Genomic DNA, 235,380 nt, shown 5'->3' on the forward strand with positions numbered 1-235,380 from the left:
AAAGAAACAATTTAGGGAGAAAAGTCTGCAGAAAGCATCCTGCCCACCCTGCTCTCTGCTCCTGCTCAGTCCGAAGGCATGGAGCCAGGACATCCTGGAAGGAGAAAGAGAAATGGAAGCCCACTCTGCCAGAGGTCCCCCAAGGAGCGGGCCAGGCAAGACACCACCAAAGTCAGGCCCAGGAGAGCCTGGGGTTACCCACAGGGGATTGGGAAGCAGTTCCAGTCGGCTGGGCACAGGAGAGACAGCTTACAGAGCAATGGTTCCTGGGAAACCCTGGGGAAGGAAGAACAGAGTGAGCAGGTCCCTTGATGCTTGAACACGGTGGGTTTTTTTGTTTTTCTGTGCAACTGGGTCCCCAGAATAGAGATTTTTTTCAGATGTGAACTGGAGTTGGAGAAGAAAAGAATCAAAGAAACAGCATGTTTCCCCTCCAGAAGTGGATGATCAGGGCTTATTGATAGAAAGAAGGGAAGTAGGAAGGAAAGAAAGAAGGAAGAAAGGATGGAAGGAACCCGCCTGAAACCCCTAGCCAAGAGCCAGGACACTCTTCACTCATCGCCCTCTGCAGCTCCACATGTAGCAATCCCGCCAACCCCTGGTCCATTCCAAGGTCTTCTCTGGACAACCTGATCCCCACCTTTGGTGGGACATTTTCCCTGCCTTTGTGGTGTCAAAAGAAGCAAGTAAGGCCCTGGGGACTAGGATTCGGGAGATCTGACTTCTAATTCTGGTTCTGCTACTAGTTGCATCGACAAGTGTTTACTGGGGGCTTTCTAAGTACTGGGCCCTGTGCCAGACACTGCTGGGGGACAAGAGGGATAAGCCAGGATCCCTCCTCCAGGGATTCACAGTCTAGTGAGTTTTGAGGGAGACGGTGGGCAGACAGAAACTGCAGTCTGCAGTCAGTGCTGTGGGATTACGAGGAGGTGTTGGTTAATTTCAACCGGAGGAGTCTTGGAGGGCCTTGCCAGGGAAGGAGATTTCAGAGCAGGTCCTTGAAGGTTGGAGGTGGGGCAGGGCAGAAGCATTGCAGATAGAAGAGACAACATAAGGATATATAAAGAAAGGAGAATGGAGATTGGGTCTGAGGACAAAATAATTTGATGTGGTGGCAGTGGAGCAGCAGGCTGGCACCATTTGCAGAGGGATGAGGACTATGAATTTTATTATCTCTGCAAGGGGGACACAGTAGTGGCAGGAAACAGTAAGGAAACAGTAGTGGCAGCTGAATGCAGAATCCATGAATGTAAATATTCTGTCTGTCTTTGTACAGACCCTGGCAAAGAGTAGGTATCCAAGAAAGGTTTGTTGATTGAATGAAACGTGTATAATAGTTTGGAGAAAATGAGGTGGATATGAGGTTTTTCCATTACCTATTGCTGCATAACAGCCATCCCAAGATCCAGTGGTTTAGTTGGATATATTTTGCTCATGGATTTGCAACTGGGGTAGTTTCCACCAGGACCACTTTTCTCTGCTTTACTCCAAACTAGAGACTGGAAGGTTCATCTACTTAGGTTTGGTGGTTGGTGCTGGCTGTTGGCTGGGACCTCAGCTAGGACTGGGGCCAGACAGCTACACGACGCCCTTCTGTGTGGCCACTTGGCTCCCTCACAGCATGGTGGCTGTGTTCCAAGGGCCAGTGTCCCAAGAGAAGACCAGTCAGCAGCTGTATCTCCTTGAATAACTTAGCCTTAAAAAATCACATAAAACAACTTCTGCTGTAATCGTGACCCATCAGATGCAAGGAGAACAAACACAGACCCCCACCTCTCAGTGGAGGGGTGTTGCTGTCACACTGGAAGAAAAGCATATGTATTGGCACGACCACCTTGGGAAAATATCATCTGCCACATAGAGCAATACAATAGTCCAAGGGAGAGATGCCCAACACTTGAACCAGGTCAGAGGTGATGGAAAAGGGCCCATTTGTTGTGTAACTTTAGGAGTACCACTAAATCTCATTTTCCTTACCTGTAAAATGAGGAGACCAAACAAGCTGATCTCTGAGATCCCGTCCAGCTCTAGCAGTGAGTGATTCCTTAATTCCACACAGCAACACACCCACCCATGAGTGGTTCCTCTGTTTCTCCTCAATAGCCATCTTCACCTCCACCTCCTGCCTCTGCTCTCTCATCCTGGGTGCACTTGGAGCCAATGGTTACTCCACAAATAGCACCATGATCCATCCTGCATATTTATGTCAGACTAAAAATAAGTGGTGCAGGAGACCCCTTAGGACAAGATAGAAGCCCCCAAGACTGATCAATCTCCCATTTTATCTGCTGTGTTTGCACCACAGTAGCATCTACTGGAAACCACAAACACAGGGAATTCATTATCTAACCGGGAAAAGAACCAATAGGCATGAAAAAACTTGGATATGAAATGTCAGAAGAACAATCTGGTGATGTTGAGGATACGTGGAGGGGTGTTCAGAAGAAGGAGGGCTCTGAGTGGGCTGGGGCAGCTCAGAAAATTTCCTGGGTGATTTTGGTCCTTCTGCATGGTAAGGGCTTTCTCAGGTACAAAGGAAGGTGGTGAACATCTTCATAAAGCAAGATCCCAAGAGGAGTCAGGTGTGGGTTTCCCCACCAATCTATACTTACCCCCAGATGAGAAAGAGAAGGGGCCAGTTTCAGTTTCCTCTGCCTGAAAACTTAATAGTCATCTGTTCCTTTGATTTAAAGACTGGGATTTTTAGACACAAGAAGGGGCTTCAAGTGAGGCTGCAAAACTTAGCAAGTACTAGAAGCTCCAGAATTAGTATACAGGAGGGACTGATGGGGAGAAAGAATCCTATTATAAGGAGGCTGGGACATTTGTCTGAAGGTTGAATTTGCATGTATTCCTTTTTAAATGTATTTACTAAGCACCTAATGTGTACCTAACACTATTCTAGAAAATAGGTTGGTTTTGTTTTTAAAAATGCCCTGACAGTTTGCAGAACTAGTGCACTGTTTTGACATATATTAGGGGGTTTATTTTTGAGTGCCTTCAAAGGATTAAAAAATATGAAGAACCAAGACATGCTTTGGGCAACCTTGCCAGGAAAGCTGGCCCTGGAGGAGATCCCAAGCTCTCTTGGCTACTCAATGCCTCCAGCCAGGTTGGAGCTTTGTCTCTGTCCAAGGTGCTGAAAATACTTTACGGCAGGCTCAGCAGAAAACCAGGGAGGGCAGCCCAGGTGACAAGACTGAGGCACTCTTCAGGACACAGTGCATTAGATGGTCACCCCAAATCCTGAAAATGCCTCTGGAGCTGGACAGTAGCTCCTGGAGGCAGCACGGGGTGAAGCAAGAGCTGGGTTTGCCAGTCAATGCTGAGAAAACCATATCTCATGGCTTTCAGAGTGTGCCTTCCTCTCTCACTCCTCTGACAGCCATCAGGAAAAGATATGAATAAACCCCTGAACTTTACACTTGCAACTCTTGGGGTTTCCTTTGGGAGTTTCTGTTGCTTTATGAAATATTAGAGCCAGAAGCAAACACTTTCATATATTAGACAATAAAACAGAGATTCACAGTGACAAGGACTCTGCCTCAAGGTTGTGCCACAAGTTAGAAATGGAGCTGGACATAAAATAGTGTCTCCTGGTTCTTAGTTAAGTGATTTTTCCACCACACCAGGCCAGGTGGGAGATTACATACCACATATAACAAGAGCTAAAGAAATTTGAGATATGTGTGTGTGAGAGAGAGAGAGACCAGAGAACTCTAGATACAGAGGTTGCTCTGTCAGCTCTCCAGAACTTTTGCTGTTCATTCTGCTGATATCAGGCAGAATTAAGAGCCTACCCCAGCTTGGAATAAAAATGCTAACCCAACACTAGCTTCATATCCTAGCCCATCCCAAGGATCATCAGATGCTGAGCCAGCCAACACCAAGGACCTGAGAAGAGAACTCAGGTTCAAATAGGTCTTGCATGGTCAGGAACGGTGGCTTACACCTGTAATCCCAGCACTTTGGGAGGCTGAGGCGGGAGGATGGCTTGAGCCCAGGTGTTCAAGACCAGCCTAGGCAACATAGCGAGACCTCATCTCTACAAAAAGAAAAAATTAGTTGGGTGTGATGGCACACACCTGTAGTCCCAGCTATTCATCAAGATGAAGCAAGAGGATCGCTTGAGCCAGGTAAGTCAAGGCTGCAGCTACCTGTTAACTTTTCTTTTTCTGAGATGGGGTCTCACCCTGTCTCCCAGGCTGGGGTGCAGTGACACAATCATGGCCCACTGCAGCCTTGACCTCCCGGGCTCAAGTGATCCTCCCACTTCAGCCTCCCAAGCAGCTGGGACTACAGGTGTGTGCCATCATGCCTGGCTAATTTTTGCATTTTTTTTCAGAGACAGGGTCTCACTATGTTGCCCAGTCTGGTTTTGACCTCCTGGGCTCAAGTGATCCACCCTCCTCAGCCTCCTAAAGTACTGGGATTACCGGCATGAGCCACCATGCCCAGGTGCAGTGAGCCGTGATAGCACCACTGCACTCCAGCCTGGGCAACACAGTGAGACCCTGTCTCAAAAAACAAAAACAATAAACAAACAGGTCTCCCACTCCATCTTCTCCCTGATATACCCACAAACAATTATCCAGAGCTTTCTATGTGCCCCCCACTGAGAAGTGTTCCTAAGGAAATATATGATATACAATACAGTCCCTGGCCTTACAAAATTTGCAATTCGTTGAGAAGACAATATTTTCACCCATGATTAGACAATATTACAGGAGCCAAATACAAATAATGGCGGCTGACAAGAGAAGTTACACAGTCCTAGATCCCAAGTCTAAGAAGTGGTGCAGACCATGAATGCTTTTTCTTTTTCTAAAAATGTTATTCGTTTTTGTAAAATAGAGACAGGATCTCCCCATGTTGCCCAAGCTGGTCTCAAACTCCTGGGCTCACGCGATCCTCCCACCTGGGCCTCCCAAGGTGCTGGGATTACAGGTGTGAGCCACGGCGCCCGGACAGACCATGAATGCTTTGACTTCAGGGTCTGAAGGAATCGTTTTAAGGCCAGAAGGATAAGGGAAGGCTTCGCAAGGGAGGAAGGCTTAGGGAGAATTTGGCTGAGCTGAGAATTGTGGTCAGGACCTCATCTCTGTCCCTCTGGGGGACCAGCAGTCCAGTGCAGGGCCAGATAGAGCCAGTGAGGGTGTGAAGGTGACGGCAGAGGCCTATTGCAATGCTGGGGCGCTAAATGTCCAGGAAGAGCGCATTTGATCTTTCCCTGCTGAAGAAGAACAGGCCCTGAGAGCTCCCCCTTCTGGATCCGCGCAGCAGAACAACATCTCCTCTAGGAAGTGGGCTCAGCAGTGACCGGCTCAGCAGTGCCCAGCGCAGACGGGGCTGGTGCTTAGGAAACCAGACGACAGACTGGCAACCCCATTTCCTGGGAGCCCCTCGGAAGCCTCAGGTCATCATCAACAGCAAATATGTCAGGGACGCCTCTGGGAGGTCACTGGGAGTCAGGGGCATGTAATCCATTTGGGGAGAGCAGGAAAAAAGACAAGTCACCAATGACTGAAGGTTCTCCAGGGCTTGGAGTCAGGATTTCCACATCTCACAAATCAGCAGGGGGCTCTAAAGCCTGCTCCTCCCACCCTGGTCTGGAGAGAGGGCCCAGCCCCTCCTGGGGGCACCTGAGAGGGTTCTGTCCAGACGATCCCAGTGACAGTTGCTGTGGAATTTCCATGCTGGGCACACTTGAGGCCCAAAGCTCCGATTCCCAAGAGATGCCACAGCAACCATGCCAGGAAACTGGGCCAGGCTGAGGGTGGCAGGAGAGGGAGACAGGAGGAGGCAGGAAGGGGGCAGGGCCTGTCAGATGGATCCCTGACAACCATCCGTCTCAAGTCCGAGGTAACCTTATATCTTTGCCTCAGCAGATAGGATGACTTTGTATGTAGGGCCTTCAGAGCCCAAGACAGGGCACCTATGGTGAGCATTCAGGAGGCCTCAGCCTGCCCCTGAAACCCCCTCGTTCTCACTCTGGATCCCCGGAATAAAGGACAATTTCGGCCAGGCGCTGTGGCTTACGCCTGTAATCCCAGCACTTTGGGAGGCCGAGGCAGGCGGATCATGAGGTCAGGAAATCGAGACCATCCTGGCTAACACGGTGAAACCCCATCTCTACTAAAAATACAAAAAAATTAGCTGGGCTTGATGGCGGGAGCCTGTAGTCCCAGCTACTCGGGAGGCTGAGGCAGGAGAATGATGTGAACCCGGGAGGCGGAGCTCGCAGCGAGCTGAGATCACGCCACTGCACTCCAGCCTGGGCAACAGAGCGAGACTCCATCTCAAAAAAAAAAAAAAAAAAAGGAGGAAATTTCAAGTTCCCACGGATGGGAAAGCCTTCATATCCACACAGATGCTCTTGGCCCAAATTAGCTTTGGAGGGGCAGGGCCCAGATGAGGAGGCTGGTCAGTGAGGGAGCCCAGGATGCACAACCCATGGGCAACTGCAAAACTGTGAGGGGGGGAGCTCCCCAGCTGGGGAGCAGGGAGGGGGCACAGGGAGATGCTGCCCCGCCCTCAGGTGGGCTCCCTGGGGCAGAGCCTGGTGAACCTCTTCCACAGACGCTTCTGCTTCCTGGCTGACAGACTCAGTGACCTGGAAACCCAAGACCTTACCCTGGCAGTGGCAGGGGTCTGCCAGCCTCTGGGGGCTCTTGGGAGTCTGGACCAACTTCCACCTTCCCAAGGGAAATGCAAGAATCTCCAGGCCTTGATCAACCTTCAGGTTTAGATTCTTCCTTCAACACCACTGCCCTGAGAGAGTGTGTGTGTGTGTGTGTGTGTGTGAGAGAGTGCACATATGCATGGATGTATGTGTGTGTGTCCGTTTGTTCAGGCTGCTGTAAGAAAACACCAAGGACCGGGTGGCCTAAAGACAACATAAATTTATTTCTCACAGTTCTGGATGCCGCAGTCTAAGATCAAGGTGCTGGCAGATTCCATGTCTGGTGAGGACCCACAGTTCATACACAGTGCCTTCTCACTGTGTCCTCACATGATGGAAAGGTCTGGTGAGGACCCATGTTCATAGACAGCGCCTTCTCACTTTGTCCTCACATGATGGAAAGGTGAGGGATCTCTCTGGGGTTTTTTTCTTAAGGGCACGCATCCTATTCAGGAAGGTTCCTCCCTCACGGTCTCAACACCTCACAAACACTCCGCCTCCTAACACCATCACCTTGGGGGCTAGGATCTCAACTTATGAATTTGTGGGGAAATCAAACGTTCCCCGAAACATTTGTGTGTGTAAGAGAGTATGCATGGATGTATGTGTGTGTGAGTGTGCATGCATGCATGTATGTATGTATATATGTGTATGTGTGTGCATGCATGCATGGATATATGTGTAAGAAAGTGTGCATGCATGCATGGATGTATGTGTGTGGGTGTACGTGTGTATGTGAAGTTACCTCCTGAGCCTTCGGTTTGACACACCCCATGTGGTCTGTGCAGGAAGCAGGGAGGCGCAGATTTGTCCCAATCTGCTCCTCTGGGGGTGGGCCCAAATGAGCCACCTTGGGACCCCAGATGGCTGGTGTAGACCTACCACCCGATGCCGTTGGCTCCTTTCCTATCCCCTGGGTCTCCCCCTCCCTTCGTGGTGTCTGATCCCCCGATTGTGCTGAAATCGCTCCTCCTCGGCTCTCTGCTGCCCTCATGTGGCTGTCTCAAGAAGGGCTGGGGCTACCAGGGGGCGCCCAGGATCAACACAGGAGCCCCTTCAGATCGGCAACCGCGTCCACAGCCCGGAACCCTCAGCATCCCAGAAGCCACCCCAACGCCCTCACCAAAGGCTCAGCACCAATTCTGCAATCTGGAAGCTGAGCAAATCTCTCCGCCCCCCAGCACTCAGCATGAGTTACATCCTCGGGAGGGGGAGGCCTGGCGGCAGCTGCTCCCCGCCCCTCTCCCGCTGCTCCCGCCTCCCTTCCCTCCTTTCCCCGCTCCCCACCCGTCCTTGCCAGCAGGCAGGAAGGAAGCTGCTCATAGTGCAAGGGTGGGGTACTTCCAGCTCACACTGAACAGCCCCGGGCTGGGCTATAAAGAGTCAGGGACTTCCGCTCAGTCACCCCTGCCCTCACCACCCAGGCCCCCATGCACACACCCCAGGCCCAAGGCCTTCCCTTCCCAGCACAGCCCTCCAAGGTCAAGGCGTCCCCCGCCCAGCCCTGCAGAGCACTCTGGTCTGAGAGGCAAGGCAGGGGCAAGATTTGCCGCCTCTTTGGCGTTATGGAGGGGGCAGGGGGCACAGGGCACAGCCCTCCCCAGGGAGGGATCCCTACTCACCCACAGAAGGCTGTCACCTTACCCCTGGGGTCTGGGCCGGCCCTCCCCAAGGCGGGAACACAGCCACTGTCAGGGACAAGGGGGCTCAGTTCCCAACCAGATCATCTCCAAAGCCCATTCAGCTTCAGATCTCATGATTGAAGATGGAAATTCTTTCAGCCAAACACCAAATCTCCAACCTTGAAAACTGTTTTTTTGGAAAGTCCTCTTTAAAACATGGTTACCAATATGAGCAGTCAGCCACTAAGACGCATGGGCATCATTCTTGGCAGGGCTGCAGGCATAGAGAAGGCCAGCACCAGGCAGAGCCCTGGGGACGGCAGGCCTCCTCCGACAGGCGGGGGAATCAACTGTTCTCATCAGAGCACCCTGATGGAAGGCAGGACACTCCGGACAACACTGGCCACCGCCCAAGAAAGGGGAAGCAGGGAATCCCCTGTCCAGAGAGCATTCATCTCTGACTTTTTCTGTCTGTTTGACTTTTTTTTTTTTCCTCCTTTTCTTAAGACCCTGCCATGGCACCCTCTGCCCCAATTCAAACCCAATCCAGGCCTACTCTGACCCTCAGCTTTCAGCGCTGACTGTACTGAACTGGACCCCATCCTCCCTGTGACCCTCAGCCTTCAGTGCTGGCTGTACTGAACTGTAACCCATCCTCCCTGTGGCCACAGAGTGGTCCTTCTTGCACTCCTCCCCTTCACCTAGACTGACTTCTTTCTGCCCACCCAGACCCATCTAGCCTCAGCCAATTCCCTTCTCAGTGGACCCTCTCCGTTGCCTCCAGAGCACAGCTTCCAGTCCCCAGGCGGCTGCACACATTTGCAACAAAACAAGCCAATGTATGAAGCAATCCCACTCAGTGCAGGAGCTCAACCCAGCAGAGGATCCCCACAGAGAGGAACTGACCTGTGTCTTCCAGAGCACACAGGTTCATTTAAGTGAGAACCCACACTCACAGAGCAAGCTGCCCAAAAACCACGACCAGGAGGGCCCAGAGAAAGAGCTGTCCCCGGGGCCTTGGGGACAGAGTGACAGCCACCCGGAGAGCATGGAGAAGGGGACATAAGGAAGACCTCACAGAGGAGTCATCCTGCGACTGTGTTGGTTGGGTCCTTCAGGAAGCAAAGTCCCAGGAGTTGGAAGCATAAGAGGAATACTGGGGGCAATGCCTGAGAAAGATAACAGGGACCGGGAGCAGGAGTGAGTTGGGCAGGGGAAGGATCAGGCCCACAATGCCGGGCTCACACCTGCAGAGGAGGGAGGAAGAAGAAGGGCCTCACATCAGCCCAGCGGGGGATGGTACGCCCACAGACGCCCCGGGGCTCAGTTACTGTCTAAGTGTTAGAAATAAATTTTCGGTGCCACAAAAGAAATAGCACTCAGATATAAATGTTCTCAGCAAGGCAATTTTACTTCTATAGAAGGGTGCATCTCACAGATGGAGCAATGGCAAGAGCACACCTGAACAAGGGAAGGGAAGGGGTTTTTATCCCTAAGGCAGGTAGCCCCTACAGCTGTGTCGTTCCCCTATTGGCTAGGGTTGAACCACACCGTCTGAGCTAATTGTTACTGGCTATTTTAAAGAGAGCAGGGGTAAGAGCCGGATTGGCAGGGTAAGTAGTTTGGCAGGAAGGACAGTCACAGAACAGGTGACTCAGGATGACTCAGGTCAGAGCAGGTGACCAGTGGTGACTCAGTTCGGAGCAGGTGATAGAAGCTAGGAGGGGGTTGTTTACTGAAACTAGGGGCAAGGAGACGAAGAGAACATGAAAGTTAAACTTTAAAATGAAGAACAAAGCTGAACATACTGATGCATTGGTTCTTTGGAGAGGATCTCAGAACTCATTGTACTTAATTTACAGGCTAAAACCTTAGAAGAGGAATTTATTATATCCTACACAAGACTCCAGGGAAGCACGTGGCCTTGGACTGAAGGCTGGCATCTGGAAGCTGTCAGCCACCAGCACCTTCTGCAGCAGGTACCTGCTCTCTAAGAGGGAGGCCTGGGTGGTGCACCTCCAGAGCTGCCCGGGCTGGGCCTCAAGGAAGAAAAAGATTTTCATTTGTCAAAGGCGGAAGGGAGAGGTGGAGGGAACAGCACAGCAGCGGCCCAGGGGCAGGGAAGCACAGGACCATTAGGGAGACACGAGAAAGCCCATTTGTCTAGAACAGAGGATTCAAGCAGTGCACCAAGGAAAATGAGGGCCAGGCCAATGTGCTGGAGTGGCTTTGTTCTTGGCTGAGGGTTTTGGGTAGTGCCAAAGCGTAAGGTAAGCCCTGCTTTCCAGAAGAATCTAGCAGAGTGTGGAGCCCAGATGGGACTGGAAGGCCTGGGAGGGGTCAGGTGGCCACAGGGACGGGCCACAGCCAGTGGTGCAGGCAAGAAGACAATGGCCATCCATGGTGGCTCACACCTGCAATCCCAGCCCATTGGGAGGTCGAGGCAGGTGGATCACCTGAGGTCAGGAGTTCGAGACCAGCCTGGTCAACATGGTGAAACCCTGTCTCTAATAAAATTATAAAAATTAGCTGGGCATGGTGGTGGGTGCCTGTAATCTCAGCTACTCAGGAGGCTGGGTCAGGAGAATCGCTTGAACCCAGGAGGCGGAGGTTACAGTGAGCTGAGATAGCACCATTGCATTCCAGCCTGGACGACAAAAGTGAGACTCTGTCTCAAAAAAAAAAAAAAATTAGCCAGGCGTGGTGGTGGGTGCCTGTCGTCCTCGGGAGGCTGAGGCATGAGAATCACTCTGGGAGGCAGAGGTTGCAATGAACCAAGATCACACCACTGCACTCCAGCCTGGGTGACAGAGCAAGACTCTGTCTAAAAAAAAAAAAAAAGACAGAAGGATGTCAGCATCTGATGCTGCCTGTCACCTTGACCCTGAGGATGCCAGTCACAGCTCCATTAACTGGGACCTAGGAAAATGAGTCATCCTTGGTCATGCACATTTCAAATGGTGGCTGAATATGGAAGCCAGACTTGGGATCTGTTGTCTCCTCCAACATGGTGGAAGATGCCTGAAAAGTAGGGGCTGGATCCCATCCCCTGCCTCACCGGGAAGGCGAGGTGGTGGGGTGGGGTGGGGCCTCAGGCTTGGGGTCATGGGACAAAGCCCAGGCTGAATGCCGCCCTTCCATCTCCCTCCTCCTGAGACAGGGGCAGCAGGGCACACTAGTGTCCAGGAGCAGCTTATGAGGCCCCTTCACCCTCCACCCTCCAAAACTGGCAGACCCCACCTTCTTGGTGTGACCCCAGAGCTCTGAGCACAGCCCGTTCCTTCCGCCTGCCGGCCCCCCACCCAGGCCCACCCCAACCTTATCCTCCACTGCTTCTCAGAGGAGTCTGGCCAACACAAATCCTCTTGTTTGTTTGTCTGTCTGTCTGCTGCTCCTAGTCTCTGCCTCTCCCAGTCTCTCAGCTTCCGTTTCTTTCTTAAACTTTCTCTCAGTCTCTGAGGTCTCGAAATCACGAGGCTTCGACCCCTGTGGACCAGATGCCCAGCTAGTGGCCTTTCTCCAGCCCCTCAGATGGCACAGAACTACAAACCCCAGCATGCACTCTGGCCTGAAGTGCCTGGAGAGTGCTGGTGTACCCCACCTGCATTCTGGGAACTGTAGTTTCCCTAGTCCCCCATGCTCCCACCAGGGCATCAAGCTCTTCCCTGGCCGGCTGACCCTGCCTCAGCCCTAGTCTCTCTGCTGACCTGCGGCCCCTGGAAGCATGCGTCACTGAATGACAGGGTGGGGGTGGAGGCACTGGAAGGCAGCTTCCTGCTCTTTTGTGTCCCCCACTTGAGTCATGGGGGTGTGGGGGTTCCAGGAAATTGGGGCTGGGAGGGGAAGGGATACCCTAATGTCAGACTCAAGGACAAAAAGTCACTACATCCTTGCTGGGCTTCTATCCCCAAGAACCCAAAAGGACTCAAGGGTGGGGATCCAGGAGCTCTTGTATGTATGGGGGGAGGTGAAGGAGAGAACCTGCATGACCCTAGAGGTCCCTGTGGTCACTGAGAGTGTGGGCTGCCATCCCCTGCTACAGAAACGGTGCTCACCTTCTGCCCAACCCTCCAGGGAAAGGCACACAGGGGTGAGGCCGAAGGCCCTTCCGTCTGGTGCCACATCACAGAAGGACCTTTATGACCCCCTGGTGGCTCTACCCTGCCACTCCCCAATGCCCCAGCCCCCACGCTGCAGCCCCAGGGCTCTGCTGGACACCTGGGCTCCCACTTATCAGCCTCAGTCCTCACAGCGGAACCCAGGCGTCCGGCCCCCCACCCTTCAGGCCAGCGGGCGTGGAGCTGAGGCTTTAGAGCCTCCCAGCCGGGCTTGTTCCTGTCCCATTGTGTATGGGACAGGGGCGGGGCGAGGGCCAGCACTGGAGAGCCCCCTCCCACTGCCCCCTCCTCTCGGTCCCCTCCCTCTTCCTAAGGAAAAGGCCAGGGCTCTGCTGGAGCAGGCAGCAGAGTGGACGCACAGTAACATGGGCAACTTGAAGAGCGTGGCCCAGGAGTCTGGGCCACCCTGCGGCCTGGGGCTGGGGCTGGGCCTTGGGCTGTGCGGCAAGCAGGGCCCAGCCACCCCGGCCCCTGAGCCCAGCCGGGCCCCAGCATCCCTACTCCCGCCAGCGCCAGAACACAGGTAAGGGCCAGGCAGCTAGGAGCAGGTGGGCAACAAGGGTGGTGTCAAGGCCTGAAGCCTGGGGCTGGGAAGGTCTGGAACTTGTAGCTGAGCCGGGAGGGCCAGGTCACAAATGCAAAAGGGCTATTGATGTGCATAGAACAGGACAGTCTGGGAGGCTCAGAAAGGAGACCAGGATCAGAGTCGGCAGGTGAAAGCTGGGAGTAAGGGTGCCAGCTATAGAATCTGGCCAGGGTTTGAATGCTGCTCTGCCGCCAGGAGCTGTTTGACTTTGAGCAAGTTACTTAATCTCTCTGAACCTCCATTTATATAAAACGAGATATGGCAATACTTACTCCATGGGGAAGTAAGTTTCTAGCTCACAGCAAGCCTTCAACAGCAGCGATGATTATTTAGCTGGAGAAGAAAGGAGCTGACAGCAGTGGTTACAGGAGAGTGAGAAAGTGGGGTCTCCCAGAAGAGGGAGAGAGTTGGGCAGGAAACTCAGGCCCTTGGGGTAAGCAGGCTGAGAAGACAGAGCCACCAGGCTTTTTTCCCCTGCTCCAGCCCCCTCTCCTCGTGGCTGTCACCCGAAAACTGGACCATGCAGTTCCCACAAGAGTCCTCCCGGGGGTAGAGGTCCCAGGAGGGAGGAAAGACCCGGAGGCCTGGTGGGGTGCCAGGCCGGGGGCAGGCTGGGGCTGCAGGCAGCTATGCAGGGAAGGCTGAGGGCCGGGGCCCTGCTGCTCAGGCGCACCCTTGGCCTGAGTCCCTCCCTTCCTCCCTGCCGCTGGTGGCTCTGGGAGGAAGTGATAAGGCCTGCGAGGCTTCCCTTCACACATGGGGCTGCTGTCAGGAGGGGTTGTGAGTGCGGAGGGAAATCAGAGCTGAGGAATCCCTGCAGGGCTTCCCTCCACTCAAGCACCAGGCTCTGTCCCCCTCAGGGTAGGGCTTATAGCAGCTTTGCGGGGGGTGGACACCCCATCCCCAGAAGAGGTGAGGTGGGCGCTGCAGATGGGATGCGAACTCAGCCTCGGGTCAGGGGCTCAGGAGCTCAGCACCAGCAGCCCCTGCAGCCCAGGACCCTGGTCTATAAACGGAGGCACAGCTCGCCTCTAGCTCCTAAGGCATGGGGAAAGCCAGAAGGCATGCGGCAGGTGGGCTGTGAGATCGCCAGTGCTGTAACAGGGGCCTCCGGGTGACATCTGGGGAGGCTGAAAGGAAACAAACCCTTCCTGATGACCCTATCCCTGGCTCCCAACAGCCCCCCGAGCTCCCCGCTAACCCAGCCCCCAGAGGGGCCCAAGTTCCCTCGTGTGAAGAACTGGGAGGTGGGGAGCATCACCTATGACACCCTCAGCGCCCAGGCGCAGCAGGTAAGGCCGGCATGCCCTGTCCCCATCGTCTCCAGGGAAAGGGTGGGTAAGGCCTGGCCTCAGATGGGGCCGGAGAGGGAAGCTCAACCCTTCTTTGAATTGGTCCCTTGTTTCCAAAAAGAGGAGAGGACTGGGAAGAACCAGAGGAGTTGAGGGACATGCACGGGACTTGGGTGACCCTCAGCCTCCAGCCTTACCCCCAACCCTGGCTCAAACTCTCCCCCATCCCACCCCTGCACCCCTCTCCCCCTCCCACCCCTGCACCCCTCCCATCCCACCTCTAAACCCCTCCTCCCTCTCCCCCGTCCCACCCCTAAACCCCTCCTCCCTGTCCCCCTCTAAACCCCTCCTCCCTCTCCCCATCCCACCCCTGCACCCTTCCTCCCTCTGCCCCCATCCCACGCCTGTACTCCTCCTCCCTCTCCCCCGTCACACCCCTGCACCCCTCCTCCCTCTCCCCATCCCATCCCTGCACCCCTCCTCCCTCTGCCCCATCCCACCCCTGCACCCCTCCTCCCTCTGCCCCCGTCCCACCCCTAAACCCCACCTCCCTCTGCCCCATCCAGCCCCTGCACCCCTCCTCCCTCTGTTCCTGTCCCACGCCTCCACCCCTCCTCCCTCTGCCCCGTCCCACCCTTGCACCCCTCCTCCCTCTTCCCCCGTCCCCTGCCTGCATTCCTCCTCCCTCTCCCTATCTCACCCCTGCACCCCTCCTCCCTCTCCCCATCCCACCCTGCACTCCCTCCCTCTCCAGCGTCCCAACCCTACACCCCTCCTCCCTCTGCCCCATTCCACCCCTGCACCCCCTCCTCCCTCTGCCCCGACCCACCCCTGCACCCCTCCTCCCTCTCCCCCATCCCACCCCTGCATCCCTCCTCCCTCTGCCCCGTCCCACCCCTGCACCCCTCCTCCCTCTCCCCCATCCCACCCCTAAACCCCTCCTCCCTCTCCCCTGTCCCATCCCTGCACCCTTCCTCCCTCTCCCCGTCCCATCCCTGCACTCCTACTCCCTCTCCCCCGTCCCATCCCTGCACCCCTCCTCCCTCTGCTCCCATCCCACCCCTGCACCCCTCCTCCCTCTGCCCCTACCCCACCCCTGCACCCCTCCTCCTCCCCATCCCACCTCTGCACCCCTCCTCCCTCTCCCCTCTCCCACCCCTGTACCCTTCCTCCTTCTCCCCGTCCCACCCCTGCACTTCTCCTCCCTCTCCCGCATCCCACCCCTGCACCCTTCCTCCCTCTCACCCATCCCACCCCTGCACCCTTCCTCCCTCTCCCCCATCCCACCGCTGCACCCCTCCTCCCTCTCCCCCTGTTCCACCCCTGCACCCCTCCTCCCTGCCCCCAACTCCCATCCCACCCCTGCACCCTGGCCTGTCCTGACCTTTGCACTCCCTCGACCCAGGATGGGCCCTGCACCCCAAGACGCTGCCTGGGCTCCCTGGTATTTCCACGGAAACTACAGGGCCGGCCCTCCCCCGGCCCCCCGGCCCCTGAGCAGCTGCTGAGTCAGGCCCGGGACTTCATCAACCAGTACTACAGCTCCATTAAGAGGTGACAGCTTCCCGGACGCCACAGCCTCCCTTGTCCCACTGAGGCCCCAGAAACCCCGTGACGACCTTCCCATGACCCACTCCCTTCCCAGATCCTAACACCACGTGGGCCCCTCCCGCCCTCCCCCAGCGCTTGCACAAAGCCTGGAGGAGGGCCTCCCTGTCCCACACAACTTCCTGCTTGTCCCCTTCCCACCCCTCTCCTCCCCAGGAGCGGCTCCCAGGCCCACGAACAGCGGCTTCAAGAGGTGGAAGCCGAGGTGGCAGCCACAGGCACCTACCAGCTTAGGGAGAGCGAGCTGGTGTTCGGGGCCAAGCAGGCCTGGCGCAACGCTCCCCGCTGCGTGGGCCGGATCCAGTGGGGGAAGCTGCAGGTGCGGCTGGCCAGCGACTGAGAGACCCGGGCGCTACCAAAAGGGGAGCAGGGTGGCGGGGCAGTTCCTAAGGCTTCCCGGGGGCTGGGAGGTCCCAAACTATGGGGGAGATCCTTGCCTTTTCCCTTAGAGACTGGAAAGGTAGGGGGACTGCCCCACCCTCAGCACCCAGGGGAACCTCAGCCCAGTAGTGAAGACCTGGTTATCAGGCCCTATGGTAGTGCCTTGGCTGGAGGAGGGGAAAGAAGTCTAGACCTGCTGCAGGGGTGAGGAAGTCTAGACCTGCTGCAGGGGTGAGGAAGTCTAGACCTGCTGCAGGGGTGAGGAAGTCTAGACCTGCTGCGGGGGTGAGGACAGCTGAGCAGAGCTTCCCTGGGCGGTGCTGTCAGTAGCAGGAGCAGCCTCCTGGAAAAGCCCTGGCTGCTGCTTCTCCCCCAAGAGAGAAGGCTTCTCCCGCCAGGCCAGTCCAGTGCAGCCCCTCACCCACACCCACTGCTACCCCAGTTCCCCTGCTTCGGCCCGCACCCTCCCTCACACCCCAGCCCACAGACTCGGGGCTGGCCTTGGTTACTGGAACGCCTGTGACCACAGCACTAAGAGAAGCAAGCTGCCCCATGGGGGACTTGGTCCCATGGCCTTGGCCTCCTTCACCATCACTGGCCGCCAAAGAGTTTGAAATAAAGCCACGTGCCCAGTGAATCCCAAAGGAACCTCAAATAAAATAAAAACAATCCTATCTGACACTTGCCTGACCCTCTAAGTCATTCAAAGCTTTAGCTCAACTTCGATCCATCTGAGCTGCCATAGTGGACCCCACTCAGAGCTGCGTCCCTCCCTTGACCCCAGGTTGGTCCCTGCCACTCCCCTGCCCCTGTCACTGACACATGTTTCCTCCTCCCTCAGGCAGGAGTGGGACCTCCCAGCCTCCTCCTGGGGCCTCCACTCAGAATGTCGGGATGAGCAGGGTCCTAGGAGGCCTCTGGTGCAGCCTTCCCTTCCCACCATCCATGTGCTCAAAGAGAATCACCCGTCCTTTCTTGAATGCCATGGATCATGGGGGATTTGCTGCCCACACTCCTAGGCGGCCTCTTAGACATCCGTTGGTGCCTAACCCAAGCATCAGTTTGGCAGAGGCTGAGTCCCTCCTCTGTACTGGATACCACGTCAGCTTCCGTAGGGATGGGGAGACACCTGGCCCAGGGAGGAGATGAGAAGCAGCCCGGATGGTGCTACATATGTCAGACAGCAGGGCAGGAAGGGATCAGTGTGGCTGCCAATGGTCAGGAGGGCGCCATGGAGTGAACCATGGCCCCTGCCTCCTCACCAGCAGCTCCTCTGGGGCTGATACTCAAGACCCCCCGTCTCTCTCCTCACCCTCCTCTCCCGCTGCCTCGGCTGGCTCAGGTGTTCGATGCCCGGGACTGCAGGTCTGCACAGGAAATGTTCACCTACATCTGCAACCACATCAAGTATGCCACCAACCGGGGCAACCTTCGGTGAGTGCCCCCCACCACGCCAGGCCCCAGCCTTCTTCCCCAAGGCAGGGAAGGCGGGGCTCTGACCAGCTCTTTCCCCATGCGTGCCAGCTCGGCCATCACAGTGTTCCCGCAGCGCTGCCCTGGCCGAGGAGACTTCCGAATCTGGAACAGCCAGCTGGTGCGCTACGCGGGCTACCGGCAGCAGGACGGCTCTGTGCGGGGGGACCCAGCCAACGTGGAGATCACCGAGGTGGGCACCGAGGGCCACCCATGAGGGTGTCCCCAAGGTGGAGAATGAGGAAACCAGTGGGAGAAGGCTCGGGGGATCCAGGCAGGAAGAGGGGAGCCTCGGTGAGATAAAGGATGAAAAACACCAAAGGAGGGGTGCCTGGGTGGTCACGGAGACCCAGCCAATGAGGGACCCTGGAGATGAAGGCAGGAGACAGTGGATGGAGGGGTCCCTGAGGAGGGCATGAGGCTCAGCCCCAGGCCCCCCTCTGGCCCACTCCCCACAGCTCTGCATTCAGCACGGCTGGACCCCAGGAAACGGTCGCTTCGACGTGCTGCCCCTGCTGCTGCAGGCCCCAGATGAGCCCCCAGAACTCTTCCTTCTGCCCCCCGAGCTGGTCCTTGAAGTGCCCCTGGAGCACCCCACGTGAGCACCAAAGGGATTGACTGGGTGGGATGGAGGGGGCCATCCCTGAGCCTCTCAAGAAGGGCCTGCAAGGGGGTGCTGATCCCACACCCCAACACCCCCAGGCTGGAGTGGTTTGCAGCCCTGGGCCTGCGCTGGTACGCCCTCCCAGCAGTGTCCAACATGCTGCTGGAAATTGGGGGCCTGGAGTTCCCCGCAGCCCCCTTCAGTGGCTGGTACATGAGCACTGAGATCGGCACGAGGAACCTGTGTGACCCTCACCGCTACAACATCCTGGAGGTGAGGTGCGGGATGGGGCTCGGGCACCGAACGCACCTGTCCAAGGCAGGAGTCTGGCTCTCACTCTATCCCCAAAATGCCAGCCACAGGGCCAATCAGAGCAGGTCCAGGGTTGCCTCCTAAATGGGAACTGAGGACAAGCTCTAGAACCACTGAAGCAAAGGGGTAGGGGGTGGCAGGGGTGTGTGTGGGGGTGTGAGTGGGTGAGTGTGAGAGTGTGGGTTTGTGGGGCGTGTGCAGTGGGTGAGTGTGAGTGTGGGCTTGTGGGGTGTGTAGTGGGTGTGAGACTGTGGGTTTGTAGGGGTGGGTGAGTGTGGGTGTGTGGGGGTAGGTGGGTGTGGGTTTGTGGGTGTGTATAGGCAGTGACTGTGAGACTGTGGGTTTGTGGGGGTAGGTGACTGTGGGTTTGTGGGGTGTGTAGGGGTGAGTGTGTGTGAGTTTGTAGGGGTAGGTGAGTGTGGGTTTGTGGGGTGTGTAGGGGGTGTGTGTGGGTTTGTAGGGGTAGGCGAGTATGGGTTTGTGGGGTGTGTAGGGGGTGTGTGTGGGTTTGTAGGGGTAGGCGAGTGTGGGTTTGTGGGGTGTGTAGGGAGTGTGTGTGGGTTTGTAGGGGTAGGCGAGTGTGGGTTTGTGGGGTGTGTAGGGGCGAGTGTGAGAGTGTGGGTGTGTGGGTGTGAGTGTGGATGTGTGTAGGCGGTGAGTGTGAAATTGTGGGTTTGTGGGGGTGGGTGGGTGTGAGTGTGTGGGTTTGTGGGTGGGTGTGGGTGTGAGTGGGTGGGTTTGTGGGTGGGTGGGTGTGAGTGGGTGGGTTTGTGGGTGGGTGTGGGTGTGAGTGTGTGGGTTTGTGGGTGGGTGTGGGTGTGAGTGTGTGGGTTTGTGGGTGGGTGTGGGTGTGAGTGGGTGGGTTTGTGGGTGGGTGGGTGTGAGTGGGTGGGTTTGTGGGTGGGTGTGGGTGTGAGTGGGTGGGTTTGTGGGTGGGTGTGGGTGTGAGTGTGTGGGTTTGTGGGGGTGGGTGGGTGTGAGTGTGTGGGTTTGTGGGTGGGTGTGGGTGTGAGTGTGTGGGTTTGTGGGGGTGGGTGGGTGTGAGTGTGTGGGTTTGTGGGTGGGTGGGTGTGAGTGTGTGGGTTTGTGGGTGGGTGTGGGTGTGAGTGTCTGGGTTTGTGGGGGTGGGTGTGGGTGTGAGTGTGTGGGTTTGTGGGTGGGTGTGGGTGTGAGTGTGTGGGTTTGTGGGTGGGTGGGTGTGAGTGTGTGGGTTTGTGGGTGGGTGTGGGTGTGAGTGTGTGGGTTTGTGGGTGGGTGTGGGTGTGAGTGTGTGGGTTTGTGGGTGGGTGGGTGTGAGTGTGTGGGTTTGTGGGTGGGTGTGGGTGTGAGTGGGTGGGTTTGTGGGTGGGTGGGTGTGAGTGGGTGGGTTTGTGGGTGGGTGTAGGTGTGAGTGGGTGGGTTTGTGGGTGGGTGGGTGTGAGTGGGTGGGTTTGTGGGTGGGTGGGTGTGAGTGGGTGGGTTTGTGGGTGGGTGGGTGTGAGTGTGTGGGTTTGTGGGTGGGTGGGTGTGAGTGGGTGGGTTTGTGGGTGGGTGGGTGTGAGTGTGTGGGTTTGTGGGTGTGGGTGTGAGTGTGTGGGTTTGTGGGTGGGTGGGTGTGAGTGTGTGGGTTTGTGGGTGGGTGTGGGTGTGAGTGTGTGGGTTTGTGGGTGGGTGGGTGTGAGTGTGTGGGTTTGTGGGTGGGTGTGGGTGTGAGTGTGTGGGTTTGTGGGTGGGTGTGGGTGTGAGTGGGTGGGTTTGTGGGTGGGTGGGTGTGAGTGTGTGGGTTTGTGGGTGGGTGTGGGTGTGAGTGTGTGGGTTTGTGGGTGGGTGTGGGTGTGAGTGGGTGGGTTTGTGGGTGGGTGGGTGTGAGTGGGTGGGTTTGTGGGTGGGTGGGTGTGAGTGTGTGGGTTTGTGGGTGGGTGGGTGTGAGTGTGTGGGTTTGTGGGTGTGGGTGTGAGTGTGTGGGTTTGTGGGTGGGTGGGTGTGAGTGTGTGGGTTTGTGGGTGTGGGTGTGAGTGTGTGGGTTTGTGGGTGGGTGGGTGTGAGTGTGTGGGTTTGTGGGTGGGTGTGGGTGTGAGTGTGTGGGTTTGTGGGTGGGTGGGTGTGAGTGTGTGGGTTTGTGGGTGGGTGTGGGTGTGAGTGTGTGGGTTTGTGGGTGGGTGTGGGTGTGAGTGTGTGGGTTTGTGGGTGGGTGGGTGTGAGTGGGTGGGTTTGTGGGTGGGTGTGGTGTGAGTGTGTGGGTTTGTGGGTGGGTGTGGGTGTGAGTGTGTGGGTTTGTGGGTGGGTGTGGGTGTGAGTGGGTGGGTTTGTGGCTGGGTGTGGGTGTGTGTGGGTTTGTGGGTGGGTGTGGGTGTGAGTGTGTGGGTTTGTGGGTGGGTGTGGGTGTGAGTGTGTGGGTTTGTGGGTGGGTGTGGGTGTGAGTGGGTGGGTTTGTGGGTTGGTGTAGGTGTGAGTGGGTGGGTTTGTGGGTGGGTGGGTGTGAGTGTGTGGGTTTGTGGGTGGGTGGGTGTGAGTGTGTGGGTTTGTGGGTGGGTGTGGGTGTGAGTGGGTGGGTTTGTGGGTGGGTGGGTGTGAGTGTGTGGGTTTGTGGGTGGGTGGGTGTGAGTGGGTGGGTTTGTGGGTGGGTGGGAGTGTGTGGGTTTGTGGGTGGGTGTGGGTGTGAGTGGGTGGGTTTGTGGGTGGGTGGGTGTGAGTGTGTGGGTTTGTGGGTGGGTGTGGGTGTGAGTGGGTGGGTGTGGGTGTGAGTGTGTGGGTTTGTGGGTGGGTGTGGGTGTGAGTGGGTGGGTGTGGGTGTGAGTGGGTGTGAGTGGGTGGGTGTGGGTGTGAGTGGGTGTGAGTGGGTGGGTGTGGGTGTGAGTGGGTGTGAGTGGGTGGGTGTGGGTGTGAGTGGGTGGGTGTGGGTGGGTGTGGGTGGGTGTGGGTGTGAGTGTGTGGGTTTGTGGGTGGGTGGGTGTGAGTGTGTGGGTTTGTGGGTGGGTGGGTGTGAGTGGGTGGGTTTGTGGGTGGGTGGGAGTGTGTGGGTTTGTGGGTGGGTGTGGGTGTGAGTGGGTGGGTTTGTGGGTGGGTGGGTGTGAGTGTGTGGGTTTGTGGGTGGGTGTGGGTGTGAGTGGGTGGGTGTGGGTGTGAGTGTGTGGGTTTGTGGGTGGGTGTGGGTGTGAGTGGGTGGGTGTGGGTGTGAGTGGGTGTGAGTGGGTGGGTGTGGGTGTGAGTGGGTGTGAGTGGGTGTGAGTGGGTGGGTGTGGGTGTGAGTGGGTGGGTGTGGGTGTGAGTGGGTGGGTGTGGGTGGGTGTGGGTGGGTGTGGGTGTGAGTGTGTGGGTTTGTGGGTGGGTGGGTGTGAGTGGGTGGGTTTGTGGGTGGGTGTGGGTGTGAGTGTGTGGGTTTGTGGGTGTGAGTGGGTGGGTGTGGGTGTGAGTGGGTGGGTGTGGGTTTGTGGGTGGGTGTGGGTGGGTGTGGGTGTGAGTGGGTGTGAGTGGGTGGGTGTGGGTGTGAGTGGGTGTGAGTGGGTGGGTGTGGGTGGGTGTGAGTGGGTGTGAGTGGGTGGGTGTGGGTGTGAGTGGGTGGGTTTGTGGGTGGGTGGGTGTGAGTGGGTGGGTTTGTGGGTGGGTGTGGGTGTGAGTGTGTGGGTTTGTGGGTGTGAGTGGGTGGGTTTGTGGGTGGGTGTGGGTGTGAGTGTGTGGGTTTGTGGGTGTGAGTGGGTGTGAGTGGGTGGGTGTGGGTGTGAGTGGGTGGGTGTGGGTGTGAGTGGGTGTGAGTGGGTGTGAGTGGGTGGGTGTGGGTGTGAGTGTGTGGGTTTGTGGGTGTGAGTGGGTGGGTGTGGGTGTGAGTGGGTGGGTGTGGGTTTGTGGGTGGGTGTGGGTGGGTGTGGGTGTGAGTGGGTGTGAGTGGGTGGGTGTGGGTGTGAGTGGGTGGGTGTGGGTGTGAGTGGGTGTGAGTGGGTGTGAGTGGGTGGGTGTGGGTGTGAGTGGGTGGGTGTGGGTGTGAGTGTGTAGGTGAGGGGGGCATGGGGATGGGTGTGAACGTGTAGTTGTTCTTTCAGGCATAGGACCCATAGCTCTAGAGCTTTCATCAGATTCTCAAAGGGGACCTTGACTGGGAAAAGGTTAAGACCATTTTAGAGATGAGAAATTAAAGCCTGGAGCTGAGGAGCGACTGGCCCAAAGTCCCTCTCTGCTCTGAGGTGCCTTCGCAGGCAAAAACCTGAACCAGCCCCCTAGGCAGCCAGGCCTCCCAATGGACACCACTCACCTCACTCCTTCCAGCCATGCACGGGAAACAGAGATAGTCTCCCCACCCCACCCCCGTGATCACCTCTGTCCCTACCGATGCCACACACCCTTCTGCCCCAGGATGTGGCTGTCTGCATGGACCTGGATACCCGGACAACCTCGTCCCTGTGGAAAGACAAGGCAGCAGTGGAAATCAACGTGGCCGTGCTGCACAGTTACCAGGTGCACAGGCCCAGACTGGCCAGGAAGGCAAAGGGTTTGCGTACGGGGGCAGCAGGGGCGGGGGATGGAGGAGAGGCAGCCATTTAGAAACTAGGGCACGATTTGGACAGGCAGAAGAAGTTCCGTAGTCCCAGTGCCATGGCGCACACTGGCCTGCAGTTCGGGGACAGGGCAGGTACTATTCCAGGCGCTGTCATCTGGTGGCTTACTGTGTGCCAGGGACCTTGCTGTTTACTGCATGCCCAGTCATGCTGATTCTCAGGGCATATTGGGTATTGCAGTTTGTGGGACCCGCTGGATCCTGGAAACAAATACCAGGATCAAGGGCACACCAGGAGTCGTAGTTTGAGGAAGCCGGGGCCTGCTGAGAATTTCTGTGGGCTATTTGGTTTGGGGACCAGGCATGCAGATGCTGGAGATTAGAGCTGCTGTTGCATGTTGAACCTGCAGCATGACCACGCGTGATGTGGTTTGGGGTGAGGGTGACATTGTGGTTTAAGGGGACACAGGGTGTGTTAGATATGGGGTAATCGAGGGCACATGTGGTTTGGGGTGACCGGAGTGGTGGAGGAAGAATGGGCGAGGTCTGTGGGTCTGGTTTGAGCCTCTCCCCCTCTCTCTCCCTTCCAGCTGGCCAAAGTCACCATCGTGGACCACCACGCCGCCACGGCCTCTTTCATGAAGCACCTGGAGAATGAGCAGAAGGCCAGGGGGGGCTGCCCTGCAGACTGGGCCTGGATCGTGCCCCCCATCTCGGGCAGCCTCACTCCTGTTTTCCATCAGGAGATGGTCAACTATTTCCTGTCCCCGGCCTTCCGCTACCAGGTGCCCACCCTAACTGGCTCTGCCAGCCTGGGCCCAGCTCTAATTCTAAGCAGCCCCTGGGGACCTCTAACCTTTCCTTTTCTTTACCTCCCCTCCCAACCCCATCATCTCTCTGCAGCCAGACCCCTGGAAGGGGAGTGCCGCCAAGGGCACCGGCATCACCAGGAAGAAGACCTTTAAAGAAGTGGCCAAGTGGGTCCCCTGGGGGCCCCGCTCTCCCCCACACACCCCGGGGGCCCCGCTCTCCCCCACACACCCGGGGGGCCCCGCTCTCCCCCACACACCCGGGGGGCCCCGCTCTCCCCCACACACCCCGGGGGCCCCGCTCTCCCCCACACACCCCGGGGGCCCCGCTCTCCCCCACACACCCCGGGGGCCCCGCTCTCCCCCACACACCCTGGGGGCCCCGCTCTCCCCCACACACCCTGGGGGACCCTGCCCCAGCAGTGTTCTGGGCCTACCACTCAGTATCCCAAAACCCTGTTGTGAGGGGGTTGGACCCTTGCCTGGGGAGGCCCTGCCTCTGTGCACCCGGGACACCCTCACACCTTCCTCTCCCGCAGCGCCGTGAAGATCTCCGCCTCGCTCATGGGCACGGTGATGGCGAAGCGAGTGAAGGCGACAATCTTGTATGGCTCCGAGACCGGCCGGGCCCAGAGCTACGCACAGCAGCTGGGGAGACTCTTCCGGAAGGCTTTTGATCCCCGGGTAGGGCTGAGCCCAGGGGAGCAGGGAGCTAGAAAGAGGGGGCTCTATCAGCATCTTCAGGGGTGCCCTGGAGGACAGGAAGTGTTACAAGTCAGGACTCATGAGGAACCCAGAACCACAGGTGTTCAGAGATCAAGTTGGGGCCTGAATCTTGCACTGCCAGGGAGGCCAGAGTGAGGAGGGCAGGGCCTCCGGGGGCCACAGCACCCAGGACATCTGTCTTCCCACCCACAGGTCCTGTGTATGGATGAGTATGACGTGGTGTCCCTCGAACACGAGACGCTGGTGCTGGTGGTAACCAGCACATTTGGGAATGGGGATCCCCCGGAGAATGGAGAGGTGAGAACTTCCAGGAAAGGGGCTGCTGGGAATGAGGAGAGACTCAGAATTGGAGTGACTGGGCAGGAACCTCTGCCCAACACACACACCCACACACACACACACATGCCAGGATGGAAAGGGAGATGCTAAGAGACCCCTGGAGCCTGAAACCCCACACAAGCTACACTCCCAGCCCACCCATGTGGCTGCCTCCCTGCAAGCACATTTGCTTAACTGCATCCCCAAGTCATTTCCATTATCAGTGCAAGTTTTTAATACAAGGAAGGCACATCCTGGCTGACCAAGAAGTTAGACTGTGCTCGGGCACTGACAAGAAAAACAGGGATACGTCACTGAGGGCGGCTTCTAGGATGCGGGTGATGTTTCTTAATGGGATACTGGTTACACAGGTGTGTTCAGTTTGTAAAAATCCACAGAGCTGTACATTTACAACATGTACAACACTATTCCAGCATTTTATTTTCTTTGTTTTATTTATTTTGAGAACCTATTTATGTTGCCCAGGCTGGCCTTGAACTCCTAGCCTCAAGAGATCCTCCTGCCGCAGGCTCTTTTTTCAAAAGAAGAAATTGAGCGCTGTTTAGATGCCAACATAGATTAAATAACTTCACTTTTTAAAAAGAAACACAAAGCTAGAGTACCATCATTGAATTCCTTCTCTTGCAAGCTTAGGTATCTCTGAGGTGCCCCAGGCTAGGCTCATTTCTGAGTCTTACCTGCTCCAGCTTCTAGGTGTTAAAGGCCTTATTAGCACTAAGTACTTCCTCAGTACTCTTTTTTCTTTTTTCCTTTGAGACAGGGTCTCACTTTGTGGCCCAGGCTGGAGTGCAGTAGTACAATCACGGCTCACTGCAGCCTCAACCTCCTAGACTCAAGCAATCCTCCCACTTCAACCTCCCAAGTAGTTGGGACCACAGGCGCATGCCATGATGCCTAGCTAATTTTTGTATTTTTTATAGAGATGGGGTTTCGCCATGTTGCCCAGGCTGGTCTCTAACTCCTGGGTTCAAGCAATCCACCTGCCTCGGCCTCCCAAAGTGCTGGGATTAGAGACGTGAGCCACTGCACCTGGCCCTCAGTATCTTAAGCAAGTTTGAATCTCGTGAAACCCTTTTTGCTGCCTTAGTGTCCGTTTCAGCCCTCATTCTGACCTAACTTTTAAAGAAAAATAGCACCAGCAATTGACTTTTTTTTAGCATAAAGGTGTATAGACACCCATATAACCTACAGCCTTCACAAGGCATAGCACATTTTCACCACCCTGGAAAGTTCCCTCATCAGTTCCTCACATGAATCCCTTCCCAGTCTGTCTCCCTGCCGGAAGTCTCTGTCACCACAGATTAGTTTCGCTTGCTCTAGAACGGCACCTAGATGGAAGCACGCGGTGTTGCGGCGTCTCCTGCTGAGGCTGTTTTTGAGGCGCACTCGTGTTGCTGCGTGACTCAGTATTGCACTCATTCTGCTGCTGAGTGCCGTTCATTGTGTGAATATCCCCAGTTTGTTTACCCATTCTCTTGTTGGTGACACTTGGGCTGTTTCCAGGTCGGGGCTATTATGAATAAACCTGTTATGAACATTCTTGTACCCGGCTTTTGTGGGCTTATGTTTTTATTTCTCTTGGGTAAATACCTAGGAGTAGAATTGGTAGGTCATAGGGTAGATGCATGTTTAATCTTTCACTTTTTAAAAAAATAAAACTGCCAGGCCAGGCACGGTGGCTCACGCCTGTGATCCCAGCACTTTGGGAGGCCCAGGTGGGTGGATCACTTGAGGTCAGAAGCTCAAGACCAGCCTGGCCAACATGGCAAAACCCTGTCTCTACTAAAAATACAAAAAGTAGCTGGGCATGGTGGTGCACGCCTATAGTCCTAGCTACTCAGGAGGCTAGGCGGGAGAATTGCTTGAACCTGGGAGGTGGAGGTTGCAGTGAGCCGAGATCACGCCACTGCACTCCAGCCTGGGTGACAGAGCAAGAATTCTACTCAAAATAAAATACAAATAAATAAAATAAAACTGTCAAACAGCAAAGCAAATTAAACTGCCCTTTAACATCTGTGCAGTTCAATGTATGTTAATTTTATCCCAAATTTTTAACAAATCTAGGAATACAGCTCACAGGAAGTGGGGTATATTCACTAAAAATAAGGAATATTTATAGCAAATTTGTTTGTAATACCCCACACTGGAAACAATTCAAATGACCATCGACAAATACTGATAAATTGTGGTATATTCAAGTGCCATATCACACTAAGTGTGAACGAAACACAACCACACACAACAGTGCAGGTGAATCTCAAAAAATGTGAAGAGAAAAAAAAGCCAGACCAAAGAATACATACTGTACTACAGGGTTCACTTTATATAAAGTTCAGAAACAGGCAGAACTAATCCACGGAGTTAGAAATTAGGAGAGGAGTTAGTCACTGGGATAGGGGTGGCAGTGACAGGAAGAAGGCACGAAGTTGGCTTCTAGGATGCGGGTAATGTTTCTTTGTTTGTTTTTGTTTTTGAGCTGGAGTCTCACTCTGTTGCCCAGGCTGGAGTGCAATGGCGTGATCTCGGCTCACTGCAACCTCCGCCTCCCCGGTTCAAGCGATTCTCCTGCCTCAGCCTCCCGAGTAGCTGGGATTACAGGTGCCCGCCACCATGGCCAGCTAATTTTTGTATTTTTAGTAGAGACGGGGTTTCACCATGTTGGCCAGGCTGGTCTTGAATCCCTGACCTCAGCCTCCCAAAGTGCTGGGATTACAGGTGTGAGCCACCACGCCCAGCCACGGGTAATGTTTCTCGATGGGATGCTGGTTGCACAGGTGTGTTCAGTTTGTGAAAACTTACAGAGTTGTACATTTACAACATGTGTGCACCTCTGGACTTGTGTTGCACGTTGACAAAACATTCAAAAATGAAATTCAAATCGTTCTTGCTAACTCTGGCGCACTTGGGAACCAGCACCCAGAGGCATCTGCAGTTGAGCACCAGATGCAGTTCCTTCCAGCTTCCTTCCCCCTGGGAGGTCCGCTTGATGCCGCTTCTTCATGGCAGCACAAACAAGGCCATGGTCTTCTGAGGAGGGCGACCTGCACAATGTCTGCTAGTGACCAGGGCACTGCTGAAGGAACTGAGAGTTTGTCCACCCATGAAATCCACTAAAACAGGAAAGATTTGCTCTAGCCGTTGTTAGCCAGGAGTGAGGAAAGAGCTGTGCCCTCCCCTGCAGCTGCGAGGACGATCTACCTGCCCCAACAAGTGGGGATTCAGCAACTCCACTTCTAAGGATTACCCAGCTGAAGCATTTAAAAGTGGGAGCAAGGCACACGTACAAGGGCGTTTGAGGGAGCACCTGTTCCCAGACCACCGAGCTGCCCTTCAGTCTCAGTGAAGTACAATGTAGCCACTAAAAAGACTGAGGTCATGTTTTGGAAAGTCCAGGCCGGAGGATCGCTTGAGCCCAGGAGTTCAAGGCCAGACTGAACAACACAGTGAGACTCCATCTCTTCAGAAAATTTAAAAATTAACCACGAGTGGTGGCACGCACCTATAGATCTAGCTACTAGGAAGGCAGAAAAATCCCTTAAGCCCAGGAGTTTGAGGTTACAGTGAATGATGATGGAGCCACTGCACCCCAACCTGGGCGACAGAGCAAGACCCATATCTAAAAACAATACTACTACTTACGTCAATATTGTTGTATTGACCTGGAGGGATGTCTGCAATAAATTATTGATTAAAACCAAGGAAGTACAGTATGGTACCACTTTTACTTAAAAAAAAACTATAAATATGCACATGCACGTAAGTTCAAGGAAAAAGGGCTGGAAGGTTAACACCTGTCAATGGCGCATATGCCCGGAGGGAAGATGGGGTGGTCTTTTGTCTTATCACTTTACACATTTCTGTAATGTCATTTTTCAAAAACATCAGATCGCTTTTGAGATTTTCAAAACAAATAAAAATTAAGTTACAAATCAATAATAATGAGGATCAGCTGGTACAGTTTTAAACTTCTATGTAGTTTGAAATGAAACAAAACTAACCCTGATGCAAACACTCCCCTCGCCAGAGCTTTGCAGCTGCCCTGATGGAGATGTCCGGCCCCTACAACAGCTCCCCTCGGCCGGAACAGCACAAGTGAGTTGGGTGAGAGTTTGGGGGAGCTGGGGGAGCTGATGCATTTGGAGACACAAACAGAAAGGGGGTCTGAAAAGCTCTCCCTCTGTGCCTCAAGTCGTTTTCCCACCAAAAGCCAGGGCTCCAGGATGCCCTCCATTCCAGGCTGGAATGGCAGTCCAGACCTGCCTGCTTCTGAGAGCCGGGACAGTCCTGAGGTCTTCAGAGATGGGGGTGTGGTGTGTCAGGGCCCCAGGCTCGGAACCCCAGGGATGCTGGCCCTCAGCCCCTCCCAAGGGCAGGGCCTTTCCTGTCCCAGAGGCAGAGACCCTGAAGCCGTCCCTGGGGCTGGGGCTGGGCCTAGCCTGTATCCCCAGGGCCCTGTGACAACCTTGTCTTTGTCCTCTCTTGCCAGGAGTTATAAGATCCGCTTCAACAGCATCTCCTGCTCAGACCCACTGGTGTCCTCTTGGCGGCGGAAGAGGAAGGAGTCCAGTAACACAGACAGTGCAGGGGCCCTGGGCACCCTCAGGTCAGGGCCTCACCAAGAGGGGTGCAACGGGTGGGCAAGCTGCCTGGGCAAACGTGGCCTGCAAAGGGAGCTCCAGTGACGACCCCTGCACCCCAGGTTCTGTGTGTTCGGGCTCGGCTCCCGGGCATACCCCCACTTCTGCGCCTTTGCTCGTGCGGTGGACACACGGCTGGAGGAACTGGGCGGGGAGCGGCTGCTGCAGCTGGGCCAGGGCGACGAGCTGTGCGGCCAGGAGGAGGCCTTCCGAGGCTGGGCCCAGGCTGCCTTCCAGGTGAGCCCAGCCCAGCCCCTGCTCTGACTCCTGCCACCTGGGATGCCTCCTCCTGCCTCACTCTGCCCTGATTCTGTTTGGTTCTTTGGTCCCTTCCTGTTCCTTCCAAAATCCACCCTCATCTCTCCATGGCATAGCCAGCTCTTCTGGGTCAGGGGCAGAGGATGACATGGCCCTGCCGACCACAGGGGTGCCTAGCCCAGGCAGAAGTGCAGCCGAAAGAGAGCAGGCAGGGCCCTGGCAGGAGGGAGCTTCAGCCAGGCACAGGCTGGGCCTCACAAGTGGGCGCACAAAGGGAGGGGGTGCAGGGCAGAGGACCCCACCCAGGATGGGCAGGATGGAGGGAGAAGGAAGGGACAGAGAGAAGGTCAGACAGAGGCAAGGGCTGAAGCTGAGGCCAGCACAGAAGCCACAGGAAGTCAGAGGCCAGACAGCCTGGGGCAGTCCCTGCACCGCAGAACTGGTCCCGGGCCAGGCAAGCAAGCACAGGGAGAGGTGGATCCCTGGGGGCTGTGGCTTTTTAAGCCTGGGCTTCCTCAGGGGCAGTGCTGCCTGTCTGGGGATCATGTCTGCAGTTGACAAGGGCTCGGTCTCCCCAGTGCCACACTGTTCAGGGCAGTGCTGCTGTCCCGGGGCCCAGGCTGGAGCTCAGCAGATTTGCCTTGATTGGAGGAGGAGGGCATCCTAGGAGGAGAGGGAGTGGGGGCTACCTCAGGGACGGGGAGGTCAGGCTGCAGAAACACATAGGCCCTGATTGGGAAGAAGGGAACGGAAAATAAGACTTAAAGAATTTAAACAAAAAGAGCCATTGCAGCGGGATGAGACCACATCATCAGGTTTTGGGAATAGGACTTTAGAGGCGTAGGATCCATTACAGCATCACCGAACCAGACGCAGGAAGGCTGAGCTAAGCAGAGCAGCAGCAGTGGAGATAGGAAGGAAGGGAGGGAGGGGGCCGAGGAAGGAAGGAAGAGATATAAGACTTCACACGCACCACAAAAGAAAGATTAACGGGACTTGGTGATATGAGGCTCAGCCAATCACGGGTGAGCCCTGCATTTCAAGCCTGGGACTGGCCCAGCAGTTTTCCAGCTGTGTGCCTGAGCAGGAGTAGACGGGATCCACACCCTCCCAGGGATCTGCCCCGTGGGGTCCCCTCTGCCGCCCGAATTGTGCGTCCCTTCCCAGGAGCACTTACTATCTGCACGCACTTTGTGGAAAGCTAAGGGCTTTACATAAAGTATCTCATTTAATCTTCACCAGAACACAATGAGGTGTAAAGATGGGGAAACTGAGGCATGTCACTGTAAGTACGGGATTCGGAATTTGAATGCAGGTCTGAACACACAGACGCCTTCACAGAGCTACCGTGTGCCAAGCACTATGCTTCTCGGATCACGGGATTAACACGCACCAGATAAGGAACGATGCACCAATCAGGACGTGCAGAGAAAGAGCCAGCCGGGTCCCTGGGCCCAGCGGCCAATCCATGAAATGGGCTGGCGGAAAAGGTGCTGTCGTTGGCGCCGGCCTCAGCCACTGGGGCTGCCGACCCCCCAGGAGCAAGACGCAGTGAAGCCACCCAGGCGCCTCACTAGGGCGACCCCTGGTGGCGGGAGGTCCTCAGCCCTCACCGGCCTGTCCCGCAGGCCGCCTGTGAGACCTTCTGTGTGGGAGAGGATGCCAAGGCCGCCGCCCGAGACATCTTCAGCCCCAAACGGAGCTGGAAGCGCCAGAGGTACCGGCTGAGCGCCCAGGCCGAGGGCCTGCAGTTGCTGCCAGGTGGGCCCTGCCCTCACCCTAACCCGGCTGGTTCTCTGAGGCCCCCACACCCCGGGACTAAAGCACTCTGGGGCCAGGCCCTGCTCCCTAGCTCAGGCTGCCTCATTTGCCCCTCCCCGCCCCCAGGTCTGATCCACGTGCACAGGCGGAAGATGTTCCAGGCTACAATCCGCTCAGTGGAAAACCTGCAAAGCAGCAAGTCCACGTGAGGACGACGGCTTTACCGCCCCCCCACCCCTGTCCTGAACACCCTGACCCTGGACCCTCCTCCTCCCACATTCTCCCGCCCCCACCCCTCTCTGACTCCCCATAAGTGCCCCTCTCCCCACCCCCAGGAGGGCCACCATCCTGGTGCGCCTGGACACCGGAGGCCAGGAGGGGCTGCAGTACCAGCCGGGGGACCACATAGGTGTCTGCCCGCCCAACCGGCCCGGCCTTGTGGAGGCGCTGCTGAGCCGCGTGGAGGACCCGCCGGCGCCCACTGAGCCCGTGGCAGTAGAGCAGCTGGAGAAGGGCAGCCCTGGTGAGGGGCAGCCTGGGATGCAACAGGGCACACCAGCCCCATGCCCAGCCCCACCCCCGGCCCCAGGCCTCCAGGAGCTCAGGACCCAACCCAGCGGGTGGCCACCTCCTCCACAGCTCAGCAGGCAGGCTCAGAGCTGGCTGTGCTGCCCACTGCTGGGCTGGCCTTGTTGCTGGACCATCCCCACACCCTCAAATGCACCCCCACCAAAAGGCTGTCCCCTCCCTCTGGGCTCCTCTCCAAGGCTCCCCTAGCAATCTAGCTTGCTCTGGAGCTGGCACTGGGGCTATTTGCTGCCACATCAATGCCTGGGTTTTATTTAAAATAAGGGGGTGGAGTCAGAGGCAGAGGAGCCCAGACCAACCCAGTCCGGCCAGGGGCCCCCAAACAATACACTGAGGCTACCTAGACAGGCCGACCCCGCTGCTCAAGGGCAGGCTCTCTAACAGTCACCAAAACACAAACATCGGCCCAGGTACTGCAGTCCTGCTGGGCCCTGTCCTCAGAGCTCCCTGTGCACTATCCCCAGGTGGCCCTCCCCCCGGCTGGGTGCGGGACCCCCGGCTGCCCCCGTGCACGCTGCGCCAGGCTCTCACCTTCTTCCTGGACATCACCTCCCCACCCAGCCCTCAGCTCTTGCGGCTGCTCAGCACCTTGGCAGAAGAGCCCAGGGAACAGCAGGAGCTGGAGGCCCTCAGCCAGGTTGGGGACCACCCCAATGAGGCACAGGGGCTAGAGAGAAGGGATGAGCTGGGGGGGCCCCAGTGGCAGGAAACCCCCATGCAAAGTCCCCCCTGGACTTTCTTCTCCCGGCCGACATACACTGGTGCTTTAAGACCCAGCTCCTCAGGGAGGAATTCATGGCTGGATTCTCCAGGTCTTAGAGAAAGCTCTATTGGCCTGAACTGAGCAGGGAGAAACCCTAAAGAGGCTCAGTGGGGGAGGGGTCAAGAAGGGAGGTTACTAGGAAGGGCTATGGGGCCTCCAACCCACTGCATCCTGCTCCCCCAGGATCCCCGACGCTACGAGGAGTGGAAGTGGTTCCGCTGCCCCACGCTGCTGGAGGTGCTGGAGCAGTTCCCGTCGGTGGCGCTGCCTGCCCCACTGCTCCTCACCCAGCTGCCTCTGCTCCAGCCCCGGTACTACTCAGTCAGCTCGGCACCCAGCACCCACCCAGGAGAGATCCACCTCACTGTAGCTGTGCTGGCATACAGGACTCAGGGTGAGGCAACGAGCAGGAGCAGGCCTGGCCACAGCAGGGTTGGGACCGGCCCCTCTCTGGCCCCTCACCGGCCTCTCCTTCCCACCCCCAGATGGGCTGGGCCCCCTGCACTATGGAGTCTGCTCCACGTGGCTAAGCCAGCTCAAGCCCGGAGACCCTGTGCCCTGCTTCATCCGGGGGTAAGTGAGATGGAGGACTTGGTGGGGAGCTGCCCAGGGTCAGGGTGGCAGCTTTGGTGAGGAGTGTCACTGGTGAGGGGTGTCACTGGAAACAGGAAGGAGCTCTGTAACATGTCAAGGGTGTGGTGTCATTAGGTCACTTCAGAACTCTGGCTAAGCTTTGGCTCTCTCATTCATTTAGACTCAGAGTTCTGCCCTGAAACTATAGCTCCCAGAGCCAGAGCTGGGATCAAACCGGCTGGCCCTGTGGCTTTCTGAAAGCTTCTGTGTTCCTCTCTATGTCCCTGGGCTGTCTGATGTTGGGCAGCATGGCACCTGGGAACTACAGTCACTAAATCCTCACTCAATCCAGGGAGAACTACTAGTTAGGGTTAAGACCACCCTTGGCCTTGGTGTCACCAAGGACTCAAAGAAGGTGAAGGTTTTGGTTTTTTTTTCCCCCAGAGATGGAGTCTTGCTCTGTCGCCCAGGCTGGAGTGCAGTGGTACGATCTCGGCTTACTGCAACCTCCGCCTCCCGGGTTCAAGAGATTCTCCTATGGCATGAACCTGGGAGGTGGAGCTTGCAGTGAGCCGAGATTGTGCCACTGCACTCCAGCCTGGGCGACAGAGCCAGACTCTGTCTCAAAAAAAAAAAAGAGATTCTCCTGTCTCAGCCTCCTGAGTAGCTGGGATTACAGGCACCCACCACCACGCCCAGCTAATTTTTGTATTTTTAGTAGAGACGGTGTTTCACTATGTTGGCCAGGCTGGTCTCGAGTTCCTGACCTCACGATCCTCCCACCTCCACCTCCCAAAGTCTTGGGATTACAGGTGTGAGCCACTGCACCCGGAACCAGGGTGAAGGATTTTAAGAGACCCTTCCTTCATGCTGTGTCCAGAAGTCTTGCCTGCTCTCGCAGCCAGGAACCAAAAGTCCTGGTAGGACTGAGAACAGTTCCTAGGCTGCCATCAGCTGGGCCTGGTGACTCAAATCCACCCAGATGGCTAAACTACAAATAAACCGTACCCATCTACTGAACATAAACTAAATACCACTATTAAGGATACTTAAACACACTTAGTGAACCCATTATGAACTGAAAGTGTCTTTCACCCTTCCCACGTTTTCTAAATCCCCTGAGTCATCTAAGTATTCTTCAATCCAAAATGAACTATATTTCCTTTGGTGCAATCTCCAGAAACCACAGATCCAAGGAGTTTCAGCAAGTAGAGTTGTTTTTTGTTTTTTTTTATTTTTTTTTTGAGATGGGAAGAGCTTGGGTCCTCCTTGCTCCACCCACCCTGCATGGTGAGAATGGTGGGGCAGGAAAGGCAAAGGGGACCTGATGGAGTGTCTCTCCTGCCAGGGCTCCCTCCTTCCGGCTGCCACCCGATCCCAGCTTGCCCTGCATCCTAGTGGGCCCAGGCACTGGCATTGCCCCCTTCCGGGGATTCTGGCAGGAGCGGCTGCATGACATTGAGAGCAAAGGTGAGGCTGGGGACTAAAGGACTGCCTGAAGGGAGTCACACAATCTAGGGACAGAGGGGTGGGGCTGGAAGGCAGGAAATAGGAAAGAGAGGGCAGGAAACAAAGTCCACAAAGCTGAAAAGAGGCTCATGAGACCAAGGGGAGGGCAGGTACCAAAGGCAAGGGCTGGGCCCTGAGTTTCTGGCTTCCTGGTGCCTGGTACATAGTAGGTGTTGACTGGATTGAGGACAAAGGAAAATAGAATTTTCAAAGGGATTAGGGCTAAGACTCAAAGAAGAACTGCCCAAGGTGGATTCTTGACTGTGCCAGAGCTGACCGAGGTCTGTCCAAGACCTAAGGATATGCTACAAGGTGTTCATATTGAGCATGGGGTGCCCAGGGTGGTCTGTCAATCAAAAGAAGAGGGCTGTGACTGGGAGGAGAGTTAAAAGTATGGGAGAATATGAAGTGGGAGCGGGGAAGGGGACTGCGATGTCACACAATGCAAAGGGCACGGAATTCTGAGTCCGAAGCCGCGCATTCTAGCGCAGCTCCACCAGGGGCCACCACCTCACCCGCCCTTCCCTTCCCTCTGTAAATCAGGGCTGTGCAGGGTCTCTGTGAAAGCATTCTACACTCTCTTAGAGATGAAACAGCCAAAGTAATGGTGGCTTCAGCCCAAAACGCTGGGCTGCCAGGCTGGGCGACGGTGGCCTGTGGGGAGGCCCCACTAGCACTGTGCCCCGGAGAAGAGCCTTCCCAAGCGTGGGGTTGCTTGCAGGGCTGCAGCCCACTCCCATGACTTTGGTGTTCGGCTGCCGATGCTCCCAACTTGACCATCTCTACCGCGACGAGGTGCAGAACGCCCAGCAGCGCGGGGTGTTTGGCCGAGTCCTCACCGCCTTCTCCCGGGAACCTGACAACCCCAAGGTGTGAGACTCTGAGGGCGCAATGGTAACCTGAAGATAGGGAGAGAGGGGAGGACTCGCGCTCTCCAGCGGGGCACACCAACCACGGCCCTCCCGTGGCCTCCCACGACCACTCAGCCACCCCTGCACACTCTGGCCCACCCTTGTGCCCCGGCCCCTCTAGGCCCGCCTCCTCCCGCCCCCGCCCCGCCCCTTTGGCTCTGCCCCTGTTGACACCGCCCCAGGGCACGCAGGCCCCACCAGGCCCGCTCCGGAGACTTTCACGTCCAGGGCCAGCCAGCAGCCCCGGGCTGCGCCCCCGCGCCCACCCCCACAAGGGCCCGCCCTAACCCCGCCGCCCCGCAGACCTACGTGCAGGACATCCTGAGGACGGAGCTGGCTGCGGAGGTGCACCGCGTGCTGTGCCTCGAGCGGGGCCACATGTTTGTCTGCGGCGATGTCACCATGGCAACCAACGTCCTGCAGACCGTGCAGCGCATCCTGGCGACGGAGGGCGACATGGAGCTGGACGAGGCCGGCGACGTCATCGGCGTGCTGCGGGTGCGGAGGGGCGGGCCGGGCCTGAGCGTGCGGGGTTCCTGCTAAGGTCTCTGAGTCGGGTTCTGATCCACTGTGCTCTTTTCCGACAGGATCAGCAACGCTACCACGAAGACATTTTCGGGCTCACGCTGCGCACCCAGGAGGTGACAAGCCGCATACGCACCCAGAGCTTTTCCTTGCAGGAGCGTCAGTTGCGGGGCGCAGTGCCCTGGGCGTTCGACCCTCCCGGCTCAGACACCAACAGCCCCTGAGAGCCGCCTGGCTTTCCCTTCCAGTTCCGGGAGAGCGGCTGCCCGACTTAGGTCCGCCCGACCAGGATCAGGCCCGCTCCTCCCCTCTTGAGGTGGTGCCTTCTCACATCTGTCCAGAGGCTGCAAGGATTCAGCATTATTCCTCCAGGAAGGAGCAAAACGCCTCTTTTCCCTCTCTAGGCCTGTTGCCTCGGGCCTGGGTCCGCCCGAATCTGGAAGGCCCCTCCCAGCAGCGGTACCCCAGGGCCTACTGCTACCCCCTTCCTGTTTCTTAGGCGAATGTTAGATTCCTCTTGCCTCTCTCAGGAGTATCTTACCTGTAAAGTCTAATCTCTAAATCAAGTATTTATTATAGAAGATTTACCGTAAGGGACTGTGCCAGATGTTAGGAGAACTACTAAAGTGCCTACCCCAGCTCATGTGGATTACAGGTTTTTTTTTTGTTTTTTTTTTTTTGAAACGGAGTCTCCCTCTGCCACCCGGGCTGGAGTGCAGTGGCGTGATCTCAGCTCACTGCAACCTCCACCCCACAAGTTCAAGTGATTCTCCTGCCTCAGCCTCCCAAGTAGTTGGGATTACAGGTGCCTGCCACCGCGCCCGGCTAGGTTTTGTATTTTTAGTAAAGACGGGGTTTCACCATCTTGGCCAGGCTGGTCTTGAACTCCTGACCTCGTGATCCACCCGCCTCAGCCTCCCAAAGTGCTGGGATTACAGGTGTGAGCCACTGCACCCGGCGTGGATTACAATTATAAAATGACAAGATTTCTGTTTTAACCTGTGCAGTTGTGGGTATGTGGTGGGGAAAGGGGTCATTCTTTTGACAGAGTCCTACACGCCGCTTGACCCTGCACTCTGAAAACATGGTTTCCAGCCAGTCTGGGCTGCTCCCCCGTGCAGTTCTCAGGCTCGTGATCAAGAAGGCAGGTGCAGCACTCAGCTGCCAGGAGTGGGGCCTGCCAGAAACAAGAGTCACAGAGATGTACAACAGCCATGAGCAAGCTTTACTGCTTATTTTATACAGGATGGGGAGCCACACCCACTTCCTGAGACATCACACCCATACTGAAGTCCAAAAACATCATCCCTCCCGTCTTTCCACTGACAAGTCCCCATCCCCTACAAGCCCCAAGGAACCTGAAAGTGCTGCTGGCAGCCGCCAGCATGACGAATCCACAGCCTTAAAGCCCACCTGCCTCACTGTCACCCTTCCATTTAGCTCGGCCTCATCCTTGACCTCTGTCCCCCACCTTGAGGAAACTCGAGGACTTCTTCCCAGGCAGCTGCTCCAGGACACATTCCAGTTGGGGATGTCTCCCCTTATTCCCTCTGGGTGGAGACCATCTCTAAGACTTGTTTCCAGATGCCATCAGCATCTCCTCTCCTTTCCTACCTTTTCTCTGTTCTCGGGGCGAGTTCCTCACTGACTCCCAGGTCCTGCCCAACTAAAGCACCTGGGCCTGTCATCTATGGGGCCTCTAACAATGACTCCTTGTGTTTTTCTACTCCACCCTCCAATCTCCTGTGGCTGCCGAAGCCAGGGTACCTGTGGGAGGAGACGGCTCTTGGCAAGCAGTCCAGGGGTCTAGATTCCAGAGATGACCACCTCTCATCACCCCAAATTCCCACCACTGCTCCCATCGCTTCAAGTCGGACTCCAACTACCTATGCCGTCCTTTCTCCCTCCCCTCACAGGAGGCAATACTGACCCTGAGGAGTCGTCTCAGTCAGTGCAAGAGGCCCGGTCAGGCTCCTTCTGGGTGTCTGTGGTCACCTGAAACCCTCCGGGGAACAGATTCCGGGCCTTCTGGGTTCCCCACTGTTGTCTGGGGCTAGAAGCAGGACTGGAGCCTGGTGAAAAAGGCCATCAGCTGGGCAGTTCCATGATGCCCAGTGTCCACCAGGCTCTGTCCCCTGCAGGCCCCACCCTCCTCACCGTCACTTGACCAGGATGGCTTCTCCTCATCAGGCGAGGGTGGCTGTGAGGGGCTGGAGCAGGGCCTGGACAGGATGGAGGCTGCAGCCTCACCCCACGGCTCCTGCTGCTGCTGCTGCTGGTGAAGCTGCATGGAAAGGAGGAGGAATGAGGGCTGCACCCCAAGGAGGGCAGGGCCAAGCACCTGGGCTAGAGGCGGAGGGCTTTTCAGCCTCCTCCTGCCACTCTGCTAGACCCTTCTGTAGACTCCACCCCACCTCAGTCTCCATGTTGTTCACCTGCCTTCTCTCCACATTTCTCCTTTGGACACCCCTCTACTCACCTGGTGCAGGTAGATGACATGGAGACTCATCTCGGCAGAAGCAAGTTCTGGGAGCTGGGCCAGCTTCTGGCCCCCAGTGCCTCCTGGGGACACAGAGCTGGAACATAACATGAAGCAGGTCAAAAGTCATGCCCTCCTCCCGCCACACCCCAGAGGGCTCCCCTTCTGAATCCCCCCACAGCGCCCCGGCTCCCCACTCCTACAGGATCAGCCCACCCCCCCCCCCCCCACATACCCCTGCATCTCAGCCTCCACTCCTCACCTGGGGTCCTGGGCAATTCGGGAAATGGAGGCAAGGAGGCTGGCTGTGGCCGCAGCTGGACAGGGGGCTGTCGGGCTCAGATCTCTCGGAGGCAGGAGAGGGTGCACGAAGAGGTTGGCCAGGAAGGCCTCAGGCTGGGTGCAAGAGGAGAGGGAAAGCCAAAGAGGGAGTCAGAAGAGAGGACAGAAACGGAATAGGGAGGAAGCAGAGGCCTAAAGAAGTCAGGAGAGCAGGCTGGGGGCGGGGGCTGGTGAGGCAGGTTACTACCTAAGGTGAGGCTAGAGGGGAAGGGTTTGGAGAGGAGTTGTGGGGGTGAAGGCAGAAGGGGAGGCCAGGCTTGGGACTCACCAGGGGCGAGGTGCAGTTGCTGAGCACCCCCGGGGTGGAGGGGCCGCGAGCCGAGGTGGCACCCCAGGCAGCTGCATCTTGTTGTACTCGGCCCCAGAGGTGCCCAAGAAACTTAGAGCTGTGCCCTGGGGGGCGCCAGAGTGGATGCGCCAGGGAGAACCGCATCAAAGAAAGCTCAGTCTTGCCGTCCTCCGCACGCTGAGACAGCGAGGCCTCAGTCTGTCCCGCCGAGAGCCACTGTGAGCAAGGACAGTCTTTCAGGTGCTAAGAACACTGAGCCTTATGGGAACAGGTGGGACAGGAAACACTGCCCCATCTTCCACGTGAAGGAAACAGACCACAATGGGGACTTGTTCACCATCACCCAAAAATACAGCAGCAGTGCAGAACCTGGGCCTGTCATCTATTCGTCACCCCTGGACTGATTGCCAGCTCGGGGATAGGGCTGAGCCTCAGTGCTTTGCCCAGGGTGATCCTGACAGCCTTGGTCCAGGCACCAGTCCTTACTCAGCCCCACCCACCGGCCAAGCCCATTCCTCACCCCCAGGTGGTCTTTGCTCCCATTTACTGACGTTACTATGTGCCAGCAACTCCATTATAGGCTATACAGACATAATCTGTGTCTTCACAAGCCTGGCCTTGGCTGTGCTCTGGAGAGCACATTGCCATTGTTGCCATCTGACAGATGAGGGCACGAGAGCACAGGGAAGGGAAGTGACCCGCTCAACGGCACAGGTAGCAAGCAATGGAGCCAGGGCTGGAACTCAGGTCTGCTCCCGAGAGGCAAGCGAACTCCCACCCAGCCCAAACCCCCAGGGCCAGGGAACGGCTCTGACCTGAGGGTGTCCGTGGCGCTTCACATCCATAAGGGCAAAGGAACAGATGTCCCCAACCCCAGCCACATCCACAGTGAAGTGATGAAAAAAGTCGATAATCTCCAGGGCACGAGGGCGGAACCAGAAAAGTAGAAACAGCGGGGTGAGGAGCGGGGACAGGAGCTCCTCCAGGAGGGAGACCTGGGGAAGCAGCGGTGAGGCTGAGCAGGGGTCGCTGAGGGGCCCACGCGCGTTATCAGGACCAAGCAGTCCCCAGCGACCCTCGCCAGGGCAAGAAGCCTCCCCACCCAGTCACTCCCTAGACTCCTGGTGTAGTCCGTTTGTCTCATGCCCTCTCCCAGACAGACCCTCCGCGCAGACAGACCCCACAACTTCCTCCTCAGCCCGCCGTCGCGCCCACCCTCACCGCTCGGTACTGCAGCAGCTGCGCCATCTGCCGGTAGGCGCGGTCCCTGCCGCCGGGGCCGGGCTCCTCCGGGAGGTAGTGCATGTGGGCCAGGGCTGTCTGCAGCAGGAGCTGCGGCGCACGACCCTGGCACTGCTCTTCCGGAATGAAAGACCTGAAAGGCGGGATCCGTGGGGGGAAGGGGCCTGCGATTAGGAGGACGCGCGGTGGGATGTAGAGCTAGAGGGCCCCAGTGGTGGGAGAGGTAAGGATTCGGGGGGAACCTCACATGGTCCCAGATCAGAGAAACCAACACACACCACCACCCCGGGCATCTGCCGTCGCACCTGGCGACGGTGGCGGTGACCCCGAGCGCGGTCATGGCGGTGAGCACGTGCTCCACGGCTAGCACGTCCTCGTCGTAGACGGTGAGCACAAGCAGCGCGGCGAAGAGTGCACCCGCGAAGAAAACGAGCTGGCGGGCCAGCAGCGTGCGCAGGGGCGCGGGGGGCGCAGCGGTGCGCAGGAAGGCGGCGGCGGGGCGGTAGGCGCGGGCCAGGCGCGCGCGCAGCTCGTGCGGCAGCTCGTTGAAGTGGCGCAGCTGCAAGCGCGCCAGGCGGGACCAGCCGCGCGCCCCCAGCGCGCCAGGCTTGCGCCGCAGCAGCTCCACGTGGCTATAGAAGACGTGCAGAACCTGCCAGGCCAGCACCAGCGGGCTCAGCGCCAGGTTCAGGGCGGCCAGCAGCAGCACTGTGCGCCCCCAGCGCGCTGCTAGGGCGCCCCGCTGGTCGCTGCGCTTGTAGGCGTGCGGCAGCTCCCAGCCCCCGCGGAAGAGCGAGAAGGGACCGCGGAAGAGCAGCAGGTCGACATTGAGCGCCAGGCCGCGGCTGAGGAAAGCCGCACTGCCTCCCCAGGGCAGCGGGCAGCGGGCCGGCAGCAGGCCTTTGTTGGCCAGCGCCACCTGGTAGTTGGTGTAGCGCAGGATGCGGTGGTGGATGTCCAGCTCCGTCAGGGGCCGCGGCTGCACGCACAGGCCCCCGCTCCGCTGCAGTGCCAGGAGGCGGGACTGCACCTCTGCCCAGGGAACCGAGCTCAGCTCCTCCTGAAAGGGGCACTGATGAGAGCCAGCGACCCCCCATTCCTCTCCACAGTGATGCTGAAGCTCCACACCCCGAAGTGTGCGGCCTGAAAACCCGCAAACTGAGTTTGCGATCACAAACTCGCCATGACCAAGCTACATCGTCCCCCTCTCCCACCTTTCTCTTTCTGCCCTCCCTTAACCCTGTCACTAACAAGGGCGCGCCCTACTTCCTTCATCCTCTTCTAAACTGCCCTGTTCATCATCCCTGCCATTCATGTGGCCAGTAGTCATGCACTTCCTGGGGACGCCTCCAGGTGCTGGACCTGGCTTCTCAGCTCCTTAAGGGCCTGAGGCCCCCTCAGTTGTACACACAAAACAGACTGGCTGGCCAGGGGCGGTGGCTCACACCTGTAATCCCAGCACTTTGGGAGGCTGAGGCAGGCAGATCGTCTGAGCTTAGGAGCTCGAGACCAGCCTGGGCAACATGGTGAGACACTGTCTCTACTAAAAATACAAAAAATAGCAGGGCGTGGTGGTGTGCACCTGTGGTTGCAGCTACTGGGGAGCAGAGGCTGCAGTGAGCCAATATCGCAGCACTGCACTCCAGCCTGGGTGAAAGACCCAGACCCTGTCTCAAAAGAAACAAAACAAACAAACAAAAAACCAGAATGTCTGGCAGTTCGTGGGAGAATCTCTCCTTCCCATTTCCAGTGCACCCACCAACTCTGGAACAGAATCCTCCCCACCTTCTGCCTGGGCATGCTTTACACTCCCAGCCCCACCCGACTCCAGGCCATCTTCGGCTCTGTCACCAGAAGCCTTCCCAGGACCTGGGCTATGTCCACATCTGGCAGTGGGGCACTGTCAGATCTCATTTGAAGGCTGCAAACCTCACTTCAGCCCAGTTTCACTCAGCTTTCCCAGTCCAGGTTAGTCAAGTCCCCCAGGCTGGCCTCTCCAGTACATCCCAGTGTCTTCCCTTCCCTTCCCCTGGAAGGAACAGGGGAGGAGGGGAAAGAAGGGAGGAGGAGAACGAGACGGGTAAGCAGTCTCCCGCCAGAGCCAATCCAAGGTCCAGCTTCCGCTCTCACCACCTCTGCTTCCCTGGCCTCCTCCCTCTCCTCTGCTCAGGGGCCTTCTAAGACCTCTCCCCTTGCTGCACATAAAGGCTGTGCAGAGGGCTCCGGACCTCCCAGGGGAGCAAGGGAAGCAAGCTGCAGAAGGCTACTTTCAAGCTGTGCCTCAAAGAAAGAACTTAGATACAGAGGAGGGAGGAGCAGACTCAAGATGGTGAGGAAACAAAGGGCAGAGCATAAGCAGTGGACAGTGACAGGCCAATGCAGTGGCTTCCTGCAATGCGGGGGATGGCTTTGAAGGCTCTGTTTTAGGCTGATGGGTCCATCTCCTCACTGCAGCTTCCAAAAGCTCATGACTTTTCCCCACCTTCCTGCACTGGGGCTTAGAATGTGCTCCCCTCCCCTCCTGTCCTGCCCTTCGAAGCCCAACCCAAATTCCTCCAGCTCTGAAAAGCCAGATGACTGCCCTTTCTCTCTTCTCTAATCAATGTTTTTAGCACAAACATGTAACTATATGTCATCGTATATGAGCCATCTAAATAAACTAAACTCCCTTAGGGTAAGGGCCATGCTCTCTAGGTGGTGGTAGCCCCCTCCTGACATTATTCTGGGCCTGGGGCAGGTGTCAATAAGACCTCGCTCTTTCTGCCCTCTTTCCAGTTGGCCCTTCCACCTGTACAGTCCCACTTCTTCCCCTCTCCTCTGCCCACCCTCTCACGGCACCCTCCGCAGACACAGCCACCCAGCTCACCGGGGGGATGTGCAGGGCCTCCCTGTAAAACACCTGGATGTCCCAGTAGCTGAAGAGGTTGCAGACTGAGCGAAGCAGTTGGACCAGCCAGAAGCCGGCAGCCAGGACCAGGAGGAGGACCAGCAGCGGGCTGGAGCGGATCCTGTATGGGGTTGGGCGGGCAGTGGGGGAGAAAGGTGGGCGCCTGAGAAAGAGGCAGACCAGACTTCGGGAGTGAGGAAAAACCGTCATGAGGAGGGGGATCTAGCTAGACCAGCAGCTCTCAAGGTAGAGCCCGGGGCAGGGGGTGGGTGCTGAAGTGGCCTTCACAAATGTGCAAAGTCAAACTTTTTCCAAATAATGCTAATGCTTTCTGATGTTTTCATTCTTGTATGCTGAGAGTACAGTGGAGTTTTCCAGAGGCTACAAGACACGTGAACATGTCACATCACACTGACAGCTGATGAAATGTGTGCTTGTACACTCTTTTTTTTTTTTGAGATGGAGTCTTGCTGTGTCGCCCAGGCTGGAGTGCAGTGGCGCAATCTCGGCTCACTGCAACCTCCACCTCCCGGGTTCAAATGATTCTCCTGTCTCAGCCTCCAGGGTAGCTGGGACTACAGGCGCCCGCCACCACACCTGGCTAATTTTTGTATATTTTAATAGAGACAGGGTTTCACCATGTTGGCCAGAATGGTTTTGATCTCCTGACCTTGTGATCCGCCCGCCTCGGCCTCCCAAAGTGCTGAGATTACAGGTGTGAGCCACCACGCCCAGCCGCACTCTTACATTTTAAAGTTGTTCTCAGCTACAATTTCCTTCTTTTTTTTTTTTTCCTATTTATTGAAACAAGGTCTCTCTCTATTACCCAGGCTGTAGTGCAGCAGTAGAATCATAGCTCCTATCTCCCTGCCAAATAACGGCCCAGGTCTGGAACAGTTATTTGGTTGGTTGGCAAAGAGAACATTGCAATCCATGCTTCAGGGAGGAAGGTTGTGAAGGCAACAATGAAAATGAATCGTCTGCTGGGAGGGAGGAGGGTGTAGGGATGCTGCAGTGATCAGAGACAGTCACTGTCTTAGCCTCCTGACTAGGCTTAGCTAGGACTGCAGGTACGCACCACCAAGCCCAGCTAATTTTTATTTTTTATAGAGATGTGGTCTCACTTTGTTGCTCAGGCTGATCTCAAACTTCTGGCTTCAAGCAATCCTCCTGCCTCAGCCTCCCAAAGTGCTGGGATTACAGGTGTGAACCACTATGCCCGGCCTAATTTTAATTTTTTATAAGGTAAAATGTAGATAGATACGACTCCCATAAACAAAAGCTTTTTAGGATTCTCAACCAATTTTAAGTGTATTAAGATACACTTAATGTACTGTAATTAAGATACACTTAATAGGCCGGGCACAGTGGCTCACACCTGTAATCCCAGCACTTTGGGAGGCCAAAGTGGGTGGATCACCTGAGGCCAGGAGTTCCAGACCAGCCTGGCCAACATGGTGAAACCCTGTCTCTACTAAAAATACATGTGGTGGTGCACGCCTGTAATCCCAGCTACTGGGGAGGCTGAGGCAGGAGAATTGCTTGAACCCGGGAGGTGGAGGTTGCAGTGAGCCAAGATGTCACCATTGCACTCCAGCCTGAGCAACAAGAATGAAACTCTGTCTTAAAAAAAAAAAAGATATACTTAATACACTTTAAGTACAACTTAATACACTTAAGTACAACTTAAAGTATATTAAGTGTATTTTTGGTCCTAAGACCAAAAGCTTTGAGAACTGCTGATCTAGATGACGGGACAAAGTGGGGCTCCTGTCTACTCCTCTACCCACTGCCCATGCTTCACCCCCAGGGCCCCACCAGGTTGTCACTAACCTCTCAGCACACTGGGCTGAGGGTAGGATGGCATCTGACAGGGTCACTTTGCTGTGGAACGGCCCAGGTCTGGTATGGTTACTTGGTTGGTTGGCAAAGAGAACATTGTAATCCACGCATCGAAGGAGGAAGGTTGTGAAGGTGACAATGAAAATAAATTGTCTGCCGGGAGGAAGGGGGGGTGCCGGGATGCTGCAGTGATCAGGGACAGCCAGGTGGGCTCCTGCCCCAGCCCCCAGAGCAGCCCATGGTTATCCTCCCTGACCCTGCCCCTGCTGAGCCCCAGGGCTGCTCGGGAAAGCATGGGATGGAAGCAGCTGGCACAATTAAGGAAGCAAAATGACAGAAGGAAGCCATGGGCCCAGGGGACCGAGTTCCGGGCCCGGGCTAAGCGTCTCACCCCAGCTGGAAGACATCCTCCAGCAAGATGCAGGCAAAGCCATTCCGCTGGTGGTAGCTGTAGATGTGGCTGCGTGTCAAGGAACAAGCCTGAGGCACGGGGGGCCTCTCCTGAGGACACCTCCCCTCAGCCCCAACAAGTCTCCCACCCATGACACCCTCACGGAGTCTCCCTGCCAAGAACAGTGCCAGCTCCAAGAGGACCTTCCCATGCCACCTCTGCAGGCCTAGCGCAAAGGATATCTTGGTGAAGAAGCTGTCCAGGTTCTGGATGTGATGCCAGGAGCCTGGGCACAGAGGGGAGAGTGTCGGCCCCTGGCATGTGATCAATTCTCCACGTTCTCAACCCACTGCCAGAGGCCCAGCCTGGGGTAAGTACTGGAGCTCCCAGGCACCACTAACCCTCTCCCACCCACACCCACACACATACCTCGGAGCCCTTCAGGGACATGAAGCAGGGGTTGCTGCTCCTCCCCGTGGATGGGTGAGTCTTGGGACCCCTCAGGGTCACAGTCCTCCAGCCGCTCATAATCCTGTTCAGGGATCAAAGGGCCTACCCGCAGCCCAGGAGAGTCCTGGGGGCACTGCTGTGAGGGAGTGGGGGTTGCCGGGGCCAGGGGTGGGGTGGAGTGGGATCCCCAGGAGGGAGATGCAGAGGCAGGTGTCATTGCAGGTTGAGCCTGTGTTGGGGGGGTGGCTGGGATAGGGAGAGCACTGTGGCAAGACTGAGAAGCCCCTGTCCCCTGTAGCACTGAGCAAGGGGGCCCTGCGGTGGGAGGGGAAAATGAGGAGGGGGAGCTTCTTGTATGAGGGGCAGGGGACAGAGAGAAGATGGAGATCCTCCCTCCCCCAGGTCCCCGGCATGAAGGAGGAGGAGGAGGTGGCAGTGGCATGGGGAGGAGGGGCACCGATCCAGGCCCCAGATCTCCCCACCGCCCCAGCCGCCTTCTTCTCCCCCCCCAGCCCATTCGGCTCACCATCAGGCCACGGCTTCTCCAGAGAGGTTGGAACGATGGGAGCTGTTGTTGCTTCCACAAAGGTCTGTGACACTGAGCTGGGACTTCAACAGGAACAATGACAACAACATTACTAGGTGACTCAGCCTAGGCAGGCCTCAGGCATCCCAGCTCTCAGTCACCTGTCTGATCACTCACACCCCTTCCAGGGCAACCTGAGGCCAAATCCCTCAGGGCCTGAGAGGGGCATCAGTTTAAGAGGAGGGGCCAAAGAGCACATTGAGATGAGAAGATTCCTATTATCTCCATCTTCAGACCTTGAATGAATGAAAGATAAAAAGAACAGCAGCCAAAATGACAAAAGCAAAAAGCAAAATCGTGTTAGAGCCAGGTGTGGTGATGTGTGCTTGTGTTCCTAGCTACTCAAGAGACTGAGGTGGGAGGATGGCTTGGTGCAGGTTACACTGGAACAGTATAGGTTACAGTGAGCTAGATCCTGCCCCCTGCCACCCCCCCCAAAAACATCCTATTAAAGGATTGTAGCAGGGCGCAGTACCTCACACTTGTAATCAATCTCAGCACTTTGGGAAGCCGAGGAAAGAGGATTGCTTGAGGCCAGGAGTTCAAGACCAGCCTGGGGAACAGAATGAGAAGACTCCATCTCTACAACAAATCTTAGGGCCAAGATGTTAACTATTTCATTTCTTAAGAGTGTACCTCCCCCACTTCCCTCCACACACACACTACAGTGATCAACAGAGAAATGTTTTGTGACCAAAACAGAAAAGAAGAAGTAAAGGGGCCAGGCATGTTGGCTTACACCCATAATCCCAGGACTTTGGGAGGCCCGGGCGAGAGGATCACTTGAGGCCAGGAGTTCGAGACCAGCCTGAGCAACTTAGGGAAACACCATCTCTACAAAATCTAAAAAACAAACAAAATAATTTTTTTTCTTTTTGAGGCAGTCTCACTCTGTCACCCAGACTGGAGTATAGTGGCACAATCTCGGCTCACTGCAACCTCCGCCTCCCAAGTTCAAGTGATTCTTCTGCTTCAGCCTCCTGAGTAGCTGAGACTACAGGTGTGTGCCACCACACCCAGCTAATTTTTTGTATTTTTAGTAGAGATGGGGTTTCACCATGTTGGCCAGGCTGGTCTTGAACTCCTGACCTCGTGATCCACCCGCCTTGGCCTCCCAAAGTGCTGGCATTACAGGCGTGAGCCACTGAGCCTGGTCAAAAATAAATTTTTTTAAAAGAATAAGAAAAGGTTGCATGTTTTATTGGTCTGAGGTGCTAAGGAAGAGAAGAGGGGAGGCTGACTTTGCAGCCAAGTTGGGGAAAACTAAGAAGAGGAGGTGAAGAAAGGAAAGGCAGCTATCTTGGATTTGAGAGTTGGTTTGGAGAACTTAGAGTAGAAAATTGGGGTTCTCTGAAAGTTCCATTCCGTTTGCATCCTTACCATTTTCAACTGTGACATTCTCTCAACTCCGGATCCCACTTCTGGGACCCCCTGAAAAGCATCAGGGCTGAATCAGAAGGGAGGACAGCTGTGAGTCTGGGACTTGGAAGGATAATTTGGATACCCAGGGAGGAGCTGAACTGAGTTCCTTGTTGTCACCTCAACAAGGAGGAGGAGACCCAGGCAGCTGGTCTGGTGGCTTGCCCAACGCCATTCTTGAGGCCCTGAATCACCAGGTTTCCTTCTAAAGCCCATTACTGAGATGCTGACTCAGCCACCAGGTGTCAAGGTCTCTAGGGCTTAGGCCTAAGGGCTGATGTTGGGGCCAGTATCCCTGAAATGGCGATATGGACACTGTGCTTCCCAGATTGTTCACTGGAGGCAATCATGGAATCACCCACAAAACTTGAATCCAGATGTGCCTGCTTTTCTCCTTCTGTGTGGGGTATTGTAGTAGTAGCTCAGGTCTTGCATGCCTTTATCTCTGAGTAGGAGGCAGAGCTATGAAAACAAGACCCTGTCCTTCTAGAGGTAGCAAAATGGAATCCCACATTGCAGAGGGGCCAGGAAATTCCCATAATCTTTCTGAGACATCTGTCAAGATGGGTTATGTGGGTGTTGTCTAGTCTCTCCCCCACCTCACTCGCCCAATGTCACTCAGTATCGTGGCTAATCCACCATAGTCACAATAGGACCCCCCCATACACCAAGAGCTCCCCAGCTCAACCCCAAACTAATCCTGGGACATTGTCCTACCTAGTTTCACCCTGAATTCATTCTCATTGACAGCCTCCCTACCACCACTCCCAATTCAAGTCGATTTATTTTAAAGGGCACTTTTCCTTGCCAAGCATTTGGAAGGGAAGAGGACAGATGAATAAAACAGAGCCACTACCCAAGAAGCTGCAGCCCAGTGGGGAGACAAATACGCAAACAAGTAATTACAGGGAAGAAACGAGTGGTGCAAACTCTTTGGCAGGAGCCTGAGGCAAGTCATTCTGACCCGGGTGAGGAAGGTATCTGCGAGGCAGACAGATCTGAGGCCGCGCCTTGATAAATTACAGGCCCTCCATACCAATAGTTCTCAATGGCTGAGGCGTAGGGCAAGAGTGTCAGAATCACCGGGGGAGTTCTTCCCCAAGTACACGTGACTGTGGGGAAAAGAAAGAGAGATCAGATTGTTCCTGTGTCTGTGTAGAAAGAAGTAGACATAGGAGACTCCATTTTGTTCTGTACTAAGAAAAATTCTTCTGCCTTGAGATGCTGTTGATCTGTAACCCTACCCCCAACCCTGTGCTCCCTGAAACATATGCTGTGTCAACTCAGGGTTAAATGGATTAAGGGCTGTGCACGGTGTGCTTTGTTAAACAAATTCTTGAAGGCAGCATGCTTCTTAAGAGTCATCACCACTCCCTAATCTCAAACCACTCCCTAATCTCAAGTACCCAGACACAAAACACTGTGGAAGGCTGCAGGGACCTCTGCCTAGGAAAGCCAGGTATTGTCCAAGGTTTCTCCCCACCCACGTGATGAAATATGGCCTCGCGGGAAGGGAAAGACCTGACCGTCCCCCAGCCCGACACCCATAAAGGGTCTGTACTGAGGAGGATTAGTAAAAGAGGAAGGAATGCCTCTTTGCAGTTGAGATAAAAGAAAGGCTTCTGTCTCCTGCTCTTCCCTGGGCAATGGAATGTCTCGGTGTAAAACCTATCTCTACTGAGATAGGGGAAAACCGCCTTAGGGCTGGAGGTGGGACAGGCTGGCAGCAATACTGCTTCTTAAGGCATTGTGATGTTTATGTGTATGCACATCAAAAGCACAGCATTTTTTTTACCTTGTTTACGATGCAGAGACATTTGTTCACGTGTTTACCTTCTGACCTTCTCTCCACTATTGTCCTATTATCCTGCCGCACCCGATAATGATCAATAAATACTAAGGGAACTCAGAGGCTGGTGCCGGCGTGGATCCTCCGTAAACTGAACTCCGGTCTCCTGGGCCCATTTTTCTTTCTCTATACTTTGTCTGTCTCTTTCTTTTCCAAGTCTCTCCTTCCACCTAATGAGAAACGCCCACAGGTGTGGAGGGGCAACCCACCCCTTCACGTGACAGATGTCCCAGCAGTTCTGACGCACCTAGGAGAGCGGGGTGGGTGGCAGGGCATATGTACGTGTTTTGAAAAAACTCCCAGTCGATTTTTGTTCATTCCTCCCCCAAAACCCGCGTTCTACACGCCCTTGAGACGACGGGACATCTAGAGATCCTGGAGCCTTGGGAAAATGGCCCGAGGTCGGCGGCTGACGCGTTACTATGGATACTCCATAGCTTGGAGGGCCAGTCGGGCCACACCCTTTGGACATCACCCGGAGCCCACAGGAGCACCCGGCAAAAGCCAGGCCCACTTCCTGCTCGGCTCCGCCCAGAGCAGGGGGCGGGCGGATAGGCGATTCCCTCCAATCACAGTTCCAAAAGGAGGGGGCTGACAACATATCCTCCAATCACAGCTTGAAGCGAGATTGATGTGTCTTTTCACCAATCACCGCCAAGGCGCGAGGGGGTTGTCGGGATGGGGGCGGGAGCCAACATGGAGCCCTCAGTGGGATGAGGGTGAAACTGCTATTGCCGGCGGCTCCTGTTTTACCGCGTCAGCATGCTGGTGCATTTATTTCGGGTCGGGATTCGGGGTGGCCCATTCCCAGGCAGGCTGCTACCGCCCCTCCGCTTCCAGACATTCTCAGCTGTCAGGTAAAAACGGAAAAACCTACTCAGCGCGGGCCATTGACCGCCCGGCAGGGCAGTGCCGGCCCGCCGGGAGATGGAGTCCACGGGCTTGCGCGAGGCTTGCTGGGAGCTGTAGGCCAGGCCTACCGGGGTGGAATGTCACTCCGCGGGTGTTGGCCTCAATTATTTATAGTGACACTCCAGTCGCCAGCAGGAGGCTCCTGCGTCTGCAGCCGCGTGTCAGCCAAAAGGAGGGGACGCTCGGGGTCAGTGACCACGCCCAGTCCGCACTCCCGACCAGGGGTCCCCTTTCCTGGCCCTGGAGTTGATTGGGCGATTTGGACGAAAATTCTTATTAGTATGAAGAGACATTTAATGTAGTGGTGCTTCCAGGATTCAAAGTGAGTCGAAGAAGAACTAGAGATGTTCAGCAGGGATAAAGAGCCAATCTAATAGGCCGGGCGCGGTGGCTCACTCCTGTAATCCCAGCACTTTGGAAGGCCAGGAGTTCGAGACCAGCCTGGCCAACATGGCAAAACCTCGTCTCTACTAAAAAATACAAAAATTTGCCGTGATTGGTGGCACGCGCCTGTAATTCCAACTACTTGGAAGGCTGGGGCAGGAGAATCGCTTCAACCTGGGAGGCGGAGGTTGCAGTGAGCTGAGATCATGGCCACTGCACTCCAGCCCGGGTGATAGAGTGAGACTCTGCCTCAGAAAAAAAAAAAAAAAAGAGTCAATCTAGTAACTTGTACATGTGTGTTTTTCGCAAAACACTCTACACAGGTTGGTCGAGAGAGAGACAGACAGACAGACAGATGGGAAACAAACAAGGACCCTGAAACTACAACTCGAATGTAAATGCTTTATGAGAAGGGACTGATTCCTTTTTTCTTTTCTTTTCTTTTCTTTTCTTTTCTTTTTTTTTTTTTTTGAGACAGAGTCTCGCTCTGTCACCCAGGCTGGAGTGCAGTGGCATGGTCTCGACTGACTGCAACCTCTGCCTCCTGGGTTCAAGCAATTCTCATGCTTCAGCCACCCAAGTAGCTGGGATTACAGATGTGCACCACACCCGGCTAATGTTTGTATTTTTAGTAGAGACGGGGTTTCATCATATTGGTGGGCAGGCTGGTCTTGAACTCCTGACCTCGGGTGATCTGCCTGCCTCCGCCTCCCAAAGTGCTGGGATTACAGGCATGAGCCACCTCACCTGGCCATCCTTTCTAATCCTAGAGTGAATTACTTGGGGGCCAAACAGATAGAAGATTCCCAAGGGCAGGTGGATGTGGAGTTGTGTCATTTGGAAAGCCCATCTGACTGATGGAGGGCAAGAGCTGGATCGAGCTGGAGCTGGAAGTCTTGGTACTGGGAAGTAATCCACATGCTCTTGGCAACGACCAAGACTTTCTTAGAGTCTTAGTTTGGAGACAATGCAAGAAGCTGGAAAAAGACCATGCTAAATTATTGAAAGGTTTAAAAACAGTTCTTAGGAAAGAGTAAGGGTGTTGATGTTATTTAAACCAGAGAGAAACCCAAGGAAAGACATCAAATAATATTCAAGTATATATGTGTTCATTAGTCAGTATTTTTCAATAGATTATGAAATGCATTTAGTTGGTCAGGACCATTTAAAAGTAAATATAGGCTGGGCGCGGTGGCTCACGCCTGTAATCCCAGCACTTTGGGAGGCCAAGGCAGGCGATCACCTGAGGTCAGAAGTTCAAGACCAGCCTGGCCAACGTGGTGAAACCCCGTCTCTGCTAAAAATACAAAAATTAGCCAGGCGTGGTTGCACGCGCCTGTAGTCCCAGCTACTCGGGAGGCTGAGGCAGGAGAATTGCTCAAACCTGGGAGGCAAAGGTTGCAGTGAGCCGAGATTGTGCCATTGCGCTCCAGCATGACAGAGCAAGACTCCGTCTCAAATAAATAAATAAATAAATAAAAGTAAATGTAGGCCAGGCACAGTGGCTCACACCTGTAATCCCAGCACTTTGGGGGGCCAAGGCAGGCAGATCACTTGAGGTCAGGAGTTCAAGACCAGCCTGGCCAACATGGTGAAACCCCATACAAAACTTAGCCGGGTGTGTTGGCTCACGCCTGTAATCCCAGCACTTTGAGGGGCCGGGGCAGGCAGATCACTTGAGGTCAGGAGTTCAAGACCAGCCTAGCCAACATGGTGAAGCCCTGTCTGTACTAAAAATACAAAAATTAACCAGGCATGGTGGTGGGCACCTGTAGTCCCAGCTACTCGAGAGGCTGAGGCAGGAGAATCGCTTGAACCTGGGAGGTGGAGGTTGCAGTCAGCCAGCATAGCGCCACTGCTCTCCAGCCGGGGCAAAAGAGTGAGACCCTGTCTTGAAAAGAAAAGAAAAGAATCAGAATACATGTTAAGAATTAGAGAAAATGTTATTTTGTGAAGCATTTCCATTTTGTGTGGCATGTATGTGTTCATTGTACTGGGTTGCAAGTAAGATATGTTTCTTGCTGTAGGCCACAGGAAGTCTAAACATTTGCAAAACCCTGTAGTAGTTAGGTCAGATTGTCCTGCACCTCTAATGGGGCATGCATGTGCTCAACAAGCATAAACATTTGCGGAACATCTGTTATGTACCGGAGTTCTGCCAGTGCTGTCTAAGATATAATTTCCTGCCTTTCAGAAACACATGGCGTAATGGGAAAACTGGACAGTTACACAAGGCAGAAGGAGAGTAAGCGTCTCTATCTTTCTGATAGAAACAAGAACACAGTGAAAAACAAGACATAAAAACCTGGCAGTTGGAATGGGGTGGGAGAAGGCCTCATGTAGGCAAAAGGCACAGGCCTTCCTGAAAGCAGGGGAAGGATGAGATGAAGACTGCAATTAGAAGGGTCTAGGGATGTGAAAGGCCATGATGGTAAAGAGAAAAGCTCACACTACTCTTTTTTTAAACCTTTCCCCATCAGTAAGCTTATCTAGATCTTCTAGATCTCACCATCCTCTCCTGGCTGGATAACTTCTGCTCCCTACAACCAGTCCTGTCTGCCTCCAGCCCATGCCCCTCTGCTATGATCTTTTTTTTTTTTTCAAGACAGAGTCTTGCTCTGTTGTCCAGGCTGGAGTACGGTAGCACGATCTTGGCTCGCTGTGACCTCCTCCTCCCAGGTTTAAGTGATTCTCTGCCTCAGCCTCCCAAGTAGCTGGGACCACAGGCACACACCACCACATCCAGCTAATTTTTAGTAGAGACAGGGTTTCAACATGTTGATCTAGAACTCCTGGCCTCAAATGATCCACCCGCCTCAGCCTCCCAAAGTGTTGGGATTACAGGTGTGAGCCACTGTGCCCGGCCATGCTACGATCTTTAAAATGAAAACCTAATCTTGGCACATCTCGGCCTAAAAATCACCATGACCCTTATTGCCCCCCAAGTCCAGGAGCTTTATAAGAACTAGAAAACTGCCCCTCCCGCAAGTCTCATGTCTCTTTTCCCTTCTTGTAGGTCAGGCTTCAGCCATACAATTCCTGAAATTTCTCTCCCATCCTTTCTTACAGCAGATACCCGCACTTGCTTTTCCTCTGCCTAGAGCTCTCCCCTTTACACTCCACCCCCACCTGTGCCTGGCCTGTTCCCCCTCACAGGTTCCCCCTTACCTAGAAGGCCTTTCCTGACTCCCTCTGAGGAGAAGGAGGAGCAGGGCTTCAAGCTGTTTTGTGCCTCTGATTTCCAGTTAACTGTGAGTCTCCCGCACTCAAGCATGACTGCTGTGAGGGGAGTTACTTCAGCTGTCATGTAACTCCATAACTCCGAGCAGAGCACCTGCACACAGTAGGTTCAAAATGTGTAGAATAGGCCAGGCGTGGTGGCTCATGCCTGTAATCCCAGCACTTTGGGAGGCTGAGGCAGGTGGATCATGAGGTCAGGAGTTCAAGACCAGCCTGACCAATAAAGCGAAACCCCATCTCTACTAAAAATACAAAAATTAGCTGGGCGTGCTGGCTCGTGCCTGTAGTCCCAGCTGCTCAGGAGGCTGAGGCAGGAGAATCTCTTGAACCCGGGAGGCAGAGGTTGTAGTGAGCCGAGATTGTGCCGCTTCACTCCAGCCGGGGTGACAGAGCGAGACTCTGTCTCAAAAAAAAAAAAAAAAAAACCACAATGTCTAGAATAGTGGAATCGATGTTAGCATTTTATAGATGTGGCAGCTGAAGGAAAGAGAAGGTAATTGTCCTATTCAAGATGACAAGATAAGTTATTAGAATTCTTATTTTTCTCTGTTTCCTCCTTCCGCTGTGGAGAGGGAGTGTGTGTCATGGCGCCCCAGGCCAGGGAGGGGAGGTAGGGTAATGGGCCTGGAACATCAGAAGACATGGCACACTGGCAGAGTAGAGCCAGCCTGGGTGCTGGAGTCAGACTGCAGACTTGGTTCCCTGCTCGTCCCAGTTCTGCTGCCTGCGGACAAGTTATTTCAGCTCTCTTAGCTCCACATGATTTTTTTCATCTGTCAGGTGAGAATAATGGCACCTCCCTCCCAGGGAGGTGAGGATCAAGGGAAGTAGCCCATTAGCTCCAGGAGGTGGGGCCGTGTCTGCCCTGGTGGCTGCTGTGAGCAAGTCCAGTGCCGGGCACAGGAGCAGCTCTCTTTCCTCACCTCTCTGCACCGTGGTCCCTTAAACCCCCGGCCCCTTCCTGTCCAGGCAGTGTGTGGCCATCTAACGTGCCATCCAGTTCTTCAGGCTGTCATTCTGTCAGAGCCTGGAGTCGAGGCTGCGAGGGCCCTGGCTGGCTGGGTGTTGCCTGAGAGTTGCCCGGGGGAATAAGACTTTTAAGACTAGATTTTGTGCTCAGCGCCTCATTCCTCTGCGACTTTGCCCATGGACATGTCTTAGAAACTGAAGTTGCTTCAGAACAGCCCCGAGAAGGGCAGGGGCAGGGGCCTGAAAGAAGAGGAAGTGCTGCTTCCAGAGGGCTCAGCCAGAGCCCCATGGGTGTGCTGGTCAGCAGAAGGGCAGTCGGAGCCTCAAGCCATCCATGCCTCTCTCTCCTTACAGGTACTCTGATGGCTACTGCAGCTCCTCCCTCCTCCGGGCCGTGGCCCACCTGCGGTCCCAGCTCTGGGCCCACCTCCCTCGAGCCCCCCTAGCTCCCAGATGGAGCCCCTCTGCCTGGTGCTGGGTTGGGGGAGCCCTGCTAGGCCCCATGGTACTGAGTAAGCGTCCCCACCTCTGCCCTGTGGCCCTGTGTGAGGCAGAAGAGGCCCCTCCTGCCAGCTCCACACCCCATGTCGTGGGGTCTCGCTTTAACTGGAAGCTCTTCTGGCAGTTTCTGCACCCCCACCTGCTGGTCCTGGGGGTAGCCGTCGTGGTGAGGCTTTCCCCACTTCTCCATCCTGGGGACAGGGCAGGACCCAGAGCTGCAAAGGGATGGCATTCCTGTCTCGCTGCCTCTCAGGGGAGAGCTCAGGGGAGCAGCAAGGGCTAGCCAGGGGTCCAGGGGTGCCAGGAGCATCAACACTGGGTGGCTGGGTGGGCAGGGTTCCGTGGGGACTGGAAGCCAGGGTTTGAACCTCTGAGAGGCACTGATGTGTCCACATGGCCAGCCACAACCTGGACAAGAGCAGTGCTCAGTAGTGGGAGAGGAAGGGCCAAGATCTGGCTGGGGATGGGGAGGAGTGGCTCCCCCACTTAAAACATTTGTCCCCTCTGTCTCCCCATTCCAGCTGGCCTTGGGTGCGGCACTCGTGAATGTACAGATCCCCCTGCTCCTGGGCCAGCTGGTAGAGGTCGTGGCCAAGTACACGAGGGACCACGTGGGGAGTTTCATGACTGAGTCCCAGAATCTCAGCACCCACCTGCTTATCCTCTATGGTGTCCAGGTACAGCCGGGAGTGGGGCTGGGGGCCGCCGAGGAGCCACCCGAGGCATCCCTGAGTGCACTGGGCTCTTTCGCAGGGACTGCTGACCTTCGGGTACCTGGTGCTGCTGTCCCACGTTGGCGAGCGCATGGCTGTGGACATGCGGAGGGCCCTCTTCAGCTCCCTGCTCCGGTACTGCCAGCCGCAGGGTGCAGAGTTGGGGTGACTGATGGCCTGAGGGGTCTGGGGGTAGGGCCTTATCCTGAAGTAATGTCTCCCTTTTCTGCCCTCCTTATTGGTTCTTGTCCCATGCCAGACAAGACATCGCCTTCTTTGACGCCAATAAGACAGGGCAGCTGGTGAGCCGCTTGACAACTGACGTGCAGGAGTTTAAGTCATCCTTCAAGCTTGTCATCTCCCAGGTCAGTGGCCCAGTGGCCCCCACCACGTCCACACACACACTTTTCCATGTGGATTCACCAGGCCAGCCCTGCCCGCCCCAGCCCTGATGTTGGGCTGACAGGCGCATACTGACTCGAGAAACCCACTGCCTGTGAGGGCATGGGTGAGGGACCATGGAAGTTCATGGAAGGAAAGTGTAGAGGCAGTGTCCAAGGTCAGGACAGGCTGCTTCTCCACTGCTCTGAAACCGAATCTTCCCTGGAAAGCCTTCCCAAGCACTCAGACAAGAGCCTTTCCTGGCAAGAGCAAAATCACTTCGCCTGCCTTGTCCCCAGAGTGCCTGGATTGCTGACAAGCATTGAGCATGCGCAGTGGCCTACCGAACACAGATGCCCTCCCCTTATCCGCCCACACCGACTCTGACTGCTGGATCATGCCACACACTGGCCTAGGCAGTCACTGGTGTACCCCCATGCAGTTTTCTTTGTTCAGTTCCTAGAACAGAAAGAGAAGCAAGCTGGGATTTGTCTAGGGGAAGGATGCCACAGTTCATAGCATTCTCGCTCGGCCCCCTCAGGCCCGCTGCTCGCACCCCAACTGGCCGAGTTAGGGTTACGTACTGTGACCGGTGGACTGCCACTGGGCCTCCCAGGGGCCAAGACCTGGGCCTTGGCCTTGGGAGTGCAGAGCTACAGCCAGCTGACCCTTGGAAAAGTCCTTCCTGTCATGGTGCGGACGCCGTAGCCTCCCGCCTTCCCTCCCACTCCCTAGGGGCTGCGAAGCTGCACCCAGGTGGCAGGCTGCCTGGTGTCCCTGTCCATGCTGTCTACACGCCTCACGCTGCTGCTGATGGTGGCCACACCAGCCCTGATGGGAGTGGGCACCCTGATGGGCTCAGGCCTCCGAAAATTGTCTCGCCAGTGTCAGGAGCAGGTACCGGCGTTCCTGGCCATCCTCTTCACCCTCCCCACACCGTTTCTCTTTCCACTCCCCGGAACTCCTCCCTGTCCCCATCCTGGACTCCTTGTCCTGTTTCCTGGACTCCTTGCAGATCGCCAGGGCAATGGGCGTAGCAGACGAGGCCCTGGGCAATGTGCGGACTGTGCGTGCCTTCGCCATGGAGCAACGGGAAGAGGAGTGAGTCCTGGGAGGGCGGAGCACAAAGCAGAGATGCCCCCCACACCCTGCCCACCCTTTGTGCCAGCCCAGCTGCCTCCTGAATGCACTGGTCTCTCTCACCAGGCGCTATGGGGCAGAGCTGGAAGCATGCCGCTGCCGGGCAGAGGAGCTGGGCCGCGGCATCGCCTTGTTCCAAGGGCTTTCCAACATCGCCTTCAACTGTGAGTGAGCCAGTTGGGGGCTGGAGGGTCGCTTGTGGGCTGGGGAGGAGCTGGGAGCAGCCAAGGCAGGCAAAGGCCCGCCCTCCATCTGCTGGCTGCCTGCATTCGCCTCGGGCCAGCTGCTAACTCTTGCAGGTAAAGGGAGGGTGCCGATGTCCCAACCCAGCTATGGGACTCAATGTGGAACACTACAGGGCCACCCTCAAGGAGGCCATGGAGGCATGCCCACCCCGACTTGCTCTTCCAAGGAGGAAGCCAACGCTGGGACCAGTCATGCGCCTCACCTGACTCTCCCAGTCAGCAGTGGCAGAGCAGGCCCAGGGCTGTTTCCTCTGCCCTGGCTTCATCCTCCCTCACTTCCCCTCTCCTGCAGGCATGGTCTTGGGTACCCTATTTATTGGGGGCTCCCTTGTGGCCGGACAGCAGCTGACAGGGGGAGACCTCATGTCCTTCCTGGTGGCCTCCCAGACAGTGCAAAGGTAAGTGGGGGCCGTTCCCATTGCTACAGAGCCCCCTGCTGCCCTCCAGAGCCCTGCTGGGTTAGGGCACACGGGTGCCAGCCTTCTCTGGGGGCCGACTGCTGTGCAGCTCCAGGCCTGCCCAGCTTCCCCAGGGATGCATAGGGTGGGGAGAGAGAGCCCCTCAGGGCCCATAACAACCCTCCCGGCTGGGGCAGTGGCGCTGCAGCAGGCAGGTGCTTGTCATCTTCAGCCTTCCAAAGGACCCAGAAGTTTCCTTGACAGGCTTTTTAAAAATTTGTTTCAACTGTGGTAAAGTACACAAAACATAAAATACAGCATTTTAACCATTTTGAAGTGTGCAGCTCATGGGCAGTGGGTGCACTCACATTGCTGTGCGGCTGTTGTCACCATCCGCCTCCAGAACTCTTACCTGGCAGAGCGGAAACTATCCCCATGACACGCGAATCCCCATTTGCCCTCCCCCAGCCCCTGGCACCCACCATTCCACTTTCTGTCCTTATGATTTGACAACTCTAGGGACGTCCTCTAAGTGGAGTCAGACTATGTCCTTTTGTGACTGCGTTTTGTCACTCCACATTGTGTCCTCAGCTTCCTCCGTGTTGCACCCTGTCCGAATTCCCTTCCGCTGCAGGCTGTGACATTCCATGCATGGAAGGACCATCCTTGACAGGCTTTGTGAGCTGCCCTTCCCCATGCCTGCCACTTCCAGGGATGACAAGCTGACCCCTGTCCCCACACACCCCACCCTTATAGCTTATTGCTTTGCATTGGTCCGAAACCACCCGCTCAGCTGAGCCTCTGGGATGACCAGAGCTGATCACCAGACAGCCCAAGGCGGGCCTCCCCCCTCCTATCTCTTTCCAAGCTGAACACAAGCAGTTCTACATAAATATGTTATGGTAAATAATGAGATAGTAAATATGCTGTAACAGATCATCAAAGGGTGAAGACCCGTCTCCACGAACCGTGCATCACCTCTGCCACCCCATCCCTCCCCCCACGACCCCCCTGCTCTTCCACCGGGGCCCCCACCCCATTCTACTGAGGCATGTGTCCTCACCCTGCTGCATGGTGCACCCCTGCTTGTGTGTCCGCCGGATCAGAACCCCTCACTGCAGGGTGTACTGTCCCAGGAAGGGGGAGGCGGATGGAGACAGGCTCCCATTTTCAGCCCCAAACCTGACATTCCACAGAGACGTTCCTCCCACTTCCGCAGCTGCATGGACACCCTCGCGTGCCCCATTTCTGCTCGATGCTCCCTAATCTGAGCACCTTCAGACCCTTTCTGGTCCTGGGCTCAGGCCTCCTTGGCAGCCTCGCCCCCTCCTCCAGCCCAAGGAGCTGTTCTGTCGTGGCTTTGGAATTCAGATGCTCTCACTGTGATAGAGATGGGGTCTTGGGGGGGCTGGGAGCTGTTCTGTCGTGGCTTTGGAATTCAGATGCTCTCACTGTGATAGAGATGGGGTCTTGGGGGGCTGGGAGCTGTTCTGTCGTGGCTTTGGAGTTCAGATGCTCTCACTGTGATAGAGATGGGGTCTTGGGGGGCTGCCTCCACCACTGCCTGCCCTGCTCAGCGCTGACCCACTTCCCTTGACCAGAGTTTTGGCCTCTCTGAATGGGACGGTCGTTTTAGTCCTGAGGGCCCATAAGAAGCCCAGTGGCGGCTGGGTGCGGTGGCGCACACCTGTAATCCCAGCACTTTGGGAGGCCGAGGTGGGTGGATCGTGAAGTTAAGAGATCAAGACCATCCTGGCCAACATGGTGAAACCCCGTCTCTACTAAAAATACAAAAATTAGCTGGGCATGGTGGTAGTCCCAGCTACTCGGGAGGCTGAGGCAAGAGAATCGCTTGAACCTGGTAGGCAGAGGTTGCAGTGACCTGAGATTGCGCCACTGCACCCCAGCCTGGCAACAGCAAGACTCCGTCTCAAAAAAAAAAAAGAAGCCCAGTGGCTCCCTTAATAAAATCACCCCTTAGCCCTCTGTGGTGGGCAGTGGTGGGACTGTCTCCCTGTGGGGAGGGTGGCTGCACTGTCCAGCCCCAACCCTCCCGCTTCGGGACCCCCACTTCCCCTTTAGGGCCTGAGACTCTGACTTTACCTCCCACCGTGCTGCTTGGCCATCCAGCAGCTTTATGACACACACAAGAACCCCCAGGGGCTTGTCTGTGCTGTTTCGCTGGCTGCTCCCACAGCCACAGGCCCTAGACCCATCCTCTTGGAGGTCCTTCTAGCGCTGCCTATGTGGAGATTCTTCCCCACTCATCTTGGGGGTTTGGATTTGTTGCATAAAGCAGCTGACGTGTTTCCCACAGGGTCCTGCCAGCTAAGCCAAGGGCCCATGCATTGGCGCTGGGGTCTAGCAGAGAGAGGGGAGCAGGATGGCCCGGCCTACCTCAGGCAGCCTAACCTATGAGCCCATCCTGAGTACTCCTGATAGAGATGGGGAGGTGCCCAGACAGACAGCAAGTGGGGCCCAGCCGCCTCATCAGAATCAGGGCCAGGCTCCACCTGGGAACAGGCCCGTAGCCTACAGCCCACGGCCCCTGAGAGCAGGGTCATCACACTCTAATGAGTCATGTGCATTTTGAATTTCAGTTGCTGCCCAGCCCCTTTGCCAGGCCCTAATGTCTTCCAGATCTCTGGTGGAGAATGTGCCCCTGCTCATCAACAGATAGCTGGCTGGGCTGGCTCCTTCCTGCCTGGTGCCTCCCCCGGCTGCCTTTAGCAAGTGCTGACTGCACTGAGTCCACTGGGAGCTTTTCCTTTTGGGTTTCGAGGCTCCTCCCACTCACCCCCACCCTAGTGCTGGAAGAAGTAAGTCTGCAGCTGAAGGGTTGCTGGGGAGTCAGTCTTTCCTCTTATTTAGGAGGGGACCAGGCATACACACACTGTCACAGGTCAGCCAGGCCAGTCAGGGACCAGTGACTCACCTTCCTCCTCAGCCTCCTGGCAGCCGGCCAGCCCTACCCCGGCCCTGCCGGGACGAAGGAGGCCACCCACTGTCTAGACAGATAACACTGTGGGTATACTTATCTGCAGGGCAAGCTCATGAGAAAAGTTTTTTTCAGGGAATTTTGTTTTGGGGTCTCCTGAGAGTTCCCCTGTGGCCCAGTGTCTTCTGTTTTCTTCTTTCTCCAAAAAGATTTAACATCACTTCTTCCACCTAAATGTCTGCCAAAGTCATTGCTTCCCCAAGAGTCTGCAGCATTAGATCTGCTCTCCCCTTCTGAGCCACGCACCCTTGATCTCTGTTCATGGTGGCGGCCTCCGCATCCTCAGGGCCGAGCAGGGAGTCCGTGGGTCAGCTGGGCTCCCTTCCTCGTGGGCTGATATCACCCCTGCATGTGTGCACAGGCCTCACCCTGCAGACCACAGGCCAGGGCACTGGAGGACACCCACAGAGGCCTGTGCCTTCACTTCCATTTCCTCGTGGAGCACCCCCTCCCAGGGGCTTGGGCTGAGCTGAGGGACAGCTGTCATCCTCATCTGGCCAAGGAGGGAGCCAGGGCTCAGCGATCTGGTGTTGCTACGTCCCAGGGCTCCACGCCCCCATGGTGCAGGAGCAGTCTCTGCATTTGGCCACAGGCCACCTGCTTCCTTGCTCCCCCGCCCCACCGTGGCTTCCTTCCCCTCCTCTGGCTCTTCTTGTTCCCATCTATTCCACCCCTCTCTCCTTTTCTGACAGGTCCATGGCCAACCTCTCTGTCCTGTTTGGTCAGGTGAGTGGCCGGTAGGGTGGAGGGCCGGGGGTGTGGAGTTTGTGCCGTGTGTGCCGCTGTGGGAGCTGCCTATTGACGGGTGTGGGCGGGCAGAGGAGCTGGGGAGACCCCAGCCCAGAGCCATGGCCACTCCCTGGAGATGCTGTGGTCACCCCTACTCCTGCCTTCCTGCGGACTTTGGATCCCCTCCCACAGGTGGTCCGGGGGCTGAGTGCAGGCGCCCGGGTCTTTGAGTACATGGCCCTGAACCCCTGCATCCCACTGTCTGGGGGCTGCTGCGTCCCCAAAGAGCAGCTGCGTGGCTCCGTTACATTTCAGAACGTCTGCTTCAGGTCAGCACGGGTGAGCAGGCGTGGGGATGGGTCCCTGGGCCGAGGATGAGGCGAGTGGATTCGGGGTGGAGGTCTGGACTAATGTCCCCCATAAACAGGCCCTCTCAGAGGGCTACAGGGAGACTTCAGGAGGGACCCGGGCAACAAGGGCTGGGAGCCTGGTCTGACTGGGGGTCTCTCGGCTCCTCCCAGCTACCCCTGCCGCCCCGGCTTCGAGGTGCTGAAAGACTTCACCCTGACGCTGCCCCCTGGCAAGATCGTGGCCCTCGTGGGCCAGTCTGGCGGAGGTAAGGGGAGCCCACCACCTCTTCACCCTCTGACTCTTCTCTAGCAGCCACTCAGAGCAAGGCCGGGAGCAGTGAGACCCCGATGGGGTCCCTTCCTCCACTGCCACAAGGGGCCTTCTTTCCTGGGACAATCCCTAGAATCCCTGGCCTCCCTCCCTCTCAACCCAATTCCCCAGGAAAGACCACCGTGGCTTCCCTGCTGGAGCGCTTCTACGACCCCACGGCAGGCGTGGTGATGCTGGATGGGCGGGACCTGCGCACCCTTGACCCCTCCTGGCTCCGGGGCCAGGTTGTCGGCTTCATCAGCCAGGTGCGGGGCCACATGGGCAGCCCTTGGCTCCCACTGCCCGTCCTCCCCTGGGCCCTGCCCCCTTAGTCCTCAGGTGCCTTTTCTTTCTTTCCCACCCTCATCCTTGCTGCTCTCGGGAGACCCTGGCCGTCTTCACATGTCCTCAGCTGTTGTCTGGGTGAGGCATCCCTGTCGTGGGAGCAGCCACAACTCTGCCTGGTCTCCCAGAGCAGGGACGCTTTGTCCACATTTACAGCAGTCTACACAGATGGGGAATCCCTCAGATTCTCTGCAAATCCCATAGCATCCAGGTCTAGAGAAGCCTATAGTGGAGGTGCTGAGCTGCAGCTGTTCTCCCTCTGCTTGAGGTGGCACTGCCCAGCGAGGGTCCACCCTTCCCTTTGAGGGCCGTGAATGAAGAGGGCATGCCTGCTGTCCCGCCAGGGAGAGTGCCTGTGCAGAAGAAAGGCAAATGCAAGCCCCCAACTCCCAGCGCCCTGCCCTGCCAGCTCCTCCCACTCCCACTCCTGGGGAGGGATTCTGGGCCCTTGGTAGGAAGTCGAACTGTCCTTCCCTTTTGGGGGCCACTCTGCATCCTCACTTCACCTCTGACTTTGAACGTCTGATTCTTCAAGAGATCCTAATCTAATCCACCAGATAGACTGTCCCATTGTGTATGGTGGCCCCTCCGGTTTCTGGGGCAAAGAGAATGTTTCTGTGGACTCTGTCTCCATAACCCCTCACCCACAGGAGCCCGTCCTGTTTGGGACGACCATCATGGAAAACATCCGCTTTGGGAAGCTGGAAGCTTCCGATGAAGAGGTGTACACAGCCGCCCGGGAAGCGAATGCTCACGAGTTCATCACCAGCTTCCCTGAGGGCTACAACACGGTTGTCGGTGGGTGCTCGGGTCTGCCGGGAACCAGGTGGTGAGGCACTGGGACACAGGATTCCACAGGAGCAGTGAGCAGCCCAGTGGGACTGAGGGCAGCAGGGACAGCTGGGGAGAAAGACAGTTGTGTCAGGGAAGACCAGAAACACAGCCAAAGGGGACAGAGTCGTTGTGTGGGGACAGGGGAGTCCAGGCCAGTGTGGTTCAGAACCAGCAGACCAGGCAGGCTGCAGAGACAGGACGGGCTCTAGGAGGAGCTGGAGAATGCGACAGAGGGCATATGACAGGCCCCTGGCCAGGGACACAGTGACGCATGGTGTTTGGAGTCCTCACCGAGTCTAAAAGGCCGCCACTTCCCCAGACTGAACAGAAGAAATGGGGGGCTGCCTCCTCTCCACCATCCATCCCCCTCTGGCTCCTGTTTCCTTCCTGTGCTTTTCATCTCTAAAGTCGTTTCTCATTAGAATCAGGGTGACTGGATGGGCCCCAGGAGAGGGCTCTGGTGGTTCTGAACTAGGAACACGCAGCCTGGCACTGCAGGGCGTGCACCTTGCAGCTTGACGTGCGGAGCTCCCAGGTCTTTTTCCAGCCTTCGGGGCCATGTTTCTCGGCCAGTGTCTTGGCTCTGTTGCACAGTGTTTCAGCACTTCTCAGGATACAGGGATACCTGGGCTTCTCAACTCTGGTCAGTCTGAGTCCAGCCTTCTGAGCTGTGGGGCCAGTGTCCCCAGCCCAGCCATCGTGTTCTAGATGGCTCCTCCAGCCGTGTTGATACACTGTCCAGATGCCAGCTGTCCTCACTGGGTGCTCTCCCACATCTCTTTTGGGTGGCACTTTCCTTGTGTCTCTGATCCTAGTACTTTCTGCTCATTTGGGCCTTCTTGGGGCTGCGTCCTTACTGACCTGTCACCCTGCTGTCACCTTGAGGTTCTTTTTGGCTCCCAGGCTGCCACTTGTGCTGTCCTCTGTGGGCTTCGAATCCCACCTCCCTGGAGTCACTGGACCCCAGAGCCCATGTTTGGGTGCTGGATGTTCCCCACAGCCACAGAGACCCGGGAGGCTGGGAAGGTGGCTTGGAACTGCAGGCACAGGGCAGGGTGTGGGTCATCCTGGCCTGAGGCACTGCCATGGCTGGGGAGGGGCATTTGGCAACTCCCTTGGAGTGCACCAAGCCCTGCTGGCAGTGTCACGCCACCCTCAGAGGCAGGGCAAGTGTGCACAGTGGCTGAGGGACCCAGAGGTGGGATGAGCCAGTGCAGGGGGAACCCAGAGGAGGAGTGTGCACAGTGTGGGGTGGGGGGTCAGAGGCAGGAGGAGGGTGCACAGTGCGGGGTGGGGGTCAGAGGCAGGAGGAGGGTGCACAGTGCGGGGTGGGGGTCAGAGGCAGGAGGAGGTTGCACAGTGCGGGGTGGGGGTCAGAGGCAGGACTAGGGTGCACAGTGCGGGGTGGAGGGTCAGAGGCAGGAGGAGGGTGCACAGTGCGGGGTGGGGGTCAGAGGCAGGAAGAGGGTGCACAGTGCGGGGTGGGGGTCAGAGGCAGGAAGAGGGTGCACAGTGCGGGGTGGGGGTCAGAGGCAGGAGGACGGTGCACAGTGCGGGGTGGGGGTCAGAGGCAGGAGGAGGGTGCACAGTGCGGGGTGGGGGTCAGAGGCAGGAGGACGGTGCACAGTGCGGGGTGGGGGTCAGAGGCAGGAGGAGGGTGCACAGTGCGGGGTGGGGGGTCAGAGGCAGGAGGAGGGTGCACAGTGCGGGGTGGGGGTCAGAGGCAGGAGGAGGGTGCACAGTGCGGGGTGGGGGTCAGAGGCAGGAGGAGGGTGCACAGTGCGGGGTGGAGGGTCAGAGGCAGGACTAGGGTGCACAGTGCAGGGTGGAGGGTCAGAGGCAGGAGGAGGGTGCACAGTGCGGGGTGGGGGTCAGAGGCAGGAGGAGGGTGCACAGTGCGGGGTGGGGGTCAGAGGCAGGAGGAGGGTGCACAGTGTGGGGTGGAGGGTCAGAGCCAGGACGAGGGTGCACAGTGCGGGGTGGGGGTCAGAGGCAGGAGGAGGGTGCACAGTGCGGGGTGGGGGTCAGAGGCAGGAGGAGGGTGCACAGTGCGGGGTGGGGGTCAGAGGCAGGAGGAGGGTGCACAGTGCGGGGTGGGGGTCAGAGGCAGGAGGAGGGTGCACAGTGCAGGGTGGGGGTCAGAGGCAGGACTAGGGTGCACAGTGCGGGGTGGGGGTCAGAGGCAGGAGGAGGGTGCACAGTGCGGGGTGGGGGTCAGAGGCAGGAGGAGGGTGCACAGTGCGGGGTGGGGGTCAGAGGCAGGAGGAGGGTGCACAGTGTGGGGTGGAGGGTCAGAGCCAGGACGAGGGTGCACAGTGCGGGGTGGGGGTCAGAGGCAGGAGGAGGGTGCACAGTGCGGGGTGGGGGTCAGAGGCAGGAGGAGGGTGCACAGTGCTGAGAGGGGCACTTAGAGGATCTTGATGGGCATTCAGGAAGGACCCTGTGCCCCTTTGTGGGCCACCCTCAAGTGCACAGCTTCAGGCTCCTGCCCTGCCCCTCCCTTCCCAGGTGAACGGGGCACTACCCTGTCTGGGGGCCAGAAGCAGCGCCTGGCCATCGCCCGAGCCCTTATCAAGCAGCCCACGGTGCTGATACTGGATGAAGCTACCAGCGCGCTGGACGCAGAGTCCGAGCGGGTTGTACAGGAGGCCCTGGACCGGGCCAGTGCAGGCCGCACGGTGCTGGTAATTGCCCACCGGCTCAGCACTGTCCGTGGGGCCCACTGCATTGTCGTCATGGCCGATGGCCGTGTCTGGGAGGTTAGTTGTCCTGGGGGCGTGGATCAGTGGGTTGAGGATGGCTTCATCACGGACAGTGGCACAATGCTGCAATGAGTTATATGAAGTTGTGGCCTGGCCCCAGGGCCTTGGGGGCTATATTCTGGAAGCAGCGTCCCATGTAGAGTCAGGAGTTCCTGCATTCAGCCAAGCCCTGGCCTCTCAGGCCCTCAGTTTCTTCTTCTGTCCCCTGGGATAGTATAATTGCACATCAGCTCCCAGGATCAAAAGGAAAAGTACTAGCCGGGTGCCCGTAATCCCAGCACTTTGGGAAGCCAAGGCAGAAGGATCTCTTGAGGCTAGCCTGGGCAGCATAGCGGGACCCTGTCTCTACAAAATACCAAAAAAAAAAAAATTAGCCGGATGTGGTGGCATGCACCTGTATTCCCAGCTACTCTGGAGGCGGAGGCGGGAGGATTACTTGAGCCCCAGAGGTTGAGGCTGCAGTGAACAATGATTGTGCCATTGCGCTCCAGCCTGGCATCAGAATGAGACCCTGTCTCAAAAAACAAAAAGGAAACATACTCAGAGTATGGTGCTGGGAGCGAGGAGCAGGGCTGGCTGCCCAGGGTATCAGGTGCAGGAGAAGCAGCGCCAAGGAACCTGTGCAGGGAGTCAGGAGTAGGACCCCAGAGGCCGTGTGGCGTTGGCTAACAGCCACTCATTCAAGCCAAGGCTGAGGGGCTCGTGCAGGGAGATGGATCCTGAGTTGGAGCCTTGGGCTCTGTAAGGGGGACAGAGGGAATCGTGTTCTTCCAAAATTCAGCTAAGTAGGGAAGTGGCAGTAACTAATGCAGCATGCCAGTGGCGGTTCCTTTCAGATTGGGCATTGGTTTCAGAGTGTCCCCAGAAGGGACACCGGCCTAAGTGACCATGGGCCCAATGGCTGATAGAGAGGCTCAGCTCTCTGAGGGTTCTGAAGCCTGCATGCCTTGGAGCAACCATCCGCCCCTCCCTCCCATCTTCCAGGCTGGGACACATGAAGAGCTCCTGAAGAAAGGCGGGCTATACGCCGAGCTCATCCGGAGGCAGGCCCTGGATGCCCCGAGAACAGCGGCCCCACCGCCCAAAAAGCCAGAAGGCCCCAGGAGCCACCAGCACAAGTCCTGAGAAGGGCCCCCTGAGGTGTGGTCGCTGCCAAGCATCAGTGTTAGGGCTGGGGCTCAGCCTGGGGGAGCCTACTGGGGACTGAGCCCCCAGGAGGGCCAGCATGTGGAGAGTCGCTGCGGCTGCTCCTGCTCACAATAAAGCTGAGGCCGAGCAGCTGGCAGGGGAGGCCAATCCCTCCCTCCCCTCCCCAGTCCTGCCGGCTGCCTCCCTCCCACCAGAGTCTGCCAGAGTCATTGGGCTGCAATGGGCAGAGACAGAGTTCCCCGAGACACCTCCACTCTGTTCTCCCTTTGCCCAGACCCCTCCAGACCTCTCAAGAGACGTTCTGGCCAGTCTCGCCGCCCCACCCAGCAGCTTCAAGTTGGCCAGGCCTACAGTAGCTCCAGGGAATTTTTTAAAAATCAGGGTCTGGAAGTGGGCCTGGGAATTCAAACCTAGGCTCTTCCCACACCCTTGCTAGGACCTCACTTCCCTAGACTGGCGACTGACTCCCTCTCCTGTGTCCCCACTCCCTCCATGGGAGAAGGAGCCTATCCTCTGGCTCACCCCGGGACCCACAGTCCCCATCTTCCAAACAACCTCCCTCCTTTCTCCCTGCACAGTGAACACAGTCCTGATTTCTAGATTTCACCTCCCCTCCCCACCCCCAAGGGACACAGGCCTAACAGGGCCCAACACTTGAGTCAGGGTAGGAGGGCCGGGGCCACAATGGCCAGTTCCCACGAGAAGCGCCAGCCTGCCTGGCTGTCTTCCACCGGCCCTGCCCTGTGTGCCTGGCGTCTTTCACCCACTGAGATTGTGGACCAGCCTCCATCTACACCAAGAACACCCAGCTCTGAAGGAGATGGGAGGGGCTGATGCCCACCTGGAGCTCTCTGCTTCCTGCCCACAGTACTGACGAGTACAGAGCTAAATGGAGCAGCTACTGCAGAATCCAGTACAGAATCGGTCCAGGACGGTGCGGCTGTGGACAGGCCAGCCTCCCCAGCAGGTTCTGGGAGGCACACCTTGAAAGGGGAAGGCAGACATCCTGAGTGATGGGCGCCTGTGGCCCTGAGACTGTGGATGAGGGGGCTAGGCTCCAGCTGGCTTCTGAGGGGCCTGGAAAGGCACACAAGTAGGTCTTTGGCTGAACTGGTGCCCCAGCAGGACCTCGTGTCCCTGCACTGCTGCAGATGCACCAGCCCTCCCCACGTTGGTGCCGCTGTCACTTCCTACTGGGATCCTTCCCCCATCCAGCCACATCCAGGCTGTGGGACTACACGGTGCCCTGTTCCCCTGGGCAGGAGAAGAGGTGGTGCCTGCAATGCACCTTCACAGCCAGGCAAGCATTCTGGATTTATCCTGTGTAAAGAAGGGTGGTACCCTCTTTCAGGGGTGTGATGCAGTGCATTGATGGAGCAGCTGGTGCTGCTGGGAGGCCAGCCTGGAAGAGGCGGCAGTGGCTCAAGTGTGCGTGCAGGAGCCAGAGTGGGACCCATGGGCTCTTGTGGGTGTGGTTTAGAACTAGATGGTGCTTTGGGGACAAGCCATCCAAAAACCCCAGGCCCACATCCACCCTGATTTGATATCCCACTTCCTGACAGATCAGAGGCTGTGTCTTTAGGCAGTGGAGGTCCAGGAGCAGAGCCTGGGGCTGGTTCACAGCTAAACCCCTCCTTAGGGCAGCCCAGAGTAGGGCCTCAGCTGGCAAGTCCGCAAGCCCTGCTGGGGCCCTGCTTGTTGGCCTGACCCCTCCCTCACCAGGCAGCCAGCCAAGGTGGTTCCTGCTTCACCCACTCAGTCATCAGCCTCAGGCTGCCCAAAATGCCTCTGACACCAGATTTATATCTTCTGGGCAGCTTCTTTAAATCTAGCCCTTCACCCGCCCCCTAGAGAAGCAGTGAAACCCCTCGGCTAGTCCAGCTGGAAGAGCTAGACCGCAGGAGCCGCGCCGTCTTCCTAACCTCGCCTCGGCCTTCGCTCCACAGTGGAGAGTGGGAGCCTAGCTGTGCTCGATGCTGAATGCCTGTTTTGAGAGTGTGAGTGGGATCATCTACAGTAAATACTTGCAAAGCATGGCACTGTGGCTCTGGGGAGTTGGTACGCCTGTGCTGTAACCATGGTACTCAGTCCTTCCAAAGTGTTTATTAATCAAGCACCTGTCATGTGCCATTGAGCCCACGATGGGGAATGAGGACGGTCCCTGCCCCCATGAAGCTTGTGTCCTGTTGGGAGGACAGACAGGTGGCCCAGCAGTTGCAGCATGGTGTGTGCACACATTTGGCTGGTGGAACCATGTTTCTACCACTCATGGTCAAAAAAAGCCCACCAAAGTCCTGGGAGCTCACATCTGTGTGATGATATGGCAACATTGTTTGTAATGGAAAGACTGGACACCCCCAGTGCCCATCAGTGGGGAAGTCATTAAATAAACTATGGTATGTGCACATAATGGGTGGTATGCAGCCCTTTGGAAAAATGTAGGTTTTCCAGGTCCTGGATATAGCAGTGTAAGATGGGAAATCACAGAATGCCCATGTTGTGCCTGAGATGGCAGGTGGGGTACCCGTGGTACCCGGGAGGGTGGCAGGTGGGGCACCCATGTTCTACCTGGGGTGGCAGGTGAGCCCATAACCATTGTAGAGGCCAACATCCTCAGAGGCCTGAGTGTGGGGAGGTAGGCTTTGACTCCCTAGGGAGAGAGGGACACTTAGGAAACAGACGGGCCCTGGAAGTGGGACATGAAGAGTGCCCTGGCCATCCAGTGTAGGCTGAGATGCTAGGGGCACAGAAAGAAGAGATCTGCTGATGCCAGCCTTCCAACCATTTCCCAGCTTGGCCAAGAGCCAGCTCTGGTATTCGTGAAGGAACAGATCCTGGGTGAAGCTAGAGGGAAGGCCGCAGAGGCAAAAGGAGGGAGGAGCTAGGCCAGGGGTCAGCGACTGACCCTCGGGGCCAGTGTACAGGGGTTGCAACTGGGAGCCTAGGGGGCCCCAAGGCATCTCCAGGCCCAATCTACCTCTGGGCTTTTCTCAAGCTCTCCCTAGGATTACTGCAGTCTCCTTCTGGCGCCTCTCGTCTTGGACAGCCATGCCCCCCTCCATGCTGCACTAATGGCTCAGCCTGGGGCCCCAGGGACCTCTCCTACCCCCCAGACTGCTCTGTCGGCCCCCTTTCCCCCCCACTGCTGAAACCCAATCCTCTGCAGCAGCGCCGGCTCAGCACCACCGGCTCAGCACCGCTCCGCAGCCCCCGCCTGCCACGGTCAGCTACGCCCCACCTGGTCTGCTGCGGAGTCCCCAGCCCAGTGCCTAGCCCAGTGGAGCCACCGCCTGTTCCTCGGGAAGGAACAGTGGGACCTGACCGGCCAGATCACCTCCTCCAATCCTGCCAGGCTAGTGCCTCCTTGCCTTCCAACCTTGGCTGTCTCCCACCCTCTCTTCTCCTCTCCTTGCCTGGCCTCCTGAATCCTATCTTAGCCTCCTTAGCCCCCTGACTGACTCTCTCTCGCTTCTTCCAAGCCTCTGTAGCTGGTCCCGCTCCTGGGTTCTGGCCATGAAGCCCACCTCAGGCCCAGAGGAGGCCCGGCGGCCAGCCTCGGACATCCGCGTGTTCGCCAGCAACTGCTCGATGCACGGGCTGGGCCACGTCTTCGGGCCAGGCAGCCTGAGCCTGCGCCGGGGGATGTGGGCAGCGGCCGTGGTCCTGTCAGTGGCCACCTTCCTCTACCAGGTGGCTGAGAGGGTGCGCTACTACAGGGAGTTCCACCACCAGACTGCCCTGGATGAGCGAGAAAGCCACCGGCTCATCTTCCCGGCTGTCACCCTGTGCAACATCAACCCGCTGCGCCGCTCGCGCCTAACGCCCAACGACCTGCACTGGGCTGGGTCTGCGCTGCTGGGCCTGGATCCCGCAGAGCACGCCGCCTTCCTGCGCGCCCTGGGCCGGCCCCCTGCACCGTCCGGCTTCATGCCCAGTCCCACCTTTGACATGGCGCAACTCTATGCCCGTGCTGGGCACTCCCTGGATGACATGCTGCTGGACTGTCGCTTCCGTGGCCAACCTTGTGGGCCTGAGAACTTCACCACGGTGAGCTGACCTCCCTACCTATCCTGCCAGGGACCCAGAGAGCCGACCAGTCCCTGCCCAGCACCCACAATTCCCTAGCCAGCATAGGCTCCCCCAAAGCCAGGGGACCTCTTCCTTCCTACCAGCCATGGACTCCCCACCCCCCAGTGCCACTCCGTGCAGCCCAGGAAGCTGTCCTCCTTGGGGCTTTCTCTGTCTCCCAGCCCGAGGGGAGCATGTGAGGCCACACTGACCCCGGCTGGCCCGAGGCCTGAGGTCTGGCCCAGGGAGGCCCTGCTCCTGGGGCTGGGGGTCCTCCATGGTGGGACCATTCTGGGACAGAAGACCCCTATCTCTGCCAGGAGGTGGGAGGGGGCTTGCTTTCCCTCTGCCTTTTCAACATACAGCCAGCCCCGGAGGACAGCCACAGGGGCCCATTTCCTTTTCCCGCAGTCCCCAGAGAAACACAGAAAAACCTGTAGGCTGTGCCCTGGGCTTTGGTGGGGATTGGCGGGGTGGAGGAGCTGAGTTGATGGGCTCCCAAGAGCGTCCTGCAACATGTGCCCACGTGGAGCATGGGGCTGGGGGCATTGAGATGCGGGCTTCAGTATTCAAAGAAGAGACGCAAACATACCATGAGGTGGGGAGAGGTCCCATGACCATGTGCCTGCCTGGGGGAGATGGCCATCACCCTGTCTGCCTGCCCCAGATCTTCACCCGGATGGGAAAGTGCTACACATTTAACTCTGGCGCCGATGGGGCAGAGCTGCTCACCACTACTAGGGGTGGCATGGGCAATGGGCTGGACATCATGCTGGACGTGCAGCAGGAGGAATATCTACCTGTGTGGAGGGACAATGGTAGGGAGCACACAAATGAGGCTGGGGGAGGGCACGGATGGAGTGCAAAAGGCTAGGGGAAGGAGAGGAGGAGAGGAGGTGTCAGGGTGTTCCCCCAGAACCTGTGAAAGGGGCTGGGCTGGCTCATCCCAGTCCTGGGGAGAGGGGCTGCAGTGAGAGGTCTTGTCTGGTTGGGCAGGAGACCTGACCACACAGGTCAGGCCTCACAGGTCCCTCCCCGACAGAGGAGACCCCGTTTGAGGTGGGGATCCGAGTGCAGATCCACAGCCAGGAGGAGCCGCCCATCATCGATCAGCTGGGCTTGGGGGTGTCCCCGGGCTACCAGACCTTTGTTTCTTGCCAGCAGCAGCAGGTACCCTCCCGTGTGCCTCCACACCTACTACTTCAAGCCCACACCACCTCGGACCCTAAACCCTCAGCTCCTCAGACCTGTCTAGGGGCCTCTCCCCAGCTGGCCTCTCACGCTCTCCGGGAAGCCTCCTTAACCCTGTGCCCCCACAGCTGAGCTTCCTGCCACCGCCCTGGGGCGATTGCAGTTCAGCATCTCTGAACCCCAACTATGAGCCAGAGCCCTCTGATCCCCTGGGCTCCCCCAGCCCCAGCCCCAGCCCTCCCTATACCCTCATGGGGTGTCGCCTGGCCTGCGAAACCCGCTACGTGGCTCGGAAGTGCGGCTGCCGAATGGTGTACATGCCAGGTGAGGGGCTGGGGTCTTCGTCCCATGGCGGGCAGGGCCCAGGGAGCTGAGGCTGCTTCTAAAGCCATCTCCCCGGTACCCGCAGGCGACGTGCCAGTGTGCAGCCCCCAGCAGTACAAGAACTGTGCCCACCCGGCCATAGGTAAGGGCGAGCCTCCCCCACCTCCCGTCCGCCCCGCTCCGCCCGCGGGCGTCTGACGCGGCCCGGTGGCTCGCAGATGCCATGCTTCGCAAGGACTCGTGCGCCTGCCCCAACCCGTGCGCCAGCACGCGCTACGCCAAGGAGCTCTCCATGGTGCGGATCCCGAGCCGCGCCGCCGCGCGCTTCCTGGCCCGGAAGCTCAACCGCAGCGAGGCCTACATCGCGTGAGCTGCGCGGGGCGGGCGGGCTCCTCTGAGCCGGGGGCTCCCGACGGGGCGGAACGGGGCAGGCCAGGCCGTAGCCCTAGTGCGCACAGCCCGGGCGGAGGCAGCCTCCGCAGCCTCACTGGCTCTGGGGCTCCGTGCTGGTTGCTTAATCTTTCTGGCCCCGGGGGATGCTGACGCCTCCTCCCAGGGGTCTGGTTTTTTTTTTCCTTTCCTTTTATTTTTTAATCTTTACTTTTAAAAAACAGAGACGGCAGGGGGCGGGGGAGGGGAGGGGAGTCGCTGTATTGCCCAGGCTGGTCTCAAACTCCTGGCCTCAAGATCCTCCCTCCTCATCCTCCCAAAGTGCAGGGAGTACAGGTGTGAGCCACCGTGCCCGGCCTCTCCCAGGGTTCTTGAAAGGAGTGGGAGAACCCACAGCTGCTTCTTGCCAGCAGTGGGCACCAGGCGGTGGCCAGCCCACATTTGAGGCCATTCTTGTCCTCAGGGAGAACGTGCTGGCCCTGGACATCTTCTTTGAGGCCGTCAACTATGAGACCGTGGAGCAGAAGAAGGCCTATGAGATGTCAGAGCTGCTTGGTGTGTGTGCAGGGCCCCCAGGGCTGGGGGGGTGTGGGCAGGCAGGTGGCTGTAAGTTGAAGGGTGACCCTGTCTCCACAGGTGACATTGGGGGCCAGATGGGGCTGTTCATCGGGGCCAGCCTGCTCACCATCCTCGAGATCCTAGACTACCTCTGTGAGGTGGGCCAGGGCCCCCACTGCAGGGGGTGGGAGGTGGGAATCAGGGCCCCTAGGATGAGGGGGAAGGTGTGCACTGGCCACCTCCCATCCTGCTTGCCTCCAGGTGTTCCGAGACAAGGTCCTGGGATATTTCTGGAACCGACAGCACTCCCAAAGGCACTCCAGCACCAATCTGGTAACAGCCCCTCTTCTGGAGCCCTTGCCTGCTCCAAGGGTGCTAGGCCCCACCCCTGAAGCCTAGACCACCATCCCGCCCCAGCTGAGGAGAAACAGGCAGGAGGGTGTGCAGTGACCTCGACTGGTCCCTGGGAGGAGGACCACTCCCCACCTCTGACCCTCTCGTCCTCACACAGCTTCAGGAAGGGCTGGGCAGCCATCGAACCCAAGTTCCCCACCTCAGCCTGGGCCCCAGGTAACACATAATGGCCCCCTAAAATCAAGGGAGGGCAGGGGCAGGCTCAGGACAGTGGGTGTGCCCGTTCCCACCCCAGCACTCTGCTCTGTTCCGAAGACCTCCCACCCCTCCCTGTGCCGTCACCAAGACTCTCTCCGCCTCCCACCGCACCTGCTACCTTGTCACACAGCTCTAGACCTGCTGTCTGTGTCCTCGGAGCCCCGCCCTGACATCCTGGACATGCCTAGCCTGCATGTAGCTTTTCCGTCTTCACCCCAAATAAAGTCCTAATGCACCAGCCTCAGCTGTTTCTCTTACAGGGCAGAGACTAGCCAAGCCAAGGTCAGCCCAACTTAGGCATCGGAAGTCTTCTGCCAGCCATCATCCAGCTGGACGTGGCTTCTGAAATGTGGAGCTGGGCCCTTGAACCCCCATGAATCTCTAGGGGAGAATGGTAGCAAGAGGTTATCAGTCATTTGCACCTCAGTGTGAGTGAGTTTAGCCAACTGACATCTTAGAGAGAAGGGAGGACAGGTATCCTCCAAGCCCGGGTTAGGTGTGAGGTGCAGAATCACAGTCAGCAATAAAGGTATAACTGGAAGAAAACTCTGCCCAGAGCCCAGCAAGAAGAGGCAGGGAGAAGACGGGGTGACTCCACTTTCAAGAACACCTGTGTCCTGCCTTACATCCTGACTCCTTTCCCACATTTGGGACCAAGTGTGGCACACAGCCTGTCTCCATACAAACAAGTTCTGCCTCCTCAGCCTCCCCACAAGAGCTAAAGGCCCCAGGCTTGAGACGGTGGGGGTGGGGGTGGGGGTAGGCGGAGCCCTCCCTTCCCCTTCCTGCCAGTAAGGACACACCAGGCCCCAGCCACAGGCCCAACTTCCCTCTCTTTCACTGTACCCCAAACATTGGGAAACTGACAAATAGGGAGTGGGAGGGGGTGTTCCTGATGGAACCATATCTTTGGGGCTCTCCTGTGCCAGCCTGCAGGCCTGGGTATGGGGGGATGATGACGGAAAGGACAAGAGGATCCACCTGAGATATGGAGAACCACAAGGAGAGGCCCAGCCCTTTCCTCTCCACCCTGGTGGGGAGCCCATCCTTGCTCCCCTCACTCTGAGGGACCACATCAGGCCCTCCTGGGCAGAGGAAGGGAGGGTGGGAGGAAGGGGTGTGCAGCGACAGTGCTGCCCTGCCCCAGGGGTGAGGGGTGAGGGTCATGGCCTCTTAAAGTAGAAGAGCAAGGTGCTGTCTTTGAGCCAGAAGCAGGATTGCGGCCGGCAGTAACAGACCAGAGACACCTCCAGCCCATGGGCCCTGTAGAGCCACTTGACCACCACATCAACCAGACTGTGGGAAAGGAGCCAATTTATGAAATTAAATAAAGTCCACAAAGGAAGTGAGAAATTCGGGCTCAGGCACCCCACCCCGGCTGGGCCCAGCACTGCTGGAGCACAGCGCACCAGGCACCCCCACCGTCTCACCCCTCCCAAGAGGGGGCTTAAATAGGCCAGGCCCCAGCCTGGAGGCCGGGGGTCCCGGGGCCTAGGGCGGACAGAAGTCGGAGAAGTAGGGGTGCTGCAGGGCCTCTTCTGCTGAGATACGCTGGACAGGGTTACACTTCAGAAGGTTCTGGAGATGGGGGAAAGGAGGTGGCAGGTTCAGGACAGGTCACTGCCCAGAGCCCTGCCTTCCTGTAGTCCCACTGGGCAAGTGTCCTGACCCACCCTCTACCCCTGGTCACCTACCTGCAGCAGGTCCCTCCCTGTGGCATTGAGTTTGGGCACGACGTTCACCAGGGATGTTGTGGCCGGGTACATCGGATAGGGCTGTGGAGAGGCAGGGAGGGTCAGACTAGAGGTAGGGGGAGGGGGATGGAGGCTGCTAGGAATGTGAAACGAGTGACCCTGATGAACCATGACCCCCACATTCCCCATCACACCTTATAGTCTGGCAGCTTGGTCATAGAGGGCCACTGCTCCTCGGTGGGCGTCCCCAGCAGTGTGTCCACGGAGTCAAGGATCACTTGGGAAAGGGCCACAGCTGCATCTTCAGGGGCAGGGTGAGGGCCTCTTCCCCTCCTGGGGAGGGATTCCTCATACCCACCGCCCACTTCTCTCACCCTCCCTTTACCCTCCGGCTTGAGCTTGACAGAAGCAGCCCCAGGCAGGTCACTCGCATATCCAGCCACGTTTCCCATGACAATCACCTAACCCACATGCTGCTGTCCTAGTCCTAATGAAACAGTCCTTGCCCTGCTCCCACAAAATGTGTCCTGTTCTCTTTGGCTTCTTCATCCTGGCATCCATCTCTCACCTGGAGGGACACCCTCTCGGCTTCACCCCTCGGGGCACGCTGCCTGTCTCCAAGCCACACCTTCTCCAGTGTGCATTTGCACTGTGACAATCAGGGTGTCCAGCACCCCTGCTCTCTCCCCTTGCCCTCAGGAGAAGCCCTACAGACCCCATCACCCTACCCCACACCATCACTGCCCTCACCCATTGCACTCAAAACTCCACGGACTCTCCCCTCCCAGAGGGCTCAAGGCAGAGGAAAGCAAGGATATCGGAAGATCCTCTTCAACTGGTCATCGACATCATTGCCGGGAAAAAGAGGCCGCCCAGCATTGGCCAGCTCTGGGGGATAGACAGGGGGCTAAGATGTGACATGTGAAGGACCCCTCACTCTGAGGTACCCCCTGACCTCCCAGCTCCAGTCCCAGGGCCTCCCTCCCTTCCCCCAGAGGGGACCCTCCAGACCCTATTTGTCAATTCAAATGGGAAAGAAGGTGCCTCTGCAACACCCCAGCACATCACCTGCAAAGATGCAGCCGGCTGACCACATGTCGATGGACGTGGAGTACAGCTTGGCCCCAAAGAGGACATCCGGTGGGCGGTACCACAGTGTGACCACCTGGAGGAGACCCCCCCCCCGAAAGGGACCTCCCACTTAGAGGACTGGGGAGGAAGTTTGAGGAGGAGGCTCAGAGAGGAGAGGAAAATAATGTTTTGGGTCCTGGGGTTGGAGCTGAGGGACTCCCTCCCCCAATCCCATATCCCATCTTCTAGCTCACCTCAGCTGAGTAACAGCGGACGGGAATCCCAAAGGCTCGAGCCAGGCCAAAATCAGCCAATTTCAGCTCCCCATTCTGAAGGGAATGGGAAGGGGACATGGAGAAGGGCCTTTAAAAAGCCTTGGGACAGCACCAACTCCATCCTCCCAGTCCTCTTCCCTCTGTGCTCCCCGTGCCCTGGCCCCAGCCTCTCCATTCCCCACCTTCTTCCCAAGAAGTACCCTGTTTATTAGCAGGTTCTGGGGCTTCAGGTCCCTGTGTAGCACATTGCGGCTATGACAGAATCCCAGCCCTTTTAGTAGCTGGAAGAGGAATGACTGGGAGGAGAGAGGGAGAAGGGAGTCAGACGCCCTGAACATGCAACTGTGCCCAGCAACGGGTCGGCTCCTCTCCTCGCCCTGTGCTTCGCTCCACCCCACCCACCTTTCAGCACCTGGTTCAGAGTGACACCATTCATTCGCCATCCAGGACCTGCTTTATACTGTGCTAGGCATTAGAGGGACCAAAGTAAAGAAGCTGCCTCTGGTCCCCACCTTTCTGGACCATACAGCCTAATGGGCCTTGCCAGGTGGATCCTAGATCCGGCCTAGATCCCAGCCCATGCTGATCTTCCCTTCCTGGCCGCATCTGAGTATGCACGCCGTGAACATCAACATAAATATCGTGCTGTAGTATCATTCAGGACTGGCTCCCCTGGAACCTGGACCAAGGCATTTGGTCTTGGGCCTAGAAAAGCACCTGGCACACAGTGAAGCATTCAGTAAGTATGTGTTGAATGAATGAGTGTATCTCCTTGAACCTCATTTTCTCATCTCTCGAGTGTAAATAATATCACTGACATCAGAGTGACACTGTGCGGGTCAAAGATGACCACGTGAAAATGCTCGCTAAGACTGGAGACCCCTGGAGGACAGAAACAGGGTTTTCTCATTCTCTAACACCCTAGAGTGTCCCTGTTCAGGGCCCAAACTTAGAGCCCAAGGGGTGCTTACACCGAATGCAGACTCCGACCCCAGCCTGAGGGGTCCCCCAACACCACTCTCCTCACCTTTACAATCTCAGGATCGAGGTCACCATTGCAACTGTCAAAATACTTCTTCAGGTCCTGAAAAGGGATATGAGTGGGGGAATGGGACAGAGTTTAACCTCAATCTGGGCCCCTATACCTTCCCAAGGCTACTGTCCTCCAAACCCCGCCTTTCACCTGGTCACAGAATTCAAAAACCAAAGTCAGCTTCTTGTCGCTGTGCAGGACGTCATGAAGCCTAGGGCAAAAGAAGGGCTCAGTCAGGCAGGTGCGCCTGACAGACGTCCAGTGTCAGCCCCCGCCTCCCCCAAGCGGCCACACCGGCAAGGAGCACCCGCCTCCCGCACACCTGACGATGTTCTTGTGCTTCAGCTCCTTGAGTAGGCAGATCTCCCGGAGGGCGGAACTCGGCACACCCTGCATATGTGAGGGGGCCGGTGGGCAGCAGTCAGATCCCACCCAGCCCAGGCCCTCAAACCCCTCCCCAGGCCGTATCCCACTCCCCAGTCCTACCTCATCATCGTCATCCAGCCTCACCCGTTTCAGAGCCACGATCTCATGAGTCTCCCGGTTTTTGGCCTTGAACACAGTTCCGTAGGTGCCTAGGGGAAGGAGGTCAGGGGTCAGGGTGAGGATGCGGCACTCTTCCCTAAGCCAGGAAATGCCTCCTGAGAGAGGTGAAGGCAGCGTCTCAGTATGCAAGGGAAGGGATTCAGGGTGAAGGTAGGTTGGTGAGCTTTGTGAGTGAGGATGTGGCAGGTGGGGAGGGAGGAGAAGGTGCCCGCGGAGGCTCCAGGGGCTCGGCAGGAGGGGCGAGTGCGGTTGCCAGGGCAAGGATGTCTAAAATGAAGGCGGTGCTCCGGAAGGGTCTGGAAATAGTGAGGAGGGGTCTGGGAGAGGACTGAGGGGCTGCAGAAATATTGAGGTTGGAGGTCTGCAGCAAGAAACGAGGCTGGGGGTCGGGGTGAGGTTGTCCAAGTGCTGCTGAGGCTGGGGTGAGAAATTCAGGAAGTGTCGCGGTTGGGAGGTCGGGTCTACTGGGAACGCTAAGGTTGGAGTGAGAGCCTGCGGGAAATGCTAACACGGGGAAGACTGGTGTCTGCACGGAGTGCTGAGCTAGGGGGGCAGGGCTGCAGCCGCTGCTGAGATCGGAGCCTGTAGGCATTGCTGACGGTAAGGGAGCCAGGGCTTCAAGGAATGCCGAAGGATCTGCAGAGGAGCTCTTGCAGGAACATCTCGAGATTCCATTACCTTCCCCAATCTTTTCCAGTTTCTCGTATTTCTGCATCGCGGCGGCCGCGGGGACCCCTGCGGGCCCTCGGTTTTAAGACTCTGGCCCCGGCGTTGCAGAGGAGGCGGCACCTGAGCCTCCAGCCCCGCCCCGTCTGCCCGCGCAGGGCCTTCTGGGGCTTGTAGTCCTAAAACGACTAGGTCTCCCCGCAATGCCCGAGACCGAGGACAAGAAGACTACAACCCCCAGCCGTCTGCGCTCACGCTCTCTGCAGCACTCGACTCCAGGGCTCCGGTTCTACCGCGGAGGCAAACCTTGGACTTCAAGTCCCAGGAAGCAACGCGTGTCCGTTTTCCGGGCGCCCCGCCGCGGCGCCGTGGTTCCCAGTGTGCCCCGCTGTTGTTATTCCTTTTATGTGCTCCCAGTCCTCTTGAAAAGGGCCGCTCCGGGACTACGCGTTCCAGAATGCAGCGGAAATGGGGGCGGAGCGCTCTCGGTTAGGGGTTTGGGGTTTGGCGGCCTAGATCCCGGGCACTGGCGGCCCAGCGCTGACCTGGTTGGTGGCATTGTGTTCCCAACGGCCTCTTGACGACCTCAGCACGGGTTTCCACCTCTCCCCAAGCCACCTAGTGACCCCAGAATTGACTGGGGAATGCCTGTGAGCGATGATGACCTCACAGGGAACAGCTGACCGCAGGGCTGGGAGAACAGCTGTGCCCCTTCGAGGCTGGATTTTAGTGGAGGGACACACGCCAAAGACCTCCTCTCTGCTGAGCCCCGTTTGTTGTCTCGGAGCCCACCCGACTCTAGCCGCTGAACTCTGACATGCTGAGGAAAACTGGGTGGAGCCCTGGGGGTCCCCCTCAGACCCCAGTCTCCGGAACAGGGCCCACTGGAGTCAGCCAGGGTGTGGCAGGCAGGTTGGTTAACCCCCTCCACAGACAAGACCACAGACCGATGCTCAACTTGCAGCAGCCTCTGCCTCATCCCTTAAAGGAGCTGATTATAGATTCCCTTACGCTGCCTCTCTAATTGTCTCATGATTGCATTCTTGAGGGCTATGGACCGAGGGAAAAGGATCCCAAACAGCACTCCTCAGCACCGGAACCAGAGTTGCTGCTAAACACGTGTTAATTAACTCGTTTCTATCTGAATGCTTTTGCATACACAAGGGAAAAGAAGCAAAAAGTGTATTCCTTATCTGGAAGACTTTGTGATTTCGTTGGGCAAAAAAGAACTACACACAAAGGTCTTGAATGATAAGTGATGGCTCTGCCTAGGGTTCGATTCAGTGTGGAGGTTCCATTCAAGAGGAAGGAGGCCACCACAGCGAATCTCTGTCCCTCTCGGGAAGTGGAGAGCCCCTAACAAGTTGCCCTCTCCCAGATCAGCTCAGGGTACCGGGCAGCCAGCCTCCAGCCCCTGTCACCCTTCTCACCCACTCGCCACCCGTCCCTCAGGGGCTTTCTTGGAGGCACGGGGGTTATTGAGGGGGGCAAGAGAATCTCAACCCCGATACGTTTATGTTTCGACTTCCCCGAATTTCCTTGTGCCTGCGTTTTGCTGCCTGGGATCCCTAGCGTGAGAAGGGCTCCTTTACACTCAGAGGTGCCGTAATGGAGCCAAGGGACGGCATCCTCGGGGCTCCCGAGCCCCGAGTGGAGAAGCTTGGGGCAGAGGGACGGCGGGGGCGGCCCCTGGTGCCGGGCTGTGCCTGGAAGCGCGCCCCCGCCCCGGCCCCCGCTCCCGCCTCCCCACCCGCGGAGGCGGGACCGCGCACGGTGCGCCGGGGGCCGCGCACGCAGGGGGCTGGCCTGCCCGCGGCGCGGGGGAAAGTTGAGTTGGGAGAAGTTGGGAGCGGCGGGGGCGCGCCCCGGGGTGGGCACGGGGCAGTCGTCGGGAGCGCGCGAGTGCGCCGGAGGACGGGGAGAGACCCCGAGACCCCCGGGGCACGAAGTCCAGAGCGAGCGGGTAGGCGGAGAGGTGGTGGCGGGGGACGGCCAGGGCCGCGGAGGGAGGAAGGGAGGGGGAAGGAGAGGGGGGAACTCGGGACTCGAGCGGGGAGGGAGTGGAAGTGGAGGAAAGGGCGGAGACTGGGGCGCGGGGAACCGCGGTCTTGGGGAGAAGGATGGGGAGGCGGATGGAGTGCTGGTCGGAAGCGGGCATTCCGGGGTCCCCTTCTCAGAGTTCCCTAAAGCCAGGGTGCCGCGCCCCCTGCCACCAGGAGGGGGTAGTCTCCCCGAGGCGCCGCCGGTCCTCCCACTCCCCGGCTGGCTCCAGACCACCCCTCCCCTCCGGCCCCCCCGCATAGTCCTTCAGTCCCGTCCGGGGCGCCCAGACTGGGGGTTGCCCGGGGCCCCCATCCCCAATCTCCGGGTTGAGAGGCGAAGCCAGGAAAGGCGGGTGGCGGGTAAGGTCGGGACAAGGGGTCAGACAGAAGAGGGAGCAGCTGGGTGGGAATGGGAAAGATGAGCCCGGAGAGTTGGACCTGACTCCCGGGGTCGGTTTGTCCAGGCGGGGAGTTCTGTGCTGGGTGTGAGAGGCGGCACTGCCTGAAACCCAGGGTCTACTTTATCCCCCTTCGTTTCCCCCGCCAGCCCCACATGGAAGAGCTGCGGAATTTACGAGTTCACTTGGGGGGTGGTTAATGCCCAAGTGGGGGTCCGAGGTGCTAATCCCTTGGTCAAGGGGAGAGATACTAATCCTCTGGGCCGGTCGGGGCTGGTCCTGGGAATGTGCCCCTACCCGGATTATCGGCACCGATGCTCTGGACAGAAGCTGCTTTGTGTTCTGGGACAGCAGGGGAGGGGTGCAGAGGAGTGTGGAGGAGCGCGACGAGGGCACAGCCTGAGGTGGGAGTGGGCGCCTGCAGGTGCTCTGGGCGGACTCTCCCCACACCCTTCCCAGACTGGGTGCACTCACGCTCACCCACACCACCCGCCCTGGCTGAAGGCCTGCTGAGGGGGAGGGGAAGAGCGTTAGCCAAGTTGGAGTGCTTGCCAAGAATGTGTTGCCAGGCTCCCCATCCTGGGTGACCCCCCCAGACCTATATTGTTTGACGCTACACTGACTTGTCTTACTCCTAAGTCAGGCACCCCCAGTCCCCAGCAACACACTGGGAGCATGGGTTGTTGGGTACCGTCACTTTTTGCCAGTCTTGGGTGCCCCCTGTGCTGACCCGCTAGGAATGCGCCCCCTATTTGCAGGGATTGGGCTCCCTCCTGCAGCTCCTTCTCTGCCCCCACCACACAGTGTCCTCCCCAGACTCCCTACAGTCACAGTCAGGAGGGTGGCAGCACTGCCACTCAGATTTTCCTGGCTCCAGGCTCTAGAGGGGCGGGATCCAGACTGCCCCTCAGAGGCAGAACCTCAAGGTTGCGGTGCCCACCCCCTCCCAGCCCATCACACGCCCCTCCCCCATTATAAAGCTCTGCCCAGCCCATGCCCACCTTCTGTGCCTTCCTCCCTCTCAGTGAGTGAGTGGAGTTGAGCTCCTGCCCTCCACCCAGCCAGCCTGCTTCCCTCCTGCCGGCCCCCACGGACCTGGGGGAGGGAAGCCTCCTGCCGGCCTGTACTGGGGAGGGGGCACCCCCTCCCTGCGGGGGCATCTTGGGCTCTCTCCAGAGTTCTTCCATTCGTCTGCTTCCTGTCTCGGCAGCCCGGCCCCGGCTCCACGGGGTGTCTCACCCTCCCCACCACACCCTTTCTGGTCTCAGGCCCACCTCTGGTGGGTGCCCTGACCCTGCGAGGCTCCGTTGTCTGCCTGGGCCTTCACTCCCCTCTTTCCCCAGCTCATTATCACTCCCTCCCTCATCTTTGTTGCTTTCTCTCCGGGCCTGGGCCTTGACTCCTTTCTCCCTCATTTTTCTTGCGGCCTTTCCCACCTCCTCTCTCCTCCTCCCTCTACTCAGCCTCTCGGCCCTTTTCGGCCCCCCTCGCCTCAGTCCTCTCCTGTCTCCTTGTTCTTCTCTTTTCTTCCTATAAATAACTCTCCTCTGTGCTGTGGCTGCCGCTAAGGGCCACTCTGAGGCCCTTCATACTCCAGGAGGATCCCCAGCAGCGCAGCCTGCGCGTGGTGGCTCCTGCCCTCCCAGGGCTCTCGATGGTGATCGGGCCTCTCCCCCATCCAGGTTATGCCTCCGCCTCGTTGCCCTGAAAGCCGCAGCGACAGCGAAAAGGGCTAAGATTCGGCCATGAGCAGCGCCCCTCGGCGCCCCGCCAAGGGCGCAGATTCTTTCCGTACGGTGAGTGTGGCCCCCAGGTCGCCAGCCCAACCTTCCCTCCCTGGGCAGCCTTGGGTGCTCCGGCCAAGGGTCCTCGCCAACCAGGGGTGTGAGCGTGTGTGAGTGTGGAGACTGGGAGGATGCTGCCATCCCTACCCTGACTTTGCATGATGGTCGTAGGGGGGGATGGGTAGTGGGGGTATCAGACGTCTTCCAGTCCTGGGGAGGGAGTTGAGGCTGTTACCTGAAGACCTAGGTAGCTTAGCCTCAGCGGTTGAGGAACTTTGAGAACCCTGGGTCTCTCACCCAGCAACCCGTCTCAGACCCGGCTGGCCTTAGAGGCGCAGGTCAAGTCTGCACGCCGGCCGGGGTTCTGGGCGGAGCTCGCCTGCCACGACTGGCCACGCCCCCTGCCCACGTGCCACCCAGGCCCGCCCCTCCCTGCCCCCACGTGGCCACCGCTCCGCATGGCCCCCTCTGGATTTTCCTAAGGAGTCTAATGATTAACCCCGTGCCACAATCAGCTCCGCTATTGGTCACACTGGCCCAGAGGGGCACGTGACTGGGAAGGGGCACAGGCTGGTCCCCTCCCCCTCCTTCTCAGGTTCACCCCTGCCGGCCATGGACTTCCTCCTGCGGCCTCAGGTGCGAGGGGTCTGCGACCCTCTCTCCCGATGGCGGCAAGCTCCCTGCGCCTCTCCCCGTCCCCTCGTCCCACGGGGCTGCTTCTGGTGGGAGTGGGGCTGGGCGCTTAGGGGAGCCAGGAGATGGACAGGAGCCTTCCTCACAGAGGGGAGAAGCCAGCCCCCTGGCCCGCTCACCTTCTCTTATCCGGTGTTCTGCCAGTCCCAGCTGCTCCAGTCCCCACCTCGCCCCTAAGACCCGCCCTTCGCCCCAGCCCTCCTCCCCGCGCTCTTCCTTGTTCTGGCTGCTGGCACCGCTATGGAGGGGGCTGCATACCCCCGCCCTTGGAGATCCCGATGCCCTTCAGGTCCAGAAGCTCTTGAGCAAATATTTGGCGGCGCCTGGAGCTGAGACCGTGGGTGGGTGGGGGGCTGGACCAAGGCTGCCTGGCCAGGCGGCTGCCGCTTAGCTGGGCTGAGCTCTTTACAAGCGCCGCATTCCCTGCCGGCTGTGCCGGCCGCTGCTCCGCGCCCGCAGGATGACTCAGGTGGGGGCTGTGGGGGTGGGGTGAGGGGTGGGGCTAGGGACCTGGCCCAGGGCTCGGGCCGGGGGCCTGGGGGCTGGGGGAGCTCTCCTGGGGGCTGAAGGGCATCCATTCCGGTCCCTGCGGGGCTGGGTTTGTTTGACTCGGACAGGCTCTGGGTCGGTTAGCTTGGGCGCCTCCAGAAGTTACTTTTTGGGCTCAGCAGTTGTCCTCAGGCCAACTGGAGTTTCTTCACTATCTGTCATGTGAACTTCCCGGTTCACACGCCCTCCCTCCAGGCTGCAGATGGGCTGGACACACGGGATTTCTTCCACCTGCCCTGAACTGACTACACAGCCAAGGGGGCTGGGCTGGGATGAGGGTAGCTCAGAACCCAGGGGACAGCTGCTGGGGGGACTGGGTCTCTGCATCTGAGGGGGCAGACTGCTGGGGGGACACTGGGTCACTGTGTTTGAAGGGATGTCTACTGGTAGGGTGACTGGCTTCCTGCATTTGAGGGGACAGACTGCTTGGGAGGACTGGGTCCCTATATTTGTTTCCTTTTTTGTTTTGTTTTGTTTTGTTTTGAGACGGAGTCTCACTCTGTCACCCAGGCTGGAGTGCAGTGGCACGATCTTGGCTCACTGCAACCTCCGCCTCCCAGGTTCAAGTAATTCTCCTGCCTCAGCCTCCTGAGTAGCTGGGATTACTGGTGTCCGCCACCACGCCTGGCTAATTTTTGTGTTTTTAGTAGAGATGGGGTTTCACCATGTTGGTCAGGCTGGTCTTGAACTCCTGACCTCCAGCAATCCACCCACCTCAGCCTCCCAAAGTGCTGGGATTACAGGCGTGAGCCACTGTGCCTGGCCTGGGTCCCTATATTTAAGGGACAGCTGCTGGGGGGATATTGAGCCACCAGCATTAGAGGAGATAGCTGCTGGGGGGAGGGTTCCTGGGTCTCTGGCACTGGGAAGGGTGAGGTTTCGGGGTACAATTCCCAGTGAGCCCTGTGTGTTTTCTCTCTGCCTTCTTCCTCACAGCCAGAGCCAGAGAGCTTGGGCCCTGGGACGCCTGGGTTCCCCGAGCAGGAGGAAGACGAACTTCACCGCACCCTGGGCGTGGAGCGGTTTGAGGAGATCCTACAGGAGGCCGGGTCTCGTGGAGGGGAGGAGCCAGGCCGCAGCTATGGGGAGGAAGACTTTGAGTGTGAGGGGGCAGGCAGGGGAGGGGGAGGTGGGGGGATCAGGTTTGACTGTCCAGCAAAGAAGGGACTGGGGTCCTAGTGGGAGGAGTGGGGCTAGGGGGCAGGATGGCAGGGGAGGGACACTGTGCCTGCCACAGCCAAGTCCCCCTCCTCCCTGCAGACCACCGCCAGTCCTCCCACCACATCCATCACCCACTGTCCACCCACCTGCCTCCGGATGCACGCCGCCGCAAGACACCCCAGGGCCCAGGACGGAAGCCTCGAAGGCGCCCGGGAGCCTCCCCGACTGGAGAAACCCCGACCATTGAGGAGGGGGAGGAAGATGAGGATGAGGCCAGCGAGGCTGAGGGGGCCCGGGCGCTCACTCAGCCGTCCCCTGTCTCCACACCCTCCTCGGTGCAGGTGCGCTGGGTGCGGGCTCCTAGGGAATGTCGGCAGGGCCCTGGCCTGGTCACTCCTGCCCATGTGGGTGCCTGTTACAGTTCTTTCTCCAAGAGGATGACAGTGCTGACCGGAAGGCAGAGAGGACCAGTCCATCTTCCCCTGCACCACTGCCCCACCAGGAGGCGACTCCTCGGGCCTCCAAAGGGGCCCAGGCTGGGTAAGTACACCCCAATCAACAGTGTCCCCAACAGACACTTCCCCTGCTAGGACAGTGAGGTGATGCTGGAACAAAGCATGAGCCTTGGAATCACCAGGCCAGGGTTCAAATCCCAGGCCCGCACTCACTGGCTGGGCAAGTAACTTAATTAAGCTCTCCAAGCCCCAGGTTCCTCATCAGAAACCAAGCATAATAGAACGTTTCTCACTGGGTGGCTGTAGGGATTAAGGGTGGTGTGAATTAAAGTTCTAAGTATGGTTTAGCCTGGCAAAGAACATGCGCTGCCTAAGCTGCCTCCCACCCCTGCCCATCTCCCACCCCTGCCCGTCTCCCACCCCTGCCCGTTTCCCACCCCTGCCTGTGGTGTAGTGGGAGCAATAGCCAGCACTGGCTCAGGTACTGGACTGGTGACCTCCCAGCACTTGCTGGAGGCCCCAGGGTTCAAGAGGCAAAGGAGACCCCCTCTCCTTGGGGCACTGCCAACACACGCTGGTTGGAAACCAAATGTTATCATGTGAGATGGCATCAGCATGTTGTCACTGCACCCAGTGGCTGGTTCAGGCAAAGTGTCAGTACCAGTGGATGATTGGCGTTTGGGGGAAGGCTTTCTGGAGAAAATGACTTTGAACTAGGTCTCAAGGTCACTGCTATCACGGGCCTGTTGTTTTCTGGGTGCCAGGCAGCGTGAAGGGCTGCGGGAAGTGAAGGGCATGTTGTCCCCTCTGGGAGCGCATAACCTGCTGGGACCGTGGCACATATGCGGGCGGCGGGTTACAGCGGCCTTAGGGGCGCCAGGATGGCAGGGAGGAGGCCAGGGCTTCCGAGAAAGCCTGGCATCAGGAAAGGGTCGGATTTGTGGGCCAGGGCACGTGGGGGCTAGGAAAGCCTGGTCATGGGAGGGGACTCTGATGTTGAGTCAGAGCTTGGAGCTCTGGGGGCTCTTGATGTTGAGAGAGAGGGGTAGGACCACGTGGCAGGGCCCTGGCCACCCAGTGTGGCAGAGAGAAGGGAGAGAGCAGAAGCTGGCGTCTGTGAAGCCTGAGGCTTACCCCTCCTCCCAGGGCAGGAAGCTGTCTGCCATCTCCAAGGCCCGGTGCCACGGACTTTATTCCTCTTGATTAAACATAGGCCCCTGTGAACCTCTGAGTCCCATGGCTAGGGATGTGCCAGGGGGTGAGGGGGCAGGGGGATGAATGCTGACTGTCAGGAAGCAGCGTCCTGAGCTCCTTTTCTGCACCAGGACCTGCACTGAGACTTTTCCAAAATCTCACCCCTCATGGCACCGCCAAAGGCTGGTCTCAGCCCTGGCTGCTGAGGAGCAGTTGACGTTCGCAGTGCCCGTTCAGAGGGGCCTCGGGGTGACCGTTTGGGGCTGCACAGCCAGAAAAGGGTGGAGCTGGGGTTCGGATGCTGGCAGTCTGCATCCAGAATCCTCCCCCTCCCCGTGCCCGCGCCTCCCGGGAGTGGGAGTCCGATGTGGGTCCCCTCCCTGGCTACCCCCTGCGTGAGTGCTGGGCGTGGGGGAGGAGGCCAGGTTTCTCGGGCTCACGGCCATTCTGTCTGCCTAGAACCCAGGTGGAGGAGGCAGAGGCGGTGGCGGTGGCCAGTGGCACTGCAGGGGGTGACGACGGGGGTGCCTCGGGGCGCCCCCTGCCCAAAGCCCAGCCTGGGCACCGCAGCTACAACCTTCAGGAGAGGAGGCGCATCGGGAGCATGACTGGGGCTGAGCAGGCACTGCTGCCCCGGGTCCCCACGGATGAGATTGAGGCCCAGACGCTGGCCACGGCCGACCTAGACCTCATGAAGAGTAAGTGCTGGGCCTTGGCCAAGCCCGGCACTGGTGGGCAAAGGAGTGAGAGAAAGGGGGAGCCCAACCTTGGTCCTCTGCCCCCACAGGTCACCGGTTTGAGGACGTTCCTGGGGTGCGGCGGCACTTGGTGCGGAAGAATGCCAAAGGTTCCACACAGAGTGGCCGAGAAGGGCGGGAGCCTGGCCCCACACCTCGAGCCCGACCCCGGGCCCCCCACAAGCCCCATGAGGTACCATGCTCTGCTTCATGCTCTTCCATCAACTTCCCATCCAGCTTCCCCCCACGACCCTGCCCCTACCTCTCAGACCAGCTGTAATCTCAAGCCTCAGGGTTGCCACTGTTGTTTTGTTGTTGTTTGAGACAGTCTCGCTGTGTTGCCCAGGCTGGAGTGCAGTGGTGTGATCTCAGCTCACTGCAACCTCTGCCTCCTGGGTTTAAGCGATTCTCCTGCCTCAGCCTCCTGAGTAGCTGGGATTACAGGCACCTGCTACGCCCAGCTAATTTTTGTAGTTTTAGTAGAGATGCAGTTTTACCATGTTGGCCAGGCTGGTCTCCAACTCCTAGCCTCTAGGAATCCGCCCGCCTCAGCCTCCCAAAGTGCTGGGATTACAGGCATGAGCTGCCGCGCCGGGCCCAGGGATGCCACCTTTGGTTGTGAAGGTTGTACACTGCACAAGAGTGCAGTATACACATCTTAGAGCTTATTGACTTGGGCACTGTGATTATACTCCCCATGGTGGATGTCGTTGACTTGAGTATTGTGGTTATAATTCACGTCTGTTAAAAGGCCTGCAAAACGCCATTGCTTTCATATACAGTGGCCATTTCTCAAGTGCTTACTCTGAGGCACGTAGCGTGCCATGTGCTTTTCCTTTTCATCCTGACAGTTCTTTGAGGTGGGTATTATCCCCATTTGACAGATGAGGGAAACTGCGTCTCATTGGTTAGTCAGTTGTCCAGGGTCCCAGCTGGCTGTGGGACTGGTGCGCCTGTGCACCACCCACTGTGCTCGTGCTCTCCAGGGTCACTTGGCTCCCTCTGCCACCACTCACCTCTGACACCCACCCCAGGGCTGCCTCCAGCTCTGTACCCTGAAATGCCTTCTCTTCTCTCCCCAAGGTGTTTGTGGAGCTGAATGAGTTGCTCCTGGACAAAAACCAGGAGCCCCAGTGGCGGGAGACAGCTCGCTGGATCAAATTTGAAGAGGACGTGGAGGAGGAGACCGAGCGCTGGGGGAAGCCCCACGTGGCCTCCCTCTCCTTCCGCAGTCTCCTGGAGCTCCGCAGGACCCTGGCCCATGGTAACCCCGCTCCCCTCCACCTCCCGCCTGGCCAGTCCCCAGGAAATTCTCCCACATGGCCCCAAATCTGTCTTGAGCCCCACGTTGTGTGACAGCCCCAGAGCCCAGAGGAAGCATGGTCCACACCCAGCTCACATTTGCATTTTCGGCCAGCAGCTTCTTGATATTCTCAGGTAACAACTGAAGCCGATGTGTTTTGGTTGCGAAAATGTTCGAGAAGCTATTTAGATGTAAAGCTTTCTGAAATTCCTGGCGTGCCTTGGTACCATCTTAGAGATTCTGTGGAATGTGATCTAATCTGCAGCTGTGTAGACCTCACGAAATGACCACCGACCACAGATGCAGGACTTCCAAGTCCTGTGTTTGCTTGCTTGCTCCTTCCCAATGAGTGACCACTCTCAGTTGTTGTTAAAAGGCCTGTTTCTAAGCAGCTGAGGTTCTGTGGTTTGAGGCAGCCTAGGAAAAAAATTAATTTTTTTTTTCGAGACAGGATCTTGCTCTGTTGCCCAGGCTGGAGTACAGTGGTGTGATCTTGGCTCACTGCAACCTCCACCTCCCATGCTCAAGTGATCCTCCTGCCTCAGCCTCCCAAGTAGCTGGAACTACAGGCGCGTGCTACCATGCCTGCCTAATTGTTTTATTTTTAGTAGAGATGGGGTTTCACCATGTTGCCCAGACTGGTCTCAAACTCCTGGGCTCAAGTGATTTACCCACCTCAGCCTCCCAAAATGTTGGGAATACAGGCATGAGCCACTGTGCCTGGCTTAAAATTAAATTAAAAAAAAAAAAAGTAAACGAAGCAGCTGCTGGGCGTGGTGGCTCGTGCCTATAATCCCAGCACCTTGGGAGGCTGAGGTGGGTGGATTACGAGGTCAGGAGATTGAGACCATCCTGGCTAACACTAACAAGGTGAAATCCCATCTCTACTAAAAATACAAAAAATTAACAGGGCACGGTGGCAGGTGCCTGTAGTCCCAGCTACTTGAGAGGCTGAGGCAGGAGAATGGCGTGAACCTGGGAGGTAGAGCTTGCAGTGAGCCAAGATCATGCCATTGCGCTCCAGCCTGAACGACAGAGCGAGACTCTTATCACCAAAAAAAAAAAAAAAAAAAAGCAGCTGAGGACCTAGAAACCGGCTTTTAGAATTGTTTCCCAACTAGGAGTCCATAGGCCGTGAGTGAGGCTCAGGGTCTTTGGGTAAAGGGCTGCCGTGGAAGGGCTTTCTCACTGGGCGTTGTGGTCTCCAGCCTGGCTGCTCAGGGGTGTTTGGTTCTGTTTATTCTTTAGTCTTTGTTCCTGAAAGTTGGCCTTGCCAGATGAATGACCTGGTAACTTTTGAAGGGACTGTTATTTCTGTGTGCAATGGTGAGGGGAGGTTGAGAAGCCGACAAGGAAGTCAAGAAGCTTGGGGCGGAGGGGGGTCTTCAGATGGCTCCAGGGTGGCCACACGGACGAGGCTGCAGACCAGCTGAGTTGTGTATCAGGGTAGAACTAGGCCCCTAGAGTGACACAGCACCTGGCTCACTTAGAGGAGAGTTTTCTAACAGCCAAGAGGGTTCAGCCAGAGTGGGCGGCCTGGACCGTCCCCATGGAGGCCGGATGCTCCCTGGAAGGGGTGTCTGACAGGCGTGGCCTAGATGGCCTCTCTGGTCACTGAGGTTCGGTGGTCTCTGTGGAGCCTCATAACATTCCTGGGGGTCTGGGGGAGGGGAGGAACCAGAGGGTTGATGTGACCTAGGCTCCTGTGGGAGCCAGAACTCGAGCCCGCGTCCTTCGTGTGTAGGCTGGTGTTCCAGCCCCAGCACCCACCCACCTGTCCCCAGCTCCTGCTCCCCATCCCATCTCCTGCCACTGTTTCGTGACCTGGGGCTGAGGGGCCCTCTGTGCCATCTTATGCTAGGGGCTGTGCTCTTGGATCTGGACCAGCAGACCCTGCCCGGAGTGGCCCACCAGGTGGTGGAGCAGATGGTCATCTCTGACCAGATCAAGGCCGAGGACAGGGCCAACGTGCTGCGGGCTCTGCTGTTGAAACACAGGTGAGGCCCTGTGGGCCAGTTGGGGACGACACTTCAGCCCACCTGCCCTGGCCCTTGTCATTGACCCTCCTTTGCCTCACTGCCCTCTGCCCCACCAGCCACCCAAGTGATGAGAAGGACTTCTCCTTCCCCCGCAACATCTCAGCTGGCTCCCTGGGCTCCCTGCTGGGGCATCACCATGGTCAGGGGGCTGAGAGTGACCCCCACGTCACTGAGCCTCTCATGGGAGGTGTTCCTGAGACCCGGCTGGAGGTGGAGCGAGAGGTGAGGGGAGAACCAGCCCTGCCTGGGCTGGCGGCAGGGCTGAGGAAGCCTGGGTGTGGACTCAGAGTGGGAGGGGCCTGGCTGGGCTGAGCCCTGTCTGTGTCCCCCAGCGTGAGCTGCCGCCTCCAGCACCACCAGCTGGCATCACCCGCTCCAAGTCCAAGCACGAGCTGAAACTGCTGGAGAAGATCCCTGAGAATGCCGAGGCCACGGTGGTCCTCGTGGGTATGTGGGGCAGGTCACGTGTAGGGGGCTTGGTGGCCAGGCCTTGAGGCAGAGTCCTGTAGTCTCCCTGGCCCTGCCTTGGTGCCACCCTGGGCGAGGGACTGGAAGGCGGTCCTGCTGCTCTGCTCTTGCCCACGATGGTCCCACGCCCCTAGGCTGCGTGGAGTTCCTCTCCCGCCCCACCATGGCCTTTGTGCGGCTCCGGGAGGCTGTGGAGTTGGACGCAGTGTTGGAGGTGCCGGTGCCTGTGCGTTTCCTCTTCCTGCTGCTGGGCCCGAGTAGCGCCAACATGGACTACCACGAGATCGGCCGCTCCATCTCCACCCTCATGTCAGACAAGGTCAGCTACCCTCCTCCTCTGGGCCCTGCTTCCTGGAGCCCATCCTAGGCCAGTCTTGATCCCCATGACTGCCTCCCACCCACTGGCCTTGCCCACCCTCAGCTCCAGGCCCTCAGCCCTCTTCTTTGTGCTCTCCCCCATCCCCTTCCTGCTTTGGCAGCAATTCCACGAGGCAGCCTACCTGGCTGACGAGCGGGAGGACCTGCTGACGGCCATCAACGCCTTCCTGGACTGCAGCGTGGTGCTGCCGCCTTCAGAAGTGCAGGGCGAGGAGCTGCTGCGCTCTGTGGCCCACTTCCAGCGCCAGATGCTCAAGAAGCGAGAGGAGCAGGGCCGGCTGCTACCTACAGGGGCTGGGCTGGAGCCCAAATCTGCCCAAGATAAGGGTACGGCCAGGGCGGGCTGGGGCCAGGGCTGCCTCAAGGGGGTGAGGTGGGCAAGAGGGGCTGGGGCGCCCTGACGGAGGCCTGGGTTGCAGCGCTCCTGCAGATGGTAGAGGCGGCAGGGGCAGCTGAAGATGATCCCCTTCGGCGGACGGGGCGGCCCTTTGGGGGGCTGATCCGAGATGTGCGGCGCCGCTATCCCCACTACCTGAGTGACTTCCGAGATGCACTTGACCCTCAGTGCCTGGCCGCAGTCATCTTCATCTACTTTGCCGCCCTGTCTCCTGCCATCACCTTTGGGGGGCTGCTGGGTGAGCAGAGCCTTCAGGTAGGGGGCGGCGGGGACTTCCCAGGGCCTGGCCACCAGCTCCTGAGCTGGTTCCTGCACCCCTAGGAGAGAAGACGCAGGACCTGATAGGGGTGTCGGAGCTGATTATGTCCACAGCGCTCCAGGGCGTGGTCTTCTGCCTGCTGGGTGCCCAGCCCCTGTTGGTGATCGGCTTCTCAGGGCCCCTGCTGGTCTTTGAGGAGGCCTTCTTCTCGGTGAGGGCTCTTCTCGCCCATCTCCAGCCGCCCCTCCTGTGCCCTAGACACCTCCCCACAGCATCCCCACCCAGAGCTCAGGACCTGACTGCCCCTCCCTCCAGTTCTGTAGCAGCAACCACCTGGAGTACCTGGTGGGCCGTGTGTGGATCGGCTTCTGGCTGGTGTTCCTGGCCCTGCTCATGGTGGCCCTGGAGGGGAGCTTCCTGGTCCGCTTCGTCTCCCGCTTCACCCAGGAGATCTTCGCCTTCTTGATCTCACTCATCTTCATCTATGAGACCTTCTACAAGCTGGTGAAGGTGGGCAGGCCCCTGCCGAGAGCTGGGCCAGGAGGGCCGAGGTCTCAGGGCTGGAGGGAGTCTCTTGGTCCCATCCTCTGGATTTGAGGCCAGGCTGGTCTGGAGCATCCCCGGGGCTTGTTGCCAACACATATACCAGGGCTTCAGATTAATCTATTAATTAATTAATTAATTAATTTGAGACATTCTTACTCTGTTGCCCAGGCTAGAGTGCAGTGGCGTGACCTTGGCTCACCGCAACTTCTGCCTCCTGGGTTCAAGCGATTTTCCTGCCTCAGCCTCCCAAGTAGCTGGGATTATAGGTGTGCACCGCTATACCTGGCTAATTTTTGTAATTTTAGTAGAGACGGGTTTCACCATATTGGTGAGGCTTGTCTTGAACTCCTGACCTCAGGTGATCCACCCACCTCGGCCTCCCAAAATGCTGGGATCACAGGATTTAGCCACCACACCTGGCCTTAATTTATTTTCAAACAGCAACTCGAACTAGACAGATCAATCTTTCAAAAACTCATACTTTTATTTCTTTTTTTTTTTTTTTTGAGACAGAGTGTTGCTTTGTCACCCAGGCTGGAGTGCAGTTTTGGTGCAATCTCTGCTCACTGCAACCTCTGCCTCCTGGGTTGAAGTGGTTCTCCTGCCTCAGCCTCCCAAGTAGCTGGGATTACAGGCACACGCCACCATGCCCGGCTAAATTTTTTGTATTTTTTTAGTAGAGATGGGGTTTTACCATGTTGGCCAGGCTGGTCTTGAACTCCTGGCCTCAAGTGATCCGCCCGCCTCGCCTCCCAAAGTGCTGGGATTACGGGTTGTGAGCCACTGCACCCAGCCAAAAACTCATACTTTTATTTTTTAAAAACTTCTATATTTAATGGCACAGTGGCGCCATTAGAGCTCACTGTTAGTTCAAACTCCTGAGCTCAAGTGATCCTTCTGCCTCAGCCACCCTAATAGCTGGGACTACCGGCGGGCCCCACGCCTGGCTAATTTTTAAATTTTTTGAAGAGGCCTGCCTAGATTGCCCAGGCTTGTCTGGAACTCCTGGTCTCAAGCAATCCTCCTGCCTTGACCTCCCAAAGTGTTGGGGTTATAGGCATGAGCCACCAGGCCCAGTCCATCTTTATTTTATTTTATTTTATCTGTTTATTTGTTTTTTGAGACAGAGTCTTGCTCTGTTGCCTAGGCTGGAGTGCAGTGGCGGGACGGGACCCCGCCTCACTGCAACTTCGGCATCCCAGGTTCAAGCGATTCTCCTGCCTCTGCCTCAGCCTCTCGAGTAGCTGGAATTACAGGTGCCCACCACGCCCAGCTAGTTTTTGTATTTTTAGCAGAGACAGGGAAGGCTGGTTTCGAACTCCTGACCTCAAGTGATCTGCCCGCCTCGGCCTCCCAAAGTGCTAGAATTACAGGCATGAACCACTGTACCCGGCCTGTTTTTTTATTTTTAAAAAATACATTATTTTTAATTTGGTTTTAAAACTCACATTTTTTAATAACAAAGGTACATGCTTTTGTTAAAATGTCAAACAATCCAGGAGTGTAGAAAGGGGAAAGGCTCCAGAGGTGACAGTCAGTCTGGACATCAGATGTGTGTGACAGGCCACTCAGTGGTCCTCTGTGCTCATGTCCTCTTCCTTTAGGCCCCTGGATCCTCTCTGGGCCTGGCTGGTGCCACTCACCACTGCCTTCCTGACTTATACTAGCCGCTCGGTCTTTTCTGCCCCACACTGCCCTGTGCTCACAGCTGGTTCTCTGGGTCATTGTCTTAATTCAACAAGACAAGCTCCTTGAAAGCAGGCCAGCCTTTCCCCTGCCCCACCCCTTCCACCCGACACTCACTGAGCCCCAGGAATCTTTTCTGCAGTCCAGCTGATGGAGGCCGTGTGGCCTCCTCTCCCCAGATCTTCCAGGAGCACCCCCTGCATGGCTGCTCAGCCTCCAACAGCTCAGAGGTGGACGGCGGTGAGAACATGACATGGGCCGGGGCAAGACCCATGCTGGGGCCGGGCAACAGGAGCTTGGCTGGGCAGTCTGGGCAGGGGAAGCCCCGGGGCCAGCCCAACACGGCCCTGCTGTCGCTGGTGCTCATGGCCGGCACCTTCTTCATCGCCTTCTTCCTGCGCAAATTCAAGAACAGCCGGTTCTTTCCTGGCCGGGTGCGTGGGCTTAAAGGCCAAGAGGGGGTTAGGGGCAGGAAGGGGGGTGGCAGGAAGTCAGCGGCTGTGGTGGCAGGACTCTGAGCGCTGTGCCTGCCCACTCAGATCCGGCGGGTGATTGGGGACTTTGGGGTGCCCATCGCCATCCTCATCATGGTGCTTGTGGATTACAGTATTGAGGACACCTATACCCAGGTAAGGTGCTGCCCACAGCAGGCAAGTGCTGCTGCCTCTGCCACCCCGGGTCTAGGTGTTCCCCTCCAGCCTCCAAACCCAGCCTGTCCTTAAGCTTAAGCCTGTCCTTAAGATGCCATCCCCTTTCCATGGCATGCCCTCCACATTCACCTTAACCCTTGTCCCTACACTGTGTCTGCCCTGCAGAAGCTGAGCGTTCCCAGTGGATTCTCGGTGACTGCCCCAGAAAAGAGGGGCTGGGTCATCAACCCCCTGGGAGAGAAGAGCCCCTTCCCTGTGTGGATGATGGTTGCCAGCCTGCTGCCCGCCATCCTGGTCTTCATTCTCATCTTCATGGAGACACAGATCACCACGTGAGTGGTCCTAGCCAAAGGGGTGTGAGAGGCCAGAGCCCCAGGCCAGGCTGGGGAACTCAGCATGGAACCTCCAGCCACACTGGGCAATCCCAGGGACCTCAGGGAACCTTGGATGCCCAGATGGCCACAGTTTATTCTGTAGACAGCAGAAAAACCCTGATGTTTGCTGGGACAGGAACAGCACGTGGAGGGGCAGGCCACCCTGGCAGTGCTAGCTGGGAGCTGTCATGGACGATAAGGGCTGGGGGCCCAGGTTTTGCTCTGTAACGGAATTTGAATCCTGTCGGAATGGACAGGGACCGCCAGGTTCCAAAGCCGGATGGAGGGACTGGCTGGGCATTCTGGAAAGACCCTGTGGTCTGCGGAGCTGAGTCCAGCCTGGGCCTCAGCAGCACCCCTCCCGCTCTCAGGCTCATCATCTCCAAGAAGGAGCGCATGCTGCAGAAGGGCTCCGGCTTCCACCTGGACCTGCTGCTCATTGTGGCCATGGGCGGCATCTGTGCCCTCTTTGGCCTGCCCTGGTTGGCTGCTGCCACTGTCCGTTCTGTCACTCACGCCAACGCGCTCACTGTCATGAGCAAGGCTGTGGCACCTGGGGACAAGCCCAAGATTCAGGAGGTCAAGGAGCAGCGGGTGACGGGGCTGCTGGTTGCCCTGCTTGTGGGTACGTTGCCTCTTGCCTTTCCCTTCCCAGTGGATTCCCCAGGGCTACTGGGGCCAGGGGACCCCGGGGCCAACTCTTTCTCCTGCGCCTCCTGTAGGCCTCTCCATAGTTATCGGGGATCTGCTCCGGCAGATCCCCCTGGCCGTGCTCTTTGGAATTTTCCTGTACATGGGAGTCACCTCCCTTAATGGGATCCAGTTCTATGAGCGGCTGCATCTGCTGCTCATGCCGCCCAAACACCACCCAGATGTCACTTACGTCAAGAAGGTGAGCCCCCCAGCTCCCCACCGGAAGGGGTGTGCCTCTGGCCATCCTGGTCTACTTGGGTCACTCTCCAGCTGCCCCCTCCCATCTGCCCAGTTCAGCCAGCCCCCACCTCCTCTCTGTACCAACCCAGCTCTGGCACCTAGGAATGTTCTTCCATCCCCGCCTCCGAAGAAGAGAGAGGCTCTTCCCAGCAGCAGGCTAGGGAGGAACCTGGGCTCACCTGTCTCCGCCCCCCAGGTCCGGACCCTCCGTATGCACCTGTTCACGGCCCTGCAGCTGCTCTGCCTGGCCCTGCTCTGGGCCGTCATGTCCACAGCTGCCTCCCTGGCCTTCCCCTTCATCCTCATCCTCACAGTGCCGCTCCGCATGGTGGTGCTCACCCATATCTTCACCGACCGAGAGATGAAATGTGTAAGCCCTCCCGCCTGCCTCCCCCAGTTCCTCTTGCCTCCCTGTGGATCTGGAAAGGCCCCCCTACTTCCCTTCTTGACCGCCACCTCCCCACACACAGCTGGATGCTAACGAGGCAGAGCCGGTGTTTGATGAGCGGGAGGGTGTGGATGAGTACAATGAGATGCCCATGCCTGTGTAGCCGCCACCGAGGGACAGCCGAGGGACCGATGGACGAGGGGACAGGCTGGTGGGATGGGGTTCCCCCTCCCATGCCCCTCCCTCCTTTTTATTTAAGTGAATAATTTAAAGTCCTCTCCTCCCCCACTGCCCCTGCAGTAAAGTGCTTTGGCCCCCACCTATCTGTGGCCTTTTGTCTTTGTATGGGGGGGGGGGGCATGAATGGAAGAGGCGGGGGACTCAGCTCTGCTCCCCGTCCCAAAACTGAGATTCACAACGGGGAAGGAAAGGAACTTTAATGAGAAATCAAAACACAGGGAACCAAAGTGCAAATCATCCACCCCCCATGGGGGGGCCATCCTGAACCCCACATCATCCCCTCAGCCCCCTTCAGGCCCCCAGCGCAGGCCCAGGGCCTGGAGCTTCTGCCTCAGGTAGCTCTTGAGCTGGGGCAGGCCTCTCTGGGACTCCAGTTCCTCGAAGGGTAGCTGTGGGGAGAGGAGAGGGCGGCAGGTTACCCGCAGGCTGGGAGTGAGGATGCGCCACGGGCCAGGCCAGGGCCACTCACCGGCAGGAGCTGGTAGCCCATCAGGCCTAGGTGCCGCTCCCTCAGGGCCCTCGAGCCCAGCAGCACCCTGCCGTCCCGGCAGAAATGCCAGCGTTCCCGCAACACCAGCACCACTCTGCAGGGGGAGGGACGTGGCTCAGGGCATGGCGGGCAAGGTGGCCAGGGCTCCCCCACCCTGCCTCCTTTACCTCTGGGCAGGGTCTCGAGTAGTGGCGCTAGAGGCAGCCTGGCCCTGTGGGCAGGACCTTGGTGGGTATGGCAGGAAGGGGTCCTGGGTCCTCACGGGAAGCACAGCACCAGAGCTGCTGACGCACAGCAGGAAGTCTGGAGGGGGAGCAGGGCCGGCGGCCTTAGCCAGGGCTCCGTCTCCCCGGGCCTGCCGCCTGCCCCTTGCTCACCTGTGCAGTAGCCTGGAGGCACAGTCAGGTCCTGGCGGTATTTCTCCTCCCCCAGCAGCTGGCGCAACCCCTCAGCTACTATGTCCTTGTGACTGAGGAGAAAGGACACCAGTAGCAGGAAGGGCCCGGCACCTCATCCTAATCTGTCCCAGTCTAGTGCCACCACCCTGGGCAAAGCCCTCTGCTGCTTCAGGGCCCAGTTTTATGGTGGCCGAGAGCTCCTTAGCTTTGGCGCTTCATGGTCCCTCTGGCTTTTCCACTCTGCTGGTCCCAGGCTGGCCCCTCCCCTTGCCCCAGGCTGCCCCATCCACCTGTACTTGCAGCGGGCACGGTCGGTGATGAGAGGCTGGGGAAAGATGGGCACTTGCTGCCTTCGGGGAAGGCGGGGACCCCGGTATCCTGGGAGCTCCAGCTCCACGGCCGTGTCCAGCAGGGAGAGGTAGCGACGCACAATCAGAGCATGAGGGGTGCCTGTGGGGAGGCGGGGACTGGGGCTCTGGGCTGCAGGCCACCCTGCTCCCCTGCCTCTCCAGCCCTCGGGCCCAGCCAGCCATCCTAGCTGCGTACCACTGATGTAGTTGATGAAGCCAGGGGAAAAAACAAAGTGCAGGGCTCTGAAGGGCAGGCACCGCAGTTGGCACAGTGACATCAAGATGTTGACTGTAGCCAGGGGTGCCACCCCTGCTTCCCGAGCCAGGATCCTCTCAAGGCAGGGCATAAACTGCTGTTCCAGGGGCAGGTAGTTCAGTCGCCCAAAGGGCAGGACCAACTTCTGTACCACCTGTGGAGGAAGAGCAGTTCATTACCCAGTGTCAAGTATTTCTGCAGTCATCTTTTACAAGCTAAGCCTTAGAGAGGCTTAGCTCTCAGGTTTATAACACTGCTGTAAAGACAGGACAGTCCCTCCGGCCTCACAGTTCAACAGCAAAGCAGTCACGAGCTGCACGTGACTAATCACCAGACAGGCAGAGGGGACATCGCTGTGGGGTCTGGCCCTGAAGACTTCGAGAGGGATGGGTGGAGCTAGGATGCTGCTAAGAGTGCTTTGGGAAACTGCAGATTTCCAGGAATGCATGCTGGTGACAGGAGGTGGGCAAGCCACAGAAAGGGTGTAGAAAAAGATGCAGGTCCCAGGGGACAGAGAGGGTGTGTCTGCTTCAGGAAAAGGATAGCCGAGCTGCACGAGGCGCTGGGCCTGACAAGGTCCCTGAGAATGACAGAGATGCACTGGAGGGTGGGTGGCAAGCCCACCTTGCTGCTGAGTTGCGTTTCCTGAACCACCAGGAAGTGGGCAATGGCTTCCAGAAGCTGGGGCTCCCGCAACCGGTGCCGGGCCAGGTGCTGGGCCAGGAGCACCATCACGTGGGGAGTCAGTTCCTCTGGCCTTGCCTCTGTGAAGAACAGCCTGTCACGCTGGGCCTCAGCCGGACCTCCAGGTGGCTCAATTCCACCTCAACCCAGCCAACTGAGCCCACCTTCCTCCTCCTGTCAACCCTCCCCACCCCCATCTGATTTTAACCCCCTCCAGCACCTGCCAGGCTGCTGATCAGATGCTGCCGTGGATACCGCAGAAAACGGGGGCAGCTTAGAGCAGCTTCCAACCCTTGCCCACCTCGGAGAAGGGGCTGTAAAGGGGGAGGTGGCTTCGGAGGGAGGCGGAGACTTCGCTCCTGTTCCAGGGCACACACCAGGGGACCATCAGATGGAAAGCCTGAGGGGGAGAGGTAAAAGGCAGCCTGGTAACAACAGAGCTGTGCTGCTGTTCTTATCATGGGGTTACTTGGTGAATTCTCCACCTTTCTCCTCTCCCGTTTCCTGAGCGGGAAGGTGTGCTAGAGTTTAAGTGCAAACACTAGAGAAATGTAAAGTATCATGTGGCTATGAGGTATCAAAACGGTTTGTAGGGAGCACATACAAAGATGGCAAATAGGCTTTCATCTCATACCAATTGTGACAAATTATGGTGGCTTCCTAGGGCACTCTATTAGCAGGAATCTGGGGTGGCACCCTAGCGAGGCTGGAAGGAGTGCGTTCGACTCATGATGTCTGCCGCAGACATAGGACGGGAGCAGGAGCAAGCGTTCCTGGGCAAACGCCTGAGAGGCTGGGTCTCTGTCCGTGGTCCTCTACTGTTCTCCCTATTCTTCATTAATACCTAGCCCCCCAGGCGCCCACCTCAAGCCCCTCCTCACCAAGTAAGACTGCAAGGTGCAGACACACGTGGATGGTGTGAATGTCAAAGGAGGGGCAGTTTCGGATGATGAGCTGACTCAAGTCCTGCAGTGTGACCTGCTCCACAGGAGGGGGCCGTGGCCGAGACCCCAAGAGCTGGCCCAGACGACGAAGCGCCACCGAGTAGTGGTGGGCGCGCACCTTGCTGGGGTTCTGGCCCAGCCAGCGCAGCAGCTCCCCAGGGCTCTTCGCCTGTTCCAGAAGCCGCTGCAGTCCTTGCACAGGACCTGCACTGGGGCCTCCTCCAACAGGCCGGTCCCCCCATTTGCTGGGCCCCAAACAGCAGGGCTGTACTGGAGGGATCAGCAGCAGGCCAGACAGCCGAGCAGGGGAGGTCTGAGCAGAGAGCAGGACTCGAAGCATGGAGTTGGGTGATGGAGACCCTGAGGGGCAGCCCAAAAAAGGGGGTGAGGTTTTCTCCAAAGGGGAGAAAGACCTGCTACCTACTGCTTACCTCACTCCTCATTTAGGGGGCCTGTGGTCAGAGCAAGCCTTTGTGACTGCTCTGGGCCTCTTCCCCACCCCGCCCCTCTGCCTCCTTCCACGCCTTTGAAACAGCAATCATAATCCTCAGTGCGCTCAGCGCAGCACTACTTGCAAAGCAATTCCACATGCACCATCTCTGATGCTCCTTACACGCCCATGAAGAGTAGGCAGGGCTGGCATTACCTCATTTCACCGGTGGAGAAACACAGGCCCAGAGCAGCGAAGGGGTTAAGTTAAGCCCGAGGTCATTAACCGGGTTAGTGGTCGCGCCCAGTCTGGAGCCCAGGCGGCACCGGCGTGCACTCTCCCGACCACCTCCCTCTCCCACAGGAGGCGGCGGCGGCACAGAGGGTGGAACGCGGGCTCCGCGGCTGGACGGTGCTGGGTTCCATGCTGGGCGCTCCCACTCACCAGCGGCGTGACCTTGGACAAGTGGCTTCGTCTCTCTAAGTCTCCTCACCCGTGAAATGAAAACGCAGCGCCCACCTCGCAGGGCGCGCGTGGAGCCCGAGTGCACCGCTTTGCGATGGCGCGGAGTCGGCGAAGTCGGGGGCCCCAACACCCACCCCGGCCCAGGGACGCCAGGAGACCGTGGCCGCTGCCGCTAACACCAGCTCCCGCTGCCCTCCCGCAGCCCTCCCCGCAGGCGCCACCCCTACATGACTCCCCGGGCCCTGCGCAGGTCGCTCCCTCAGTCGGTCTCGGGGCCCGGGGGCCGGGTTCCCCCCGCGGCCTCCTCATCGGCTAGCCACCGAGTCCGCCATCTTCCCAGCAGCCCCTAGATAGCCGCCCGGACGCCAATCCCGAAGCAGCTATCGGTCTTCGGAGACGTGGCTCCCGGCAGGCACTGCGAGCCAGGGAGCCGCGAGCCCCGCCCGCGGGAAGTGCGCGCCCGGCGCCGAGGGCGGGGCCGCGGAGGCCGGCGCCAAAGCCAGAGCAGAACGCTGGGGAGAAGGGAAGGCGGAGGGCCAGACCCCAGGCGCAGTCCGTGCCCTTCTCTCCCAAGGGGCGAGGACTCCCCGCCCGCCAGCCCGCACACACTCAGACACACTGCAAGAGTGAAAACTTCACAGTTACTTTAATCTGCACAGGTTCCGGGGAAGTCCTCTACCCCTACCCGCTCCCCTTCACCAGCCTCCCACCGACCTGGCGTCCCCAACTCAGCCCAAGGAGCTGTCAGGGATTGGAGGCGGCTGGGTCCTCCGGCAGAACACTAAGACGGGCCCCGGGGGCGGCCCGGCTCTGCCCGGGGCCGAGGCAGCGACAGCAGATGCCCGACCCCGAGGAGCCCACTCCCAGTGCGGGCTGAGGGTCAGCAGCCCCGGGAGGTGGCCCCGAGCCCCGGCGGTCGCAGGGCGGGGCCTCCGCCAGCCCCCGGAGTCCTCTGCGGCGCAGGGCTGGGCTCCAGGGCAGCGGGAAGAGGCAGGCCGGAGAGGCGGGCCTGGGCAGGCAGCAGCTCCCGCCGCGGCGCGGGGAGCAAGGTCCGGAGGGGCCGGCGACGCTGCCAAGCGCCCGCGGAGGCACTACGGGCGGTACATGGCAAAGGCCAGGAGACTGAGGAGCAGGGTGAAGCCGGCCAGGCCCAGAGTGGCGGTCAGGGGAAAGAAGGGCCGGTACTGGATCTGGCAGTACCAGAGCAGCAGCAACAGCAGGAGCAGCAGGGGCAGCAGCAGGCTGCCGATTTCCAGCCCGGAGGGGCCGGGCTCGGACCCCGGCGGGCAGGGGGGATTTGGGGGACCGACTCTCGTGGACACGTGGCAGTGGAGAACGCAGTTGGGAGGGAGGTGAAGGCTGCCCAGGGTCTGGGTGTCGTCGCCTAGCAGCTGCCCTTGGTAGATGAGTCGCACCTGCTGTTCCCGGCCGGGAAACTGGGTCCTGAGGAGAGAGGGACCTGGGTAAGAGAGCAGGCCTCAGGCAATCCTAGTCCCTGGCCCCGGAGCAGCACTCCCACCCTCCCCCTGCCCTCCACAACACACTGGCCCTGGCCTGGGAGGGGCCGTCGGCCAGGGGAACAAGTACAGTTGTGATCTGGGGCGCTCAGCGCCTCCAGTATAAAGGAGGGCTGGGTCTTAGGTGTCTCTGGGGGCCTTCTGCGACCACTCCCCCAACCCCTGTCTTTAGCATTGCTCCTGCCTCTTGACCTACTTACCTTTTCAAAGAGCCAATGGTGTCGTGGGGCCAGGCCCTGGCCACCTGCTCTGAATCATTGAGGAATTTCAGCCGTAGCACAAGGGGCTCCTGCGGGGAGTCCGGGGCTGGCGGTGTTGCTGTGAACCCCGTGCTGGGCTCTGGCTGTGCAGCTTGACCTCTGTGTCTCAGGCTGGGGGTCTCTGCCCCTGGGGCCTCCCCTCTCATGCTGTCGGTAGCTGCCATGGCTGCGCTGGGCTGGGATGGCGTTGGGGTCCCTGACGGCTGGGGCAGTGGGTCCCCGCCCTCAGCGGTGTGCGTTGAGACCCAGGCAAGGGCCAGCACCAGAAGGCAGGCAAGCACCGAGAAAAGGACGGTCACCTCATCACCCACCCCTTCAATCAGGGTCATGGCGCCTGCCTTGCCCGCCGCGCTACCGAGCTGGAGAGGCACAAAGAGCCCGTGAGGCCCGGGCCCCCTGGCCAGGAGCCCTGGAACCTCCACAGGGTCCTGCCCTCACCCCACCGCGACGCTCCCACCGTCCTCAGCCTCCGTCCCCTCACCCACCCCAGGGTACCGGCTTCTCTGCCTCCCAGTCGCCCCAAACTTGCCTCCGGGTGCCCCTTCCCATCGCCGAATCCCAAGTCCTAACTTTCTGTCATCTGAGCTCGAGGTCTTCAACCAGCTCCCAACTCACCCAAACCCTATCCCAAGGTAAGGGCCTAAGCAACGCCTCTCCTAAACTTCACCCCAACCAAACTTCACCCCCAAGCGTATCTATTCTCCTGCCCACTTCACCCCAGTGTGTCTACTCCTTCACCGACTTCACCCCAGGCTCATCTACTCCGCTGCTAAAGTTTCTAAGAGGTGGGGGTAGAGCCTCTGTGCCCCCACCCCCGCCCCCCGCGTTACGGTTCACCTAAACCCCACCCGCGGCACAGGACTGCTTCCCAGGCTTCCCCCACAGCAAACGTCAAACTCCGCCCCTGGGCAATCTGGAGCCACCGAGCGTCACCACCCACCCAGCTCGGCCCCCTCCAGGTCCCCTCAACCCCACTCCGCGGAGGCCTAACTCCGCGCCTCCTCTGGAAGTCTCTCCAAGCCCCGCGGGCTGCCCGACCCCAGATCCCGCCCGGAATCCGAGACTTCACGTTCCCCACCCCCACCTCTCATCACCCCTCCCACCTTCCCACCCCCCGGAGCCGCAGGAGGGCACGGCGATCCCGGCCCGACCGGGGCCCTGGGCGGCGGGATGGGCGCGGTCACGGCGCGGGGACTCACCGCCCGGCTCCCCCAGCTCCATCGCGGCCCCTCGGGCACTTCCGGGCGGGAGGCGCGGAGGTCGCAGGCACCTGAAGCACCCCTCCTTCCCCGCCGCCGCGGCCCGGGGCATTGTGGAACTTGTAGTCCGGCGCCGCGCTGTCCCCGCCCTCCGCCCTGCGGACCCACGTGTGGGGCTCCACCCGCGGTTCTCTGCGCCTGCAGATCGCGAAGGGGCTGGCGGGGGCGGTTTTGGGGGTTGTGCTACCCCCTAGAGGTTTGGGCGGCAGCAGCGTCCGCCCCCTCCCCTGCCAACAGCCAGGGCATCTATCACACCAGACACCGACGTCAGCTGGAGCACGTCAGAGCACCCGTGTTCGTGATGCAGTGTGGAAGGCTCTGAGGAACTCAGGTGGCCCCTACTCTTATGTCAGAGTGGACGCCAGAAGGCACTTTGGCCACCAAAATTAATTCTTCAGCCCAGAGCCCAATATCCATGGGCTGCCCCACCAGGCTGGCTAGGGATACCCATCCTCAGGGCTGCCCCTTTCCTTGGTCCCCTCCTCCACCTTCGGGACTCCACAGCCCCTTCAGGGCTGTGGAAGAAGCATAGACCTTGGAACCTGGCACAAATCCTGATCCCTTATCCTGTGCTTCTCAGCTATATGACCTTGGGTGGGTTATTGAATCTCTCTGAACATTAATTTCTTCCTTTCTAAAACATACCTCGTAAGTCAATCATAAGGAAGAAATTAGATGTTTTATTAAAAAGTGTAAAAACTAAGGTACATGTCACACAGTAGCTATTCGCTCACCTCCACCCAAACCTGGTCTCAGGAGTCGGGTCTTTGGTGTGTTACTGTGTGGATGGCATTGAATCCCAGGCCTGTGGATATCTGGATTTTTCCCTCTGGGCTCCTGTAGCCACAGAGATCTCACATCCTGGTTTTTACAGGCCAGTCTTGATTTAAAATAATCTATCCTAGTCTTCCCATGGTTCTTGCCTACTGTGGGAGCAAGTGGCCCAAATATTGCCTTAGGAATGTCAGTCTAGATTGATACCATACAGAACTAACCTACCTCTAGTTCCATCCCTCCTGTTCATTCATTTATTCTACTAACATATTTTTTAAAAGATGTACTATGGCCAGGTGCAGTGGCTCATGCCTGTAATCCTGGCACTTTGGGAGGCCAAGGCAGGTGGATCACTGAGTTCAGGAGTTCGAGACCAGCCTGGCCAACATGGTAAAACCCTGTCTCTACAGAAAAAAATACAAAAATTAGCTGGGCGTGGTGGCGGGCGCCTGTAATCCCAGCTACTCGGGAGGCTGAGGCAGGAGAATCATTTGAACGCGGGAGGTGGAGGTTGCAGTGAGCTGAGATCGAGTCACTGCACTCCAGCCTGGGTGACAGAGTGAGACTCCGTCTCAAAAAAAATTACACACACACACACACACACACACACACACACACACTATATCCCAGGCATTGTGCAAGATACTGGGAATAAAATGGTGAATCAGACCCTCTTCCTGCCCTCATGTGGCTCCATATACTAGTAGAAGAGCTAGACGTGTGAACAGCCCAACAGTGCTATAACACGTGTGTGCTAGTTGCTGGGGCAACACATTTGAGGAGCTCTTTGCTCTTAGTGTCTCTCTTGGGAGGTATACCTGGTGCTACTTCCTGCTGTCAATTCTAATTAAGCATCTAAAAGAGATGTTGGATGTTACTTTTAGAATTATACAACATCAGAACTAGGTTTTATGTTCAACCACTATATTTTGCAGATGAAACCCAGAGAGGGCACAAGATATCCTTAAGCTTATGCAGGGAGATAGAAACACAGGTTCCTCAGGAGCTTAGGAGACCCTGTGTGTTGATTAGCTTGCACCAGGTGCTTTGGAAGGTACAAGGAACTCGCGAATAGTGACTGGGTTGATTCTGGGGCTGAGTTGTGTGGGTAATCAAACAGTGGACAGCTTCATGCTGGGAAAAGATCCAGCTTGGCCAGGGAAGTGGAAGTGTGCGTAAGAAGGACGATGTGTGTCACTGATGCCCTAGGATATCTGGGGGTAGCAGATACCCTGCAACATCTCTGGCAGATTTATTGGCTGCGGCCTCTGCAAATGTCACCTCTTGTAGGTTTTAGGAAACGTGTGTGTGTGTTGGTGGGGGGGAGGGGGCTAACAGAACTGCAGCCCACTTTGGCAATGGGACTGCAGAGGAACTGGAACATTTCAGGGAGCTCCCTGGCCCTAGAGGGAGTGAAAGGACAGGATGGACAAGGGGTGAGGACAAGAAAAATTGAGAGCCACGTGGGCTTTGGTTGGTCCCTCCAATGGGATGAGTAGGGGAGAAAGGCATATAATATTTCATCCCTCCCTCTTCTTCCTCTATGTACCAATGGGGTCGGGTAGCATTTAGCTAATCTCCCAAGTCCGGCAGGGGGAGGGTCTTTTAGGAGAGCACTGCTGCAGCCGGCAGTGGAGAGCCTGGGCAGGGAGACAGGGAGAAAACTCCGGCAGCAGGGTGGTCTCTAGGGCTGACCTCGGAGCCTGGGGACAGGGGAGCCTATGCCGCACTGAAGGCGGGACGCTGTAAGCGAGGAGCAGCTGGGCCTGGGCGGACTCCTCGGCCAATCAGCCTCGGTCAGCAGCACCCTCAGGCGCAGGGCACTGTTTGGGCATTGCCTAGAGATCCCACACCCCGCCCAGATCAGCGCAGGGAGGCGAAAGCGACAGCCGGGCGCGGGAGGAGACCAGGGCAGCTGTCTCCTCCGCGAGGGTGGCCCTCGAGGCAATGCGGGTGGGGGCTGGTGAGGAGGCGGAAGGGCCGAGGCTGAGTGGGAGGGGCCGGGGCGCCTGGGCTGGAGCGCGCGGCTCGGGGGTGGAGGCTGCAGAGCCAGCGAGCGAGCGAGGGGCGGGGGCGCCCGGGCCGGCGCGCAGGAGGGGCGGGGGCGGCGGGGAGGGGGGCTCGGGCTGCGTGTGCCGGAGCCGGCGGGGGCGGCGGTGCGTGCGCATGACGCGGGGGGAGGGCCTGGGCCGCGCGCTCCCGGTCCCGTTGTTGTTGCCGCTGGAGGCTGCTCCGAGGCAGCGGGATCACGGCGCTGGGAAGCGCTCGGCAGCGGCGGCCACAGCGTGCGCGGCGGCGCCTCCTGGCCTCGGCCTCCGGCCCCCGGCCCCCGGCTCCATGCGCTAGCCCCGCGCCGCCAGCCCAGTAGTCCCGGCCCCGCCAGCCCCGCGCGCCCGCTCGCCGCTGCTGCCGCCGCCGCCGCCTCCGCCGCGCCGCCCCGGGCCCGCCTCGGGCCCCACGGCTCCGAAGCCATGAACTTCCAGGCGGGCGGGGGGCAGAGCCCGCAGCAGCAGCAGAGCCTGGCGGCTCCGGGGGGCGGCGGCGGCGGCGGCGGCGGCAGCGCGGGGGGCGGCGGGCAGTTCGGCGGCGCGGGGCCCGGGGCCGGGGGCGGCGGCGGCCCCTCGCAGCAGCTGGCCGGCGGGCCCCCCCAGCAGTTCGCGCTCTCCAACTCCGCGGCCATCCGGGCCGAGATCCAGCGCTTCGAGTCCGTGCATCCCAATATCTACGCCATCTACGACCTGATCGAGCGCATTGAGGATTTGGCGCTGCAGAACCAGATCCGGGAGCACGTCATCTCCATCGAGGGTGAGCGGAGCCGGGGGCTGCGGGAGCCGGGGCGCAGTGGCCTCTCCGGCGCCGGCCGAGGGCTCCACAGGCCGTGCCTGGCCATGCTCTCCCTGTCGGGGGTCCTTGCGCGCTTGAGGACCAGGCCACGAGGTTTGCCGATCTGTGTTGCAGAACCGGCGGGCAGCTTCGCCATATCTCGTTCGGGGACACTTTGGGGTTGGGGGTTTTCTGCTGACTGTGTTCCAGGGCGCGAAGGTGGTGTCGCTTGTGGGGGCCGGGACCAGATCTGTCCAGGCCTGGCCGGGGAAGGTGGGCGCGGCAGAGGGCTTCAGCTGCCGGGAGGTGGGGTCGTGACCGGGGAGGCTTCTTAGCCGCTGCCCGGGCCCTGCTCCGCAGTGGGGCGGGGGATCGGAGCCTCGCGTTAGTGGATGGCAGCCTTCCCGGGCCCAGCGCCCGCAGGCCCGGAGGGTGGCGCTCGCCGCGGCGCCCTCTCCCGACGCACACCCCCTACGCCGCGGCGGCCAAGCGGGAGCGGGCCGGGCCTGGCGCTGGGCTGAGGCTCAGCGACCGCGTGGGAGGCGCCGGCAGGTCCATCCGCGCTTTGGCCGGGTCATGAGCCTGACGGGGATCCGCGGCTCCTCGGTCTGGAGGCAGCTGCGGGGCAGCCGGGTGCTGACCGACCTCCAGGGACACCGCACCCGGAGTCGGGGACCGGAAACCCCCGGCCACTGCGCTGCCTAGCGCTTTTTTCTCTGGGCCCTTAGGCCCTGGACTTTCGACCGCTGAGGGCACAGGAAGTGGTGGCACGCTGCTGGCAGATGCCTCGCAAGCCCTGGTGTGGTGGGTGCTGGAGGCACCCGCAGGCACCCCAGTGGCATGGTGACCTTCGAGCGGGCACGGACAGATGGGCCTCACCCTGGGCCATCTGCTTCCTCCCCCAGCTCTGTTTGAAAAGGGACGCCCACCGGCAGGTGGTGGGTTTGGCCTCAGTGGAAATGCAGTGAGAGCCAAGGCCTTTTGCGATAACATGGAGTTATGGGCAGGGGCCTGTCCCTGACTTGGGCCTTAAGGTTAGGGCCCCACTCCCAGCTTCATCTGCTTGCCTGAGGTTCTGGGGGATAGTGCACCTGAACACCTCCCTTTCTGCTTTCAGAGGTCCCCATAGCCGGGGAAGAAGTATTGGGTCTGGGGGGACCCCATGTGGTGCTGGGTTCTATCTTTTGTTGTGACATGACAGTCTGACTTCCTTCTGCCTTTTCCCAACCCGTTCTTATTTCTTTCCTCTCAAGGCTGAGTTCTCTGTGAACTAATTAGGTGACAGAAAAAACTCATTAACGTGGATCTGAGTAAATGGCCTGAATCACCGCTGTGGCTGGGGACTAGGAGATGGCATTTGTGCGAGCCCTGGGCCCCAAAGACAGGAGATGACCAATTTTTCCTCTTAGATCTGAAGAGGGTGGAGGCGGGAGAGACATCGTTGCTGCAGCTTCACTGTCCTTGGAGGAAGTAAAGACATTCCTGATTTGCTCCAAGCTTACCTTCCCCCAGCTCCTTCTGGAGGGCGACAAGCCTTGTGGGCCGGCCACAGGAGGGTGGGGGCACATCTGCTTCCGAGCTTTTCCCAGAGCAGGGAGAGGTTTCCGGGCTCCCCTGGCTCCAGCTTGATGAGCAGCGACCCCTCCTCCCCAGCTCAGGGGAGCCTCTGGTTGAGCATCTTTTGTGATGTGAAGGCTGATTCCTGGGGCGCCCTTGAGTTTTTTTGCCTGATCTTAAATTTAACACAACAGGCAGAATTTCCCCTCCTAGAGCCCTCCCCTGACCGACTTCTCCATTGCGGTTTGGAAATACCCCATGGTTCCGTCTACTAGGCCTGGAAGCTCGGCCTCACCCTCGTGAAATCCCGGGAGCCGGTGTCTCATTGTCACCAGACCGACCCAGCCGCGGCTCACACATCCGTTCTCAGCCCTGCTGTTCCCACTCCTGGGCCCTGCTGCCCTGCTGCCCTGCTGTCCTTCTGTCCTTCCCTCCCCCCTGCCCAGCCTCTCCTGGCACCGTCATCTTTATCCACCTCACCTCTCTTGCGTTCCCACTTTTCTGCTGTAGGCAGTCTTCAAAAGAAAAAAAAAACCACTCCTTCTCCAATTTCTGCCCTATATCCTTCCTGCGATAGAACTCCTCTCCATCTGCCAAACCATATTGCTTCTGTCCTGCGAAGCGGTGTCCCCACCTTCCTTCTGCGAGGAGGGAGAGGCGCAGACTCCCTGGGCGTTTCCGAGCACAGTCTGAGGCTGGACTGAGACCCAGCCCTCCACCCCCAGCCCCAGGGCCGAACAGACCTAGGCTGTTACATAAACACAGTGTCAGCTGGGAGCCGGGTCCTGTGTTTCCTGGGGCTAAGCCTCTCCGTGGAAAGGGGCGGCAGTTCCGAGTGTATAACAAAGCCTCCCTCACTCTGTTTAGACTTCGGTGAAGGGTTTGTTTGTCCCAGCTCTGAAGGTGACGTGGGACCTGCGGTCAGGATCCATCTGGCTCTGAGGAAGTGCAGTGGGCACTTGGGCCTCCTGTAGTCTCTGCCACTCACAGTCACTTCTGACCCCGTGTCCAGGACAGGAGGAAGCAGGGGATGTTTGGCTTTCCTGTGTTTCAGGACAGGATTTGAGGAGAGGGAGACCATTTTGAAAAGTTCCTTTCCCACCAGAGGCCAAGGAAAGAGAAAACCTGCCCATTACTTGGCCTTAGGGAGTGGAAGAAGTACAGCCTTCAGCTGGGAGGGAGAGCTGGAGGGCTCACTATGTGCAGAGCCTCTGAGCCACCTTCACCTCACTAGTGGGGAAACTGAGGCTCAGAGAAGGGAGGGAGCCAAGCGGATACAGCCAGGGAGAGTATGGGCCTTCAACAGGAGCCCGCTTCCGGCTTGGCACTCACCTGCAGTGAGCGCTCCCTGACAGCTTGGGTTTCCTGGCTGAGTCCTAGAAAGAGGGATGCAGGAGAACGAGGGCCTCAGTCCAAATGGGGACACTGGGCACGTGGAGCACAGGATGTTGTACCAAGCTAGCCAGGAGCCCCAAAGCAGCCCGGGATCTTTCCAGGACCTGCTGGTCCCATTCGGTGTGTGCAGGTGAGGGCCCGGCACAGGGGAGGAGCAGGGGCTTGGGGAGGGCCTGGGATCCCTGCTGGCAGTTCCCGGGGTGGGGGGGGGGTGGGGCTCCCGCCTGGAAGTGGAAGTGGACCTGACTATTAGGTGTGTGTGCCATATGGCTACTATTATGTGTGCCGGAGCTGGGCTTTGTCAGCTGGGTGACTTACTCAAGTTTCTCCATTGTTTTCCCACTAGGGCTTTTTTTTTTTTTTTTTTTTTTTTAAACAGTTATTTCGAGCATTCCAGCTGGCCTGGCCTGGCCAGCAGAGCGTTCTCACTGTCACCCTTACCCCACTCACTTTCATTCAGTTCACAGATTGCCTGCCCTGGGCTGTGGGCTTGGTGACATCCTAAAGGGACTAAGGTAAAGAGATGTGGGGGTTTCTTGTTTGGGTCAAGCCTCAGCTAGACAGAGAAGGGGCCACAGCTGTGACTGCAGTTGGGTGGCAGCTCAGAGGGAGCATGTGGCTGGGTACAGTGGCTCACGCCTGTAATCCCAACATTTTGGGAGACCAAGGCGGGCGGATCACGAGGTCAGGAGATCGAGACCATCCTGGTTAACATGGTGAAACCCCCGTCTCTACTAAAAATACGAAAAATTAGCCGGGCGTGCTGGCGGGCACCTGTAGTCCCAGCTACTCGGGAGGCTGAGGCAGGAGAATGGTGTGAACCTGGGAGGCAGAGCTTGCAGTGAGCTGAGATCGCACCACTGCACTCCAGCCTGGGCAACAGAGCGAGACTCCGTCTCAAAAAAAAAACAAAAACAAAACAAAACAAAACGGCATACGCCCTAGCATCCCACAGCCCTCAGCCCTTAGGCACACCTGGGGTTTTAGTGTTTGTGTCTGTTTCTGTTCGTCCTGTGACTTGATTCTGGAGGACTGGTATGATGGTCCCCATGTTTGTGCCAGGGTGCTCTCTTGAGCTTTCCTTACTGTTCCTGGGTGGGCACTCCCTGGCCGGGCCCTGCATTCCGCCGTGGGCCCTGCTGCACCACACACTGCTGAGGTTCCCTTCAAAGACGAGGACTGGGGGGGTCTGGGATGGGTGCCGGGGACATGCATCTGGAGCCAGCCCAGGCCCCTCTGGCAATTCGTTGGTTTAGGGACTGAGTGTCTCATGGGGGCCTGGTTGCTTATGCAGGACTTTGCTCGCAAGAGTTCTAGCAATTCTGAAAAAGAGCATAACCATGTGGGTGCTAGTAGCCAGGGAAAGCTTCATTTGTTCCAGATACATTCATTTAGCTCCTACTGTGCGGCCCAGTTGCATCTAGCACAGTGAAAAGCAGACAATCAAAGGAGAGACAGGGAGAGAAGGGGCCAGAAGGTCTGGGCTTGGTGCGCCTGGAGAGAATGACTCAGCCTGTAGGAGGTGCCAGAGAGGCACTGGGAGTCCAGAAGGAGACCTAGATTTTCAGAACACCAGGGCAGGGCAAAGGTCAGAGACTTGGGAAACCTCATCACGACTTCTTTCTTCCGGGTCAGAAGCCAGAACAGGAAGACCTGTCCAGCCTGATCTCAGGCTGCATGGCCTCGTGGGAACCCCTGGTACCCTGCTCCATCCAGGGTCTCAGCTCTGGCTCTCCCCAGCAGTGGTACCCCACAGATGAAGCAGTCCTTGTCCCTATGATGCCACCTGGCAATCTTCCTGTATCATTTATTTCCTTCCTCAAACGTGTGCCAGGCCTGGGGGTCAGGAGGATTCCCACATAGAGGAAACAGGATGATGAAGATAACGGAGGCAGGAGAACATAGTGTGGCTCTCGGAACGGCAAGTTGGACTCTGCAGCTCGGGTGTTGAGTTGTAGGAGATGGGTGGGTGAGGTGGGCAGGACCCTGGTGAAGGAGTATTTCATGCTTCTCCAGTATTTATTTCCACCCTGCCGTGTTCCTAGAAACCACAGGAGTTGGTGCGTCATTCTGCGAAAGACGGGCGTCACAAGGGTTTAGGCCTTTGAGAAGGCTTGAGCCACGCCAGCATCCACACCGCTCGTTTGTGCTTGTGAGCCCCCTACCAGCTGTCAGTGCGTCCCTGGCCCAGAAGTGGAGGGAACGAGGTACGCTTCTTGGAAAGCAGGTGTAGCCTGGGAGAGCCAAGGCTGGGGGGAGACAGACACCCCCGTAAGAACTCCCATGTCCGTGTGTGGCATTGCCTAAACATCCACCTGTTGTGTTAGTTTCTTTTTAATATGCAGGTAACTGGAAATTAGTTTAATCTGATGCTTTCCTCCTGACCCCTAGCTGACTTAAACCATTGCAGGCCAAGTGGTAAGGGAGCTTATTTTGGAGCGCAGAGTGGAGGTAGGGAAATGGGGTGAGCCCAGCCACGTGCTTTGAGGGCGCAGAGATTGGGTGGTGCATGTTCCACCCGTGAATGTCCTTCCCTCTGCCAGGCTCACTGCTGGGGGTCGGAATGAGGCTTTGCAACACTTTGCATCTCATAGTTTATTTTCCCAGAGGAGGGTCTTTTTTGGATTTGCAAGTATTTCCATTTCACAAGTGAGACAGCCTAGGACCTAGATTAAGTAACTTTCCTGAAGCCACGCAGTGAGGGGAGGAAGCAGGGATTTTCTCTGGTTCTCCAACTCCAGGTCTCTGTGGTTTGCCTTGCATGTATGGGCTGAATAAGTGTTGTTGGCCACACCACATCAGCCCTTAAAAGCTGCTTCTACAGGAAACTTTATGGGAGTCAAATGGACCAGAGTTTAACTCTTGGAAGCCTTTAGAATATAATTTTAGGGTGAATTAGGCCTCCTGCTGCCTACTATAATTTGCTTCTGCTCCCCACTATAATTTTCTTCTGGACGTCTTCAATCCCCAACTGAATTGAATGGTGGCTCTCTGAGGCGTCTGTCTCCCATGGGTAGCACGGATGTAGCGTACAATAGACAGTTGCTTGCTCAAGAAACATATATATGTACGTATGTATTATATGTATGTATATGTGTGTGTATATATATTTTTGGAGACAGGGTCTCCCTCTGTTGTCCAGGCTGCAGTGCAGTGGTGCAGTCCTAGCTCACTGTAGCCTCAAAATCTTGGGCTCAAGCGATCTTCCACCTCAGTCTCCCAGGTAGCAGAGACTGCAAATATGCACCAGCACACCCAGCTAATTTTTTCATTCTTTGTAGAGATGGGGTCTTGCTATGTTGTTTGGCCTGGTCTTGAACTCCTGGACTCAAGCAGTTTTTCCACCTCGGCCTCCCAAGGTGCTGGGATTACAGGCATGAGCCACCACGTCCGTGCCCAAATATGTATTTAATTTAAATTTCATTTTAATGTGTTTAAGGGATGAAAGTAAATACATGCTTGTTAAAAGCCATTCAAATGTAGAAGTAGGAAGGTGGCTGCCCGGCCTCCCCTCTCCTGGGAGGATCTGTGGTGAGCAGTCGGATGTGCATCCTTCTGGTCTTTTTTCTATTAACGACTCTTTGCTGGATTTGCTGTTACTAGGCTTTCGCAGCAAACGTGGGATTGTTGTGGAAAATGCTTTGCTGGGAGAAGGGGAGCCGGAGATTCACAAAAGGAGGCTCCCGTGTTCATTTGCGTATTTGGCAGCTCCTAGGCTGGGAGTCAGGATACCTGGGTTCCCGTCCCTGCTCTGCCACTAACTGGCTGTGAGAGCTGGGGCAAGTCTGCTCTGGGTGCGTCTTCTGAGAGTCACATTCTGGTTGTCTATGCAGCTAGGGGTGACCCTGGCGTGAGTATCTGGAACAGGCCAGGCTTGGCTCCCTGGCCAGGGGTCTTGTCTGTCAAGTGAGCACCTGAGCTGGGGTCCCTGAGATCTGTTCTGAGGCTGCCTCTGTCATGCAGCACTTTTGAGATGCGCCCCCTTGGAGCCCTCCAGGAGCTGAGAATCAGAAGAGATCCCGTGGGGAGAGGTGAGATTTTCTGTGCCTCTGTTTCCTTACCTGAGATGGGTCATAACAAAGCTCCGCCGCTTGGTAGTGCTGAGGATTGAGACCCCCAATGCGGTGTGCTTAGAACAGTGCCTAGCGTGTCATAAGCACAGGTGAAATATCAGGCATTATTCTGAAAGGTGGCAGGGTATCCTGTGTAAGGGAATGCTGTTTATTATGTGCCGCCTTGTACGCTTGTCTCGTTATTGCTTTTGGACAAATTTTCAGAAGAAAATGGTCAGAGTCTGGGGTCGGCACATTTTTAGGACGTTTGCGGCACTCTGGCACCCTGCCCTCCAGAAAGGCCATTTGATTTTCAGGCATAGAGACAGCCTGGAGTTCCCTGCCCCACTTCCCCGGCACCCCTTCTTCATCTGATACGTAAGAAAAAAAAAAAAAGACTAAATGACTCTCGTTGTTTTACTTTGTTTGACTTTGATTAGTAGTTGATCACTAGCTATTTCATTATTGGATTCACTTTGACTATTAGTGAGAGTCGATATTAAAACATTTTTGAGGGGTCATTTGCATTTTGTTCATTCTGTACATATCCTTTATTCACTTTACTTTTGGTTTGTTCCTCTTTTTCTTTTTTCTTTTTGTAAAAATGGGGTCTCACTATGTTGCCCAGGCTGGTTGTAAACTCCTGGCCTCAAGTGATCTTCCCGTCTCACCTCCCAAAGTGCTGGCATTTCAGGTGTGAGCCACCATGCCTGGCCTCCCCTCCCTTCCTCCCTCCCTTCCCTCCTTCCCTCTGTCCCTCCCTTCCTCCCTTCCTCCCTCCCTTCCTTCCTTCCTTCCTTCCTCAGAATATTGGTCTGTCACCCAGACTGGAGTGTAGTGACGCGATCGTAGCTCACTGCAACTTCAAATTCCTAAGCTCAAGCAATCCTCCCACCTCAGCCTCTTGAGTAGCTGGGACTCAGGCATGTATCACCACATCTGGCTAATAATTTTTAAAATTGTCTTGTAGAGTCAGGGTCTGTGTTGCCCAGGCTGGTCTCAAACTCTTGGCCTCAAGTGATCCTCCGGCCTCCACCTCCCAATGTTACTTTTTCTTATTGAGCTGAAGACCGTTTTAATCTCTTTTAATGTAGGTTTTTCTACAACGTACATTTCTCTGTTTGCTGCAAGTCAGGCACTGTCTGAGTTCCCATAGTCAGCACTTCGGCCTCAATGTGCCCTGAGCTGAGCAGACAGTGCCATCCTCTGGGCCACCCAGGAGGCTGAGGCTGGCTGTGCCCGCTCCATACCGTAGCCCCAGATGGCTGTACCTTAGGGCTTTGTGCCTGTTCCTTTTCTGCCAGAACCCCTCCTTACCGCCGTAGGGGTGCCTGCCTACAGCAGCTTCCCTTTAGCCTTTTCAGTTTGGTGTTTTGATGGCTTGCAAACCTGAAACCCCAGCGCCTGGAGTGGGATCAAAGCCTGTCACAGGGGCAGAGGGAGGACCGAAAAGTCTAGACCCCTCCAGGGATCTCTGCTCTGCTTCTGCTGGGATCCCCACCCCTTCCTGGGCCTGGGTTTTTCCAGGCACTGGTGGATGGCACTTCTGTGCCTGGAGGAGGTTTTGGTTAAAGATGCTCTAAATGTCTTGTCCAATCACAGTTGTACAAAAAAAAAAAAAAAAAAAAAAAAAAAGATACCAGAAAGGCAAGCCCCAGAGCCTTTGTTTGAGAAGAGTTGGGACGTTTTGGAGGCTTTCCATCACTCTGAGGCAGTACCCCCTGCCCCCCTGCCACCCCATTATTACTTCTAGATTGTTCTGGATGGTTCTATATTGGGCGATGTGGAATGAAGCCTGGCCTTCATTTCTTCTCTCAGGGCCTGAATAGAATAGAGGTTAAGCACCTGGGCTCTGGAGCCAGGCTGCCTAGATTTGAGTCCCAGACCTACCACTTGGGAGCTGTGTGACCTCGGGTGAGTTCCTTAACCCCTCTGTGTCTTAGCTTTGCCATTGGTAAAACATGGGCATCCGTTTCATGGTGTGGGCGTGAGAAGCAAATCAGTTAACGTCTGCAGAGCTTTTAGAGCAGCAGCCGCCCTGAGGATGTGCGTGCTGGGTGGCGACTGTCTCATTACTTGTCTCAGAGGCTCAGCTGTCATCACCGCCTGCGTGGGGATGCGTGAGGTGAGGGCTGCGTGAGATCACAGGAATGACCATTTCCGGACCCGAGCCTGAGAGCCCGGGTGGCAGAGTGTGGGGTACGTTGGTTTAGCTCATCCAGGCCCAGGGGAAGGGACCTGAGGGGGCAGGGCTGTCACAGGGCCTGCACGTTCCCGTGAACACCCAGGGGCATCTTCGATGTTTTGCCTGTTGTTTTTTTCTCTGATTCAGCACTGTGCAGTAGACATGGGCGAGTCACACGTGTGAACTTAAATTTTCTTTTCTTTTTTTTTTTTGAGGAGGAGTCTCGCTCTGTCGCCCAGGCTGGAGTGCAGTGGCGCGATCTCGGCTCACTGCAACCTCTGCCTCCCAGGTTCACGCCATTCTCCTGCCACAGCCTCCCGAGTAGCTGGGACTACAGGTGCCCACCACCACGCCCAGCTTATTTTTTGTATTTTTTGTAGAGACGGGGTTTTACCATGTTGGCCAGGCTGGTCTTAAACTCTTGAGCTCAAGTGACCTGCCTGCCTCAGCCTCCCAAAGTGCTGGGATTACAGATGCGAGCCACCGTGCCTGGATTATTTTAAATTTTCTTTTTTTTTTTGGAGATGGAGTCTCACTCTGTCATCCATGCTGGAATGCAGTGGCGTGATCTCGGCTCACTGCAACCTCTGCCTCCCCAGTTCAAGTGATTCTCTTGCCTCAGCCTCCTGAGTAGCTGGGATTACAAGCATGCACCACCACGCCTGGCTAACTTTTATATTTTTGGTAGAGATGGGGTTTCACCATGTTGGCCAGGGTGGTCTTGAACTCCTGACCTCAAGTGATCTGCCTACGTTGGCCTCCCAAAGTGCTGGGATTACAGGCATGAGTGAGCCACCGCGCCTGGCCTGATTTTCAATTTTCAAGTAGCCATATTAAAAAGATTTTTTTAAAGTGAGATTAATTTTAATATATTTTATTTAACCCAGTATATTCAAAATTGTATAAGTTCTTATGTTGCTATAAAGAGACACCTGAGGCTGGATAATTTGTAAAGAAAAGAAGTTTAGGTCGAGCACTGTGGCTCACACCTGTAATCCCAGCACTTTGGGAAGCCGAGGCAGGTGGATCACCTGAGGTCAGGAGTTTGAGATCAGCCTGGCCAACATGGTGAAACCCGGCCTCTACTAAAAAATAGAAAAATTAGCCAGGCCTGGTGGTGGGCACCTGTAATTCCAGATACTCAGGAGGCTGGGGCAGGAGAATCACTTGAACCCAGAAGGCGGAGGTTGCAGTGAGCTGAGATTATGCCTGGGCGACAGAGTGAGACTCTGTCTCAAAAAAAAAAAAAAAAGAAAAAGAAAAGAGGTTTAATTGGCTGACAGTTCAGCAGGTTGTGCAGGAAGGTGGTGCTAGCATCTGCTGTGCTTCCGGGGAGGCCTCAGGGAGCTTTTACTGGTGGCAGAAGGCAAAGCAGGAATAGGAAGTCACATGGTGGAAGTGGGAGCGACAGGGAGGGCGCTACACTCTTCAACAGCCACAGTGGGGACAGCACTCATGAGGGACCTGGCCCCATGACCCAAACACCCTCCCACCAGGCCCCACCTCTAACACTGGGGATCACATTTCAACATGAGATTTGGAGGAGACACACATCCAGACCATATCAAAAATATTCTCATTTCAGCATGAAATCTATTAATATATAAATATCTATTAATAAGATATTTTTATGTTCTTCTGTTCATACCACGTCTTCACACTCCACTTGGTATTGACACCCAGCGCCTCCGCATGGGACTGGCCATGTTTGCAGTGCTCCCTGGCCATACCAGGCCAGTGGCTATGGTGTTGAAGAATAGCTCTGATTTATAGCCTATAAGATAACAAATGGGACCAAGCGCGGTGGCTCACACCTGTAATCCCAGCACTTTGGGAGGCCGAGGCAGGCAGATCAGTTGAGGTCAGGAGTTCAAGACCAGCCTGGCCAACATGACGAAACCCTGTCTCTACAAAAAATAGGAAAATTAGCCAGGCATGGTGGCGCATGCCTCCAGTCCCAGCTACTCCAGAAGCTGAGGCAGGAGAATTGCTTGAACCTGGGAGGCAGAGGTTGCAGTGAGCTGAGATTGCACCACTGCACTTCAGCTTGGGCGACAGAGGGAGACCCTGGCACACACACACACATACAAACACACACATATACACAAAGATAACACATGGGACTGGGTGCCACTTTGGGAGGCCAAGGTGGGCAGATCACTTGAGACCAACCTGGGCAATATAGTGAGACGCTGTCTCTACAAAAAAAAATTAAAAAATTAGCCAGGTGTGGTGGCGTGCACCTATAGTCCCAGCTACTCAGGAGGCTGAGGTGAGAGGACTGCTTGAACCCAGAGTCAAGGCTGCAGTGAGCCGTGATCGCACCACTACACTCCAGCCTGGGCGACAGAGCAAGACCAGTCTGTTTAAAAATAAATAAATAACAAATGCCTGTTGGTTGTAAAAATTGAATACTGAAGTGTATCCTCTTTGATTCAATTTTCTTTTTTTTTTTTTTTTTTTTTTGAGACAGTCTTGCTGTGTCACCCAGGCTGGAGTGCAGTGGTGCAGTCTTGGCTCACTAACAACCTCCACCTCCTTGGTTCAATCAATTCCCCTGCCTTAGCCTCCCGAGTAGCTGGGATTACAGGTGCATGCCACCACAGCCGGCTAATTTTTTTGTATTTTTAGTAGAGACGGGGTTTCACCATGTTGGCCAGACTGGTCTCGAACTCCTGACCACAGGCAGACCACTCGCCTTGGCCTCCCAAAGCGCTGGGATTATAGGTGTGAGCCATCTATTCAACTTTTCAAAAGATTATATTAAAAATTCAGGGCTGGGCACGGTGGCTCACGCCTGTAACCCCAGCACTTTGGGAGGCCGAGGCAGGCGGATCACAAGGTCAGGAGATCGAGACCATCCTGGCTAACACAGTGAAACCCCGTCTCTACTAAAAATACAAAAAATTAGCCGGGCGTGGTGGCAGGCGCCTGTAGTCCCAGCTACTCGGGAGGCTGAGGCAGGAGAATGGTGTGAACCCGGGAGGCGGAGCTTGCAGTGAGCCGAGATCACGCCACTGCACTCCAGCCTGGGCGACAGAGTGAGACTCCATCTCAAAAAAAAAAAAATCAGAATAATGTGCCCTTCTCAGTCACATAACAAATACTTCTTTGTCGAGCACCCACCTAGGCTGTGGTGATTGACAGCAGACAAATCCATTTAAAAGTCTTGCTGAATTCACAGTAGTCTTTTGTCCCTGTGTGTTTTCTTAAAACCTAGAACTATTGTTGTGTGTGGTGGGTGACAAAGTGTGTTCATGTTAAGGGGCACTCGTGTGCCCACCTTGGGTCCTGTGCCAGGTGGGAGGGTGGAGCCCAGGCCCTGCTCTTATGAGATGAAGTGCATGTGGGCCCGGGGACTGGCACCGGGACCGGGCCGCTGGCCGCTGTCAGTCAGCATCTTGGCCACCTGCTAGGGGCTTCCCTCGGGACCGTGGGTCAGAGGCCTCAGTCAGCAAAGCCACAGTCTTTCCTCACCCCATCCTGGCATTTTAGGCAGGGGCCATTTTTGTAAGGTTTTTGTTTGTTTGTTTGTTTGTTTGTGTTTGTCCCATACTAAGTAATATATGTAATAGCAGAAAGTTTGTAAACACACACGGACTCTTGGAAACTGTGTTGCACAGAGGGAAGCTCCCTGTCTCTCCGCCCACTTCCTGGCTGAGAAACAGGGAGAGCCCCCACCCTGGAAATGAGGTGCTCATGGACTGTGCCGGGAAGAGCCCGCGGTGCTGCAGCAGTCAGTGACGGATCCCCTCCTACCCGCTCTTGTGAATGTCGGGAAGGACCCGGGGCTTTGTGGGAGCCTGAGGACAGGCTGCAGGGGGCAGCCCCTGCCTGCAGTGCGCCCTTTGTGGCGTCTCAGATGGGGTGTCCTGAGCCCAACTCCGAGAGGGTCTTGTGAGGATTTTGTGCTCCCCCAGTTGCGGTGCTGTTTTGGAGGGAGATGCCGTCCTGAACCCATGTTACTAGATTCTCATCACATCCCGGGCTGGTTGTGGAGCACCAAGAACCCTCCTGGCTTCCATGCCTGGGAGAGGCTTGGTGTGAGGTGCCACCTGAGCCTGCTGTGTGCCCTGCACTTCTCTGTGTGGGTCCTGAGCCGTACAGCAGCCCCTAAGAGATGTGTCGCGTTCCGCTTCACATGGGAAGGCTGCTGTCTCTCCCAGCAGCTACGCCAGCGTCGGGCTTGCTCAGCAAGCTGCGGTGTAAACGTGGCTATCGAGTAATTAGCACCCTTATAAAAACAAAATTAAGGCCGGGCCGGGCACAGTGGTTCACACCTGTAGTCCCAGCACTTTGGGAGGCCAAGGCAGGAGGATCGCTTGAGTCCAGGAGTTCAAGACCAGCATAGGCAACACAGTGAGACCTCATCTCTACAAAAAAACAAAAATAAATACATAAATTAGCTGGGTGTGGTGGTGCACACCTGTAGTCCCAGCTACTCAGTTGGCTGAGGTGCGAGGATCGCCTGAGCCCAGGAGGTTGAGGCTGCAGTGAGCTGAGATTGCACCACTGCATTCTAGCCTGGAAGACAGAGTGAGACACTGTCTCAAAAAATAATAATCAAATAATAATAATAAATAGACCTGGCTCTGTCAGGACTCCTTGCCCCCATCACAGGACCCTGCCTGGCCGACTCTGCTCTCCCTGCAGCCCTGGCCTGGTGGGTGGGTGCCTGTCCCACCTGTAGCCCCCCATGGAGCTCAGCTGGTTCCAACCACCTTCAGGTCCCCCATGGCCTGGAGCAGCCGCCACCTCCCCCGCTGGCACGCGTCAATGCTGGCGTCCGCATCACTCACCACCTCCCTGATGGATGTTGAGCCCTGAGCCCAAGTGGAACTGCCCAGCCACCCCCGGGTCCCCAGCCCAGCACCAGGCCCGGCCCCATGAGTGCTTGAGCCACCAGGGAGCCTCCTTACTTCTGTAGTGGGTCCACAGGGCCCCTCCTGGGCTGGTGGGGGAATGGCTGTCAGGCAGGCACTTGAGGAAGCAGCTTGCAGGGACCCGTGCATTGCTATCTCCTCCTGGGCTGGAGGGGACAGGCCATTATGGTGGCTGGATGGTCTCCTTCTGAGGCGGGTGTATCCTGACTCATGCCCTCCCTGTTGGCAGGGATATCAGGATCAGGTCTGTGTAGGAGCCTCTTGCCTGGGTTCCTAAAGGTCTCAAGCTGCTGGCACTCATCAGGGGTGCCCAGGTGGCTGGGAAGAGGCTGGTGGGGCATTGAGTGCCCTCGAGGGATGGAAGCCAGGACTCAGGAGACTGTGGGAAACTCGGTGTCCTGCCCGTGAGCAAAGCCCCAGAGTGTGGGCGCCTCCCTCCCTGTGCCCACCACAGCCAAGAGGCCACAGTCCCATAGGCCTGGCTGAGACACACGCCTGGGTAGCAGTACAGAGGCTGGGAGGAAGTGAGCAGGGAACCTGGCCTCTGCCGCAGAGGAGGGGCCCAGGATAGGCCGAACCTCCCAGGGAGCCAGTTCAACGGGGCAGGAAGCCAGGGTCTCGGGAGGCCGGGAGAGAATCATCTCCCACCCCAGGCCTCGGGGTGAGAGAGAATCTGCCTCCCGTCCCTCTGTTCCTGGAAGGCAAAGGTGGGCCGGTGCGCCTGGGTGAGGGGAGCCATGCGGGGGTGAGGGCTGGCAGAGGTGAGCTCTGAACCTGGGGGCAGTGGTGCCATGAGCCCTTCCTTCCCAGGTGACCCCAAAACTTGAGCAAGGGTAAAATAAAGCAGAGGTGCAGATGACAGCCTGCTTAGGCTGGGAGTGGGGCATGTGGGTGTACCTCGAGGTGCAGTCCCTTTGCTCTGAGTGGGAGACGGGCCTGGCACCAAGGGAAAATCAGCTGACTGAAAAGCAAAGCATCTCGACTCAGGAGCATCCTCAGAGCATGTGCTGAGGGTGGCGAGCAGGTTTCTGTGCAGTGGCCTGGGGCACGAGGACAGCGGCCCAGAGCTCCGGTGAGCCTGCAGCCCAGTAGGTACCGCTAGACATGGCTTCACCGCAGTAGTGCTTTTATTATTAAAATCACTGGCGTAGTATGTTTTCAAACTACTCAAACGCGCCACCCCACACTCCAGCACTTTGTGTTTGTGCTGCAAATGTCACAAGATTGACAGCTTCTGTTGTGGGTGACAGGAGTTACAGGTTCTAAGCCAGGGACAGCAGGACCAGATCTGCTATCTCAGAAAGAATGGTAGTGTGGTTGCTCACGCAAGTAATCCCAGCACTTTGAGAAGCCAAGGCAGGAGGATCACTTGAGCCTAAAAGAGTTCAAGACCAGCCTAGGCAACATAGTGATACCTCGTCTCTACAAAAAAAAAAAAAAAAATTTCTTTTTTTTTGAGACAGGGTCTCGCTCTGTGGCTCAGGCTGGAGCGCAGTGTCATGGTGTGATCTCAGCTCACTGCAACCTCTGCATCCCAGGCTCAGGTGATCCTCCCACCTCAGCCTCCCAAGTAGCCAGGACTGCAGACATACACCATCACACCCAGCTAATTTTTCTATTTTTAGTAGAGACGAAGTTTCTCCACGTTGCCCAGGCTGGTCTCGAACTCCTGGGCTCAAGCAATCTCCCTCGGCCTCCCAAAGTGCTGGGATTACAGGCATGAGCCACCTCACCCAGCCTCTACAAAAAATTTTTAAAAATTAGCCAGGTGTGGTGTTACACACCTGTAGTCTCAGCCACATGGGAGGCTGCTGCAGTTACATAAGCTATGATTGTGCTACTGCACTCCAGCTTGGACTATATTTAGGAAGACCTTGCCTCTGAAAAAACACACACAAGAAAGAATGCCTTTCTCTTAGTTCTCATACTGTGCCAGGCACTGTCTGTGTGCTTACGTGCCCTTCTCGTATTCCTGCAATTTTTGGAGCATCCCTACAGGGTAGTATTAACCCCATTTTGCAGATGAAGAAACTGAGGTACACAGATGTAAAGGAAATGGCCCAAGGCTGCTCATTCAAATCGTGGAGACAGGACCTGTACCCAGGAAATCTGGCTTTGGAGCCTGTGCTGCCACCTTTATGCACAGGGAGAAAGATAAGACCTTTAAAAACAGAGCAGAAATTTAGAAGAATGTTGTCTAATCTTGGGATGAGAGATCCTCTTAAGCGGACAGAAAACCCAGAATTTATAGAGGAACAAACTGACAGATTCCCCCCACCCCCAGCTTTTTATTTTGAAAAATGACAGCATTTAAAAATGTGATCATTATTAACATTTTACCGCATTTGCTGGCTCTCTGTCACTGTCTCATGCTCACATATGTTTTTTCAGCAGTTGTAGACACACTGACACATCTTCCCAAGCTCTTCAGCAGGCATCTCCTGAGGACAGGCACGTCATTCTACACAACCGTTACACCAGAATAGCACCCAGGAAGGTCAGAGGAGCTCCCTGATATTTAGTAGCTGACCCATAACCACACTTCCCCAGCGATGCCTGAAAGGTCTTACAGAGCTTTTTTTGTTTTCCTAGATAAGGATGAAACAGGATCCAATGTGATACCTTTTCCCCCATGACATGGACTTATTGTAGGGCCAGGACCCATTTTCCTGTAGAAGGCCCGAGTCCTGGAACCGTGACGTGGGCTGGCTGGCGCTGGGTGTTTTCTGTCTTGTTCCTTTCTCCCTTGTGGGGTCTTTGAACTGAACTGTGATCTGGAAGCTCAGCAGGAACACCCGGTTCCTCCACGGGACCACAGCCTTAGTGCCGTGGGGGGGCGTGAGGACTGGGTCTCTCCAATGTGAAGGTTCATTTCCTCCCTCTGTAATTAGTAAGTAGTCTGTAGGGGTGATCATTCCACACGCTCGAAATAAACTGCCCCGCACAACTGTTCACCTGATGGTTTTAGCGTCCATCAATGATCTTTGCCTGAGTTGGTGATATCGGGATTGTCAAGGTGGCCGTAAACCCGACAATCTTTCTGTATTAGCCAGTGTTCTGTTAAGAGCAGCATCTCCCCACTCTTATCTTTAGTGTCGCCCTTGTGTCATGGATTTTGTTGTTCAAGTGTTATAACCAGTGACAAAACTAGCAGAAATGTAATTACATTTCTGGGTCATAAAGCAGGAGGACCTGCTTGCAGTGCACATGTGCCGGATACATGCTTTGCGTGCCCGCTATACGGAGAGCTCCTGCAGATTAAGAAAACGATTTGAAAAACCCAAGAGAAAAACAGGCCAAAAGAAAAGAAAGACAGGCAAAGAGTAGGATCAAGACAAATGAAAGAAGAGGAAATGCTTTGTGTTGCTGATGAACATGAAAAGGCGCAACCTCACTAGTAATCAGGGGCGTGCCCATCAGAAGCGCCAGGGACTGGTTCCCCGGTTGGAAGAGCAGACTGCTGGTGCACAGGGTGCACCGACATCCCCACCCACGGCTGGTGGAGAGCAGGAGAAGGGATTGCTACGACCAACCTGGAAAAGTAACGGCGTTATCCATTCACATGAAGCATTCACATGCCTCGGGAAGAACACACCATAGGCACACAGGTATTGATTACCGCCTTGCTTGTAGTAGCTAAAAAAGAAGGAAGTGACGTGACTGTCCCTCAGCAGGGGAAGGGTTGAAGAACGGACAGAACATTCATACTGTGAGGTGCTATGAAGCCAGGCCACCGGAGCAAGCTAGAGCCAACCCAGAGGCCTGGGGAGGGCCCCAGGTGCCCCTGGCTGGGCGGTTTGGTGTGAACTGCAGCGTGAGCAGGAGCTGGGAAGACAGTCACTCAGGACGCATCCGTGTTAAGGAGAGGGAAGAGGGCATGCGGCCAAAACAGTGGTTTTCTGAGCATGTTGTGAATGTTTTCTTACCCTGAAATAAAATTTAAAAAAGATTGGCATAGTGCACATTTATACTAGTCACAGCCTGTTTTCTTCCTTTGTATCCCCTCAGAGTCTGACTCAGAAAATTTTCCTCTCCTCATTCCAAGGGGGAACAGTCTTCTGTTTCTTTTTACAAAGTAATATATCGTCTGTAAACATTTCAGAAAACAGGGTGATGTACACTTACTGCAGAAAAACATAAAAGAAGCAAAAGAAGTCACCAGTAATTCTAACCAGAGGCAGGCAGCCACGGTCACCATTTTGTCATTATTTTGATATTTTCTTGCATTTTTTATACAGGTCCATATAATTTTGTTACATACAAATTTGTATCTGACTTTTTAAACAATCAAGTATTATGCCAGTCATGGTGGCTCACACCTGTAATCCCAGCACTTTGGGAGGCTGAGGTGGAAGGATCACTTGAGGCCAGGAGTTTGAGACCACTCTGGGCAACATAGGGAAACCCCGTCTCTACAAAAAAAAAAAAGAAAAAAAATTAGCCGGGCATAGCTGACACACACCTGTGCTCCCAGCTACTTGTGGGGCTGAGGTGGGAGGATCTCTTGAGCCTGGGAGGGGAGAGGCTCCAGTAAGCTCTAATCTCACCACTGCACTCCAGCCTGGGGAACAGAGCCTGTCTCCAACCCCTCCATTCTGCCCCACCCGACACCACACACACACACACACACACACACACACACACAGAGTCAAGCATTGCCACCCACCCATGCTAGGTAAGAGTCTTTTTTTTTTTTTTTAAACCAGCTCATGTTTAATTGTGACATTTTAAAATTGTACAAGTATTTTGACGTCTGCCCCCCACATTTAGTCTCTTAAAATGACAGGAAAACACCAACCAATCGCAGGTTTAATGGGTTTAATAAGTTTACCTCTCAGTTCCTACTTGTAGCACCCAATATTCCTTTGAAAATATGAAACAGACCTGTCAGTGGCCAGCAGTGAATTTCTGCCCCGCCAACAGAGTTGAAAAGTTCAGGTACTCTGAGCATTGTGTTGCAGTGGCACTTGTCCAGAATTGGTACCTCCCCATAGTTGGGGGCTTTAAATGTACCAGTGAAAATAGCTTTTTCCTCTTCAAGGGGAAGAAAGAAAATCACTCCTCAAAACACAGCAGATCTGGGTGTGAGGTCTTTCCTTTTGTCTCTTCAGGCTGGTAAAAGAGTCTTTGCAAAAATTTATATTAAATTAAATTATTTATTTTTTTGAGACAGGGTCTCACTCTGTTGCCTAGGCTGGAGGATAGTGGCACAACCTCGGCTCACTGCAACCTCCGCCTCCCAGGTTCAAGCGATCCTCTCACCTTAGGACTACAGGCATGCAACGCCAGCCTCAGGTACTTTTTTTTTTTTTCAAGATGGAGTTTCACCATCACCCAGGCTGGAGTGCAGTGGTGCAGTCTTGACCCACTGCAGCCTTCTCCTCCCGGGTTCAAGCAATTCTCCTGCCTCAGCCTCCGGAGTATCTGGGATTACAGGCACGTACCACCACGCCCAGCTAAATTTTGTATTCTTGGTAGCACAAAGTTTTGCCATGTTGGCCAGGCTGATCTCGAACTCCTGACCTCAGGTGATTCGCCCGCCTCAGGCTCAGGATTTGAAAGCCTCCCAAAGTGCTGAGGTTATAGGAGTGAGCCACCACGCCTGGCCTCTCAGGTGCTTTTAAACTTCTGTCCACTAGACTCTCAGCCTGTCTGAATCTTTTAAAAAATCGCTGCACTGTTACCTGCAGTGGCCTAGAGCACCCCTCACAGTGCAGCACCTTCGCACGTCTGCACCTGCACTTTCAGCAGCTGTTTTCCACACTTCCTCCACATCAGTCCTGCAAAATTAGTGCAATGATTTGAACACTTTATTGCATCTTCTGTTTATAAAAATATTTTGCAGCCGGGCGTGGTGGCTCACGCCTGTAATCCCAGCACTTTGGGGGGCCAAGGGAGGTAGATCACCTGAGGTCAGGAGCTCGAGACCAGCCTGGCCAACATAGTGAAACCCCGTCTCTACTAAAAATACAAAATTTAGCCGGGTGTGGTGGCACGCACCTGTAATCCCAGCTACTCGGGAGGCTGAGGCAGGAGAATCACTTGAACCCGGGAGGCGGAGGTTGTAGTGAGCTGAGATCGTGCCATTGCACTCCAGCCTGGGCGACAAGAGCAAGACTCCGGCTCAAAAAAAAAAAAAAAAAAATTTTTGCTTTTGGGGCCAGGCACGATGACTCATGCCTGTAATCCCAGTACTTTGGGAGGCCAAGGCAGGCAGATTGCTTGAGCTCAGGAGTTGGGAGGCCAGCCTGGGCAACATGGTGAAAGCGGTCTCTACAAAAAAAATACTAAACCTAGCCAGGCGAGGTGGCACACCTGTAGTCCCAGCTACTTAGGAGGCTGAGGTGGGAGGATCGATTGAGCCCAGGAGGTCAAGGCTGCAGTGAGCTGTGATGGCGCCATTGCACTCCAGCCTGGGTGACAAAATGAGACCGTCTCAAAAAAAAAATTTTTTTTTTTTACTTTTGTAAAAAATACAAAGGCAAGTGGAAGGGATGGTGCTGCTGACAGGGAATGAATCTCATACTTGGAATGCATTTTAGAGGCTCATTGGGTTGGAAGAGGCAGAACTCTAGCTCATGGGACTGCAGCTGGCCTGCCTGTTCAGAGAGAACCACATTTTTAAATGTCGAAAGTGTAGGCGATGGGTCAGTTATGAGAAAAAGGTGCAACATGGCATAGAGCCATACGATGCTTCATATTCTGAGTCTGGAGCCCCCACCGTCCCACCCTGTGGTGGTGGCCCACCTCCTGCCCCCACCCTTCAGGCCATGGGAGGGCTGGAGATGCTGTGAGGTGTAGGATCCTCTGGCACAGCACCGGCCCACGCGGGGGTGCGGCACATGCTGGTCGCGTTCCTCTCCAGGGAGGAGCTGCTAGAAAGCAGAGCTAAGCCCACAGTTGCTGTTGCTGGTCAGAGCTGGAGTGGCGTCACGGGCAGTCCCAGGGTCTTAGAACATGGCCAGATGGGACAAAGCCAGGAGGCCAGATGGGGGACATGCTGAGGGACCGAGTCTTCGAGGGGAGGGCCTTTGTCCTGTCCACCATTGCACCCAGCACAGAGCTCATGGATAGACAGGAAAACAAACTGCTCTCAAGTACCATCTATAGTACTACAATACCGCCATGTCACCGGCCTGGTGTCGAAAGGCCATTTTCGGCTGGAATGACAGCCACTCCCACCCCCACCCTGGGGTAATCTCAGTTTCCCTGCTCCTTGCACTGCCCTCGGTCCTGTGGCTCTCTCTGCCACCCGCACCCCCACCAGCACCTCTGCCGCCTTCTCTCCCTCAGCTTTTCCCTGGGGAGGAGAGGACCAAAGTCACTGGGGAGCTCTCAGACCGACATCCTGACCTCTGGAGATGGGGCAGAATCCCCAGGCCCCACAGCAGCCTTCGGAGGGTCCCAAGGATGTAGGCTGGGTCCTACGCCAGTCCAGACTGCCAGCCGCGTCACCTTGAGGCAGGGTGGGGCAGAGACTTCAGTCTGCTTGCCCTGAATGCACTTAGTAAGCACTCAAAAAATAATGTGAAATGATGACTTAGAGGCCCAAGCTCCAGCCTGGGATTCTGGAGTCCTAGGCCCTGCCCAGGCTCTGTCACTGCTGGGCTGTGTAACTGCAGGCAAGTGACTTCCCCTCTCTGGGTGTCAATGCCCTCATCTCTAAAAGGAGAGGATGAACCAGAACACGAGTTCTGAACCTGGAACCCATGGCAGGGATTAAGGGGACTCGGACCTCCTCAGAAAACACCTGTGTGTTCTTCCCAGTATGCACTAGCTTTTCTGGAGAGCTCATAGCTTCCTAGGGCTGTGGTAATAAACCATTGTAAACAGGGTGGTTTGAAACAACCTAAGTCTGTTCCTAGCTGGCTGCGGTGGCCCACGCCTGTAATCCCAGCACTTTGGAAGGTCAAGGCCAGTTGATCACTTGAGCCCAGGAGTTCTAGACCAGCATAGGCAGCATAGTGAGACTCCCAACCTGTAAAAAAAAAAAAAAACAAAGAAAACAAAGAAAAAATAGCTAGACATGGTGTTGCATGCCTGAAGTCCCAGCTACTTGGGAGGCCGAGGCAGGAGGATTGCTTGAGCTTAGGAAGTTGAGGCTGCAGTGAGCTGTGATTGCCTGGTTAACAGAGGGAGACCCTGTCTCAAAAACCAAAAAGTTTACTGTGTCACAGTTGTGGAGGCCAGATGTCTGAGATAAAGGTGTGGGCAAGGCCACGCCCCCTCTGAAGGCACTAGGGAGAGATCCGCCCCACACCTCTCTTCCTGGCTTGTCAATGCCGTCTTCTCCCTGCATCTCTTCACATTGACTTCCCTTGGTGTCTGTCGACATGCCCAAATTCCCCCCTTTTATAAGGACACGAGTCAGATTGGATTCAGGGCCCACCCTACTCAAGTATGACCTCATCTTAATTACATCTGCAACAACCCTATTTCCAAATAAGGTCACATTCTGAGGTCCTGGGGGTTAGGACTCAGGGCTCTCCAGGGTCCTCCGTATCTCTGAGGTCTCTTAGAGGGGAGATGGAGGGACCAGCCCAGGAATCAAAGCCAAGCTGAGGGGGAGCTGCTAAGGTTTCATGGGCTGACTGCATCTGCCTGGCTTTCTGATGTGGAGAGGGCTGGTTTCCGTGATCCCAGTGTCCACTCTGGCTCTCCCTTGCGCAATAGGAGCAGCTCCTTCTGTTGCTTGCCCGCTGCACGCCAGGCACCATGCGGCCCTCCATGCTCACAGGGCTGGCCTGCACAGCACCTTTAGCTGGAAGCTGGGCCATTCCTAATTTACAGACAGACCTGAGGTTAAGGAGACCGTGGCTGGTCACCCACCAATAGGTGCCAGAGGCTGAACTTGAATCCAGCTTTCTCAACTCCAGGGTGCGCCGTGCCTTTCAACCTGGGGCCTGTGCAGATTATTTTGCCTGTGCCTGTGACTTCTCTCAAAAGACTGGCCCAGCCAGGGCCCATCTCTCTTAGGCCTTCCTCCCCACAGAGGCCAAAAGCCCTGGGAGCACAGTGCATGCTCAGCAAAGACCTCCACTCATTCACTCGGGGAATCATGGCCACCTTCATGTGCCTGGTAGAGTTCTGTTGTGGGGGCACTTGCTGACAGTGGCAAGTGTTAGATGATGTTAGCATGGTCACTGAGATGGTCAGCCTCCCAAGGAAGGGATGCTTCAGCCAGGGTCCAAATGACCTCAGGGACAAGCAGGGCAGAGGCCCGGGAGGTGTCAAGGCTGGATGGGGATGGAGGCGGGTCCTGGGGAGGGTGTCAGGTGAGAGCAAGCAGGTAGTCAGGAGCACACGGGGCACTGGAACAGAATAAGGGGATTGGGTGCCATTCTACGCCAGCTGGATAGCCATTGCAGGGCTTTGCTGAGAGGTGACCAGGTTCTGGTCTGAAGAGGTCCGCCCCAGCTGTAAAAATCAGTTGGCAGTGGTGGTGATGGAGGCTGGAGATGGGAGACCCCTAGGAAGCGGATGTGGTGCTTAGGCCCGGGAGGATGGTGCTTGACTTTGAGTTGAAGAAAGGAGCTGGTGATGGATCTGGGCCACATTTAGGAGGGAGCGCCACCAGGACTGACACGGATTGGGCTGGGGGAGTGGTAAGGAAGGGAATGGAGGGTGTTACTAGCAGGCTTTTGGCTTGTGCGGCTCCAGAGCTCATGTGGTGCTGTTGAAGATGGGGGATGCTGGAATGGAGCTGTTAGGGGTGGAATTTAGGTCCATGGCTGCTGCTGCAGCAACTCGAGTTGTCTCGGGACAGCTGCTGGGACACTTAGGGAGGACTGTGGCCCCACTGGGGAGGCATCCTGAGCGCTCTCCCCCCGCCCCCCGTCTTCTCCTCTGATTCCCTAAGCTCCAACTTGGAGAGCCTGCTGGACACCAGCCAGTCCTGGGGGGCGAAGGGGTCTTGGTGTGGCCCCCACTGCCTCCCAGGCTCAGTGGCGGGTGTGTGGCCAGCCCTAGCATCCCGCCAGCCTTCCCGGCCACAGCCTCAGCCCCGGCTGCAGGAAGATGTTTTGCTGCCACCTTGTGGGCAAGAAGGGCCTGACTGTTTGGGAGGGCCACGGTGGTTCTGGGACCACACCTGGCTGCTGGTGGTTCTGCTCCACACCCTGCGGAGCTGGCCACAAGCTCCGGCTTTCAGGAGAAGGCTTATCCATCCTCCCTCATCTCCTCGAAAGAAATCTGCCAACTCCCTGTGGGCCACGTGGGCTGCAGCGGGCACAGCCAGGGCTCACCAGTGGATCAAGCAACACACACCTGGAGGCAACCAGTTCCCACATCCTCAGGACCAGCTTTCTCTTTCTGGCAGGGTCTCACACCTCACACCTGCCCAGGGGTGTTCTCTCTCCCCGTCATGACCCCCCCGGCCCCTCACCCCCCTGTGCACACGCAAGCAGGGCACCCGAGGCCCAGGCCAGCACAGAAACTGGGCATAACTAGAGTCGGCTTTTCCTCCTGACATCCAGGTAGTCCACAGAAGGGGGTCTTGAGCCCGGCTTCTGCGCTCTCAGGCTGTGTTCGTCCTGCCCCAGGATGCACACTGCGGGCGTTTGTGAGAGATTTCCTCTTAGTCCCCCAGAAACTGCCATGGAGCCTCTCAGCCCGAGAGTCACATTCAGTCCAGCGTTTCCGGTGGCCTTAATAAACAGAGAACTGACGTGAGGGCTTGTGTTGTGGGATTTCAGTACTGTTCGTGTAGTCCCAGCCTGGAGCTTTTTAGGGTTGTCCTAATTTCCTTCGGGCCCAGTAGGTAGTGGCTGTCTGTGTCGAGCACAGCTGTGTTTGCTGCGTGTCTTTGGAGCAGAATCTTATCAGGCACAACAGAGACCTTATCTCTGACCCTGGGCTGAACCAATGAGGAAAAGAGGTGTGTGCCTGCAGCTGTTCTCCTTTTCGGGGTCTTTGACTGGCTTGATGTCCTGAGACATTTATGTGGGAGCAGGTGCCGTTCCCTGTCTAGTTTCTCCGGGTCAGGAAAGGTTTCTGGGGAAAAGGACTGGGAAGGAGGGGGCAGCCAGGTGAGGAAGAGGAAGCTGTTCTGGGTTTGGGAGTTGACCCAGGTGGCACTTTCTCCTTGGACTGATTCTGCAGGTGCAGTGGGACTACATGTCTTCTGAGACTGTAAGATGTTCTTTTGGGGACTGGGATTGCTGCCTGCCTTCCCCGAGACGTGTGTGTGTGTGTGTGTGTGTGTGTGTCTGTGTGTGTCTGTGTCCAGCATGTGTGCAGCTGGGGCCTTAACCCCCTTCTTTCCCATCCTACTGTTCTCCCACTGAAAGAGGCAGCTAGGTTCTAAAGTGATCCATCCCCTGTCGGGTACCGTGTCCCCATCCCCTCTCCGTCTCCAGAGGTCGGCTCCCATAGCTGCTGTCCTGTGCTTGCTTCTTATTTATTGAGACAGGGTCTCACTCTGTGGCCCAGGCTGGAATGCAGTGGCTCCATCTTGGCTCACGGCAACCTGGACCCTCTGGGCTCAAGTGATCCTCCCACCTCAGCCTCTCAAGTAGCTGGGACCACAGGCTCGTGCCACCATGCCTGGCTAATTTTTCATATTTTTTTTGTAGAGACGGGGTTTCACCATGTTGCCCAGGCTGGTCTCCAACTCCTGGACTCAAGTGATCTGCCTGCCTCAGCCTCCCAAAGCGCTGGGATTACAGGCGCGAGACACGGTGCCTAATTTTTTGTATTTTTAGTAGAGATGGGGTTTCACTATGTTGGCCAGGCTGGTCTCGGACTCCTGACCTCACGTGATCCGCCTGCCTCGGCCTCCCAAAGTGTTGGGATTACAGGTGTGAGCCACCGCGCCCGACCCTTTGCTTGCATTTTCACTGGCTTGCAGGATGAGCTTGTGAGTGGGCAGCCTTATTCTTTGGCAGAACAGCCATTCCCTGTTGTGCGTGAGAGAGAGGGCAGATACACGCAGATAGGGAAGTCAAGGCAGAATGTGTTTCCTTTTGATCTGCAGCTCAGTGACGTTGGCCGGCTTCACTGAGTTGTGTTCTTGTCTCTGTACCTGCCTGGGGACCTGGGAAGGGCCCCTCTGCTGGTACTTCCATTGTGGGGGGAACATGCATCCCATACAGGAAGAAGCCGTCTTCACCAGCGCTAATAACTAGTCCCACGGAAATACAAACTCACCACCAGGGCCTCTCCAGGCCTGGGAGATCCAGCCCAGGACTTGGGAATTTCCAGCGCTCTTTTCTGCAGGGAGCACCTAGGATGGAGAGGCCCTGCCTTCCTTAGGCATTCCCACTCAGCCCCTCAGGAATGTGCCACTTGTATCTCCCACTTGGCTCTGACCAGGTCCATGGAATTCTAAAGCTGAAAGGGACGCTGGGAGTTGGGCTGGACTAGGGGTGGAGGAAAGTGGGCAGTATTGTCTTTTTAAAGGAAATGCAAGCCCCTCGTCCCTTGCCACTACTTAAACTGGTTTCTCCTGATCCGTGGCTGGTATTGAGGCAGCCAGTGGTTTCTGACTTTATGGATGACCGGAAACTGGCTGGGCTTCAGAGCCTGGGAGAGGACTGATGTTTACAATGCAGTGTCAATCACAGCCGGGGAGCTCTTGCCTCCAATTCTGGGTGAGTCCTGGGTTTACTGGGTGTCCAGGCAGCCCACAGTCATGAATTGGAAGGGCCTCGGAGCTTGGAGGAGTGTTTTCATTTACAGAACGGCAGGCTGGAGCCAGTACCGCAGGCTACCACTTGATCTCAGCCCATCATCCCGACAGGAGGTGAGACCCAGTGAGCAGCAGGGGCCTGGAGAGGTCCGGGCCTCAGAAGTGAGTCACTCACCCAGAACTGCAGCGGAGGTTATCTTTGACTTCTCTGCTGCCCTTAGGCAGGACGCTTAACTCAGTCCAGACAGATGAGTATCTTCTGGATTGTATAATCTCCAAAGAAGACAGCCTCAGTCATCAACAGAAACTGACTGTAGCAGCCAGCAACTCTCGACCTCAGAATGTCAGAGCCGAAACTAAGACAGGACCACCTCGTTGAAGCTCGCGTGCTGCAGACGAGGACACGCGCGCAGACCCGGCATGGCTGCCTCTGACGTCTCACTCAGGCTTGTCATACTTCTGGGCCTCATGTTCTTGGCTCTTCTGGCTCTTCCTTTGAAGAATGAGAAATGGCCCACTTTTCTCCAAAATGGGGCCCAGTGTGTGGTGGACTGAGGACTGTTATTTAGTTGGCCTGCTCGTAATGACAGCTCCTCACCTACCTGCCGGATCCTAGGAGGCGCCCTGGGCTGGAATTTCCTGTTTTCGAGGGCTCCCGGGGGCTGCCCCAGCAGGCCGGCTCCCCCGCGCCGCGCCGCCGTTCCCGGCCGTTCCAGGCCAGACTTGCCGCCTCTCTCTCCGGGCTGGGCTGACTCCCGGCCTCTCCAGGTCTGGGCTTGCCGGCCGCGAGGTGGAGGAGTTGAGGGACTCGGTCGGCCCACACCAGGTGCCCAGAGGCCGGAGGTCCGTGCGCCCCGGCCGCGGCCCCGGCCCGGGCCCAGCCCCGTGCCCCTCGCCATGGGCCTGGCCCGCGCCCGCCGGCCCTGAGCATGGAGCGGGGCTGGCCGCAGGGGGACAGCTGTCCCGGGGAGCGGCCCGCCGCTTGCCGCCGCGCCCACAGCGTCTGCGACTCGCTGGACCTGCACGGCGCCTCGGCCGGCCGCGCTGCCGCCGCCCTGCAGGTCGCCCTCTGCGCCGCCAGTGAGCAGCCGGCGCGGCCGCGGAGCGTGTGCTCGGGCGGCCCGGAGCCGCCGCCCACCGGCGCCCGCGGCCTTTTGCTCGGCCTCCTGCGCCCGCGCCTCGGCCGCCGGGGCCTGGCGCCCTCGGGACCGCCCGTCTCGCCTGCGCCCAGCCCCGCGTCCAGCCCCGCGCCGACCCGGCGCAGCCGCACCCGCGGGGAGCCGACTCCGCGGCCCCGGCCGGCCAGCATGACTTTCCTGGAGGTGAACCGCCTGGAGCTGGCGGCCGCCGAGGCGCCGGGCGCGGGTCTGGGGCGCGCGGGCAGCGCGGGCTTCCTGCGCGGCGCGGCGTTGTGGAGCAGCCAGCGCTGGCCAGTGCTGCGCGGTGGGCGCGGGCCGGAGGGGCCCCGGCGCGGCCTGGCGGCGCTCAGGAAGAGCTTCAGCTTCCGCCTGCGCCGCGGCCAGGAGGTGCGGCGCTCCGAGTCGGGGCTGCTGGCCCGGCCGCCCCGCGCGCGCACCCGTAGCGACGGCGACGCCGGCTCCCTAGGCGCCTTCCCCAGCCGCCGCGACCTGCTGGGCGCCGACGCCCCGCGCGCAGCGCCGGAGCCCGGCCGCCCCCGCACCGCCGCCGGCCTCTGGAGGCTGCTCACCAGCCGCTTCCGCCGGAGGGAGCCCGCGCCCGCCGCGCCGCTGTGGAGTCGTCGGGCGGCTGCGGCCCCGGAGCTCCTGCGCGCGCCCAGCGGTAAGGGGGCCGGCCTGGGGGGCGTCTGGCAGAAAACAGCTCGCGGGAGAAAAGCCGGGCGCGCCCAGGGCAGGCGGGCTGCCGCGCGCGTCCGGGGCTGGCGGGGTCTGGGGTCTGGACCGAGTGCCGTCCGCGCCTGGCGTCTGGAGTCTTCGGCAGTGGCCGAGGAGGACAGGCCGGAGGGGGCGCTCTCGGGTGCGGTCCAGGAAAGGAAGAGGAGACTCACCAGAGTCAGAGGGCTCTGGGCTAGGCCAGACACCTTTCCTAGTTCCCTGTCGGGGCAGCGCGCTCGCCTCCGGTTGCCCCTATGCATGAGGTTAGGGACTGCTGTGGACTTGGTCGTCATAACTGCTCTTTGACACAAACTTGGGACAGTGCCTCTGGGAGCCAGGGAGGGAAGCAGTGCTGCCCAGCCAGAGAGGGGTTCCCAGAGCTAGCCCGAGCACGCATGTGGAACCTGGAGGTGACGGAGATGGGGGCCTGGCTGTCGGAGGGCTCTGGGTAAAGGGACTTGCCAGTCAGGTTCTGTGGACAGACTGAAGGGAAGGGAGCCTAGGAGGCGGCCTCCCTGCTAAGGAGGAGCTTAGAGAGGAGGCGGGTGGGGTAGATGGCTCCCTATCCACCTGCCCCTGGCAGAACAGGGCCAGGCCAGGCCAGGCTCCTCCCTCTTCACCCGGCTCAGGAATGTGGTGGGTGGCCCCACCCTGCCAGGGTGCGCTGTTCTTACTTGCAGGAGTCTGCCCCCCAACCAGGTGCCCAGCCCTTGGGTCTGTTCTGAGACCTGCTGGAGTGGCCTCTAACCTGGGCCTGGTATTTGGGCCACAGGGGTACTAGGCCAGGTGTGGCTTGGTGGGGGGACAATAAACCTGCTGGAGCAGGAAGAGGAGGAAGGACACAGGGCCAAAACCAGGGGGACTGAGCCCACAGCCCTCAGAGTCCTGTTCTGAAGACCATCCTTACTCTGCTTCACTCAAGAAGAACCTTCCCACTGCCTCCTGGGGAACTAGGGGTGAGGGTTGGGGGTCCCGTGGAGGAAGCTGCTGTCCTCTGGCCTGGGCTTGGGGAGGGCATCATAGGTGACACAGGCAGCAGTGGTTGGGACAGGTGTGTGTGCCACCCTGGCCCTGACGGGGCGGCTCTGTCTTCCGCAGACTCGTTTGTGAACAGCCAGGAGTGGACGCTGAGCCGCTCCGTACCGGAGCTTAAAGTGGTGAGTGTGGCCCATGGGCAGCACCGGCGGCCTGGAGCCGGGGGGGTGAGGCTGGGTGCCGCGGGCCTGGGCCTTGCTTCTCCGGCTTCTGTCCCCTTCTCTGCTCAGCTTGGCCCTCTCTGCCCTCTCTCCTCCCCTTCAGCCCTGGCCTTTCTCCCTCCTGCTGCTGCTTTGCTTTTCCTGCTGGGTCTTCTCCCTCGTGCCCTCTGCCCTCTGACCCACTCACCCCTTCCTCTCCCGCAGGGCATAGTGGGGAACCTGTCTAGCGGGAAGTCAGCCCTGGTGCACCGCTATCTGACGGGGACCTATGTCCAGGAGGAGTCCCCTGAAGGTGAGCGTCACGGGCCCAGCCTGGGCCCTGAGGCCGGCCACTCCTCCAGCTCCTGCCCACAGGGTCTGGGTGGGGGGTCTCCAGCCCCCTTCCAGTCCTCTTACTTCCTGCATGGGAAGCTGTAGATTTCTTCTTGGCCCCTGGACTCTTTCTCCACACTTTGGACCTGACTGCGCGCTCTGTCCTAGGGGGGCGGTTTAAGAAGGAGATTGTGGTGGATGGCCAGAGTTACCTGCTGCTGATCCGAGATGAAGGAGGCCCCCCTGAGCTCCAGGTGATGCTCCTGCCCAGGGTTAGGGCCCACCGCTGTGCCTGGAGCCCTTTCTCGAGCTTGCTGGTTGGGACTGGGAGAGGTGGTATGTCCAGGGAGAAGGGTCCACTTGAGTTCACCTGCCCTGCATGGGAGTTTGCCAGGTCCAGTTGCGGGTGCTAATTTTACTTGCTCTACCCTAGTTTGCTGCCTGGGTGGATGCAGTGGTGTTTGTGTTCAGCCTGGAGGATGAAATCAGTTTCCAGACGGTGTACAACTACTTCCTGCGTCTCTGCAGCTTCCGCAACGCCAGCGAGGTGCCCATGGTGCTTGTGGGCACGCAGGGTGAGGCGGGGCCCTGCAGGAGCTGGCAGAGAGCAGGAAGTCCTGGGCAACGATGCATGGGGGCAGGGGTGGGCAGGTGTGAGAAAGCCCCCAAGCCCCTACTCTTTTCCCAGTGCTGACTGGGACCCTCAGCACTCTCCGTGCTGCTCGTGTCTGAGGGCTTTTGCCCCCACTGAAACCTGCTGTCCCTGTGACTAGCAGGTCTGTGTTTTTTTAGATGAATAAACGTGCTCAGAGCTTAAGTGCTTGCCGGTTTGCACTCAGTGAGGCCATGGCAGGGTTGAAATGAGACCCAGGCACCCGCATTCTTGGTGCTCTGTGTGTTCCACTCACCAGGCACTTTGCACACCTGCCCTTGGGCCAAATGCCCCCCACCACACTACCCCAGCTTCTCCGAAAGCTGAATGACTCCCGCCCTCCCACCTCCAACAGATGCCATCAGCGCTGCGAATCCCCGGGTTATCGACGACAGCAGAGCCCGCAAGCTCTCCACAGATCTGAAGCGGTGCACCTACTATGAGACGTGCGCGACCTACGGGCTCAATGTGGAGCGTGTCTTCCAGGACGGTAACTCGGGTGCCGGGTGGGAGTCACTGGCAGCCGCGGCCCCAGTGCTGGCGATAGGAAGGCTCCCAGTGAGAGCAAGGCTGTGTGTCTGGGGGGAGGTGCTAAGCCAGGCTTTTCCCTTCTCTCCAGTGGGTATAATTGACTCTGCTGTCCCCTGCAGTGGCCCAGAAGGTAGTGGCCTTGCGAAAGAAGCAGCAACTGGCCATCGGGCCCTGCAAGTCACTGCCCAACTCGCCCAGCCACTCGGCCGTGTCCGCCGCCTCCATCCCGGCCGTGCACATCAACCAGGTTCGGCCTGTGCCCCGCCCTGCCCTTCCTGTCCCCACCATGTCTGTCTTGCCTCTGTGCGTCCTGCCACTTCTGCTGGCCTCCTGCTCACACCTGTCTACCTTCCTCTGGCCTCCCAGCCTTGCATGTTGCTTGGAAACATTGGTTGGAATTCCATTTAGCTGGCACCGTAGCCTTGGCCTCATCCCTGCCCCACGGTGCCTGCCCCTTCCCGCTGCCATCCCCACTTCTCTCTGCTCTCCACCATTCCACAGCCTGCATTCCCTACCCCGATGCCCTCTGCTGAAAGTCCTGGGCCATCCACAGGTGGCATGGTCAAGGCAGCAGCCACTGCACTTTACCTCTGCCAATGGCCGTCATCTCTCCAAGGCCTGCCCTGGCTGCAGCTGGCATTCCAGTGACAGCCTGGTTGCATTTCAGAGACCCTTCCCTTCAGGGCTGTGAGAAGGCGGCAGCGTTCCCATGTGGGAAAAAGGAGGAAGAGGGCTGTGTCCTTCTTACTGCCTCTGAGCAGCCCCGCCCGACACCGACGGAGTGGGGCTTGCGCAGCTCACTTCTGCAGTGGTCCCTGTCCCGAGGGGCAGGTTGTGGAGGGGCAGTGGTCCAAGCACCTCTTGTACAGGTTAGGGTTCAAGGGAGGCAGCCGGGTAGGCCACACGCTCTAGTGAGGGCAGTTGCGGTGCAGACCACCTGGTTGTGCCGTGCATGTTTCCTGAGTCCTGGAGGAGCTGCTATACTGTTTCTTCTCCATTCTGTGATCTCTGTCTTTTTCTCTTTCTTTCCCTTCTCTGTTCCACATCCACACCTTACTCTGATTGGGAGTCATAGCTCTGTTCTCTCTGCCCCAGCTGTCCCGGAATCCCTTTCCCTGCCATGGGCATGGTAGAAACATGCTGCAGTGCCCTGGGCCACCTCCGGCTCCCGCCTCCTGGCCTCCTGCACTCTAAACATACATACCTGAATGTGAGAGTTTGTCCGGGGTGACCCTCTACCTCCTTCCAGACCACCTGCAGGTCAGGACTCCAGTCTGTTCACTGCCAGGCCCTGCAGCTGATTCCCACCTACCAGCCTGTGCCTCTGACTTAGCTCCCTGGTTGGCCAGAAGCACTCCTGCCGGGGCCCCAGGACGAGGGTTTGCTGCCCTAGTGGGGCAGCCCTGGCAAGGTGACAGTAGATCCTGCTGGCCTCCAGGCCAGGTGAATGTTCCCCCCATATCATCTGTAGGGGCTAGTGGCCCCTCTGCTGCCCATGAGCCCCGGCCAGGCCCCCATTAGCACAGGGATTCCCGGCACCCGCCTGGTGCCCGTCCCGCCCCTGACCCGGAGCTGCCCTCAGCAGCCCTCTTTGTCCTTAGGCCACGAATGGCGGCGGCAGCGCCTTCAGCGACTACTCGTCCTCAGTCCCCTCCACCCCCAGCATCAGCCAGCGGGAGCTGCGCATCGAGACCATCGCTGCCTCCTCCACCCCCACACCCATCCGAAAGCAGTCCAAGCGGCGCTCCAACATCTTCACGGTACGTGACCGCCCTCCTCCCCCGCCCAGCCGCCTTTGCTGCACAGGCAGGGCTGAGCGCCGAGCTCCCAGCCAGGAGGGGCGTGGGCAGCCCCAAGTCAGGAAGACGGCACCTGCAGTCTCTCCCTCAGATACACACGGCTCCCGAGGGTCCTTGCCGGTGCCCTCAGAGTCTTCCAGACTGTTCTCTGCACCCACAAGGGGTTTCCAGTAGCGGCCCTTACCCTGTCCCCACAGTCCTCCCTGCCCTCTGCCGCACACACTCACCCTCCCCGCCGCCTTCCTCTCTTCTAGGCCCCTTTAGGGTGTCTGTGAGCTTGAAAGTATCCTTGGACTCACTTGGCCTAACTCCCCTGACCCCCTTTGATTCAACAGCTAATGAACCGGCGGCCGGAAGGCTGTTTGCCCAAGGCGACACAGAGGGTTAGCTGGCCCAGCTAGAGTCAGAGCCCAGGCCTCCCCGTCCGCCTTCCGGCTCTTTTTCCGTTACCCCACTGCCGAGGGGAAAATTCATGCTTTCCACCCACCGCTGTGATTGGTTTAACAAAGGCTTAGCCATCTTTTCCTGGGCTTCACCACGCTGCCTCGTTCCTCCCTCTCAGGTTTGTCCTGTCTCCTTGTGAGCTCCTCACTCACCCCTCACAAACCTCATACCCCACACCTGGGGGCTGTTGTGCTGGCCCGGCTGAGGGTGGCCTCTGGCTCTCAGGCCCCAGGGCCTGCTGTCTCTCCACTCCCAATGTGCGACACACACTGCCCATCCAAACCCTAATCCTCCAGCCGGGCTTGGCTGGATGTTCCAGGAGTCTTGGGCCAGACAAAGGTGGGTGAACCCCCGTGTGGGTTGTCACGAGAGCGCCCGCCCCTCCGCGTCACTCCATGCGCCTCTTTCCGAGAGCAGGGCTTGGCTCTCAGCCTGGGCCCGAGTGCGGCCGGCCAGGCCAGATCTCCGGACCCTGCCCGGACAGAGCTGGCGCTTCCAAGCCCTGCTCACTCATCCTCGCCTCTGCCTGCCCAGCTCACTTCTCCCTCCCGGCTGCCTGCCTCTGTCCCAAGCCCGCCACCTGCCCTCGCGGCCATCCATGCTAACAGAGACTCTGTGCTGACGGTCCGCCACACATTGCAGCTGCCCGGCCCTGACCCTGCCTAAATGTGCAGCTTCTCCTTTCTATCCATGGCCATTGAGACATTAGAGCGTGGGGGGGGGCCGCCTGCTCGAGCCCACACCTGCTGCTGCTGCTGCTGCTGCTGCGGGACCCTTAGGTGCCTCTGTCCACGGTGCCTACTGCCAGGGCCTGGGCACCCTGCTCCCTGGCATCGTGCCTCAGTCATCCGCTGCCTCAGTTCCATTCTTAATCTCCCCTTCCCCTTGTTGGCAAGCTCTGTAGCAACCCCAGGGCACCCCCTGCCTTTCCCTGCCCTGCTACCCTCTCCTCCGCCCATGCCCAGTCCCCGGCCTCCTCCCTTGCGCCCCGTGCTTCCTGCCATCCTGTGCTCTCTGCTGCCTGCCTCGACTCTGCTGCCCTCCATCCTGGCTGCTCACGGCACGGCCTTCCCTCTGGCGCTTCCATTCTCTCCATCCTCACAGCGGCGACCTTATATTTTCTTTCCATTGTTTCCGTGGTGACCTCACTTGCACCATTGTCCCTGAGACGGCCTCAAGACGCGTCCGTCTCTGGGGTGTATCTTGGGACCTCCCCTCTCATCATTGCTGTTGGGGCCTCCCCTCTTCTCCCTCATCGTCCTCCCCAGCAGCGACATGCTTGCTCGAGGGCGAGCCCCTATGTCCTGCCTGCTCTGTGGCTAGTGACCCCCTACTGGACATGGTTGTGCTGTCCCCAGTCTCTCCTGTGACTTCATGTGCTCATTTCGTTGCTGCTCTTGCCCCAGTTCCTGTCCGCATGGGGAGGTGCCCCTCTGGGCTCCCAGGGGTCCTCTGGTGGTTGGGGCCTCTTGGCTCACAATCTGGCTGGGGTGGGCTGCACCCCACTCCCCCCAAACCGGCTCTTCTGTCTGGGGACCCGGTGGCAGCAGTCCCATCCACCTTCCTCCTCCCTGGGCCAAAGGGGCAGAGGGCTGTGGCGGTCTGGGCCGTGGAGCCCAGGAGGGGATGGGGCGGTGCCGCCTGTGGAGCTGCTGGGTGGCACTTTGCTCTCCGGCGGCTCTTTTGCCCGGTTCTCCTTGTTCCCTCTGGCCTTGCTTTCTCCCACGCTGCAGTTGTGGCCCTGTGTCCCCTCGCTCTGCCCTTGGCTCCTGGCAGCCTGGGAGAACGGGAGGGATGGGGCCTGGGCTGCCGAGTGGCGAACATACCAATCCGTGCTGAGGTGGACGCTTGGCCTGTGTCTGCCCAGCAGGTGCCGCTGCCGCCCGCCGCCGCCTCCTCCTCCTCCTCCTCCTCCTCCTTGTCCTTCTCCTCCTCCTCCTCCTCCTTGTCCTTCTCCTCCTCCTCCTCCTCCTTGTCCTTCTCCTCTTCCTCGTCCTTCTCCTCCTCCTCCTCCTCCTCTTCCTCTTCATCCCGCTGCCGCCGCTCCCCAGGCGCCTGGGTCTCTGCCCTCACCGGTGCTGACCGACTTGTGCGGGGCTTGAGTATAACTTGCCAAAATCTTTATTCTTTCGATATTTGCAGATATGTGCCACTGTTTCCAACTTTTCATCAACAAAAAGGCCTTTCCAACTCCTTCCAAATTAGAAGACCAGTTGGTGACACACAGCACCTCTGGACATGCCCCCTGTGCGGGGCCGGAGGCGGGCCGGGCCCTGGGACTGCTCTCAGATGAGAAGCGGCCGCCGAGCTCCCCACTCCAGAGACCCACGGGAACCTTTGTAACTAACCCCACCCCCAGGGAAGGCTAGGAGCGCCGGAGCCCGCGCTGGGGGCTGCCGGGGACCAGGCCCGGCCGGACGCTGCAGGCTCGCTGCATGGAGAAGAAGGCAGCTCGGCCCCACGCCCGGCGCTGGCCAGCGCGACGAGGCCCAGAGGGGCGGGGGAGTCCAAGCCCGCCCGGCCCGGCTGCTCCTGGGGGGCGCTTTCCTGCCCCTCCCCTCCTCTGCTCCTTCCTGCATGGACCTCTGCCGTTCCTGCTCCTGCTCCGGAAGCCGCCGCCGCCGCCGCGCTTGCCTTGCCCCCTCTTTTTGGCCTCCCCCTATTTCCTAGGATCCGCATTCGGGTGGACTCTGCCCCAGGAGCTTGACAGGGTGCAGGGCCTCTTCTGGCCTCTCTCCTCTCTCTGTCCATCCACTGTGCCCCTTGGGCCACGCCGACGCGCTCGGTGCCACGTGCCGTGTGGTGTCTGTGCCGCAGACGGGCCATCTGCCCGCTCACTTGTGGACTTTGCGCTCCCGGTTGTCGCGCCCTGTGCTCCCGACCAGCAGTCCCACCGTCCACCTCCTCGCCCCCGCTTCTCTTACGCCCCCGCCCCGGGCGTGCTCCTCGCGCCCTCGGCCTCTCTGTCCTTGCTCTTTTGTAAGGGGCGGGCCCGGCTCAGTGACCTGTGCTGCTCTGTATGGTGCCGTGTGTAAGAATAAACCCGTTGGAATACTCGTGGTCTCAGTTCCTTCCCGTCCCGCCGCCCCGGCCCGACCCACTGCTAGGGCTGCCCAGGAGGAGGGAGGCAGGAGGGAGGCCGGGAAGTCCAGGTGGGCAGCTCTTGGCAGACCCTGGGCCTCTTTAACACGCCTCTTGTTTTCTCTTCCAGTCTCGGAAGGGTGCTGACCTGGACCGGGAGAAGAAGGCTGCCGAGTGCAAGGTGGACAGCATCGGGAGCGGCCGCGCCATCCCCATCAAGCAGGTCAGCGCCTCCCTTCCCGTGTGCTCCAGGGCTCAGAATGAGGCCCAGGAATGTGGCGCTTCCCAGGGCCTCTTCTCAGGCCTCTGTGATGGGGGAGATGGCATCAGAGGCCAGCACCACCCTCCTAGGCGGAGTCCTTAACAAGGGACTGGCTCTCCAGTGAGAAGCCACCTTCTCTGCGCCGCCACCTTCAGGCCACGAGCTCTGCCTGTACCTTCTGATCACCACCGGAGGGCAGCAGAGAGCTACCTGCCGTGTTCAGCCAGGCGCTCAGCCTGTCCCGCTGGTTCTGGAGTTGGGTCTGGAGAGGGTTGAGTGGCTCTCTAAGGAAAATGAGCAACCCGAGAAGCCTGCGTGGAAGGGGATACTGAGGGCTAGTCCAGCGCTAGGTCTGTTGGCATGGTTTTGTTAATAAGAGCCTCTGTTCGTCTTTAAAGAAAAAAGTAGAGAGACCACCACCTCACCTCTCCCACCTCCTTTCTAGTCAGTCCTGGGGGCCCTGGGCCTGCCTTCTTCCACACCTCCGGTCTTGGATTCCTGCAGTGGACACGGCATTGCCCCACGGAGGGCGTCTCTTTGATGTGTTGAGCCAGAGCAGCTGGGGTGGATGGGGAGGCATGTCTTTGGTGTGTGGGCAAGAGCCTGAGGAGCTGGGGTGCCCATAAGAACGGGGGCACTTGGCACAGAATTTCTTGGGATCTGGTGGTTGGAGAGGCCATGTACATAGGCAGCCGTACTGCCAGGTTTTGACCACAGAGGAGGCTCATGTGGCCAGAGCCCCTGAGCCCGGCGTGGCAAGGCCTGCGGTCCGGTGTGGCTCTCCTGGGCTGGGACTCATGGGCAGTGTGACTGCTTGTGGGGAGGGGCCAGTCGGTGTGACCAGGATTCATTCGTTAAGGCTAGGGGTTTCTGACCCCCAGCGAAAGTCCATTTAGAATGAAGAGTTCCAAGCAGAGTAGTGTCCCAGAGGGCAGGGTCCCACAGGGTCCCATGCGGTGATCTGTATTGTTTCCACTCACCCCTCTCTTGAAATGTTCATTGCATTTATGTCTGGCAGTGACCACCCCAGTTGGGCCAGACTACTGGGGGGCCCCCTGGAAAGCCAAGAGCACAGTGACAGCAGCCAGAGGCTTCCCTGTTCGTTTGCGGAGTGCGTGTGTATGTGTGTCTTTGTGCAGGACAGACCCTGCACAAACCTGTTGCTCCTTTGATCCCCTCTCTCCGGGCACCTCCTTTGTGGGGGACCCTGCTAGGTGACGCCCTCTGCTTTGGGCGTAGGCTCCTCAGCTCCCTGCTTGGAGATGGGGAGTGCAAGGGAGGGCGTGGGCGGTGAGTGGGTGTGTAGACACACTTCACCGAATTCACTACGAAAATGGGACCACTTTCCTTGGGGTCCTACGTGCTCCCTTTCCTCACTGGTCATCAGGGGCTGACTTATTTGTTCCCTGAATCCCTCACATGGGAAGGAAGGAGAGATGTTGGGTTGGGGAGGAAGCCCTGTGAACTTGAACCTGGGGTTCTGGTCCAGTCTTAGAGTTAGTAGGTCACTTGGGTGTTTTCACCCCTAAATCTCAGGGACGCTCAGTAGGAAGGCCCTCTAGCTGCACAGCCCAGAGTGGTGCCGCCAGCTGGGGGCAGGTGTCAGAGGCCTGTGCCTGATGCAGTGACACCCTTTAGGGGGTGCCCGCTCCTTCCCGTTCTGTAACGATCGCTCGCTAGGGGCGGGGCGCGTCCGTTCTCTTCTTCCAGCCTGGTGGCCATTCCTGGCGCTTCCCCGCTGCCGCCGGTCCAGCCCCGCCAGATCTGCAGCCCCTCCTTGCTCCGCCCTCCTGTCCCGTTCTCCCGGTTCTATTCCTTCCCCTCCCCCCCCAGCTCCTGCTGGGAGTGGAGATTGCATTTCAGTTGCCATTTGCATTCCCAATCAATCCGGACTCCGCAATTAAGTCGGCTGGCGGAGCTGGGAGGGAGGCGGCGGCGGGAACGGGTCCTCTGGGGGCTGTCGCCTCCGCGCCTCTGCGCCGTTCCCATTCCGCCCCAGATTGCTTCCTGCTCCGCCGTGCGCAGCCGGCCGGCCGGGGAGGGAGCAGGAACCCCTGTAGCTTCTTTGGAGAGGGAGTGGGAAGAGGCACGGGCTAGGCGGGTTTCCTCCTGTCCGCTTCCCGGGAGCGGGCGGGTGGGTGGGGCGGGGCTGAGCGGCCGGGTCGTTCCGCCCGCGCCTCCGGCTAACGAGCGTCATTACAGCGGCTCCCTCGCCTCCGCCTGGGGAGGGCGTTGCCGAGGACCGGGGCGTTCAGGGTGGAGGAGGGACCCCCTCCCCGATCACATTCTCTGCGAGGAGGGAGGAGCCACACGTGTCTGGGTCGGAAAGGAGGTGCGGAGACCCCTTCCCGCCCTGACTGTCGGAGAAACCGCGCGCAGTGCAGGCCTTGAGGGGCTCCACCTTCCAGGCCGCTGGAGATGGGAGCGGAGCGGGGCGGGGCCGGCCGTGGAGTCTCCTGCTGAAGGCTGGGAAAGGCTGGGAAAGGCTGGGAGAGGCTGGGAGAGGGAAGCACGCCTAGTGGGGTGAGGGGAGTCGGGACGGGGGCGGGGAGCCGGGTCCATCCCTCACACTTGGTTATTTCTTTGGTTTGTGTGCTGGGGGCGGGGCGGGGGGTATTGGGGATGACTCCAAGGCATCTCCAGAGCCTGAGGGACTTAGAGCCTTCGAGCACGCTAGTCCCATGGCTGGTCGCAGCGGGAGGGGGAACAGCTGACTGCTTCTGAGCTCTCAGTGCACCTGGCCCCTGGCCAGTGACAGGAATACCACACCCAGAGGCAGGTCACCAAGGCCCAGCCTACCTGGAAGACTCCTTCGCAGACCACGAGGCAGGGCCCGCTTGCCTTGTGGAAGGTCCCCTTAGTGCCGCTAGTTTTCAGAAACCCCTTTTGAGGATAGGGTCTCCGAGGCCAAGGGGGCCAGGTAGCAGGATGTGTCTGCACATGGCCATGTACTTCAACTCCCAGCCCGCATGCTCGCACCTCCAGCAATGGCATTTGGCCCTGGTGTGGCCGGAGGAGGAGCAGCAAGAATGTGAAACGTGCTGGAAAGTCAGCAATTGATGTCACAGCTGCTGGGGCCGCTGGAAGTGGGTGCCCTTTCTGGCCTCCCCCTCACCTCCTGTTGGGGAGGGAGAGGTCCAGGAAACGGGAATCTCTTATCCTAATGGTATCCATCTAGGAGTTAGCCTTCTATTAGGAAGAACTTAGAGGAGGAAGGTGCAGTTGAATCCAGTATTTACCCCCCACCCTTGGGCGTCAGGACCACGAGCTGCAGACTAGGGACTGCCGTTTCCTTGTGCCTGCATCTCTTAGTCCCTGTGTTGTTGGCTGTCTTCTGGCGGGGCCCTCCATTCCTAAAGGAGATGCCATCGCGGGGCCTCTTCCCTCTCTGGGCGCCCCCTCCTCTAAGTATGGGCAGAGTCCGCTTTTTCAAGTGTCCCTGCTGGGGGTGCTGCCCCTTCCGCTCTCCCAGCTGAGGGTGAGCCCCACACTCAGCCCCCAGTTTGTGGATCTACCTGTGCCCCTCTTCCCCCTATGCGATTTTTGCCTTGAAGTCTCCAGGGAGCACTGCCTCTTCTCAGCCCTCTTGAGTTGGGGATTTTGGAGGATGGGGGGCCATGGATGGTGATGCTGGTCCTGGATCTGCCCCTGGTCTCCATCATGGCGCTCCCTGGTCCTGAATGACCCCCGCCTCCCATTCCCAGCTGTTGCCTTGTGTGTGTTGTTTAAGGGAGAGAAACTGAGCCAGTGAGAGCATCTTTAGAGGGTTCTCACTAGAGGAGTAGGTTTCTCCTGGGAAGGAGGCCACAGCTGTGGTTGAGCATCGTCTCCTTCTGTCTTCCTAGTGGGGTCTACCTCCTGCATTCGTCATCTGACAGCCAGGGTTTTAGGGGGCTTTTCCCCAGTTCTTCCAACATATGTTTACTGGGTGTCAGCTGTGGCCCAGGCCCTGTCCCCGGGGCAGGCTCCTTGTTGTGGCACTTTTGCTCATTCTTCTAGCCATCCAGCCTCTGCGTTCAGCGAGTCTCACTGGCTTACGCAGGAAGTGTGGTTGCTGGGAGGGAAGGCTGGGTCTTCCTGCTGCCTGGCTTGGTGGTCTGGGGGATGCTTGGGACAATAAGGGGATTTTCTGCCCTATTATGGAGCTACCACAGGGGGTGGAAGGCCAGGAACTTAGCAAAATCTCTGCTGTTTTGACCCTTGGAGCCTCCTGGGGAGGAGCATCACTGATGGCCACTATCTACACCCCGAGCGTCTACTCCTGGCCGTCTATACTCCTGACTGTCTACACCTCCGATCATCTACACCCGACGGTCTAGAACCCCTGACAGGCTTCTCCTGTCGAGGTGGCTCCACACACTGGGGAGGGAAGACACCCACCTGCCGGAACAGCGGTCCAGCTGCTTCCTGATGGATGATGGGGGAGAGCCGAGTTCTGGGGAAGGACTGGTCTAAAGGGCCTTCCCAAGTTCACCGATAGGTCCTTAAAGGCTGCTTTGCTCAAAGTGGCCCAGGAGAAGTGGGGAGGGGGGAGGGCATTGCCTGACGACATCGTGACCTCCTCATGCCCTATGACCTAGGGGGCTGGCTCCTGGTTTCTGATCAGACCTCTGTTCTCAGGGGATCCTGCTAAAGCGGAGCGGCAAGTCCCTGAACAAGGAGTGGAAAAAGAAGTATGTGACGCTCTGTGACAACGGGCTGCTCACCTATCACCCCAGCCTGCATGTGAGTCTGGGAGGAGGAGCCTCCTGGGGGAGTATGGGGAGGGGGTGGAGGGAGGATAACAGAATGCGGGCAGCAGACAGGCTCCAGGACGGACGGGAAGCAGACCTTAGTGATTTCGAATGGCTCATCCCTGGAGAAGGAACCTCACACTGGCAGCTTGGGACATGCACAAGACCCGGCTGGCCCCTCCCTTGCCCTCTGGGCGGTCAAGCTGTATATCCGACTTTCCAGTTGTTTAAGGTGGGGGATTCAGCCACTTCCACAGAATTTCTAGTCAGGGATGCCGATGTTGCCCAGCACTTGTGTTGAGCTGGGCAGTGCCAGTGGGGAGCTGTGGGCTTCTGGGCCTGGGATGGTGGAGGACCAGGGCTGTTGAGAATGGGCTAGAGCCTCGGACAGTCCTCCTGGGAGGAGAGCGAGGGTGGCCTTGTCTGTGGTTAGGAGGGTCTGGTGGCCGCGTGGCCTGTGTCCCAGCTGGGGGGTGTTGTGGTGACTGGAGTGGCCCCTGTGCAGCTCCCCCACCCTTCTTTCCTCCCCTCCCCTCACCGCGTGGCTCCAGCACACAGCTGTCACCGGAATTCATCTCTGTCACCACCCCACTGTGGGGCTAATGAGTTCTCCTGTGAAGCCCCTCGAGCACAGCGCGTGCCCCCCACTGCCCCGCCCCGGCCCAGAAGCTCTGGGCCTGCCTCTGAATCCGCCCAAGGTGTCAGGAAGGCCTGACCCAAGAGGTGCTGGGTCCCTGTGTCCTGGCCATCACCCAGGCCCGAGAGCACCGCCCAGACAGCCCTGCGGAGAAAACTCGCAGAGAAGGCCTGGCCCTCCTGGGCTTCTGGGTATCTGACCATCCTCAGGCAATGGTCCTCCCCCTCAGCTCAGGGGACAACGCCAGTCAGCCGCTCGCCCTTCCTAACACGCCTCACTCCACAGGGCAGGGCCTGGTACCTGGGAGACTGGAGGAGGGAGCACCCGCATTCAGTGCAGCCGGCTCCTGAGCTCCCGCCCGACCCCCCCACCTCCCCACCGCGGGCACAGACCTTGTCCCACTCGCGAGTCCTTGCGAGGCAATGAGAGGCAGCCAGGCCTGCTGGGAAGAGCGCCTACCACAGAGGCAGAAAGTATCGTAGGAGGCCAAAGGGCGCTCTGCGGGTACCAGGCTTTGTTACTATGTACACAGCCCTACACTAAAGGAAGGGCCGGAAGACAAGGGGAGCCCCAGTATTTCCCTGTTGAAAGGCTCCAAGGCTTTCAGGGCCACTCACAGACAGGAAGTCCCAGGTAGGAGTGCTGAGGCCAGGAGACTGCACCAGCGTCTTCTAAGTCCCAGCCTGAGGTGTTTCACGGCCGACACCAGGCAGCTTAGCCGTGCCCTCTGCTCATGTCCAGCTGCCCACCTCGGTGGCGGAGCTTGGGAATGGGCCTGTTTGAAATGTCCGTTTCCCCACCTGTGTGGAGCTGCCCTTCCCCTTCCCCCTTTGCCCAGTTCTTACCTGCTCCTTTCTGTTTTATGTGACCCTAGCTTGGTGCACTGTCTGTGCCCTCTGCCAACAGTGGAGGCAGCGAGGATGAAGAGGAGTGGCAAGGGGTGTCTTGGATGTGGAAGAAAGTGTGGGTTGTGGGGTTGGGCTGGGTTTTGGTTTCAGTAGAGGAAACACAGCCAGCTGGAGAGCAGAGCTCAGGGGGGTTGGTGGCTTTTCAGAGTCACCCGGCTGGTGGCTGAGCTAAGACTTGGACCCATGACTTTGGCTCTGAGCATTACCCAGATTTTTCTGCACTTGCCAAGAGCACCTCCCTCTGGGGCTGGCTGAGAGAGTCATGTAAGAGTTAATAGCAGGGTGAGTGTTGTCAAGTAAGGAGGGAGTTGGGCTTGCCTGCCTGGGGCTAGGGTGGGTGTCTGAGCCCCCAGGAGTGCCCCTCCATGCCGCACTTGTTGCACTGTGCGAGTCTTAGAATTCACCCTGCAAGGCCAGGCCTGGAAGTCCTGGCATCCAGATCCTGTCACAGGCCCCGAAGCATACTGGGCTACACACGGTGCAAAAGCACGAGTGGAGGCAGGGCCGGTCGTGGCTCCGTGCGCTCACAGCTCTCCGTGGAGCTCTGGCAGAGCCCGCTTCACTTTATGTCACGCCGCCACCACCCCCGCCACGCTTTCCCTCCCTCCGGGGCTGCCGCCTCACCTCCTTCATCTCCCCTGGCCGCCACCTTCCAGCCTGAGCATGCTCTTCAGTTGCCAGCAATGAGCAGGACGCCTCCCTACCTGTGAGCAGCCGCTTCTCTCTGGGGCTCTTCAAACCCTAAACCCTGGCAGGAAGCATGTCGAGGAAGGAGCTCCGGCAACTCCAGAGGCTCCGACAGAACTCTGGGCTGAGCCTGGCTCTCCTCTCCAGCAAGGGTCTCGCCTGAACCCCAAGGGCATCGGGACTGGTGACTCACCTATGGATGGGGGCCGGGGAGACAGGACACACAGAAGATGAGTTCGTGGGCCAGCCCTGAGCCCCGCGCCCGATTCTCGCCGGCCCAAGAGAGCCCGCCGCAGCCTCCCCCATTTTGCAGCCAGCGGAGCCATTCACACAATCACCTTCTGTTAATTCTATCTGCAACATCAATTAAATTGTTTGTAGAAACTAATTGAATGTGGCTTAATCACACATCTTAATAGCTTTCCACGCTCTGAACTCGTTGTTAATTCCAGTAATAAAACGAGATGAGAACGCTGGCTGGGTAATTAGCGAGGAGGCTGGGGAAGAAATTGCTGTTTGATGGTGGGTAATAAAGGCAGCCGTGGTGACCGCTCTCCTGAGCAGCCGCCACCGCCACCATGCTCCCCGTTCTGCTGACGGAGGGAAACGCTGCTGCGTGTCTGAGGTTCCCATCCTTGCTGATGCTCCTCAAGCTTCTCTCCGCTGTCCTCTGGGCCCAGGCTCCAGGGTTGCCCGGGCACGAGGGCGTGGAATCCGGGGCTGTGGGTGCCGGCCTGCCCTGGGAATGCGGAGTGTCTGGCTGGTGCCGTCAGAGATGCTGAAGTTGGGCCGTCCTTTCCCCCGAGGCCAGTTTCTGGCACCTTAGCTCTGAACAGAGTCCCCCCTACAACTCTTCTTCTTGGCATGGGGTCAGCTTTTCCTGCCATGTCCCAGCCTGGGCATCCCAGGGCTGTCGTGGGGCCTGAAAACTGTTGCAGCTGCTGTGACCTCCTTGTGAACTAGAGCAGCCCAAGACCCTCCCCTAAGGAGGGACTGCAGCTGTGCCTTTGGCCCAGCCAGCTGTTGACTGTTGTCTGTAGTAGCCGATCTAAGATGTGATTGTGTACAGGGACTGCCGACGGGGACCAGGGACGGGCAGCTGAGTCTGTGGGATGCAAGTGGAGAGGGGGTGAGGCAGTGAAGTCATTGAGTGGACACTGGGCTGAAAGCAAGACAGAGGGCCGGCGGGGCCAGTGGCCTGCAGCCCAGCGTGCTGGAGAAGGATGGATGGAGGTACGCTGGGATGGCAGGAGGGGCTCCTTGGTCTGCTTCCTTCCCAGCCACCTTGGCAAGGCCCCAAGCTGTGGGCAGAGTCCTTCTCCGCCAAGTGTGGGCCGAGCGGTTGTCAAAGAGGTCCTGCCTGGGCGGGAGGCTGCTCACTGATTCCTCGGTTATGTCGTGCTGTGGTTCTGGGACAATGAACAAGACTTTAGCACGTGTGTGCTCGGGCCAGGCACTTGGTACTGTCCCTCACAGAGGACTGGGGTGGCGGGAGGGCATAGGTAAGCCCAGGGCTGCCAGGAGCAGCAGTGGCAGGGAGTGTGGGCTCCTTCCTGAACACACCTTCTAAACGTGGCTCCTCTGCTCTGGTTGGTTAGTCCCCTGGTCCTCTTCCTGAAGGGCTGTCTGCCTGGGAAGATGCCATAGCCACCTTGAGAATGAAGGCGACTGCAGGCTCGGCGAGACCCACAGGGCTGGACCTGGGCAGGGAGGCCGCGTGCTGATGCCAGGCCTTTCCACCATTCCCCTGATGACACGGAGCTGTGGGTGACGTCCAGCCCAGCCACAGAAGTGCAGGCGGAGGCTGGTGTTTGGCACCTCTTTCCTCCGTCTAGCTGGTAACCTCCTCACCTTCTCTTAGTGACCTGGGACCAGGTGACTCCTTGTCTACCTGATGTCCTCATTATTCCTGCCAGAGGGAGCCCTGGTGAGACTTCCTGCCCTTCCACTGCTTCCCAAGAGGCAGCAGGCCCCCTGGGCTCTTTTCAGCAGAGGACAGTGTCGGTTTTCCCTGGAGCTAACGGGGTGAGAAGATAGAGCCAGCCTGGCGGGAAAGCAGTCTGATGGCCAGTGCGGTAAAGGTGAAGGCCGGGCTCCTCAGGGTAGGAGGAGCGCGTCTGGGAAGGCTCGTCCCACGGCCGCCCTCAGGATGCAGATATTCCAGAGGTGCTCACGGAGGGGAAAGGAGGAGCGGCTTTATGTCCAATCAATGTAATTCAGTCAGAAGTTAAATCTGGCACCACCACCCAGGTTCTTCTCTCAGGAAGGGGCATAGACCCATGGAGAGGAATTTGTGCCACTTTACCAAGGGCATTGGCTAGGAATTGCCGTGGAGCTCAGGGACAGTGACAGGGACAGGGAAGCAGGAGGCAACAGGCTGGGACAGCCCTTAGGGCAGTGTCTGATACTAAACACTTGTCAAACAGTTTAAAGGGAAGCCTCTGGAGGAGAGGCTGGAAGCAGGAGGCCCAGCGGGGCTCCAGGCCAGGAAGCGGCAGGCTCCCACCCTCCCTCCCTGCGCTCGGCGGTGGTGCTCCCTAAATGATGGGGGGAGTCCAAGCACAAAGTGGCCCCCCATCTCCGGGGCCCTGACTTGAAAGCAGGGTGAGTCCCGGGCCCAGGACAGGCTGGAGGAAGCCTGCACACAGGGCACAGGCTTGGGAATCTGAAAAACCTTGGCTTGAATCTGACTCTGCTACCATTTAATCGTGTGTTCCTGGGCAGATAAGCCTTTCTAAGCCTCAGTTGCTTCATCTACAAAACAGGCACTACCTCCCTCAGGTGGTGAAGATTACGCGAGGCTATACGTGGAATGTATAAATACACTGCTGTAGGATGGTAAATACCCTGCACGCGACAGGCAGATGACATGACGGCGATGACGATGACTGCCGCCAGGGAATTGGTGGTACCTGTGAGAGCACCTGTTGCTGTATTCCAAAGTCCAGCAAAAAGAATCAGAGGCTTCCTTTTAAACTGTTTGACAAGTGTTTATTATCAGACACTGTCCTAAGAGCTGGGACTATTCTAGGCTTTAGAAGGTTCTTAATGCCCAGGTGGGGGCTGTAGTGCTTGGTGGCCACCCTGTCATCCATGTCCCCGAGTGTCTCCGCTCCCCTCCTCAGCCAGGGGCTCTCCCTAAATCCCAGCCTGGCCCAGCACTTGGCCTGCTTTGTGCTGTTGCCTCTGAAGCCGTTGTTCCTGAGGGCCTGAGCCTCAGCACTTAGCTCCAGGTCCTTCGCCGCCCCCAACTCTACCTCCCTCCTGGCAGACTCCCCCTAGAGCTGCTTTGAGCACCGTGGAGATCGAGTTGGAATCCAGACTCGGAGACATTCTGTGGCTTAGAATCCTGCTTTTCAAGATTGGAGCCTTCCCTCTCCTCCCACAGCAGGGAGAGACCTAGGAGTTGCAAGGCTCAACGCTGGAGTGACTGCTGCTAACCAGTCTTCATCTGTCTCTCCCACCCGGCCTGCAGGATTACATGCAGAACATCCACGGCAAGGAGATTGACCTGCTGCGGACAACGGTGAAAGTGCCAGGGAAGCGCCTGCCCCGAGCCACACCTGCCACAGCCCCGGGCACCAGCCCCCGTGCCAACGGGCTGTCCGTGGAGCGGAGTAACACACAGCTGGGTGGGGGCACAGGTGAGGCGGCTGCTGAGGTGGGGGCCTGGGGGGTGGCTGCCTTGGAGCCAAGGCAAGCAGGCATTCTGGGCTTGGCCGCTTCTCAGCCTGGGCACAGGGTGCTGGCCAGCATCACACTTCAAGGTCATCTCAGCCAAAGACATGTGCCCTAATGCAGCCCTCGTGGAGTTAGTTGAGGTGACAGCAAATGCCTAGACGAGCAGTTGATCTGGATGTCAGATGGGGCCAAGTAGTGTCATGTTTGGGCAGTGGTGCTGGTGGTCCTAGGCCCATCTCTGCATCTGGATCCGAGGCAGGCGATGGGTGGGGGCCATGCCTCTGGGTGCATGGCCGGCATCTCAGCCAAGGTTGGCATATGGAGATAGGGGAGGTGGAAGGGGACGGAGCTGTCTGAGGTCAACCTGGTGCATATTCTCAGGCCTGAGTGAGAGGTGGGTCTCTGCTCAGAGAGGACTGAATTTAGACAGGATCTGGAGGCAAGAAACTCCAGTGAAGAGCTGTTGTGTTCTTGCCTTTTCAACTGACAGTGCTGGCTCAGGTGAAAGGCCTCCTGTCCCCAGCAACTCCCTAGTGCCGCTTCATTCCTCCTCCTTTGGGCCCCCAGGCCCCATGCTCTTCCAGGGTCCGTCCTTCCACACTCGTTTCCCTCGCTTCCAGAGCCCCTGGCTCCCGATTGCTTTCCCCCAAGACTTCAGTATCCCCAGTGTTGTCCTATACCATTGGATCTCATGTTCCCTGGGCCCAGTAACAGCTGCCCTGCTGGTGCCATTCCTGTGCCCTGTCCCAGCAGTCAGCGCCTGGCAGCACAGGTCTGCAGCTGGGTGAGTCACCTCCCTAGAGGGCCTGTGCTTGTCACAGTGAGGGGAGGATGTGACAGACTTAGTGGACAGGTGGTTGGGGATATGACATCCAGTCCCCTGGAATGGATGGGAGAGACCCCAAACAATAAAGAATTGTCCCACTCACAAGGCTGATGGGACTCCGCTGAGAAAGCCCAGGTTAGAGGGAAGGAAGGCGCAATGATGCCTCCAGGTGTGGTCCTTGTTGGAGGCAAGGCACCTGAAACAGGTGTGCTGGGCCCACTCTCGCAGAAACACCGCGGACCAGCCCGAAGGCAGGGGAGTGGCCAGGGGGAGGGGCCTGACACAACTGAGATGTACCCTATGCAGTGGATGTCTCTGCATCAGGTCCCAGGTCCTCATTTTAATGTAGAGATTATTGTCCCCATTTTAATGAGGAAACAGAGGCTTGGCGTAGCTAACAAACTTGTCTGTAAATTCCACAGTAAGTGGGAGACCTAGGGTTCAACCTAACTGTGTCTGACTTGAAGAGCCATGTTCTTTCCTCTAAGCCACGCTGAGCTCAGAAAGGAAGCCTGTGAGGTGGATGGAGGGAAGGAAGGAAGCTAAGAAGGAGAAGGCCGGCCACCACCCATCATGGGGCTGTGCCAGTGGGGGACCTTGAGCCTGCCGTGGGGTTGTACTGGCCTGATGGCAGGTCACATGCAGTCTTCAGTGCTCTGCCCGGAGAGCGGGTCAGAGCTGCGGGGAGCCCTCTGGCACCGGCCCCCAGGAGCCCCTTTGGTCAGCTTGGGGTTTCTCTTATCATTCCAAAAATGAGCAGGCCCAAGTGAGTCCCTTTCCTTGACAGCAGGGAGCCAGAGGACAGCTGGGCTGTTTCCCTAGAGCGAGGGAAACGAGAAGACGCTGTCCTGTCCCGTTCCTGTCCCTGACATCCCTCACCTGGGAGCGGCAGTGGCATGGAGGAGACAGCCCCGTGCCCTCGCTCCTGTAATGACAGCGCCCACACGCAGGAGCTCGCGGACGGTGCCCACCCAGCCCGCGTCCCGCTGCCGCATGCCGACGCCGACACCGACCCTCGTGCACACTCACACATGTCTCTCACTCACCGGGCGATGTTAACATCTCATTATCTTTGTTACTGTAATTACATTATCCGCTGCTTTATGCAGAATTATCCTCCGAGGACTAATTGATGGCTCCATGTTTAATTCATTAATCATTAGCATCAAATTCGACAATTACAGTGCACACTGATTGTGGGATTGCAGGCGTAATGAGGGGAGAATTAACAAAGAAAAGGGAAAGCACTTTCCCTCCCTCAGGATTTTGGGTCGGGGGCTTGGGGAGGAAGTTGGGCCTGTGATGTCTTTGGATGGGGCTAGGGATGAGGGGGAATAAGATTTGGAACCTGGAAGGGAATGAAAGCAGGGGTGAGGAGAAGCAAGGTATCTGAGAAATGAGGGACCAAGTGTGCACCCCGGAAGGTTTCCTGAGGCGGGACCTGTGAGGGCAGAGGACGGGAGGTGGGTGGGATTCTGAAGAGGCAGCCTCTACGTGTTTCTTCAGGGCCTGGAGATGGAGACCGGCCTGTAGCCTCTGTGCTGCACGTATGTGACTAAGCACTTACTATGTGTCTGGTCCTGTTTGGGGTGTTGTGACAGATACAAGAGGAACATAAAACTTGCTCCCTGCCTTTGGGCGTCTCCCAGCAGCAGAGCTGTGGCCCCTTGGGCCATTCCTTTACCTTCCAGCTGCTGCAGCCCGGTGCCATCTCCCCGTAGGCTTCCCCTCAGTCCCGCCGCCTGCAGGGCTGGTGTGAGACCTGGCGCCTGCCCTTCCCCTGGCTGGGCCTCTGCCTGCTGTCTCCAGCTTTGGCCAGCTCCGGGCCCCTTCTCTGCTTTCCCACTAACCTCCAGCACCTGGCGGGCTCCTCCGCTTCAAGGTTGAAGCACCTCAGGTTTGGCCTCCCGTGTTCTTAGACCGCCTGGGGCCATTTCTTTGTGGTCTCAGTGTTGGGTGGACTGAAGAAGGGGAAGGAAGCTTAGGTTCTCAGAGTTCCAACTCAGGCCTTGTGTCACAGGCCTCTGAGGCCCCACGGCTGTTCCCAGAATCTCTCCAGCAGGGGCTCAGCCAGGGAGTGAGGTGGGAGAATTGTGCGGCGCTCTGTCCTCCCTCCACTGCCGGCCGCCGTGCCTGCCCCAGCCTTGGCTTTCCTAGAGCCTTCGGTTCCCCCTGGTCTGCCATTCTTCCCTGATGGGAAACGAAAGATTAATTTTCTCCAGCCCAACAGGATAATTACTAATACTAATTAGACATAATTACTTGAATTTGATACACTTATTTCTCGTCAGAATGGCAGTAAAGCTGAGGCAAAGCAAATGGCATACGTGGACTAGAATGGAGGGTGCAGGGGCCCAAGCCAGGAGGGGCCCCTCAAGGAGCACTGCGGCGATGGGTGTCAGCACCACCCAGCTCGTTCCACAAGTTGGAAGATCTCTGATGCAGAGACCCCCCGCCCCGCTCCCGGACCACAGTGAGGGGACAGAGCTGTGGACCGTGAAGATCTGGGGACAGGCTGCTTCCTAAGGCACACAGGGTCCCTGCGCAGCCTCTGGCTCTCCCAGAAGCTGGCCCGCCACCTGATGAACCCAGTGCCCTGCCGAATGTCTCAGGCTCTGCCCTGCAGCTCTATTTTTAGGATAGTATCTTTGAGAATCCTCCCCTGCCCGGCCTCCCTTCCCAGTCTGACCCTTCCCGCCCCCAGGTGCCCCCCACTCGGCCAGCAGCGCATCCCTGCATTCTGAGCGCCCCCTCAGCAGCTCGGCCTGGGCTGGCCCGCGCCCTGAGGGGCTGCACCAGCGCTCCTGCTCCGTTTCCAGCGCCGACCAGTGGAGTGAGGCCACCACTTCCCTGCCCCCAGGCATGCAGCACCCTGGTGAGTGGTGGCTCTGCTGCTTCCCACCTTTTCTGGGGCCCCAGTGACAGAGAGGAGGGGAACTGGGCAGCATTCTTGGCTTGGGAGGCTGCAGTGGGACAGTGTCCAGGCCAAGGGGTTGGGCCCAGCTGGGCCCTCCTGGGCTTGTCAGAGAGACCCTGCTTCGGGGCTAGTACTGACGTTGTCTTGGAAGCAGAGTAGGGGCACTGTTCCTTCTCCAGCCTCCATGTGCAGCCCTTTTCCCCAGAGCCCCCGTCTGCCTGCAGCCCTGCCTGGGGCGGGCGCTAGAGGCCCACCCTCTGCAGCTCCTCCTCCCCTTCGTCCCCAGGCGGCGCTGGTGGTGGCTCCCGCATCCCCATCAGCCCCCCGTGCAGTTAGCTCATCAGCCTCTCGGCAGGGGGACGGGGAAGCGGCTGAGTAGGGAGGTCGGAGGCTGGGCGCTCTAAGCCATGTGAGCCACGTTCCGAAGGCAGCAGCATCTCGCCTGCTACTGTGGAACTGGGGGGTCCCTGTGGAGTTGTCCTGAAAGGTCGTTTTCCACCTGTGCTGTCCCCCTCGGATAGGCCTCCACCCATCCTAGGTGGGTTGGTGACTCCACTGTCTCTCCCGTCTGCCCCTTCCACCTGCTTCCAGGGCTCTTCCGTTTGCCCCTTTGTTCTCTTTCTCTCTCTGCTTTTCTTCTTTTGACCCTACTTGTTACTTTCATCATTGACCACAGATCTGAAGTTCTGAAGGCTCAAAAGGGCATGGAGCCAGCTCTCCTCTCTTGTCCCTTGCGCTTTCCATGCCCTTGTCCTGAGTGATGGTGTAATGACAGGAAGACCCAGGGTGCCCCACTGTCACCCCAGCCATGGGTGCTCTCCCAGCTGATTGGCTTCCCAAAGGCCTTCCCTGAGCCCTCCCAGTAGGAGCCCTGAGGCCCAGCCTCTGAGCTGCCATGGCCTCAGGAGCACGGGTGGAGGGAGGAGCTGGGCGGTGCCAGCACAGGGATCTGCCCCACCTCCCAATCCATGCCTAGCCCACCCCTGGGGGAAGTGAGCTTGGAGCGCATGAGAAGGGGAGCCAGGGGCCCTTCCCTTGGGTCACCGGTCCAGTGGCCTGTGCTGGCCTGCGTGAGGGCCCTCTGTTGAGTCTGGAAGGAGGAAGGCAGGAAGGGAGGGAGCGTGTCTGCCTCTAATGAAGTTTGACATTTAGTGGTGAGCGCCGGGCGGGGTGTGGGAGACGGAGCTTGATTAGCGCGCTCTAATTGACAGTAATTAGGCAGCTCCCTGATTGTTTCTAATTCTGCTATTAATTGTGAGGAGCGGGGAGTGTGATTGAGGATAAATTTGGTGCGGAGCTGCTGGGGCTTCAGCTCCCCGTGAGTTCCCTGGGCTGCCTTCCACCCCTCCAGGCTGCAGAGGCAGCTTCCTCCCTTTGCCTCCATCCTGCTCTGCCTAAGTTTCCTATTCTCTTTCCACATTTTCCTCCTCCAAGGCTGGGGAGCTTTGGGACTGGGAAGCCCAGGCAGACCTCGCCTAGAGAGAGGTGTCCGTCTGGCTCTCCTGAGTGTGGCCCAGCTACAGTTGGCAGGACTGGTCCTCTTCTCCTCCCAGTGCCCTGCGCCCCTCCCCTCCTCTGCCTCCCTTCTTCCCACACTTCTCCAACTCTCCCCTCACCAGCCAGTGGCCCAGCTGAGGTACTCAGTTCCAGCCCCAAGCTGGATCCTCCCCCATCTCCCCACTCCAACCGGAAGAAGCACCGGAGGAAAAAGAGCACCGGGACCCCCCGACCAGACGGCCCCAGCAGTGCTACTGAAGGTTAGGGGGACCCAGAGGGAAACCGGGCACAGGAGGTGGGCAGTGGGACTTGGGGATAGTACCCTAAAAGTAACACCTTTTTTTTTTTTTTTTTTTGTATTCAATGGACTAAGCACTTTCTAGTAGTTGCTAATCAAAGTAGTTCTACAACTTCTTTTGGTAATCTAGACCTGGTATCTTAGAAAAGTTCTTCTGATAACTGAAACCCTTTCTGTTGAAATGTGGGCTTACTTCATTTATTCTTAAGGTAAAAGACAGCAGACTGCTACATCAATAGCTCCTCTAAGATGTTCGGGCAGGACCTGTGTTTTCTGTCTCTTGTGTCATCCCAAGTTTAATAAAGTGCTGGGTACTTACTAGGTGCGTAATACATGTGTACAGATTGGCTGAGTCTCATTAGTTTTCCTTAGGCTAAGGAATTCCAGGTCCTGAAGCCTTCTTCCATAGGACCTTTCTCTTCCTCTATTAATTATACTGCTGCTCCTCAGATTTTCCTCAAAGTATCTTCAAAACCTCCCTCTTCTTGGTGATTGGAGTTTCTTTGCTCCCAAATAAGTTTAACTTCTACAGACTCATAATTTCTCACTTCTGCTCTAATCATCAGGGTAGACGTATGGGTCAGGGGAGCAGAGACACCTAGCCAACCTGTGACACAGTGATGCTTAGTACTTATAGCGTGGGGTCTCTCTTCTGGTCTGGCAGACTAAGCCCCACAAATGATCATGGAGATCACGTAGTTCGAAGGCTGTGGTTGAAAGCAAGGTGAGGCGCAGTGGTGGTGCCTGGGGAAGGAGGCGCCGGTTCTATTTCTGTGGGAAGGCAGTTCTGCTAACAGTCCCTGAGAGCAAGGGCCCAGCAGAGGAGGAATTCCAGGGGATGTCGGTGTCACTGAGGTGAGGCTGCCTGGGGCCAAGATGCAGTGAGGACTTACAAGCAGGGATGGCCTTGGCAGAACTGGGGTTCACCCTGGGGCCTTACCACAGGCACCTGTGCTGTCTTTCCAGCCCCTAGGACACAGTCACACTGCTTGTTAGGAATTGTTCACCCATGGGGCAGTGACCATTGGGAATGAGATTCATGCGGCTGTCTTCTGGGGCCTGGGGGACCAGAGCTTGGAAGAGCTTCACCACATTGCTTGGGGTCACAGTCCAGCCCTCAGTGCTTGTCAGTACAGATGCCCTCAGGCCCCTATTTGCTCACATACTGCAGGTCCTGTAGAAAACCTCTCCTCCTCTCCCCCATCCACTTGCCCTTCCTGCCTGTCTATGCCATGGTAGTGGGGGAGGGGCCCAGCTCCCAGGAGCCCCACGCTGACGCCGTCAGGAATATTGGGTTTAATGAGCTGCAAAATGAGGCGGCTGCAGCTGACATGTACGGATGGTGCCCACACCCGCCTTCCCCCACCCTCTCCCAGTGTTTGCCTCCTAGCACCCCGTCGCATCCTTCTCCAGATACTCAGCTCTTTCTGGGATGCACCCCTCTCTGGTTTCACACCCATTCCCGGCAGTGCCAGGGGTGCCAAGATCTTGCATCCCCCATCTGTTTTCACTTAAGCTCCACAGGTGGTTAGGAATGAGAACTGGGAGCTCACACTAGTCTTGCAGGTTTACTCTGGCCTCCCCCTGCAAGCTGTCCTGGAGCGTGTGGCCTTGCAGCTGGGGAAGGGTCTAGGGGAGGACACTTGCCAGTGGAGCAGGGTAGTGAGTGGAGTTGTGGCGATAGCATGCCCTGGGTGTGCACGCAGGCCAGGAGCCCTGATGGCATAAACACCCCCCCAACAGAGGCAGAGGAGTCGTTTGAATTTGTGGTGGTGTCCCTCACTGGGCAGACGTGGCACTTCGAGGCCTCAACGGCGGAGGAGCGGGAGCTGTGGGTTCAGAGTGTGCAGGCCCAGATCCTTGCCAGCCTGCAAGGCTGCCGCAGTGCCAAGGACAAGGTGGGTACAGAGTGACTGGGCCCACACAGAGCACCTGGCTGGGGTGGGACTGAAAGGGGCCTCATGACTGACCAACCGCCCCTTGTCTCTCCTGCTGTGCGACAGACTCGACTGGGGAACCAGAACGCAGCTCTGGCTGTGCAGGCCGTCCGCACCGTCCGTGGCAACAGCTTTTGTATCGACTGCGATGCACCCAGTGAGTGCAAGGCTGGTGGGGCTGGGAGCTGGGGATGGCCCAGGGAAAGCTTCCCAAGCATCAGGGAGCAGGGAAGAGGGCAGGGAAGCCTTCCCTAGTTGTCCCGCGCTCTGGTGGCCTGCCTGCTGTCGCTATATCATTCTCCTCTCCTTGCCTAGATCCAGACTGGGCCAGCCTGAACCTGGGTGCCCTGATGTGCATTGAGTGCTCAGGCATCCACCGACACCTGGGGGCTCACCTGTCCCGGGTGCGCTCCCTTGACCTCGATGACTGGCCGCCTGAGCTGCTGGCTGTCATGACTGCCATGGGCAATGCCCTCGCCAACAGCGTCTGGGAGGGGGCCTTGGGTGGCTACTCCAAGCCAGGGCCTGATGCCTGCAGGTGAGCAGATGGTGCCCTGGAGCTGGCCAGGAATGGGGGAACCGTTGGGGGCTCCCAGCATGGGGAAGATTGGAGTGGCTGTGATGGTATTAGAAGGGTTAAAACTGTCTGTTGCTCTGCTTGGCAGTTGGCCCCTTGGGGGTGCCCCTTCTGCTCTGGTGCCTGTCACTCAGGCGCCTCACAACAACGGGCCCTTTCTGAGCGTTATCAGCAGGTCAGGGGCCAGCAGGAGGCGCATGCGCAGGGCCCCTATCACGGTGTGGTGCAGAGCGCCCACTCCGGAGCTCTGAGATGGGGAGAATGGGTGAGAGATAGGGGAGTGCGTGGTCCCCCAGTGCAGGCCCCCACCCGCTTTGTTCCAGCACTGCCAATCCAAGAGAGTTCAGACGGCCAGATAAGCTGCAACACGGGCCTGCCTGGAATCTTCCTGCCCTCTCAGCCCCTGCATCCCCACTGTCCCCAGGGGGCCTCCCTTCAGTGTCCCTTCCTTTCAGCTTCTCCCACCCCCCTTTCCATTACCCACTGCCCCTCTGTGTGCCTGGAGTTTCCAAGGCTTCTCTCCTCCCTTTTTGCTCCATCTCATCTTCTCTCACTGTTTCTTCCTTGTTCCCCCGGGTGCTCGCTTCCTTTCCTGCCCACCTTCCTGGCCCCACCCGTTGCTCGGTGACCTTCCTTGGCTCATGCCTTGATGGGCCTGTGGTTGCAGAGAGGAGAAGGAACGCTGGATACGGGCCAAGTATGAACAGAAGCTCTTCCTGGCCCCACTGCCAAGCTCAGATGTGCCACTGGGGCAGCAGCTGCTCCGGGCCGTGGTGGAAGATGACCTGCGGCTGTTGGTGATGCTCCTGGCACATGGCTCCAAAGAGGAGGTGAATGAGACCTATGGGGACGGGGACGGGCGGACAGCTCTACATCTCTCCAGTGCCATGGCCAACGTTGTCTTCACGCAGCTGCTCATCTGGGTGAGTCACGTGCCTCTAGCCTGCCCTGACCTCGCTCTTCTTAGCCTTGTTCTTTGAAAGCAACCTCTTCTTTCCTCCCCTACAACCAATCTCTCTCCTCCCATGTCTTGCCAACTGTCAACATGTGTTTTCTCCTACAGTACGGGGTGGACGTGAGGAGCCGGGACGCCCGGGGCCTGACTCCACTGGCATATGCTCGCCGGGCCGGCAGCCAGGAGTGTGCAGACATCTTGATCCAGCATGGCTGCCCTGGGGAGGGCTGTGGCTTAGCGCCTACCCCCAACAGAGAGCCTGCCAATGGCACCAACCCCTCTGCTGAGCTGCACCGTAGTCCTAGCCTCCTATAAGGCCCAGGAAGAGGGCAGAGGGGCCAGAAGGACTCCATGGCCCGAAGACCCTCCTCCCTGCAGGCACTGTGGGAACAGACACAGAGATGGAGAAGCAGGGACATGCTGAGAGGACGAAGCCAAGGAAATTAGGGAGGAGAGTCAAAGGGATCAAGGAGAGTTGGGGATTTGAGCTGCAGCAGAGAGGGATGAGGGATTTAGCCCTCTGCCCTAAGGTGCCATTGAAAAGGGACAGGACCCTTCGGAGGTGCCTGTGAGGAGAGGGGAGCAGGACCTCTCCCTCCTCCAGATCCCTGCCTCCTAGTGCCAGCCCCTCACACGCCTTCATCCTGAAACAGGAAGAGGACGGCACAAGTTGGGGGTGCTGGATGAAAGAGACGAGGGGTGATCTGTGAGTCCCATGTAAACTTTGTACATTGGAATATTTATGTTTGTGTACATATTTGATGTGTGTGTGTATGATGAGCCAATAAACCAGACTGTGTGCGTGGCCTTGTTTCCCCCTTTTACATCGCTGCCCTCCCAAGCGTGTCCCTCAGCTCTGCTCTCTCCTTATCCCTTTCTTCTCATTGTTTGCCATGTTCTAAGATTTTCTTCCCTCTGTTCGCCTGGGTCCCAGGTGGTCATTCCTCAGCCTCCTATGTGCATTGCTTTCTTTCAGCCTTCCCTTGGCAGAGTGTGGTTGAGTTTTCAGCAGCACAGCACAGGGCCCCTGAAGAGAGGACACAGAGTTCTTTGCTTTCTACTGGGTGCTGCCTCCCCCACCTTTAGGCAGCTTTTTTTTTTTTTTTTTTTTTTGAGACAGAGTCTTGCTCTGTCGCCCAGGCTGGAGTGCAGTGGCGAGATCTCGGCTCAGTGCAACCTCCACCTCCCGAGTTCAAGCGATTCTCCTGCCTCAGCCTCCCAAGTAGCTGGGATTACAGGCGCCCACCACCACGCCCAGCTTATTTTTGTATTTTTAGTAGAGATGGGTTTTTTCCATGTTAGCCAGGCTGGTCTCGAACTCCTGACCTCGGGTGATCCACCCACCTCGGCCTCCCAAAGTGCTGGGATTACAGGCATGAGCCAGCATGCCCAGCCGTCAGGTAGCCTTTCTAGCTGCTCTCTTCATTTGTCATCAGTATTCTATGTAGTAAGCTTGTTGCCACACCCTGTACTGGCCAGAATGCACCCAGAAAGAGGGCATAAGCATTGCCCCTTTCCTACAAGTCTGGGAATGGCCATACAGTAGGATGTACAGGGAGATACTTGAGTCAGTACCCTGGAGAAGAACTGAGGGTGCCGCAGATAAGTGGCAGCACTTCTCTCTAGATAGCTGTATTACAGCATAGACTGACTTGTGCCTGGGCTTTGCTTGTGAGGAAAGGGGAGGAGGTAGGTGGTTGACACAAGAATGGCTGCCTTAACTCCCACCATCTTGCCAAGCCAAGCTGGGGGCAGAATCCAGAGTTCCTGCTTTTCCTTCTGACTGAATCCCTTAGTCCAGAAGGAAGACCTGGGGGAAATGCTTCTCCCTGCTGGTTCTGAAAGGATGAGAACTTGCTAAGTTAGAGTCCTGGCTCTCTGAGGAGTCTCTTGCTGTCCCATTCCTGGACCCACGTTGCTGGTAGCCCTTGTCTTCTCTTTTTTAAAAAAAAAAAAAAAATTCCCACAGGCCAGGTGCGGTGGCTCACACCTGTAATCCCAGCACTTTGGGAGACCGAGGTGGGCAGATCACGAGGTCAGGAGTTTGAGACCAGCCTGGCCAACATGGTGAAACCCTGTCTCTACTAAAAATACAAAAATTAGCCAGGCGTAATGGTGGGCGCCTGTAATCCTAGCTACTCAGGAGGCTGAGGCAGGAGAATTGCTTGAACTCAGGAGACGGAGGTTGCAGTGAGCCGAGATTGCACCACTGCACTCCAGCCTGGGTGACAGAGCAAGACTCCATCTCGGGGGGGAAGAAAAATTCCCACAGACCTGACATAGGCCCTTTCTAAAGCACCATGAGCATATGTTGGGTGTGGTGAGCTGGTGTGTTGTGCAGGTAGGCAAGTAACACTCTTCAGAGAGGAAGCCAGGCTTTATTTTCTCAGCCCACAGCCCCTTTTGCAAGGCTGACACAAACCTTACATGTAGATAGGGCAAAATAGAGACAGGGCCATGGGTATGTGTAGGAATAGGTTCCTGGGCTCCAAATACTAGCAATAGTCACCTCCAGATTCCCTGTGGAAAACAAGCTGCTTCGGCTGGTTGAATACTGCTTTGAACAGGTTAGGAGGCTTCATAGGTAGAGCCAGAAAAACCCCTGCAGGTTGGGGCCTTGGTTTGAGCTGCTTCTCATCTGTGGCCTTCCTGCCCAGGTGTTCTCTTGCCTGCCACCACAGGGGACACATGGCCACAGAAACTCTGCTCCAGCCGTGCCAGAATGACAATGGCTCCTGTGATCCTCACCCTCTGCCTGGCTTATCTCCTAAAAAGATCTAACCGCAGCTGGGTGAGGTGGCTCATGCCTGTAATCCCAGCACTTTGGGAGGCCGAGGCGGGTGGATCACGAAGTCAGAAGATCAAGACCATCCTGGCTAACACGGTGAAACTCCGTCTCTACTAAAAATACCAAAAATACCAAAAAAAAAAAAAAAAAAAAATTAGCCGGGTGTGGTGGCAGGCGCCTGTAGTCCCAGCTACTCGGGAGGCTGAGGCAGAAGAATGGCGTGAGCCCAGGAGGTGGAGCTTGCAGTGAGCCGAGATCACACCACTGCACTCCAGACTGGGCAACAGAGCGAGACTCCGTCTCAAAAAAAAAAAAAAAAAAAAAAGGTTCTAACCCCATAGGTTCCCTGTGAAGGCTGAATCTAAGGAGACTTAGCCTTGATCTACACCAGGCTGGGAATGGGGCTGGTCTGGACTACATATTTTTAGCCTAATTCTCAAGCCCTGCTGAAATTAGCCAAAAAATAGAGAAGATCTGCCCTAGCTCTGTGTGTCCTAGCTGGAGAACTGTGGTACCATTGTTAATGACCAGTCACGGCTCCAGATTGCTTTGTTTGGTTGCCCAAACCAGCTGGGAGAAATGAGCTGCCAAGGAGAGCTGTCTTGGTCTCGCCATAAGAAGTGTCCAGCACGTGTCAGGGTGATGAGACGTTGATAAGTCTTCCATTCCAGGAATCAGGAATAGCCAGAAGCTTTCCCTCTAAGGAAAGTAAGGAGGCCAGGTATTTGAGCTGTACTTCCCTCCCCTTCCTGACATTAATACCTTCATTTTCTGAATTTCTTTGCCTCATTCACAGCCCATTTTTCTTCTCGATGGCTCTGCTCTCTACTGTATCTCCCCTCCCAAATCAACACAGGTCATATTTCTTCCCAGGAAGCCCAGTTACCATGATACCAACTTCCACTGGTTTCTGTGCCCTTTGCCTGCTGTCTGCAGATGGATCTGTGAGCCCTGCTCCCTGTGTTCACTTTGTCCACTAATGCTGTTCCAATCCTCAAGCCTCTGCTATGTCTATCACACAAATTCATTCCTGTCCCATCCACTTAGCCGTGGCCCCCGTCAACCAATCTTATTCTGTAACAGAAGAGGTAGGGGTATCCCAAGCTTCAAAAATGGTGCAAAGGGGAGAAGAAGAGATGATAGTTAATGCTGTAAGAACAGAAAACTGGAAGTGGGTCTTTCCCTCTAGGCCCTTGCATCTGGAATATCAAAGGGTGGCAGAGACAGACTAAGCTGCCGTGTCTTCTGCATAGAAAACAATTTATTCATGAGCTCACGGGTGATATGAGTGCCCCAGTCATTAGTGACCTCCCCCTAAGTTAGATGGCTTGGACATACCCCACCTAAATGCAACAGGAAGTGAAGTGAATCTCTCCCAAAGTTTTCCAGCTCATCCAAGGAAGAGAAAACAGAGCTGGAGAAGCTTGCCTGTTTAATGGGAAGCAGGAAGAGATGGCATGTTAGGAGCCCGAGGTATAGAAACAAGAGCGAGCGGTGAGCAGCCCTAGTGGAAAAGCATGGGGGTAGAGGTAGCTAACGGGGTGGGGGAGATGGGGGAGTGCTGAAGAATTTCTACAGAGGCCAGTGACGGTTGCATTTCATTTCTTTGTAAAGAGAGGCAAGATGGGGCCTACCCCAAAGCAGTAGGACAGACGAACTCTGGCTGAGGGTTGAGGAAACAACTTTCCCAATCCCTCTCAGGGGTGCAGACAGATGTACAGAGACAGATAGCTCCATATATACACATTTACACAAATAAATAAGGAGCTGCGATCTACTTGGCTAGGTATCGCCTGTTCCCTCCACCCATCAGAAGCTGTTCCGGGGCATTTGCCACAGAACCTTCAGGCCTTAGGCATCTTAGAACCCACCCCCTCCCCAGGAGTCCACCTCAGTCCCAACAGCTCCTCAGCAATAGAACCCCAGCCCCTTTAACCTTGAAGCCCCTAGTCCTGAAGGTCTCTGGAACAGGCTCAGGGCCAAGTGCTCACATCTCGGGTTCTGGGAGGAGTCTGGGAAGAGCACACCCAGGGCTAGGTTAATTGCCAACTAGCCCCTCTCAAGGCAGAATCACAGTTGCAGCCCCTCTGGTCCACAGAACCCTGACAGTCTCAGAGCAGGCTCAGGTACAGATCCCTCGCCTTCCTAAGTTCTTGGGTGCCCATTCAGGGCCGGGCCCCCTGCTCCATTTGTTGGTGCTGGCTCCGCACAGCAAACCTGTTGACATGCACAGGTATGGGGACAACAATCTTGGGGTTTCTTACGGGCTCCCCAGAACGGCTGCTCACATTGCCAGCTTTGATGCGCTTCCACTTGGCCCGTCGATTCTGAAACCAGATCTTGACCTGCACCTCACTGAGCTTGAGGGCGTGGGCGATCTGAGAGCGCTCTGTCAAGCTCAGGTATTTCTTGCAATGAAATTCCTTCTCCAATTCCAAAAGCTGCTCGCTGGTAAATGCTGTGCGGCGCCGTCGGCTTTTCCCCCCAGGAGCTGTGACCCCTGCTGTCACCGGTGCCCCCTCCTCAGCTCCAGTCCCCAGGCTTCCCTTTAGCTTCGGTTTAGGTCCCAGAAGAGCCCCTGGGCCCCCTGCAGAACTGTCCAGGAAACCGTCGTCCTCGCTGTCACCGCCTGAGCCCTCTTCCTCCTGTTCGCTGCCTGCTGGGTCTCCTGCTGATGCCTCCAGCTTCTCCTCATCTGAGCTGTACACCTTCCCCTCTGCTGTGAGGAGCAAGAAGCCAATGGATGGGGAGGGAGAAGCAAGAAAAAGAGAGTTTGGAGGAGGCCCATGGAACCATGGCCAGAAATGGGGGGTTGGGAGACAAGAGCAGGAAAAAAGAGAGCCATGGAGAGGAGAAGATGGGGAGGGACAGGAGGCAGAAGGATGGTATGTCCAGGATATGGAATGGGAAGAGGTTTAGGGAAAACAAAGAAATGGGAAGAAAGGTATTAACCAGCACAGATTTCACTACGGAAAAGTGTGGGAGGCAATAAGTGTGTGGACAATGACCCCTCAACTTCCCCACTACCCCCATCTCATTCGCACCCACCACCTCCCCAGCTTTCTCGGAACCTAGAGACCAAGGGCCCAGCATCGCAGTGATATACCACCCCTCCAGAGCCAGGCCTCGCAGCCTCAGGTGCCAGAATGAGGCAGTATGGGACCCGGCTTGGGATCCTTCTGGAGCCACTGGGGGGAGGAGTGAAGCAATGCAGAAGAACTGACCTTGGCAGGACAGACGGGGAGAGAAGGGCTCAGCCTTTGCTCTTCTCCTAGGAGTCCTCATCTGGCCCAGCTGACGAGAGCTGTCTCATGGCCTCTGTTCTGTCTCCTCCTCTCCCTCTTCCCTAGATCTGCAGTCCCTGAACCTCATTTCCATGGCTCCCAGCCATGCAGCACCTTGAGTGTGGCCAGATTTTTTCTCCCAGTTACTTAGGCCTCCTGATCCCCTTTCAATCCTTACCCTTGACCTTAAAATGAAACCATCTCTTTCCCACCTTCCCCTTTCCCCAGCCAAGGATGCCTGAGCAGCACAAACAGCTGTTTTCTGCTCAAGTTCAGAATCCTGAGGCCCCTAAGCTTGATGTCAGCTGGGAGGACTGGAAGGAATATGGGAGGAGGAGGAGGAAGAGGGAAAAGTGCAACAGGGATAAATGAAGAGAAGGAAAGGGTAAAAAAGAAATTTTGATTCAGTAGAATACTGATTATTTGTAATCACAAGCATATAAACATTTTAATCCACACAATTCTAAAACTTAATTCAACCATTGGTTTTAATCTTTGTATCCAATGATGTTTATATCAGAACTGCAAATAATGCATTACACATGTTTTCAGTGAGTTTTACAAACTCCGTTTTCTACTCAAAGGACCAAAAAGCAGTGAAACAAGTCAAAAGACAATCAATAGGCAGGAGAACAAGAGAAAATGGATAATCTGTAAGCCGAATAGTCAGCTCCTTTCCAGAAGTGTCCACTGTGCAAAGGCAGGAGGCCTGCATACCTATATGTAGGAATGCATCTCCCTGTATCGGCCACATATCAGATATGCCTGAGATAAGCAGACTCAGAGGTTGAGAATACAACTCCAAGTAAACTAAATTCAGGGCACGGGGAAAGGCTTTATTAGAGAAAGAGGGTGTGTGTGTTCACAGATAGAACATCTCCTGGCAGTCAGAGCTTCCTGGTGTTCTCCTTCAGCACACCCCGCCCCACCCCATGCCAAGTTCCCTTCCCCCTCGCAGGTGCAGTCTACACCTGGTCTTTTTCCTCAACAGCCACATTGACATTTTCTTTTCCTATCTTTCCTGTCTTTCTTTCTTTTGAGACAGAGTGAGACTCTCACTCTGTCAGCAAGGCTGGAGTATAGTGCACAATCTTGGCCCACTGCAGCCTTGACCTTCCAGGCTCAAGGGATCCTCCACCCTCAGCCTCCCAAGTAGCTGTGACCACAGGCACACACCATGCCTGGTTAATTCTGTTTATTTTTTTGTAGAGACAGGATCTCACTATGTTGCCCAGGCTGGTCTTGAACTTCTGGGTTCATACAGTCCTCTAGCCCTGGCCTCCCAAAGTGCCAGGATTACAGGTGTGAGCCACTGCGCCCAGCTGACATTTTCCTTAGTGGCCAGAACTCTCAACCTTTTTCCACATCACCCATCTACATCCCAATCAACTTCATACCTCGAAGGTGTTTTCATCCCTCTCCTTTTCTTTCTGGAGTGCTTCCTGTTTCTTCTAACCTTCTCAAAGTCCATGCGGCATGCCCCAGTTTGGGCTCCCCCAGTCTTCCCATGCCACTCCTGTACATTGCTTTTCACCAGCCAATGGCTTTTGTTCTTCTTTACTAGTTTGCTCAGGCTTCACTGGCGCCCAGCATCAAGACCCATCTGGGTAAGTACTGTATCCTGTCTGTAGCTAATTCGCCCCTCATAATGTCTCCCATCAGCCTGTTCTTTCCCCTCTATCTCATCCCTAGCCAAATCTATGTTGTTTTCTCTAAGATTCACATCCTTGGTTTCCTCCTTCATTTCATTAAGGTCTCTTCTCCCATTATTTTCCACTTCCACAGAACTCAAACTTAACATGCCCCAAATTGAACTCCAATCAGATCATTCCCCCAAACCAGCTCTTTCTCATCTTTATCCACATCATCCCCATCTCAGTTAATGGCAACTGCATCCTCTGTGAGTTCAAACCTAACCTCGATGCCATCTTTTCACTCCTCTCTCTCACAACCCACATCCAGTCCATCTACAAGCCCTGCTAGTGCTGCTGCCTTTAAAATACCCCCAGAGCCCAATCCTTTCTCCCTATCTCCTGCTTCCAACTAGTCCACATCACAATTATCTCTGACCTGGTTCACTGTCATCTTCTAACTGGTTTCCCAGCTTCTGTCCTCCACACTCCACCTGGCCCATGATTCCTCTTTCTGTCTGGAATACACTACTCTTCACCTAGATCTTTGCACTAGCTTATTCCCTACCTCTTTCAGGTCTTTATCAATGACACCTCCCCTGGTCATCCTTTTAAAATTTAAACCCTCTGATACTCTCTATGTCCTTTCTCCGATTTATTTGTTACTTTGGTCCATTTTACCAATTTTATTCATTTATTTTACTGGCTGTCTCTTCCTAATAGACTATAGCTTCGTGAAGGTAGGTATTCTGAATATTTCTCATTCACTGCAATATCTTCAGTGTCTTGAAAATGACCTGACACTCAATACAGAGTAGACACTCAATAAGCATCTGTTGACTAAATAAAAGAAACGATTTCCAAATGCTCATGCATGTGCTCCCCGTCTTTCTTTCCCTCCCTGTCCTTTCCTTTCCTAAGCCTCTCCGACGATATTCCCCACAACCCCACCCCGCCCAGCTCCAGCGCATAAGACATCTCCCTATGAATGTTATCCTTCCCACTTTTCAGAATGCCCTCAGATCTCACATTAGCTGGAGAGGAATTCATATGCAGTAGGAATCTATAGGATCTTAAAAATCTATAGGATGCTTAAAGAAATTAAGGACAATCCTAATACCATTAGTAAATCCTCTATTTTAATTTTTTAAAACATAGTTTGTAGTAAATAATAACAAAAAGAATAACAAAGGCTTGTACAAACTCAGCCCAATATTACAATATGTTAAACAGTGCTAAAAAGGCAGAAACTAGACTTCGAGGCTTGAAGGATAAAATCAGTTAGTACAACTCCAAGCACCCAGGGGGTGTCCAATAAATCTAAATTGATGATGATTGAGATGAGGCTCCCAGGTTCCCGATCTGGCAGGGCCCTCCTGAGATCGTATCATCCATCCCTCTGTCTTCAGACAGATCCATAAAATGAAGCCCACATGAGCCGGCCACCCTCAGTGCTGCTTTTAAAGCCATACAAGGAGCACAGGTTCACAACCTCTCTTGGTTACTTGATCCCAGTGGGATGCTGAGCGGCAGGGGCAAGAGTTTCTCTCTGAGCCTTTATAATCATGACATTGAAGACTCTGATAAGCAACTCTTGAAATGAAATGGGGTGGGACAATAGAAGAAAGCAACGAGAGGAGAAAATACAGCCACATGCCTCAGAGGAGAGTCTGGGACAATGAGGAAGACCGACAAGGAGTGGGAGAGAGAAGGAAAGGCCAAGGCAGGTGGAAAGAAGACTGGGGAAGGAAAGAAGTGGGGTAGAGAAATAGCAGAAAAATTAAATGATGAGTCAGATAAAATAAAAGGGCTGAAAAGTCTAGAGAAGGGAGAGAGAAAATATGGGGAAAATCAGGGGAAAGAAAGCAAAAGGTACTTTTTAAGAAATGCCTCATCTACCTTTCCCCCTAGAATACTGATACATTTGAAGCAAAGCAAAACATTTCGGCCCTGCCATTTGCTCTCTGCTGCCCCAAGAGAAGGAGCACTGTAGACTGCAGTAGCCAAAGACACAGGCAGAGAAAGAGAATGAGCAAAACAGTAGTGCGATCCTTTACAATGTGGAAATTTCAAAACGGCTATTTTCTCAGGAATTAGCTAAGAAATAAAAATATTTCCTTTTATCCAATTTATAATGAATATTAATAGTAAAAAATAAAAATTGCACATAAAAATTTGCTATTGACTAAAAATTGAAAGAAGCAAATCTTTTTTTTTTTTTTCCTGAGACAGGTGCTCGCTCTGTCACCCAGACTGGAATGCAGTAGAGTAATCATAGCTCACCACAGCCTTGAACTCCTGGTCTCAAGTGATCCTCCTGCCTCAGCCTCCCAAGTAGCTGGGCCATAGGCGCACACCACCATGGCTGGCTAACTTTTTTATTTTTATTTTTTTTACTTTTTTGCAGAGTTGGGGTCCTACTATGTTGCCCAGGCTGGTCTCAAACTTCTGGACTCAAGCAAACCTCCCACCTCGGCTTCCCAAGGTGCTGGGGTTACAAGTGTGAGCCACCATGGCTGGCAAGAAGCAAATCTTGTTGATAAAATTTCTATTTGCAAAATTTGATTTAGAATAACTGGACTTGGTAGATACAATGTTCATAAAAGTAAATTTCTGGCTGGGCATGGTGGTTCATGCCTATAATCCCAGCACTTTGGGAGACTGAGGTGGGTGGATCACCTGAGGTCAGGAGTTCACCACCAGCCTGGCCAACATGGTGAAACCCTGTCTCTACTAAAAATACAAAAATTAGCCAGGGGTGTTGGCGTGCGCCTGTGATTCCAGCTACTTTTGAGGCTGAGGCAGGATTGCAGTGAGCAGAGAGCGCGCCACTGCACTCCAGCCTGGGCGACAGAGTCTCTGTCTCGAAAAAAAAAAGTAAATTTCCAATTGCAGACAGTATAATTGGTTGGTATGAACAAAAAACGATAAATAAATAAGAATTAAAAATGTTACATGGAAAATTGCAAGTTTTTGGTTTGCATGAAAAAAATTTCCTATGGAAAATAATGAAATAATGATTCTGATGAGAATACTTCAGCAAAATGAAAATTTTAAAATTGTAAACTATTTTGTTGTGCTAGGTAGGTAGGCCAAACAGACAGAAAGGTTCTGTCCTTTATGTATGAGGATGATATTATTGGTAATAAGAAGACTATATTGAGTTTCCAGCTTGTTCCCTATGGTTGAGTCTAATCTGTGAAAAACAGTTTGGCCTCTGGTCAGGGGAAGTGATGGTAGGACAGACTGGTCATTAGGAAACAGAGTTCATGTGAATTCTCCTGGTGGATGCTATTATCCTAAAAACTAGAAATCACAAGGTTTGAACCTTGATTACTTGTAGAGTTCATGTCAAGGGCATTAATCTCATTCCAGAGAACAGCACTCATGCTCCAGGAGACGTGCTTGCATGGGGCCTTCCTTCCAAGAGGAAGGGGAGCAGCTCCAGAGTCAGAAAGAAGGCCATCTTGGTAATGGGTCAGTTCGGGCTAGGGAAGAAATCAAGGGCCATAGAATCCATAGTAGGTGTTCTCCAGCAGAAAGAACACAATGCCCTAGACTCACTCCATCTAGGCAGGGAGGCCTGCGCTAGAGGCACCGAGGAGTAGGAGGAAAAGCCAGAGGGAGTGGAGGACAACTTTATGCTCCCAACTACAGGAATTCATCTAGCCCCTGTGCTGTCCCTCATTCACCCCATTACTGCAGCTCCTGCTGTTATCACCGTAGGAAATCAATTATCTTTAGTATTCATAGAAGAGAAGCCCCTCAGTTCTGACTTATCTTCTCTCTACTTCAAAAACAACTATCCTAACACTTGCCCCAACCACTCTTAGGAAAGGTTAGGTTCTCTCCTGGTCCGCCCATCTTAGGACAATGAATCTCTTCCTGATTTTCACAGGCCAACTACTCATCTCCCTGAATCCAGTTCCAGTTTGGGTGGGGTCAAAAGGTGGGAAGAAACACAGGTCATTCCTCAAAAAAGAGACATATTTACCATCACTCCCACTTCTAAATCCTCATTTCATCATGCCCAATACAGAATTATTTCTCTGTTCTTTTCAAAAACAGTAGTTTCTCCGATTGTTTAAAACAGCCAGCTCACTCTCAGTTTATTTTTCACTCACTCTCATGAATTTCATGCTTCCATTATGCTCCTACTCCTGCCTATAATTTTAGGTATAATTGGAAACATTCATTTTCATTTTCTCTCTCTCTCTCTCTCTGCACTCTTCCCATGACTCTTTAGCATTCTTTACTCCAAGTCAAAAAAATTTTCTTTACATCACCGTCATCCAGAACCCCTCCCAGCTTCATGACAAGTTCAGGGCAATTTCCCACCATTTTAAGCTCAGACCTCCTTTCAGGGCATACTAACATTGCCATTTCCAAGAGCACTCTTGTATGATCTTTAACTTTTCAAAACATTTTCCACATTTACTATCTTATCTTCAAGCAGTTGACTGACGTAGAGCAGATCTATTATTAGTAGTAATAGGAGAGGTAGTAACCTTATTTTCTGGTGAAAAAATGGAGTTTCAGACAGATTAAATGATTTCCTAAGTCACGCAGAGAGGGACAGAGTGTCAGGCCTAGAATCAGAGAGGGACAGGGTGTCAAGTCTCCTAAAGCTGCAGTTAATGCTGTTTTCATTCTTTCCAGTAAACTATTTTCTCCCCCTCTCCCACGTGTAAAAGCTCTCTCCCCAGATGTCTCATTAGATAAATAACCTTCTTATCAAATCCAAGTTTAGATCTCACCCCTTTTAGTCAGACTCAGTGGCTCACACCTGTAATGCTAGCACTTTGGGAAGCCAAGGCGGGCAGATCACTTGAGGCCAGGAGTTGGAGACCAGCCTGGCCAACATGGTGAAACCCTGTCTCTACTAAAAATACAAAAAAATTAGCTGGGCACATTGGCTCACACCTGTAATCCCAACTACTCAGGAGGCTGAGGTGGGAGAGTCACTTGAACTTGAGAGCGGAGGTTGCAGTAAGCTGAGATCACACCACTGCACTCCAGTCTGGGCGACAGAGTGAGACCCTGTCTCAAAAAAACAAAACAAAACAAAACAAAAACAAAAAAAAAGAGAGAGAGAGAGAAAGAAAAAGATCTCATCCCTTTCACTTACTACCACAGAGTCCTAGCCTAATCATTAATATCTTCCCTTAACATTCTCAGAGAAGATTCTTAAAATTGTCATCAGAGAGGTTTCACTCACCAAACTTCACCTGTCCTTTAACAAGCTACTTTTCCTGTCATTCCTGAGAAAAAATTCCCACCAAATCTTTCTCCTGTTCTTTTGTCCTTATTGGTTTGTATGATGTAATCTTACCAGTCAGTGCTTCTTTTATTTAAAAATGCATTTTTGGCTGGGCACGGTGGCTCATGCCTGTAATCCTAGCACTTTGGGAGGCTGAGGCAGGCGGATCACTTGAGGTCAGGAGTTCGAGACCAGCCTTGCCAACATGGTAAAACCCTGTTTCTACTAAAACTACAAAAATTAGCCAGGCATGGCGGTGCGCGCCTGTAATTCCAGCTACTCAGGAGGCTGAGGCAGGAGAATCGCTTGAACCCAGGAGTCAGAGGTTGCAGTGAGCAGAGATCGCACGACTGTACTCCAGCCCGGGCAACAGAGTGAGACTCTGTCTCAAAAAAAAAAAAAAAAAAAAAAAAAAGTGTATTTTCTAACTTTGAAAATAATAACGTCTGTAATCCCAGCACTTTGGGAGGCTGAGGCGGGCAGATCAGGAGGTCAGGAATTTAAGACCAGCCTGCAACATAGTGAAACCCTGTCTCTACTAAAAATACAAAAATTAGCTGGGCATGGTGGCACATGCCTGTAGTCCCAGCTACTCGGGAGGCTGAGGCAGGAGAATTGCTTGAACCCGGGAGGCGGAGGTTGCAGGGAGCCAAGATCGCGCCACTGCACTCCACCAGCCCGGGCAACAGAGTGAGACTCTGTCTCAAAAACAAACAAACAAACAAAAACACTCAATGTTCTCTAGCTTCTAGTTTACAACTTTCTCCCTCATTCCTCATAGAGCTCTTTCTCGTATAGGTATCAGAGCAAACAGAAAGCCTCACTGAGGGATGGAAATTTTTGTACTATCTTCATCTCTCTCTGCCTTCCTCATTACAGAACTCTCTTCAGACCTTCACTGCCAGGATCTCTTTATCACTATTTAGCTAGCCAGTGGGGAAACAAAGGATTTCCTTTCAGTATTTCTTCCTAATACTGAAAGGGAGCTGAAGGCCCATTCTTTTCCTTCTTTCTGGTTGAGGTAGACATCCGTTTTGGGTTGTTTTTGTCTGCCCAGCATACCTTCCCCCTTTTGCTCAGTAGCAGTACCCGCTTCCTTTAGGTACTGCTTCCCCGCTACACTACCCACTACTTGGTGGGACTGTCAACAGCATTTCTCTACCTTCCTGATTAAAGGTGGGCATGTGACTTGGTTCTGACCAATTGTAATATGCTATCTCCCTGGAGTCATGATTCAAGCTAGTGAATCAGTCATCCCAGGGTTTTATTTACACTAGAATCCACTCAGGTCCTAACCTGGGATTATAAAAATTTAGAACTGCATGTGCTTGTGCCTTCTCTTACCTCTAGCTAAATGAAGAAAGCTGTCTTAAGGAGAGAATGAGGTGAAGACAGAGAGAGGAGCCAGGTTGGGAGCAAAAAAGAAAGACCTCACAACACTACTTACATTTCTGAATCCACTCAGGTATTTTGCAGTTACAAGAAGCAATAAATCCCCGTTTTAGCTGAGAGCTGAGCCACTATCACTACCAACCCGAAGAGTTCTGACTAAATACAATGCTGTAACCAGAAGAGACAATGGTCACACGACTCCAGGGAAAGTAAACCTCTCCACCTCACTCCCACAACTCTCCCATCCACGCTAATGTTTCCATATTACCTAAAATTATTCATAGTAATACCACATAAGATTCCACCAGTTTGAAATTCATCTGGACTTTAAAAAATCTCAACCCACCTGAGTGTGAATTAGTAATACCACATAAAATTATTCATAGTAATACCACATAAGATTCCACCAGTTTGAAATTCATCTGGACTTTAAAAAATCTCAACCCACCTGAGTGTGAATTAGTTTAATCCACTGGCTTTGATTTTAACATCAAATTGAAATGAAACATATGAGGGAATAGAAATTTTTCGATAAAGAAACAAGAAGAGTTTTTTTGTTTTTGTTTTTGTTTGTTTGTTTTTGTTTTTGTTTTTGTTTTAATGGAGAGAAAGGGAGAACAGGCCCTAGTAAGGCACAGTAAAGGGGTTTTCAGCAGGCTTGGGATTTACAGAGGACACCAAAATGTGAGACAGGGAAACCGAAAAGAGGGAGAAAGAGCCAAAGACACATGTGAAATCTACCCCTAATTAGATTCAGTACAATGTTCTTTCCTGGCAGTCCCCGAATAATCAGTTCTCAGAACACAGAACTACTCTATCATCACTCCCAGAAATATTTGTCCTTTTCAATACATAGAGTGTCACCTATCCTACACCATTCCTAGTAACAAGATCTTTCCCACCTTAATTCCCAGGAAAGCGCCTCACATATTTCCAAGGCAAGGACAATAAGGATAAATTATTGAGCACCTATTACTTTCAGGATGCTGCACAAATATCTGTGCATTTAATCCTTAACCCTGTGAGGTAAATATTACTGTCCTTATTTTGCTGGTGAGGAAACAGACTGTACAGGTGAGTACTTCCTATAGATCACAAAGAAAGTGCGCCACCAACATCTGTACCCAGCTTTCCTGACCAAAGCCCATGCTTGCTCCTTTGCACTACACCTCATCTCTTTGTTAACATTTAATGTAAAAAAAGTGTCTGAATTTTTTTTTTTTTTTTTTGAGACAGGGTCTCACTCCGTTACCCAGGCTGGAGTGTAGTGGCATGATCTTGGCTCAGTGCAGCCTCCACCTCCCAGGCTCAAGGGATCCTCTTACCTCAGCCTCCAGTGTAGCTGGGACCACAGGTGTGCACCACCACTGCTAGCTAATTTTCTGTATTTTTTGTAGAGACGGGATTTTGCCATGTTGCCCAGGCTGGTCTCGAACTCCTAGCCTCAGCCTCCCAAAGTGCTGGGATTACAGCCATGAGCCACTGCACCCAGGCAGAGACTGAATTTTTGTTGTTGTTTTTTGAGACAAGGTCTTGCTCTGTTGCGCAGGCTGGAGTGCAGTAGTGCAATCAAATCTCACTGCAGCCTCAAGCCTCAACCTCTCAGGCTCCAGCAATCCTCCTACCTCAGCCTTCTGAGTAGCTGGGACTAGAGATACACACCACCATACCTGGCAAATTTCTTTTGGTAGAGACAAGGTCTCACTATGTTATACCAGGCTGATCTCAAACTCATGGACTCAAGTGATCCACCTCGGCCTCCGAAAGAGCTGAGATTACAGGTATGAGCCACCATACTAGGATGAGACTGAATTCTAATGTCAGCCTATCATAAATATTGTTCCAGATACAGAAACAATATAGAAGGCCAGGAACCAATTTTACAACACAACTTCTCTTCTTTTCCACTGCTTCCTTCCTCACCAGTTAAAGTTGGTCCCAACTGATCCCCAATCTATTTGGCCTATACAAAATCTACCATCTTTATCAAATGTTTCTCTCTCTCATTTAATGTGACAGCTATACACAGTCATAGCTTGGGTATGCCCTCCCTAATCCCAGAAGACAAGCCTTTTCCACCGTAAAGACCAGCCCTGATCTCACCTCAAGATGCATGCATCTTACCTTGCTACCTCCTCCTCCTCCTCCATGACTACAACACCACTGAAAAGTATAGTTTCCCCAGGCCCTTTGCTCAGGATGCCTTTCTTTTTTAAAAGAAATAATTCATTAATAAAGATATCCTTATAGATAAAAACAGAATTGTAGAGCTGGAAGGAATCTTAGAGATCACCTAATTCAAGCCCCTAATTTTACTGATGAGGAAGCTAAGACACTTCCTTTGCTTAGGCTAATCAGTTTATGTACTTGTAGTGTCCACACATAATTCATAGAATAGTTATTAATTGCAGCACAAAGCACTTCTTGCCTTTACACTCAGGGTAATTACATCTCCTTCCCTCAATGGAGACACCTCTGCATTACTTCTCTTCCCACTGTTCCCACTACAGAGTTCTGTTTTCTCCATTACTTCTATTATATCATCTTCTCCATAATTCAGTCAAGACATCTGCCTCCCATTATCCCCAGTCAGAAGTATTTTCCTGTTCCTCCCAGTCCTCATATTTTGAACAGTGCCTTTTGCTTATAACCCTCATCTGAGTTCCTATAGCCCCTCTACTTCTAATACAGATTCTTTTCATCACATAAGGATCATTGCTTTCCCCTCTATAATGGCCAGTGAAGACACTGCTTGCAGCACCTGTCTCTTTCTACTACACCTGAATTCAACTTGTGTAGGCCACTCCTCTATTGCACCAAATGCAAGCATCTCTTCTCCCTATCACCCTTTCTCTCAATTAGTCCTAGCACATTAGCATTTCATCCACAGTACTCTAAGCTGATAACTTTCTCCCAACAAGCTCAGACTTCCAAAAAAAATTTCCCGCCTCTTTTTTACTACACTCCTAATCCAGGCCTTTTGTCAGCTATGAGCACTACCCTTGCATAGAGAGCTCTGTCCTTTTCACTGGTTCAGACACAAAGTTTCTTTCCTACCCCAGCACAGGGCATTTCCCCATTCCCTCCTTCTTCCCACCAAATTCTTTCCTTCTCATCATTCCTGTTTAAATCTCTCTCTCTTTTATACATCTACTCAATTACTTCTCTTCTTTCTATTTCCTAATTCCAAATCAGTTTCTTTTCCCATTACTTTTCTTTTCCTATTACTTCCCAGGCAGAATTCTTGCTTCCTATTGTAACATTTCTCTCAATGCAAAGCACTTTGCTCACAATGCATGTTCTTCCTTCTTTCCAATTAAAATATTTCCCCCATTATTCCAAATATTACCTCTCTGCATTATTCCCAGTATAGTCTACTCATGCCTGCCACTCCAAGTATAAGAATCCTCCTCCTAATCATCTATATCTCCATATTTACATGTGCCACCTTAGAGACTCTTTCTCTCTGCCAACCCCTGAAGGGTTACTTTCACTATGGCACAGGGCATCTTAGCCTCTGATTCTAATCCTCCTAATAAAATTTTCCTGTTGTCACTCCTGAGGTCTATCTCTGATCCAGGGGGTTCTTCACCCTTTTGTGCCCTTAAGTCCTTTGTCAGTCTGGTAAAGCCTATGAACACTTTCTAGAATAATGCTTTTAGACATACAACATAAAATACATAGTATTACATTTGAAGTCAAGTATATTAAAATATAGTTTAAAACAGAACTTGTGATATAATCATGTTTCTTTATTCATTAAACAAGGTCCCTCCAAAGACTGTAAATGTATATCAAACTATCTGTGATTTCTTTCACTGACAAAAACATCATGCACGCTGAAACAACTATGATTTTTGGCCTATATTCATAGTTGAAGTGATAAAAAATAAAGGTATAAATTTTCTCCCACCCATAGCTAACAGATCCCCTGATGAAAGGTCTGTGGAGTCCAGGTTGAGAGCTCTACTTTAAACACTGAGGCCTAGAGAATTGAAAGGAACATTAAAAATCATCTGAACCAAAACTTTTGGCCCAGCTGAGGAAACCAAAGCCTAGAGAAGTCATGTGACTTTGAATCTCCCACTGTGTCTCAAATATACTAAGTCTGTAATAGACAGACAATAAATGTTCCCTGAATTGAACTAAGTGACTTGTCAAAATTATACAACTAATGAGTGACAAAGGTGAGAATTGAATCCACGTGTCACAACTCCGAAACAAATGTTCCATCAATCACATTAAGTTAATGCAGTATTTGCCTTTCTATAAATGTCAAAGCAGCAATCACTCTGACTGTATGCTCAAAAGTTCTAGGAAAACATACTCTGGATCTCCATCACTTCCCCCAAAAATCTCCCTCTTGTTTCTAACAACATAATTCTCTAATTCCACGTCATATTATCATTTTCTGTTTTCCTCTCATAAGTAAATATCATATCTTGACAATCATAATGGATACCTATTCAGAAATTAATTAATGGTCATCCAAATGTTCCCTAGCTACATTCAGGTGCTTAGCTTACAGTAATCAGCACTTGAATACGAGGCTCCTAGGAAGTCTCCCTGGTCTCCTTGCATGATTTCAATTATTATTGCCAATCTGTATTCAGAAATTAGCAAATCTTTTTATGCTTAGTTTAAAAAAACAATGTTTACTACAACAGCATGTCTCAAGTTTGTCCCATCATATTCCCATATCTTCTATATAACCTTAAACTACAAATGTTTTCTTCACTATGCCCAATACTGGTATTAGTTTTCACGTCAATCTCTCACTACATTTTTGTCATCCATCTAACAAATATATATGGAGTAGCTACCATTCCTCACTTCCTAAGCTTTTGCATTCAGGCAATCCAATCTTCTTTTTCCCCTGAGTGAATAATTGCTCTAGACACCTCCAACTCAAAGTTTTCTTCTGCCTTTTTTTTTTTTTTTTTTTTTTTGAGATGGAGTTTTGCTCGTTGCCCCCCAGGCTGGAGTGCAATGGCGCAATCTCGGCTCACTGCAACATCTGCCTCCTGGGTTCAAGTGATTCTCCTGCCTCAGCCTCCTGAGTAGCTGGGACCACAGGCATGCGGCACTAAGCCCGGCTAATTTTGTATTTTTAGTAGAGATGGGGTTTCTCCATGTTGGTCAGGCTAGTCTGAAACTCCCAATCTCAGGTGATCTGCCCATCTCGGCCTCCCAAAGTGTTGGGATTACAGGCGTGAGCCACCGCGCTCAGCTTTCTGCATTTCTCCACATTCACGGCTCTTTTCATCATTTGCCCAGCACATAGCATCCTTTTCACCCATTGTTGCTCTGATGCATATCTGCACCACATCTTGCACACAGCAAGTTAGCTTTGATTACTCTCAGCCAGAGCTCACACAAACCGTCAGACACATGAGATAATCTCTGCCCATCCCACCTAAGACAGAATTCTGTTCTCTCCTGTCATTTAGTGCTTCCTGCTCTCTTCTCTCCATTATTCCTAATACACTGAGGACCCATTATCCAATTCAAAGCTCCTTTTCCTCCATCACTTTCACATAATTCTGTTCTTAAAACTCTCTAGATCCGTCATGTTGAATACGGTCACCACTGTTCACCTGTGGCTACTGACCAACTGAAACATGGCTAGTCCAAATGGAGATGTGCTGGAAGTGTAAAATAACACTGGAGTTTGAAGACTTAATATGAAAAGAAGATATAAAATTATATCATTAAAATGTTAATATTGATTAATGTTGAAATAATATTTTGGACATCTTGAGTTAAATAAAATTAAAATTAATTTTACCTATTTTTATCTTTTTAATATGGCTAATAAAAAATTTTTAATGACATATATGGCTTGCATATATCTCTACTAGCCAGCACTGCTTTGGGCTCTTCTATTGAGTCACACTTTAATCTTTCCTAACAGTTCGGAATTCTCTCCTCTTTATTACTCTTACTAAAAGACATTCTCTCAATTTTTCCCACTGCTTCCCACATTCCAAACTTGTGATTCTTTTCAATCTACCATTTTCAATAACTTTCTACCCAATTACTTCTATATATCATATTTCTTTTCATCTGCTAATATAGCTTCTACTCCTGCAATCAAATCACAACAAAGTTCCTTTTATCCTTCCTCAGTTCTAGTAGAGAATGGTACCTGTCTTAACTCTCAACAAATTTAAAAAAATAGTCCCTGTAATTCCCAAAGAAAATCACTAATCATTCTCCAAATTGGCCTATCTACACTATGATTTTATTTAAACGGGTTAGCAGTTGTAAAACACTAAACAAATGTAAATTAATAATAATTTCAGACCCATGTCACTCATTCACACAAGGAAAACAATTTCTCCTCTGTCATTTTAAAGATTGCATTATTTCTCCAAATTCTTCTAATATTGAGGTTTCAATCCCATTATTCACAGCAGAGAGCTCTGTCATTTCACTCCAAATACTTTAATACAATTCCCAAAACAGAGTATTTATTTTCCAACCAGTTTTAGCCTGGGTCATGTGTCATCAGTCCCCAAATTGATTTTATGTCTCTCATTTCTGGAATTGCATTTTCTTTTCTCAATGATTTCTGGAAAAACTCAAGATTGGGAAGGTGGATATGAATGGCTTGCCCAGGAAGAGTTGGAAGCGTGTTTACTGAGAGTGACAGAAGCAGCCGTCACAGATAGGAGCTCTCATTCCTCATGCTCTTTGAATGTTTCTTCTGAAGTCTCTCCTCCTTACTACTGTGTCCCAGCCTCCCCACTATAAACCCTTTACATGTATCTCCTCCCAGCATGAGTGATTACCTTTATTCCAGCACTTTTTCAAAATTCTTCCTCTGTAAGTTCTCCTTTCCATTATTCTTGGCAAAAAAAATTCCTTGCCTTTACTCCAAGAACAACACAAATTTCCCTCTTTTTTTTTTTTTTTTTGCTTTCAACATTTTCCTCGGATGATGAAGCTCTGTCATTTTATATAAATTCCAGTTTCCCCTCACTCTCAGTATTCAAAACTCTTTAAAGAAAATTACTCCTAGTGTTGAAACTTTTCCTTATTCCCCTAGTATTTTTATTTAGTTCCCCCCAAATCCTCTCATGACAGAACTCTTACACACACACACACAAACACACACACACACACACACTCACTCACACTTGTGGTCCAGTAATACAGTTCACTTTTCATTTAGTCCAGTCCAGAGTCCCTTTTCCAGCAGAGAACCCTCTCCTTCTTCATGTTCTCTTTGTATATTCCAGTATACAACTCATCCCCTGGTCCTTTCCTCTATTCTTGTTTCATCAATATTTCTCTTCTGTTTTTTCTCTGCTTATTCCTCTCTTTCTCAATGTCTGTTTTTATAGCCAATATACTATATGATCCAGAAAAGAGCTCCCATTATACATATAGGTCAAAATAAGAACTGAGCAGACCTGAAAGGGTGGGACAAATTGCTTGTTGTCCCACAGTTTGGGCATATGCCCCTAAGTCCCCGCTACCAAGGGATCCCCCCTCCATCCTCTCTCTTCAGCTCATCTCTTTCTATCTGTGTCTGGTTACACCTTCAGGTCCTACCTCCTCCAAAGTCATCTCTTTGATGGCCTGTCTTACTCTTTTTTCTGCCTTAGGACCATCCTATTCTGACAATCATACTAATCTTTTTTTCTTAAGATCATCCTGCTGGCTTCCAGGCTCCCGCCCTGGGCCCTTTTATCTTGTGGACATTTTCTCCCACCTTCCAGTTGCTGCTCTATCTGTTCCTTATGATCCCCCTTAGAAGATGCTATTCTGACTTCAGTTACTGGGTCTTCCTGATCCAACCAGGTACAAAAAAGAAAACAACAGCTGAATCCCCAAAAGCAAAATGCCAGGGCGAAAGGAGAAAAGAATAGGAAGACAGGCCCCATGGCAGCCTTTGGGGTCTGAAAGAGTGATTAACCCTTTGGACAATGTCAGAAAGGGCCCCATAACTGATAACCAAGAATTATCCCTGCTGGCAAAGGACAAAAGCACTCTTGCATTCCCTTCTTGTCTCTGTTCAAGTCAGCTCCCAGGCCTACTGGGGTCATTTCCACCTCTAAGCTGGATGCAATGAATGGTTGAGCAGAAGCGGTTCCATCCTGATACTAAAGATGTTGAAGCATCAGAGTCCCCACACTTGCAAGTGGTGCCTATTTTTCTTAAATAGGGCCCAGCAAATTGTATAAGCTTTGGAACTCAGAACACCTGAATCTGCCTAGCCAGAAGAAAGCTTTTCTGGCTTCTAGGAGTTAAGGACCAATAGAGAGGTCAGGAGGGCTCTAATTGAATGGACTCTAAACAAGGTTCAGTTTAATACGCCCTGCCTCTATGGAGAGGGCACCATTCATGGAGGGTCCAGGGCCCTTGAATTATCTGTCAGCTGAATCTTAGCTGGGTTCTGCACCCTAGATCTTTGGGCCACACCCAACTCAGCCCAGCCTTTAGCCTCTCTCTTGGTCTCCTAGTCAGCACTTGTCCAGCGTGTGCTAGGCCTCCTGTAGCTAATGTTCTCTTTGGCCCCCTACTCAGTTCTTCAAGGCTTAGCTCTGAATCTGCCAATTCAGAAGTCACGGCTTTGAGACGCACCCCGCCCCCCCCACACTCTTTTTGCCCCTGCATCCACAGAGCCTATTCCTATCCTTTGAGCCTTTAGGGTCAGTATGATCTCCTTAGAAGCCAGAACGTGCCCTCCATTGCTGAACTGACAGCTGCTTCAACATACCCCCATCTTGGTGCCCCCGGAAATCTCATCCTTGTAGCTTGTCTACCCCTGACAGAGGAGGAAAAAAATGAAGGAATTCTGAAAAGGAGACAGGGCCAAGGCTTGATGGCTAGGATGCCGAGGGAAAGGCACTAATGTGAAGGGAGCACTGCAAAGTCTTCGGTTAGCCTTCAGGGCTATGGGGACAGAGCAGGGCGGGGGTTCTGGAATCTAAAGAGGCTGTATTTGGAACTGAATTGGAGTCAGAACCTGCGCGCGATCTAAAGGTCTGGGACTTCAAGGCTCCAGGCAGGTGCCGAGGTTCCGAGCAGGTTCCTGTCTGGAATTTCCAGGTGAACCGGCCTCCCGCCAGCCCTGGTCGGCCCTAGCACTTACCGGGCAGACTTGGAAAAGTCTCTGAGAAGTGCGGAGGCGGAGGTGGTGGGGGCTCTGCCACTTTCTCCCGGGCCGGCAGCAGCTCATCAGCTTCCAGCCCACCCTCTGGGCGTCGGTCGCCTGGCTCGGGGTTGTTTCGGGCGGCAGTGGCGGCGGCGGCGGCAGCGGCGGCGGCGAGCTCCTGGGGCCCGTAGAAAGCGTCGGGCGGCTCCGCGAAGCTGGGCAGCGCGGTGGTCAGCGCCACCATCGAGGGCACAGCCTGACCCAGCCCCGCGCAGAAGGTGTTGGTAAGGCGGCCGGCGAAAGAGGCTAGCGGGGCGAGGGGCGGGAGGCCAGCGGGCAGCGGCGCAGGGGCCAGCGCCTGCGGCAGCACGAGCGGCCGGTAGGGCATGAACATGGGGTAGCCGGTGTACAGCAAGTGGCCGGAGCGCGGCGGCGGCGGCCCGATTAGGGAGTCGATGGAGAAGGCAGTGCCCGGGCCCCCGCCGCCGCCCCCGCCGTTGCCCCCAGGGGCGCTACCGCCTCCGGCCCGCTGCATCTTGCTCGGAGCTGCGGCCGCCCCGGGGCGCTCCTCTCTGGGCGCCTCCGTGCGCCCCGCGGCTCGGGCGCCCCGCGCGGACACGCAGGGCTCGCTCCCTGGCTCCCGGGCCGAGGTGGCGGCGGGGCGCGGGCTCGGCGCAGTGTGGCTCCGGCGCCGCGCTCCCTCTCTCTCATAAGGAGGGAGGGGGCGGGCGAGCGGGCGGGCTGGGGGTGTCGCCCTCCGGACTCATCCATCTTCCTCAAATTACGCTTCACTTCCTCCCTCCGCCCGCCGCCGCCGCGCCCGGCTCCCGCTCCCTCCGCAGAGCCCGTTCCCAGCGGCCCGGCCGGCCGGCCCGGGACCCCCACCCGCCCCCCGCGGCCCAACCAACTATTATTAATGGAGATTGATGAGGCCGGACACGCCGCTTTGTGAAAGTTTGCGGCCGACGAGAAGGCGGCGGCAGCTGCTGGGCCGGTCCCCTTCCCTCCACCCAGTCCACCCCCCCAACTCAGCCCACCTGGCCCGGGCTCCGCCCGGCTAGGAGGGCAAGCGGGAGGTGGCCCAGGCTCCGATGGGGCGGCGGGGCCGAGCGTGGATGGGACACCGGGCGGCAGGCGGAGAGGGCGCACCAGCAGGGACAGGCAGCGGGGCCGGACCTCAGCACCCCTCTGCTCCGGGCCGCCGCCCTCCTTCGGGCCCCAAGTCATTCCCCGGCGTGCCTCCCAGCTCCGACACCCCTCCCCTGCCCGTGGAGCGGACGTTGTGGCGGTCCCCAGAGCAAGCTCCGGCGCGACGGGCGGGACAGCACGGCCACCGCCCCCTCCAGCGAGAGCGCGGGGCTGAGGGAGGCGAGGCGGGGCCGACAGGGGGCGCGCTGGGCCCGCCCGGTTCTGCGGCTTAGGGCCACTCTTACGGGGGCCCCTTTCCTCCTATCTGCCCCATTCGCACTCTGGCCTCTGGTCTCTATTCTCTTGGCATTGGCTCTTCACCGTCTTCCTCATTCCCTCCTCCATCTCCAACTTCCCCTAGTCCCTTTCTCTTGCCTCGGTGGGTAATTTCCTTGAGTGCCCACACTATGCCAAGTACTTACCATTCCTCTGACCTTTCCCCTCCGTCTTTCTCCCGTCCTTTACATTCTTTTTCTTCCTCCCACCCCTCTTCCCTTTCCCGTCCTCGTTTCTATTCCTATTCCTCTGGTTATTTCTTTCCCATCTCTCATTCCTTATCCCAGTCCCTCTTACTCGATTTTTCTCATGTCTTTCCTTTATCTGTATCTCTTGTCTGTCTGTCTATCTCTTGTCTCCCTCCCTCGCTCTCTCTCCTTCTCTTCTGCTATTAATTTTCCCTGATTGGCTCCCCAGCTCCAGCGCCGCTGATGAGCCCTATTCATTCCTGGGCCTGACACTCACGACCTGCCCTGGCTGATTGCTGGGGGCTGGCCCCAGGAGCGCTGATGAGCCCCAAGGGTCAGCAGCGCTAATTATCCGCTAATTGCAGATGACTCTCACCTCCCCCCTTCTGAGACACAGAAATGGTGGCGCCTTTTACCATCGTCCTCCTCCTCCTCCCAATTCCCAGCAGTAGAGTTGTCAATCTAGAGGCAAAAGTCAGACAGTTTGGCTTGATAGCCACCTCAGGTCAGTGGGCAAGAAAGAGACAAGACAGGCAAGTCAACAGAAGAGTGACTCAAGCTTCAGGACACAGGGCAAGCCTGGCCAGCTACAGTGAGTGTCATCTGGTCACAAGGAAATTGTTATTCAGGTGAGGCTGGGTAGAGCCAAGCTAGTTAAAACTGATAACAGCAAAGCCAGGCAAGTTTAGGAAGATGCAGTCTAGGTAGGGGAAGTGATTTGGCTCCAGCGAGGACGAAAACCTACACAAGTTCCAGGATTGCCCGGCCAAGACAGAGCAGGGCAGGAGGGAACTCTGGGTCTCAGTGACATTTGTCCCAAATCAGGAGTGTTGTGTTAGCCTAGTGAACACTGTTAAAGTCAGGCTGATGTATTTAAATCAGTACCTGAAAGACACTGTCACCAGGGTGGACTGAGGAAGGGGGCAGGACTCAAGAAGGGAGTTTTTTGGTTATGCCTTAACTGACAATTCATCAGAGAGGTGAACAGAGAAGAGTGTCATTTCCATGCAGTCTTGATCTACCTTGGGCTCCACATTTAAACCAGTGAAATTTCTAAGAAACGAGTCTGGTGGTAAGATGTCACAATGGAGAAAGAAGAGGTGCCTTAGCTTAACTCCAACTCACTACTAAAGAACTTGTCTAAAGATACTCTTCAGAACACCCCTTTGCTAAATTAACCAAGCACTTTACCATACCAACATGCAAGATGAAGCTTCAAAAGTATATTGTATTTTTAAAGTGAGAGGGCTTATCGGTGTTGGATACATAACAGAGGCTTATTGACTTGACAAATTGAGGCAACTTTGGGCTACAAAACTGAAATTAAACCTGTATGAGCAGTTACAGGATCAGCCAAATAAGGCATGAAGGAAGAACCATTTTTAAAAGTAATTGCATTCATTTATTACATAGGTAATAAAATCACATAGTACCAAATTCCAAAAGCTCAAGAGGATATATATTGAAACATCTCTCTTCCACCAGTCCCTTCAATAAAAGGCCACTTTAAGAAGCCTGTCACATTCTGGTATGTCAAGGACTCAAGATTAAAAGACCCTCTGATTGTATTAGCCAAGCACGGTGGCACACACTTGTAGCTCCAGCTACTTGGGAGGCAGAGGCAGGAGGATTGCTTGAGCCCAAGATTTGGAGGTTAGAGTGAGTTTTAATCACACCACTGTACTCCAGATTGGGTGAGAGAGGGAGACCTTGTCTCTAAAAAATGTCTTAAAGACCCTCTGGGCTGGGCATGGTGGTTCATGCCTGTAATCCTAGCACTTTGGGAGGCCGAGGTGGGTGAATCACCTGAGGTCAGGAGTTCAAGATTAGCCTGACCAGCATAGTGAAACCCCATCTCTACTAAAAATACAAAATTAGCTGGGCATAGTGGCACATGCCTGTAATTCCAGCTACTTGGGAGGCTGAGGCAGGAGACCGCGTGAACCTGGGAGGTGGAGGTTGCAGTGAGCCGAGATCGCACCACTGCACTCCAGCATGGGCAACAAGAGGGAAACTCCATCTCAAAAAATAAATAAATAAAATAACCCTCTGATCTTGAAGATATATGTCGCCTAGTTCATGCCAAGAGCTTATTGCTTAGAACCATACTCAGTAAAGTGGATTCTCTACTCAAGCTGGCACAGGAAGTACCTACTTTTTTTTTTTTTTTGAGATGGAGTCTCGCTCTGTTGCCCAGCCTGAAGTGTAGTGGCATGATCTTGGCTCACTGTAACCTCCTCCTTCCGGATTCAAGTGATTCTCTTGCCTCAGCCTCCCAAGTAGCTCTGATTACAGGCGCCTGCCACCATGCCCGGCTAATTTTTGTGTTTTTAGTAGAGACAGGGTTTCACCATGTTGGCCAGGCTGATCTCGAACTCCTGACCTCATGATCTGCCTGCCTCGGCCTCCCAAAGTGCTGGGATTATAGGCATGAGCCACTGCGCCTGGCCAGGAAGTACATACTTAAAACTTAGTGCCAACAAATCCCAGTGGGCCACCAATTCTGAACAGAGGCAGGTGAGACCTTAAGTACTTCTACTGACCTGGTGTGGTTTGTGTTTGTTAGATACTGTATTTCATAACCCATTTATATCCTCTATCTGTTCCCTTGCCATGCTAGAGATACGAAGTGTGACTTCTGTGAAGTCCTTGACATTCCGTAACATTGGCATACATGGTGGCAACTGCAGCAACCCATTTCCTTTCCCTGCCCTTTCATAGAACATAGAACTGAGGCCACATGGTAAATGGAAAGAAGCACTGGCTAAAGGAAAAAGACCTGGAGTCAAATTCCTTTTCTGACCCCTCACTGGGCCCTGTGACCTTGACCCCTCTTTGACATCTCCATCTGTGAGGGAGAGTGATTAATATCTACTCTGGCTGGGTACAATGATTTATGTCTGTAATCCCGACACTTTGGGAGGCCCAGGTGAGAGAACCACTTGAGACCAGGAGTTCAAGCCCAGCCTGGGCAACATAGTGAGACCCCGTCTCTATAAAAAAAAAATTTAAAAATTGGCCAGGCATGGTGGCACATGCCTGTAGTCCTAACTACTCAGGAGGCTGAGGTGGGAGGATCACTTGAGCCAGGGAGGTTGAGGCTTCAGTGCACAGAGATTGTGCCACTGCACTCTAGCCTGGGTGATGGAGCAGGACCCTGTCTTACAAATAAGAACAACAAGGGCTGGGCGTGGTGGCTCACGCCTGTAACCCCAGCACTTTGGGAGGCTGAGGCGGGTGGATCACGAGGTGAGGAGATCCAGACCATCCTGGCTAACACGGTGAAACCCCGTCTCTACTAAATATACAAAAAATTAGCCAGGTGTGGTGGCAGGCACCTGTAGTACTAGCTACTGGGCAGGCTGAGGCGGGAGAATGGTGTGAACCCAGAGGGCGGAGCTTGCAGTGAGCAGAGATCACACCACTGCACTCCAGCCTGGGCGACAGAGTGAGACTCCGTCTCAAAAAAAAAAAAAAAAAAAAAAAAAACTTTGTCTAGTCAAAAAGCAAGGGCAAGAGTCAATTGAATATGAAAAAACATCTTCCAAAATGAGTTCTTCCTGCACTAAATAGACAAAGAGTAGAGTGGCGAAGAAAGGAAGGGGACTCATTTTCCCTGAAATCCAGAGCACTCCAAAAACTACCTCACTCTCTCATCAGTACCAAGTACAGACCTTACCTCTGTCAAATCTGAACAGAGCTAGCTCCTTTCTTTACCAGCAAAAAACTATGGTTCTCCTACTGAATTCCTGAACAGACGCATTATGGGCAAGTACCTGGTCTCATTGTCCGAAACAGAATTCTGAAAGTGCTGCTTTGTCCATATTCTCTGACATTTGGGAAATGCTCCTACAGAGGAATTTTATCTTTAATCTACCCTCTGTGCCCACCGCGGCCTCATCATCTGGCCTGACCTGTGTTGCCAACCAGCACCAAGGATGCTAAGAAAAAAACAAAGTATTCAAGTCAAAGACCACAAATCTATACCTCCAATCCACTCATTGGCCAGAGAAAGTCCTCTCATGGTGGGCAGCGTCGGGCCTGGCCGCGGGTACCCTCTGGTGGCAGCAGCGCACAACTGCGGGCACGGCGAAGGAGGTGCGGGGTGCTGCAGCGCCCCCTGGCGACAGTCCAGGAGACGCGCCGAGGGCAAAGAAACCACTAACGGAGCATCCAAGGGCGAGCGCGCGGGACGCCTCTAGATGCTTAACTGTGAATGCACTGTTTGGGGACGGGGGGTTGTACGTGAGTGTCTTAACGTCTAGTGTGCGTGAGTGGAGGGTTAAGTATGTTTAGTGTGCCCCGGTACCCGAACCCTGTATTTCTGTTGTGTTAAATGTGTACCGTATGTATGAGCCCGCGCGTTCACACGCGGGTAGGTTGGTGGTGGGGAGGTCCGCGCCTCAGTGCAGGGCGGAGTCCTCACGGAGGCGTGAAATTGGTTTGGAGCAAACACATTACGAAAAGCAATTACCAGGAGAGGTTCTGGGCCCGCGGGACCAACAGCCAGGAGGCTGGGGAGGAAGCGCCCTGGCTCGCAAGAGTCTGAATGTCTAACCCCAGTGAGGACCCTCCTGACATTGCCCCGCTAAGGGGACAATATGTGAAGTTGTGCACAGCCCCTTCACAGCCACCACTCCACATCGCCTTTCTTCCCTTCCCCGTCCTTAAAAAGGCATCCCATGATCGCAGGCTCTCCAGATGTGGCCAGAAATCCTCCCCCATCTTCCTATCACTTTAGAGGAGGGTCCTTCTTCTGGGACGCCCTCCCAGATCTCAACCCCATTCCTCACCCTCCTCTTCATGCCCCCAGCTCCTGCTCCCACGTTTATCTTGCATTCATCCTATTGCCCCTTGTATTCTAACTGGTTGTTCACACCCTTGTTTCTCAGACTAGACTGAAGATTCACTGAGGGCAGGAGCGTGTCTCGTTCCCAGCAGGGCATGAAGCACCTAAAACCTGGGGACCCGGAAGCACACAGTGAACCAAGTGGATGCGATCAAATAGAATTTCCATCAAAATCCACCAACAGGACTCTCTCGGGCAAGTCATCTGCGGGAGTTGGGATTCCCTGGGAGCAGAGCTCCAAACTCTTTCCCGCACCAGCGAGCCCGCACTCGCATGATACCCAGACCTGCGCTCGACCTGGCCCCAGATCCCCGTGCCAAGGGCCACAGCCTCTGAGATGCTTCCTAGGCGGCTCCAGTGCCATCTCCCCAGCAACGGCCTTCTGCTTCCCGTTACTTCCTCGTCTTCCCCATCTTAGCATCTGGCACCACCGTCCAGGGGTCCAAGCCAAAAACCTGCGAGTCGCCCTAGACAGCGCTATTCTGCAGCCCCCTACATCCCCCCCAGCGGCGGCCCCCAGTTCTTCCCAGGGATCCCGAATCTCGCCCGCCGCGACCACCTCTGGCTTGGACCACCGCCGCAGGTGCCCCCCGACCCACGCCCGCAGCCAGGACGGTCCGTCCTGCCACTCCTACTGATCTGCTCTACTCAGGTCTCAGGCTAAATGTCACCTCCTCAGAGAGCAGGTTTCCCTGTCACCGACTGCCAACCCGCCATCCCGCACGTCTCTCCCCGGGCTCGGCAGCACCTGCCGCTTCCTCCTGTGCGCCGCGCTCCGGCTACCCCGCGCAAGCGGACCCTGGTGGGGGCCTGGAGGGCAGGCCTTGCCCCCGTGCGGCGGTGCCTGAACGCAGCAGGCCCTGGAACGGCTGCGGAACAAACCGTCGAGCACTAGGGCGTCCCCCGGGACCCCCACCCGAGCCGCGGTCTCCACGGGGCGCCCCGCAGGCCCTCGACAGGAGTGGGCCTCGCGCACCAGGTTCCCGCCCATGTCTTGGGGCAGCCGCTTCCTGCCCGCGAGGTGGGGCCTGTGCGGTCGGGGTCCGCCTGCGGTTTCCACAGCGAGGAGCCTCCACCGCTTGCCCACCCGCACCCACGTCCCAGAGCCGCGCCCTAGTACCTGAAGCCAGACAGACCGGTCAGCCCAAGGTCCGTGAGGCCAGGGTGGGAATCCGGGCCCCCTCACTTCCTCTCCGCTTCTCCTCAGCCGCCTCTCAACGCCTAACCCGGCTTCGGGCTCTGGTCCGCGCGGCCTAAAGCCTCGCGCCCTCCAGGCCCCGCCCCCTGTCCCTTCGCGCCCTCCTGGCCCCGCCCTTCGTCGCCTCGCTAGTGCCGGTTGGCGGGAAAGTCGCGAGCTCCAGCGCGTGCGCACTCCGCCGCCTGGGGGAACTCTGTCCAGCGACCCTTGACGTCAGGGATCACGGTGCACTTGATTGGCTGCTCTGTCCCGACCACCTGCCCTTCGCCTGTGGTTGCAGGCAGCTCCCCGCTGCTGGGGCCTCTGGCAGGTTCTGAAAATCCTGATACTGCAATGACCCTCAGGGACTCTCCTCCCTCTCTTTTTACAGATGCAGAAACGTGATCCCAGAGAGGGAAGAGACTTACGTTCCACAAGTTAATGGCAGAGTTAAGACCAGAACCTGTGTCATGGAACTTTCAACTCAGCGCTCTTGCGGCCAGAGCTAAATTTAAGGAAGGAGCAGATAAAAGAGGCAGGAACTAGGCATGCTTCTGGTGCTCCCTGACCTACCGTGTCAGGCAATAGGCAGAACTGGTTCTGTTTTTCTAAACCTGGGCCTTTCGCTGTCACCTGAGCCATGGTTACCCTCTGCGATGGGCCACCCCACATGCCCCTCCTTCCGGGTGGCTCTCCTGCCTCCTCACCTTCCTACCCCAAGGGTTCCTGTGCCTTCCTGCCCAACTCTGCACTGCCTCCATGTGCACCCTGCACCTCCTTTAGGCCTTTTCAAACGCGTTCTCACCTGGCGGTCATTCTGTCATTTCATGGAGCTGGCAAGCCTGGGACCCCTTAGCAGCCGGCTGATGCCAAAGGGGAAGGTGATTCAGCTGGAACCGTGGGGCAGGCAGGGAGCCCCTGTCAGTCCGCCCATCCCGACTCCCCTGCAAGGGAGCCAGTTCAGAGGAAGGTCTGTTGGAGACAGCACCAAACACAGACCTGGAGATTTTTAATGCACATACAGGGTTTGCACAGGCTAGAAGGGGGCCTCAAGAGAGCCCCAGTAGGAGTGTGTCTTCATCAGACATCACCCGGCTGCCGCTGTCGGTCCACTTCTCTGCATTGGGAATTGCAGCATCCACACCTGCCTGCGGAGCTGGGCCTCCTGCTGCCAGGGCTACCTGGCCTGAGTTAGTGCAGAGGCGCGCCCTCTGTAGGCTGGGGCATCTGCTTTCAGGTCCTCTCAAAAGGCCGTGGACATCTGGAAGGAGAGGTTTGGATTCAGAGGCTTCTGGTGGTTCGCGGACGGGCGGGTTCCGGCTAGGGCCCTCCCCAACCCTTCTCTTGCCTTCCACCCATCCCTGGACCCCAAGCAGCTGTGACTGCTCACAGATCCCGGGGCTCACCTAGTAGAGCACGCCCTCAAAATCCAGCTGCAGGTAGCGGAGCAGGCGCGGTGGCAGGGGGAGGCGGGGCAGCGCGTGGGGCAGGCTGCCCTCCAGGTGGGAGCGGAGCGCACAGCGGCTCAAATGCTGCAGCGACCTGGGCTGCCTCACCAAGGCGAAGAGGGAGGAGTAGAAACGCTGATGTTTCTGGGGGCAGAACAAGGGGCTCAGTGAGGGGCAGCCTCAGACAGGTGGCACCGGCTCCTCCTCACAGGGTAGGCTGGTGAGGGGTGGGGCATCTACCGGAAGGAACCTATTAGAAACAATGAATGTTTGAGTGTTCACTCTGCAAGTTCTCTCTTCTGGGACATGAGTGCGTCTTTGGGTACTTTCTATGGGGGGCTGCGGTTTAGCGGGTGGGAGTCTTGGGGCCAGGATGAGAAGCTCTATGTTCAGGGCCTTGGAATCTGACCTGCAGAGTTTCAGGAGTCACCAGGCCGACGGCCTCCTCGGGAAGCTGCACAACACTGTAGGTGTTCATCAGGACCTCGATGGTCCGAGGGCACGTGCTCCAGCGCTCCAGCACCTGCGGGAGGCAGAGACATGTTGGGTCCTCAGTCAGTCCACACAGTGACCAGACAGCTCCAGAATAGTTGTTGTGGGTTGAACTTTGTTCCCCAAAAGATATATTGAAGACCTATCCCCCTGTACCTATGAATGGGACCTTATTTGGAAATAGGGTCTTTGCAAATGTTAATCAGGTTAAAATGAGGTCATTAGGGTGGGCCCTATTCAATATGACTGGTGTTCTTATAAGAAGAGAAAACAGAGGCACAGACACGGACACAGACAAGAAGGCCATGTAATGACAAAGGCAGACAGTGGAGTGGAGTGACACATGTACAAGTCAAAGGACACCAAGGATTGTGGGAAACCACTGGAAGCTACGAGAGCACCATGGAACAGATTCTCCCTCAGAAGCTCCAGAAGGAGCCAGCCCTGCCCACATCTGCATTTCAAACTTCCAGCCTCCACTGCTGTAAGGGAACTCCATTTCTGTTGCTTTAAGCTACCCAGTTTGTGGTACTTCATTTGATCCAGGAAGCCAATACAGCAGCTAACCTTTCTATTGTGCATAACTCAGGCCAGATGATTTTTCTAGCACTTGACATGTATGAACTCTTCACTGTTGTCCCTGCAAGGGATGGACTGTTAATATCCCATGTTATTATCCCATTTCCTTCATTACAGCCAAGGGAAACTGAGGTACAGAGAAGTTAATTAACTTGCCCAAGTTGTGGTTCCCACAGTCCAGGCCTGGAAGCGTGACCCCTTGCCCTTAACCACACCACCATCCTGCTCTCCTCTCTGCCTCTACAAGGTTCTGGGCTGGGTTTTCTGCTGGCTGGAAGGGGTCCCTGACCTGTGGCTGGAGCTCCTGAGCAGATAAAAAGATCACAGAATCCATCCAATGCCAAGTGAGGGTAGAGACAGCTACAAGAGGGGGCCAGGGAGTGGGGTGGGGCTGGGTGGGGGACTCACAGAGGGAGGACTGGGCTCTGGAGGCAAGGGAACCCCAGAGCCTGGAGGGTATTCAGGGAGAAGGGACAAGGCAACCTGAGGCTGATGGACTGCCTGCAGGAGCGGGAGAGGATTTGGTAGGAGCAGGGGTGGAACCTAGTTGGAGCCAGATATATGCTTTCATTGGTTCATTCAGCAACTATTTATTGAGGGCCTACTATATGCCAAGCACTTCGAATCCAGCAGTGGGGAAAATAAAGTCCTCGTCATCCAAGAGCTTCTATTTCAGAGGGAAAACTTAATAAACACAGAAGTCATCACTCACAGATCTGCTGCTGCAATGAAAAATAAGAAGGAGCCGGGTGTGGCGGCTCATGCCTGTAATCCCAGTGCTTTGGGAGGCCGAGGTGGGTGGATCACTTGAGGTCAGCAGTTTGAGACCAGCCTGGCCAACATGGTGAAACCCTGTCTCTACTAAAAATACAAAAATTAGCCGGGCGGTAGTGGCATGCACCTTTAATCCCAGCTATTTGGGAGGCTAAGGCAAGAGAATCTCTTGAGCCTGGGAGGCAGAGGTTGCCGTGAGCCGGGATCGTGCCACCGCACGTGTGGGCGACAGAATGAGACCCTGTCTCAAAAGAGAAAAAAAAAAGGAGGGTCAGGGGACTGAGCATGGTTGGGGAGGGCACTGTCCTAGATGGAGTGGCCAAGAAAGGTCTCTGAGGTGGTGGTCCAGTGCAGCAAGCGGGCAAGCCACGCAGTGGAGCAGCCTGTGGACAGACCGTCCACGTGGTCAGAAAAGTGGCCTGACAGACACTGGCACTAAGACACCCGCTTGTGCCTGAACTCAGTACCTAAAGCAGATTTGTGCCTCCTCCACTGCACTCCACTCTCGCTGCATCTATGCAGGCGATGGCCACAGAGCCTTTTGAGATCTGAAAACAGCTAAGTACTGTCTTTCAGGCAGCATCTCACACACAACCCACATGTGGCCAAACACAATTGCATCTAGCGATGGGGGTTTAACAGCCTCTGTCTGCAAGGAGAGGAGACCCTTCTGTCTGTCAGACGAGAGTACCAATGAGCAGTGGGAGCAGAAGGCCTGGCCTTCCAGGGGTCCCTGGAGAAAGCATTTTACACACCTGGGGCCTCTGCTTCTAGCCCTGCATCTGAGCAGTGCTCATCAGTCTGTCCCGGGAGGCCTCTTTTCCTCACTCCTCCTCCAAGCTAGGGAAGAGCAGGCTGGTTCTCTCCAACTCTCCTCTCCACCTGCCCCTCAGGCCCGTCTCTGTCCTTCCTGGCCCATGTTGATCCCCACCTCTGCACTGGGCTCAAGTAGCTCGCTGTGTCTGGAATACCTGCCTCTTCCTCCTCCCTCCCTTCAAAACTGCCCATCCCAGTCCTGCCTCCTCCAGGAAGCCCGTGCAGCTACATCAACCTGCTTCACTCCCATGTCCAATGATACCCTCATTGGGATGATGCCAAGCAGCTTACCAAGTGCTTTCTCATACATTACATAACAAGAACAACACTAGCTAACAAGTGTTAAGCACTAGGCTTGATGTGTATTAACTCTTCTCACAGTAACCCTATGAAGAAGGCATAGTATCATATCCCTATGTTACAGATGACAAAACTGAGGCCTAGGGAGATTCAGCGACTTGCCGAAGGCCACACAGGTAGTGTGTCTGGCTCCAGAGCCTACACTCCTAGTCACCACTGAACTCAGAAGTTGCTGGGAGGACTGAGGAACTCCTGTAACAGGAAATACAGCTTAGAGCAGTGCCTGGTGTGTAGTCAAGGCTGTGCTTGCTCCGACTGTTCCCCAGTGCTCTCCTACAGCTTTCCATCCTGTTAGGGAGAGGCTGTATCACATGCAGTGACTTGCCTACACCCACACGAACAAGCATCAAAGTCACATCCTGGATCCAGGTCCCCTGAGCACCAAGTCCAAAGTGGTGGCTCCTAGAGAACCAGCTGGGGCTGGCGTTTCATCACAGATGGGCGGTGGAGGCTTCTGTGCAGGGAGGACAGAAACCCCTCAGCTGGCAGGGCTGCAGATCATGGAAAGGGACAAATGGGGTACTTTGCTCTGCCAGCCCCTTTGGTCCCAGAGACAGGCTGAGAGGTGGAGCAGGGCTGTGGGGTCCCAGGAAACCCTTTCGCTGCGCCGGGCCCTCCTCCCGCCCCTGCCTGCCACGGAAATCATTAGCTGTCAGAGCTGCCGTCAGATTACAGGGAATTGCTTGTCTCCTAATTATCTAGTGTTAATAGGAGATTAATTAGTGTTAATTGTTGATTTTCTTGTATTTTCCCAAAGGGGAGACCAATCTGCCGAACTCTTGGGCTGTTTAATTATTTGGTCTTGCTTAGGAATCCAGACAGATGCTTCTAGGTTTGTGAGCAAAGGGGAGAGGCTGGGATAGCAGGGGTGGTCCCAGGACAGGCAAGGTTGGGTGGGACAACACTCTGGGCTGAGCCAGAGGGGACCTGCCTACTCAGAGGGTGGTTTCAGTTCTGAGCCATCTCCTCTGAGAACGGATGTCCCCATCCCAGACCCAGCGCCCTCCATGACATTATCTATGCCCCTCCAGACACGACACAGCATGGGGCAAGGCCCCCTCACAGGGCATCAGTAGCACAGGTCTTCAAGTTGAACCTACTTAGGGGAAATTAAGATAAAGTAGGATATAAATTGAAATTGACAGTGAAAGGCATGTTCACAGGTGCCAGGACAGTGGCAGCTGTTCTGGGGGCTGTGGGTCCTATTAGATTCTCAGAAAGTGGGACCATGTCCATTTACAGACATTCAGGGGACCTTGAGCCTCCTGAAACAGGCTCACCCTCTTCCCTTGGACAGCCTCTCCTGCATCTGTCACTGAACTGATCCCACTGCTAGTGGGAGCTTCCTCAAGTGCTATTTTCATCAGTTTGCTGTGCTGATGAAGACCCTTAAACAACGCCCACCACCCACATCAGCCCTGACTTCTTCTGTCTTTTTGGATCCTTTATCTAATCTGGCCCCACTGCCCCCAGTCCGCCTTTATCACACATGCACAGTATATACATGCACATACGTGCATGAACACATGTATACACACGCACACCATGTATACACATGCACGCACACATGCACACACACACATTTCCCACTGATCTGTGTCTTCACCTTGATCCCTATTTGGGCTTTGCTTACATGCTGAATGAAAGACAGACAGAAGGAACCAATCTATGTGCACAGGCCACATTCCAAAGCAAACCGGAGCACAGGCCTAGGTCTCCCTGTCCCCTCACCATGGTGGCCCTCCTGCTGCCTGCAGCCCCCATACCTTGGGGAGGGCCCCTGGCCAGACACGGACGGCGCCATGGTTGAGCAGAGCCCGAACCACGTGCTCGGGGCTCTGGGCCAGGGCTGCAGCTGGGCCCTGCAGAGCACAGTGCAGGGGCGTGTGTCCCCCATAGTCCATGGTGTTGGCACTGACACCACAGGACAGGAGCAGCTCCACGACAGCTGCATGGCCACGGCGACAGGCCAGGTGCAGGGGTCGCTGCTTGTCCTGGTCGGCAGCATCAGCGTCTGCTCCAGCTGAAAGCAGCAAGCTGCACAGCTGCAGGCAGCGGGCGGTGGTGGCCTCGGCATCGGCGATGGACTGGCAGCGGACGTCACAGGCAGCCAGCAGTGGGGTCCAGCCTTCGGCATTGCGGGCATCAGGACATGCCCCCCGTCTTAGAAGCAGATCTGCCAGCTCCACATGGCCAAGCCGGGCGGCCACATGCAAAGGGGTCTCCTCTTCTTCCTCGGACCGACCATCCACTCTCGCTCCAAACCTGAGGAGCAGCTCCGCACACCTATTGGGGGGAGACGGTGGTGGGGAGGAAAGCGGGCACGGACCCCTGGCAGGAACACACTTGGGTGGCTCTTGGTTCTGTCTCCCCCCACCCACCCTCCATCCTGCCCATCACTGGTCATCCCGGCACCATTCTGCAAGATCAACAGTGCCCTTCTCTTTTTTTTTTTTTTTTTTTGAGGCTGAGTCTTGTTCTACCACCCAGGCGGAAGTGCAGTGGTACAATCTCAGCTCACTGCAACCTCCACCTCCCAGGTTCAAGCGATTCTCCTGCCTCAGCCTCCAGAGTAGCTGGGATTACAGGCGCCCACCACCACGCCCGGCTAGTTTTTTGTGTATTTAGTAGAGATGGGGTTTCACCATGTTTGCCAGGCTGGTCTCAAACTCCTGACCTCAAGTGATCCACCTGCCTCAGCCTCCCAAAGTGCTGGATTATAGGCATGAGCCACTGTGCCTGGCCAACAGTGTCCTTCTTTAAAATCCAAATACTTTTTGTTGGGATAATCCACTAAATCATCCGTGGGAATAAACGTCACCAGCAGTTATCACATGAGTGGTTAGAACAGGCGCCTGCTAAGGGTTTTACGTGTTGTAGCTAATTTCATCCTTACTACATTCCCTTGGTAGGCTCTCTTAAGGCACTCATGCCACAGAGGAGGAAACTGAGGTTTGAGGATCTCATGCAAGTTGACAAGGCTAGTAGGGGTAGGGCTGCTATTTGGGTTCAGGGGCAACAGGACTGTTGGGGGATCTGCATGCTGGGACTGGAGGAGGAAGGGGGCGTGGGGCCTGACAGTGGGCACACATGGAAATGGGGCAGTGGGATAAAGAACAAGACTGATTGGCTGGGCACACATGGAAATGGGGCAGTGGGATAAAGAACAAGACTGATTGGCTGGGCATGGTGGCTCATGCCTATAATCCCAGCACTTTGGGAGGCCAAGGCAGGTGGATCACCTGATGTCAGGAGTTTGAGACCAGCCTGGCAAACATGGTGAATCCCCGTCTCTACTAAAGATACAAAAATTAGCCAGGTGTAGTGGTGGGCCCCTGTAATCCCAGCTACTTGGGAGGCTGAGGCAGGAGAATCGCTTGAACCTGGGAGGTGGAGACTGCAGTGAGCCGAGATCATGCCACTACACTCCAGCTTGGGTGACAGAGTGAGACTCCTTCTCAAAATAGAAAAATAAAAAATAAAAAAGACTGAAATTGGCCAACTGGATTTACTCCAAGATGGCAAGAAGCACAGGGAGTCACAGCAACGTGTGTGCCTCACTTCAGGGCTAACGGGACTTGGCCTCTTTGAGCTCCTGTTCCCTCGTGTGTAGAATGGGGATAATTATAACAGCTCCACCTTCCGAGGTGGTTGTGAGCAGCACGTGAGACAACCCCCGAAAACCTGTCATCGTAAGAGCTCAAAATGACGACACTTGGCAGGGGGAGTGGGAGGTATAGAGGGTGATGGATTGTGGGAGCTCATTTCATTATCCTGTCTGACTTTCTATATCTTTAAAAGTCTCCATAATAATTTTAAAATACATTTGTTTACTCACAAAGGAAGGAAGGATTATCACTGGGTGTGATCTCAGGGAGGCTGGTGGGAACATGGTCAGAACTAAAAATGTGGGATTATGTGGAACCTCACTATCCAGTGGTAGCCACTAGCCACCTGTGGCTATCGAGTTCTTGAAATGTGGCTAATCCTAACTGAGATGCGGTGTGTTATATGCTTGCCTTTTTTTCTTCTTCTTCTTCTTCTTCAGAAACAGAGCTGGCTAGGTGCAGTGGAGAATCACTTTAGCCCAGGAGTTCAAGACTATCCTGGGCAACAAAGTGAGACCCATCTCCACAAAAAATTAGCTGGGAATGGTGGCGTGGGCCTGTAGTAGTCCCATCTACTCTGTAGGCTGAGGTGAGAGGATTGTTTGAGCCAAGTAGTTTGAGGCTGCAGTGAGCTATGAACACACCACTGGACATCCAGACTAGGTGACTGAGAGAGACCCTATCTCTCTCTCTTTTTTTTTCTTTTGAGATAAGGTCTCTCTCTGTCACCCAGGCTGGAATACAGTGGCGTGATCTCCACTCACTGCAACCTCCGCCTCACAGGCTCAAATGATCCTCCTACCTCAGCCTCCTGAGTAGCTGAGATTACAGGTGTGCACCACCATGCCTGGCTAATTTTTGTCTGTTTGCTTGTTTGTTTTTTTGAGACGGAGTTTCCCTCTTTCGCCCAGGCTGGAGTGCAGTGGCACAATCTTGGCTCACTACCACCTCCACCTCCCGGGTTGAAGGGATTCTCCTGCCTCAGCCTCCCAAGTAGCTGGGATTACAGGTGCCCACCACCATGTCCAGCTAATTTTTGTATTTTTAGTAGAGACAGAGTTTCACCATGTTGGCTAGGCTGGTCTCGAACTCCTGACCTCAGGTGATCCACCCGGCTCGGCCTCCCAAAGTGCTGGGATTACAGGCGTGAGCCACTGCGCCCGGCCTCAATTTTATATTGATTACATGTCAACATGATAACACTTTGGATATGTTGTGTTAAATAAAATATAATTAATTTAACCTGCTTCAAAGATATTTGTACCCACATGTCCACAGGAGCATTACTCCCAATAGCCAAAATGTGGAAGCAACCCAAGTGTCCCTCAATGGGTGAATGAATAAACATTCAATAAAAATGTGCTATACACATATAAAGGAGTGTTATTCAGCCTTAGAAAGGAAGGAAATTCGGCCGGGCGTGGTGGCTCACACCTATAATCCCAGCACTTTGGGAGGCCGAGGAGGGTGGATCACGAGGTCAGGAGATCGAGACCATCCTGGCTAACACGGTGAAACCCCGTCTCTACTAAAAAATACAAAAATTAGCCGGGTGCGGTGGTGGGCGCCTGTAGTTCCAGCTACTCGGGAGGCTGAGGCGGGAGAATGGCGTGAACCCGGGAGGCGGAGCTTGCAGTGAACCGAGATCACGCCACTGCACTCCAGCCTGGGCGATAGAGTGAGACTCTGTCTCAAAAAAAAAAAAAAAAGAAAGAAAGGAAGGAAATTCTGAAACATGGGACAACATGGGTGAAGTCTGAAGACATCATGCTAAGTGGAATAAGCCAGTTACAAAAGGACAAATACCACATGATTCCACTTATGTGAGGTCCCCAGAGTGTTCACATTCAGAGACAGAAAGTAAAATAGTGATTGCCAGGGGCTTGGGAGACAGGGTGGGGTGGGTGGTTAGTGTTTGATGGGGTTAGAATTTCAATTTGGGAAGATGAGAAAGTTTGGAGATGGATGGTGGCGATGGTTGAACAACAACATGAATGTGCTTAATGCCATCGAACTGTACGCTTAAAAATGGTTACAAAAGGCCGGGCACGGTGGCTCGTGCCGGGAATCCCAGCACTTTGGGAGGCCGAGGCGGGCAGAACACGAGGTCAGGAGATTGAGACCATCCTGGCTAACACTGTGAAACCGCGTCTCTACTAAAAATACAAAAAATTAGCCAGGCATGGTGGCGGGGGCCTGTAGTCCCAGCTACTCGCGAGGCTGAGGCAGGAGAATGGCGTGAACCCGGGAGGCGGAGCTTGCAGTGAGCCGAGATCGCACCACTGCACTCCAGCCTGGGCGGCAGAGCAAGACTCTGTCTCAAAAAATAAATAAATAAATAAAAAATGGTTACAAAGGCAAATTTCATGTATATTTTACCACCATTTTAAAAATTAATTTTACATATTTGTCTTTTTTTTTTAAATTTTTTTGTGAGACAAAGTCTCACTTTGTCTCCCAGGCTGGAGTGCAGTGGCGCAATCTAATCTCCGCTCACTGCAACCTCCACCTCCCAGGTTTAAGCAATTCTCCTGCCTCAGCCTCCCGAGTTGCTGGGATTACAGGCGCCTGCCACCACACCCAGCTAATTTTTGTATTTTTAGTAGAGACAAGGTTTGGGCATCTTGGCCAGGCTGGTCTCGAACTCCTGGCCTCAAGCAAGCCACCTGCCTCAGCCTCCCAAAGTGCTGGGATTACAGGTGTGAGCCACCGTGCCCGGCCATTTGTCATTTTTTTATAGGGCTGCTAGAACACTCTAAATTGCATATATGGCTCACATTAGGTTTCCACTGGGCCACGCTAGTAAAGAACACATCTTCAACCATAGTATGATTAAGCCTATGGAATCCTCTAGAGGCTGATGAGATTAACAAGAAGGAGAGGGTCCATGAAAGGAGAACCCCAGGGTCAATAATTTGGCACCTTTCAGAGGCAAGAGACAAGACCTGCAGGTGTGCAGTCAGTAGAGAGAGGGCCTCTATAGGATGTAGAGTTAGTTCACAAAATTGTAATTGGGATCCCATCCTACAACGTTCCTTACACATGGGTTGCAATTATTTATGTCACTGCAAAGGACTATTCCCTACAATAAATGATACATTGGCACATTTGGGTGTATTCATCAGTTTCTTGGGAGTTTAGTTAGTGAGAGTCCCTTGAGCCCATGATCTGAGGGTGCCCTACCAATATGGAGATTCTAGACCTGTCATGGAAAACCAGACCCTACCCAGAGGGACCCAGGCAGGTCCTCACTGGGGCCACCATCCTCTACTCCCTGTCTGGATCATTGGACAGTAAGCTCCCTGAGGGCAGGGCCTCAGGGACTTAGTTGCTGTTGTGCTTAGCACAGTGCCTGGAACATAGGATAAGCTCAGAAAGTGTTTTCAAAAGCTTTAAGCAACACCACCTCCCCATAATGGAACCAGGCAATTTCCCAATGCGGGCCATGCAACTGCACCCCTGCCACAGCCTCCCTCCACCCCTGGGAGACCAGAAAACTGTCCAAAGTCCAGGCCACTCCAAAGTTCATGGGGTCAATGGGTGGATGGCTTGGGAAGTAATTGCACCCTGACCCGCGCCCCAAGCCTGGACTGCTCTGTCCCAGGTCCCTGACATTTTCCCCCATCCTCCCTGAGAAGGCCTCTTTGCTTCCCTTCAGAGTGGAACTGGGGGTTGGGGTGAGGGGTCACTCACTCAAGGGTGCCAGGCCCCCGGCAGAGATGCAGGGGGCGTTTCCCATCCTGGTCAGCGATGTTGGGGTCGGCTCCTGCCACCAGCAGCACGTGAACACAGGCAGTGTGGCCTGCAGCACAGGCCTCGTGCAGGGCGGTGCGGCCCCCAGGGGCACTGTCTGGCCTTGCTCGCCGCCTCAGCAGCAGCCGCAGGACTTCCGTGTGGCCACGGCTGGCTGCCACATGCAGTGGGGTGGTCAGCTCCTCTTCGTATGTCAGAGACCAGAGTCCTAGGGAGGGGAGACGTGGGCCTCAGATCCCCAGGGAAGGCAGAGACCTTCCAGCCAATGGGGTGAGGTGGGCAGAGGCAGGAAGAGGGAGCCCAGAGCTCCATCTGCAGCCTCCCCTCTCTCCCACTGAGACCCCCCAGTGCCCCGGCCCGTACTCAGAGCACGGATGTTGAAGCGGAAATCCCTCCATCGCTCTGGGTCGCTGGTATCAAAGACGGAATCAGGAGCCAGGCCAGTACTGGAGTCCGCGAGGATGCGGGAGACACAGCCTACGTCCCCAGCCAGCACTGCCTGCCAGAAGGCAAGGGCAGGTCCTGAGGCTGTGCGGGTGACGATGGGTCCCGGGCCAGACTTGAGGTGCTCCTCAGACCCTCTGCTGGGCTTCTCCACCAGCCTGGCACAGAGGGGGTGTCTGTCATCGAGGGGCTCTCCCTGCCCCTTGCACTCTTCTGGAGACCAACTCATGAGCATGTGGGCGGGGAGAGGGGAGTGGGGAGGAGGAGAGGTATATGCCAAAGGCAGAGACAGAGAGAGCAGGAGGGAAATACAGACAGACAGAAGGCCCCTGTGTCCCACGCTCCGAGGCTGACCTGGCCACGCATCCAGCAGGAGCTATTCTGGGCTCCACATGACTGTGTTCTTGGGCCAAGGTTTAGGCTACTGGGCAAGCTTTGAGGTCGGGGAGAAACAGCCGGGGGCTTCTCCTTTCCCTCAAGTCCTTAGGACCTCTGTGGCCGAGGCAGTCAGCCCAGCCCCCTGGTTCTCAGCACCCCCCAGATGCCCCTCACCCCTCTGGTGGCTGCTCCAGCGAGGCTCTGCAGCCCGGCTCTCCAGCAGCAGGTCGGCTGTGCTGTGCGGGGGGAACAGCTCCTGCAACCTTGCCAGGTCCCCGGTGTAGAGGGCATTCTGCAGGGCCATGTCTTGGCAGAGCAGTGGTGATGGCCGAGGGGGCTCCCAGGCTGGGCGGGAGTGGGGCCTCCAGATCCGGCAGGCCGGGGCAGAGGGAAGGCACCCCAGATGGTGTCCCCAGTGGGGAGAGGAGTTCTTTCCCCAGGGCATGGCTTGTTCTGGGAGAGCCAAAGCAGCACGACTCCCAGCGATGTTGCTGGTGGACTGGGCAGGTGGGTGCTGGGCCCGAGCTGGGTGGGGCCCAGCATGGGAGGCGCAGGGGAGCACAACATCAGGCAAAGCCATAAATAGCCCTGACTGGCCCAGCTGTCAGTCAGGCCGGGTGGGGGAATTAGGGAGGGGCAGGAGAACAAGTGAGGCCTGAGCCCGCCAACCCTGAGCTTCACCCCAGGGCTGTATGACCTCAGGGTGGAAAGGGACCACCCGGACCATGCTGCCCAGTCCGTCATCTCGGCAGTAAAGGGAAGTGAATTTCCCAAGATCACGCAGAGAGCTTGTTGCAGAGCCAGGACTGGAACCCAGGGCCTTGAGCTCTTTCTTGTTTTTCCTCTGCTTCACCAAATCGGCCTCCAGCTGCCTGGGCTCTGATCCCACTGGGAAGGCCTGTGGGTGCCAGATAATATTTCCTGCCCTTCCAAATGTCATCTGTTAGCCCTGCACCTTCCCACTCCCAAACCAAGGGAGGAGTTCACAGTAGTGACACAGATTGCCCTCGCTGTGTGAGGCACCCCTCAGGGGGCTCCCTTAGACAGACATGTGCCTGAGTAACAGAGCGTAACCCACAGGCAGCCACAGAAACTCCCCATGCTCGCCCTTGATGCCAACCCCCCCATCTCCCTGGATGACCTTGGGTGGCATCTCTCCCCTGCTGTGGTTACATGGGGTCTCTTCACTAGAGAGTGAGAAAGGAGAAATGTCTCTGTCTACTCAGGCACTGACTTTTGTTTGGGGGCCGGGTGGATCAAAAGGAAAAAAAGAGAGAAAGAAGATGAGAAACCAGGCCCTCGGGCTCAGCTCTGACCCACCACTGCCCACCATGGGCTTGAGGTGCTCCAGCCCCATTGGTCTTGCCCCTTTGGCTCACGCTGGCTTAAAAAAATTTTTTTTAAATCAATTGCTTTTTAAAAAGTTTCATTTTTAATTGACAAATAATTGTATATATTTATGGGGCTATAATATTTTGATACAGGTATATAATGTGTAATCATATCAGGGTAATTATCACATCTATGAAATGATATTTACCATTTATTTGTGGTGAGAACATTTAAAATCCTCTTTTAGCTATTTTGAAATGTACATCATTATTCACTACAGTCGCCTTGCTGTGCAATAGAACACCTGAACTTATCCTATTTACCTGTAACATCATACCCACTGACCAATGTCTTCCCTTTCCCTGTCCACCTCCCTTGAGCCCCCAGCCTCTGGGAATCACCATTCTACCCTTTACTTCTATGAGTTTGGCTTTTTTAGATTTCACAATAAGCAAGATCATGCGGTATTTGTCTTTCTGCACCTGGCTTGTTTCACTTAGCACAATGTCCTCCAGATACACCACATTTAAAAATCCATTCATCTATTGATGGACACCAGTTGTTTCCATGTCTTGGCGATTGTGAGTAGCGCTGCAGTGGACGTGGGGGTGCAGACCCCTCTTCTGCATGCTGATTTCAATTCCTTTGGGTATATACCCAGTAGTGGGATTGCTGAATCATAAGGTAATTCTATTTTTAGTTTTTTGAGGAACCTTCATTCTATTTTTCAAAATGGTACTAATTTACAACACCACCAACCATGCAGAGTCCCCTTTTCTCCGTATCCTTGCCAACACTTATCTTCCATTTTTCAATAATAGCCAGTCTAACAGGTGTGAGATAATATCTCATTGTGGTTTTTGATTCACATTTATCTGATTACTAATGTTGAACATATTTTCCAATATATGTTGGCCATTTGTATGTCTTCTTTTGAGAAGTGTCTGTTCAAGTCCATTTTTTAATGGGGTATTTTGTTGTTGTTGTTGTTATTTAGTAGTTTGAGTTCCTTGTGTAGTTTGGATATTCACCCCTTATCCGATGTTTGATTTGCAAATATTTTTTTCCCAGTCTGTAGATTGTTTCTCCACTCTGTCATTTCCTTTGCTGTGCAGAAACCTTTTAGTCTGGTACAATCCCATTCGTCTACTTTTGCTTTCATTGCCTGTGCTTTTGAGGTCATATCCAAGAAATCTCTGCCCAGACCAATATCATGGAGCTTTCCCTTATGTTTTCTTCTAGGGGTTTTATAGTTTCAGGTCTCCTGTTGTCTCTTACTACCTGTGGACACACCTTGGCCTTCATCCACACACTGTGTACATGGTCCATGGGTCTGCCTCTTCCAAGAGAACACTCTGGGGCTCCCCAGCCCTTGGTGGTATGGTTGCCCCTGCTCCCTAAGTTCTCTGACCCCGTTCTCCCCTGAGCTGTTCCCTCCCCAGCAAGGGGAAACCCACAGATGGACTCCCACCCCAGGGGCAGGAGGCTCTATCCCATTGAGCCCTGAGGGTTAGGCTGTGGTCAGAGGATGCAGTGCACAGCTGGGGCAGGCAGAGTGCCAGGGGACAGGTCTTTAGAGGAAAGAGATGAAGGCCACTCTGAGAAACTGGGTCGATCCAATGCTGCTCTCCCATGTCCATTGCAGCATTGGGTCTACTAGCAGCCCTTACCCTAGTCACAAAGCCCTACCGCTTCCCCACACCTCTGCTGAGCCTTGCTTCCCATCCTGCCCCCGCCGCTCCCCAAGCACCTCTCTGCCCTGACTTCCCAGACACTTTTGCTAGAATAGTCAAACCCTAGAGTAAAAGGGACCTTAGAAATTCCTGGTCCAATCTCTCTCTGCTTTATAAGTAAGAAAACTGAGGCCCAGAGACAGGAAAGCACTCTCCAGGTCACACAGGGAGTTAGTGCCAAGTGCGTTTAGAACCAGGGACAGTTAACTTCCAGACCTGTGCTTTTTCTATCTGACTGCAGACCTTCCTTCTTCCCACTCTTCTCTTTCCCTCTCTCCTCTTCCTATTTTTTCTCCCTTAAATACCTCAAGGAGGAAGAGATTCAGGGAGCCAGGATAGGACAATGACAAGGAGATGAAGACCTGGAAGTGGGGGCTGAGGACAGGGATCTAGGAGGCAGAGCAAGGAGGTGGCAGTGAGCTGGCAAGGGCCAGGGCCCAGGAGAGAGGTGTGGGCTAGACAGCACCAGGCACAGGTGGGGGCACAGAGGGAAGGGTGGGAAGACACGGACATGGATGGACAAGAAGAGTTTGTTCCCAAGTCATCTGGGCATTTATGCCTCTGCCCCATCCCTTTACCCTTGGGCCACTGCCCTGTCCCACGCCACTAATCTCAGGTGCCCGCAAGCCTTAGCCATCACTTCCTTTTCTTCTTCTCCTTGTCCAGCTTGGCCTCCTCGGCCTCCAACTGGTCCACCCTGTGTTTCATGCTCTTCTTGCCCAGTGGGGTCTTGAAGTACCAGTCCTGGGTTGGTGGGCACAGGAGTGGTAAGGCCCTCAGACCCATCCTGACCTCACCCCTCCCCCTTTTACAGATTGTTTCCTCAGCAGCCTCTTCTCCTCTCCTCCTGGGTTTGGGGGTCCTATTAGTGCTGGGGTTTCCCTTGCTCCCCACCAAATGCTTCAGGTACAATGTCAGCCGTTCTTAGTGGGCAAGCCCTCTTCCCTCCACACCTGCAGCCCTCTCTCCTGCACTCCCAAGGCCATCCTTGGCAGGGGCACTGACTCGGGGGTGGGAAAGGTGGGTGGCAGCTGCTACCAGAACCCACAAAGGGCTCCTGATACCTCGGTGGTTCTTGCAAGCTCCCACCCTCAGGGAAACCAGGTGGGATGGCCCCGAAGCCTTGGCATTTCCTGGTGATTTCCTGCTCCCTTCCCAGCTGAGCTCCACACACATTTCCACTGATTGTCTTCTGGTAATTTGTGGGAGCAGAGGGAGGGGTCCGAGGTATGCTTCAGGGGGCTGACTCCCCAAGGGCGCTGCTTACCCACAGCCCCTGGCCCTGCCACCTCACCTTCAGGGACTCCTCCTCCTCCCTGTACACTGGATCCAGCTTTACCAGTTGTCCCAGGAACTCGGAGGCCACCAGGGGCCGCTTGGACAGTTGCAGGAACCGCCGCTCACTCAGCACCGATTGGATGGCTTGAAGAATGTGACCCGGCGTGTAGCCATCGGAGACCTTGGCTAGGGCACTGATGTCCAGGTGCTGGGTCGGCTGGATGCCCCGGGCCTCTATCATACGCTTCCAGAGCACTGCAGGCATGTGGAGGACATGGGGCCTGGAGGGGCAGTGGGCACCAGGGAGGGGCAACAAGGCCTGAGCAGCCCCCGCCTGGATCTGGAAGGAGTTTTGTGCTCCGGGGAGCAGCTCCACGTCCATCAGCTCTCCTTCCCCAGGGAAGGTACCGGATCTCAAGCTAGGCAAGGGTCATCCTCCCAACTCAACCCGAGGAGTTAGAGCCTCGGAGGACATAAACCACCTGCTTGCGTCCACAGAGCCAAAGCCACGACCCAGGCCACTGGGCTGCTTGTCCAGCAGCCCTTCCAGAAGACCTGGCTGTGGGGGTGAGGGCTCGCAGCAGCAATGGGGTATGGGGCGGGAGGTGGGCAGGCTTTGGTAGGCGCAGCCGTCCGCACGTCCCCAGGCCTCACCATAGCGGGACGCGTAGTCAGGCCGGGGCATGAAGAGGATCCGCTCGTAGACCCGGCACAGACCCCGCATCTCGGCCAGCTGCGGCCGGGAGGTTGTCCCAATCAGCATCACACGGTCTCCGGGAGTCAGCAGCCGCAAGGCCTTGGTGAGGTCCTTCTTTATCCGCTTTGGGTCCATCTGCTCCAGGGGAGGAGGGAGGAGTGGTGGGGCTGGGGCACAGTGGCCCAGCGTATGGGGCTCCCAAGTTCTCAGAGCCCACCCCACCCTCAGCCTCACCTCAGCCCTAGCGGGATGAGGAGGCTGCCCATCCTGCTTTGAGACAAGGAAACTGGGTGTGAGGAGTAGAGGGGCATGTGCAAGGCCCCAGTGGTTGGGGTTTGGAGCGACTTGAACAAGCCCAGGCCTTCCAGCCCAGCCCCAGCTCACGCTACCTGCCCACACGGCCTTCACATCCATGCTCCCTCACCTCCTTGTCTTCTTTGGGGATCTTCTTATAGAAATTCTTCTCAGCACTTCCAATCCAAATCACAGAGGGCTGTAGGAGTCGGGCTACCTGGATGGGTCAGAATGTAGAAATCAGATGTTAGATGTCTCTGGAGAAGGGTCATGTCCCTGCTGGTCAGAAGGCAGGATGAGGGCCAGCCTTGAGCAGGGGCTGACCTTGGAGCCCAGTCTCCACTCCCCACACCTGGAAGTCCTACCTCCCAGCCTGCTGCTGCACATACCTCACACCTCAGGGTAAACTGAGTCACTGCCCCCCATGGGGGAGCTGCATATTCAGTCTCATCCTACCATGAAAAGAAACTGCTCTGTGTCCTCCCTTTTCCCTTCATTCCCCCACCACAGGGGCTGCAGGGGGAACCCAAGCTCCTAGCCCGGTTGGTAGGGAGACCTCACCAGTTCAGCACCTGAAATCATACCCAGTAGGCTGATGGGTGACGTGACCTCAAAGCCCACCCTCCTTTGTTGCCACAGGTCTGAGAACCACAAATGCCAAAAGCTGGGGGCTCCGGACCTTAAAGACTATATGCACCATCATCTGTGCCCCATTCCTGCCAGGATATTTGCCCAGCAGGTTTTCCGGCGACAGGTCGAACAGGTTGGCGCCAGTTTCTGTGCACACTGCCTTGACCAGCATCTTCTTCCCCATGCCAGAGGGGCCCACCAGGAGGATGGAGCGGATGAGCGGGGCCATGATGTGGATATCCGGGGAGCCTGAGAGCAAGGAAATGGGCCAGAGCCAGGCGACAGGTCAGCAGCAGGAATCAGGGCTGGAGATGACTGCGTAAGGTCAGGCCAAGGGCCTGGGGCTGGGGGAGGAGGTGCAGATCACAGGGCGTACTACCTTCCCCAACACCAGCAGGTCCCCTAGTCCACTAGGTCTGGGAGCCGGGAGTGGCAGCAGGACATTTTGAATGGCTTAGGAGTCTCCAGTATGAGGAGCTGTGCATGGGTCTGGGAGGAGCCTGCTACCCCCACTAACGCCCTTTCTGTTTTCCATTCCATCTGCTTCCACTCCTGGATTATGAGTGGTGGAATTGAAAGGCACGGGACACGGGAGGTGGAGTTTGCAGTGAGCTGAGATTGTGCCACTGCACTCCAGCCTGGGCGACAGACTGAGACTCTATCTCAAAAAAAAAAAAAAGGAAGGCATGGGATAAATCACTTCAGAAAGCTCTTCAGCTCAGGGGGTATAGGGCTGGTGGTCTTCTGGGAGCAGAACAGACCCTGGGTTGTCCCTTGGGATTGAGTAAGGGCTGGCAGTGTGGGCTCTTTCAGCAGGTCAAGGGCCCACCTGATTTCTGGAGTGGCCCAATCTGGGTGTGACCTCCAGCAGGGCCTGGGCAGGGCAGGAGGACCTGGGGCTTGGAGGCCCAGGCTGGACATGTCCACCTCAGCCACCCTACCCTGACCCCAGCCCTCACCCCAAGGGCTGCCTGCCCAGAGCTAGCTCCTCACACCCCCAGAGCCTCTCACCAAGCCGAAGGACCGCATACAAAGCCACATTCTGTCGTATGTCAAACAGGGATGGCATGGGCAACTTCTTCGCCAAACTCAGAGTGGATCCAAGATACAGGAAGTCACCTGTGGCGATAGGCAGCCACTGAGTGACAGGCACCCTCTCCGAGTGGCAATCAGGTGATCAGCCACAGGGAAGGCGGGGCTGGTGGATGGGGGTAGGGGAGCCTTGGCACCTGGCCACAGAGTGGGAACAGGCATTCTGGGAGGGGTCTCACCTATGTAGTCTTTCAATGCTACTGACTCACTCTTCCTTAGAAGGCCAGAAATAACAAGCTCTTCGTACAGAGACTCCACAGACCTGGCAGAGGATGGCACAGGAAGACCCCCCCCCACCACAAGGGACATTAGCAAGTGAGAACACAGGGAAATGGAGGCAGAGATGGGGGCTGTTGTCATGAAGACAGGGTATCAGTGGTTCTCCTGTACAATTCTGTGGTCAAAAACATCTACAGTGCCTGCAAACAGGCAGCATCAGGTATGGCACCAAATCAATGTCCCAGGAGGCAAGCCTCCCGCAGTGGGTGCTCTGTAAGAGGGGTGTGAGGGGGACAGGGGCCTCTGTGACACTCATGAGTCTGCCCCCTGACCAAAGGTCCACCATTAGAAATCCAGTCATTTGAGTTAAGCATTGCCCTCTTCTTAGAAACTACATTTAAGACATGAGTGCTCCTGGGAGAGACAGACATTAAATTCAAGCAGCTGACGTCAAGGCGCTTGTGAGCTCTCTTTACCAGACAAGTCAGCAGGAAGGGACCACTGACAAGTCCCTTAATGTCTCAGAGTGGGAAGTCCAGGGGGAAATGACTTTGGCACAGACAGAGCTGGTTAAGGCATAGGTTGGAGGAAGGATCTGGAAGTGGAGAGCAATGACCTGATTATAAACTCCATTGAGATCTCGCTCTGCATTTCACGTACAGAGAGCCCTTTCTTGTGCCTTTGCTTGATCCCCACGGCTATCATGTGAGTTTGGCAGGGCAGGTACTTGGTGAACGAGGCCAGGGAGTCAGAGAGGGAAAGTGACTTTCCCAAGGTCTCACAGCAGCAGAGCCAGGACCTGCAGTCAGGTCCCTGGACTGGGACTTACTCCACCACCACCACCACGCAAAGTGTGCACGACAGGGTCCTGCTACCTGTCTGAGGTCAGATCTTTTTCCTTCTTTTTCCCAGTTTTCTTCCCAGGTGTTTTCTGGTTGGAAACGAGCGCATAGGTCATTGTGCCCTGTTCCTTGCCTCCCCTGTGTGCCCTCCCCTGCCCAGCCCCAGCCCTTCATCTTGCCTTTGGAGCCCTCAAGGGTCTTTCTTCCTCCTTGTCCACAGCCAGACGGAGCTTCCTCAGCTCCTGACGCATCAGCTCATCCACCTAGGGGAGACAGCCGAGGTGTGGCGGGGTGGCCTGGGGCTGGGAGGACAGGTGGGAGAGGAGCAGGCAGGCAGGGATGGAAAGGAGGGGAAGAGCCTTACAGAAGAGCCCAGTGAGCCTGATGAAGGCAGTAGGGACAGCCCTGATGCCTTCCTGAACATTCCTCTGCATTCCTCCCTCCCTCCTGGCACCTGTTCACACCCAGTCCTAATCCTCTTCCTGCTCTCTCAGGAGCCCTGTTCTTAACAGCCTTCAACATGCGGAGAAGCCCCCAGATGGAATTCAAACCGAAGATCCCCCGCTGAGGTCTTTGTGACCTAAATGATTGCATAACTGCTTAGCCTGTTTCCCATGTGTACCATCAGGAAAACCACGGTACTTTCCTCATGGGTTGTGTAAAAGATCACATGACTGAACACTCCTGAAGCCCACGGCATGGGTGGGACACATCATCAGAGGGTTCCTGAGGATGGTGGTGGGGTGTGGACACCCTGGCTCCGAGCCCCTCCCATACCCTCCACACCCCTGCTGCATCAGCCCTGGAAGAAAGTGGGACCGGGGGAGGCAGAGGAAGGTGGGAACTGACGTGGGCAGCAGGTGGAGCTAGGACCATGCATGGAGGTAGCAAAGTCTACCGAGGATGAGCTGGGGACTGGGGTTGTGTGTTCAGGACAAGAGAGAGGCAGAGAAATGGGTGGGGAGGAGCCTGAATCTGGCTGGAAATGTGGGTTATGGGGGAGGGTACAGGGTGGTGGCCTGCAGGGAAGCCCTGACCCTGTGCTCACACCTGTATCCGGATCTCCAGCTCTACCTCTTTCCTCTTCTCCTCCCGGAGGGTCTCGGAGTCATAATTCTGACTGGGGTGTATGCTCTCACACCGGTTCTTCCATGTATCTGACCGCAGAGAATGGATGGATGCATGAAGGTCAGAGTGCCGGGTGCATACACACATGCATTCATGCGTGCACAAGCACATGCACACATACGTGCACACAGACACATGTGTGCACACAGGTCAGGAGCCAGGCCCTGGCTGGTTGCCTTGTCCCCACCCACCAGCCTGGCATTGCTTCTACCCAGACGGCAGATAGGCTTGACCCCAAGGCCTGTGGCCACAGGATTCAGACCCAAATCTGTAACGCCCCCACCCGAAGAAGCACACCATACCTCCCTCTCCTCATTTGGTGTTGTCCCCTTCGCCTACACACCCACACTGCCACTTCATGGTCCATGTGGCAGACGCCCACTTTCTGCAGGACCCAGGGCCCCGGGTCCCACAAGGCACAGACACTCTTCCCCAGCCGTCTCCCCTCTTACTTAAGTATTCTTCATGCCCGGCACAGATCCTAGGGATAAATTTGGATGGCAACACTTGCAACACCGCATCCACTTCCTAGAATAGAAACATTCTTTGACCTTGACTTCCTCACCTCTGCCTAGCACAGACTCTGGCCCTAATCTTACCTGAACCCATCTTCCTACCACGAGTTCCCCCACACCTTCTCCTCCCTGTCCCTCACACCATGCATCTGAGAGGTATCTTACCCCCTTCTTGGCCTTTTCTTCCTTTCCTTTCTTCTTCTCTTTTTCATCCTTTCCTTTTTCCTTGCTCTTCTCTTGTTCCTTTTTTCTGTTCTCTTGCACCTGCATTTCCAGTTCCATTCTCACCTGTGACCAATGACACAAGACATTTCAGAGAAGATCAAGGGGATTTTACAGAAGAGAGCCCTGGGTTTTACAGAAGAGAGCTGGCGATCTCTCAGGCTCAGGGCCTGATACTAGGGTGAACCAAGGATTCCCTAGGCCTAGAGTAACTGATGGGGTCAGGACAGCTGAGCATGCAGAGACTCCTTTGGGGTCCAAGGAGAAAGGGTGCCCAAGAAGGAGCGTTCTGGTCAGAGCCACTGTTCTTTCTTGGGCCACGGGATCTGGAGCCACTGCAGTCTACCCAGACATCCTTCCTTTCCCAGCCACAATGCCTGCTCCAGCCGCAGCTGCTCCTTGCTCCTCTTCCCCATGCCGTCTTTCTAGCTGCCTGCATTTCCCCCAGCCACCTCTGCCTCCATTGAGGCTGACCCCCTACCCCACCCCACTCGCTATTCTCTGTAGCCTCAGGCTCCACCTGCCACAAAAAACCATCTGCCCCACCTCCAACAGGGTACCTGTTCTGGAGTTTTGTCTGCAAAAATTGAGTAGGATCCACCTGAAGACGCATCCGGATAATCAGGGAACCGGCCGGTAAGGTCACTAAGTGAACATAAGATGATTGGACAGAAAGATGAATAGATGGATGGACAAATGGATGGGTGGATAGGTAGACAGAGAGGTGGGTAAAAGGGTTGGTGGATGGATGGACAGATGGATAGATAGATGGAGAGGTAGGTAGAAGGGTGGGTGGGTAGATGGGCAGATGCATGGGTGGATAGATGGAGAGGTGGGTAGAAGGGTGGGTGGGTGGATGAACAGATGGAAGGATAGACAGAGAGGTGGGTAGAAGGGTGGGTAGATGCGTGGATGGATGGATGGGGAGATGGAGAGGTGGGTAGGTGGGTGGGTGGATGGACAGATGGATAGACAGATGGAGAGGTGGGCAGAAGGGGGTGTGGGCAGCTGGGCAGATGCATGGGTAGATAGATGGAGAGGTAGGTAGAAGGGTGGGTGGGTGGATGGGCAGATGGACAGATGGAAGGATAGATAGACAGTTGGGTAGACGGGTGAGTGGATGGATGGATAGGTAGATGGAGAGGCGGATAAAAGGGTGGGTGGATGGATGGAGAACACCAGAGAAAAATAAAGGACCAGGGTGACAGAGGGAGAGGTGGGAGAATGGATTGTTACAAACAGGAGGACAGATCACTCAGGGGGCATCCATGGGTGCTTTCCCCACCCTATTCTGGCACTTTCTCTCCCTTGTGGAATTGAGAAGTCAGGTGTGGAGATGGTCCTGTACACTGGGGGCCCAAAGTTGTTGAAACCAAGAGGGTCAGCAGTGTGTTGGGGACCTGGGGGTAGAGGAGAAAAGGCCCCATCTGGACTAGAAGGCAGAACCCATGCAGGGGATGGGGCAGGAGCAGCCCTGAGGGACCCTGAGCGAAGGGAATGAAGGATGGAGGGTAGGGTCAGCTGAGGACACTGACTGGCACTCGATAAACCACTGTCGGATTTGCTCCTTCATTTTCTCCTTCATGTCAGGCCCCTCTGTCTCTACCAGAGAATCATGGGCCTTCACCATTGCTGCCCGGAACTCCTCCTCTTTCTCCATCTGGCGGAGCCTCCGGACATCCTCCACAAGGCGTGCCTGGGAGATGATGCTCAGGTGCTCTACCTGGTTGGGTGAGGGGATCTGGGGGAGTGGAAGAGAGGCTGAGGGGCTCAGGAGTGGGAGGAACCAGCATCCAGTCTGGATGCAGCCCCCAGCCTCGGGCACACACGCCTGTACCCACTCCTTCCCCAACACCACGCTCACACAAGGCCTCGCACACACACCCACACGGAACAACGGGCATGCCTGCATCGGGAGAAACTGTGTTTGGAGCCGAATTCGTCTGTGTAAATTACTCTAATAATGAGTTTGCTAGATGCATCCAGGCTGTCCCCTGCCCAATTTCCCCAGCACACCCTCCCCTGGAGCCTCCGGCCCCAGCCCCCGCCTGCACCCCCGCCCCGCGGCCAAGTTGGCAGCCGCTCTCGCAGCCACTTTCCCGCCTCATTGGCTCCCAAATGTATTTTAAATATCACTCTGCGCAGAGACAATTACTGAAAACGCTGAGCTCACACTGTTGATAGGCCCGGGTGGCCGGGCTCATTCCTCACCCACTGCCGTGCACGGACCCCTCCCTGCTGAAGCCAACCCCTGCCTCTTTCAGCCTGCTCTCGTCTCCTGGGGGTCCAGCCCTCTGGCCCCCCAACAAGTCTCTGACCTCCACTCCCACACAGCAGCCCCTGGCCCCTCCTTCCTCCCAAGGCCCCAAGCCTCCAGTGGTAGCCTCCCAGCCTGCCAAGATGTCACCAGACCTGGGAAGGCTCCCTTCCCTCCAATCCCTCCAGTCCCCAGCCCAGCCCCCTCCCCAGCTCCTTCTGGCAGCCAGGCCTCCACAGGATCTGCCTGGGGCAAAGCCCTTCCCCCAGGGAGCATGCTCCCGCCACCCCTCCAGGCTTGGCCTGCCTTTCCTAAGTCAGTGGAGACCAGCTGGGTGAGAGGACAGAGAACAGGGGATAGACAGATTCAAGGAGCCAGGCCTACTCACTTTGGCCAGGCACACGTGTGTGCACACAGGCACATGGCCTGGAAAGCCCTGGTTTGGGGAGTGTGTCCCCACCCAACACAGCCCCTGGTGTCTCCCCGTGGCTGCCAGAGGCTTGCGGGGGGCAGTGGGGTTGCTCCTGCTGGCTTTATAGCCTCCTCCCTCTAGGGTCCACCCCTGCAGCCCCTTCCAGCTGGGGGTGGGAACACGGGGTCCAGGATGCTCTACACAGTGCCCCTCATGGCTCCACAGGTGAGCTGCTGCCAGGGGCCGGATTTCTACAAGAAAAAGGGTGTGAAGGGATATGGCCAGGGGGCTTTTCTGTCCTGCCTCTTTCTCTCCCAGGCTCTCCACCTGGCCTGAGAGGAGAGCACCGTGGGCACTGTGGGGCTGGAAGAAGACTGTGCTCTGGGTGGGGACCCTGCCCTGGCCAGCCCTGTGTTCCAGGCCCCACCATGGTGGGCAGGTTGAGCTCACCATGCCAATGAACTCCATCTCCATTCGCCGGTCCTGCTGAGTGCATTTCCTCTGCAGGTAGCCTTTCCACACCTGGCGGAGGGATGTAGGGGACACACAGGACACACTCTCCACCCTGCAGCAGCCTGTCTCTCAGAGAGGGTCCGAGAGGGTCACACTAGAGATTTCCGGTGGGGTGGGGAGGAGCCCTGGGCAAGCCTGCTCAGGTGCACACTGAGCACGAACAGCCTGGAACAGGGTGATTTCAGGTGGGCACTCAAGCCAACTGGCCCCAGGGCCCCCCAGGGATTTCTTCTTCCCCTCGCCACCCTGATTTGCTATCTTTTGAGGGACAGATCAGAGCTCAAGCACCCTACACATTCCCTACACCCCCTCCTCAGAATCCCCAGAGCAGTTGGAATAAATACTTGATTCCACCCAGGCACATAGACACTGGCGCTGCAGGGACTGTGGAGCTCCTCAGTTAATCCTACATTTTAGACCCAAGGGAACTGAGGCCGGAGACTGGACATGACCTCTCCCAGGCCCAAGACCCCATCTGTGCAGAGCTGGACCCGTCCTCTTTCTCCCAGGCCCAGCTACTTTCAGACTCCAGGATCACTGAGTGCTAGTGGGGCCAGAGGGTGGGGACACTGGGCAGAGGAAGGCAGAGTCAGGGCCCGGGCCAGCCAGTGCTTTCCATCTGCCTCCTGGCACCTCCAGGAGCAGGGACTGGTTCCTGCCCTTCTCATCTGGGCTTCGTCCTCCCACTCCTGTGACCACCACAGGCCAGGCCCGCCATGACTGGGTCCTTCATATATTCTTTCCTTTTCTCAGTGCTCTGGATGACTCTAAGACCAGCACGCAATATTTCTGTACTCTTGATGTCTGGCAACAGGTACAAAATGATCTGCTTTGGTCTACAGGGGAAGTGGGACTCCATCTTTGGGGTCCATCCTCCTTCTTGACTTCTTTGCTTTAGTGAGCCCTGCTGTCGAGAACCTCCTTCTAAGCCAGACATTGACACAGTCATCCTGCCTCAGACCAGCATGCTCAGTGTACTGATAAGTAATGCACGAATCTATCCCATTTGCAGATGATATATCTTCATAGAATCACTATTGTTTGTTAGTTGGTTGCCTGCTTTTGTCTTTTGGTGGGAAGTTCTAAGTTTTCTCTAGTGGGCTAGGAGGCAGAGGTTTTTGAGGTATTGGGACTTGAGAGAGAGAGGAAGGCGGGGGAGATTGATTTGATAGAGAAAGAGGGCCCACCCCAGGTCAACAGTTCCTGGAAAGAAAAGGTGGCAAGAGGCTTCCACAACAGAGCAGGGCCAGTGGCCTTAGGGGCAGTGACACCTGCATGAACAGAAAGTGGTCTGTTCCTGCACTGGAATTTTCCCGGGGCTCCTCCAGTCTCTGGTCAAGCTGTTAACCACTACCACCAGGAGTCAGCCTGTGTTAGCAGCATTTTAAGGAATGGTAGGAGAGGCCATGTTCACACATCAAGGCCGACAGCAGAGGCTGACCCAGAGAGGTGCATAGTGGCTGTCCAGAGCAAAGGAGACGTGTGACAACCAGGATGGTAAGAATGCTCAGGGAACCTTAGGGCAGAGAAGGGCTTTCTGCAGTGAGGTGAGACAGGGGATAGAATTATGGAAATTATGTTATTTCCATGTTAAAAGGTGACCCAGAAGGCACAGAGTTTGGGGGTGCTCAGATCACATCAGTTATCAAATTAATCCATCATGATCAAGTTTCCCTCTGTCTTAGTTTCCAGGAGGCTCAGGATCCTTTCTTGTTTTAAGAGATGGGGTCTTGCCACATTGCTCAGGGCTCAAGCAATGCTCCAGCCTCAGCAGGATACATTTTAGTGCCTCATTTTCAACAGTCTTAAGAGTTTCTGGAGTGATCATCTATTCTGTTCTGCTACTCTATTATGGATCTTTCTTCTCTAATTTTAATGATCCTTCTGTTTCTGGGATTTTTAAGGTATCCTACTACAAACCCTTTTGAAAATAGAGATGTAGATTAAATAATAAACGAGTAAGATACATGCTTGCTGACTGATTAAAGTACTGACTGGTTTAGAATCTAGTTGTGGGGGCTGGGCATGGTGGCTCACGCCTGTAATCCCAGCACTTTGGGAGGCTGAGGTGGGTAGATCACTTGAAGTCAGGAGTTCAAGAGCAGCCTGGCCAACATGGTGAAACCCATCTCTACTAAAAATACAAAAATTAGCTGGGCGTATTGTCAAAGGATTGTAGTCCTGGCTACTCAGGAGGCCGAAGCACGAGAATCGCTTGAACCCAGGACACAGAGGTTGCAGTGAGCTGAAATCTACAGAATCCAAGCACTTGCACTCCTGTGATCAATTACTGAGCCCAGCAGGCTTCCTGAATGAGGTGACTCTACCCTGGCCCTCCTCCTGGGCACCTAGGGTTACCTTCTGTATGGTGACAGCTGCTTGGCCCTGACTGAACTTGTGCCATCCATCCTCCCGAATCCTCCGATCCTGCTCCTCATCTCTTCGAATCTCTTGCATGAAGGTGGCTCGAAGCCGGCCTTGCCTGGCCCGCTCTGCCTTTTGCACTAGAATTATGGCCTCAGTCCGGTGCATTCCTGTAACGCTCTGGCCAGAGCAGGGGCAAAAGAGCAGGAGCACATGAGGGAGAGCTTGCATCCAGGGTGGGCCGCTGGGAGACCAGCCATCAAAGGATGCACCAGGACACCATCCTCCCAGAGTATCTGGGAGGCCAAGTCTTGTCTTGGCGTTGGAGGGTTACCATGAGCACAAAAACAGCCTTGAAGGAGGCCAGAGATTACCTAAAGGGCACTCTGGTAGAGAGCAGGGAGGGGCCTCTCTGCATTCTGGAGTCTTTCAGGAGATGGGGTATGGAAGAGTCTGGAAGGGTGTCACCCCCGTTTACCTTCTGGGAGGACACTGGCTCCAGTCTGGACAGGATCTCGGCCAGTATCAGCCCTCGCTCCCGCACAGTGGTGGACTGCTCCAGCAGGAAGTATTTGGGGATTGGAACCTCCAGGTCAGCCTTTGGAGCAATGTTGGGGGAGGAGGGTCAGGAATCAAAAGTCTGAGCCATCTGGCCAATCCGTTACCATTTTTAGGGGCTTACACACCCCCAGCACGGTTTTCCTCCATTTTAGAGTCCTGACTAAACTTAAAGGGTAATGGGGCAGATACCCCCAAGAGTCATTCCTCTCTTCCTCTGCCCCCATCCTCTGGCTGGAGTTGAATTCTGGAGTCTCATGGTAGGTGGCAGTGGTCTCAGACCTGGTTGTGCATCACAATCAACTGGGAAGCTCTTAAATGCAGATTCCTAGGTCCTCCTCAGACTACTACATCAGAATGACAGGACCTGGGGAATCTTCCCTGTGCCCCCACCCCCAACCAAGCGCACTGCTGCAGCTGGTTGGGGAAACTTTGAGATAGTCTTGGATATGAAGCAGTTACTGAACCCTGAGCCGGACTGGAGGCCCCGCAGAAGCTCTGTGCTCTAGAACAGCCTTCTAGAACTTGCCCGTGCACACAGATCACTGGAGGGTCTTGATAAAAATGCAGGTGCAGATTTAGTGAGTTAGGGATGCAGAGTTTCTCATTTGTGATGTCAATGCTGCAGGTCCAGGGACCACACTTTGAGGAGGCTCTAAAGGACTCTCCTCACCAATTCCCTGCGGTTCGTGGGTCTTCCCAGTCATGCAGGGGACCTCACCCTGACTCCATCCAACCTCTAAGTACCTCCATGCACACCCCCCACCGCCAAGGTTCCTGAAGCCCTTCCTACAAGGCCAAACCCCATCCTCTGATCTTCTCTGCCCTCCTTCCTCTCCTAGCAGGTGTCCCAACACCAGGGATATCCGTGGGGTGGCGGGTAGGCAGGGGTGGTCGGCCCCATCCCTACCCAACCCGACCCCAAGCTGGCCAGGGCATGGCTCTATGTCCCAGGTGGTCAAGGCCGGTCCCACCCCACCTCTCCCCTCCCGCTAGCTGGCTGGGGGCGTGGCTTCGCGGCTGCGCACACATACTGGGGTGAGCTTGAGATCCTGCAGCACGCGGTCCAGGCAGTGGTTCTCACACAGGTCGGCGTGCACCAGCTCGTCCTTGAGCTCCAGCACGCGGCCCGCCACGCCGTCCAGCAGGCGTCGCAGCAGCCGCCGCTTCTGCGGCTGCACCATCTGGTCATAGACGGTGTCGAAGCGGCGCAGCAGCCCCAGGTAGTGCAGGTAGAGCGATGCGAGCCTGTACTGGAAGGACTGCCGCTCCCGGTCGGGCACAGGTTCGAGCAGAGGCTGCTCTTGGTCCAGCAGCTCCTGCAGGGTCACGTGGGAGGACTCCCAGAGGCGCTGGTAAGCTCTGGGGAGAGGGTGGCGGGTGCCGCGTGCTCTGAGCCACGGAGGAGTGGGGAGACGGAGCAGCCTGGCCTTTTGAGGAGTGTGGGCTCGGGGTACCAGAAGGTGTGATGTCACTCATGGCTCCTAAATGGACTTCAATGAGGTAAGGAGCCCGCAGGGCAATGAGTGGACACCGACCTGGTCTTAGGGAGAGTGTGGGATTGGGCTCCGCTGTAGGATTAGCAGAGAGAATGGGCATGACCTTTGGGGGTTTGGGGGGAAGCCAGCCCAGGCTTGGGGCTCTGGTAAGGAAGGGGTCTTTGGGAGTCAGGGGCAGTGGGGCCCTCAAGGTGTGGGGCAGCCCACGGATGCTGCAGTGATCTGGGTTGGTGGGTGGGAAGTGGGGGTGAGGGATGAATGTGGAGGAGGGACCCTTCCCCAGAGCAGAGCCCTGGTTCTGGAATTAACCATCGGAGGGAAGTTTCCACAGTGAAAGCTGCCAGGGCAGCAGCAGCAGCTGGGGTGGCCCAGTGCCCAAATCGCCACTCTGCCCCAGCCTCTCAGGACCAAGGAGGTACTCTGCCCTTTGCTCTCTCTGCCCTGGGAGCCCCACTCCAGCCCCTCACTCACCCCTCAGACATTGTGTCCACTCCTCCACGCTGCCCCTTGTTTGCTGGTGGTGGAATTCATAGAACCTCTGTGGCTCCCTGACTTCCAGGGCCACAGGGCAGAACAGCCTGGTTTTAAGAGTTCTGACCCATTGTACCAGTGTTCTAGGGCTGAGGCGAGGGGGCTGGTGGGTGCAGAATCGGGGACATTTATCTCGGAGGACGTCCTGGAAGCAGCGCGCTGAAGGGACTGTGGGTGGGTGGCTGCAGGCTCCCGCAGAGCAAACTTTGGAAGCTTAGGGCAGAACATGTTGTCCAACTTTGGCCATTTTTCTTGTAAGGAACAAGTAAAATAAGTTTCTATTTGAAGTCCCCTGAAACCTTTGGCGCTCTGGATACATCTGTCCTAAAGACATTACCCCCTAACAAGGCATCACCGCAGCTTCTCACTCTCAGCGGCCTCTGTTCCTTCTCTCAGCCCCCGCCTCCTGAGCCCCACAGCCCTCCTTCACTCTCTGGATGACAGCACGGGGAAGCCCGTGTGGTGGAGGGGAAAGGCACTGATTTGGAGTCAGAAGGCCCTGAAGTCCCAGTTGCCCCCTTGGGTGAAAGTGAGCATAACCATGCTTGCCTCCCTGGGGCCTGCCAAGAGTTCACACCATTCCCATGAGCCAGACCCGTGTGAAGCATCATGCTAGAAAGTATAGTGGATGCTGTTCTGCATGCTTGGGGCTCACTTGGTCACCTGTGGGTACCACCTCCCGTCACTGCTACAAGTTCAGGAGATAATTTTTCCTAAAAGACAAAATATTATACCACTAGCAGCCTGAGGCTGGTCAGCTGGGGTGAGCTTTTTGGCTCAGTGTCACGTCGAGGCTTATGAATAAGTAAATCTAAGAGGAACAGGGCCAGGGAAAGGGACAGAAGGGAGATAGCGGCAAGGAGGAGCAAAGAGGAGGAACTCGAAGGTGCCTATGAGCTACCTGAAGGTCTCATTAAAATGCAGATTCCAGGCTGGGCGCAGTGGCTCATGCCTGTAATCCCAGCACTTTGGGAGGCCAGGGCAGGCGGATCTCCTGAGGTTGGGAGTTCAAGACCAGCCTGGCCAACATGGTGAAACCCCATCTCTACTAAAAATATAAAAATTAGCCAGTCGTGGTGGCACATGCCTGTAATCCCAGCTACTCGGGAGGCTGAGGCAGGACAACCGCTTGAACCCAGGATGGGGAGAGGTTGCAGTGAGCAGAGATGGCACCACTGCACTCCAGCCTGGACAACAAAGCGAAACTCTGTCTCAAAAATAGATAGATAGATAGATGATAGATAGATAGATAGATAGATAGATAGATAGATAGATAGATAAACATATTCTGCTCCAGATCTGAGGGGGGACCCAAGAGTCTGCCTTTCTAACAAGCTCCCAGGTGCTTTGGCTCCTGCTGGCCTGGGTCATGCCTGGTAGGGCAAGGTGTGAACACAGGGCAGAGTGGGCAGGAGTGAGACTTTGGAGCCAGATCTCCTGGGCCTGCCCCTTGCTAGCTGTGAATGTAAACGTGCATCATTAGTCCTCAGCTCACAGAACCTCAAGGTGAGGCTCGAGGTATGAGAAAATACACGTGACCTAGGTAGCTGCCGCTGAACGTCAGCTATTACTACAAGGCGATGCCTTTTCAGTATGTGGAGATGAAAGCGACCACAAGCCAGGTCTGTCCAATTACAAAGGGAACAAAGGATTGGAGGTTTGTCTAAATCCCACCCCTTCATCCTGTCCAAGCTTGGAAGAGGATTTATGGGTCATATGCCCACAAGATAAGCAGAGGCTGCATGAGACAGGAAAAGCAAGTGGTTAAGTGGTGAGCAGTAAATCTAGGTAAGGACATAGGCGTGGCCATGGTGCTTCTTGCAGTTTTTCTGTGGGTTTCAAATTTTTCCAAATAAAATTGGGGATGTTAGGAGTTTCAAAAACATCCCCACTGATTTGTTCCGAAATAAAGGGGAAACTGAAAAATCATACTGATCTCAGCAGGTTATTTAGAAGCCGGTCTGGGCCTTCAGTTTTTATATCTTGATCTGTGTGGCCCCTTCACACAACAGTGCCTGTCGTATAGGACGCAATGACAGTTGGTGGGAAATGACATTGCGAAGACACAGCCTGAAAGAGGACCACACAGGAGGAATTTCAGGCCCCAAGAGGGAATCAGCTGGCGGTAAATCCAGATGCTAGTCCAGTCCCAGGTCCTATTTCAGCTCACTACCAAATAGAACATTCGCATGTTTACAAAGCTATCACACGTTGCTCACAGGATACACCTAGAAAGCAGTTTCTAAGACATCTGAAGAAGTGCTTCTCCACCTGCGGTAGCCTCGAAGTGAGGACACCCTTGCTCCAGACCACACCCTGGCCTCACACACCCTTCTTTCAAATCACCACAGTGCACAGAAACAGTTCACCCTTTATTTTTGTCAGACCCTGGGTCACTTGGAGCTGGTGTACTTGGTGACAGCCTTGGTGCCCTCGGACACAGCGTGCTTGGCCAGCTCACCAGGCAGCAGCAGACGCACAGCCGTCTGGACTTCTCGGGATGTCAGGGTGGTCCGGCCCGAGTACTGGGCCAGCCGGGCAGCCTCACACGCCAGCTGCTCAAACACGTCGTTTACAAACGAGTTCATGATGCTCATGGCCTTGGCAGAGATGCCGATGTCAGGGTGCACCTGGAGAGAGGGCAGCACCACTCGGTTAATGGAAGGGGCCAGGGGAGGGGGGGTCCTGCCTACACTGCAAGCCTCAGCCCTGAGCTGGGGGCTCTAGGAAGCCAGAGGCAGAAGGCAAGGAGGCTCCTCACCAGCCCCTTCCCAGAGGCCAACAGTCATGGAAATAGGGATTTGTGTTTTCTTTGTACTGCTATGGTATATCCAAGTTTTTTAAAAGAAGTTTTCGACTGCAGGAGGTAACATGATTAAGTTCCTTGTATGAGCACACACAAGCATCTATATTTAACAAACGGGACCAGTTACACATGCATCTTGCTGGTTTCACTGATGCATTTGCATAGTGTTCCACGGTATGGATGTATCATACTTCCTATCACCATTCCTCTCTTCGCGAATATTCGGGGTTTGGGTTTGGGGTGTTTTTTGTTGTTTTTGCTATTAGGTGGTGCTATGGTAAATGCCCATCTTTGAATCTTGTGTGAGCATAGGGAAGGTTATTTCCAGAGGCGGGACTGTAGTGTCAAAACGTTTGTGCATGTAACTTGGTGGAGCACATAACCAGTGAGCCTGTCCATGTGACACAGTCGCAGCCCCGGACCAGGAGAGGAGTCCTGTTCCACAGCTGTACTGTGAATCACTACGACCTCAAATACGGCCCTTTCCTCTGGGCCTCAGTTTCCTCTTCTGTCACACAAGCTTTTGAACTAAGTGATCTCTAGTAAAGCAAATGGGAACTGATGGCAGTTCTAAAATGTGAGTAGGCAGACCTGGTCAGATGTGAAGTGGGAGAGAAGTGACTGTCCCACAACCTACATGGAGTCAGAGATGGAGACAGCACTAGAACCAGGAGGCTCTGTCCCACCCGCCCTCCCTGCCACCTCTGGTCTCCACTGCCAGCAGCAAATCTGCACCTGGCACAAGGCTAGTTCTGCCCAAACCCCCTCTGCTGTCAGCAAACCCCGTTCTCCTTAAGAGCTCTCACCCACATCAGGAGGTTGAGGGGTTGGCCCTCAGCAGCACTCTCCTCTGCGAGTCCAGGCCTTGTCCCACCCATCAGTTGCAATTTTTGCCCCTCAAAATCAGGCTAAGACACAGGGCTCAGCGATACCCACTCCTACCCCACCTTCTTCAGGGCACCAGAGTCTGTCCTCTGGTGCATCTCTTCAGCCAACCCATATCAGTGCTGGACCCACCCACCCCCAACCCCACAAGAGCATTCCCAGGCACCCAGGTTGTCAATTCACTAAAACCGCTAATGGGATTTGGACTGGAGACAGGCATTACCTCTGGGGCCTGCTCTAACAGAGGGGTAAGAGTTTCAAGCAGGTTGGAGACCGCAACACATGGCTACCCCCGCCTCCTCCTGGCCTTGGCCCTGCTGAGCAGCAGCTTTGGATCCTCCAGACAAACTGATTGTCAGTGTTCCAAGCCCTGGGAGTAGCTGCTTTTCGTGCATGAATATAGGGCACCTGCAGCCCCAGTGTGTTGGGGAGAGGGACACACAGGAAGGATGCTAGGGGCTTGCCCAGAGCCAGGGGAACTGGGACACTGCCACTGTCAGGCCATGTGATGCAGGAACACCATGGAGCCTTTAGGGGCCTCAAGCTGTTTGTCTATAAGGTGGACAAACCCTAAGCCCCTCAAAGAACTGAGTGCCACTTGTCCAGAAGACCTTCCCCAAGACTCCAGTTCACCCTGATCACTCCTCTTCTCGGTCACCACCAACACACTTTGTATCATAATGTGTTTGGCACCTGATCACCTTCAGCCTGGCATAGAAAGTGTGGTCCTCTTGTCCTTTAATTATGTCCCACCTAATCACGTTATCTCATATCGTTCCCGTAAACTTCTGGAGGGTGGCAGGGAGCACGCTTTGTCTCCTATCACCAGTGCCCAAGATCCTGAGAGAGGTGGAGACCTCAGAAACCAGGTCCCACCACCTCAAGAGGGGCCCGGCCTGCCTGAGCCACTTGCCCCAGTGCCAACACTAACCTCAGGGTCCCCGCTTCCAGCCAGTGCCCTTTCAAGGCGCTTTGTGAGGGCATCCCTCACACACATCCTTGCTATGCACTCACCTGCTTCAGCACCTTGTAGATATACATGGAGTAGGACTCCTTGCGCCGACAGCGCTTTTTGGACTTTTTGTTCCCAGAACTGCGACCCCCACGGCCCCCGGGCTGCTGCCGCTGTCCATACTCAGCGCTCATCCTCCTGCTTCTCGAATAGCCCTCGCCCACCCCCTCGGAGCTACTTTTTATCAAGTCAGCTGCCCCACCAGGTGTGGCTGGGGACATGCACCTGGGAGAGTGGGGGGTGGGGGGGGGTGGGTGGGAGGTAAGGGGCGTGACTCAATCCCAATCCAGAACATGCTCTGGGCTAACCTTGAAAAGAGACTAATTGTTCCTTCCTCTCCCACAAGTAATCCCTCTGAATTAAGAAACCCTTCACCAGGTCCCCTCCCCCACCCAACCATCTCCCAGTGTATTTACACACTTGTTAAAAGTTCAGGCAACTCCAGCCCACCAGCCTGTAATCACGGAGCACACAGGTGCCAGCACAGCTCAGAGTGCTGGAGACTCCAGAAGGAATGCAAGCTCCCTCCCCCACTGGGCCCCAGTGGAGCTGAAGAGACAAGACTGGTTCACATCAAACCACCAGAGAAGGGTGAAGGGGCTAAAAGTGGTGGTACCCATGGTGAGGAGGGCTTGAGTAGCTAGAGGCCGCTTCTTGGTACAAATGGGTATATGAAGGGTATCCTTCATATACCCATTGTAGGATGTATCCTTGTAGGATGTATCCTTTAATTGGGAAGAATGAGAGAAAGAAACGGTGTGAAAGGTAGAGTGGAACCAGTGTGAGCGGTGTATAATGAGGCTTGGACTGAAGGCAGAAGATGAGCAAAACGCCTGAGCCTGGACTAGATGCAGATAGCAGGAGCTCCCCAGGTGGTGAAGAGGCTGACAGGGAGGAAGACCACTGGAGGAGGTGAGAAGCTCCACCAGAAAAGCAGACGTGGGGGTCTTGGGAGTTAGCAGTAAAGGGAAGAAAAGCCCACTGCAAAATGGAGAAAGTCAATTGTCTCACTTAGCACCTATGGGGGAACAAATACTTCAGGCCCTCGAACGCTGTGATTAAAGAAACCTGGAGCAATATGAAAGGTATAGGGGCTTGGGGGGAAAGAGGATGTTACAAATTGAGAGGTGGGAGAAGGGTTCCAAAGACCAGCATCACCTGCTGGCTGTGTTAAAGCTTGCAACCCCTCCATCAACTTACCTCTCCACCCAGCTCTGAACGGCTGGCCACATCCTACGGGCTAAGGTTTAAGAGAATTAACAGGCCACTTCTCAATCCAAAACAAGGCACTGCTAATTTTAGAAATATGTATTTTGTGGACTTTTAAAGCATTATTTAAATTACCAAGGTTGACATTTTTCTCGACAAATAAGCTGACTAGACTATTTCCATTCCTCCAGGTTCTGAAGATCTCCTGTCCTAGCATGGAGACTCTGGAGATCCCGAGACTACCTGAATTCTTAGCAATATCCAGCACTTCCTTAAGTATCAGGGGCTCTGTCCCTCACTGTCTCCATTATCCCAGCAGCCCACTCTCCAGATGCCATTCTCCCCTGAACCAAGGCTCTGGACTCTCAGGACAGACTAACCTGGGCCATTTTGCTCCAGGCCCCACTTAAGGCATAAAGCAGTCAAGCCAGTACCCTCTGGGGTCAGAGGACTCCCGTCTGTCTCAGCTGCAGTGTCTCACAGGAGGCTCCTGTCCCTGTTGCCCAGGGCAGCTCCTGGACTTTGTGGCCATCTGAGAAGATCCTACTCATTTTTCAAGTGAGAGCACACCAATTCCACCTTTCTGGGTAGCTACTCACAAGAAATTTCCCTCCTTTTTGAATACTTCTGTCTCCTATCTAAATC

General features: G+C 55.8%; 14 protein-coding genes across 50 annotated transcripts; 6 read left to right on the forward strand and 8 right to left on the reverse strand.

The window, feature by feature from the left end:
* Nucleotides 1-12,475: 12,475 nt before the first annotated feature.
* On the forward strand, nt 12,476-37,553 carry NOS3 (nitric oxide synthase 3). 5 transcript variants are annotated; one of them, XM_008967939.5, is made up of 26 exons: nt 12,476-12,945; nt 14,189-14,300; nt 15,706-15,854; nt 16,065-16,227; nt 17,632-17,723; nt 17,814-17,955; nt 18,221-18,360; nt 18,465-18,639; nt 23,005-23,106; nt 23,737-23,931; nt 24,050-24,123; nt 24,495-24,639; nt 24,874-24,978; nt 29,045-29,112; nt 29,507-29,623; nt 29,720-29,894; nt 31,544-31,676; nt 31,803-31,881; nt 32,012-32,199; nt 32,729-32,901; nt 33,211-33,421; nt 33,513-33,600; nt 34,949-35,070; nt 35,831-35,979; nt 36,324-36,518; nt 36,608-37,553. In XM_008967939.5, the coding sequence occupies exons 1-26, from the start codon at nt 12,479-12,481 to the stop codon at nt 36,767-36,769; spliced, it is 3,921 nt and encodes a 1,306-aa protein (XP_008966187.3). In that variant the 5' UTR covers nt 12,476-12,478; the 3' UTR covers nt 36,770-37,553. The 5 variants fall into 5 exon arrangements, with proteins under 5 accessions (XP_008966187.3, XP_034821134.2, XP_034821135.2 ...); XM_034965243.2 differs by lacking the exons at nt 31,544-31,676; nt 31,803-31,881; nt 32,012-32,199; ... (5 more) ...; nt 36,324-36,518; nt 36,608-37,553 and adding an exon at nt 31,158-31,537; XM_034965244.2 differs by lacking the exons at nt 31,544-31,676; nt 31,803-31,881; nt 32,012-32,199; ... (5 more) ...; nt 36,324-36,518; nt 36,608-37,553 and adding an exon at nt 31,231-31,537.
* ATG9B (autophagy related 9B) lies at nt 36,842-50,814 on the reverse strand. 4 transcript variants are annotated; one of them, XM_055115530.2, is made up of 17 exons: nt 50,569-50,814; nt 50,268-50,491; nt 49,379-49,584; nt 46,447-47,076; nt 46,260-46,303; nt 46,018-46,082; nt 45,618-45,779; nt 43,764-43,905; nt 41,203-41,957; nt 40,877-41,030; nt 40,471-40,650; nt 39,635-39,871; nt 39,287-39,420; nt 39,025-39,121; nt 38,703-38,829; nt 38,476-38,617; nt 36,842-37,722 (listed from the first exon to the last, which is right to left on the reverse strand). In XM_055115530.2, the coding sequence occupies exons 3-16, from the start codon at nt 49,428-49,430 to the stop codon at nt 38,490-38,492; spliced, it is 2,907 nt and encodes a 968-aa protein (XP_054971505.1). In that variant the 5' UTR covers nt 49,431-49,584; nt 50,268-50,491; nt 50,569-50,814; the 3' UTR covers nt 36,842-37,722; nt 38,476-38,489. The 4 variants fall into 4 exon arrangements, with proteins under 4 accessions (XP_054971505.1, XP_054971506.1, XP_057158770.1 ...); XM_055115531.1 differs by lacking the exons at nt 49,379-49,584; nt 50,268-50,491; nt 50,569-50,814 and adding exons at nt 47,529-47,606; nt 47,793-47,881 and having other exon boundaries at nt 46,447-46,569; nt 46,994-47,076; XM_057302787.2 differs by lacking the exons at nt 49,379-49,584; nt 50,268-50,491; nt 50,569-50,814 and having other exon boundaries at nt 36,842-38,312; nt 46,447-47,585.
* Nucleotides 50,815-50,977: 163 nt separating this feature from the next.
* On the forward strand, nt 50,978-68,871 carry ABCB8 (ATP binding cassette subfamily B member 8). 4 transcript variants are annotated; one of them, XM_003815061.4, is made up of 16 exons: nt 50,978-51,178; nt 56,181-56,493; nt 56,849-57,004; nt 57,081-57,175; nt 57,300-57,405; nt 58,157-58,318; nt 58,437-58,522; nt 58,628-58,725; nt 59,099-59,204; nt 62,895-62,928; nt 63,124-63,260; nt 63,453-63,547; nt 63,724-63,857; nt 64,587-64,734; nt 67,279-67,529; nt 68,517-68,871. In XM_003815061.4, the coding sequence occupies exons 1-16, from the start codon at nt 51,084-51,086 to the stop codon at nt 68,655-68,657; spliced, it is 2,157 nt and encodes a 718-aa protein (XP_003815109.1). In that variant the 5' UTR covers nt 50,978-51,083; the 3' UTR covers nt 68,658-68,871. The 4 variants fall into 4 exon arrangements, with proteins under 4 accessions (XP_003815109.1, XP_008966189.2, XP_034821145.1 ...); XM_008967941.4 differs by lacking the exon at nt 56,181-56,493 and adding an exon at nt 56,019-56,180 and having other exon boundaries at nt 50,994-51,178; XM_034965254.3 differs by lacking the exon at nt 67,279-67,529 and having other exon boundaries at nt 51,000-51,178.
* Nucleotides 68,872-69,010: 139 nt separating this feature from the next.
* ASIC3 (acid sensing ion channel subunit 3) lies at nt 69,011-76,062 on the forward strand. Of its 11 annotated transcripts, none has more exons than XM_034965256.3 (14): nt 69,011-69,981; nt 70,628-70,678; nt 71,848-72,033; nt 72,161-72,728; nt 73,417-73,567; nt 73,792-73,919; nt 74,069-74,264; nt 74,350-74,406; nt 74,483-74,630; nt 75,118-75,209; nt 75,291-75,370; nt 75,474-75,545; nt 75,724-75,782; nt 75,862-76,062. In XM_034965256.3, the coding sequence occupies exons 2-14, from the start codon at nt 70,662-70,664 to the stop codon at nt 75,992-75,994; spliced, it is 1,887 nt and encodes a 628-aa protein (XP_034821147.1). In that variant the 5' UTR covers nt 69,011-69,981; nt 70,628-70,661; the 3' UTR covers nt 75,995-76,062. The 11 variants fall into 11 exon arrangements, 10 of the variants coding, with proteins under 10 accessions (XP_034821147.1, XP_034821148.1, XP_054971509.1 ...); XM_034965257.3 differs by having other exon boundaries at nt 71,851-72,033; XM_055115534.2 differs by having other exon boundaries at nt 71,851-72,033; nt 75,882-76,062.
* A 1,059-nt stretch (nt 76,063-77,121) lies between these two features.
* CDK5 (cyclin dependent kinase 5) lies at nt 77,122-81,277 on the reverse strand. Of its 2 annotated transcripts, XM_055115536.1 has the most exons (12): nt 81,122-81,276; nt 80,384-80,472; nt 80,220-80,287; nt 80,048-80,108; nt 79,892-79,948; nt 79,065-79,160; nt 78,844-78,918; nt 78,587-78,683; nt 78,336-78,406; nt 77,713-77,772; nt 77,519-77,599; nt 77,122-77,402 (listed from the first exon to the last, which is right to left on the reverse strand). In XM_055115536.1, the coding sequence occupies exons 1-12, from the start codon at nt 81,156-81,158 to the stop codon at nt 77,316-77,318; spliced, it is 879 nt and encodes a 292-aa protein (XP_054971511.1). In that variant the 5' UTR covers nt 81,159-81,276; the 3' UTR covers nt 77,122-77,315. The 2 variants fall into 2 exon arrangements, with proteins under 2 accessions (XP_054971511.1, XP_054971512.1); XM_055115537.2 differs by lacking the exon at nt 79,065-79,160 and having other exon boundaries at nt 81,122-81,277.
* Nucleotides 81,278-83,046: 1,769 nt separating this feature from the next.
* On the forward strand, nt 83,047-99,862 carry SLC4A2 (solute carrier family 4 member 2). The gene is made up of 23 exons (XM_055115532.3): nt 83,047-83,072; nt 85,232-85,345; nt 87,512-87,677; nt 87,836-88,077; nt 88,158-88,276; nt 89,845-90,083; nt 90,173-90,315; nt 91,206-91,386; nt 93,287-93,422; nt 93,521-93,686; nt 93,797-93,911; nt 94,067-94,251; nt 94,412-94,637; nt 94,730-94,945; nt 95,029-95,177; nt 95,282-95,476; nt 97,378-97,632; nt 97,738-97,827; nt 98,014-98,180; nt 98,594-98,847; nt 98,945-99,114; nt 99,352-99,525; nt 99,626-99,862. Exons 2-23 carry the CDS (start codon nt 85,295-85,297, stop codon nt 99,704-99,706), a joined length of 3,720 nt encoding a protein of 1,239 aa, XP_054971507.1. The 5' UTR covers nt 83,047-83,072; nt 85,232-85,294; the 3' UTR covers nt 99,707-99,862.
* LOC130541680 (uncharacterized) lies at nt 85,235-85,285 on the forward strand. The gene has a single exon (XM_057302788.2). The coding sequence runs from the start codon at nt 85,235-85,237 to the stop codon at nt 85,283-85,285; it is 51 nt and encodes a 16-aa protein (XP_057158771.2).
* Nucleotides 99,863-99,963: 101 nt separating the features above from the next.
* On the reverse strand, nt 99,964-104,254 carry FASTK (Fas activated serine/threonine kinase). Of its 5 annotated transcripts, XM_003815074.5 has the most exons (10): nt 104,028-104,254; nt 102,843-103,265; nt 102,182-102,361; nt 101,902-102,041; nt 101,218-101,431; nt 100,962-101,121; nt 100,651-100,742; nt 100,441-100,576; nt 100,253-100,367; nt 99,964-100,172 (listed from the first exon to the last, which is right to left on the reverse strand). In XM_003815074.5, the coding sequence occupies exons 1-10, from the start codon at nt 104,107-104,109 to the stop codon at nt 100,065-100,067; spliced, it is 1,650 nt and encodes a 549-aa protein (XP_003815122.1). In that variant the 5' UTR covers nt 104,110-104,254; the 3' UTR covers nt 99,964-100,064. The 5 variants fall into 5 exon arrangements, with proteins under 5 accessions (XP_003815122.1, XP_008966192.1, XP_008966197.1 ...); XM_008967944.4 differs by having other exon boundaries at nt 100,962-101,431; XM_008967949.4 differs by lacking the exon at nt 102,843-103,265 and having other exon boundaries at nt 104,028-104,184.
* A 173-nt stretch (nt 104,255-104,427) lies between these two features.
* TMUB1 (transmembrane and ubiquitin like domain containing 1) lies at nt 104,428-106,989 on the reverse strand. 2 transcript variants are annotated; one of them, XM_003815078.5, is made up of 3 exons: nt 106,777-106,989; nt 105,518-105,936; nt 104,428-105,243 (listed from the first exon to the last, which is right to left on the reverse strand). In XM_003815078.5, the coding sequence occupies exons 2-3, from the start codon at nt 105,904-105,906 to the stop codon at nt 104,892-104,894; spliced, it is 741 nt and encodes a 246-aa protein (XP_003815126.2). In that variant the 5' UTR covers nt 105,907-105,936; nt 106,777-106,989; the 3' UTR covers nt 104,428-104,891. The 2 variants fall into 2 exon arrangements, with proteins under 2 accessions (XP_003815126.2, XP_003815127.2); XM_003815079.6 differs by lacking the exon at nt 106,777-106,989 and adding an exon at nt 106,107-106,619.
* A 2,237-nt stretch (nt 106,990-109,226) lies between these two features.
* Nucleotides 109,227-167,721, forward strand: AGAP3 (ArfGAP with GTPase domain, ankyrin repeat and PH domain 3). 8 transcript variants are annotated; one of them, XM_034965268.3, is made up of 18 exons: nt 109,227-109,406; nt 140,085-140,143; nt 140,387-140,474; nt 140,663-140,748; nt 140,928-141,069; nt 141,502-141,636; nt 141,797-141,924; nt 143,279-143,437; nt 147,132-147,224; nt 151,884-151,988; nt 157,704-157,872; nt 161,440-161,610; nt 163,272-163,409; nt 165,191-165,345; nt 165,451-165,541; nt 165,700-165,922; nt 166,629-166,884; nt 167,025-167,721. In XM_034965268.3, exons 5-18 carry the CDS (start codon nt 141,048-141,050, stop codon nt 167,229-167,231), a joined length of 2,052 nt encoding a protein of 683 aa, XP_034821159.1. In that variant the 5' UTR covers nt 109,227-109,406; nt 140,085-140,143; nt 140,387-140,474; nt 140,663-140,748; nt 140,928-141,047; the 3' UTR covers nt 167,232-167,721. The 8 variants fall into 8 exon arrangements, with proteins under 8 accessions (XP_034821159.1, XP_008966198.2, XP_008966200.2 ...); XM_008967950.6 differs by lacking the exon at nt 109,227-109,406 and adding an exon at nt 109,772-110,415; XM_008967952.4 differs by lacking the exons at nt 109,227-109,406; nt 161,440-161,610 and adding an exon at nt 109,772-110,415.
* A 146-nt stretch (nt 167,722-167,867) lies between these two features.
* Nucleotides 167,868-190,931, reverse strand: GBX1 (gastrulation brain homeobox 1). Its single transcript, XM_034965272.3, has 2 exons — nt 190,375-190,931; nt 167,868-172,423 (listed from the first exon to the last, which is right to left on the reverse strand). The coding sequence occupies exons 1-2, from the start codon at nt 190,910-190,912 to the stop codon at nt 171,870-171,872; spliced, it is 1,092 nt and encodes a 363-aa protein (XP_034821163.1). The 5' UTR covers nt 190,913-190,931; the 3' UTR covers nt 167,868-171,869.
* An 8,116-nt stretch (nt 190,932-199,047) lies between these two features.
* On the reverse strand, nt 199,048-211,222 carry ASB10 (ankyrin repeat and SOCS box containing 10). 3 transcript variants are annotated; one of them, XM_003815082.3, is made up of 6 exons: nt 210,882-211,222; nt 209,826-210,093; nt 204,291-204,810; nt 199,913-200,026; nt 199,462-199,647; nt 199,048-199,316 (listed from the first exon to the last, which is right to left on the reverse strand). In XM_003815082.3, exons 1-5 carry the CDS (start codon nt 211,150-211,152, stop codon nt 199,462-199,464), a joined length of 1,359 nt encoding a protein of 452 aa, XP_003815130.1. In that variant the 5' UTR covers nt 211,153-211,222; the 3' UTR covers nt 199,048-199,316. The 3 variants fall into 3 exon arrangements, with proteins under 3 accessions (XP_003815130.1, XP_003815128.1, XP_003815129.1); XM_003815080.4 differs by lacking the exon at nt 210,882-211,222 and adding an exon at nt 210,249-210,680; XM_003815081.4 differs by lacking the exons at nt 199,913-200,026; nt 210,882-211,222 and adding an exon at nt 210,249-210,821.
* Nucleotides 211,223-214,298: 3,076 nt separating this feature from the next.
* On the reverse strand, nt 214,299-228,867 carry IQCA1L (IQ motif containing with AAA domain 1 like). 2 transcript variants are annotated; one of them, XM_055115257.1, is made up of 20 exons: nt 228,764-228,842; nt 227,828-228,155; nt 226,714-226,833; nt 226,230-226,415; nt 223,809-223,880; nt 222,225-222,430; nt 221,250-221,334; nt 220,633-220,755; nt 220,405-220,480; nt 219,875-219,981; nt 219,004-219,087; nt 218,858-218,913; nt 217,943-218,025; nt 217,683-217,790; nt 216,721-216,920; nt 216,431-216,493; nt 216,172-216,258; nt 215,705-215,882; nt 215,067-215,305; nt 214,299-214,516 (listed from the first exon to the last, which is right to left on the reverse strand). In XM_055115257.1, exons 1-20 carry the CDS (start codon nt 228,772-228,774, stop codon nt 214,409-214,411), a joined length of 2,520 nt encoding a protein of 839 aa, XP_054971232.1. In that variant the 5' UTR covers nt 228,775-228,842; the 3' UTR covers nt 214,299-214,408. The 2 variants fall into 2 exon arrangements, with proteins under 2 accessions (XP_054971232.1, XP_008966223.3); XM_008967975.5 differs by lacking the exon at nt 216,431-216,493 and having other exon boundaries at nt 214,302-214,516; nt 228,764-228,867.
* A 2,324-nt stretch (nt 228,868-231,191) lies between these two features.
* LOC103785481 (histone H2B type 2-K1) lies at nt 231,192-233,896 on the reverse strand. Its single transcript, XM_008967954.4, has 2 exons — nt 233,529-233,896; nt 231,192-231,453 (listed from the first exon to the last, which is right to left on the reverse strand). Exons 1-2 carry the CDS (start codon nt 233,745-233,747, stop codon nt 231,217-231,219), a joined length of 456 nt encoding a protein of 151 aa, XP_008966202.2. The 5' UTR covers nt 233,748-233,896; the 3' UTR covers nt 231,192-231,216.
* Nucleotides 233,897-235,380: the final 1,484 nt, after the last annotated feature.

This window comes from Pan paniscus, chromosome 6, assembly GCF_029289425.2.
Source record: "Pan paniscus chromosome 6, NHGRI_mPanPan1-v2.0_pri, whole genome shotgun sequence".
Taxonomy (NCBI): Eukaryota; Metazoa; Chordata; class Mammalia; order Primates; family Hominidae; genus Pan; species Pan paniscus.

Bases quoted from the DNA above. Each gene is read 5' to 3' on its own strand.
- TMUB1 (XM_003815078.5), bottom strand. From the start codon at position 105,906: ATGACCCTGATTGAAGGGGTGGGTGATGAGGTGACCGTCCTTTTCTCG. The intron at 105,244-105,517 runs GTAAGTAGGTCA...CTCTCTCCTCAG, and splicing joins ACCATTGGCTCTTTGAAAAG to GACCCAGTTTCCCGGCCGGG.
- AGAP3 (XM_008967950.6), top strand. From the start codon at position 110,082: ATGAACTTCCAGGCGGGCGGGGGGCAGAGCCCGCAGCAGCAGCAGAGC. The intron at 161,611-163,271 runs GTGAGTGGTGGC...TCCCCTCACCAG, and splicing joins CCCAGGCATGCAGCACCCTG to CCAGTGGCCCAGCTGAGGTA. The intron at 165,923-166,628 runs GTGAGCAGATGG...CTGTGGTTGCAG, and splicing joins CCAGGGCCTGATGCCTGCAG to AGAGGAGAAGGAACGCTGGA.
- GBX1 (XM_034965272.3), bottom strand. From the start codon at position 190,912: ATGCAGCGGGCCGGAGGCGGTAGCGCCCCTGGGGGCAACGGCGGGGGC. The intron at 172,424-190,374 runs GTAAGTGCTAGG...TGCTCCTCACAG, and splicing joins GACTTTTCCAAGTCTGCCCG to CAGAGGGGAAGGTGTACAGC.
- SLC4A2 (XM_055115532.3), top strand. From the start codon at position 85,295: ATGAGCAGCGCCCCTCGGCGCCCCGCCAAGGGCGCAGATTCTTTCCGT. The intron at 88,277-89,844 runs GTAAGTACACCC...CTGTCTGCCTAG, and splicing joins TCCAAAGGGGCCCAGGCTGG to AACCCAGGTGGAGGAGGCAG. The intron at 94,252-94,411 runs GTCAGCTACCCT...CTGCTTTGGCAG, and splicing joins CCACCCTCATGTCAGACAAG to CAATTCCACGAGGCAGCCTA.
- NOS3 (XM_008967939.5), top strand. From the start codon at position 12,479: ATGCCCCAGCCCCCACGCTGCAGCCCCAGGGCTCTGCTGGACACCTGG. The intron at 29,113-29,506 runs GTGAGTTGGGTG...CTCTCTTGCCAG, and splicing joins CCTCGGCCGGAACAGCACAA to GAGTTATAAGATCCGCTTCA. The intron at 35,980-36,323 runs GTGTGAGACTCT...GCCGCCCCGCAG, and splicing joins GGGAACCTGACAACCCCAAG to ACCTACGTGCAGGACATCCT.
- ATG9B (XM_055115530.2), bottom strand. From the start codon at position 49,430: ATGACTTGCCTCAGGCTCCTGCCAAAGAGTTTGCACCACTCGTTTCTT. The intron at 46,083-46,259 runs ATATCCTTTGCG...ACACGCAGCCAC, and splicing joins TGGACAGCTTCTTCACCAAG to ATCTACAGCTACCACCAGCG. The intron at 41,031-41,202 runs GTGCGACGGCAG...CCCGCCTTTCAG, and splicing joins GTCACCGCCACCGTCGCCAG to GTCTTTCATTCCGGAAGAGC.
- ABCB8 (XM_003815061.4), top strand. From the start codon at position 51,084: ATGCTGGTGCATTTATTTCGGGTCGGGATTCGGGGTGGCCCATTCCCA. The intron at 63,261-63,452 runs GTCAGCACGGGT...GGCTCCTCCCAG, and splicing joins TTTCAGAACGTCTGCTTCAG to CTACCCCTGCCGCCCCGGCT. The intron at 64,735-67,278 runs GTGGGTGCTCGG...CTCCCTTCCCAG, and splicing joins GGGCTACAACACGGTTGTCG to GTGAACGGGGCACTACCCTG.
- CDK5 (XM_055115536.1), bottom strand. From the start codon at position 81,158: ATGCAGAAATACGAGAAACTGGAAAAGATTGGGGAAG. The intron at 78,684-78,843 runs GTGAGCTAGAAG...GGTCTCCTCCAG, and splicing joins TCCGCTGTTACTCAGCTGAG to GTGGTCACACTGTGGTACCG. The intron at 78,407-78,586 runs GTGATGTGCTGG...TCTATCCCCCAG, and splicing joins AGCCGGCTGCATCTTTGCAG to AGCTGGCCAATGCTGGGCGG.
- ASB10 (XM_003815080.4), bottom strand. From the start codon at position 210,564: ATGCTCATGAGTTGGTCTCCAGAAGAGTGCAAGGGGCAGGGAGAGCCC. The intron at 210,094-210,248 runs GTACGGGCCGGG...TCCCCTCCCTAG, and splicing joins CTTCAACATCCGTGCTCTGA to GACTCTGGTCTCTGACATAC. The intron at 199,648-199,912 runs GTCAGATTCCAA...TTCTGCCCCCAG, and splicing joins TGACTCCTGAAACTCTGCAG to AAACATCAGCGTTTCTACTC.
- IQCA1L (XM_055115257.1), bottom strand. The intron at 219,088-219,874 runs GTGTGAGCACAG...TGTCTCCCCTAG, and splicing joins AGCTGGAGATCCGGATACAG to GTGGATGAGCTGATGCGTCA. The intron at 218,914-219,003 runs GCAAGATGAAGG...GTTTCCAACCAG, and splicing joins GACCCTTGAGGGCTCCAAAG to AAAACACCTGGGAAGAAAAC.
- ASIC3 (XM_034965256.3), top strand. The intron at 74,631-75,117 runs GTGAGCTGCGCG...TCTTGTCCTCAG, and splicing joins CGCAGCGAGGCCTACATCGC to GGAGAACGTGCTGGCCCTGG. The intron at 75,546-75,723 runs GTAACAGCCCCT...GTCCTCACACAG, and splicing joins GGCACTCCAGCACCAATCTG to CTTCAGGAAGGGCTGGGCAG.
- FASTK (XM_008967944.4), bottom strand. From the start codon at position 104,109: ATGAGGAGGCCGCGGGGGGAACCCGGCCCCCGGGCCCCGAGACCGACT. The intron at 103,266-104,027 runs GTAGGGGTGGCG...GCTGCCCCTCAG, and splicing joins CGCAGGGCCCGGGGAGTCAT to GGTCTCCATCACCCAACTCC. The intron at 102,042-102,181 runs GTGCTGGAGGGG...TGTTCTTCACAG, and splicing joins TCTGATCAGCAGCCTGGCAG to AGGCAAGGCCAGAGGAACTG.
- LOC103785481 (XM_008967954.4), bottom strand. From the start codon at position 233,747: ATGTCCCCAGCCACACCTGGTGGGGCAGCTGACTTGATAAAAAGTAGC. The intron at 231,454-233,528 runs GTGAGTGCATAG...CCCTCTCTCCAG, and splicing joins TCTACAAGGTGCTGAAGCAG to GTGCACCCTGACATCGGCAT.